At 39.9% G+C, this 288,358-nt stretch overlaps 2 protein-coding genes, 1 long non-coding RNA gene, 1 other non-coding gene and 1 pseudogene across 7 annotated transcripts in view; 2 read left to right on the top strand and 3 right to left on the bottom strand.

Moving 5' to 3' along the window:
* STRN (striatin) overlaps positions 1 to 80,794 on the top strand; it is a 120,671-nt gene extending 39,877 nt beyond the window's left edge. Inside the window, exons 3-18 of the mRNA XM_053587843.1 lie at positions 10,636 to 10,709; positions 17,882 to 17,960; positions 20,381 to 20,548; positions 22,106 to 22,241; positions 28,716 to 28,851; positions 39,869 to 39,979; positions 42,697 to 42,840; positions 47,220 to 47,356; positions 58,926 to 59,101; positions 61,624 to 61,671; positions 62,467 to 62,588; positions 66,221 to 66,388; positions 68,390 to 68,530; positions 72,501 to 72,608; positions 74,579 to 74,665; positions 74,756 to 80,794. Coding sequence (XP_053443818.1) covers positions 10,636 to 10,709; positions 17,882 to 17,960; positions 20,381 to 20,548; positions 22,106 to 22,241; positions 28,716 to 28,851; positions 39,869 to 39,979; positions 42,697 to 42,840; positions 47,220 to 47,356; positions 58,926 to 59,101; positions 61,624 to 61,671; positions 62,467 to 62,588; positions 66,221 to 66,388; positions 68,390 to 68,530; positions 72,501 to 72,608; positions 74,579 to 74,665; positions 74,756 to 74,925 — 2,005 coding nt within the window. The 3' untranslated portion in view covers positions 74,926 to 80,794. The remainder of the gene's footprint in view (positions 1 to 10,635; positions 10,710 to 17,881; positions 17,961 to 20,380; positions 20,549 to 22,105; positions 22,242 to 28,715; positions 28,852 to 39,868; positions 39,980 to 42,696; positions 42,841 to 47,219; positions 47,357 to 58,925; positions 59,102 to 61,623; positions 61,672 to 62,466; positions 62,589 to 66,220; positions 66,389 to 68,389; positions 68,531 to 72,500; positions 72,609 to 74,578; positions 74,666 to 74,755) is intronic.
* Positions 23,986 to 113,250, bottom strand: LOC128583584 (uncharacterized). Of its 2 annotated transcripts, none has more exons than XR_008379496.1 (3): positions 113,063 to 113,250; positions 112,755 to 112,879; positions 23,986 to 24,734 (listed from the first exon to the last, which is right to left on the bottom strand). It is a non-coding gene; the product is annotated as an uncharacterized LOC128583584 (long non-coding RNA). The 2 variants fall into 2 exon arrangements; XR_008379497.1 differs by lacking the exon at positions 23,986 to 24,734 and adding an exon at positions 72,627 to 73,232.
* On the top strand, positions 109,203 to 109,309 carry LOC128585167 (U6 spliceosomal RNA). The gene has a single exon (XR_008379908.1). It is a non-coding gene; the product is annotated as a U6 spliceosomal RNA (small nuclear RNA).
* Positions 109,761 to 109,860, bottom strand: LOC128585195 (uncharacterized; annotated as a pseudogene).
* A 7,444-nt stretch (positions 113,251 to 120,694) lies between the features above and the next one.
* On the bottom strand, positions 120,695 to 287,708 carry VIT (vitrin). Of its 3 annotated transcripts, none has more exons than XM_053589777.1 (16): positions 287,489 to 287,708; positions 249,203 to 249,272; positions 214,219 to 214,284; positions 192,142 to 192,298; positions 185,434 to 185,567; positions 180,518 to 180,595; positions 171,478 to 171,669; positions 164,224 to 164,280; positions 162,968 to 163,033; positions 157,656 to 157,700; positions 156,084 to 156,146; positions 152,290 to 152,437; positions 132,723 to 132,826; positions 128,460 to 128,686; positions 125,727 to 126,240; positions 120,695 to 121,303 (listed from the first exon to the last, which is right to left on the bottom strand). In XM_053589777.1, exons 2-16 carry the CDS (start codon positions 249,252 to 249,254, stop codon positions 121,125 to 121,127), a joined length of 2,082 nt encoding a protein of 693 aa, XP_053445752.1. In that variant the 5' UTR covers positions 249,255 to 249,272; positions 287,489 to 287,708; the 3' UTR covers positions 120,695 to 121,124. The 3 variants fall into 3 exon arrangements, with proteins under 3 accessions (XP_053445752.1, XP_053445753.1, XP_053445754.1); XM_053589778.1 differs by having other exon boundaries at positions 125,727 to 126,198; XM_053589779.1 differs by lacking the exon at positions 157,656 to 157,700.
* Positions 287,709 to 288,358: the final 650 nt, after the last annotated feature.

Below are 288,358 nucleotides of genomic sequence, written 5' to 3'. Positions count from 1 at the left end.
TAGAAGTTATATAAAATTAATTTTATTTGCTTTTAATGAATAGTCTTTGGATTATTTTTGTTATCAGTCTGAAATAGTTCATTGTTTTAGATAATTTAGTTCTTGATAATTTTGAAATTCTCCATTTTGCTACATTTTGCTTTTGTTTTTGATGGTCACTTATTTTTCTCATTTTGGGGGGAGTTGGTGAATGGGCTGTTTGCACAACTACCATAAAATAGAATTTAGCAGATGATATTTATTTTTATAAATATTGAGAAATAGATACTTTATTAGAACTTGTGTTCACTTTCATATAGGATCTTTATTTATTTATTTATTTTCTGGAGACAGAGTCTCACTTTGTTCCCCTTGGTAGGTGCTGTGGTGTTACAGCTCACAGCAACGTCAAACTCTTGGGCTCAAGTAATTCTCTTGCCTCAGCCTCCCAAGCAACTGGGACTATAGGTGCCTGCCACAATGCCTGGCTGTTTTTTAGAGATGAGGTCTCACTCTGGCTCAGGCTGGTCTTGAACCTGTGATCTCAGGCAGTCTACCCGCCTCTGCCTCCTGGTGTGCTAGGATGATAGGTGGAAGCCACTGCACCTGTTATTTTCTTTCATATTTTTATTTTTTAAGGTTTTTTTTTTTTTTTTTTTTTGAGACAGAGTCTGGGTAGAGTGCCATGGCAACCTCAAACTCTTGGGCTCAAGCAATCTTCCTGCCTCCTGAGTAGCTAGAACAATAGATGCCTGCTTCAACACTGAGCTAGTTTTTGTATTATTGGTAGAGGTGGGGATCTCACTTTGCTCAGGCTGGTCTTGAACTCCTGAGCTCAAGCAATCAACCTGCCTCAGCCTCCCAGAATACTAGGATTACAGATGTGAGTCACTGTGGTTGGCCTTTTTTTGAGACAGAGTCTCACTTTGTCACCCTTGGTAGAGTGCTAGGGTCCCATGGCATCACAGCTCACAGCACCCTCGAACTCTTGGGCTCAAGCAATTCTCTTGCCTCAGTCTCCCAAGTAGCTGGGGCTACAGGTGCCCACCACAATGCCCAGCTATTTTTAGAGACAGTGTCTCGCTCTGGCTCAGGCTGGTCTCAAACCTGTGAGCTCAGGCAATCCACTCGCCTCAGCCACCCAGAGTGCTAGGATTACAGGTGTGAGCCACCACCCCCCATCTTTATTATCTTTTTAAAAAAATTTATTTCAGATTAATATGAGGGTACAAATGATTAGGTGACATTGCTTGCATTTGATAGATGAAGTTCAAGTTATAGTTGAGCCCTTCACCCAGGGAATATGCTGTATACTCTTACATTATGCCCATTAAGTGGGAGGATACCTATCCTCTCTCCCCCCTCTTGAATTTAGTTGTTTTTTTTTCTCCTGTGGGTATGTGGTTGTTTATTGATTTCGTATTAGTATTGAGTACATTGGATATTTGTTTTTGCATTCTTGTGATACTTAACTAAGAAGAAAGTGCTTCAACTCCATCCAGATTAATACAAAGGTGTAAAGTTTCCATCTTTTTTATGGATGGATAGTGTTCCATGGCATACATATACCACAGTTTATTAATCTGTTCATGTGTTGATGAGCAGTTGGGTTGATTCCACGTCTTGGCAACTGTGAATTGAGCTGCAATGAACATTCTAGTGCAAATGTCCTTATGCTAAAATGATTTTTTTTCTTCTGAGTACAAGGTAATGGGATTATGGGATCAAATGGTAGTTTTACTTTTAGCTTTTTGAGGATTCTTCATACTTCTTTCCATAGAGGCTATATTAGTTTGCAATCCCACCAGCAGTGTAAAAGTGTTCCCTTCTTTCCATATTCACGCCAGCATCTGCAACCTTGGGACTTTGTGATGGGGGCTGTTCTCTCTGGGGTTAGGTGGTATTTCAGAATGGCTTTGATTTGCATTTCTCTGATGATTAGGGGACAATAAGCATTTTTTCCTGTGTTTGTTGGCCATTCATCTCTCTTTTTCAGAAAAGGTTTTGTTCAGGTCTCTTGTTCACTTATAAATGGGATTGTTTGCACTTTTCTTGTTGATTAGTTTGAGTTCTCTGTAGATTCTAGTCATTAGCCCTTTATCAGATTCGTAGTATGCAAATATTTTCTCTCATTCTGAAGGTTGTCTGTATGCTTTAGTTGTTGTACCCTTAGCTGTGCATAAGCTTTTTAGCTTGATCATGTCCATTACTTTATTTTTGGTTTTGCTGCAATTGCCAAGGGGTTCTTCATAAAATCTTTTCCCAGGCCAATATTTTCCCACACTTTCTTCTAGTACTTTTATTGTTTTGTGTCTTGAATTTATATCTTTTATACAGCAAGTCAATTTTTGTAAGTAGTGAGCGGTGTGGATCCAGTTAACCAGTTCTCCCGCCACCATTTATTACATATGGATTCTTTTCCCAGTATATGCTTTTGTTTAGTTTATAGAAGATCAGATGGTGATATGTATGGCTGGGTTCAGCTCTAAGTTCTCTATTCTGTTCCATAGATGTGTTTCTTTATTTTTGTGCCTATACCGTGCTATTTTGATCACTATAAACTTGTAGTTCATATAAGATCTTTAAATGGCACAAGAGATTGAACACAGGTGAATCTCAGTGAAAAGGGGTTTTTTCATACCTTGAGAGGTTCATTAAAAATTGTATTGGTGATATGGAAAAAAAAAATTTCTGAAAGTACATAATTTGGGAATATTTGAGATTTTAAGTTGTCTAAATTATAGATAACCAAAGAGAGAATGAAAATGTTTTGTTTTGTGTTTTTGAGACAGAGTCTCACTATATCACCCTTCGTAGAGTACTGTGGCATCACAGCTCAAAACAACCTCAAACTCTTGGGCTTAAGCGATTCTCTTGCCTCAGCCTCCTAAGTAGCTGGGAATACAGGCACCCACCACAACACCCGGCTGTTTTTTGATTGTAGTTGTCATTATTGTTTGATAGGCCCGGGCTGGGTTTGAACCCGCCAGCTTCAGTGTATGTGGCTGTTGCCCTAACCGCTGAGCTACAGGCGCCGAGCCGAGAGAATGATAATGTTACTACTAGCAACTGTATGTTGGGCTGTGAGGCTTAAAAACTTAAGTAGTTGATATAGAGTAGCAGAGCTATTATACATAGAGCTTTGATTCACATTTCTCAGTTCTTTCTGGTTCTGAAGCCTGTACTGTTTACAAGTACGTTACGCTGTCTTATAAGACATGAGAATTTAAATATATAAATACTAGAGTAACCAGGGCAGAGTATGTACGTGTGTGGGTGCATGTATATCTGGACTTGTAAACCACAAAAGTGCAGTGAATTATGGTAAATATTGTGAAAGAAGTCTGTACAAAGTATGGTGAAGTCACAAAGAAGGGCATTACTGCCATCTGGTAGTTGTGAAAGATGGAAATCCAAAGAAGGATGTAATTATAAGAGGTGAGGCTTACCCAATATCAAATAAGAAGGTGCTTGCCGAGCAGGCAAAGTGTGTTTGATATGAAACAAAGTAGATTGTTGTGTTCAGAAATTGATAACCATTGTGTATGGAGAGTAGTAGGGTATTAGTGATTTGACAACCAATAATGGTAGAGAGGATCAGATTATGGCTTGGTGAGGTGGTACACATCTTTAATCCTGGCATTTTGAGAAGATTACTTGAGGCCAAGAGTTCAAGACAAGCCTGAGCAATATAGACCCCATCTCTACAAAAAAATAGAAAAGTGAGCTGTGTGTGGTGGCATCCGCCATAGTCTCTGCTACTCAGGAGGTTGAGGCGGGAAGATCCCTGGAGCCCAGAAGTTTGAAGTTTCAGTGAGGTGTGGTGATGCCAGTGTCTGGGCATCAGCAAGATCCTGTCTCAAAAAGAAAGAGAGTCACATTCTGGACAGCCTAACCAAGGAGTTCTAACTTTAATCTTGCACTTACCAGGCAATGTGGAATATTTTCAAAACATTTTTATTCTAACATGATCTCAAACTAGTGGAAGAATTACAAGAACTCTTACATACCTTTTATCTAGATTCACTAATTGACATTTTGCTATATTGTGTTAATAATGCTTGCTCTCTATACCCATATTTGTTTCCTCCTAAATCACATTTAGTTTACCCACCATGAATACCTTAGTGTATATTTTCTAATAGCAAGGACGTTCTGTTACATAATCACAGCACATTATCAAATTAAGGAAGCTTAACATTGTTATAATTCTGTTATCTAATATAGTCCATATTTAAATATTCAATGATGATATTTATAGCATTTTTTTCTTGGTCCAGAATGCAGTCTAAGATCTATTCTGGGAACATACAGAGGGTGCCAAAAATGTACACTCATTTTAAGAAAGGAAAATACTGTATTATATTTGTAATATTCAAATCATGTTTGACGTTTGCAATTACAAGAAAAATTGAGTATCAATTGTAATATTGAGTATTACAATTTTAATGAATGTTTTTCCTTTCTTAAAACGTATATATATTTTTTGACATCCTCTGTATATTGCATTTAGTTGTTATGCACTTGAAAGGCTTTTTTTTTTGTTTTTTCTGTGGTTTTTTGGCCAGGGCTGGGTTTGAACCCGCCACCTCCAGCATATGGGACTGGCGCCCTACTCCTTGAGCCACAGGCGCCGCCCTAAAGACAAGTTTTGTTTTTTTTTTTTTGCAGTTTGGCCGGGGCTGGGTTTGAACCCGCCACCCTCGGCATATGGGGCCGGCACCCTATTCACTGAGCCACAGGCACTGCCCTCACTTGAAAGGCTTTAAGCATGAAATAGAATGAGGTATATTTTAGGAAAATCACTCTGACCAGAATGTGGGAATTAGCCTGGAAAGATCTGTTAATAAAGGGATCATTGTAATAATATGAGATGAGAGATGGTAACATAGTAGCTGCTGAAATAGGCATCAGCTATAAAAAAAGATTAAGTAGAATCCATATAATTTAGAGGTGACATAAAAATTTTGGCATGTATGGGAGGTAGATAGATGAGGAATGACTTGTTCAGGTGTGATGGCTTATGCCTGTAATCTCAGCACTTTGGGAGGCTGAGGTGAGAAGAAGGCTTGAAGCTAGGAGGTTAAAATCAGCCTGGGCAAAATAGAGAAATCCCAGCTCTGGAAAAAAAGAATTTAACTGGCACAGTCTATAGTTCTAGCTATTTAGGAGGTTGAGTTGGATGGACTATTTGAGCCCAGCTGGGACTCAAGGCTTCTGTGAGCTATGATTGTGTCAGTGTATTTCTGGGTGACAGATAAGACCCTGTCTCTTAAAAAAAAAAAAAGTTCCAAGTTTCTGCTGGCTTGAAAGACTATGAATTATGAGTGAGAGTTTTAGAAGTTATCAAATGAATTAAAAATGGGGAACCATGACTAGATATATACACTTGGAATCATCAATATTATTGTGAGTGAGGAAACAGTATCATGGAAGGAAGAGAGAGAACTAGCAGTAGGCAGAGGAAATAAAAATGTTTGAGAAAACCGGAGAAGGGCCAACAAAAGAAACGGAAAGAATAGTATTTTGGAAATAAGCTAAATAAGGGAGTTCACCACTTGAAGATATTAAGCAGACTCCAAGTTATATACTAAAAATAGTCATTTGGATTTGCCAGTTGGGAGCTTGTTGTTATCCTTACCAACAGATTTAATGAAGTAATGGGAACTTATGCAGATCACTAATGATTGGGAGGTGAGAAGATTAAAGTAGCAACAGATACAGTTGCTTATTTGTTTTAAGAAGTTTGACTTTGAAGAACAGAAGAGATAAAAATCTGGTTGGATCAGAGAAGATTTTTTTCTCTTCTTTAACTAATGGGGTACTCTTCTAGAAAAGAGTCCTGATTTTGTATTTTTTTTTGTGAGATAGTCTCACTTTGTTGCCCTGGGTAGAGTGTTGTAGCATCACAGCTCATAGCAACCTCAAATTCTTGGGCTCAAGCAAATCTCTTGCCTCAGCCTCCTGAGTAGCTGGAACTATAGGCAGCTGCCACAACGCCCAGCTATTTTTTTTTTTTTTTTTTTTGTAGAGACAGAGTCTCACTGTACCGCCCTCGGGTAGAGTGCCGTGGCGTCACACGGCTCACAGCAACCTCTAACTCTTGGGCTTACGCGATTCTCTTGCCTCAGCCTCCCGAGCAGCTGGGACTACAGGCGCCCGCCACAACGCCCGGCTATTTTTTTGTTGCAGTTTGGCCGGGGCTGGGTTTGAACCCGCCACCCTCGGCATATGGGGCCAGCGCCCTACTCACTGAGCCACAGGCGCTGCCCACGCCCAGCTATTTTTAGAGACAGGGTCTTGCTGTTGCTCAGGCTGGTCTCGAACCTGTGAGCTCAGGCAGTCCCAGAGTGCTAGGATTACAGGTGTGAGCCACTATGCCCAGCCCTCCTGATTTTTTATCTTTTGAAGTTTATGGAATGATTTGGGATTATTCCTGATATAATGGCACTATTTAAGTGTAATAAATTAAGCATTTCTTTGTGGCTTGAAGCTCTAAACCAGCGGTTCTCAACCTGTGGGTTGCAACCCCTTTGTAACAATGAAAATATATCCTTCTTATCAGATATTTACATTATGATTCATAACAGGAGCAAAATTGCAGTTATGAAGTAGCAAGGAAAATAATTTTATGGTTGGGGGTCACTACAACATGAGGAACTGTATAAAGGGTTGCGGCATTAGGAGGCATTCAGAAGGTTGCGAACCACTGCTCTAAACCATTTCTTTTTCTTTCACTTTTTTTTTTTAATACCCTAAATGCCAGGAATTTATGAAAACTTTTAGGGCTCTAGAACATTTTAGTTCCTTTCATTCAGAATTACATTCTGTACCCATCACCAGAATGGTGTGCATTCTACCTGGTAGGTAATTTTTTATCCCTTACCTTCTTCCATCCTCCCCCTTCATTATTTCCAATGTTCATTGCATCACTTCATGACTATATATACCTATCATTTAGTTCCCACTTATATGCGAAAACATACGGTATTTTATTTTTCCATTCCTGAGATACTTTGCTTAGGATAATGGTTTCTACTTCCATCCATATTGCTCCAAAAGACATTATTTCGTTCCTTTCAATGGCTGAGTAGTACTTCATGATGTATATCTGCCACATTTTCTTTATCCACTTAACTGGATAAAGAATCGATTGAATCCATTATCTGTGATGTGAATTGTGTGTGATAAACTTTTGGGCACAGTTTTCTTTGTGATGTAATGACTTCTTTCCCTTTTTATAGATACCCAGTAGTGGTACTGCTGGATTGAATGGTAGATCTGCTTTCAATTCTTTGAGGAATACGTTTTCCATAGAGGTTGAACTAAGTTATAAAATCACCAGTAGCACATGAGCATTCCCTTTTCACCACATCTATGCTAACATTTGTTATTTTTTGACTTATTTGTAATAGTCATCTCCCAGGTCTAAGGTGGTATTGCATTGTGGTTTTGATTTGCATTTCCCTGATGATTAATGATGTTGGGCATTTTTTTCATATGTTTACTGGACATTTGTTTATCTTGTGAAAAAAATCCTCATCTTTTGTCCACTTTCTGATTGTTTTTTCTTGTTGACTTGTTTAAATTCTTTGTAGACTCTGGATATTAGTTACTTGTCAATTGTACAGTTTGTGAATGTTTTCTCTCATTCTATAGGTTTTCTGTTCACTCTGTTGCTTATTTCCTTTGCTGTGCAGAAACTTTTTAGCTTGATTAAGTCCCATTTATTTATTTGATTGTTGTATTTTATTTAGTCATAAACTCTTTGCCCAGACCAATGTCCAGACCCTTATAGCTCTTAGAACAGTGTGCTGTAGTTACTTATATTCTTGTCTCTTAGGCATCCTCTTGCTTCCATCCTTACCTGTAGGTTATTCCCAACAGCCAGAACAGTGCCTGGCACATCATAGGAATTCAACAGTAGTTCATTGAGATTATTAAATTTTTTTTTTTTTTGAGTCTCAAGCTGTCACCCTTGGTAGGGTGCCGTGGCATCACAACTGCAAACTGCAAACTCTTGGGCTCAAGTGATTCTCTTGCCTCAGCCTCCTAAGTAGCTGGGACTACAGGCACCTGCCACACCACCTGGCTTTTTTTGTGTTGCAGTTGTTATTCTTGTTTCAGCTGGCCCAGGCCGAGTGTGAACCTGCCAGCCTCGGTGTATGTAGGCCGGCACCCTACCCACTGAGTTATAGGCGCCGCACTATTAAATTATTTAAGTATTTAAGATATGGTTGGGATGCTATGTATTGTCGGCACGTTACATATAGTAATATGTGTTGAAACCAAGCTAGAATGAGACTTAAACAATTTTTATGCTATTTTATCCAGCAAAGGCCATTTGGGGGGCTTAGTGATGTATCAACATAGTGTAGTTAGGCATGACATTGCTAATTTATTTTATAGTCAGAATTAGAGAAAGAGGAGAGAGTAAGAAAGATGGGTAACATAGTGAGTTGAAGTGTTAAAATAGTAGGAAAAATATGTATAGAAGATATTTTAGCATATTGACTTCAAAAGGAATGTCATTAAGCTTGAAGAGGGTTCAGTGAGAAAAAGACTTTTTAGCAAATTTGACGGTTCAGTAGGAGACCCACATTTAAAGGACCATAGCTTGTGGTAACCACAATAGTTCTTTACGTATATATTTTCCATATGTATTTTGTCTTTGTCAAATTGTTTTGTTTTTGTTTTTGCTCAGGCTGGTCTTGAACTCCTGAGCGACCATGCCTGACTTTGTCAATTTTTTTTTTTTTTTTTTTTTTTGTAGAGACAGAGTTTCACTTTATGGCCCTCGGTAGAGTGCTGTGGCATCACACAGCTCACAGCAACCTCCAACTCCTGGGCTTAGGCGATTCTCCTGCCTCAGCCTCCCGAGTAGCTGGGACTACAGGCGCCTGCCATAACACCCGGCTATTTTTTTGTTGCAGTTTTGGCCGGGGCTGGGTTTGAACCCGCCACACTCGGCATATGGTGCCAGTGCCCTGCTCACTGAGCCACAGGCGCCGCCCGACTTTGTCAAATTTTAAACGAAATGCTAGCTCATAATGTGTTATTTTTATTACATTTATTTTGTAGAATATTTTCTACTGCCTTTTTTGTAAACTCTGTTGCAATTTTTCCTAAGACCACTAGAATGCTCTATAATACAGTATTTTGTGTTTGAAAAAGATTTTTTTATGTATATGTAAAAAATACCAATAAACTCCAAAAAATTTTATTGCCATTATTATTTTAAAAGTTTTAATCTATCAAGATAGTGTTCAGTTGCTGTTTTGACTTCTAAGAGGTATTATTATTTTGTCTTATGGTAAATAAGTATGTTTCTGGAAAATCAAAAGATTGACAATCAAAAAAAAGATTTGCCAATTACATTAAGAACCTTGTTTCTTTTCTGATAACTACAAGTCAAATGCATATTTTAAATTTTTTCCTCTAATAATCAACATTATTACAAGTACATTGAAATAGAATAGGAAGCATTTAGTCCAGTGGTAAAATCTTTGTGTTTAAGGGATGCACCGAGAATAGATGTTGTGGATAATTTGAAGCAAACGTATTTACTAAAATTTGAAACTACAAAATGATTATTACTGAAAAATAATCATGAAGGATTCCAGTACTTTATACATTTGAGCAAATAATTTTTTTCATTTCCTTGATACTTGAATTATAAAAAAGCATATGGTAAGTGTTCAGTTTTTTATTCAGAAAAATACAGCTTTCAAATTTGTCTTTTACTCTTTCCTTCCTTCTTAATTACTTTGTTATTTTGTTTTAAATTATTATTGCTTTTACTATTCTCCTAGTCTTAACACATTGATTATTTATTATAAATGGCCTCAGTATCTTAGAGAGCAAACAAGTCAAAATATATAAATACATTAAGCAGGTATAGCCATTTTTACCTTTTAAAGTTTTTACCTTATCTGGATTATTTTTCTGGTCTCAGATGGTTAAATCTGACAAATCAGAGATAATAATACTCTGTTAATTTTTAAAAGAAGATAGATAATATTTCCATTCACTGTACTTCCTGGGTAAAAGAAAATTTATCTTCTTTTGAATTGAATGAATTTGAAAATGAATTAAAAGATTTCTTCTTTATTCATTTCTATTGGAGTATCTTATTCAGCATTGGTGTTTTGGGCTAGATTTTTTTCCCCCCCTTTGCTTACTGTCATGCATACGTGGAGAATCATAATTACTAGACAAAGCACATACTATTGTAGATGACTTTTCTTTTTAAAAAGCTAAATTTTGAGAAAAGTTAGTTTTACAAGTTGGTTTCAAACCTTTTTTTATTGGTTTTGATAGAATTCAACTCTGGTAATCATTGAGAATATTTGAAAAAAAAAGAAAAGAAAATTTGAATACTACAGAAACTAGAATGTTATTTGGTTCATTTGTAATTATACAAAGAAGATTTATGATTCCCAGCATTATTTATTTTGTTATAATGATGCTTCCTGGTGTAACAACAGAAAAAAGGCAAGTACTTTTATATTAACTTGATACCATGGAGGGCTATGAGCCTTTGAAAGTTCTAGAAGTGTTTAGCCTGGACTGCTGAATACTGATGACTACTATTACATCTTAAATTTCATATAAATATGTTTTAAGATGGTTTGTATGTTCTCATTTCTTTGTTAGAGCCAAATACCACAAGTTGAAATATGGGACAGAATTGAATCAGGGAGATATGAAGCCTCCAAGCTATGATTCCGGTAAGCTAATTTTAAAGGAAGTCTAAGTGATAAAAAGAAATTAATGACTACTATTTTGGTAGCAGCAACATTTAAAAGTTAATTTATAATTATTTGCATGTTAGTTATTTTTTCTAACCTGCTTATCTTTTGGCATTAATCATTTAGTATCATTTAGATCATTTTCCACTACCTTCCTTCCTTTTCCATCTTCCCCTTTCTTTTAGTTCCCCATTTTCTGCTTATGTTCTACACTTACTGGAAGGATCAGAATTCATGGGGTAACATGCACCAACATAACCTTGTCTTGCTGGGTCTGCCCAGCATTAATGGGAACTTTGAAATGTGCAGTACAAAGTACATCATGCCTTTGAAATCCTGAGAAAGAGTAGTAACCATGGAGGTAAGAGATTTCTTCTTAAAGCACAGGGGGATTTCTAATTCCTTAAACCTAATTCTTCATTTTCAGGTACACAGCTGTTTTTGACTTTCTTACCCACAGGAGGTTCTGTAACCAGAAGACCATGTTTAACAGCCAAAACATTTATTTCTTTTTGTATTTCTTCTTTTTCCTTCTACCTTCCTCTTCATACCACCAAACAATACCAATTGGTATTGTTGGTACTTATACATAATCAAATGTTAAAAAATATAGATATAGGGTGGCACCTGTGGCTCAGTGGGTAGGGTGCCGGCCTTATATACCAAGGGTGGCGGGTTCAAACCTGGCCCCAGCCAAACCACAACAAAAAAATAGCTGGGCGTTGTGGCAGGTGCCTGTAGTCCCAGCTGCTCGGGAGGCTGAGGCAAGAGACTCGCCTAAGCCCAGGAGTTGGAGGTTGCTGTGAGCTGAGATACCATAGCACTCTACCGAGGGTGATAAAGTGAGACTCTGTCTCTACAAAAAAAAAAAAAAAAATCTATCTCTCTCTATATATAGATATAATTCATTTTTTAGTAGGCATAAGGGAAAAGTGAGAAAAGTTGTTCAAAAGATATCGTCACATTCTGATGAATATATTTTTAGGCATAATTTTGGATTAAATTTCTTTATCAAATATCTGAAGGTATTAATCATTTATATCATTTACCTTGTGCTAGGGTCTTTATGTACACATACAGGGTGATCAAAAAGTTCGTGTGCAATTTTAAGTACTGTGTGATTTAAAATTGCACACGTACTTTACACTGTGTATTATCGTTAATTCTTAAAATAGTCGTTCAGTAAAGACAATATTTATTCTCTTTTTATGTATGTGAAATTTAAACTCAGAGAAATAGAGAAACTTGCCTAAGGTCACATAACTATTAAGTGATGGGATATGGAGCTGAACCAAAGTCTGTCTGACTCCAAAATTTATGTTCTTCCCACTTTGCCACACTGCTTCTATATTTGACAATGTATGAAATAACTGTCCAAAACGGGGTTCTAAATGTACTGCCAATTTTATAGTTAATTCAGGGTAGTAATATTAATGGATTTCCTCAGCTGAATATTACATCCTTGACATTTAGAGCAATACCAGTGTTGTATTCTTCTCTTTGTTTTTTAATTGTTGTGTCTTTTACTTTATTGTCTGTTCTTGTAACCTTAGATGTACTTAAATTAAAAATTTAACAATCTAGGCTATTTGTTAAAAACTATTCTAAAAATATATTGTCTGATTAAAGCGAATGATTTTAATCAGTATTACATAATAGAGTTTTCATTTTGTGTTATATATTAATTTAGAAGTATAAAGACCTGGTTGCAATACATTTAAAAAACATTTATAAGCAAGCAGCATGGTTCAAGAGAAAGAACTTTGGCTTTAAAATAGGTAAATGTTGGTTTGACTCTACCCTTACACTTTAATATCCCTGTGATATTACTTAATTTCTCTGGGGTTGCTCCATTCCTGGCTTGTAAACTAGGAAATATTCTGGGAGAAGAGATCACTTAGGGGCCTCATGCAGAGTAAGAAGAGGACCCAGAAGGTCTTGAGGAATGGCAATTGTAGAATAGAAACCTGAAAAAGAAACTGATAAGGACTACCTTAATGGTAGGAAGAAAGCCAGAAAGGTGGAAACCAAGAAAAGAGAGGATTTTCAGAAGGAAGGACTAGGACTACGGATTAATTCCCAGAGTGCTGAGAAATATGTATAGATTAAGTGACACACAGGTCACTGAGAACTTTATTCCAAGCAGCTTTAGGGGAGCAGAAACAGACTGAATGTACTCAGCTTTCAGGAAGCTTAGGTTGTCAGGGTGAAGGAAAGATATTAGAGGGCAAGTGCTTGAAAAGATGCATCATTAAGGAAAGAGAGAGTGTGTTTCTTAGAGGAGGAGCTAGCTAGCAAAAGTAGAGATACTTAAAATGGGAAGAAGTGATAGGAATTGGGTCCTGAACATAGCTGGACAATGGTAGGAGAAGGGTATCTTCTATTGTTAGCAAAAGAGAATGCAGAAAGTTAGGTAACAGGTTTATAGATTTGGGTTTCAGTTTCAGGTGGGTATTAAGGGAATGTCTATAGCTTTATGGATAAGACAGGAGTATCTGCTAAAAGTGTGTCAGATGTTTAAGAAAAGTAGAGGTTTAAAATACTGATGACGAACAGGAGGATAGAGTGACTAGGGAATACAGTAGGATAGAGAAAAGCTCAGGATCCAGCTGGGGTGTCTGATCCTGAGTGCATGTAGAAGCACTAGTCTGCACGTTTGGCAACCTAGGTGAAATTAAAGAGAATGCACATAATTAATATTTTAATTCACTGAATTAATGGAGAGAAAAAGGGACAAGAAAATTGGCAAAAGAATGAATGGTTGAAGTGATAAATCATGAACTAAAACTATAGAGGGAAAGAGGGAAGAAAGTGGAAAACAAAAAGTAATGGGTAAGTTAAAAGTAAGGAGGTAGGTTCTGGTCTAGAGTAGATCAGCAAACTGTATTTTTCTAAAACTGATCATCCAAACATTTATTTTCATTCTCCCTTTCCTTTTCCTTTCCATCACACATTTTCTAAAACAATTTTCACAAAAATTTATATATATATATATGTTTTTTTTTTTACCCTACTTCCAAACCTTCATATTTGTATTTTAGGAGAATATAGTCTCAGGCTGTATTCTCCTATTTAATATTAGAAGCTAGTTATTGAAAGTTGAATATTTATACAGTGTGGCATGTTCTGCCTTTTAATTGAGATAGACCATTTACATTAATTATGATTATTGATATTAGGTTTAACTACCACCTTGGTAATTTGTGTTCTGTCTGTTCAATCTGTTCATTGTTTCTCTATTCTTGTTTTTTTTCAGCCCTCTTTTGAATTAATCAAGTAATTTTTTATGATTCCACTTTATCTCTTTTGCTGACTTATTAGCATTAACTCTGTTATTTTAAGTGGTTGTTTTATGGTTTATAGGGCACATCTTTAACTTATTTTTTTTCAAGTGATAGAGTACCTGCTTCATATATAGTGTGACTTAACCAGTGTACTTCCATTTCTCTTCTTCCAGTCTTTGTGCTATTGTTGTCATATCTTATATGTATGTTATAAACCACATACTCATTATTCTTTTGTTACAGCTATCTGTTCTTTCTTAAAGAGATTTAAATAATATGAAAAAATATTTCCAGTGCTCATCATCCTTTGTGTATTATACTTCCATCTGGTATCATTTTTCTATAGCCATAAAGTCTTCCTGCAACATATATATCTTACAACATAGCCTACTGGTAATGAATTTTTTCAGCTTATGTATGTTCAAAAAAGTCTTTATTTTGCTCACAGGCATTGTTCGTGATGAGATTACCTGCGTGTAGTTTTTATCTTTGTTCTTCTGTATATAATCTTATCTTTTTCTCTGATTGTTTTAAGATTTTTTTTCCTTATCATTGGTCCTAAACAATTTTATTATGACATTCCCTGGTGTAGTTATCCCTCCCCACATGTTTCGTTTCTTTTGTTTGTTTTAGGCGACAGAGTCTCACTCTTCTGCCCCAGGATAGAAGAAGTGCTTCGGCCTTAGCCCAGCTCACAGAAACCTCAAACTCTTGGGCTCAACCCATCATCCTGCCTCAGCCTCCCGCTATAGGCACCTGCCACAATGCCTGGCTAATTTTTCTGTTTTTAATAGATATGGAGTCTCACTTTGCTCATTCTGGTCTCAAACTCCTGAGCTCAAGCAGTCCTCCTGCCTTAGCCTCCCAGAGTGCTAGGATTACAGGTGTGAGCCACCACACCCAGCCTCCCACATGTTTCTTATGCTTGGGATTTATTGAGTTTCTTATGTCTGTGGGTTTAAGGTTTTCATGCAATTTGGAACTTTTCTGCCCTAATTTCATCAGATACGGTTTTGTTCCCCCTTCTTGTGCTATAATCTGGAAACTCTCTCAAGACAGTACCTCAGATAATCATAAGGCTCATCTGTTTGTTTCCCTTCTCTGAAGTATTACTGTCTTTGTTGCCTCATGTCCAGTATTTTGAAAACCATTGTTTCATTTATTTTGTACTATAGTTGTTTCAGCAGGAAGGTAAATGCAATCTCTGTTTCTCCAAGATGACTAAAAGTAGCAAATATTTTTAATACTAGGAAGAAATTCAACTGTTATCTACTTTGCCACTGCACCCAGCTTTTTTTTTAAACTTCAAATGTTACCCTTAGAGTCAGATTTCATCTCAATATGAGAAAACACCTTTTTTTCTTTTTTAAAGAAGATGAGGGTACATTGTTATTTGATTTGTCTTTATTTTTAGTAAGGTATAATTTACCTGTAGTAAATTTACCATTTTTATTGTTTCCACAAATTCCTCCCTCCCCACTCTAATGCCTTGCCAAAATGGTCTGTTTTCCATTTTTATAGTTTTGCCTTTTCCAGAAAGTCATGTGAATTTCAGAATCTTACAGATGGATTTGGTGGCTCATCCCTGTAATCCCAGCTACTTAGAAGGCTAAAGTTGGAGGATGGCTTGATACTAAGACCCTGTCTCTAAAATATTTTATTTTCACTTAAATAAAAAAAAAAATAATAGATCTTACAGCATATAGCCTTTTGATTGTGGATTATCTCACTTAACATAATGCATTTGATATGTGTTTGTATTGGTGTGTAGCAGTAGTTCATTTCTTATTCTTATTGGGTAGTATCCCATTGAATAAATAATAGTTCCAAGTAGGCAAATACAGTTATACTCGAGGATGGCATAGAAAGGATTTAGGCCTGGTCTGATAGAATAATAAGATAAAATGACTTCAAAACTTCTTTTTACATCTGAATTTTTTTTTTCTTTTGAGACAGAGTCTCATTATGTCACCCTCGGTAGAGTGCTGTGGTGTCACAGCTCATAGCAACCTCAAACTCTTGAGCTTAAGTGAGTCTTGCCTCAGCCTCCAGAGTAGCTGGGACTACAAGCACCCGCCTCAATGCCCGGCTTTTTTTTTTTTTATTGTAGTTGTTGTTGTTTGGCAGGCCCTGGCAGTGTTCGAACCTGCCAGCCACGTGGTGCCCTAGCCACTGACCTACAGGTGCTGAGCCTACATCTGAAATTTTTGAAGTGTTAAAATGTCACTAAATATTCTCACTTGCCACGTATAGGTTACTCACTAATTTTGTGAGTTAGTAGAAACAAAATGTATTTGTTTTAGTATTAAGGAATTGTTTTTGCCCCTTTTCCCAATGCTTTCTTTGTAGTTATCTCAAAGTAATTAACTTCTTTTTAGAGTTAATTTAATTCCCCTTAATCTTCCCCTCACCTCCCAATCCCCACTCTACCCTACTGCTGTTTCTTTGGTATATCACATAACTTACCCTGGTTATTTTATTTTACTTTATTTTATTTTATTTCATTTATTTTATTTTATTTTATTTTAGCAGAGGGATGACAGAGTCTCACTTTGTCATCCTCGGTAGAGTACCCTGGTATTATATCTCACAGCTACCTCAAACTCTTAAGCTCAAGTGATTCTCTTGCCTCAGCTTCCTGAGTAGCTGGGACTACAGGTGCCCACCACAATGTCCCACTAGTTTTAGAGATGGGATCTTGCTCTTGCTCAGGTTGGTCTAGAATCTGTAAGCTCAGGCAGTCCACTCACCTTGGCTCCCAGAGTGCTAGGATTACAGGAGTGAGCCACTGTGCCCGACTAGCCTGGTTATTTTAGAGTTACTTTAGGAGAAAAATATTTATATTCTCTTATTTTTATTCACACATTTTTTTACTTTTTTGTCATTGTAGTGATAGCATATAAAGGAAAATGCTGACGCTCTGGAATAAAAACAGAAAGGAATTAAACACTTAACAACTGTGTTTCTGACTAATGTGCCTGAATATTATCCTCTGAAACTTAGCTTTCTCATCTTTAAAAATGGATTAACACTTACCTTTTGAGGTTGTAAGAATTGCAAGAGATAAAGGATATATATTTTTAACACAGTGTCTGGAACATAGCACATAGTAAATGCTTAATTTCAAATATCACAAAACAGAGTTTTCAAGGTACTTTTGTATCTCTACTTAATGAGATTTATAAAGATCAGCAGTTTCTTACAGTTTGATCAAAGGCTGATTAAAAAGTATGAACTCCTTTGTATTATTGAAGTTGAGCCACAGTGTAGTTTGGAAATTCTTTAGTCCAGTCTTACCATAGGAAAACTCTTCATTTTACCACCTTATTAAAAGGATTCTGCTCTTACCTATTGATAAATTTAAGCTTTAAAACACTTAGGAGGCTTTCCTTCAAAGAATGTCATTAAAAGAAAACTTGAGGTTTTCTTTGAATAGCTAGGAAAGCAAACATATTTGGATTGAGATTATTCCTTATATGTCTGCTCTTTATCAAATTGGCTTTCCTACCATCATTCCTTGGTATTTTGTTGTCGCTCTGATGTGTTATATCTTAGTACTTTTATTTGGCTCTCTTGTGACTTGATAGGTTTTTGTCTTGGAGTAAAATTCATAGGCTAACTAACCATAGGGGAAAATATTTTTATTTTTGTTATGCTACTTTAAGGGGAAGCCAGAGGCAATTATTAATTTCTGTTATAGTTTTGTTATAGAAAATAGTTAAAAACAGAATTCACATTTTCCTAAAACATACCTTGCACTTGGAGTTTTAAATATTCTCGTAAATGTTTCTTGGACACTTTTTGTAAATTGAGATGGCCTCTAACATGTAAAACAAGTCAATTTTATTATGATTTAATGTTTTCCAGATGAAGGTAATGAAACCGAGGTGCAACCACCACAAAACAGCCAGTTAATGTGGAAACAAGGCCGACAACTACTCAGACAGTAAGTACCCTAAGTAAGGTCAAACTTAATGCCTCTGGTCAAGGACAAATTTATTTTCAGGAAATTGTTTTTATTTTGTATTTTAACTCAGTAGAATGCTGTTGAGTTGAAAGTGGTACAGTAATATACTACTGCTGTGAAAAGGCTTAATTGAATTACTATTTATTTTTCATATTAAACACTTCTTTCCTGTGGTAGAATTTATATGGTTAAATGATTTTTATACCCCGTTGTTTTCATTGCATGAATATATGTATATTTTAATATATGTCCTTTCAGTGTTTGTATGTTTTGTGTTTTTAGAGTTTTAAATAGATTGAAGACCTTTTTGAATTCCCCAAATTTGCAAATATTACCTCATACATACTTTCTCCTATAAAATTTCTCACTTTCTCATACATATGTGAGATAATAAAGAGGAAACAAGACTGGGTTGAGGTTCTGAGAAGTATGGACTAGACCTACTCACCAACTTGAGCATGACCCGTGCATACCACCTTTGAAACTGGTATTCAGATTCTTACCTCAGTAAAATGAAACTTGCTATTTATTTTGGACTTCAGGGGTCGTTTGTAAGTGGTTTGAACCTAAGGTTACCAGAGCAGATGCATACCAGCCATTCCTTTTGACTATGTGAAAGAAAAAAAAATTTTTTTTTTTTTTTTTTTAGACAAATCCTTAAGATGTCTCTATGACATCACAGCTCACAGCAACCTCCAACTCTTGGGCTTAAGTGATTCTCTTGCCTTGGCCTCCCAGGTAGCTGGGACTACAGGTGCCCACCACAATACCTGGCTATTTTTTGGTTGTAGTTGTCATTGTTGTTTAACAGACCTGGGCTGGATTTGAACCCACCATCTCTAGTGTATGTGGCTGGCACCTTAGCCGCTTGAGCTACAGGCACCAAGCCTATGGGAAGAAAATATTAAAATGTCTCTTCATATCTATTTTTCAATCTAGACTAAATTAGAAGAAAATGAGACTAATATTTAATAAGTAGATGTTCCCTAGTGCCCTCACTTCGATCTTAAATATGAGTTAAATGCTGATTTTTTTTTTTAAACAAGAAGTAGTTTTATAATGAGCCATCCAAAAAAAAGTTTCAGAAATTTCAAAGGATCCATAATAATGTTCCTCAAAGTAGATGGGCCATTTTAATCAATGAATGAGGAAGTAACTAGTAAAATGTACCTACCTATAGTAAAAGCAGTTTTGAAATAGGTAATTGTAATGTGATTTTTATTACTCAAGCGAGGTTTGTATTAAATATTATTTGTTAAAATATCTTTGTACTGATGTACTGAACAACTGATTAAATTCAGGAAAGTTGGGAATTTATTATCCAAATTTTAATCAAGAACATTCTATAAGAATTAGATGGGATTGAAAAATAAGCTCTTGATTTAATAAAATATACTTATTCCACTTTGTCATCTACCTTTGTGAGATACTTCTTTTCAGTAATACAGTGAAGGGCAAATCTTACAATAAACTGAACTTAAACTATCATCTTGTCAACTTTTACTTTCTTTTACCTGGTAGACTCAATGCCTGCTTATAAGTTAATGCCTAACATTTATTTGTTGCATTTGTTAATGACATTGGCCATTTTCATGGTCCTGCCATTGTTACTTTGGTCTTTTTTGGTCACCTTTGGTGTTAATAGGTATTAAGTGATTTCCATATTCCAGGTACAGTATTAGGTTTGTCTGTTACATTAGGTGAAAGAAAACTGAGGTTTAGGAGAATTAAAGTTTATACAGCAAGTAAGTGGCAGAAATTGGCTTAAGATCCAGATCCGACTCTCAGTATTGAGCATATTCTCATTTTTCTGTGCTGCTGCCTCTCTAACACACACACACGTGTATACTCACACACTGCACGTCCCAAAATTTAATTGTGGTCTGTTTTTGAGAGTTGTGTCAGGATAGAAGCTTCCCTTCTGTAGAAATGACTCTCTAAAATACGATCTTCTTGTGTGTCGTAGAGGAAACCACATATACAGAAACATTCTTTGTAGACCACAAACAATTGATCCATGACACTTCATGTTAGAAATATTTAAACTACTGGAATCACTGTTATAAAATAGTAATTTGGGAGAGCCTGGGAGAGAGCTTGCTCCAGTCCTTTGTAAAGGAAAGAATGTGCTGTTAGATATATTAAGGAACAGCTTCTTCTTATGATAAATGTAATGAATGGTGTATTGTATAGTTCTTTGATTTTTTTTTTCAGTGACCATAGAGGCTGGTACTGCAAGAGACAGCACCATCTGCAGCTGGAAGATTATTTATTAACAAGTCTTATTAGCATAGTACTATACTATTAATATGTAGGCAATGACTTAAAGAAATACTGTTATTTACATATTAAATTACTGATTCCAGTATGACTGAATTGTAAGGATCCTCTTCATATAGGTATCTACAGGAGGTGGGTTACACAGATACTATTCTAGATGTGAAATCTAAACGAGTGCGAGCTTTGTTGGGCTTTTCAAGTGATGCCACTGACAGGGAAGATGACAAAAATCAGGACTCAGTTATAAATGGCACAGAAGCTGAAGTTAAAGAGACGGCAATGATTGGGTAAGTATTTTGTTTGAAAAGTATTTTAGCTATAACTTGTTCTTATTACATATTTTTGGTTTTATGGGTGTTACTTATATTTCTAGACAGCAATATAGAAATAATGAAGTTTTAAAAAAGTTAAAAAATTTCATTTGGATAGAAGGCAGTTATACAGAAGGATTATAGTTACAATTTATGATTATTTTAATTCAATATTAGAATTTTTTATTTAGGATATTTTAATTGCTTGAAATTTAAATTTAATGTATATTTTAATGTCTTTAAAATCAGTCACTAATAGAACTTAATAAAAGATTCATTTGGAAATGCAATACAAATCTGTAAGAGTTTAAATTTCATTATTGGTGACCCAGAAATTCATAAATATACCTCAAATTCTTTTTAAAGATTAATTAATTAATTAATTAACTTTTGGAGGCAGGGTCTTGCTTTGTTACCCAGGCTGGAGTTCAGTAGCACAATCATAGCTCATTGCTTCTCTCAACCATTTGGCTCAAGCAGTCTGCCCGCCTTAGTCTCCCTAGCAGCTGGGACTAAGTACCTGGCTAATTAAAAAAAAATTTTTTTTTTTTTTGTAGAGACAGACTCTCAGGGTCACACCATGTTGCCTATGCTGGTCTCAAAATCCTGGGTTCAAATGATCCTCCCACTTAGCCTCCCAAAGTGTTAGAATTACAGGCTGGAATCACTCTGCCTACCCCTTCAAATTTTTTAGAAGTAAATTTTTTCTTAACCACTTTTGTTTAATAATAGTTTCCTTTGATTTAAAGTATCTATTTTTAAGTTGGTATGTTTTAATTGATAGAATAAGTATGAAAAATTCAGTAGTTTGAAATATTTGATTTTCCATTTTAGATTATGTATCATATAATCATATATATTCTACTTAAGAATATGAATAGTTCAATAAGTAGGCTGAATTTAAGTAGACTGAAATTGCAAAAAAATTGCTAGGATTCTTAAGTGAATAAAAAATAAAAGATTCTGTGAAAGTCTAATTATGATGTTACTTAATTCTGACATATGATTAGTCTGGAAGAATAGTTTTAATTGAGCTCTATAAATTTTCTACTGATAATACAAATATTTTTAAGAAAGAAATACGTTAAGTTTGATGTAAGGATCAAAATAATAGTGAATCGGGAAGGGGAGATTAGATTACCACAAATCTAAATAGATATGATTACAAAGTACTCTTTTTTTATTGTTTGGAATTCATTGAGGGTACAAAGAATTAGGTTACACTGATTCATTTGTTAGGTATAATCGTGTCCTGCCCCCAGAGGGAGTGCCATAATACCATGACTCCCCATCTCCTTCCATCCTCCCCTCTCCCCACTCCCTCATTCACCTACCTTACAAAGCACTTTTAAAAGAGTAGCCACTTCTTATATTGCTTTTTCTTATTAACCCATGGAAGTGTACTAGATAAGAATCAATGTAGATCATAATAAGATTTGGGAGTCATAGTTATAAGTTAATGCAGGATATCATGGGTTCTTACCTTGAAGTTAAAAAAAATTAACTGAGCAGGGTATACATGTTTTAAACCAGAAAATCCGAGTTAACAGATTCTGCCTCCGTGCTGGATAATTTCAAATTCCTTGAAAGTGCAGCTGCAGATTTCAGTGATGATGATGAAGACGATGATGTTGATGGACGAGAGAAAAGCATCATTGATACTTCCACAGTGAGTTAGATAACTTATATAAATATTTTTAGGGACTATAATGCATACTTTAAAAATATTCCATGTCTTTCAATCTAAACACTCAACTTTTTTCATGAAGTTGGGGAAATTTAATTTAAACAAGTTTTTAGTATTGATTTTGAATTCAAGAATATTTTTAGGATAGCAGCTTTCTCTGAAAAGGCCTTACTCTTACTTTTTGTTAATGCATTGAACATGACATTTCTATAGGGCTGATGAATATGGTAAATGTTGTTTGTTAAAACAATGCAGTGTTATTGGTTGCTGTAAGAGAATAGAGCTGACACACCCATATCACGGTGCCTGATGGCGACTAGCATCAGCTCTTACTGATGCAGTTTTTGTCTGTCTCTTTCAGAACTTTTCCATTAGATTTTCTTAAAATTGTTTAGGGGTCTTCTGTAGTTTTATTCAGATCTTGATAAGTTCAGTTGATTTTTGCATGGCAGTTTCCTGGAGTAGGAGATGTCTCTAAGTTGCTGCTGCTTCTCTCCGTCCCTGCTCCCTTTTCTTCTCTCCTTGACTTTCTCCCTTTTTTTGCTCATCACTTTTCACCCTTTCTATTTTCTCTCCTCCTCTTCCTCCTTTTTAAAGTAAGAGGTGAAGACATGCTTTGCTTTGTCTAGTAAGCTGTGTTTCCACTTTCACATTTGTTGAAGAATAGGGAGGAAGCAAAATAACAAAGCAGACTGGCTCTAGAGTTAAAAGCTTGAGTTTAAGCTCTAATTCTGCCACTAATTGTGCTTCTTAACGCTTCAGTCTTAGTTTTTTAGTTTGTAAAAATGAAGATTATAACAAGAATCCATCTTATCCCGAGAGGATTTTGTGAAGAATAAAAGAGATATTATGTATAAAAATGATCTGTTTAACTTTTAAAAAGCGTCTTCTATGTGTAATGGCGTTGTTTTTATGTCCTCTGTTTCTGGGCTCCATCAGAGATTCTCCAAATTATTACTGCGTGATTATTGTTTCCTCAGGTCACTGTTCAGTAGTATTCTGCTGATACAGCCTACCATAGATACTATTTAAACTTCAAGTAGTAAGTAACTCCCCATTCTTCTCATCCAAACATGTCTTAATTTACTGTAGTAAAGAAAAAGCCTAAAGTTCTGTAACACTTTTTTTCTGTCCTAATCATCTAGAAATGTGTAACTCCTTATGATTTTTATGGGATGATGGCATTGAAATACTATTTTCCCATCAAAATACTTTATTCATAGCTCAGTGTAAATAATAACTCTAATCATGATGCTGTAAGTTTCTGTAAGTTAGAGTGACTATCAATTTAAATATTAAAAAAAAAAATCCATAGACTGATTATCAGAACTGTTACATAGGCTCTTACTAAAACTTCTCAAACCATAAACTGGTCGTATCTTTTTAAATAATCAAAATCATAAATATATTGTTTTCAGTTAGTACAGATCATAGCATTTCTGTGACCAAGCAGAGAAGGCACATCTAATGCAAATAGACTTAGCCCCATTCAAACATAGGATTCAAAAATTCTTTTAGTTTTTAGGAATAAATATTTCTAAACAAATAATTGGTTTTGTTTTAACAGTTTTGCTAATGTTTGTGTTATATTACATTGATTTCACAGCAGCAGTCTCATAGATACATGCCAAAAGGACTTTAAAAATCTAATTCTGTAGCAATGAATAAGCATGATTTAGAAAATTTATGTCATTTTATGGGGAAAGAATGACTAAAAAAAATCCTGTTAGAATATCAAGTAGAACAAACAGGTTTTTGGAATGTTCTTTTATTTTTTAAATCAAAATAGTTTAATAGAGGAATTTTAATTTTGAGACCATGTCTACCATTTTCCTCCTTTGCTGGCAAAGTAATAAACTTCTCTTTCCTTCTCCTCAAACCACTTGTCCCTCTTTTTCTGATGTGGCTTCAGGGGACAAGTGCCGAACTTTCGGTAACAATCTTGGCACCCCAGTGGAATGGTACCCTGCAATTGCTGGAAGAGGCAGGGAGCAGCCCCAGGTCAAAGCCGTGGGGGTAGGAGCAACTTCTTTTCGGAGGTGAGAGAGCAAGGGACAACCCCAGCAGCTGCCAGAGCCTAGAAGGAAAAAAGACACCAGGCCTTTTGTTCAAAAAAAACCCCCAGCAAAGTAGTTTGATTCCTTTAAGAAGATGCAGAAACATGACTTTTAGTAACTGCTGGTTGTGTTTAGGCGATATTGGAGTCTCTTCAAAGCATATGTCCTCTCCTCTTTGCCCTCTTTGGAGTTTAATTGTTCCTTGGTTCACATTCTGGATTATTTACCTTTTCTGCATATTTTCTTTCTTCATAATTAACCTCTTCACCTTATTTTTCCTTATCAACATTATCTGCATTCTCATCATCATCCGTTAAGTATAATAACAATCTTGAATACATGCATATAAAAAGTGATCAGCTTCAAACCGTGCAGAAAAATAACTTCTACATCAACATTTATTCTCCGTCTTCAGAAACTTCAGGTGAAAAAAATGGAATTACAAATTATTAACTATTGTCTTAGTCACAGTATAAAGAATCCCTGCCTCCCCCCATCCCCACGTCATGTTGCTGCTAGTGCTTTTCTAAGTGACAGTCTATCCTTTTTTCTAATCTACTTGGGCACCCTATGCAATCTATAACTTTTTTAGTTTTGTTTTAATTTTTTAAGTTGATTGGTAATCTCATTGAAGAAAGAAGTACAATGGAACCTCTGTGTAAGGAAGAAAAGTGACACATTTATTATTACAATCTCTACCCCTTCCCATGTATTGATCCTGTTCTCCATTGGTAACTACATTTCACCTTTTTTCTATGCCTGTATATTAAAAACACAGGACTTTTGGTTTGTTTATTTAAAATAGGATACTTGATAAACAGTGATCTATAGTGGCAGTCATTTATATGATCTACATAAACATGTCATTTATCTCCATTCTTTGTAAGGTTATATACTGAGGAGATGAGACCTAGAAAGAAGTTTTTCTCCCAAGAATAACTTGTGACTTCCTACTATATTTGATATCCAAAATACCTTCAGACTTCCAAGTGAGGTTCCATTCTTGGCACCCCAGTGGAATGGTACCCTGCAATTGCTGGAATATTTTCCCTACTCTTTTTATTGGGTTGCGAGAACAAGGACAAAGTGTTTGTGACAGACCTCCTGAATTATAGCTAACATCTCTGCTAGGGTCCTAGACAGGGAGCAGGGGTCAAGCCTCTCCCGTAAAAAAGAAGGTGGATGAGGCAGTATATTTGTATGTGAAACTATGAAGATCAGGATGTCCCCTTGGAACTACTCTTTTTTTTTTTTTTTACTTAAATCATAACTGTATATATTTGTACAGTTATGATTACAATATAATGATTAGATATACAATGTGGAATGCTTAATTCAAACTAAAAATTAACATAACTATTACTTCACTTATTTTTGTGGTAGGACATTTATAATATACTCTTAGTTGTTATAAAATGTACCCTTGTATTGTGTACATTAGGTGAGATCCCCCCCAAATACCCTCCCTCCACCCTCCCCTCCCTTCTGTTTCCTCTCCCCTCTTGCTTTCTAGACTATCTTTGTGTTTTATTATTCCTGTGAATGTGTAAATGTTTATATATTGGTTTCATGATAGTATTGAGTACATTGGATACTTTTTTTTCCCATTCTTGAGATACTTTGTTCTAGCTCCATCCAGGTAAACATAAAAGATGTAAAATCACCCTCTTAAGGTTACATAGTATTCCATGGTATACATATATCACAATTTATCCATTCATGGGTTGATGAGCATTTAGGCTGCTTCTGTGACTTGGCTATTGTGAATTAGGCTGCAATAAACATTCTGGTGCAAATGTCTTTGTTGTAAAATGATTTTTGTTTATCTGGGTAAATACTTAGTAATGATATTGCAGGATCAAGCAGTAGGTTAACTTTTAGTTCTTTTCTGCCTTACACTGGCTTCCCAGGCAAAGTTAGAACAGATATTTAGAATATGGTTGGTATTTGTAAAAGAACACACATTCAATACAGATTTTCTGTATAATATGCCAAATTGAGCTTTTTTTGTTTGTTTGTTTAATAGACTTAATAGATTTTAGATTGGGAAATGCTGTAAGCATGGAGTGTTTCTTGATTTTAGAAAAATACCCCAAATAATTAAGCCAGTTATTCTAGTATCATCACTTTTTATATATACCAAGGCAGGTAAGGCCAGATAGGTTTTGTCTATGATGCCAGCTTTCTTCTATTGGTAGTATCTTCCTAGAGTGCTGTGTTAAGCAGAATTTCTGAGGCTGTATCTTGTCTGATGAAAAGTGCTGTGATTGATAAGAGGTATCGTTTATAAGCACAGGAACAGGGCCATACAAGTCAAATATTTGTCGTCTGTCAAGATTTATTTCTGAACTCTCTAGTCCCACTGATTAGTCTGTTAAACCTTTATAATTTTATTTTATTTAACTCTGTTTTTAGGACAGGGACTCACTCTGTCCCTCAGCCTGAATGTAGTGTCATGATCATAGCTCACAATAACCTCAAACTCCTGTGCTCAAGAGGTCCTTCCACCTCAGCCTCCCAATGGCTAGGACTGCAAGCATGCACTACCATCCCTGGCTATAACCTTTATATATTTTTTTTCTTTTTGAGACAGAGTCTTATTCTATTGCCTGGGCTAGAATGTCATAACCTCACTGCAACCTCAAACTCCTGGGCTAAAACAATCCTCCTGCCTCAACCTCCAGAGTAGCTGGGACTATAGGTGTGTGCCACCATCCCTAGCTAATTTTTCTGTTTTTAGTAGATACAGAGTTTTGCTTTGCTCAGATTGGTCTTGAGCTCCTGAGCTCAAGTGTTCCTCCCACCCTGGCCTCCCAAAGTGCTAGGATTACAGGTGTGAGCCATTGTGCCTGGTTATAATTTTAAATCACTCAAAGTAGTCCAGGGATAAAGTTTTGTCAAAACATGCTATTTATATTTTATATGAAGTAACAAAGCTGATGACATCTGGAGAAATTGAGATATCGAATAATTTTAATCGTGCAAAGCACTCATCCTGATTTCTTTGGGCTCATGTTGATAGAGGTAACTGAAAAGGAGAGAATTCATAAGGAGTTTAGGCATGTATTAAGCTTAAGTTTTAACCCTCTGACAACTGGATTTGTGATTCCAGAGATACTTTCAAATATATGCGCTATAACAGCCCTTAATCAGATATGTTATTAAACATAAGTCAGGACTCATTCTGAAAAATCACTGTTTTAAGGGATAGAATTGAATATATAGAGCAGTACTGGAGAAAACAGATGCAAGGTTAGGACAGTTAGAAATAATGATGGGAACCTAACAGAGTACCTTATAAGTTTTGAACATGCATTTCTGAATTTGTAGCTTTTGTGATTTTCAGTTTTGTGAGGAAATGATATAGCTGTATTAAAATTATCATGGAGGCTAGGCACAGTGGCTTACACCTATAATCCTGGCACTCTGGGAGGCCAAAGAGGGCAGATCACTTGAGGCCAGGAGTCCCAGACCAGCCTAAACAACATAGCTATACCATCTCTACAAAAAATTAAATTAATAATAAAATTAAAAAATAATAAAAATTAGGTGGGTGTGGCAGCATGCACGTGTAGTCCCGGCTACTCAGGAGCTTAAGGCAGGAGGATCACTTGAACCCAGGAGTGTGAGGTTGCAGTGAGCTATAATGATAACACTGCATTCTAACCCAGGCAACAGATTGAGAGCCTATCTTTCTTCTCCCAAAAAGTCATCGTGGTTATATTCTGAAAAACTCTTGCAGTGTTTTATGAAGTGTCTCTTTTTTTGGTTAGATTAGAATGTCTGTAAGCTAAGCAGGTTACATCCAAGAAATGTAAAGTTTGTTGTGGTTCTCATAGGGCAGTAGGGACATTATTTCAATATATGGTTCCGTATGTATATATAAAAGAAACAAACCAGGGCGGCGCCTGTGGCTCAGTGAGCAGGGCGCCGGCCCCATATACCGAGGGTGGCGGGTTCAAGCCCAGCCCCGGCCAAACTGCAACCAAAAAAAAAAAAATAGCCGGGCATTGTGGCGGGTGCCTGTAGTCCCAGCTGCTCGGGAGGCTGAGGCAAGAGAATCGCGTAAGCCCAAGAGTTAGAGGTTGCTGTGAGCCGTGTGACGCCATGGCACTCTACCCGAGGGCGGTACAGTGAGACTGTCTCTACAAAAAAAAAAAAGGAAACAAACCATCACACTATTGAAGAAAATTTAAGTTATTTCTTTAAAATGTAACATATATATCTTTAAAAATACATTTGATAGGTGTTTGTTATCGAGTTTAGTACTATTACTTAACATAGATACACTTTCTGAAGATAATTGAGTTTTCTCATTCAGTGGTAAAGGGATACTATCTCCTTTTTAAAATCAAATCTGTAATATATCCTAGTATTTTAATTTAGCTTTTTTTCTTAGATTGTTAGGAAAAAAGTGTTGCCTGATAGCAGTGAAGATCGAGATACGAAAGAAGCTCTAAAGGAGTTTGACTTCTTGGGTACATCAGAGGAAGGAGACAATGAATCTAGAAGCGCAGGCGATGGAACAGATTGGGGTAAGGAAGCAACTGGATCCAGCCAGAGTTGTTCAGTAAATAAAAGAAACTATAATTATAATGTTGAACTATTGAGCATTCTATGAACTTATTACTATTGTCACCTTTTATCCAGGGCATATGTGTGTTTAAGGAAGGTTATATAATTAGTTACCTAATTTTTAAAAAAATTTAAGCAATGTAATAGGAAAAGAATTAGAATTAATACACAGAATATTCTTTGTATCTGTTTAAACAATAGCACTTGCAAATCTTTTTGTGGAAATTGAGTATGAGCATAACATGGAAGATTTGGAAGACCTCCTGTCTGGCATCTTCTGTGCAGTAAGAATAAGTTAAGAAAATTGTAATTAGTCATTCATTCTAGTTTAGGTTTTGACAGTTTGTACAAGGCATAGATTATTGGTTTTTGCTTTAATTGTTCGAAATGAATCTAATATTTTAAACATCTGATAAGAGTTAAAACAAGTATTTGGTGGACACGTCTATAGCATAGATCACTCTAGCAGTTTGGAAGTGCGTTATTGCTATCAATAAGGTAGGATTATGATAAATTCTTCAAAAGTGATCAATTCCATCAGGTGTGTATATATGTTTATTAGTATGAGATAGAGAAAGAGAGAGATTGATAATGAGAGCACATTTTCTCTTGAGGTTGATGAATTTCGGAACTCAATTAGCTTATACTCTCTATACTTAAAAGTTAGAGAATCAGTAACTACTCTCATTTGTCCTTAGAACTTTTCTTTGGGATCAACTTAAAATTTGGTAAACTTTAAACTCTGAATGTTGTATTCATTAAAAAAATGGATGAAGTTATTTTTTCACATTTGTAATTTTTTTTATCCTACTGCACAGTATATAGATCTGCTAATGGTAACTTTCTGCTTTCAAAGTTTTTTCAACACTGAAGCAAAGGTGTTTTTTGTTTGTTTTGTTTCAGTTTTTCAGACAGTCTCACCCTGTAGCCCATGCTAAAGTGCCATGGCATTAGCCTAGCTCACAGTAACATTAAATTCCTGGGTTCAAGTGATTCTCCTGCCTCAGCCTCCTAAGTAACTGGGACTACAGGTGCCAGTTTATAGCTAGTTTTTTACTTTTTAGTAGAGACAGGGTTTCACTCCTGCTCAGGCTGGTCTCCTACTCCTTAGCTCAAAGGATCCTGCCACCTTGACCTCTCAGAGTGTTAGAATTACAGGTGTGAGCCACTGTGCCTGGCCTAAAGCAAAGTTCTAAAGGTTTCTTTGAAGTTGTATTTTTACCATGTCCTATATATTTCAGGCAAAACAAGATTGTACAATTTCCTTATAAGGGTAAAGTTTAGGAAGCCAATATTCAAAAAAATTAATTATGTTGGGTGAAAATAAATGACAAAAATCTTTCTGTTTGGCTGTTCTGACACATTAATTGTTGCTCTTTTCTTCAGTTGGCAGATTTAAAAATCAGATTACATTAAGACGTACTTGGAGAGGGCTAGGAAAGTTTTTGCTTCCTTGAGGTAAAAGGGATGAATATTGGTTTCCTATTTTTAAAATCAGAGTGTATTTTGCTTTTTTAGGTATATAACTTTTGTTGTAGCTATGGGGTAAATATGACTAATGTTTCATAGGGTTATTAAATAGTTCATGACAGTAGGAATATTTACGTGTTAATTTGCTAAACCGTTTGAAAAACAGTATTTAACATATTTTAAAATTAAGCATTATCATTTTATTATTTTGTTTATCTTTTATAAAAACTTCCACTAAGTTGCCTTAAAAGATACACCAATGGTTTCTTATTTTAAGTATATGTTTCTTTAAGTTAATATTTTGACCATAAAGGTAAAAGCAGCTACATACTTGGTCTGAAATTGTTTTACAGAATTATTTATTGTTATTTAGATGTGGCTTTACCACGTTTTGAACTTTTCGTCTACTTTTATTCAAGCAGCTACATTAAATGCAGATTTCAGTATAGCTTCAAGAACAGGTTGGGCATGGTGGTTTATGGGTATAATCTTAGCACTCTGGGAGACCAAGGAGGGAAGATTGCTTGAGGTTAGAAGTTCTAGAGTAGCCTGAACAAGAGTGAGACCCTATCTCTACCAAAAATAGAAAAAAATTAGTTGGGCATGGTGGTGTCTACCTATAGTCCTAGCTACTCAGAAGACGGAGGCAGGAAGATTGCTTGAGCCCAGGAATTGAGGATTGCAGTGAGCTGTGATGAGGCCACTGCACTCTAGTTGGGTGACAGAGGGAGACTCAGTCTCATAAAAGAAAAAAAGAAAAGAAAAAAGAACTAGAACATAGACCATGACACCAGAACACAGGTATTTCTTCAATATTATTTCTATCCAAATGTTTCTTAGTATATTTTATTACTTACAATGAAGAACTTTTTTACATTTTTAGTTACAAACATTAGAAGTACTAATGTTTGGCTGGGCACACAGTGACTCACGCCTATAATCCTAGCACTTTGGGAGGTTAAGGTGGGTGGATTGTTTGAGTTCACTAGTTCGAGACCAGCCTGAGCAAGAGTGAGATCCTATCTCTACTAAAAATAGAAAAACTAGCTGGGTGTCATGATGTGCTTCTGTAGTCCCAGCTACTTAGCAGTGTGAGACCAGGGGGATTACCTGACCCCAAGAGTTTGAGGTTGCTATGAGCTGTAATGCCACGGCATGCTACTCAGGGTGACAGAGTGAGACTTTGACTAAAAAGAAAGAAAAGAAAATACTAATGTTTATAATGAACAGTAACAGCAAAAATAAATAAATGAAATCTGATCAAGTTAAAAAGTTCCTGTTCAGCCAAGGACACAATCAACAAAGGCAAGAGACAACCTATAGAATGGGAGAAAATATTTATGTACTCTACATCTGATAAAAGAGTGATAGCCAGAACCTATAAAGAATTCAAATAAATCAATATAAAAAGGATCAAACACACCCCCATTAGAAGCTGAACAGAAAGAGCCATGAACAGAAAATTTTCTAATGAGGATAGACTAATGTCCAACAAACACAGGGGAAAAAAATGCTCATTGTAATCACCAGAGAAATGCAAATCAAAACCACAAGGAGATATCACCTAACCCCAATGAGAATGGCTCACATTATAAAGTCCCAAAGCAACAAGTGCTAGCATGGATGCAGAGAGAAAGAACACTCATGTACTGTTGGTGGGACTATAGACTAGTTCAGCCTCTATGGGAAGGAATATTGAGATTCTTCAAAGAAATTGAAGAAGACCTACCATTTGATCCTATAATCCCACAACTATTTATGCAAAGGAAAAAAAGATATTTTATTAAAAAGATACTTGCACTCAAATGTTTATAGCAACACAAGTCACAATCACAAAGGCATGGAAACAACATAAGTGTCTGTCAACCTGTGAAAGGATTAATAAAATGTGATACACACACACATATATATACCATGGAGTACTATTCAGCCATAAAAAGATGGTGATCTGATATCTTTTGTAACAACCTGGAGGGAATTGGAGACCATTCTCTTCTCAACCTTCCTAATGCCGTGACCCTTTAATACAGTTCCTCATGTTGTGGTGACCCCCAACCATAAAATTATTTTTGTTGCTTAGCACTGCTTCACTGTCCTAAGTAAAGTATCACAAGAATGGAAAAATAAAAACCACATAATATTCAATACTAAATTGGACCTAGTTGGTCAACACCTATGCGCGTATGTGGAAGCAAAACTAATAAAATTTAAGTGGAGAAGAGAATGGGTAAATTCTTACCCAGTGGGTATATTGCATGGGTATTGTGCACACTTTCTGGGTGAAAAACATGATTACAACTTTGGCTTATGATATACAAAAGCAAACTATGTAACCAAAACATGTGTATTCCCTTCATATTCTGGGAAAAAAAACACCAATTCTTTTTTTAGACAGAGTCTCACTATGTCACCCTCAGTAGAGTGCTGTGGAGTCACAGCTCACAGCAACCTCAAACTTCTGGGCTTAAGTGATTCTCCTGCCTCAGCCTCCCAAGTAGCTGAGACTACAGCACCCATCACAACACCCGGCTATTTTTTGTTGTAGCTGTCATTGTTGTTTAGCAGGCCCAGGCTGGGTTTGAACCCACCAACCCTGGTGTATGTGGCTGGCCACCCTATCCACTGAGCAACAGGTGCTGCCATATTCTGAAATTTTTTTAAAAAGAAAGGCTAATATTTGTTTTCTTTCAGATTACTGTGGGGGTATATAAGGTTAGGTTACATAGTTTGCTTTTGTAAGGTTAAAGTTCAGATTGTAGTTGTGCCCTTCACCCAGGAAGTATGCAATATATCCATGCAGTGTACCCGTTGAGTGGGAATTTACCCACACTCTTGCCCTCCTCCCCGCATTGGAATTTAACTGGGTTTTTCTCTAATGTGAGCATGAAGTTGTTCATCTGCTGGTCTAATTAAGTTTGTAGAGGAGACACTCACACACTGTTGGTGGGACTGCAAACTAGTATAGCCTCTATGGAAAGAAGTATGAAAGATTTCTCAAAGAACTAGAAAAAATATTAATTTAAACCCTCATTTTTTTGTATATTTCTTCTCTGAAAGAACTATAAAAGAATTCAAAAGCTAAAAGGAAAAACTAAGAGACCTTTTTCTTCTCTCGGTTGTGTTAAAAATTTTGTTGAAAGTTTTTCTCCTTCACTCTTGCTTGGCTATTATATAGTAACTGATAAGAAGATGCTCTTGGGTAAGCTCAGGGAAAGGGTTGCCAATTTTTTTTTTTTTTTTTTTTTTTGACACAAGGCATTATTCTGTTGCCCAGGCTAAAGTGCAGTGGCCTCATCACAGCTCACTGCAGCCTTAAAAGTCTAGGACTCAAGTGATGCTCCTGCCTCAGCCTCTGAGCACCTGGGAGTACAGGCACATACTACCATGCTTGGCTAATTCTTCTTTTTTTTTTTTTTTTTGTAGAGACACAGTCTCGCTATGTTATACAGACTGATCTGGAATTCCTGGGCTCAAGCAATCTCCTGCTTTGGCCTCCCAAATTGCTAGGATTGTAAACAGAGCCTTGCCTAATTTTTTAATAAACAAAAATAATTTTTTTGTGATCTTTCATTTCCACCTGAAACACATATAATAAAAATACTTTGTGATCATCTCAAGGAAAGAAATGTTCTTTCTCTATAAATTATAAGCAATCCTAGTAGCACTGGGTCTTAAGGAGATACTATGTTGTTGATTTTTTTTTTTTTTTTTGCCTTGCATTCAAAGTAGACATCAACTCCCCTTTCTTATCAGAAAATATTATAATGTTAGTGTCATTTGTTGGATGTTTTAAGACTTTTCCTGTTGCAATGTTAAACCAGTTGCTACAGGTTGAATGTCCCCAAAACTCAAAATTCTAAGTGCCGACTGGTCGTGGTGGCTCATACCTGTAATCCTAGCACTCTGGGAGGCCCAGGCAGGTGGATTGCCCTGAGCTCACAGGTTCAAGAGAAGCCTGAGCAAGAGTGAGACCCTGTCTTCTAAAAATAGCCAGACGCTATGGCGGGCACCTGTAGTCCCAGCTACTCGGAGGCTGAGGCAACAGAATCTCTTGAGCCCAAGAGTTGGAGGTTGCTGTGAGCTATGAGGCCACGGCACTACCAAGGGCTGCAAAGTGGAACTGTCTCAAAAAAAAAAAAAAAAAAATTCTAAGTACTCCAAAATCTGAAACTTTTTGTCTGCCAGGTAATGCTCAAAGGAAAGGCTCATTGCCGTAGTTTGGATTTTAGATTTTTGGATTAGGAGTGCTGAACCAGTATAATGCAAATATTTCAAAATCTAAAACAAATTTAAAATCTCAAACATGTCTGGTCTCAAGCAGTTCAGATAAGTGATACTCAACCCGTAGTGTTTTCTTTTTCTTTTACTGAACCTTCTCATGAGAGAAAGGAGCTGATTATATTTCTGAGCCCTTCTCACTTCTTACGGCCCTTTGGACTCACTTGAAAAATACTTCTGGGCTACTTGGTAGGTTCATTAGTCACAGAATTATTAAAAATAATTGGTGCAGTGATAATATGTATCGATAGTAGTAACTTATAACCACAGCACACAGATTTTTCATCTGCCTTTAACTTAATTTATGTAAATTTGCCATTAGTGTAGTTAACCCTTTTAAGGTCTGACCTTCAGGGACACTGTCATGGCACTAGTGCCGCTTCTTTTCCTTTGTGACAAATACTTGAAGAATTATTTAAGATAATTACTTAATCATTGAAGAAAACAGTAGCTATCTAGTGACTTACTCCTGTAAGAGAACAAAGTTTGGAAACGTAGGGGAAGTTAAAGTGAAATGGGTGTCCCTTTTGTCTTACTCCCTACTGAGCTTATATAACACATTACTCAAGTAACAAGCAACAAGTCCACCAATATAGCTAAATCCACTTGTGTTACACTGAAGTCTTTGAGGAATCACCCATCTGCATGGCTATTAGTTGGCCCTTTTCATTGCTGATCTTATTGCAAGGGTAGTTGGGATTGCTTTTACTCTGAGGACAGCTGCACTGTCCCTTGTATAACCTCCTTTACTTTAATGTGTGAATCAAAGCCCAGTGTATTATGTGATACATGTGTGTGCATTTTTTAATTTAACTTACTACATGAGTCACTGAGTTCTTACAACTGAGTTGTCTCATTCTTTAGTAATTTGCTAGATAGCTCTGCTACTGAGCATGAATCAGTGGAATATTTTTGGTTGACTGGAGGTTTCTATACTAGTAGCTTGGCCTGTGTGTTTTAAGGATTTTATAATTCAGATTTAAAGCATTCAAATTAGCAGTTGAATGAATGTTTAAACCATTTTAAGGGCTCCTTCTATCGCTCTCCCATCTACTTCCTCAAAAATGAGTGATATGCTTAGGTTAAAAACTTGGTTAGTTTCTGGCAAATTAAATGGATTTTACCATACATCTTTCTTGATCTTCCATTGCTATCGTTGTTTTGAGTCTAGTAACATTATGATAAGTCTAGAAAGATATGATTATCATAAGGCTAAATTTTTACTTAAAAAAACTAAAGACATTTCAGAATCCAAAGCCACTTGTTTTAATTTATTATTAAGAACCAAGTGATGGGGCGGCGCCTGTGGCTCAAGGAAGTAGGGCACTGGTCCCATATGCCAGAGGTGGCGGGTTCAAACCCAGCCCCGGCCAAGAACCAAAAAAAAAAAAAAAAGAACCAAGTGATGAAAAAATAACATTTTTAATTGTTACATCTTTCTGGAAAAATTAAGTTAATCTCAATTAATTAATTTTGAAGCTGCAATTGAAGCTAAAAAAAAAAAAAGGCTTCTGCACAGCCAAGAACACAGTAAGTAAAGCAAACAAACAGCCCTCAGAATGCGAGAAGATATTTGCAGGTTATGTCTCTGACAAAGGTTTAATAACCAGAATCCACAGAGAACTCAAACGTATAAGCAAGAAAACAAGTGATCCCATCACAGGCTGGGCAAGGGACTTGAAGAGAAACTTCTCTGAAGAAGACAGGTGCACAGCCTACAGACATATGAAAAAATGCTCATCATCTTTAATCATCAGAGAAATGCAAATCAAAACTACTTTGAGATTCCATCTAACTCCAGTAAGATTAGCCTATATCATAAAATCCCAAGACCAGAGATGTTGGCGTGGATGTGGAGAAAAGGGAACATGTCTACACTGCTGGTGGGAATGCAAATTAATACATTCTTTTTGGAAAGATGTCTGGAGAACACTTAGAGATCTAAAAATAGACATGCCATTCAATCCTATAATTCCTCTACTAGGCATATACCCAGAAGACCAAAAATCCCATCACAACAAAAATATTTGTACCAGAATGTTTATTGTAGCCCAATTCATAATTGCTAAGTCATGGAAAAAGCCCAAGTGCCCATCAATCCACAAATGGATTAATAAATTGTGGTATATGTACACCATGGACTATTATGCAGCCTTAAAGAGAGATGGAGACTTTACCTCTTTCATGTTTACATGGATGGAGGTGGAACATACTCTTCTTAGTAAAGTATCTCAACAATGGAAGAAAAAGTATCCAATGTACTCAGCCCTACTATGAAACTAATCTATGGCTTTCACATGAAAGCTATAACCCAGTTATAACCCAAGAATAGTGGGAAGGGGGAAAGGGAGAGGAGGGAGGGGGAAGGTGGGCAGAGGGAGGATGATTGGTGGGATTTCACCTGCAGTGCATCTTATAAGGGTGTATGTGAAACTTAGTAAATGTAGAATGTAAATATCTTAACACAATAACTAAGAAAATGCCAGGAAGGCTATGTTAACCAGTGTGATGAAAATGTGTCAAACGGTCTATTAAACCAGTGTATGGTGCCCCATGATCGCATTAATGTACACAGCTATGATTTAATTAAAAAAAAGAAGAAAAAAAGTTAATCTCTACTATTGAGAAATTGTAGTTAAGTATATCAAAACATTGAGTTTAAAATTGTTTTTAATAGTGTTGTATTCAATGTTATAAATTGTTTTCTAAACTGTATTGAAACTTAAATTTTTAAAACAGGTTTATGTTTATTCTGATTCATTTCAGTTTATTCCATTCATTTATTCAACAAATATTGAATAAATATTTGCTTTTATGTTCCAGGTCTTCTAGGTGAAGATCCCTATTTCTCTGGTGCTGATAGTCTCTTAAGAGGATGTAGGCAATAAGCAATAAACATAATAAGTGATATAGTATATCAGAAGGTGATAAATGCAATAGAAAATAGAAAAAAGTAGGCTGGACATGGTGGCTCATGCCTGTAATCCTAGTACTCTGGGAAACCAAGGCGAGAAAATCACCTGAGCTCAGAAGTTCAAGACCAGTCTGAGCCAGAGCAAGACCTATCTTTAAAAATAGCTGGGCATTGTGGTGGGTGCCTGTAGTCCCAGCTACTTGGGAGGCTGAGGCAAGAGAATTGCTGGAGCCAAGAGTTTGAGGTTGCCATAAGCTGTGATGCCATGGCACTCTACCAAGGGTGACAAAGTGAAACTGTCTCAAAAAAAAAGAAAAGAAAAAGTAGAACAGGGTGAGGCAGAGAGAACTGGGGTTAGGATGGAGTAGAGAGCGGGAAGGTTGCAATTTAAAATAGGGTGGTCATGGTAAATCCCATTGAGAGGGTAACAGTTGAGTCATAGACTTACAGTTGGTGAGAGAATTAGCCATATGGCATCCAGGGAAGAGGTATTCAGGAAAAAGATAGCTAGAGCCAATATCCTAAGCTAGCAGCAGCCCTGGCATGCTTGAGGAATTCAAGGAAACTAGAGTAGCTAGAGCAGAGTAATTCTAAGGGGAATGTGGTAAGAAATGACCAGATGCTGTAGGGCCATGTAGACCACTGGTAAGATGGGCAGCCAGGGAAGGGATTTGAACAGAAGGGTGACATGAATTTTATTTTAAACCATCACTCCAGCTACTATGTGGAGAATAGACTACCCAGGGCAACCATGTGGGGGAGAGGAACAAATATTGCAGTAATCCTAGCAGAAGAGATTGATCAAAGTGGTCAGAGAAGCAGTGGAGGTTCTGAGAAGTCAGATGCTGGATGTGTTTTGAATATAGAGAAAATAGTATTTCTTTAAGTATTTGATGTGAGTTGGGAAGGAAAGAGAGGTTTTTGGTCTGAGCAAATGCAAGTATGGAATTGTCTTCAAATGAGGTCAGGAACTACGTGAATGAAACAGATTGGATGGGAAGAGAAATTGAGAGTTTGGTTTAGTTTGAGATATCCATTAGACTTCCTAGTGAAAAAGTAGAGTGACCAAAGTATCTTGGGTTCAAGATAGAGCTCTGTGTTAAACATTTATATAGAGTTATGTAGTATATAAATTATCTTATAATAAATATAAATTATATAGCTTATATTTACTCTTTAAATTTTCTTGTCCTGATACAGTGACAGTTGATTATTGAATTTCTTTTCTACTATAAGCTTAGTTTCCTGTATTAAGGATTTATAAATTAACACATCTTTTAAAATTGTTTGAAATTTTAGGCCTAGATTGGTGGCTCACACCTGTAATCCCAGCACTTTGGGAGGCCAAAGCAGGATGATTGCTTGAGTCTAGGAGTTTAAGACCAGCCTGGGCAAAAACATAACAAAATCCTGTCTCTACAAAGAAAAAAAAAAAAAAAAATGTTCACTAGGCCCAGTGGTGCACACATCTATCTACTCTATTCAGGGGGCTAAGGCAGGAGTACTGCTTGAGCCCAGGAGTTCAAGACTGCAGTTAGCTATGATTGCACCACTGTACACCAGCCTGGGCAACAGGGTCCCAGAGTGGGACTCTGTTTCAAAAATAAATAAATAAATAGTTTAAATTTTGAATGAAAGTTAATTTGCTTTATAAAATGCTATTTATAAAGTCTGTGTAATAAAAGTCATTGTTTATTGATAAACACTTAACAAAAATATGAAATTCCCTAGCCGGGCCTTGTGGAGGGTGCCTGTAGTCCCAGCTACTCGGGAGGCTGAGGCAGGAGAATTGCTTGGGCCCAGGAGTTGGAGGTTGCTGTGAGCTGTGTGAGGCCACGGCACTCTACCGAGGGTAATAAAGTGAGACTCTGTCTCAATAAAAAAAACAAACAAAAAAATATGAAATTCCTAAATAAAAAGATCATTGGAGATTATTTTGTATAATCTTTATATAATAATCTCTCATCACATAAATTAGTATGAGTGTTTTTTGTGAATAAACACTCCTCATAGAGTTCTGAAAAAATTCTTGATTGTAAATTGTTTGGGCTTGATTTACTAAAAATCATTAAAGTCTTCTAGGGTGTTTTTTTAATGTTTCTTTCAAGAGAAATTTATTATTACCTTGGGAATGGAATTGATCATTGTTTCTCAGCTATTATGTTTTAAAAATGACTTATGTACTAATAAATAAGTAGTGACTGTTTTTTAGTGATACTATGAAGAAAATGATTGTTGTATCTTTCAGACATATGGATTTAGAGTATTCAATATTTTATTGAAAAAAGCTGTTTCATTTGTTTCACTCTGTTTAGAGAAGGAAGACCAGTGTCTCATGCCTGAAGCCTGGAATGTGGACCAGGGAGTAATTACCAAACTCAAGGAACAATACAAAAAGGAGAGAAAAGGGAAAAAGGGGGTCAAGAGTAAGTGGAAAACATTGTATCTATAAATCACAAATTTTGCCTCTTTTACATTCCCCAATTTTTTTTCAATGTTTTCCTAAAACTACTTACTCTTTTTCATTTCTGCTCCTGATCTCTTTCCTTTTCACCTACTCTCAGGGGTTGAAATTACATGGTTAACTCTTTGATTATGAACTTTTAAAAACCCCACATATGATTACGAAATCATAATAAATCTCAATAACAAATCCAGAGCCTCATGAGAGTGTTGAGCTATGTATTCAAAAATAGTGATAATTTGATTTTTTTTAAGTATGTATGCTTAATTGTTGCAATGCTTTTTTTCAGTGACAATTATAAAGCTCATCTAATATGACCCTCTGGTAATCTACCAAAATTATTGCTTATAATTTTAGATCTTAGAGAAAGAAAGTTAATTTCTACCCCTGAATATTCCATGTATCCGTAACATGCAGTTTATTTGCTTGTATCACTATATGCTATACAGGGCACAGAGTCAAATATATAATTTTTAAAAGCATTTCTTTTCTTATTTTAAATTTTGGCCAATTTCACTTATAAAAGTATTACCAATTACCTTTTTTCTTTTCAGTAAAATATGTGCTAAGGTTCATCTTACAAGGGTACATGCGAAACTTAGTAAATGTAGAATATAAAAAAAAAAATATGTGCCACATCAAAACAGAAGGCAAAATGAAATTTCTAGCCCGGTGAATCATATATGTATAACTCTTTCATTATCCAAATTATTAATAAAGTTTAGTAATGGATCTAGTTAAGTATGCAAAATAGATATACAAAAGCTTTCAAAACATCCCTGAAAACAGTTTAAAACATTTTTTTAGTAGAACAAGGCTAACCTACCTCCTTGGCTTTCTACCCTCATTGACAATATAAATGTGGACCTCCCATTTATGGCAATAGGAATTTTATTCTATGAGATATTAAAGTAGTAAAAAGTGAGATTAAAATCAAACTTAGTAATAAATATAAAGTTGCAAAAGACTGAAAGGATATGCTTTTTCTTTTTCTCTCTTTATAGTTACTCTAAAGCTTATTAAAGACTAGTCATTCCTGTTAGGACTTTCTTTTATAATCTTGTAGTTACTTTAAAACATTTAAATCTTTATTTAAACTATCTTAGAATTTTCAAGTATTTAGCTTGGATTGATGAAAAGTCAGTATCCATTACTGATGTTAGTTAGCATAGTATCAACCACTATATTGTGAGATATGATATCGTTTAGTGCTACCTCAGTATAGGGTAAATCAGAGTGAGAAAGATTAATATTAAAACGTAAGAGCATTTTGTATGTTTTATCCAAATTATGCTGACAAGAAATTTAATCTTAAAGAGAGACATGATATATCATGGCTTTTAAAGCCATGACAAAACCAGTTAACCCAAGGGAAATTTGGATATACATGACAAGCAATTTCCAGATTAACTTAATTTTATTTCTTTGGGTCATTATGCTGCAAAAATGAGTGTCTCAGTATGTATAAGATTTTTCGATTGGAAGTGTAACCAGGACTTAATGTAGAATCCATTTACTTTTACATTCATTATTTAGTTAAGCCAAATATCAGGGTATTATTGTAGTTAGAATTTACCACGTAACTAAAACCACACCATTTGACTGGAACAATATTTCTAATAGAAACAATTGGATTTCCTGAAGCCAGGGGTTATGATCTATGTCGAGGCATATGGCACACAGTTTTTTACTTTGCGTAGAAAAATGACTCTGTGGGGTGAGATGTTAATGTCTTTCACTAAAGATAGGGGGACTGTAGATTGAACTTTAGCACATTTTATCTACCATCTTCAGTTCATGTTATCTTGATAAAATAGTGGACTAGAAACAAGTAAAGACTTGTGTAAGTGAAAACAGAACTGAAGCAAAGGTTTGAACTGGTATATGAAGCACTAATTTGTAAACCACCAAAACTTTTATTTAATTGACCTGGAAGTTTTTTTTCTTATTAGAAAAAATTTTATTATGGTCTAGTTCTTTCCAGTCAAATTGTGTACTCCAGTCATATTATCTTGAAATATATTTCTAGGCATTAAAATTGCTTTAAAATAGTTGTATTCTTTGCTGGTATAGGAAAAAGCCATAATGGACTATGGGTAAGATTTTCCCATTCTTAATTAAACTTATAACAGGAAAAACTACCGAAGATCTGTTTCAGCCTCTATCCTATATAAAACAGTCAAAACAGGGATGTGAGAGAATGAAGAATCAAAACTCAGGTAAGTAATTAGCAGGGCACAAGACTTCATCTCAGGTATGATAGCTTCAGGATGTAAGGCAATGAATGCAACTTAATTTAAGCAAACAGGGATGTTGCTGTTTAATTCAGTACATAATAGGTTCACAATCTGTGGTATCTGGCTACATTTAGAACAATATACAATGATTTGATTATAGAGTATTATTACTTTCAGTGTTATAAATTGGACAAGACAGTCTTTCATCCAGTGATGTTATTCCATTAGCTTAATTTTTAAAATATATGTAAAATACTCTTTTCGAGAAATAATAAATGTTTAAATAATTTGAAAACTTTGAAAATACCTAGTAAAATATTTTTAAAGATAAATGTTGAAATATGTGTAATAAGGTTTACAGCACCAGTTTGATGCAGTTGGATAATTGTATTTCTTTTTTATTTTTTTTGTCTCCCCACCTTTTTCTTTTTTTCCTGGCTAGGACCCAATAGGTCAAAACTACAAGATATGCTTGCTAATTTGAGAGATGTTGATGAACTTCCTTCATTGCAGCCATCTGTGGGTTCACCTTCCAGACCCACCAGCTCAAGGCTTCCTGAACATGAAATTAATAGGGCAGATGAAGGCAAGTACTTAAATCACTGAAGCACAAAAAAACATTTGGATAAATACCCTTAAATTCAGTCAATAGGTAGCACTCTGCACATGTTTGATCACATAAAATTCCCAAAATACAGGTTTTCTTACATTTGAGTAGGTTTGTTTACAACTTTAATCTTGGAAGTTTACAACTTTAAACATGGAAAGGGGTGTACACACTTAATGACCAACTTTAACTTCTGGTTTAGGATATGCTCTGGCTCCATAGATGCCCATGGAGTAGATACATTCCAACATTGGGGAATGGATGGGTACCTATAAATAGGTAGTAAATGTTTACTTTGTGATTCATAAATACTTTATTTAAGCATTTTATCATTGACAAATGCACAGGGTGGGAAAAGTCACCTGAAAGTCCAGTTACATTTTGTTTTGTTTTCCTTGTTCCCCTTTAGTCCTTATCCATGTGTATATATATATATATGTATATATATATATATATATATATATTTATGTAGGTATATATGTATCATGTAGAATAATTCTGTTTTATTTACTTAACATAAAATCATACTAATCATTTCCATAATTGCAATTTTAAGATAATATATAGCGACTTTATATAAAACCATTTCTCTTTTGGATATTTAGGCTGCTTTCAGTTTTTTGTTTTCGTTTTTCTTTTCTTTTTAGGGGGACAGAATTTTATTCTGTCACCTTGGGTTGTGTGCTGTGGCATCATCATAGCTCATAGCAACCTCAAACTCTTGGGCTCAAGTGATTCTCTGGCCTCAGCCTCCCCAGTAGCTAGGACTACAGGCACCCTCGCACACACACAATACTGGCTAGTTTTTCTATTTTTGGAGACAGGGTCTCGCTCTTGCTCAGGCTGGTCTGGAACTCCTGAACTCAAGGGATCCACCTCCCTTGGCCTTCCAGAGTGTTAGGATTACAGACATGAGCTACCATGCCTGGCCCTAGAAAAAGCATTTAAGAAATAGATTGTATGTTTATTTACCTCTTACTGATGCTTCATGGTCTTCAGTGCACTTTTAGAAAGAACTTCTATATCCTATGTGTGCTCTACAACTTTATTACTTTATTTTTATTTTAATAACTCAGAAGGCAGTCTCACTTAAAAGGCACAGTTAAATAATTTTATAGGGTGGCTCATGCCTGTAATCCCAGTGCTTTGGGAGGCTGAGGCAGGAGGATTGCTTGAGGTCAAAAGTTTGAGACCAGTCTGATCAACATAATGAGACCCCTGTCTCTTAATAAAAGAAAACCAAAATTATAGCCAGGCTTTGTGGTGGGTGCCTGTAGTCCCAGCTACTCGGGAGGCTGAGGCAAGAGAATCACCTAAGCCCAAGAGCTGGAGTTTGCTGTTTGCTGTGAGCTGTGACGCAGTGGCACTCAACCAAGGGCAATAAAGTAAGACTCTGTCTCTTTAAAAAAAAAGAAAAAGAAAACCAAAATTAGCTGGTGTAATAGTTTGGGCCTGTAGCTCTCACTATTTCAGAGGCTAAGGCAGGAGGATCACTTGCACACAAAAGAGTTCAAAATTACAGTGAGCTTTGATCTAGCCATTGCATCCCAGGGTGGATGACAGAGCAAGACCCTATCTCTGGAATAAATAAGTAAATAAATAAATAAGTAAATGCTAATTAGGGCTAGTAAGGTTTAGTTAACCCTTAGAAATGTGACCTTTAGTGGTAAGTTCTGAAGCATCTTAGAGAACAATCAGATGACAGTGATGCCCATTATTGTTCTCTCTCTTCAGCCCTCAAAGCTGCTAGCTATCTACTGGTGTGTGAAGAAGTTGTTGTGGTCTTCCTTACTTTGAGGTTTAACTTGGCAATTTTTAGAGCATTAATTAAGATTAGCCCACACAATGTGTATGGTCCATCTCAAGAAACTTCCTCCTTCAAACTGAACACAGTTACCTGGAAGTGTTAGAAATGAAAACAAAAACTACCTGGCTGAAAACCTAGGCTCATAGTCTCACATTAGTCACTTTGTTGAACTTTTGACCTGAAAATTGCTGGTCTAAGTTAAACAATTCCCACTGTTTGTTAGTAAATGTTTAGAGTTGTTTGAACCCCTCAGACAACATGTAGTATTTTGGGTAAAGACCATTTTTATTATTTCTGCTGTACTACATGGTGGTTCGATAATGTCTTTATACTGTTTTGTTCTGACTTTTAGACTTTTAAGTAGAGTTTTCTGCTACTACTTTTCAAACCGAGTAACCATTCTTTCATATATTCAGTGAGCATTATGAGATAATGATTGCATGCACGTTAAGGTGAAAAACATTCTATAAACCTAGCTTTCTACATGTACTAGTTTATACAGTTGACTAGTTTCTTTCTTTCTTTCTTTTTCTTTTTTTTTGACACAGAATCTCACTTTGTCACCCTTGGTGGAGTGCTGTAGTGTCATAGCTCAGAGCAACCTCAGACTCTTGGGCTCAAGCAGTTATCTTGCCTCTCTTCCCAAGTGGTTGGGACTATAGGCACCCACCACAACACCTGGCTGTTTTTTAGAGACGAGGTCTTGCTCTAGCTCAGGCTGGTCTTGTGAGCTCAGGCAAATGCCCACCTCAGCCTCCCAGAGTGTTGGGATTACAGGCGTGAGCCACTGCACCCAGCCTTGACTTGTTTCTTTTAAGAAATTGTTAATTTACATTTTTGGAGTTCAAGCTACTAAATTCATCTAATTGACTCACAAGTTTTGTCATCAGTAAAGTAAACACCTCAGGAAAAGTATTCAATTGGTTTTCTTTGGTGGTGGTTGAAGGAATTTCTATTCTTAGTGTTATAAAGTAAGTATATTCATGTTTATCACATCTTAAAGCATCATTAGCAGCTAATGAAAGTGTTCAAATGGACATTTAAAAAAAAACCTCTTTGAAATGAACATTTTAAAATAAAATATAAAAATACCTACAGAAAAGGGCTGAAATCATGAGAGTACAGCTCAGTACATTATCACAAAGTCAGAATTATCACCCGTCCATGTCCCCATCCCCTTTAGGATAAGAAGTAAAACATGACCAGGGCCCTGAAAGTTCTTCTGCTCATGCTGTCTTCTAATCACTACCCTTTCCCTGCTCTAGAGGTAATTTTGACTTTTAACAACATTTAGTAATTTTGCTTCATATAGGCAAACTTTATCATTTTAATCTTTTTCATTTGAACTTTCCTGTATTCTTCCAGGTTACAGAATTAATGAATTTTATTTTGAATGAGACCAACAATGTTCAGAATCATTATTATATATACTTAGTGATTGATGAAAATTATTTGGGTAAATAGCATGGAATATCACAGGAAGAAAACTTAACTTTCATTTAGTCATATTATTTTTATATATAGTGAAAAGGAAATGGCAGTAGATTGGTATATTTGTTTCATGTTGTACTTTTCTGATTAGATGATGCCTTTATCTGTGGTTAAGATGTGGAAAAAAACGATGAATTCTTTAGAATCTTCTGTTTATATGACTTATTGTATTTAATTTAAAATAATTAGATGTATACATGTCCTTATAAGAAATTTGATATAAGCAAATGAGACTAAGTGTTGACTCTTCAGAGGTTTTTTTTTTTTTTTAAATTAAATCATAGCTGTTTACATTAATGCAATCATGGGGTACAATGTGCTGGTTTTATATACCATTTGAAATGTTTTCATCAAACTGGTTAACAACCTTCACCGCATTTTCTTAGTTATTGTGTTAAGACATTTATATTCTACACCTAGCAAATTTCACATGTACCCTTGTAAGATGCACCATAGGTGTGGTCTCACCAATTACTATCCCTCCACCCATCCTCTGCCCTCCCCTTCCCTTCCTCTTCTCCTTCCCCCTCTTCTTGGGCTATAGTTGGGTTTTAGCTTTCATATGAAAGCTATAGTAGGGCTGAGTACATTGGATACATTTTCTTCCATTCTTGAGATACTTTGCTAAGAAGAATATGTTCCAGCTCCATCCATGTAAACATGAAAGAGGTAAAGTCTCCATTTTTTTAAGGCTGCATAATATTCTGTGGTGTACATATACCACAATTTATTAATCCATTCATGGGTCGATGGGCACTTGGGCTTCTTCCATGACTTAGCAATTATGAATTGGGCTACAATAAACACTCTGGTACAAATGTCTTCGTTATAAAGTGATTTTTGGTCTTCTGGTCTTTGGTCCTCTACCTAGTAAAGGAATCGTAGGATTGAATGGCAGGTGTATTTTTAGATCTCTAAGTGTTCTCCAGACATCTTTCCCAAAGGAGCATATTAGTTTGCACTCCCACCAGCAGTGCAGAAGTGTTCCCTTTTCTTCACATCCATGCCAACATCTCAACTTCAGAGGTTTTTTTATGTTTCTTTTGTTTTCCCGTTTCAGTGGAAGCATTGACATTTCCTCCTTCTTCTGGAAAGTCATTTATCATGGGAGCAGATGAAGCCCTTGAAAGTGAACTGGGACTTGGGGAATTAGCAGGCCTTACAGTGGCCAATGAAGCAGATTCGCTAACTTATGATGTAAGTAGTCATTTTATTTTTGGTATTTTTACCTAGTTTTTGAAAAGAAAAAGTTGATTTTGTAGAAAAAGATGACAGTGATAAGACTTCTTCACAAATATAGAACTCCTTTTGTTTTCATTGCAAACTTTGTAAAGATAAAAATAATGGTAAACATTTTTCACATAACCTAGGGATTAAAATTTGGGGCATTATCTAAATCCACAAGTCAGTATAGTTTGTTTATTGGTTTTAGATAGGGAAAGGAAATCCTTTCTGTTACCAAGTTTGAATTTTGTTGTATGTTTTAGGATACCAGTGATTAATTGAAATTCATGTCTGTCTAAACAGCAACATTATCTTACCTCTTTAGAACATTAGCCACTATCCTGTTTTGAAGTGATTTTAATTATTGGTAGGCATAGATGTGGACAGTGTACCTTCCAGCAGTGAAGGCTCACCCACAAGAGATTTGGACCTTTGTGCATGCATTTACTTAATTCCAAAACACGTGTGGTTTATAAATGTATTTATAATGCTCATAACAATAAATAATTTGTACAGAGAAATAGTTGGATATATTTTAGGTAAAATATTCATAACCTAACTTTTCATTTTGTTAAATTCCTCCCACTTTGGTAATATATTATGTCTGTTGGAGAATACTGTGTACCCCTTGCAGCACACATACCATACTGGGGATGTAGAATGGATGCCTAAGCAAACTATGGATATGATAAAGAAGGACTGCAAAGAGGAACCATTACCACCCACTTCTCTTCCTACAAATTAAAAACTCCAGCTCTGTGCTAAGTCCATTAGTAAGTCTTATGGGTTCTACCTCCACAGGCAGCCAAATCCACACTTTCCTTTTACCTCCCATCATACTCCATTTGTTTTTCCACTTAGCTATAACAATAACCATGTACTCTAAACAGGATAGACTCTTTGCATTCAATTTTCAACAAATATGTTACATATTTTTATAAAATAATTTCTATTTCCAGTGGTTTTGTAGCCTTATATTTTATATTTTTGCTTTCTCTTCTAATCTTTGACAAATTAGTCTTTTAATTGGAGCAGTCTATTTCTTGTTAAAAGAAATTATATATTACTGATATATTTGTATTTAAGTACACAATCTATTTGTGTACATCTATTCTGTGTTTCTTTTCCTTTTTCTCCTATTTTTGCCTATTTTGTATTTTTTTTTTTTTTTAAGACAGAATCTCACTTTCTCACCCTCGGTAGAGTGTTGTGGCCTCATAGCTCACAGCAACCTAAAACTCGTGGGCTCAAGTGGGTCTCTCTTGCCTCAGTCTCCTAAGTAGCTGGGACTACAGATGCCTGCCACAGTGTCCAGCTATTTTTAGAGACGAGGTCTCGCTCTTGCTCAGGCTGATCTCCAACCTATGAACTCAGGCAATCCATTTGCCTCGGCCTGCCAGAGTGCTAGGATTACAGGTGTGAGCCACCACACCTGACCTTTGATTTTCTTGTTATTCATCCTGCACTCCTTTACTATTTGGAGTTAATACAGTCTTTTGATACTCTTTTTTTTTTTTAATTTCAGCTTAATATGAGGGTACAAACAGTTCATAATATTTGAATTTTTTAGGTAGAGTCCATCTTACAGTTGTGTCCCACACCCAAAAGGTGTGCCTTAAATCCTTACATTGTGCCCATTAAGTGAGAGCAAACCAATTCCTCCTGCCCCATTCCCCGTCCCATCATTCCTCCTTCCCCCAACTTGAATTGCATTGAGTTTTACTTCTATGTGGGCTTGTATTAATTAGATCGTTTATTGGCTTTATTTTAGTATTGAGTACATTGATATTTGCTTTTCCATTCTTGTGATATTTGTGATATTTGCTTTTCCATTCTTGTGATATTTGCTTTTCCATTCTTGTGATATTTGCTTTTCCATTCTTGTGATATTTCCATTCTTGTGATATTTCCATTCTTGGAAATATCCGTCTAGATCAATACAAAAGATGTAAAGTCTCCATCATTTTTTATGGCTAAATAGTATTCTGTGGTATACATATATCACAGTTTGTTAATCCATTTCTGAATTGATGGGCATTTAGGTTGTTTCCACATCTTGGCAATTGTAAGTTGAGCTACGATGAACAATCTAGTGCAAATGTCCTTATAATAAAAGGATTTTTTTCTTCTTCTAGGTAGATGCCTAGTAGTGGGATTATGGGGTCAAATTGGAGGTCTAATTTGAGTTCCTTAAGGAGTCTCCATACTTCCTTACAAAGAGGCTGTATTAGTTTGCAGTCTCACCAACAGTGTAAAAGTGTTCCTCTCTCTCCACACTCACACAAGCATCCACAACTTTGGGACATTGTGATGTAGACTAACCTTAAGAGGGGTTGGGTGATATCTCGGGGTGGTTTTGATTTGCATTTCTCTAATGATTAGGGACAATGAGCGTTTTTTCATGTTTATTAGCCATTCCTCAGTGTTCCATCAGAGAAGGTTCTGTTCATGTCTCTTGCCCAGTGATAGATGGGATTGTTTACTCCTTTTTTGTTGATTGAGTTCTCTATAGATCCTAATTATAAAGCCTTTGTCAGCTTTGTAAAATGCATTTTTTTTCCCATTCTGAAGGTTGTCTGTTTGCTTTCATTGTTGTGTCCATATCTGTGCAAAAGCTTTTCAACTTCATTAAGTCCCACTTGTTTATTTTTGTTGTTGCAATTGCCATGAAAGCCTTCATCATAAAATCTTACCCCAGGGTGACATTCTCAAATGTTTTACCCACGCTTTCTTCTGTGATTTTTATCATTTCATGTGTTAGAGTTAAATCTTTTATCCATCTCGAGTCAATTTTTGTAAGTGGTGAAACATGAGGGTCCCAATTTCAGTCTGTTAACATGTGGTTATCCACTTCTCCCAACACTATTTCTTTCCCCCAGTGTTTGTTTTTGTTTGGTTTATGAAAGATCAGATGGCTATAAGAGACTGACTTTATCTCTTCATTTTCTATTCTGTTCCATATGTCTCTGTCTCTATTTTTATGACAATGCCATACTGTTTTGATTACTGTGGACTTGTAATATAGCCTAAAGTCTGATAGAGTGATGCCTCTGGCTTTGTTTTTATTGCCAAAAATTGCCTTGGCTAAATGGTTTTTTTCTGGTTCCATATGAAACGGAAGAACTGTTTTTTCCAGTTCTTCAAAGTATGATGTTGGTACTTTAATGGGGATTGTATTCAATCTGTAGATTACTTTGGATAGCATTTTAACAATGTTGATTCTTCCCACCCAACAGCATGGAATGTTATTCCATTTGTTAATATCTTCTGTTATTTCTTTTCTTAGGGTTTCATAATTCTCTTTGTAGAGGTCCTTGCCCTCTTTTGTTAAGTATATCTCTAGCTATTTCATTTTCTTTGAAGCTACTGTGAAGGGAATTGTGCCTTTGATTATCTTCTCAACTTGGCTATTATTGGTGTATACAAAGGCTACTGATTTGTGGACATTGATTTTATACCCTGAGACGTTACTATAGTTTTTGTTTAATTCCAGGAGTCTTGTGGTTGAGTCTCTGGGGTTCTTTAAGATCATATTAAGAGTGAGAGTTTGACCACCCCTGCCCCCATTCAGATGCCCTTTATATCCTTCTCTTGCCTGATTGCATTGGTTAGAACTTCCAGAACTATGTTGAGTAGTAGTGGTGATAGAAGACATCCTTGTCTGGTTCTGGTTCTAAGTGGAAAAGCTTTCAGTATTCCTACATTCAGCCGGATATTAGCTTTGGTTTTGCTATGGATAGCTTCAGTCATTTTAAGAAATGTTCCCCCTATGCATATTTCCTTAATTGCTCTTGTTAGAAGAGGATGCTGCTTTTTATCAAATGCTTTCTGCATCTAGTGTGATAAATTTTCCCCTTAGGACTGCTTTTGCAGTATCCCACAGGTTTTGGTAACTTGTAGTTTCATTGTCATTATGTTTAAGGAGTTTAACCATTTCCTCCTTTATTTCCTAATTGTCCTGACTCTTATTCAGCAGTAGTTTAATTTTCATGTCCTTGTGTGAGGATGAAAATTTTTGTGGGAGTTGGGTTCCACCTTTATTCTCTTGTGGTCTGAGAAGGTACAAGGTATAATTTCAATTCTTTTAAGTTTTTTGAGGTTTGATTTGTGTCTTGGGATATGATCTGGTTTGGAGCATGTTCTGTGGCTGACAAAAAGAACATATATTCCTTAGCTTTCGGATGGTGTGTTCTGTATATCTCCATTGAACCCATTTGTTCTATCATTGCATTTAAGTCCTTTCTATTTTTGTTTGGTTTTTGTTTAATTTGTCCAGTTCTTTCAGACCTGTGTTAAATTCCCCAGCTATTACGATGTTGTGTGAAATCATATTTCTCAGACCAATCAATGTCTGTTTTATAAATGTGGGAACATTTAATTTGGGTGCATAAATATTTAGAATTGAAATGTCCTCTTGTTGTATTAGTCCCTTGACCAGAATAAAATGACCATCTTTATCTTTCTTTAGTTGCTTTAAAAACACTTGTATCTGAAAATAGGATTCCAACTCTTCCTTTCTTCTAATTTCTATTTATCTGAAATGATGTTTTCCATTCCTTTACCCTGAGGCTTGTTTTTCCCTTCAAGGTTAGATGTATTTCCTGAAGGCAGCATATGAATGGCTTGTACCATTGAAATTTGGGGAATTGTCATTTATGATATCCTCCACTAGGGCTTCCATTTCATTGGGACATTCTTCTTCCCCTTCGTAGATACCTATAATTTGTATGTTTGAATGCTTCATGAAGTCTCATAATTCTCTGAGCAAATGTTCTGCTTTTTCTCTCTTCTTTTTTGCCTCTTCAACAGCCTAGGTTAGCTCAAGAGCTTTATCCTCTAGCTCTGAGATTCTTTCTTCTCCATGGTCTAATCTGTTATTAATACTTTCTTCTCCATAGTCTTATCTTTTATTAATACTTAATACTACATCTCTAAGTTCCCTGATTCACTCCTTCAATTCTTTAAACTCCACCGTGTCCTTTCTGTATTCTTCATATCTTTCATCCATTTTTTGGTTCTGTTTTTTGACTGTCTTGTTAATTTCCCTTATTGACTTTACTATCCACATTTTAAATTTCCTGTCTGTCATTTACATTAATTCTTTATAGATGGAATCCTCTGTGGTAACTGCCTCTTGGTTCCTGGGGTAGGAGGGGTTGCTCTGTTTTGGTTTTTCAGGTTGCCAGAATTTTTCTGCTGCTTCCTCCTTGTGTGTTTTCTTCTTGTTTACTTCCTTCCCCCTTTTCCTTCTCACTACCTCTGTCACTTTAAATTACCTTATCTTGGAGCTTAGATATTAAAGTGGTGTAAGACCAAAAGGAAGAGAAGAATAAGGAGTGCAAAGGGAGACAGAAGAGAAAAAGAGAAAGATTAAAAAAGGGGGTTGGTGAAAGAAAAGAATTGGAAAGGAGGACAGAAGGAAAAGAGTGACAGGAGAAATGGTGGTGCTCAGTAGGATGCTGTGACTACACCTGCAAATCCAAGGCTTTGGGGGGCTGGGCTGGGTGAGTCCCTTGAAGTAAGGAGCTCCTTATTAGCCTGGGCAAAGCAAGACACCCCCCCTCCACCAAATATGGAAGAAAAAGAAGAGAAAAAAATACTAGCTGTATGTCATAGTGGGGACCTACCAATACTGTTTTTCCAAAGGCCAAAGCGAGAAGGATACCCTAGACCATGAGCTCATGACCCCCCTCAGCCAGACCAATGCCATGACTCAGAGAAAAGGAAGAAAAAGAATTAAAAATAAAAAATATATAAAGAAAATTAAAAGTACAGTTATAAGAGATAAGAAAAAAAGAGGGGGATATCTTAGCTGTTCTATGGAAAATTTATGTTGGAAAGATGAGAAAAGTAGAAAAATCTTTACCAAAAGAGAAATAAAAAATGGAGGAAAGAGTAAAAAGGGATGAAAAATCATAACAAAAACGGAGGAGCTGTTGCTATGGAAGAAAATAAAAATGAAAAGATAAAAATACAACCAGACAAGAAGAAACAAACAAACAAACGAAAAAAAAAAAAACAAGCACCTCAACAACAAATAAGAAAAAAAAAACTGGGTGGCGCTGTGGCTCAGTGAGTAGGACGCCGGCCCCATATACCGAGGGGGTGGGTTCAAACCCAGCTCCAGCCAAACTGCAACAAAAAAATAGCCGGGTATTGTGGCAGCACCTGTAGTCCCAGCTACTTGGGAGGCTGAGGCAAGAGAATTGCCTAAACCCAGGAGTTGGATGTTGCTGTGAGCTGTGATGCCGTGGCACTCTACCAAGGGTGATAAAGTGAGACTCTGTCTCTAAAAAAAAAAAAAATTAAAAAGAAAAACTACAAAAAATTGTGAAAAGGTGCAAGAAATGGAAGAAATATATATGCAAGGGGTCCATAAAGTTAGTGTGCAATTTTAAATTGCACATTTTAAAATTATACATGAACTGGCCACCCTGTATATGTATAATTTGTGTGTGTGTATGTGTGCATGTATATGTATATATATACATTTACATGTATATATACACACATTTACATATGTGTATATATATATATTTATATTCACACACATATATATATAGCCTTGATACCAGGTGGCACTGTGGTGTTAGATGGAGAACACACACATACTGTTTTTGCTATATATAAAATGGCAGCTGGAAGCCTCTTTCTAGTTGCAGAGAAGATTGAGTCCTGTCTTCCTGACATATTTGCCCTCAATCAAGGCTTACTCACTTCGTCAGCATTCAGTTCCCACATGATTGCGGTCCTAAAGCTCCCACCATCTTCCGTAGGTGGCACATCAAACAGTATCCCCTTACAACAATGTGGCCTTCCTAGGGGTGCAGGGTTCACTCAGCTCAACCTAGGAATGGTTGTCTGAGTTCAGCAAGTGTACCAGAGCTGACTGTGCACTAGGACCCTGTGAACGGTTCTTCCAGTGTGACCATCTCACAGTGGCAGCGCCCAGTTAGCAGCCAAACTGGTGAGAGATCCATCCCACCTGGTGTTCAATCTTATCACTGAACAGTGTTTAAGTCCCCTCACTTTTGTAAGCAGTTTAAACTGCTTGCTGGACCTGTTTAGTCCAAAATCAATGAACTGCAGACCACATGAAGGAAGGCTGGTCGGCCAACCCCTGCCTGTATGCAAGCACTTGCCTTCTGTGTCAGCTCTCCTCTACTCCTTGCTGGCTCATGAGTCCACCAGTATTTCATTGTGCCCTCAGAGTGATCTCCCTGTGTAAGTTTCCCTAGCCAGAAATGGCTGGAGTTCCAGTTCCCCGTGACTGGCTAGTATAGAGCTGTTTCTAATCTGCCAACTTGCTCCGCGCCCCCCCCCCCACCTTTTCTTTTGTTACTCCTTTAATGGCTATCTTAGAGATTATCACAATGTATTTTTATCAAGATCTGCTATGCAAGGACCATAGCATACTGTTAACTTCCACCCTATCAATATGTCATTCTTGTTAATATTTATAAATATATTTATCTCTCACAGTTAGGATTATTTATTTTACATTTTATATTATTACTTTATACATTTTGCTTTATTTCATTCTTTTGTGTCTGACTGTCCTCCTGGGATAATTTTCCTTTTATAAGAACAATTCATTATTTTCCTTCAGTGAAAGTCTACCGGTAACTAATTCTCTCAGTTTCTGATTTTCTTAAATTTCTTTGTGTAGCCTGAGTGGGTTAACTGGTATTTCATTATTGCACATTGAATTTCAGCTGAGAGAGGTTTTTTTTTTTTCAGTCTAAACATATTACTGTATTTTTCTGCTAAAGTCAATAGTCATTTTTATTGTTAGTCATTTAATGCTAATCTGAGTTTTTTTTCTCTAGTATTATCTGTCTTCATTTTCAGCCAAGGTTTGGTTTTCTCTCTTTTTAGCTTTCTTGAAATTAAATTTTCTTGGCTTAATATGTTTTCATTAGTTTTATAAAGTTCTCAGCCATTTTTCTTCACATACTGCTTTTGCTCCTGTCTCTCTCCTTCTGGAACTTAATTATATGTATATTAGATTTTGTTTTTGTGATTACCATCTCCTAATCCTTTATTTTTTTTTGTGACCCATCTTTCAGTTCACTAATTTTCTCTTCTTTCTCCAGAGAATGTATTTTAATTTGTTTTTCTTAGATGTTTTCAGTTGTTAGGAATTAGGGATGACTTTATTCCATTTTTAATTTTTAAGATGACCTATAATGGATCTACAGTCCCATTCTCAAGGGCCTGGCTTTTTCTAGTTCACCTTCATGTCTAGCATGAAACCCTTTGAAATCACAACTCAGAGCAAAGTGGTTCACATAGCCTCACTCTCTTGGCAGGTCTTCAACATCAGTTTGTATCCCTGTGGCAGGGTAAAGCTGTCACAAGTGTTGCCCAGGTTCTCAGCCGTTCCCTCTGGAATCAGTAAACACTGTCTGGGGAAAAACCACCCAAAGTATTGAGTCTAGCTTTTTAGGCTTCTGCCTTCTCCTGGATCTTGGCTGTTTTTTTTCACTAGTTTTTAATTTTTTTAAAAAAGTTTCTGCTTTTCTGCCTGTCCTTGTGCAGAGGTGATCCAAATTACGTAGTTCGTCATGCTAGGAGCAGAAGTTCCCACTAGGTACTTCAGTTATCTCCATAATAACCCCACAAAGTTTATCTAGTTTCTTTTTTTTTTTTTTTACAGTTTTTGGCTGGGGCCAGGCTTGAACCCACCACCCCTGGTATATGGGGTATATGGGGCTGGCACAGGCACTGCCCCTATCCAGTATTTAATGGTACTTTTTTTCTCTAGAAAAAACTCATTCTTTTTTCATAGCTCTTAAATGTTAGAAAACTTGGTGTTATGTCTGTCACTGTGCTTTCAATAGTAGTTCCTGGTTTTATTAAGCATATTAGTAATCTATTGCTACATAACAAATTATGCTGAAATTTAACAGCTTAAAACAAAACAAAAACATTTGTAATCTTCTCATTTCTGTGGATCAGAAATCTGGGAGCAGCTTAGCCGTGTGATTCTGGCTTCAGATCTTAATGTGTATAGCTTCTGTTAAGATGTTGGGCAAATGCTGTAGTTTTTACATGAAGACTCAACTTAGGGAGGGTCTGCTTTCAAGCTTCTCACGCAGTTATTGGAAAGCCCTGATTCTTTGCTGATTATTGGCTGGAGACTTTATTTCCTTACCACATGGCTCTCTCCATAGACTTCTCAAGATGGCAGCTGGTTTTCTCCAATGTGAGTGTACATGAAGAGATGATGTTTAGATAAAAAAGATAATGCTCAGATAGCAGGTTTTATAACCTAATTTTGGAAGTAACTTGTTATCACTTCCATATGCCATTGATCATGAGACCAACCCAATACTATGTGTGTTTAAGTGTAAGGAGGTGGGGCAGATTGGGAACCATATTATTGGCTGTCTACCACATTAAAACATTCATAAGGACTCTGACTGTTCTTACATACGAAAACCTTTCAGGTATTTAACAAGAGCAGACAAGATTCAGGTTACCCAGCTCCAGTTTGTATAGTAGTTCCTTACATGATGTGTTTTATGTTCTCTTTATCACTCTGTGTTCTATCCAGTTTTTCTGCAGATTTTTAAACTTCTGGGTTCTGCATTACTGTTTATATTGAGTGTGACCCTCAAATCCAGACTGCTTAGGTTTGAATGCAAGTCCTTTTATGTACTAGCAGGGTTCTTTAGGCAAGAACCTCCTATTTCATAGAGTTACCCTGAGGATTAAGTCAGTTAATACACAGAAAGTATTTTGAATAATGTTTAGAATAATGGACAGTGATCAGAATAGCCAGCCATTGTATTGCTATATTTTTGTCATAAATAAGGTAATATTTCTTCCGTCTTTTACCAATTCTCTCATGTGTTGCTTAACAATGGGGATATTGTCTAAGAAATGCATCATTAGGCAATTTCACTGTGTGAATATCCCCTAGACTTACATAAACCTAGATGGTATATAACCTACTACATGTCAAGGTTTTACAATCTGTAACCTATTGTTTCCAGGCTAAAACCCTGTTTAGCATGTTACTGTACTGAGTACTGTAGGTAATTGTAATGTAACGCTATGTATTTACATATCTAAACATGTCTAAACACAGAAACAGTACAGTAGAAATACAACACAAAAGATAAAAAATGGCATGCCAGTCTAGGGCACTTACCAGAATGGAGCTTTCAGGAGTAGAAGTTGTTCAGGTGATCACATCAGTGAGTGAGTGATGCATGAATGTGAAAGCCTGCACACTACTTTGGGCACACTGAGTTTATTTTTAAAGTTTTTCTTCAATAATAAATTTTTACTTTTTTGTTAAAAGCTATGATACAAACACGCACTTTAGCCAAGGCCATATACAATCATGATCATTAATATCGCTGTCTTCCACCTCCACATCTTATCCTACTGGAAAGTCTCCAGGGATAATAATATGCATGGAACCATCATCTCCTTGATAACAGTGCCTTTTTCTGAAATATCTCAGGAAGGACCTGCCTGGGACTGTTTTACAGTTTTTTTTTTTTTTTTTAATAAGCAGAAGAAATATACTCCAAAGATAAAAAGTATAGTATGGTACATACAACAACCAGTAACATAGTTGTTCATTATCATTATCCAGTGCTATGTACTGTATATAATTTTGTGTGCTCAACTTTTATGACTGACAGCACAGTAGGTTTCTTTACACTAGCATCAATACAAACACACAGCTGCAGTGTCACTGGATGATATTTTTCAGCTTTGTTACAATTTTATGTGATCAACATCATATGCATGTATGTGGTCCCTTGTTGACTGAAATGTCGTTCTTTAGCACATTACTGTATTTTGCCACTCTTGTTTAAACCTTGGGTGGTTGCTAGCCTTGGAGTACGAAGAGTTTGTTAAAGTTAAATACCAGCTACCCCTTTTAGCTTTATTTGTTGAAATGGAAAAAAGCAGTGTATTTTTCTAGCTGTTGAACTAGAATTACCTTGGAGCAAAAGAACTTAACAAGGTGTTTTGTTTTTTTTTAACCAATGGAAGGTATTCTTTGCAATATCTGATCATCTCTTTATTTTTAACATTTTCTGTTTCCAGTTTGTAAACTTCATTTCTAGTTTGATGTAGAAAATTTAGCTCCTATTAAAAAAAACTGAAAATCTCAAAACTATAATCATATTCTAAAATGTTAGCAGTTTAAAGATAACTTAGTTTTTCAGGTCTTACCCAAAATCACACTTTCCATACTTGATAAATTATGTTGAATTACTTGGCATTTTAGCACCCTAGTGAGTATCTAGTTTACATTATTATTTGATTCACTTTTTATATTGGATTATATTGTTTTCTTATTATACCTTTCATATTTCTTCAAGAAAATTACTGCTGGCATATTGCTAATTTTGCCTCTTGGTTTGGCATTTACATTAAAAAAATTATATTGTTTTGAAAATTATAAAATGTGATGGTTTAATGACAAATTAGCAAAAATTAGTGTTGAGATTCAGGGTGGTTTTCTCTATCCTTAACTGAATGTTTAGATATCTCTGTTTTGTTTCTTTAATAGATAGCAAACAATAAAGATGCATTGAGGAAGACATGGAACCCTAAGTTTACATTAAGAAGTCACTTTGATGGCATCCGAGCCCTTGCTTTTCATCCTATTGAGCCTGTTTTGATTACAGCATCAGAGGACCACACATTAAAAATGTGGAATTTGCAGAAAACAGCCCCAGCCAAAAAGTGAGAATATTCTATTTTAACATTATTTGAAAAGTTTAATTCACAGCTTTTCAGCACAAAAATTACAAATGTTATTCTTGCTACTGAATTTCCCAAATATTTCTTCCTTTTTTTTCTTCTTCACCTCATCACGTAATTTAGAGTGTTTTTCCCTTTATACAATCTAATGTTAGATTGGAAAACTGACACTAAGAAAGAAATGGTATTGCCTGATGGTTTCCACAGGGTTTGTGAATGCTCATTATAGTCCTTATACATACAAGTGTTTAAATGGCTGTCATGTTTGGGGAACCCCTTAACCTATACCAAAAGTTTCTCCTATTTTTCTTTCTAGTTCTCTTACAGACAGTTATAATGTTTAAAATAATCAATCCACCCCCTTCCTGTCCCCCTCTTGTTTACTAACTTTGGATTACAGGGTGGAGGAGAGAAAAGGCTGATTAGGAAGGGTGGAGGATCTCTCTTTTGTCTTTTCTTTTGGCCTTGAGCCTTTAGGTACTTTCCATACCCACCAGTATGTCTAGACTGAAAGGTGCTGTTGTCATCACTTAATTGCTGGTGCTAGCTTTGGCCTCTTGGTTGCTGCCTAAGCATGGATAGATGTAAGTTAATACAGATAAATCCTTAGTCAGTTGCATAGCTTAACCTCATCATCCTATTAGTCTGGGTCCTTATTGGAGCTCCCTTCCTTCCTTGGGCCGAATGTTTTAGAACCAGCATGTGCTAACAAAGGCCCTTCTGCGGTGTCAGCACGTCTGTTATTACAAGAGTACAACTTAACATCAACTTCAGGAGGTTACAGAAGTTTTACTACTGGTAGAGAAAATTACTACTACTGCCCAGTTTAAAAGAGATCAGAGGCATTCATGCTGGGAATCATAAATAGGGCAGACACAATAATTAATTTATCAGTCTGCATCACATTGACCTGATTTTGCATAAACCGAATTGGACCTTCATATGGATCAGGTATTTTCAACAGAGAAAATTTATTTCCAGTTTATACATTGTGCCTTTTTTTTTTTTCTTTGAGACAGTCTCATTGTCATCCTAGGTAGAGTGCCAAGGCATCATAGCTCACAGCAACCTCAAATTCCTGGGTTCAAGCAATCCTCTTGCCTCAGCCTCCTGAGTGGCTGGGACTACGGCCACCTGCCACAAGGCCTGGCTAGTTTCTCTGTTTTTAGTAGAGATGAGGTCTCACTAATCCTCAAACTCCTGAGCTCAGGTGGTCCACCAGCCTTGGACTCCCAGAGTGCTAGGATTACAGGCATGAGCCACCGTGCCCTGCTGACATGTACCTTTTATCTTTCTATTTGGCCACATGTGCTAGTTAATAGTTCTAGCACAATCACATTAGGCTAGAGATGTGACTGTCTGATCATATATCCTTGATTAAAATTTAGAAAGATATTAAAACAAGTTTCTTGGTGATAGTAACAACAGTAGTATGTTTACCTTCGAACATCTTTACCTTTGAATTTAAAACTTGGTAATGACTTGAAAGGGGATAACATGCCTATAAATAACTTCAATACAATGTAGAAAATGATAAGTACTTGACTTTAAATCCAGTGTCTATTTTTTTTTTTTTTCTTTTCTTAGAGACAGAGTCTCACTTTATCACCCTTGGTAGAGTGCCATGGCATCACAGCTCACAGCAACCTCTAACTCCTGGGTTTAGGGGATTCTCTTGCCTCAGCCTCCCAAGTAGCTGGGACTACAGGCGCCTGCCACAATGCCCGGCTATTTTTTGTTGTTGTTGTTGTTGTTGTTGTTGTTGTTGCAGTTTGTCTGGGGCTGGGTTTGAACCCACCACCCTCGGTATATGGGGCTGGCGCCTACTCACTGAGCCACAGGTGCTGCCCAATCCAGTGTCTATTGATAGTCATGGCCAGTGTTAGTTTATTTATAATGTTTATAACTAAATATAATGTTCTATGTAATAAATTGAAGTCTTGAGCAGTTTGTGCAATATGAAAGATAGACATATTAACATTCATGGAAAAGCAAGGAAGTTGAAGTACCATTTGTTGAAATCCTGATGTGTATATGATTCGGTCCTGGGCTGTTTTTTTGATAGTAGATCTGTTATTTAATCTGTTAATACTTGATATTATCCCTATTTTTGTTTCGTTAAACAGGAGTCTAAAATTCTGTAAGATAAAATAACTTGTTAAAGTTAGCCAATCAATAACAGAACTGGAAATTGGATTCAGAAACTTATCCCCTGAAAGCCCACATTGTTTCTCTTGAGCGAAGCTGTCTCTTCCTTTAGTCAAATAGATTCTAACATTGCTAAAACCACTATTAACAGCATATTATTACTAAACAAGGATCTTGTTTCTTGATAACATGAAAACGTGATTGATGTTAAGTAAGCTGTTTTGTGTATCCTATAGTTGAGAATGTTGTTACCATAATCTTTGTATTTTTAAAGGCAGTTTTATGGTTTATATTCAATTATAGTGTTCACTACTCAAACTTAGAGTGGTAAAAGTCATCTTCTTTGTCTGATTTAGGAGTGCATCTCTTGACATAGAGCCTATCTATACATTCAGAGCCCATAAGTAAGTATATGCTTTTTATTTATTTAAACCAACATTATTGTAAAACAGCCTAATTATGATATTTTAATTACTTTCACTTATGTACTTTTATTGTGTATTTTTTGTATTTATTAGGGTTTTTTTGTAAATGTAAAAGAAACTGGTAGATAATATAATACTAAAAACAGGTTTGTCACTGCCAAATAGGAATCCTTCCTTAAATTTTTATTTGCATGATCTTTAAATGATGTATAGATCTCTCTTAAAGTTGAGGCAATTAGGTTTACATATTAGATTCTAACCTTTTTTCCCTTAACAAGAGTTTTTCAAATTTTTTATTGTGATCACATTCTGCATGTTTATCTTGTTTCCATATAAGCTTAAGGAATGTGTCTGTTCACTTGACTTAGCATAGAGATAGGTGTGTTTTTTATATAAAGAGTCAAACAGTAAAAGTCTTTAGGCTTTTAGGCTTTAAAATATTTTAGGCTTTGTAGGCTGTATACTTTCTGTTACGTATTCTCATTTTTTGTTTTGTTTTGTTTTACAACCCTATAAAAATATAGAAGCTATTCCTAGCTTAAACACTGTACAGAAACAGACCGCTGGATTTGGTCTGCAAGCCAACTCGTGATTTAGCAGAGGAAGAAAAATAAGCAGTGCTTTCACACAAAAGTACCTATAGTTATACTCATTATAGAAAGCAGAAAAATAGAAAAGCATTTGAGTTATTAAACATTCTTATTTTTAACAAGTCATATTATCAGATTGATTTTGGGACTTGCAATTGATTTTTTTTTTTTAATAATCTCCCAGAGGTCCAGTGCTTTGTGTGGTAATGAGTAGCAATGGTGAGAAGTGTTATAGTGGTGGTACTGATGGACTGATCCAGGGCTGGAATACCACTAATCCTAACATCGATCCCTATGACTCTTATGGTATGTGATTCCTCAAAATTTGAAAGAATAAAATGTTTTCTTTCTATACATTTTGTCATAGTATTTGTAAGGATAAAATCAAATATTTTAAAAAATAGACATGTGGTTCTCTTTTGAGAACCACATCTTTACTTTGTTAAAAAGGACTTCCTTATGTAAAAATCAATTAGATATATAATGCTAAAAGGGAAAAAAAAGAGAAAAATATTCTTTTTGAGAAAACAGTTCCTATCCCCACCCCTGAAATCTCATTGATTGGAAATGCTGATTCACATTTGTTTGTTTGTTTTTGTTTTGTTTTTGAGACAGCACCTCAAGCTGTCACCCTGGGTAGAGTGCCGTGGCATCACAGCTCACAGCAACCTCCAATTCCTGGGCTTAAGTGATTTTCTTGCCTCAGCCTTCCAAGTATCTGGGCACCGTACACAATGCCTGGCTATTTTTTGGTTGTAGTTATCATGGTTTGGCAGGCCCAGGCTGGGTTCAAACCCACCAGCTCTGGTGTATGTGGCTAGCACCTTAGCCGCTTCAGCTATGGACTCTGAGCCTGATTAACATTTGTTTTCAATGAAAATTAACATTTGATTAACAATTGTTTTCTTCAATTTAGGTATCTTTATAGTACTTGATACATTATTACTTACCTGTAATCATATTTCATCACTGTTTTTAAAATGAATGTTGGCATCTTTCTGTTGATCAATTATTAGAGGGATGTAGAAGGTAATAACTTTTAAAGTCCATTATACCAAAATACTTTAAAGGCCTCAAAAGTTAAGAAGTACCCTTTAGTCTTGGGAGCAGTACCACAAGTCATAAATCTACATTATAATCTATCACGAGATATTACCATAAATTCCCTTGTAAAAACTATTTAGGAATTGGCTATTTTGGTTTCATCTTAAGTTGTAGAATGGTTGAAGTGTCTTATTTGTCATAAAAGATTTTACTTTCATTATCTCCTTAGATTCATTTTTCCACCAAATCTAATATAAGAAATTCAATAAACAAAAATTTCCCCCAACATTTAATAAGCATTAAACAAATATTCTGTGAAAGGTAACTTCTCACAAATTTAGCTGTTTCATGCTTTTCCTTACTTCCTCTACCTTTCTCCCAGAGGACTGCCTTTTTTTTTTGTTTGTTTGTTTGTTTTGAGGCAGAGTCTTCCTCTGTCTCTCTAGGTAGAGTCCCATGGTGGCATAGCTTACAGCAACCTCTAACTCTTGGATTCAAGTGATTCTCTTGCCTCGGCCTCCTGAATAGTGGAGACTACAGGTGTCTGCCATGCCCAAGTTTTTCTATTTTTAGTATAGAGGAGGTCTCGCTCTTGCTCAGGCTGGTCTTGAACTCGTGAGCTGAAGCAATCCACCCGCCTCAGTCTCCAGAGTACTAGGATTATAGGTGTGAGGCACTGGCCAGGGACTGCATTCTAATTTCTTGCTTTTACTCTGTCATTCTCTGTCATCTTAATTAAGCTTTATTCTCTTTGCTCTCTCTCTGTCCCCTCAGCCTGTAAGTAAATTCAGGTAATTTCATCCTGGGCAATGAGAAGCCTTTACTTTGACTTCATTTCCCTCTCTGGCTTCTCTTTAGTCTCTCTTTTTCTCTCCTCATATGTGTTTCTTTTATGATGTTGTCTAGAAAACATGGTAACTACTTACTAGTTCCACGTTCATTCTCTGTGTATTAACCCTCTCTGCATTCTGGCTTCAACAAGATTGTCAATGACTTCCTAATGGCCTGATCTGAGGCCATTATTTTACTCACTGACCCTGAGATTGTTAACAACTTCATTGTTTCTGAAATCTGTCTAGTCCTTTGGGATTTTTATTCTTCATGACTATGTCCCTATTCTTTTTTTTTTTTTAATTAAATCATAGCTGTGTACATCAATATGTCCCTATTCTTCATGAATTCCTTTCTTTTCTTGATTTTAAATGTTGGCATTTATCAACACACAGACCCCAACTCACTCCTTGCATTGTACAAACATTCTTTGGGAGATTTAATTCACTTTTGTGGTTTTACATGCTATTGACTCATAAACTTTAAGCTTCAGACTGCCTACAGGAAATGTCAAAGTGACTGTCTCATTGTCTGTAAATACCAGCATGTTCTGTGTTTCTTCTCTGGTACATTCTGTTTTAGTTGGTGGCACTGCTGGAATTACCCAAACTATTAATAGAAACCTAAGAGTTATTCTTGATTCCCTGGTCTGTTGTGCTATCTACACTTATTTAATTACCTAGTTTTGGGGGAATGACTCCCTAAATATTTCTTGAATTTACTTTTCCTGCTCTGGCTCTTTTATCGCTGCCCCTTGCTTCGGTATTTATCATCACTCTACCATTCTACCGAAACAGCTCCCTTGTCATCGTCTTGATTCCTTCCACTCTGTCTCCTCTACCACAGCTAGTGTTACTGTATTAAATATTTACATCACCCTGCTGCTCCTGGGAAACCCTTCAGTGGTTCCATGCTACTTTCAGGATAATTTCCAAGTTCCTTAATACATCATAGGAATCCCACCATAAACTAGCTGCCTTTGTCCCCTCCACTTCCTGCCTCAAACTCCACACTCCACTAATACCAAAATGCTTATAATTTTCCTTGCTATCATGCTGTTTTTTCTTCTGGGGGTTTGTAGGTGCTGCCTCCTTGCCAGGCACACTTCCTCTCTGTTCTCAGGCTGACATATTTACACTCCGGGTGTCAGTCTCTCTACATTTTCACTCCTCCTAGTTATGTATGCTTTGTGGTAACTGGTGTCTGTCACTATTATTGTATTTTTAACATTGTGTTTTAAGGAAAGGGATAGTAATTGTGTGTCATCTGTTTGGCTCCCTTATCAAACATAGTTCTTGATTCATAATGTGTGTTTAATAAGTATTTTATGGTATGTTTGAGAGAGAATGTAGGACATAATACCATTGGCATTTCCAGACTTAACATCTGTATGTTAAAAGTACCACTTTAGAGAATCATTGTGAGGATTAGCAAAGCTTCCAGTTTGACTTTTATGAAACTGTTCTAAGTGACCTTCCCACCTCCCTTGCCCTTTCTCCACATACACATCCCCCACATCTCAGTTGCTGGTATTTGAGAATTTGGGGATTCCTAAAGGTGTCAGTTTCTGTCCATTATGTACATCATACTTTCAGGAATAACTGCCATTCACCATACAGTAGGATATGTGGCCAGAAAGAGGGATAACCAAAGTGCTGAAGGACTTCAGAGGAGGGAAAGATCTCTCTGTTCACTTCCCCAGGGAGTATGATATTTGATTTCTCCAAAGGTAGATTAAATTCACATGATTTATACTAACATGCTTTTTAAGATTGTAGACAAATGGAAGGACAAAAGGAGGGGGGAAGGAAATACCTAATTTTTTAAAGGATAAAAATACACACATTTAATTTTGATTTTTGAAATTTTAACTCTGCATTTGCATATTTCCAAGCCTGTTTTTAATTACTGCAGCATTTCAGAAGAGTCATACAAACTAACAGTCATATTTTATACTGTTATTGGATACTTTCTTTTATGTAGTTTACTTTCTCTGGAATGTAGGTACCTTTATGATTTGGGTTTTTTTCTCTTGATTTTCCATTTTTTGCTGTTTTATACAGATCCTTCCGTGTTAAGAGGCCCTCTGCTCGGCCACACAGATGCAGTCTGGGGTTTGGCTTACAGTGCAGCACATCATCGTTTGTTGTCCTGTTCAGCAGATGGCACTCTGCGTTTATGGAATACAACAGAGGTCGCTCCGGCTCTGAGTGTATTTAATGATAATCAAGGTACATGCTTAAAAAAATATTTTGCTGACTCTTCAGTAAAACATCTTATTCTGAAAATAAGCAAGCAAGTAAATGATTCTTGTGAACTCTTTAAATTTAAGATGAAGGTTTTTGAAGCAGCAAAAGTGTATTTGTTTGAATTTCCAACTTACATATAATTTTTAAAACCATAATACTTGGAGAACACACAAATTTTAAATTTTGTGAAATTGAGATATAATTTATGTACAGTGAAAAACAAATCTTTTTTTATTATTAAATCATAGCTGTGTACATTAATGCAATCATGGGGCACCATACTCTGGTTTTATAGACCATTTGACATATTTTCATCACGCTGGTTAACATAGCCTTCCTGGCATTTTCTTAGTTATTGTGTTAAGACATTTATATTCTACATTTACTAAGTTTCACATGTACCCTTGTAAGATACACCGTAGGTATAATCCCACCAATCACCCTCCCTCCGCCCATTCTCCCCACTCTTCCTCCCTCTCCCCCTTCCCCCTATTCTTAGGGTATAACTGGGTTATAGCTTTCATATGAAAGCCATAAATTAGTTTCATAGTAGGGCTGAGTACATTGGATACTTTTTCTTCCATTCTTGAGATACTTTACTAAGAAGAATATGTTCCAGCTCTGAAAAACAAATCTTTTTTTTTTTTTTATTATTAAATCATAGCTGTGTACATTGATATAATCATGGGGCATCATTCACTAGCTTCACAGACCGTTTACCAAGTTTCACATATACCCTTGTAAGATGCACCACTGGTGTAATGAAAAACAAATCTTAAGGGTACATTTTAGTGAGTCTGGTAAGTGGGTATACCCTTGTAATTCACTCAGCTATCAAGGCATAGAAATATTTCCTTAGCCTTCCCAAAGTTCTTTCATGTCCTTCACAGTCAATCGCTTTTCCCCATTCTCAACTAGAGGTACCCACTGTTGTGATTTTTTCATCAAAGATTAGTTTTGTGTTTTCTAAAACTTCATATGTATGAAATAATATAGTATATACTCTTTTTGTATCTGGCTTTTTGCTTTCACCATAATGTTTTTGCAATTCCTCCATGTTATCAATTTTTTTTAAATTTTTATTTAATTACGGTGTTCCATTAAACCACAATTTGTCTATTTATTTCCTAATGGAGCCCCATATACTGGAGGTGGCAAGTTCAAACCCGGCCCCAGCCAAAAACTGCAAAAAAAAAAAAAAAAAAGTTATTTCCTAATGGACATTTGGGTTGTTTCTAGTTTTTTACTATTATAAACAAGGTTGCTGTGAACTTTCATATATTTTTATCATAGCCAGGTAGAGACCTAGAAGTAGAATTACTGGGCTTTCAGGTGAGTATTCATTTTACTTTATATGAAATGGCCAAATTTTTTCTAAAAATTTTGTGGTTGTGCCATTTTATACCATCAACAGCAATGTATGAGAGTTCCAGTTGTTTACTTCCTCACCAATATTTGGTGTTGTCAGCCTGTTGAATTTTAGCCATTCTGGCAAGAGTGCAATGGTATTTCATTTTAGTTTTAGTTTGCATTTCTTTGATGGCTAATTATGTTGAGCAGTTTTTTTTTGTTTGCTTATTGGTATTTGTATATCTTCTGTAGTACATGTATTTTTCAACTGTTAGCTTATAGTTCCTGAGCAAAGTGAAAAAAAATCACTATTTGATATATTCTATTTTTTATGTTTATAAATAAGCTTTAGCTTTTACCTATTTAGATGGCAAATAAAAATACTTTGTTCTTGAGCTATCATAGCTTATTTCTAGGTTTTAATGAGTTTTCATTTGATATTTGCGTGACTAACAATAAATAACAATGGAAATAATCTCCATTGAATGGTTATTAGCTAATTCCTATTCTTACAGCAAGCCTTGTTTACTTCTTAAGGAAATTATGCCATTATTCTTTTTGCTACATTTTAAGCACATTGTCAAGTAGACACTGTAACTGCCATTCTGTTTGACTATGTTCTGACTCTTTTAGAATTGGGAATCCCTGCCTCTGTGGATCTAGTAAGCAGTGACCCAAGCCATATGGTAGCATCATTCAGCAAAGGATATACAAGCATCTTTAACATGGAAACCCAACAACGCATCCTCACTTTAGAATCAAATCTAGATACATGTATGTATACTGATTTTAAATAGTCCATGTTTGAATGAATTATTTAGTGTAATCAAAATTATAACTACTAGAGTCAACTACTATGAAAAATACTTGTCATTATAAAGTGGTCTGCCTTCTAAATCTCAAAACACAATTAGAAGGGTATACAGTTGGTTTTCAGAATTCGGGTTAAGTTTATGTACATTTCTAACATTTGAAATAACATTTGAGTCATTCCAAAGACAACAAGTCAAGTTTAATTTTATAGAAAATGATTAATTTTTAATTCTGTTTTAAAAAAGCAATATTCATTCTGAATAGAAAATAAAATTTGTTCATATTTCTCATAACTCCATTCTTTTTATCAATTTAATTTTATATTAATAATATAATTTGATATAGCTCAATACTAATTAGAATATAGATCACATTGTGGCTCTCAGAATTTGAAATCCAAGCCTTCTTGTTGGATGCAGGAAGTCAGGCAATAAGTGGTTTTTTAACATGATAAAGGTAGTATAGAATCTTTCTGGGGTTTGGCTTTTTAAATCACTGTTTTCCAACTTCAGTCATAAAAATAATAATTTAGGTTGAAGCTGATAAAGAAAACCACATACACTGTTGTTGCAGTTTGAGAACTAGCTTTTAATATAACTATATGGTATGTATGTATACACACACACGTGTATGTGAACACACACATGTGCGTCGTGTATGCATGTGCTTGTCTCCCCTTGCTGCCTCCTCTCTCAAAAATTTCCCTCATTCCATTTTGGTCGTCTTTACTTTTCCTTTCTAATCTGTTATTCTTTGTTTTCTTCTGATATGCTGTGTGACCTGTTTGGGAAAGTAGGCATGATAGAATTTTGAGCTATTTTGGTGTAGAAGAGAGAGACAGAAAAATAAAAATTGAGATTATAGAATTGGAAAACTTTTTTTTTTTTTTTTTTGCCAAGAAACAGGTTTTTAAGCTCTCAGTAAATTTAAAATCACATTGAAATATATGATCTAAAGCTATAGTAGTCAAATAAAAGACCAATATCAGATTAAAAAGGATATGAACATTTCTGGAATTACTTTCAAAGGTTGTGGCCAATTCTTTGAATAACCTGAGTGGCAAATAACTGATTTTTAATGACTGCTACAAGTTAAGACTTCAAGCCTGATGAGTAAAATGGATAAAGTGAACTAGGCGATCCCATTTTTCCCTCCGAAGAGATGTGACCATAAAGTAGTAAGATGTTTTGCCTGATACTGGAAACATTTTTGAAAGAAGATTGATTGCTAAGAAACAAAGGCAGCGTTTTAGCATTATTGGAATAAGTGATAATCATTTTGAATTACATGTCCTGACATTTCCCAAGTTACTAGTTTTATTACTTTTAGGATTATATGAAGCAAACTTAAGTTAGTTTTTTATTATGTTTACTGTGGCTTACCTTGCTGCTGTTATTATATTTGAGTATGTTCTATGCTGGAATTTAGAAGATTTTTAAAAATTAAAGTTCAAGAACAAACTTGCTTCAGGGTAAATGTGAATTTCATATAGAGAGTTTAAAAGAATATTTATTGTAAGAAAAGAATAAATTACCCTTCTCATTGATGTCAATGATGATTTGACTGATAAAATCAAAGGTAGTTGAAGTAGGTAAGTCACAAGCTGAATATGAATATTTGGAGGATTATTTTAGATTCATTATTAGGTTGATGCTGCTAGGCCTTCAGTTCATTTCTAGTATTCTTTGCATTTTGCCAATTCTCTAATTTACCATCAGGTAATGAAACTTCCAGAAGTGTTACCAGTAAGAACTTTTTTTGGCCTGCTTTCATGATTTGATTTCTATCGTATTCTTTTAGTAAGTCTCAAAGTAATTGAAACCATTCTCTGAAATTTCTCTCTCAGAATGTATGAGATATTTCATTTAAAGTATTTCTTTTTTATTGTTATTGTTTTTCTCTTGCTAGACCTTACTGAGGATATTTTAAAAAATCCTTAGATTGAATTCTGAAACTCTGCATCTTTTTGTTGTGGATTGTCTAAAATATTGTCTAAGTAAACTGACTGACCAAGAGCAGCATTTGATCTACATGGTCCAATGACTTTTTTGTTTTGCATTTAATAACAGCATGAGTAATCACTTGCCACTAGTATAGGAAAAAGATTATTTTTTTTTTTTTTTTTTTTTTTTTTTTGTAGAGACAGAGTCTCACTGTACCGCCCTCGGGTAGAGTGCCGTGGTGTCACACGGCTCACAGCAACCTCTTAACTCTTGGGCTTACGCGATTCTCTTGCCTCAGCCTCCCGAGCAGCTGGGACTACAGGCGCCCGCCACAACGCCCGGCTATTTTTTGGTTGCAGTTTGGCCGGGGCTGGGTTTGAACCCGCCACCCTCGGCATATGGGGCTGGCGCCCTACTCACTGAGCCACAGGCGCCGCCCAAGATTATTTTTAAGATGTCATATTTCTAGGAACCACATGAAAATTGAGTAAGATTATTTTTAGTCTATTTTCTTTTTTTTTTTTTTTTTTGTGGTTTTTGGCCAGGGCTGGGTTTGAACCCGCCACCTCTGGCATATGGGACCAGTGCCCTACTCCTTGAGCCACAGGCGCCGCCCTAGTCTATTTTCTATTATGTGAATGTTAAACTCATATCTATCCTGGGATTTCAAAAAATTATTTTAACTTTTTACTTTGAAATAATGTTAAACTCACTGAAAAGGTGTAAAAATAATACAAGAGGTCCTGGGTACCTTTAACCCAAATTTAGCAGACATTTAGCACATTTTGCCACATTTTCTTTGTCGCTGTCTATATATGCATGTAAGATTCTGAACCATAGTAGAGACTTCATGCCCTTATTTCCCTATATCCTTTAGCATATAATTCCTGAGTACAAAGATATGATCTGACCTATAGTGTTTAAAATCAGGAATTTTAACATTGACACAACACTGTTACTGTTCATATTCAAATTTTGGCAATTGTCCCAGTAATGTATTTTATGAGGACATCCCTTCCTCTCCCTAGACCATGATATACTTTTTTAAACTTTGACATACCTTAAATTAGTGTTATCTTTTTTTTAATCAGTGTTATCTTTATGCCAGTTTTTCTGTTTTCTCACAAAAAACTTAATAAAAACCACTAATTAAATTTAAATTCTTAATTACCAATTTCCTTTTGGTAAAAAGTTCTCAGGAGGAACTTCTAATAGTTTAGGAATCACTTTTGGGAGTTGTCTGATTAGCATGAGCCATCTGGTTGAGATAGAGTTAGATGACAGAATAGGTACTGTTTTTGTTTTACCTTGTTTTACCTCCTGATTTTGGGGGAGTCACAGCTTTCTCTGGACCTTGTGCATTCACTGTGATAGCGGCTTAATGTTATAGGATCTGTTTCATTGTGCATTTAATTGGAATTTCTGTGAAAGCTATTAAATAGTACACAAAAAATACTATAAGGATATTGACTATTTTAAGATTACAAACCTGGTACTATCAAATGATGACCGTTTCTATTATGATGAGGAAAAATAAAAAAGAGAAGACTTAAGGGTTAAGAAACTGTCACATTATCTTTAGATGATAATTAAGTGATAAAGAGCTTTGTATGCAAAAAAAAGAGCTGAGATTTAAATTTGAGAATTATCTCCATGTAAATCATGATGGAGTTTTATGTTAAAGTAGCAAAAATGTTACAGAACATTGTAGAATGAGAAATGTCAGTGGCTCTAGGCTAAGCCTTAGGTGACACACATACCTAGCAAGTGGTGGAAAGGAAATTCTTATTCTTAGATACCTCTAGATTTATCCATATAACATAGCTCAGGCAATATCAACATTGACATTATGGAAACAATCGCAGAATAAATAAAAGACAAATTAAAGTCATATTATTTACTTTTTCAGTCTCTAAGGTGAGTATTCAGTTCTCCTTTGTGTCAAAAATATCTTTGACTCATTTGTGTTGCTTTTTAATTTTTTTAAGCACCCAGCTCTTCCTGCCAGATAAATAGAGTCATTAGTCATCCCACCCTTCCTATCAGCATCACTGCTCATGAAGACAGGCATATCAAATTCTATGATAACAATACAGGTAAGAACTTATAAAGAATTAATTTTGCTAAAGGAAAAAAATCCCTGTTCCAAGTAGGCTAATTTTTGTGTCTGTTGGTGGCTTTTGTAGTCAAGGAGTAGGCGTAGAAACACAAATAGTCTCCCGGTTCAGTTTACGTTCATTTCATTCAAATCTTCTAAGACTAGTCTTCATGATATAATACAGCATTGTTTGGTTTATTAAATGGTGAATAGGTGCTATATTTAGGCCCTGGAGCCAAGATTATCATTAGGGACTCAAGGAACAAATTATTCCAGTAACAATAAATATGATCTGTTGCTTTTATCTATAGTATTATATTGGAAGAAAGTAGAAAAATGTTGACAGTAGAGGCATATGATCATTATACTCTTTAAAATTGTACAGTTACTGAGTAGATTTATTCAGTATTCAATTCAGTCATTGAATAGCGTTGTATCCAGTGCTGTGATGGGAAACTTCCAGGTCATTTGGTTTATTTCATTCATATTTCGTGGACTAATCTTTTCCGTGTGGTAATAATGATGATTTGGTCCTGATGGATTTGAATTTGAGCACGGAGGCTTTCCCGATTTTTATTGGATTACGTTTCACCAATCTAAAGGAAATTCATGAAGAGCTTTGCTAGAAAGAAAGCACCCTTTGTTACTGCCATAGGTACCAAATTTTTGCTATTGGTTTGTTAACATGTTGACTTTTGCTCACTTTGCTTAGCTGCTAGTGATGAGTCATTTAATATTTTTAATTTCTTTCTGTATGTTGTTTTCACCAAAATTGTGGGCATATTTTCTTTCTGTTCCTTTGTTTTGTTTTGTTTGTTTGTTTTTTATTAAATCATAAAGAGGTAGGTCATGTATACATTAATGCATTTATGGGGTACAATGTCCTGATTTCATATACAATTTGGAATGCTTACATCTAACTGGTTAATATATCCCTCACCTCATTTACTTAATTATTGTGTTAAGACATTTATACTCTATACTTAATAGATCCAACATGTACCCTTGCAATATGCACCATAGGTGTGATCCCACCACTCACCCACCCTCCCTCCCCTCCTATCTTCCCCCTCACTCCTCCATCCTGGGCCACTGTTGCCATCTATTCTTAATGTGAAAGTGTGAGTGATTGTAAATCAGTTTCAAATAGTACTGAGTACATCGGATACTTTTTCCTCTGTTCTTGAGTTACTTTATTAAGTAGGACGTGTTCCAGCTCCATCCATATAAACATAAAAGAGGTAAAATCTCCATCTTTTTTGTTGTTGTCTCAGTCTTTTCTCTTCGTGAATTTGAACTCTGATCTCTCCTTTAGCTACATAATTTACCCGTAGCTAAAGGATGCAAAGTAAGTGATTTATAATGTCTATGTTCTAATTAACGAACATGACTTAAAGGGGATGTTTGTGTAGAAATTACTGACTTTCACACTGTGGTTTAAAAGGCAAAAGTATAATCTAAAATTTGAGCTTCTTTTATTCCTCATCATTACTATGACTAGAGGCAGGAAGGAGACGTGTTATTTTAGCTGATGGAAAAAGCTGTTGATATAGAGGCAGGGCAAGGTGGCTGTAATCCTAGCAGTCTGGGAGGCCAAGTTTGGAGGATCCCTTGAGCTCAGGTGTTTCAGACCCGCCTGAATAAGAGTGAGACCCTGTCTCTACTAAAAACAGAAAAAAATTAGATGGGCGTGGTGGCAGGTGCCTGTAGTCTCAGCTACTTGGGAGGCTTAAGGCAGGGGGATCGCTTGAGCCCAGGAGTTTGAGGTTGCAGTGAGGTGTGATGACACCATTGCACTGTAACCTGGATGACAGAGGAAGACTCTGTCAAAACAATAAAAAAATGAAGGCTGTCGATACAGTAAGTACACGGGAGGGATGACTAGAAAAATCAGTATAACGTGGTATCTGGCATATATTCAAGATGAGGATAGTTATTAATACCAAGTAACAATCTCTTTTTCCAAAGGCAAACTGATCCACTCGATGGTAGCCCACCTAGAAGCTGTTACAAGTTTAGCAGTTGACCCTAATGGTCTCTACTTGATGTCTGGCAGTAAGTACATCAACTGTGGATTATTTATTTATCCTTACCATTTTCATGTCAACATAATTTTTTCTTTCAATTCCCCTTCTTTTATTTTAGGTCATGACTGTTCAATACGTTTATGGAACCTAGAAAGTAAGACATGTATCCAGGAATTCACAGCTCATCGGAAAAAGTTTGAAGAATCAATTCACGATGTAGCATTCCACCCCTCCAAATGCTATATAGCCAGTGCTGGAGCTGACGCACTGGCTAAAGTCTTTGTATGACACAGTGCATCTTTACCTTCTAGCTCTTTATAAATAATCAACTGCACAAAAGAGATACAGAAGACGAGGGCAAGAATCAACTCGTCCTGCCCTTTTGTTCTGCTGAAGGAGCACAGAGAACATTTGTTAAAGTATAGTTTTGCAATTCATAATACTGTTTTCTAAAACTAAAATTTGTTCAGGTTGCTGCAAGCTCGGCTGTATCTATGAGCCTGAAAACCATTTTAAATTTTTTCCCAAATACATGCTTTTATTTCTGAGGTTGTTCTAATTCGCTAGGCAGGCCTGAGCGAATATAGGTTTAGCTTGTCCTTTTTGAGCAAGTAGGGCATGCTACAAGATAATTAAAAAGCTCAATAGCTGGGAATGAGTAGGGGAAGAGTGGAAACTTAACCTAGTTCTCCTTTAAGAAATCTTGTTAAACACATTAGGTAGTCAAAACAGTAATCTTTATCAGAGCTGCCACACTAACAACCCCTTTGTGTATAATGACTGGCAATGTTAAAATGAGTTTTTGATCTAGCTCTCTTTTCAGCTGTTCACATAAAGCACCTGACAAAGCATTTTACCTATTAGGGGAAAAAATGCAATAATATGTTAAATATATAATTATTAAGAAGTGCAAAACAAATATATAGTTTGCAAGCAGATTTCTATATTGTATTACACTGTTGAAAATAGATTTGGTACCATTCTAAAGTTTAGCTGTCAAGCACTCACCATTATGAAGAACAGTTGATAGAGTCTGCTTTTACTAAAGGATTTAACTTATTCAGGTTTGAAATTCTGTTTATTTTTAAGGATAAACAGGGCATATCTCTATAATAATTTCTGTTTTGAAATTTACTTTATTCCTGTGATATTTATAGTACCAGAGTGACTATTTCATATTGATGAAATCTTACCTTTTGGTGACTGAGAAGATGGAAGTTACTTGTTAGTACTCATTTATTAACACCCACATAACCATGCTTCAGATAATCTCTGCCTTTTCTTTTTTTCTCTCACTTGTTATCTGACACCTACCAAAAATAGTTCATAATTATTGTTTTAGCAGGCCAAAGAGTATGGTTAACCTCAGGCAGCTGCTTTTGCAGAAGTACTAATTAAAGCATATATTTTGTACCCCCGAAGGCCCCCATCTATATATAAGAACAACCTCCCAGAAACCTGGATAGAAGAGTTAAGTGGCTGATTGTTGGCTAAAAAGTTGTTTCTCTTTCCCTTATCCCTCCCCCACTGTTTAATTGGATACACCTGTCTTAATGGACAGTGAATCTGTATTGTTTCTGTGGAAAACCATATCTTAAAAGGCTGGGCTTCCCCAAGCCCACCTTACCTGTGATCTACATGTGGTCAACTTTGGGGATTCCCAGACCCCACTGTCTAGACCTAGTCCCTGTTGTACAGACCTATCCCTATAGCTGTCGCTCCTCTCTTATACTATTTCCTGTTTGCTCCAAATGACAGAGACCAGTCTAGAAATTATAAATAAATTATTAATGTGTACCTTTTCACCAAAATGTATATACACAATAGGCTCTCAAATTTTTAAAAAGCTTATATCAATAAATATTTAGGCCTATGAAAATAATTCTTACATTCCTGTTCCCACATATTCCATTATCACAGCAGTGAGACTTCTGATGATATGTATGTCTGCTCCTTAAAAAAGTATTCTAGTGGTGGTGTGGATAATAATTGAAATATTTTTCTTTAAAATTTCTGTTTTGCCTCTAGAATTCTGCAATGTACGGGCAAATTTTCTTTAAAGATAAAAATCCAAGCTAAATTTGTCTGCTTGTTATAAGATATGCTGTAGTGGGCGGCGCCTGTGGCTCAGTCGGTAGGGTGGCGGCCCCAAACCCGCCCTGGCCAAACTGCAACCAAAAAATAGCCGGGTGTTGTGGCGGGTGCCTGTAGTCCCAGCTACTCAGGAGGCTGAGGCAAGAGAATCGCTTAAGCCCAGGAGTTGGAGGTTGCTGTGAGCTGTGTGAGGCCACCGCACTCTACCGAGGGCCATAAAGTGAGACTCTGCCTCTACAAAAAAAAAAAAAAAGATATGCTGTAGTATTTTAACAGAGCTACCTTTTCATTTCATCTTTGTGCTTTAGCTAACACGCAGACTTAAGAGACTCATTTTTATGCTCAAATGAATTGACTTAGACATAAGCTGCCAGGTGAATGTTTATATTTTCATGGAGATATGGAATTCCACATTGTATTCAGTAAATTTCTTTTGGTTCTTCACAGAGCAAAGAAAGGGTGTTGCTAACCTAACATTTAGAGAAGGATACTGGAAAATTCTAATTAGGTGCCCTTTACTTTTTATATTTATGATGGACAACCACAAAGCTATTGATTTTTCTACCAGTTAATTGCTTTAATTAATTTCCAAGATCTTCAGTGCCTACTTTATACTAATGTCACTGAAATTCTGAAGACCAAGACAGTCTCTTCCCCTGTTGATTTTATTTTTTATGGCTGAAATTTTTCTGTTCATGAATGGGAAATAACCATGAGATATATAGACTGTAGTGCAAATGATGGAACTGTTAAAAGTTTCTTAGAAAGCCCATGCTATGCCATTAGAGACTGTATACAGTGAGTTTCTTCTTCACTAGCACTGTATGATGTCAGCCTAGAAATGAGCCAAAGCTGTCTTCCAACTAGATAGTAGCATATATATGTGTCTCATTTTCCCCTAGCCTATTGAAAATTTAGTGAAAATTCCCAAAATGAACAAATTCAGTATTCAAGCAGCCTTGAATTGTTGTCAGAGTGCTTGATTTGTAAATATTGTGGATGAAAAGTATTAGAATAGTATGAAAATCAGCAGGGGGTACAAGTCCCTGCCTTATTTTCATATGCTGTGGCTACATCTCTGGGAGCTTGCAGCACCCTTCTCAAAACTCAGCTGTCATATGGAGCCCATTTGCTACTCAAACCATAGACAGATACTTAACGTATGTGATATAATGACCTTCAGTATTTTTCTATTGAACAAGTTTAGCAATTTTTGCCATTAAACAGATACTTAGTTATGCAAAGTATTTAGCTTTTATAATCATTTTAGTTATGACTAGAAGGGGAGAAATTGAGCTGTATCACTGATAATGAACTTTGTGAGAAACTTTGTTTATCTGATTTTCATTCCTTCAGTATTGCTATAAATTTCTTTTGGAGATAATGATGAAGATTTATTTGAAAATGTCTAAAATCTATGTATATTTTATAAATATATATTATATATATTGTAAAAATATATATAATATATATAGACTATATATATATATATATATAAAAAATACCATAGGTGCATTTTACTGTTTTGTATTTTCATTTTTGGAGGTAGCATATACAGCAAATGATGAGTATGGCGAGTGTTGTGCTGTTTGCTTTTGCAGTATAATATATAGTTCTAAATGTTTAAATTACTGTACATACTATATTCATTATAGGCTAGCATGCTTGTTTCAAAGACTGTCATTAGTTTATTAAAATCTGAATGTAAGAAAACCTGGCTATTCAAATGTGAATTGAAAAATACTCCATTCTCAGTACTGAACTATTTCCAATGAACATTCAGGCTTTTTAAGAGAATAAATATCACTGAGAAGGCAATAGCTAGAAAATGAGAGGTGCCTTTAAAAAATATAATGCAGCCTTACAGTGAGGATGAGATTGAGTTGGGGTGGAAGGGGGACAGTGAGAGAGAGAGAGTGTGTGTACCCGCATGCGCCTGCCCATGCGTGTGTATGTGTATTTACCAATCTGTGAAGGTCCTGATTTGTGACCATCAATGTCTTTCTAATGTATCTGCTCAACTTCTAGGACTTCAGGGGACATTTCATGCACTGTCTTTATGCTCTTCTGAGTATCACACATGATTTCCAAGAATGTTGAATGTGAATTCCTAGAAATTTCAGTAGAGACAAAATAGCTATTCTTTTATTATGGTCAAGTTCAGGTAAAAGAAAAAATTATTTGTTCACCAAAATTATGGGATCTCCTTAACATTGGCTAAGTAAATATAATTTTTTAAAGGCTCACTTTTTTAGTACTTCATATGTTTTCCCCTTACATAAGAGCATATTATGATATTCTTATGTGACAAGATTCATCTAGTAAAAATTATTTTTAGATTACACATCTGAACTTAAAATTCCACCTAAGAATAGTCATAAAGTATTTAAATGGCATCTCTCATATCTACCTCTTTGTCACTGCTGCCATATTAACTAAAGCAAATCTTTATGACATCTGAAATGATGGTTAGATGCAATTTAAAAATTCGTGTTGGTGCTTTTCTCAGGCCTTGTCATTTAAGTTATATTAAGATGTCACAAATCAGATTGAAAAGCTTAGAATTAATTTTGATTTTATTCTGAAAAAACTGCTTAAAATCATCAATGTTGTTAGTGAGTGGAGATAGTTAATTTCTGGTAAGTGTGTATCTCTGTGATGTTTTTAACCAAGAGCCAAATTATTATTGAATTTACATGGAAAAAAGTTCTAAGTATAATTTTATTCAGCTTACTTTATTCTTTGAAAGCTATTTCAAGACTATTAAATACATCATCATTCATTGTATTTACTCAGAAGTTGCCTCCATTATTATGTTACTTGTTTAGTTATTTATATAATTACAGAAGTAAGTGTTTGACACTGGGATTCAGGTTGTACAAGAGTCGTAGATGACAAAAATATTTTTGTGTAATGTATCAATTCCTGAAGTTCATTTTATGGGGAGGTGCAGAAGAGTAACATATCTGTATTGAAAACAAAGATCCGGTCATTGGTAAGGGATTTGAATTCTTTTTACTTTTGCCACTTAAAAGCTTTTTATTTGGCCATATCCATCATCCAGCTGGATCTTTATGTCACTGTAAATCTCTTATACTGACAGAGGTAAGTTGACAAGAGTATTTAACAGATCCTTTATATAAGTTTCTGTTTAGTTTTTTAAATCTAGAAGGAGCAAATGTTAGGCCAGAGATCCCTAGATCCCAGTCATTTATTCTAGCATTATTCCTGAAGTGGTGCTTAGGGGTCAAAATTTTCTGGATCTTTGCTAGTCAAGCTTTAGATTTGATTTAACTGGGACCACAATTTAACATGCTTGTCATCCCTCTGATGCAAATTTTGGAACTTCATTTTAATTTAGATTAACTCCAGTGTCTGCCTGGGTTTTTAACAGGCTGTGAACCAGTGAGTGCCTTGTTGATGTAGAATGATTTTTTTCCCTGGTTGTGTGTTAGCTCCTCTCTGAAAATGTCTCAGAGAATGTATTTTAATTTAGTAGAGAGCTGCTAAATTTGGTATTATCAGTAATCAGAAAGTCTTAGTTCTACCATATTATCACTGTCCCTGCAGTTCTCCTCATTGTTTGGCTGAGGTTTGCCTCTTGTGAGAAAACAAATACCTTTCTCCACACACTTTTTGTGATCCAAATTAAGAAGTACCCCTAATTCCCACCCCACTCAACTGTATGATCTAATTCCGGTTTTTAGGAGAAACCACTTATTTGTAATATTTAAATGTACTGGTTATTTTATGGCTTCTCAACTTCAGTTTCCTAGAGCTGACCTTAGGGTATCATCAGTGTTCAGATTCCTAAATCACCCTTTGTCTTCACACTCAACTCCCCAACTGGTAAGCCCTAGGCCAGATTTGTTTGATCTTCAGGTATTTCAAATTTTAGTTATAATATCAATTAATGTAAATTAATCCAGATGCTAATTTTTGTGGTGCAAGAAATTTCTTTTGTAAATTCAGGGTATGGATAAGCTAATTAAGATACCCATTTTCGGTGGCTCTAAGTGTATTATTTGTTTTTAAATAAAGTGTATAAATACAAATGATGTGCTATAGGTGTCTCATGAATTGGAGTGTATGTCAGATTTGGAATTGAGCTGTGCTTTATAGCAAATCAGTTAAATTACTTGAAACTGATCTGATTTTGGGTTTCTGGGGGGAGTTATAGAGAGATGCAGAGAAATAAAAAGGCATTAGAAAAAGTATATATGAGTCCAAATTAATGAAACAGTCTGTGAGAAAGGTGTAGATGTTTTCTACAAAGGTAAAGATGTTTATCACTGAAGAGAATTTGAGCTTTCTGAAAGCCAGTAAAATTAAAATACCTAGTACGATAGGATCAATAATACTTTAAGGGCCACACATTTTTTTGTTTTAAGAAATGAAGTTTGGTTTTCATTCTGGAGTGCAGTAGTGTAATCATAACTCACTGCATCAAACTCTTGGCCTCATGCTATCCTCCCACCTCAGCCTCCTGAGTTGTTGGAACTATAGGTGGGCATTGTATTGGCTAATTTTTTTATTTCTTTTGTGGTTCTCACCCTGTTACCCAGCCTGATCTCAAATTCGTGGCCTTGAACAATCTTCCCTCCTCATCCCCCCAAAGTGCTGGGATTACAAGCATGAGTTATGTTGCTCAGCAATACATGTGTTAAATAATTAGATTTTATGTTTTTCAGGTGTTAATTTAAGTAGTTTTTAAAAATTATACACAATAATTATATAAATTTAATGTGTGATTATTTTTTCTTTGGCTACTTAACAGACAAGCATAAATCTTCCACACTTGCTCTCCCTTCAAATCAACATTATTATTCCAGGTCTTTGCTCAGAAGTCACAATCTCTTTGTTCCAGTCTGGAGCCACAATACAATATGGAATTTAAAAGGTGGAAGGTGGAATTTTAAAGGTGGAAGTGTGTATCCACTGTTCTTTAATGTTCTATATGCTGGTATAGAAAGGAGTGTTGTATCCTTTGGTATGTACACATATTTTTCAATAATGTTGGAAATGTCCTTTTTAATGAGAACCGAGACATGATCTGCTGGAAGTATTTTGGAGTAATCTAGCTTAGAAGGACAAGAAGATTCCAAAAGTTATTCATGGCTTGATGAACCCTCTGAGGTCAACCTACATTCAGAGTAATATCCTGTTTTGGCTTTACCAAGATCACTGAAGTTTTAAGACATCCTAGCATTGGCACACAAGGTATTACAAGAACACCTGAGAGTCTAGCATACAAACGCTACCATCACTAAACCTCTGTCCACTTGTTATTTCTCAGTTACAATGGCCAGAACACTCCATTTCTGTAAAGAAGCACCAAGACATGGTTCTATAACTCTAAAAATTAGAATTTTTATTTTCTTATCATATTTTGTATACTTACAAAATCAAACTATTCAAAATCCACCAAACAGAAAATGACTCACTCTCAGTATCCCTCAGACCCTACAAAACCTCAAGCCCTTATTTATTTTTTTGAGATTGAGTTTCACTTTGTCTCCCTCCATAGATTTCAGTGACATCATAGCTCACAGCAACCTCAAACTCTGGGGCTCAACCAATTCTCTTGCCTCAACTTCCCAAATAGCTGGGACTACAGGTGCCTGCCACAACGCCCAGCTATTTTTAGAGATGTGGTCTCACTCTGCTCAGGTTGGTCTCGATCCTGTGAGCTCAGGCAGTCCATCTGCCTTGGCCTCCTAGAGTGCTAGGATTACAGGCATGAGACACCATGCCCGGCCCCACCTTTCTTTCTAATAATAGCTATTATTTTAAAGATAATTAATGGTGGTTTCAGTTCAGGTGATTATCTGGGTGAGCAAATTCTATGGTATCCTGCTGAAGAGAAAGGCCTATTTTCTATAAAATACTCTTGTCCTTGGTAATTTAGCCATTGACCTGATGCAAAGACTGGTTCAGATGTCAACTCCACATTGACTCTGTGTCCCTCTTTAGAGAGAGAATTATCCTAGTGATGTAAAGGAGAACCTACAGTAAAACATCTGTTAAATAGCACTTGGAGTACTGGAGTTAGTATTGTTAATTCGTGTGCTATAGGATTTCATGCCATCCTAACATTCAATGTCTATACCAAGATTCCAGTCTGTAACCTCAAAGAGAAGATTAAATTATGTGATAGCATCATCAAATTAGGGGTAATGATAGAGAAGTACGTCATCCACAAGTGGGAATTCCCAAACTGAAAACTTTAATTAGGGGAAAAAATGCGTGGAAAACAAAAATTCACATTAATCATGAGTTGTAGAAATAAGCTGCTTATAGTTATATAGAATGTGCTGAAGTGTTAGTGCATACTGGCATCCATCTGCCTTCTTTTGGAAGTAGGACCACGGCAGTAATTTTTGATACATAAAGAAGATTAGCTTAGAGTAAAAATAATTTCATGAGAAACAATTTGTTGAGTGAGAGTATGGGGAAAGAAATACCACATGAAGGAAGAAATGTACCTAGCCCTGTGATTTGGGCCATGCTGTCTTCCATTTCAACTTAAATGAGCTGGAAAGATGACCACTTTTCACCTGAAAAAGTAAATTTCCAATTCTGGCTTTTTTGGCATTGGTCCCTGTTACCAAAAGAAACCTAGAGCTCCCTGACGAAGTGTCAGAGGGCATTGTTTTTATCATGTTTTAGGGAGCTTTATCAACAAACTCGGGTATGTTGTGTCATCTTCCTATGTCAGAATGAAGATATGTAAGAAATGTCTTAATGTGGTCACGTGATAATCTCATGAAAAAATAGGATCATTTTTACAGGGTGAGTTCTGTTCTGAATTGTTTTGACTGTGCTTTTAAAATCATTTTTTAGTAGTATACTTAACATCTTTTTCTGCAGCCCACATGTTTCAGAATATTCTCTTGATAGAATAATTTTACTCAGTGTGTGTTTTAGAAAAAGAAAAACTGGTCTCACATATTTGACAGTTGTTTGTGAATAATATCCACCCCCATCCCCCACCCCACCCCCAAGTACTCAAGTGTTAAGAATGCTTTCTTAGGTGGTAATTGTCTCAGATTTTGCTGACCGGAAAACCAAAACTTTGAAGCATAGCTTGCAGATAAAATGGAGACTTGTGCATTTCAAACATGTTAAAATGAATAGAACATCAAGCTACAGTGTGTATACACCACTGTATATCTCATGAATAATTTTAATAGCAGTGTCTTCCAGAGCTAACTTTAATGTTAGGCTTAAAGTTTAACAACTTTAAGATCATGTTCTGCCAATTACGTTTCATATGGATTTCAAAAGTGGACAGGTTAAGCTAAGGCATCATTTAGTCATAATTAAATAATCTAAATTTATTTAAATGAAAACTTTTTCAATGAAATCATGCCTGTTCAGTTTCCTTATATATCTCCAAGGTCAAAAGAAATCAGACTTTCTCTCAACTCTAAAATGTTAAGATTTTCTTTTTTATTTCTTTCGGTCAGCCTTTTAAACAAGTAAGCTCCTTATTTCTCATTGCTATAGGATACTCAGAAATACACAGCTACTGATTCTAGTTTTTTAAAGAAAACAAATTTCTTTCTCTTCAGAAGCATTGCTTTCTGGGGGTGGAAATTAACTTGAAGCTTACATATTCAGGCAGTTTTGCGCCCTCATGTATGCAATCAATAGTTTTGCTAATAAATACACAAACGTTTTATTTTCTGTGATTTTCAGGATTATTTTGAAAGTTCAAAAGTTGAACTGTCAATAATATATGTTTATATTATGCATTATCCTTCAAGATCTGGGTGTGTCTTGAGGAATGGAGAGCAGATAGTGATGTAAGTTTTTTGAATGTCTTGAATCTCCCCCTTCCTTAACCCAGATTTCATACATTAAGTACTGCGCATTTGTCAACCTACAAAATAAAACAATGATTATTTGTTTGCTTCTATTTGTATAAGCTCTTGAGGCAGAGGCCATGTTTGTTTGTTTGTTTGTTTTTTATATTCCTCTTAGCATGTCGTCTAGGGCCTACCATATAAAAAGTAAGTAATCAGAGAACCCATTTCAAAGCTCTTAATCTATCCAAATCATTGGAAGAAAAAAATCCTTGCTAGTCCCTAGGTGAGCCTCAATTGCAGTTAGATCTGTGGAGCTGATACTAAGAGTGAGGTCTGCACCCTGACGGGGCAAGAATTTGGACTTCACCTCAAAGGTGGCAGCAGAATGTCCAAGTTAGCACCCTGTTCATGCTGCACACTTACAATCCTGCTTGTGTAGAGACTGAGCAAAGCATGTGGTGGCAGGGTAGGGCGGTGTCTCTGGAAACGCTCTTAATGGCCTCCTGGCAGTCCCTGCTGTTTCTCTCCTCCCCCTCCCAACCCAGTGACCTTTGAGTCCTTGAAGGAGAGTTTCTCCACTAGCCTAGATCATTAGCCTTCCTTAACCATCCTGGACCCAGATAGAGCTACCTCCACTCTCTTCTTGGCTGCACTTGGTCCTGCTATTGATGACTGACTTTTTTCTTCAAGGAGGTAAAGGAGCATCTTCCCAGTGGAAGCTTATGTGGAAAAGCATCCACCTGGGGAGCTTACTTTGGAGATGAAGACTCAGCCAAAATCCCCCAAGGTGTTCTCAGGGTGGTTTTTGTCTTGAAGATTTTATAGTAATTATCCAAACGTTTATTAACCCTCTTAGGAATATCTCTATGTCATTGGTTTTCTGACATCACTGGAGCAAGGCCCAGGTGGCTTGAGGACAGTAGCTAAACAGCCTAATTGTTTCAAGATAAAATAATCAAGTTAGACTATTTATATTTAATAAGTGGCTTTAAATCATTAAAAAAATCATCACAATAGTGAATTATATAAGTATGAAATATTCATACTTAAATCTGTACTGTCCTTTAAATTTTATAAATAGGATTCTTTAAAGATCAATTCAGCACGTAGGAATGAGCAGGAATTTGTCCTGGGCACAAGACACTTAAGAGTCTTCTGAATTGGTTTCTCATCTTTGAAATGGCGTTAACAGAGCTGCCTCAATAGGTTGATTTGAGATAATGTAAAACATCTTGATAAAATGTAACTGTTATTCACTAGCTGAATCCAGACTTCTTGTCATGTAGTTCTTTCACACTCCTGATAACTTCTAGACTATCAGGTATTTAGGAGAAATAAGATTGAAATGAATACCGAGAATAGCAGAATAATACTACTACTTAATATTTGAGTGCCTGCTTCTGGCTAGACAGTTGCTTGCAATCAATAGGAAACAGAAAAGCCTTTACCAGATGCAGCTTACATTCCAGTTGGAGGAAAGAAGTAAAATAATGGAATATTAGTGCTAAGGAAAAAAACAGGGAAGGAGAATGAATAGATGTTTTTCAAGTTAAAAGTAATGCAGATTGATACTGATTAACACAAAAGGGCAATACGTGAAATAATAAAGATGCATAAAGACAAAACTAATCATCTCCCATCATACTCCTTCATTCCTACATCCCTGATACATACCTTTCTAATTTTCATACAAATATTTATGTACAACTAAAACATATGGGTTTGTATTTGTCTTACTCTCCACGTTACTCTCCAACTTGCATTTTCTAATTTAATGTGCACTGTGACCATCCTACAAAGCTATTCATATAAAAATCTGTTAAATTAGTGTGTACACACACAATCTTATAAATGAGATTTTTGGTAGGACAGTTTGCTTTAAATAAGTGGGATCATGTAAGTTCTCTGCATCTCACTTTTCTCATTCAACAGTATGTGATGGAAATCCCTCTAAGTGTATCTTACAGCTTTTACTTTGTTCTTTTTAATGGTTGTGTAATACTCTATGGTGATGACACCGTGATATTAAATCTGTTCATTATTAATGAGTGTTTACTTTGTTACCAGGTTTTTACTATTACAATAAACATTCCTATGCATATGTTTTGTCACTGTGATGGTTTTACTTTTGTGGAATAGACTCCCGGAGTAGGACTACTGGGTTGAAGGATATGGATACTAAAAAAAATTTTTTTTGAAGCAGAGTCTCACTTTGTTGTCCTCAGTACAGTGCCATGGCGTCATAGCTCACAGCAACCTCAAATTCCTGGGCTCAAGCAATTCTCTTGCCTCAGTCTCCTGAGTAGCTGGAACTACAGCCACCTGCCACCACGCCTGGCTATTTTTAGAGATGAGCTCTTGCTCTTGCTCAGGCTGGTCTTGAACCTGTGAGCTCAGGCAATCCACCTGCTTTGGCCTAGGATTACAAGTGTGAGCCACTATGTCCAGCCTGATACTTAAAATTTTTAATAGATGTAGGCATGTTGTTTCTAGAAATGGCTGGAACAATTTATATTCCCATCAGTAAATGTATAAAAACACTTTTCCCTAATACCCACTGGCAGTAACTATTGTAACATTTTAAAAAACGGCCAGGTGAGTGTAGTGAATTTCCAGTGTTACTTGAATTTCCATTTGCCTGACTACTATAAATCTGGAAATCTTTTCATACGTTTGGCCATTTGTATTGCATTCATAAGTGAATTACTTGTTGCTTTTCTATTGCTCCATAATGAGTTATAACAAATTTAGCAATTTAAAATGTGCTTTTATTAGCTCAACATTCTGTAAGTAAGAACTCCAAGGAAACTCAGTTGGGTTTTCTGTTTGGGGCTCACCAAGGCTGGAATGAAGGTGTGTGCCAGGGTGGGCTCTTACCTAAAAGATCTGGGAAAGAATTCACTTCCAAGCTCATTAAAGTTGCAGGATGGAAGTCTCTCTTTCTTTGCTGGCTGTCAATCTAAGCTCCTAGAGATTGCTCTCTGGTCCTTGCACGTGATCCCTCTCCATTTTCGAAGCCAGCAAGCATGCACCAAATCCTTTCTGCACTTTGCTCTCTTTTGCTACCATGCAGAGAAAACACTTTGTTTTCAAAGGGCTCTTGTGATGAAGTTAGGCATATCTAGGTAATCTAGGTAGTGTAGGTATATTAAAGTCAACCAATAAGTAGCCTTAATTACATCTGCAAAGTCCCATCATCCTGGGAGTAATGCCAGGGCAATATTTGTGGGGCCATCTTAGAATTCGGCCTACCCCATAAATACTTAGAGTTGTACCTTTACATTCATTTTCAATTTTCTTATTTTTGTCCACATTTCTAGTGTCTTTTTATTTAACTACTCTGTTTCCCCGAAAATAAGACAGTGTCTTATTTTAAAGTGTGCTCCCAAAGATGCTCTAGGTCTTATTTTCAGGGGATGTCTTATCTTTCCTGTAAGTAGGTCTTATTTTCGGGAAAACAGGATAGTGTGTAGGAACTCTTAGCAATTTTTTCTTCTGTCGATGTTAAACTTTTTTTTTTTTTAAGCTGTTTACTGGGAGGAGCAAGATAGCAAACTAGAGACATCCCCTTGCCAGTTGCTCATGGTTAAATAGGGGAAAGTGGCCTTCAGCCATCTCTGGCTAGGGGAATGTGTACAGAAACGCCACTCCAGGGGTACCATGAAGAGGCAGGAGACTTCAGGAGCCAACAAGGAGGTCTGGAGCTGAGGAAAATTCAATGTGGAAGGCAGGTGCTTGGCAGGGCAGAGGCCAGCCAGTCTGCTGGCTCTCTCTTAGAGGGCTGGGGATGGGAAAGGATTGTCCTACAGTATTTCGATTTTGGACTGGGCTGCTCCTTGGCGCAAGCAAGTAGATTCGGACAGGGTCTGGCAGTGGTGGTTGAATGCTGGGCATGGCTATACTGCTGGTGGGGTGCCACTATTGTGGGAAGACCACCCACCATGAGAACAACAATCCACAGGATCCTAGTGCATGGCCAACTCTGGCACACCTGCTGAGCTTGAGCAGCCATTTTTGGGGTGAACTGAGTGCCCCTGCACACCCACTTTGGGCCACATTGTTGTCAGAGAGCACTGCCTAGGGGGAAGTCTGGCTAAAGCTTTAGGAGCCCAGGCCCATGGAGACTGAATGCTGACGAAATGAACAGGCCTGGATTGAGGGCAAAGAAGTCAAGGAGACAAGATCTGGCCTCTTTTGCGACTAGAGAGTGGCTTCTGAACCCGAACATATACGGAAAATCCAGTGTGTGTTTTCCATCTCCTAACACCACAGAGCCACCTGGCATCCAGGCAATTAATTGCTGCACACACACACATGTAGACACATAAACTTTTTTTTTTTTTTTTGTAGTTTTTGGCTGAGGCTGGGTTTGAACCTACCACCTCCAGTATATGGGGCCGGCGCCCAGTCCAAAATCGAAATACTGTAGGACAATCCTTTCCCATCCCCAGCCCTCTAAGGGAGAGCCAGCCTACTGGCTGGCCTCTGCCCTGCCAAGCACCCGCCTTTGAGCCACAGGCACCGCCCCACAAACTTCTTTTTAAAATTTTTTCTTTAGTTTTTTTTTCTTTTCTTGTTTTCATCTTTTATTGTTTTTGTTGTTTAGGTTTTAATTCGGTTATATTTTTATATTTTGTCATTTTTACTTTTTTCAATAGCAAGGGATCCTCCATTTTATGGTTTTTCAGCCCCTTTTATTCTTTTTATTTCTTTCTTATTCTCTCTTTTGTTAGATTTTTCTCCTTTTTTTTCATTTTGACCACATAAATTTCTCACACAACACCTAAGATAGTCCCTTTTTTCTCTTCTTTATCATATACAGTTATATTTTTAATTTTTTATCTAGTCTTCTTTTTTTTTTTTTTTGTAGAGACAGAGTCTCACTTTACCGCCCTCGGTAGAGTGCCATGACGTCACAGGATACACACCAACCTCCAGCTCTTGGGCTTATGCGATTCTCCTGCCTCAGCCTCCATCTGAGGCTGGGACTACAGGCGCCCGCCACAACGCCCGGCTATTTTTTTGTTGCAGTTTGGCTGGGGCTGGGTTTGAACCCGCCACCGTCGGTATATGGGGCCGGCGCCCTACTCACTGAGCCACAGGCACCGCCCTTTATCTAGTTTTCTTAATTTTTAAATTTTGTCCTCTTCTCTGAGAGCTGGGAGTCATAGCATTGGTCTGGCTGGGTGGTCATGGCATTGGTCTAGCTCAAGGAGGCTGCAAGCTCAGAGTCTTGGATGTCCTAGGCTTGGCCTTTGGAAAGAAAGTATTGGTAAGTCCTTACTACAACATATTGCTGTTTTCTCTCTATATTTGGCAGAGGTAAGGGTCTTGCTTTCCCCAGGCTGGTAAGGAGCTCCTGACTTTGAGAAGAGAAACAATACAAAAGCTTCCAAACACACATACACACACACACACACACAAATTAGATGAGATGGCTTCACACCTGAACTCTATCAAACCTTCAGAGAAGAGCTTGTACCTATACTACAGAACCTATTTCAAAACAATGAGAAGGAAAGGATCTTCCCCAACATGTTCTATGAAGCAAGCATCATCCTGATACCAAAACCTTTAGAAAAGGACCAACTAAAAACAGAACTACAGACAAATTTCACTAATGAATAGTGATGTAAAAATAATAAAAATTTAGCCAATAGATTACAGGTACACATTTAAAAAGTTATACAGCATGATCAAGTAGGCTTTCTCCCAGAGGTGCAAGGCTGGTTTAACATATGCAAATCCATAAATGTAGTTCACCATATGAATGGAAGCAAAAACAAAGACCATATAATCCTCTCAATAGAAAAAGCTTTAATAAAATTCAGCATCCTTTTCTAACAAGAAAAGGTAAGATGCCTAAGGTAAAATGATAAGAAGCTATTGATGACAGACCTACAGTTAATATCATACGGAATGGAGTAACACTGAAAGCTTTTCCACTTAGAACCAGAACTAGACAAGGATGTCTTCTATCACCAGTACTATTCAACATAATTCTAAAAGTTCTAGCCAATGCAATCATGCAAGAGAAGGATATAAAGGGCATCTAAATGGGGGCAGAGGAAGTCGAACTCTTGCTCTTTGCCAATGATACGATCTTAGAGAACCCCAGAGACTCTCCTGGAATTAAACAAAAACTATAGTAACGTTTCAGGGTATAAAATCAATGTCCACAAATCAGTAGCCTTTGTATACACCAATAACAGCCAAGTTGAGAAGATAATCAAAGGCACAACTCTCTTCACAGTAGCTTCAAAGAAAATGAAATAGGGATATACCTAACAAAAGAGGGCAAGGACCTCTACAAAGAGAATTATGAAACTCTAAGAAAAGAAATAACAGTAGATATTAACAAATGGAAGAACATCCATGCTGTTGGCTGGGAAGAATCAACATTATTAAAATGTCTATGCTATCCAAAGTAATCTACAGATTGAATGCAATCCCCATTAAAGTACCAACATCATATTTTGAAGAACTGGAAAAAATATTTCTTTGTTTCATATGGAACCAGAAAAAAATCCATTTAGCCGAGGCAATTTTTTAGTAAAAAAACAAAGCTGGGGTGGCTCATGCCTGTGATCCTAGCTCTGGGAGGCCAAGGTGGTGGATTGCTTGAGCTCACAGGTTTGAGACTAGCCTAAGCAACAGCAAGACCCCCATCTCTACTATAAAAACAACAACAACATAACAAATACCCGGAGGCATCACTGTGTCAGACTTTAGACTATATTACAAATCCACAGTGATCAATACAGCATGGTATTGGCTCAAAAATAGAGACAGAGACATATGGAACAGAATAGAAAACCAAGAGATAAAACAAGTCTCTTATAGCCATCTGATCTTTCATAAACCAAACAAAAGCATAGACTAGGGAAAAGATTCCCTATTCAATAAATGGTGCTGGGAGAAATGTATAATCACATGTAGCAGTCTGAAATTGGACCTGCACATTTCACCACTTACAAAAATTGACTCAAGATGGACAAAGATTTAAATCTGACACATGAAATGATAAAAATCCTAGAAGAAAATGTGGGTAAAAGTCTTGAGGATGTTGGCCTGCGGAAAGATTTTATGATGAAGACTTTCGTGGCAATTGCAATAACAACAAACACAAACAAGTGGGACTTAATTAAGTTGAAAAACTAAGGACACACAAAAAATTAAAGCAAATAGACAACCTTCAGAATAGGAAAAAAGTTTTGCATGTTACAAATCTGACAAAGGCTTGATAACTAGGATCTATAGAGAACTCAAATTAATTCAACAAAAAAAGAGTAAACAATTCCCTCTATCGTTAGGCGAGAGACATGAACAGAACCTTCTCTGAGGAAGATAGATGAATGGCTAATAAACATATGAAAAAAATGCTCATCATTCCTAATCATTAGAGAAATGCAAATCAAAACCACCTTAAGATATCACCTAACACACATCACAAAGTCCCAAAATTGCAGATGCTGGTGTGAATGTGGAGAAAGGGGATCACTTTTACACTGTTGGTGAGACTGCAAACTAATACAGCCTCTTTGGAAAGAAGTAGACTCCTCAAAGGACTCAAATTAGATCTCTCATGTGACCACACAATCCCACTACTAGGCATCTACCCAGAAGAAAAAATATCATTTTATCATAAAGAAATTTGCACTAGAATATCTATTGGAGCTCAATTTACAATTGCCAAGATGTGGAAACAACATCAATGTTCATCAACTTGAGTTGATATATGTATACCATGGAATACTATTCAGCCATAAAAATGATGGTAACTTTATATCTTTTATATTAATCTGGATGGAGTTGAAACACATTCTTCTTAGTAAAATATCACAAGAATGGAAAAACAAGTATCCAATGTACTTAATTTTATTATGAAGCTAGTAAATGTTCTAATGCATGCCCACATAGGAGAAAAACTTAATTCTATTCAAGTTGGAGGGAGGGGAAATGAGGGAGGGATGAGGGGGTAATTGTTGTGCTCCCATTTAAAGGGCACAAATTAGGGGTGTATGGCACACCTTTTGGGTGTGGGACACAAGTACAAGAGGGATTCTATCTAACAAATTTAAATATTGTGACCTGGCTGTTTGCACACTCGCAGTAACCTGAAATTAACAACAACAACAAAAAAAAAAAAACAAAAAAACTTGTTGACCACATTAATAAGTGCTTTTTCCATATAAAACTTACTCATTTGGATTGCATTTAATTAAATTGCATATCTGCATTTTTATTCACATTTAAAATTTTTATTTTTCATTTTGATTAAAATTTTGCCCATGATTCCACTTTTTAAAACATCGTAAGTGCTCTTTTTACATTTTGAACTCTCTTTTCCCAGTGATTTGAAATATCAGCTTTGTCATATGTTAAAGTTCTTTTTTTATTTGAGACAGAGTCTATGTTGCTCTTAGTAGAGTGCTATGGTGTCACAGCCCTCAGTGACCTCAAACTCTTGGGCTTAAATGATTCTCTTGCCTCAGCCTCCCAAGCAGCTGGGACCACAGGTGCCCACCACAATGCCTGGCCATTTTTTGGTTGTAGTTGTCATTGTTGTTTAGCTGGCCTGGGCCGGGTTCGAATCCTCCAGTCTGGGTGTAAGTGGCTGACACCCTACCCACTGAGCTACTGGCGCTGCTGATGTATGATATTCTTTTCTCATTTAAGAACATCATTATTTTCTTTTTGTTTGGATCTTATGTCTTCAGTAAGATTTCAGAGTTTTATTCTTTTAAAATTTAAATCCTGTGTCTTTTTAAAAATTAAATACATTGCTGTTTCTTAGCCTTTTGTTCATTATTGTGAATGATTTTTCCTCGTTGTCATTTATTATTTTAAATTTTTAATTTTTTTTGTAGAGATAGAATCTTAGCATGTTGTTCAGGCTGGTCTCAAACTCCTGGCTGCAAGCCACATGCCTACCTTTGCCTTCCAATGTGCTAGGATTACAGGCATGAGCCACTGCACCTGGCCTCATTTTTATTTCTAAGAGCTTATTACAAATAAAGAGAAAACCTATCATTTCTGTATACTTGTGTACAACAAATTTATTATCTATGCCTACGAAATCTAATTCTAGCAGTTTTTCACTAGAGTCTCTTGGGATTTTTAGACATACAATTGTGACATTCACAAAGATAATTTTATCTTTTCCAATGTTTGACAGATCTTTTATTTTCTGAGATTTGATTGTCTAGAAACACCAATATACTATTGAGGTGATAGGTCGGCACCCTGTTTGTTACTGACTTTAGTTATAATGGTTTTGATATTTAATTATCTAGAATGTTTATGTTGCTGCTTGGTAAATAATCCTTATCTTATTTAAATAGGTTCTTTCCTGTTTTGCCATGAGATTTTATTAGGAATAGCTGCTGAATTTTATCAAATGACTTTTCAGTATCTTTTGATATGATCATCTGTAAAATTCTTCTTTAAGCTATTGACTAACCAAATTATATGTATAAAGTTCTTGGCACTAAAACACACTTGCCTCCTTGGAATAGAGCCTACTTTGTCATAATGTATTATTCTTTCATTATAAATCTGTGTTTCAGTCGTTAATCTTTCATTTGAGCTTTAGCATGCATATTCATAGGTAAGATTACAGTCTTCTTTAATGGACCGTTTTATTAGGTGTAAAAAAGTACACAGGTTGGCAAGGATGTGGGAGTAATCAGAAGGTTCATCCACTGATGGAGCGAATGTAAATTAAAAAGCCTTTTGGCAGAATCAACTAAAGCTGAAAATAGTCATACCATAGGATCTAATAATTCTTCTAGGTGTACACCCAATTAAAGACCCTGTCTCTTAAAATATAGAAAAGAAGAAAATGAAAGGCATACACCCAATAAAATGCATACGTACGTTCACTAAAAGATAAGTTTAGAATGTTTATAGCAACACTATTAGTAATAGACTCAAACCAGAAACTACCCCAAAGTCTATCAACTGTAAAGTGGATATGTATATTTTTGTGTGCTTAATTTGAAATATTGATAAACTCCTGAGGTGATGGATACCCCAGTTATTCTGATTTGATTAATTCACATTATATGCCTCTATCAAAACATCACATGTTCTATAACGATATACAGCTATTATGTATCCATAAGAGATAATAATTTTTAAAAATATAGAAAAACAGGTTTAGCACCCATAGCTCAGTGTTTAGGGAGCTGGCCACATACACTGGGGCTGGTGGGTTTGACCCCAGCCCGGGCCTGCTAAAAAACAACAATGACAACCACAACAAAAAAATAGCCGGGTGTTGTGGTGGGCGCATGTAGTCCCAGCTACTTGGGAGGCGGAGGCAAGAGAATCACTTAAGTTCAAGAGTTTGAGGTTGCTGTGAGCAACATATATATGTAAGAGACAGAGAGAAACAAAAACCATGAAATACTATACAGCAGTAAAAATGAGCACTTTGTTATTACATGCAACCTCTGAATCTCACAAACATGTCAAGCATAAAAAGCCATGTATAAAAGTATATTTTTATTCTTATAAAGTGCAAAAATGGGCAAAACTAATCTGCCAGGTCAGGAAAGTGGTTATCGGAGGTGGCGAGTAGGGCAGGCTGTTGTGTCTGAAGTGGGAAGATGAAGTGGACTTCTGGAGTTCTGATAATGTGTCTTTGTCTAGGTGCCTGTTTACGTCAGATTGTTCATGAAAAATTATCTCATGTACACATATATATATATACACTGTATTATACTTTAATAAGTTTTTAGAAAGTTATATTTGTTTCATAAAATGAGTTAGGGAGCTTTTCATTTTTTTCTATAGAACTTGGCTGAGATATCTTTTGACCTAAAGGCCTCCTTATTCATTCATTCATTCATTCGTTTATGAATGATAGCGTCTCACTTTTTACTCTGAATAGTGCTGTAGTGTCATAGCTCACAGCAACCTCAAGCTCCTGGGCTCAAGTAATCCTCTTACCTCAGCCTCCCAAGTAGCTGGGACTACAGGTGTTGGCCGCAGTGCATAGCTAGCTTTTCTATTTTTAGTAGAGATGGAGTCTTGCTCTTGCTCAGGCTGGTCTTGAACTCCTGAGCTCAAGCCATCCACCAGCCTTGGCCTCCCAGAGTGCTAGGATTACAGGCCTGGTTCACCTCACCTGACTTGAGGCCTTCTGTTGTAAATGTAAGATCTTTAATTACTTTTCTAATATTTTTTTTGTTCAAAATGTCCACTTCTTGGATTCATTTTGATAGTTTATGTTTTGTAGGAAATATTTTAGTCTAGGCTTTCACTTTTATACATATATATACTAAATATATATGTATATATTTCTGCTTCTTGTAACGTTTTTTGCATGTGGTATTGATCTTCATTCTTTTCATCCAAGGCTTCTCTATATGTGTTTCTTAATTTTCAAGGAGTTAAGGACTTTTGAAAAAATGAGTTTTGTTACTTATGTCTAATCTTAGTTTTCTGTGAATGTACATTTAGAGAATGTACCCTGTCAAGTCTTCTCTTTAAAATTGAAGGTTTTATTTGAGACTGAGTATATTATTGACTTTTGTAAATATTACAGGCCTACAGTGTGTGTATTGTCTATGTAAATGATTTCAGGTTTTGTAACTATCTGTGAAGTGGTTGTTGGTTTTGTTTTTCAATTCTATATTCTTACTTTTTTTTCTTGAGAATTGTTATGAAAAAAGAGCTATTGAAATACTTCACAATACTTTTTATCAAACTTTCCTTGAATTGTTAATAGTTCTTGCTGTATATATTTAGTTACTCTGTTGCTGGGTGCATGCAGGTTTACAACTCCTATAACTTCTTTGATTGTGCCTTTCATCTTTATCTTATTTCATGCTTTTAAATTTATATTCCTCTTTGCCTGATATCTAACTCTCAGTCTATTCTATTGTCAAACATGCTTTATCCTTTGTTTGAAGTGTGTTTCCTTTAAGCTGCCTGTTTCCAGGTTTCATTTTTTAACTGCCTGGTAGTTTCTTTCAGTGGTTGCATTGAGTATGTCCACTGACCGTGTTTTATTATGTTTATGATTTTACTTCATTGTTTCTTCTTTTTATTTTATTTTTGCTGGTTTGATCAAGTCATTATTCATTTTCTTTCTTTCTCATGTTAATGTGGAATTTCTACTATGCCTTTCTCTTCCAATAATTATCTTTTCTTTCCTAGTGTTCATAATCAGATCTTTTTTGCTATATGAAAAAGCCAAATCACTAATCCTTTCCGCTAAGCCAAAAACCCAGGACTTTTAGAATGTTTTCACTTCCTTTTCCTCTTCCCAATACTTAAAGATGCTTTTACTTTCCCATCCTCTGTCTACTTAGGTTTTGCTAATATCACTTAATTTCTGTAATTCTAGACTACTAAAATTTTCATTTAGTAGTCTTCTCCATCAGTAAATATTCTAAGACATTAAATATTCATTTACCAATGAATTCATTTACCAATTATTTCTATACCAATAATTTAATGTCTTCTGTATCAATAATTCTTACCTAACATTTACCTTAATATCCAGATAGTCTATCATTTAAAAAAATTTTTTTTTGTATTGCTGGTACATTGGTTTTAATTTAAAAAAAAGAGGAGAGACACCATGATGCCCATGGCTTGGATTGACAGCAGCTTAAGGAGGGAGGAAAACCCATAACAACAAAAGAAAAGGCTCCCTAGTGACACCCCTCCAGCCTGGTGACCAGGTCCCAACTGCAGTCTTTCTATGGGACAGCAAACCTGTCAAAACAGAACAGAACCCAAAGATGATGGCTCAAAACCAAGCCAGACTGCCTTGGGCAGCCCATTGCCATGGAATGCCTCGTGTCTTAGCCACATGCAGCCAGGGATAACAGGAGCTTTTTCCCAATCACCTAGTTTTGACATTGGATTCAAAGACGGAATCCCTTCATGCACTATGAATATGGAAAAATAAAAATCTCAGCTAGGAAGGATGTCCGATTTGGACACAATAGCAGGATGTGGAGTGGGAGCCATTTTGGTGCTGAGAGGAGGGTGACCTAACTGCAGGAAGTCCGCGTGGCAGGTGTGGTCGTGTTTCGCGGTCACCTGGAGTGCCCCCTTGGTGCTCAGATGCGGACTGCCGAGGGGCCTGGCTGGAAGGCAGCCAAACCTGGCTGTGAACAGAAGACTGCCCCGGTTTCTTTCCTTCTCAACACTTCACACAAGATTTCCTTAATTTGTGTTTCCCCTTTGGTTTAACAGTTTAAAAAAGAGAGGGGTGGGGGACGGTTTTGTCTCTTGTTGGAAACTGAGAGGAGGAAGGGGGCAGCAGATCTGGTGGGCAGACGCCTGGGGTCAGGGTGTGGGGCCTGCACTCCCAGAACTGCCTGCTGGGGGGCGGGAACCGGCTTTCGGGGGGCACAAAGGGGTCGGGGCAAGGCGGGGAGTCGAAGCCCCAGATGGAGGTTACACCCCGACTCGGGCCCTCTCTCTCTCTTTCGGGACACTCGATGTGTAGGTGGGCCCATTCTTCAGCGGATGTTACAGGAAAAATAGCAAATCCTTAACTTATTCCATCTCCAAGGCTGAAAACGATCAGACAGTTACTAAAATCAACAATTCCTCAATCGCATTCTGGGGCCCGGGGGAGAGACCGGCGGCTGAGCGAGGATCTGAGGAGACACCTCGGGAAAAGCGGCTCCTTTCCCGCTGCTCTGCTGTGATTTCCAATCCCTGGCTGCTCCCCTGGGGGCTGTTGCTTTCCAATTTTTGTCCATTTTTGCTTTGACGTCTCTGCTGAGAGCGCAAACGCGCTGTCCACCTGGACGCCGGCCTCTGCCCTGGCCTGCAGGGACCTGATCCCGCGGTGGAGGGCCGGCCTTCCTCCCGCTCCTCGGGAACGCGCCTGCTGTTGTTCACGTTTACGTCACACTGACTCGCGACATCCTCCTTCCCACCTCCGCGGAGGCGCGCGCGTCGGCGTCCCCAGTCCAGGGCCTGTCCCCGTGCGTCCTGACCGCTCGCTGGCCACGTCCTCGACCCACACGACGCCCGCGGCGCCTCTGAACTGGGCCGCCGGGACTGTGGGAACCGTCCTGCCCAGCTGTGTCCCAGATCTGCAGTTTAACTCTCTCCGTTGAGCTCTCTGGTCCTGATTTTAAAGTCAGTTCCTGTGGTGGAGATGAAAGTGGAGTTGAAGGCGTCCTCGGGGAGCAGAACGGGACACAGGCCTCTCACCCTACACCCTGCCCAGTCACTGGGTTGCAGCGTCTTTCCCCGTGTCACACTCTCTCTGTGGTTATTTTAATAGAGAACCATGATATAGATCAGTGTTTCTTAGGAGGGTATTTTGGCATTTTAGGGAGGACAATTCTTTGTCATGTGGGATGGCCTCATGCATTTTAGTTTGCCTCCCTGGCTCTTAGACGCATTCATATATCGTCACCCCTATTTTCCTCTACTTTCTTTTCTTTTCTTTCTTTTTTTGTTTTTTGAGACAATGTCTCACTTTGTTGCCTCTGTGGCATCACAGCTCACAGCACTGTCTAACTCTTGGGCTCAAGCGATTCTTTTGCCTCAGCTTCCCGAGTAGCTGGGTCTACAGGCACCCGTTACAACGCTGAGCTATGTTTAGAGACGGAGTCTGGCTCTTGCTCAGGCTGGTGTCGAATCATGAGCTCAGGCAATAACCCGCCTGCACCCCCAGAGTGCTGGTATTGTGGGCCAGAGCCACCACGCCCGGGCTTCCTCTGCTTTCTTTGTCTTCCTCCAGCCTGAAGTCTGTTCCAATTCATTTCTTGTGTAGTTCTCAGTGTTTTCCTTAAAAGGGGTAATACATTCTTTGAATCCTTGGTTTGCCACAGCTGTTCTTTTTTCTTCTAATAGGTAAGTGGTATCTTGATTTGGTGTACTATTTGGGGGTTATATCCAGTGGCTTAAAAAAGATTCACCATATTCTTGCTTCCACTGTTGCAGATGATACTAGTTAGAATCTTTTTATTTTTAATGTCACCTTTCTTGCCTGGAAGTGGATAGTTTTTAATTCTCTGGTTAAGGAATTATTTTTGATCTATAGTTTAAGGTATTTCTTCTACTTTCTGGCCACTAATTCAGATCTCACATATAACTTTCCCCTTTTGTTTTTTAAGGTTTCAGGGAATCCCTTTTTTGTGTGTGCTGAAATTGAATTTACTTATGTGGGGTTTTTTTGTTTTTGTTTTTTTTTTTTTTTTTGTAGAGACAGAGTCTCACTTTATCGCCCTCGATAGAGTACCGTGGCCTCACACAGCTCACAGCAACCTCCAACTCCTGGGCTGAAGCGATTCTCTTGCCTCAGCCTCCCGAGTAGCTGGGACTACAGGCACCCGCCACAACGCCCAGCCATTTTTTGGTTTGCAGTTCAGCCGGGGCCGGGTTCGAACCCGCCACCCTCGGTATATGGGGGCTGGCGCCCCACTGACTGAGCCACAGGTGCTGCCTGGTTTTTTTTTTTTTGTTGTTGTTGTTTTTGGCCGGGGCTGGGTTTGAACCCTCCACCTCTGGCATATGGGACCGGCACCCTACTCCTTGAGCCACAGGCACCACCCTACTTATGTGGTCTTAATTATTTTTTCAAGCTATGTATTGTACACACATTCTATTTTATTAAAAACCTTTTTTGATTATTCCCCCCACCTTCTGATCATCTGGACCCTTGTATGTATTATGGTCTTTATTTACTAGGGCTAAGCTGCTGTGAACTCTATGTGGTGGCAGTTTCCACAGTGTGGAAGACATATGATCTCTATTCTGTGTGGGGTGGAGGCAGTGGAAGGAAGGTTCTTGGTGTCCATCTTTCTGTACTCTTCCTGCTCAGGGACATAAAGGATTCAGTCTGTCTTTTCAGCTTCCTCTCAGCTCCTTGGCAGTTATTAAGATTAGTCATGTTCAGGCTGGTCGGTGTTGCTTGCCATGTGTATCCTAAATTGTGAAGATGCCCTGCATATATATGAAAGGTTCAGTTCTGTAATCAAGCAAAAATTGCAGTAAAGATAATATCCTGCTCACCATTGGGCTCTATGATCATAAATGAATGATACAAGGAAAAGAATTATTACTTTTTCACACTCAATATCCATGGCGAATTGAAGAATGACAAGGAGCAAAAGTTTGCTCAAAATCCCATCTGAAGATTCCTGGATCAGTAACTGAGAAGAACTGTTATTCAGCCTCTCCATTTTCTTTGCTTTTGGAAAGTAGGAATACCAATTCTTTTTTGTCTTTTTTTTTTTTTTTTGGCAGGGGCCAGGTTTGAACCCGCCACCTCCGGTATATGGGGCCAGAGTTTTACTCCTTTGAGCCACAGGTGCCACCCTGAATACCAATTCTTCTTTTTTTTTCTTTTCAAATCTCATTGCTTTACCCATATTCATCTTTTCTTTTTTAAATGTTATTGGGAAGAGCTTGCAAAGTATTTTGCTTCCTGATGTTATAGTTAATGGATACTTTCCCGCCACTTTAAAAAAAGACACCTGTACTAGACTGTTTATTGCAGCTCAATTTACAATCGCCAAAATGTGGAAACAGCCTAAATGCCCACCAACCCAGGAATGGATTAACAAGCTTTGGTATATGTACACCATGGAATACTATTCAGCTATTAAAAAAAATGGAGACTTTACATCCTTCATATTAACCTGGATGGAAGTGGAAGACATTATTCTTAGTAAAGCATCACAAGAATGGAGAAGCATGAATCCTATGTCCTCAATTTTGATATGAGGACAATTAATGACAATTAAGGTCATGGGGGGGAGGAAAAGCAGAGAGAGGGAAGGAGGGAGAGGGGTGGGGCCTTGGTGTGTGCCACACCTTCTGGGGGCAAGACACGATTGCAAGAGGGACTTTACCTAACAAATGCAATCAGTGTAACCTGGCTTTTGTACCCTCAATGAATCCCCAACAATAAAAACAAAACAAACAAAAAATTCATCCTAGGCACAAACATGTAAAATAAGTGGCAAAGTATAATCTGGAATGATCATAGATTTTAGCCACATCGCCTATTTTATTCTCAGCTTGTTTAGTCATTATGATTGGACTACTTGTCTTCAATGTTCAGATGAACAAAGTGTAGCCCTGACATTTACCTTTGACTGCTATATTTGCAGGGAATGGAATTAGCTTGGGAAACATGCATACACACAGTTGAGTTTCATGCACTTCGTCCCATGTTCAAAAATGGAGGTGCTAGCATGATCTGAGGGTGGAGTTATTGGCCCTCGGATTTTTAATGCTGAAGTAGATTACACAGAACCCTCGAAGTCCTGCTGTGGGCAGTACTCCATAGAACCACCTCATGATCTGTGATTTTTTATCAGGTAGGAATGCTGATCAGTTTTGTGTTGAAACTGCAAAAGGGAGGGGCAGTCAAAAGGTTGGTTGAAATCAGCAGTGGAGTGAGTGTTCCAAAGGACTGGTTTCTATTTAGCCTTTAGGGAAACAAGCTTTATGATGCTTAGCAAGGGATGGGTATAATGAGGTGTCTGACCTCCCAGCCAGTCATGGCCACAAACTCAGTTTTAAGGTTTCTTTGGAGTCTCCTTGGCCCAAGAAGGGGTCTGTTCAGTCATTAGGGATGTTTAGGATTTTATTTTTATTTCTCAAAGGGTGTAAAACAAATGTAGAAGTAAAATACATGAGGTCAGAGAGTAAAGTTCATAAACTCATCTGAGAAAAAGTGCTACATACCTCACTGGTGAATGACTACAGTCATCGGATGGCTAAGGGGAGTACTTCAAAGGTGATGGCAGTGGTATTCAGCAATGAGATATGTAGCACTTTTTCCTGAATGAATTCATGAACTTAATTGTCATATGTCATATTACAACAACACAAAGGCCAGAAGAGGAGAAATGGTAGCATACTATTATAAAAGTCTCATCCTACATGCGAAGTGGCATAATATTATTTGAAATCAGCTGTAACAAGTTGTAGATCAGTGGTTCTCAGCCTGTGGGTCGTGATCCACAGGAACTGTATTAAAGAGCCTCGGCATTAGGAAGGTTGAGAACCACTGTTGCAGATGTATACTAGTAAACATAAGCAACCACTTTAAAAAACTATAGGTAAAGTATCTTTAATAAAGATAAAATGTATAATAAAAAATTCTGGGCAGCGCCTGTGGCTCAAGGAGTAGGGCGCCGGTCCCATATGCCAGAGGTGGCAGGTTCAAACCTAGCCCTGGCCAAAATAAAAAAAAAAAAAAAAAAAATTCAATTAATCCAGAAAGGCAGAAAAAGAAAAAAAAGAAATGAGACAAAAAGAAAACACATACCAAGATGGTAGATTTAAACTTATCTATATCAATAATCATATTAAATGTAAATGATCTAAACATAATAACCAAAAGGCAGAGATCAAATTTGATTTTAAAGATGAGATCCCTTGAGGTCTTGCATATTAGAAACCCACTTTAAGGGCGGCGCCTGTGGCTCAGTCGGTAGGGCGTGGGCCCCATATACTGAGGGTGGTGGGTTCAAACCCGGCCCCAGCTGAACTGCAACCAAAAAAAAAATAGCCAGGCATTGTGGTGGGTGCCTGTAGTCCCAGCTACTCGGGAGGCTGAGGCAAGAGTATCGCTTAAGCCCAGGAATTGGAGGTTGCTGTGAGTCCTGTGACATCATGGCACTCTACCAAGGGCCATAAAGTGAGACTCTGTACAAAAAAAAAAAAAAAAGAAACCCATTTTAAATATAACAAGTCAAAAGTTAAAAGTAAGAGATATAACATGTCAACATTAATCAAAAGAAAGTTCCAGTGGCTATATTAATATCAGACAGAGTAAATTTCAGAGAAAAGAATATTACCAAGCATAAAAATTTTATTTCATAAAGAAGTCAATTCATCAGGAAAACATAATAACCCTAAAAGTTTATGTGCCCTAATAACAAAGCCTCAACATTCCTGTGGTGAAAATGATAGATATGAAAGAGAAAATAAACAATCCACAATTACAATCAATGATTTCAATACCTCTCTCCGAATGATTTATAGAATAAATAGGCAGAAAGTTAGAATATAGAAAATTTGAATCAACATTACCAACCAACTTGACCATATGTAATGCCCCATGCAACAACAGCAGAATGCACATTTTTCCCCAGCTGCTGAGCATTTACCAAGATAGACCATATTCTAGGCTATAAAATAAGTCTCAATAAATTAAAAACCATTCAAATCATACAAAGTGTGTTCTCTGACCATAGTGAAATTAAATGAGAAATCAATAAAAGAAGTTATTTGGAAAATCTCCAAATATTTGGAAATAAAATAACACACTTCTAAATAACCCAAGGTCAAAGGAAAATTAAAAAGTATTTTGAACTGAACAAAAATGAAAACATAACATACCCAAATTTGCAGAGTTTCTTTGGAGTCTCCTTGGCCCAAGCGGGGGTGGGGGTGGGGGTCTGTTCAGTCACTAGGGATGTTTAGGATTTTATTTTTATTTCTCAAAGGGTGTCAAACAAATGTAGAAGTAAAATATATGAGGTCAGAGAGTGAAGTTCATAAAATCATCAGAGAAAAAGTGCTACATACCTCATTGGTGAATGACTACAGTCATCAGATGGCCAAGGAGAGTATTTCAAAGGTGATGGCAGTGATATTCAGCAATGAGATATGTAGCACTTTTTCCAGAATGAATTCATGAACTTAATTCATGAGTGTAGGGAAAGCAGAGCATAGAGGGAAATTTATAACTCTAAATCCTAAATTCCCCTCAATTCAGTGACCTCAGTTTCCACCTTAAGAACCAGGAAAAAAATCCAAAGTAAATAGAACAAAAAGAATTATAAAAATAAGAGCAGAAATCAATGAAACGTAAAACAGAAAAACAAAAGAGCAAATCAATGAAAAAAATTAGTTTGTTTCTTTGAAAAGTTAAATAAAAATGATAGACATCTGGCTAGACTTATCAGGAGTAAAATGAGAGAAGACATAAGTTAATATCAGGAATGAGAACAGGGACATTATTACATATTTTAGAAACATTAAAAGGGTAATAGGAAAATAATATGAACAACTCTATGCCAGTAAATTCAAGTTAGATGAAAAGGACACATTCCTTAAAAGACAAAGCTCACTAAAGAAGACATAGGTAATCTGAATATCCTTATAGCTATTAAAGAAATTGAAATTGTTGTTAAAAACTTTCCTATAAAGAAAACTTCAGGCTAAGATAGCTTCACTGAGAAATCCTACCAAAGAATAAATAATACTAATTCTTTGTAAATTCTACCTAAAAACTGAGGAGGGAACATTTCCCAATTTTGTGCAGCTCACCTTTATTACCATGATACCAAAACCCAGAAAAAGGCATTACAAGAAAACTATGGGCCAATTGCTATCCCTCATGAATGTACATTCTGCAATGATCAGGTTTGTGCAAACCTACCCTAAAGTCTAGGGAAACTGGGAGTCTAAAGAAAGAGGCTGACATTCCCAGTTTCTCAGAAAGGAATATTTACTAGGGACTTACAAGCAGAAGCCATTTCTGGGTGGTGGTGAGAGGAAACAAGATGATCCCCGGACCATTACACCCCAGACCCAGGACTTGTGAATAGTTGCACAGCTTGACAATATTTTTTAATTCTGTCTGCTTAACAACCTATCATATCAAAGAAGAATAAGAGAATGCTAAAGGAAGAAAACGGAGTTTTAATGAGGATTGGATTATTGCAATATTATCTTGTTTTTGCTAAAGATAAGATGATTTGCTTGCTCTGTGATACTGCAATATCAACACTAAAGAAACTTGGCTGGTTGCGGTGGCTCACACCTGTAATCCTAGCACTCCGGGAGAAGTTGAGGCACGTGGATAGCTTGAGCTCAGGGGTTTGAAACTAGCCTGAGCAAGAGTGAGATCCTGTCTTTACTAAAACCACTAAAAATAGAAAAAAACAAACAAACTAGCCAGGTTTGGTGGCATACACCACCACCAGTAGTCCAAGCTACTCAGGAGGCTGAGGCAGAAGAGTTTGAGGTTGCAGTGAGCTATGATGCACTCTACCCAGGGTGACAGAGTGAGACTCGGTCTCAAAAACAAAAAAACAAAACATTAAAGAAGTTCCATGCCTTGAATCCTGTGTACTCAATTTTGATATGAGGACAATTAATGACAATTAAGGTTATGGGGGGGGGTGAAGGAAAAGCAGAGAGAAGGAAGGAGGGAGTGGGGCGGGGCCTTGGTGCATGCCACACCTTCCGGGGCAAGACATGATTGCAAGAGGGACTTTACCTAACAATTGCAATCAGTGTAACTGGCTTATTGTACCCTCAATGAATCCCCAACAATAAAAAAAAAAAAAAAAAAAGAGGGACTTTACCTAACAAATGCAATCAGTGTAACCTGGCTTATTGTACCCTCAATGAATCCCCAACAATTAAAAAAAAAAAAGAAAAAAAAAGTTCCATGCTTATCAATCAGCATTATAACACTCACCAGAACCACAAATATCTTAAATTAGAGGGAGCAGTGTGAAAGATTGCATTGCAGAAATTAAAAAGTAAAAAGCAACAGCAAAGATAGTTCTTTCAAACAGCAATAAAACCTAGAAATTATGCTGCTAATGCAACTTATAAAGTAGCTTATATACTCAGGGAAAAAAGAGAAGCTATCCATTGAGGTAGAAATTGTGAAAGAATGCATTGTCAGAGTTGTAGGTTGCTTAGACCCTGATAACATCTCTGAGTACAAACAAGTACCTCTTTCAAGGAGAACCGTAACTGATCAGCAGCATGAATTAGGCTTCAGCTTAACAGAACAACTTCATGCCATACTTCAAAAGAAAAATATATATTCTTCAATTGCTTTGGATAAATCAACTGATACTACTGACTTGGCACAGGTTTTAAACTTCATTCAGATCAAAACAAGATTTTTTTGGCTACAGAGAGTTACTCAACTTTGGGCATTCTTGTAACCAGAATACAGGGAACAGATAACCTTCAACAACTTTCAAGATAAATGTTGTGAAGTTGAATTAAATTTTATTTTAATTTGGTAAATTTAGTGAGTGTATGTACACACAGTGCACCCTCCATGGCAGGAAAACATGAAGGGTTGTTGCACAGATTTTAAAAAGTATTAACAGATCCAGATGCTCTCATTTCTTTTCATTGTATCTTGCATCAGCAAAATCTCTGTACTAAAGCTGTTACTTATTTTAAGTGACATTTTGCCACAAATTGTAAGTATTGCTAACTGTATTTGTGCAACTGCAACATCCTCAGTTGAGTAACGTGTTAAAGTCGAATGATGAGGTGGTCAGGTTGTTATCCTTTTGAAGTGCATTGACTACCACAGGAACAAGTATTAGCGAAAATTTTATGTCTGTGAGAACAGATAGTTAAATTTTATGAAAAACAGGATCAGCAATGTGAATTACTGATGATGATTTTTAAAGGAATATAGCATTTCTATGTGATATCATGTCAAATCAAAATAACCTGAATATTTCTTTGCAAGGTAAAACTATGTCTGTATGTGATATGGGGGAAAAATACAGGCATTTCAAAAAGAGTTTTGAAAAAAGGTATCTTTTTTTTTTTTGAGATAGGGTCTCACTATGTCACTCTTGGTAAAAGGTATCTTTTTCAAAATGCTTCTTCTAAAGGAAATTTTATTTTATTTTGTTTTATTTATTTATTTTTTTTTGGAGACAGAGTCTCACTATGTCACCCTCAGTAGAGTGCTGTGGCATCACAGCTCACAGCAGGCTCACACTCTTGGGCTTAAGGGATTCTCTTGCTTCAGTCTCCCAAGTAGCTGAGACTACAGGTGCCCACTACAATGCCTGACTATTTTTTTGTTGCAGTTGTTTAGCTGGCCCGGGCTGGGTTCAAACCCACCACCTTGGGTGTATATGGCTGGCGCCATAACCACTGTGCTATGGGCATAGAGTCATAAAGGAAATTTTAGATGAACATTTTTACCCAGTTAATAAAGGTCATTGATAAGTAGGATGATATATATGAATCATTTAAAGAATATGCAGCTGTTATAGACCTATTAACTGAAGACTGAAAGGTTTATGACTTTGAGAATCATGACATCACACTCAAATTAGCATTTCAGCCTCACCTAGCTGATATCACCAAGGCACCTAAAGAGCTACAGATGGAACTGATTGAGCTCTCAGTTGATGACATTTTAAAGTCATTGTTTAATGCTAAGGAAGATTTGACTGAAATAGGGAAAAATGCAGTAGAATAGCCACACTTCTGGCAAAATGCCTGAAAAATGCTTTTTTGCTTTTCAATCACTTACTGGTGGGAATCTACGTTTTCTTACCTAACACCAATCAAGATACCCTTAGGGTCACAAACGACTGGTCCACCCCTACAGGATCAGCTGAAACTGTAGACCTCCATGCTAAAAGCCAATATTCACATGCTTTCCAACAAAAACCAGGCACAACAAAGTCATTAAAAGGTTGGTTAACTTTTTTTTATTATTTTTTAGAGACAGAGTCTCAAGCTATCACCCTGGGTAGAGAGCCGTGGTGTTACAGCTCACAGCAACCTCAGACTCTTGGGTTTAAGAGATTATCTTCCTTCAGCCTCCCCAGTAGCTGGGACTACAGGTGTCTGTCACAACGCTGGGCTATTTTTTTGTTGCAGTTGTTATTGTTTTAGCTGGCCCAGGCTGGGTTCGAGCCCACCAACCTCGGTGTATGTTGGCTGGTGCCCTACCCACTGAGCTACAGATGCTGCCAAGTTTGGTTAACTTTAAAATAAACCAATAGTTTTCTTTTTTTAAAATTATTAAGTACATAGTAATTCAATTTTTACAAAATAACATACATTTTAAAGTATGTATAGTTGATTGAAGTTTCTTGAATGGGGCTTTATTTGATTACAGATCATTCTCAAACCCTGATGTAACGTGTTCTTTAGTGAGGAAAGATCACAGATTTCATTCAGGAAATTTATTCTTATCTGGCCATTTGAGAAGTTTTTATAATATATACACGAAAGTTCTAAAACAGTAATTCTTTAATTAATTGTATATTCCTGACTTGCACTTTTGACATTCTTCTTTCATTTTCACTCTCTGTTATTCAGAATTTATAAATTTGAAACACTTCATAATGTCACCTTATTTTGCTCCTTGACTTTTTAGCTTACTGGCTTTGTAGGTTTTCTTTGATGAGGAACAAACTTAAATAATAATTGTGCCTTTTTTCCAAAATTTCAGTGTACAATTTTATTATATTTTCTCAAAAATTTTCCTGAGGTAGACTGGTTTGAACCTGACATTTAACAGATGTATGATCCTAGGACAGGTTATGTAACTTCTCTGTATCTCTATTTTTTCCTTTTTTTTATTTTTTGAGAATTTTTTTTTTTTTTTTTTGTAGAGACAGAGTCTCATTTTATGGCCCTCTGTAGAGTGCCATGGCCTCACACAGCTCACAGCAACCTCCAACTCCAGGGCTTAAGCAATTCTCTTGCCTCAGCCTCCCGAGCAGTATTTTTTTCCTTTTTAAAAGGATGCTTGGAATCCCATGACTGAGTAAATATCTGAAGGAAAGGAAATCATTATGCTGGAGAGATAGCTAGCTAAACTCCATGTTTATTGCAGCACTATTCACAACAGCCAAGATACAGAGTCAACCTAAGTACCCATCAACAGATGAATGGATAAAGAAAATGTGGTGTGTGTTCCCTTTGGCAGCACTTATACTAAACTTGGAAAGATACAGAGAAGATTAGCATGGCCCTTTAGCAACAACAAAATGCAAATTTGTGAAGTGTTCTATATTTTTGACACAACTACATCTTGGACTTTGGATGTTAACTTACAAATATAAATAATGTAATCTAAACATATGTGCCCTCATACTACCCCCCTACAAAAAAAAGGAAGATGGGAATGCACCAAAAGAAAATGTGCTGTGTATGCACAATTGAATACTATTCAGCTGTGAAAAGAATGACAACCGGCCAGGCTAGGTGGCTCCTGCCTGTAATCCTAGCATTCAGCTAGGCTGAGGTGGGAGGATCCCTTGAGTTCAAGTGGTCAAGGTCAGCCTAAGCAAGGCTTAGGAGAGATGGGTCTCTCTCCTAAAAGTAGAAAAATTAGCTGGGCATCATGGCAGTTCCAGTTACTCAGGGGGCTGAGGCAGGAGGATTACTTGAACCCAAGAGTTTGAGGTTGGTGTGAGCTAGTCTGATGTTGCTGGCACTCTGGCCCAGGTGACAGAGTGAGGCTTTGTCAAAAATATAGAACACTTCACAAATTTGCATGTCATTGTTGCAAAAAGGCCATGCTAGTCTTCTCTGTAACTCAAAAAAAAAAAAGAAGAAGAAAGAACGCAACATGGATGAGCTTGGAGGACACAGTGACGTTAAGCTGCGCACACAAGATAAATACAGTCAGTTCCCCAGTTACAAACATCTGACTGACCTCCAACTCACACTTATGAGTGGAGGCTATTACAGGTAACAGCTAAATGTACCAATTCCAACTTACATACAAATTCAACTTAAGAACAAACCTACGGAACCTGTCTCATTCATAACCCAGGGCCTGCCTGTACTGCATGTTTCCATATGTGGAAGCTTAAAGAGTTGGTCTCATGGAAGCGAAGAGTAGAACAGTGGTAACTGGAGCAGGGGAAAGGAACAGGGCAGATGGCATGGCGAGAGGCCGGGTAATGGATGCATCCTAACATCCTACAGCACTGTAGGATCACCATAATTAACAACAATTTACTGTGTATTTTCAAATAGGTAGAAGAGCAGATTTTGAATGTTCCCAACACAAAGAAATGATAAATGTTTCAGGAGATGGATATGCTAATTACCCTGATTTATTATTATGCACTGTATACATGTATTGAAATATCACACTGTACCTTACAAATATGTATATTATGAAACAAAAATTATAATAAAATGGTGCCTGAAAGTGTAATTATGGAATTTAATTTGGATCATAGATGTAAAGGCAGCTAAGATGATGCCAGGACCATGTAAACCCTCAGGAAAGGCCAATTTCTCAATTCCTTTTTCCCTGGTCCCACACCCCTGCAAACCCAGGGCAGTTGTTAACAGTGCCTAGCCTGTGGTGTAGCGAGAAACTTCACCGTGGAGAATTCTGGACCTGGTGACCAAAAGCAACACATTACAAAGACCTCTTGGTTTAGAAACAGTCATAACCTGAATGTTTCCAGGTGATTTATTTGGAAACCTCCTTAGAAAAGGAATCAAATTAAAGTAAAACTTATTTTTTCCATTCCTAATATTTTCCAGCAAATAAAGAGATCCGTTTAAGAGAATTTATAGGCAATGCCATATTCAGAAAAGAAAGTTAAGAAAGCTCCCTTGACTTCCCCAAGTGTGCTTCTTCACGATGCTGCCTTGCTCCTTAAACCTTAGAGGTGGGCAAATACCAACTAGGAGAACGAACACAGCCCCATCCATTCCTCTCCCATGGCAGACATGGAAAATTGATTTTAGCATCTCTTTTTAAAGAGAATCTTATTAAAGACTCAGAATCAGTCTTCTTATGATTCCTGAGTCACTGCTACTACTTGATCTGCCAAGGTAAAACCTATCCACTATCCCACCCCAAGAGGCTCATTGCATCTCATTGCAAATCATTTAGAGATGGGAAGAGAGGATTCTTCTTCCTGCACTTTGCTTCTTAGAAGAAGCAGTTTCCAAGTCACTGGTAGATCCTTTATAACAGGGCAGAATGGGACACTGTTGCGGCTGTGCAGGATTGGGGCGCGCAGAAAGCTTTTGGGAGGCACTATGGGTGGAGGCTTCCTAGCACACCTGAAAAATAGCTGCTGTCGAATGGCCCCTAGGAAACAGAGATTCCTTCTGTGGCTGCTGTGGCACTGAGTATGGCAACCCCACTCGCCATAGGTTTGGACCCAAATGGATTCAGACTTTTTATTACTTACATAGTCAGCAAAAGCAAGGTCAGCATGGAGTTCGTTCCCTTGTCCCATAGGACAATACCAAACCAAAGGAGGCAGGTGAGTGGTGTCCCGCGAGGTGGGGCACCAATCCCAGAGGGCAGTGAATTCATTTTAGCTGTATCCTAAAGAGTGAGGCGTGAAGTCCCAGGCGTCACTGAAACCAGGGAGGCTAAAAGAAAGTGCTTTGGGGAAGCCTCTACAAGACAGAACACTGGACAAAGTGACCTAGTGACAACTCCTTACAAACTGCCTGCTTTGCTGCGCTCCTGGGGTGATTTCAGGGCATTCCACCAAGACTTGGGTCAGAGTGCAGTTGAGCCTTGTCCATGTGGCCGCAGAGTGCAAGGTTGCCTGCACCTTTCCCTGTAGCTGCCCCAACCACACTTCTGTGGAAGGAACTGGGACATGGGAAAGGTTTTCACCGCCAGGATTGAAGGGGGCCTCACAGTCTAATTCCAGTTTGCATCCAAAGAAATTATCCTAAGATACAGTTAGTTGGGTCAAGGAAAATTTCTCAAATCAACTTGTTTCTAAACTGTTTCATTTTAATAGATGTTTGGAGTCCCTTAAAATCCAAAACAATTTTTTAGATATTTTTTCTTTAAAATTAAAAGAAGGGTTTCCACAGCAGGGCTCCTACCTTTCCTTGCCACCCTCCAACTGTCCAGAGTGTGCTCAGTCTGTGCGCCTTGTGCTGTGTGACACCATCTTGAAAGCCTTTCTGAAAACAGACTAACATCATCTGAGCAGGCAAGCGGGTCTTGTGTCATGATCGGGGAGATATGACCAAGGACACAGAAGGCAAAAGGCAAATGAAAACTTCTAAATAACTTTCCAGCCTTCCACGATCTGGGATTCTATGTCGCAGGGTGAAAAATAGAGCAAAAATACAGGCACAAAATGTGTGCAGCTGAAAAGATGGTTCTCTGCTGTGAGACGGAAAAGATGATAGCTGGGGGGAGACAGGGCTGAGGGTAAAGTGGCTGGTGATTCACAGGTAAGAAGGGAGAGAAAAGGAGAGACGGCAAGGTCATGCCGTCATGAAGATGGCACCGTATCTGGAGTCCTGAGTCCAGCTCTCCTCCCTACCTGCCGGGTGACCCCGAGCAACTCCTTAACGTTTCAGTGTCTCACTGTCCTCATCGGAAAACAGGGAATACTAACTGAGGATGTAATGAATTATGCAAATACGTTTGGCCCATGGCTGATGCCCACTATGAAAGAAGAATGGTTTCAAGATACGCATTTGTCTGCCAACATGAATTTTGTGTGTACTCACCACCGTAGCGAGTAGAAAGCTGCTGGTCTACTTCCTGGCACACTGGGGCTTCATAACCGAAGGATTAGTTAAAGCCAAGGATTAGTTTTACCATTGTTTCCAGAATTTCCCTGGGCTCCTTCCACCTGCCAGCACAAGCAAAGTCATAAGCACAATAACCATTCAGTGGGATTGGCCTGTCCTCACTGGCACACCACAGGATCAAGGCTTTCGGGGTTCGCTGAGGGCTACCCCAGATCTGCTCACAAACAGGCCTGTGGGTCCTGTCAGGACAGTCTTGGCTGCTGCCCGAGTGGGCAATTCCTCACCGAGGCTGCCAAGGCTCCACCAGTGTTTCACCTGCAGAGATCTTTGCTGGCTGTCCAGGATTAGAACATCTCCAGGATGAAAGGCTGATTTTTCCACTTCAGGAGAATGCCCCCTCTCTGAGGGTAGACACAGGAGGCATGTGGGTGTTCCAGGCCTTGCGTTTAGGTCACAGAGCTGGCAAGGTCCCCTGCCGTTTCCACACTGCAGTTGTCTCCCAGTTCAAAGAGGGTGTTTTCTTAGGAGAAAATAAATAACACTGACACTTTGCCCTTTAGAAAACTCTGTCTGCTCATTTATTTTGCTTGGTGCATATTTTAGACCACAGCGGTTTTGCAACCTTTCGACTTGTCCCTGTTCCCTCTTTGGCTTTAAAATGCTGTACAACTCTCCTATTAAGGTTGGAAAGAAACTCCCTTTCACTATGATTTCAAGGAGAACTTGTAGACATATTAAGGTAATTGAAAAAAATCAATATCGTGATATCAGGATACAGGTTTACAGATGTCTTGGGGAAGTCAGACCAACAATTAAATTGATCTTGCGTCTTGTTTTGCTGTTTGCAACATTTCTATGGCTTCTGCAGCCTCCCAGTTTCTGTGCCCTGGGCAGTCATGTAGAGGCTCTTTGTTGAGAACACAGATTTCAGTTTGCCATTAACTTGAATACACCCTGCCCACCTCAACCAAGTGTGAGGCTGGAGGAGTCACAGAAAGGAGCTATTCAGTGGGAATTGTACTTTTTATAGCAGAGTCCCAGCTGCCAAGCTGAGTATAGTATTTGCTTACTTGGGCAGCTTATAGCCTAGAGGCCCCATTTGTAAAGAGGGATGGCAGGGATAAAGTTCAGCTCAGTATTTTTCAATTAAAGGACATTTAGAAAAAGAAAAAAAGCAAAGACTTTCTTTGAAATTGTGGTCTTTCATCTTAGTAGTTTTCCATGTGGATATTACTGAGAGAGGACATTTCTCTTCAGCTAAGCCTTTATTCTAGCAACAGAGCCAATCCCAGGAGCATCATACCTGCCTGACAGTCTGGACAGCTTGTCAACACTTGATGTGGTACAACAAGTAACATCTTGTCGTCACTGAGACCAAGAGAAGTGAAAGGGAGTCTTTGAGAGAAAGACCAGCTTTCTTGGGTCAAAACAAAAGAAGACTACAGTTCAGCCTGCACTTGGTTCTCCAGACCCCGAGAACTTGAAGACATGCATCCATGTGGCATTCAAAGCAACTTTCACGGAACTTCAAAAGGTTGCGGATGATCATGACACAGGGTTTCCCCAATTCAGGGCTGGACAGGGACCCCTTTCCTATGCCTAAGCAGGCCCACCGACCAGCTTGAACACAGTCCACGTTCTCTGGGCCCAAAACAGGCTCATCAAAGACAGTCTGACTGGAGTTCCACCTAAGCTGCCACTCCCAGAGCAGAGGACACACCCTGAATGAAGACCACATTCCTACACAGGGCAGTTTTAAAGTCAATTTCTGCCCTCAAGCCCCTGGCACCAAGTGGTTATGGCATTCTATCTCCCCACACTCCCCTGCCTGCAGGAAAGGAAAAGCTGTATATAATCCCCTAGACCAGGCATCCTCAAACTTTTTAAACAGGGGCCAATTCACTGTCTCTCAGACTGTTGGAGGGCTGGACTATAGTTAAAAAAAACAACAACTATAAACAAATTCCTATGCACACTGCACATATCTTGTTTTGAAGTAAAAACAAAATGGTAACAAATACAATTCACACCGCTTCATGTGGCCTGCGGGCTGCCGTTTGAGGATGCCTGCCCTAGACAGAAGGCCCATTCAGGTTCCCCCTTTGCTTTGCCAGAGGTCTTATCTTCCTTCTTATCAATAAAACCCCTGTCCCGATCCCGTCCCTTGGCCCATTTCTGAGGCTCTGCTGTCTTCCTGACCTGGGGGTTCATGAGTTACTCCAGTTTCCTTCCCAAAAGGTCCCCTTTGCTTGAGCTACTACAAATGAAATTTCTGTTACTTGCAACTGAGAGACCCTTGACCTGCCCTGCCTTCCATGGGCTGGCCTCACCTCTCTCCTAAGCTTCCTTTCCCCGTCCCAAGTTTCATTCTCCAGGCCCTACACTGTCATGTCTCCTGGTTTTTGCTACTGTCATTCCCACATTTCTTTGCCCAGGGAAATGGACTTTTCCCAGAAAACCCAGCCCAGGAAGCCTTCCCAAACTTGCTTGTTACCTATTGCACCAGTCAGATGTTATCTGTTCATTCTGGTCTCTCCCACACTAGCCTGTCAGCTCCTTGGGCAGAACCAAGTCTTTTCACCTGGGTACTGTAGGCGCCCATCCTGCCCCCCAATGCCTGGCACCATAATAGGTACTTAAAACATGTTTGTGGAATGAAACCCAGGAAGGTAAACAAAAAGAGGGACTTGCATTTTTCATTTCTGCTGGAGAAGTGAGGGCCGAAGTTACCCTATGCGTAGGTACCAAGGAAGATTCTGGTCCTAGAAAAGCAGTGATTGTAACATACAGTAAGGAACATATGAGGGCCGTGGAAAGGAATCAAATTCGATCTTTTCTCCCTGTTGCCATCATATTCTGTTAAATATCTGCCTTTTGTTCTACCAGTGCCATTGTATTAGGTAGGGGCTGGCGCTGCTGGGTGACTTAGACTCCAATTTTCATTCTCTGGGTTCCATGTCCTTAATGATGTAAGTCGTGTGACCTAATGAAAGGGAACCATGAAGGTCCCTGGAAAATGGGTAGGTCAGGATTCTGTATCCAGAAAGCCTAAGCCTATCTGAAAAATCCAGGGAAGGCTCCAAAGAGGAGGTGGCATTTGGACTGCAACTTGAAGGCATTAAGATGATAGGGGAGCCTAGTGTGTTCAGTAATCCCCAGGGATTGGACTATAGGTTAAAACCACCACTTTAAGTGAGGGCAGGGTGGCCATCCAGATATAAGGAGGCATGATGAGGGATGTGGAGTTTGCACTGGACATTGAACAGACTCTGTTCACATTGTGCATTTAATAGACCCAGAGAGTACACGTCTCAAGTTTTGCCTATTTCATATTTTCTTTCTTTCTTTTTTTTTTTTTTTTTGTAGAGACAGAGTCTGACTTTACCGCCCTCGGTAGAGTGCCGCGGCGTCACACAACTCACAGCAACCTCCAACTCCTGGGCTTAGGCGATTCTCTTGCCTCAGTCTCCCGAGCAGCTGGGACTACAGGCGCCCACCACAACACTCGGCTATTTTCTTGTTGTAGTTTGGCGGGGGCCCGGTTTGAACCTGCTACCCTCGTTATATGGGGCCGGTTCCCTACTCAGTGAGCTGCCCTATTTTATATTTTCAATTACCAAGCATAGAGAATCCTTTATGTGGTCACTCTGGTTGTTTCACTTGCCACCATTATAAGAAGCCAAGTGGTTACATATTTAGAGCCTGGAGTCAGATTGCCTGGGCTTAATTTTCAGATGTGCCTCATACCAGCTCTAGACCTTGGGCCATGTACCTGCTATCTTCATGCGTCAGTTGCATGGTCAGTTAACTGAGAATAAGAATAGTATCTCGGCTAAGGTTTGAATGTGTCGCACCAAGTTCCGGGGCTGGGACCGTAATCCCCAGTGCAGCAGGGTGGAGAGGTGGGACCTTTGACAGGTGATTAGGTCATGAGGGCTCTGCCTTCATGGACATGTTAATGGACTTGCCTTAGGGGTGGGTCTGTTATGGCAGGAGTAAATTCCGGACCAAACGATGAGATGAGTTTGTCCTCCTTTCTCTCTGCTCTCCCTCGCCATCCCTGTCTCAGGTATTCTGTGATAGCAGCATAATAAAACGGACTAACACAATCACTCTCAGCAAATCCCGGGGATAAGGGAGTTAATACATGTGACACTCACTCGCTATTGGGCATTATTCTGACTTCCTTTCTCACGAGGTTGTTTGAAATCACTGGTCATGTAATTGTGCATAATCCCATGATGGTAATTATACAATTTTAATCATTCATTTGTGTGTGGTTTCTCACTGGACTGTGAATTCCTCAAAGGCATTAATTTGAATAAATGTCTCTTTTCAAAGTAATTGAATTCGTGCTTTCAAGGATATTTCCTACTTACTATATTTATATATTAGTAATCTAAAGGGAGACCTTGTAGAATTTTAACTAGAAAACATAATTATTTGGAAACTCCTTTTTTGAGGCTGGAAAGTCCTTGGACATGGAAGCATTATCTTTTCTATAAACTCATGCTGGCCCTCTGAGACTGCTGTTGGGAAACTTAATTCTATGGAGGGGCTACAGTGGGGATGTTTGTCCCCTCCAAATCTCGCATTGAAATTTGATCCCCAGGGTTGGAGGTGGGGCCTAGTGGTAGGTGTTTGGGTCAGGTGCGTGGGTCCCTCGTGAACAGATGAGTGCCCCCCTTGGGGATGGTGGTGAATGAGTTCTCACTCTCATAGTTCCCAAGAGAGCTGGTTGTTGAAAAGAGCCAGCACCTCCCTTCTCGTTCTCTCTCATGGCTCCTCTCTCATCACGTGATCTCTGCACCTGCCAGCTCCCCGTTGCTTTCTGCCATGAGTGGAAGCAGACTTTGGCCCTCACCAGATACCCAATCTTGAACTTTTCCAGACATCAGAATCCTGAGCCAAATAAATCTTTTTTCATTGTAATTACCCAGTCTCGGGGTGTAATTTTATAGCAGGTGTTTTTTTTTTATAGCGGCACAAAATGGAATAAGGCAGGAGATTTTGCCTTGTTCAAAAAGGTTTAAAGAGCCCAGAGAAACAAGAAATATCTGAATCCTGTCATTTTGGCTAGAAACTTTTAGCAGAGCCGTGTTGCAAAACTTTAAGCTTTTAACAAAGAATTTAAGTGCTTTAACTCCTGAGAAGTGGGAGTTTTGACATCAAATGAACCCAGAGAAGCTGTACCAATGTTCCCTGTTGCTTGCATAGTTTAACTTTGAGAAAAAAGGCATGGAAGGAATTATTTTGTTGAATCCGCAAGAGGTAGAGTTGTCTTAGGAGATTAGCTCTGGAGTCTGCAGGGCCCAGAGAGCTCTGCAAAGGCCAGACCAGAGTCCAGGAATTTGTGCAGAATGGGGTGGCGTGGGAACGAGGATGGAGTAAGGGGCTCTGATCCCAACAAAAGGTGGCCACAGAAGCCAACAGATTGGCAGACAGATCCAGATTCTAGTTCTGTCCCTCCATATCTGCACAACCTTCTTCTGGCCTGGGTAACCATGACTGCCAAACTACTATGTGCAAACCTTGATTCAGCCCCATCCCTCTCCCCACCCAGCCTTCCCTGGGACTCAGAGAGCTCCACTCTGTTGTTAGCAACCCTCAGAAACCTCAGCCCCTTTGCTGTTTTGCTCCCACTTACCTGAAGTCAGCTGGGAACCAGCATTTCCAGTCTCCCAAAGGATTCTATAGTGCAGCCTACTGCACTACTTTTAAGCAAGATCAGTTTGGCCCTCCGTGCCAGCCAAGCTTCTGCACAACCAAGAAGAGGTGGTTTGTTTTCCTTCAACCCATGTATCTCAGGCCTAGAATGGCATCAAGTCTGCTCTTTGCCACTTTGCCTCTTGCTTCCTCTTTTGAAGCTCCAGCTCCCTTGAAGATCTCACCACAGATTATATTCAGCCCCTCACCCTGTCACTACCATCTTCTCCCAAGCTCCAGTCACTCCCTCTCATTTACAGAAGATGCCAAATCTTGGCTCACTATTTCCCTCTCCATTCCAACTCCTGCCACCATCTTTGGTGACTTAAATATCTACACACAGAAAATTCTGATGACTCAGTAGACTCTGGGTGTTCTCAACCACCTCAGGCCTATGCTCCCTTCCTGCACACACTGACACACACTCAAATACTTGTTGACACCACATCAACAATGGGACCATTGGAAGAGGTTTCTTTTATCTTCAGAAAGATAGCACCTATAGAATTATAGCACCTATAACTAGGATGACCACATAATTTATTTTCCAAACTGGGAGACAGTTTTGTGAATGAAAGAGGACACCAAAATAATTAAAATTACATTATATTTGGGAATAAGTCCTTATTGATGACAAATTGGTTTTCATGGTAAGGTTCCTATAAAATAACTATATTTGAAAATCATTTTTCAAAATAAAGAAAATAAAATAACCTATACATTGAAGCAATGTTGAAAAATTTCTTTATGAGGATAATCTTCCTATTCAGAAACATAGGCAGAATAATTGTTCCCAGTCCTTACTTAAGTTTTTAAATAAGTTTCTTAGCTAAGTCTGCCACTAAAAGAGTACCACTGGTATCCTTATGAAGAACTTTTTAAAAGATGGTTTTCATGTTTTGAAATTTTTGGACAAAATTTGTTTTCAATTGCATTCAAAGAAAATTTTATGGCTAGTAAATTTGAAATTGCCAACACATTTAATTGACTCTTCTCTGTAGACCACAATTTTTCTTTTCTTTCTTTCTTTTTTTTTTTTCGAGACAGAGTCTCACTCTGTCGCTCTGGGTAGAGGGCCATGGTGTCATAGCTCACAGCAACACCAATCTCCTGGGCTCAAGTTATCCTCTTGCTGCAGCCTCTTGAGCAGCTGGGATTATAGGTGCCTGCCACAACACTAGCTAGTTTTTCTCTTTTTAGTAGAGACAGGGTCTTGTTCTTGCTCAGGCTGGTCAGGAGATCCACCTGCCTCAGCCTCCTGTCAGAATGCTAGGATTATAGGCTTGAGCCATTGCACCCAGCCTGACCACAATATTTTTAATTGACAATATACAATATATTGTCTCTTCAGGTACTAAGATGTTTGGTGAGCTCCATACAAATTCTGCTAACTGGATGATATCTTTGATTCTAATTTTTAATTAAGTATTTTGTTGTAAGTATTGACACAATTACTGTCTTTTTGATTCCATTCACAGTGTTCTTCAACACACATTTTTATGAAACATAACCTATCAATTACATCATCTCTATTTAAGATTCTTTCCACTGTTGCCCCATCGTGCATGTATTGCACATCATGACAGATGAGACTTTGGAGAAGCTGGAAGTAAAAAGTGAAGCTAAATCAAACTCATTCCAGCTTATGAAAGTATCAGTAATAATCCAGTTAACAAATGAAAAATCTAGGACAAATGCTAAACTGGGTGGACCTAGAACAACAGGAAGAAACAGACCTTCTCCCAGGAAACAGCTGTAACTCTAACCCTTGACGGTGGCTCAGTGTTTCTCAATCCTGGCCGCATGTAAAAATCACCAGAGAACTCTTAAAACATGCCAGTGTTGAGGCTCCAGTCCTAGAGACTTCGATTTCACTGGTGTGGGGACAGGGCCTGGGGACCAGCATTTCCAGTCTCCCAAGGGATTCTACAGTGCTACCTAGTACACCACTTTTAAGCAAGATCAGTCTGGGCCTCCAGTGCCAACAGCTCTTAAAGCAATATGCTGTTGTGTAGTCATGGATTCAGACAAAAGGAGGAGGGAGGGAGGGCGGGAAATCAGCAGCAGCTGGGCCGCTGCACGGCCTCCACTGGCATGTGGTCACATTGGGCCAGGAGTGAGCCCACAGCAGGTGCTCAGGGAAACGAGAAAAGCAGAGGATGGTCCCACAGCAAACCTTGTGTGCACTACATATGACACACCCAGAAATATTGCATATAATCCTTTGAAACATTTAATGAAGCAACTCCAATATTGTCATGACAAAAATGAAACTTGCTGAGGGTTACAGAGTTCTAATGAGAAATAAAAATAACAAAACCTCACAAAAGCCCTATTTAAGCTCATCATAAGTGCTGCACTCTATTCTGAACATTTTGAAAACAACTGTCAAAATGTAAAACCCCCAGCACCCTCAAAATAATGTATCATTTTGGCTCATCCTACAAATTTGTGATCATCTTTCTAACTTAAAGTTTTAAAGTATGAAAAACCACAATGGGAAAGAGTAATAACAATGCATCTGTTTCCCTAAGCCCTGGCCCAACCTCGCTGTACTGTGTGTGCCCCATAAAGCCTTGGGCATTGTCCAAAGAGTCAGGCAGTAAAGCAGCATTTGCTGGTGCTTTGCTGGCTTTGATTTCAGTTCCGAGGCTGTGAGTTGAACTCTGTACAAATGTTCTGGATGATCCTCGGGACATATTGGTAGAGGTTGTCAAACTCGTCCACAAAGAAGGAGTGGTCCCTGGCAGGGTGAGTGGCAATGACTTCTAGCTCCTCCTGGGCAGCCCATGCAACACCTATTGCATAGGTGATCACACCTGTCGGGACAAAAATTAGATGAAGCAAGTGTCCCCAAGAAAAGGTTCTGCTAATGAACCCTTGCCTTCTTGTCGTTCTGTTGGCACAACCAAATCCAAAATCAGAAATGCGCCCCCCCCAAAAAAAAAACAAAAACAGGACTCTACCTCTAGTTTTCCAGAATTAACACTAAACGTGGCCATTCATTCACTCAGTAAGTACTTTAGAGCATCCACGATATGCCAACAGTAATGAATTAATATAGTTGCTATCTCAGGAGCTGATAGTCTTTGGGGAGAAAAAATGAACAAAATGGAGTAAATACATGGTACAGAAAATGGGAAGATATTTTAGGAAACTTTTCGGGCCATGCAGATTACACTACATGTCATACATTTGTTTTACCCGTGTTGGAGAGCCAAACAAAACCTCAGCGTCTTAAAGCATGAAAAGCTAGCTCAGGATCTTTTAAGCTAAAACAGTAGAACTGAATCACTTTAGGCTTGAGGGTGGCTTTACAAGCCACTGAATCCAACCTCATTCCCAGTGTGAGAGCACTTCCCCAGGGCCCCACAGAGATGGTCACCCTGCAGCTCCTCCATCATGGTCGAGAGAGAGAGTTCCAAGCTAAGGAAGGGGATGCCCAGTGGTGCTGGATGCTACAAGGAGGCTGTGTAAGATGAAAACAAAGAATGTTCAATGGGTTCAAAAAAAGCAAAACCAAAACCAATTGGTAGCTTGGTGAGAGCGGTTTTGGTGTGTGTGTGGGGAGATGCCAAAGAAGCCAAATGAACCCCTGTGAGTCGAGTGTCAAAAAGAAGTGAAGCTGTGGTGTCAACATGGACTCTAATCCCCTCCTGAAGGTTGGCCACGAAGGGGAGGAGGCAAGTGGTGCCCGGAGCAGAACACAGGGTCAAAGACAATGTTTTATTTCAGGGAAGGGAGGGACATGAGCATGTCAAGATGCAAATGGGAAAGAGCAGAGAGGGAATGAAGGTGCTGGACTACAATAGGGAGCAAGATGCCTCCCAGGGAAGAGGACAGGAGAAGAGACCAGGCATTCATTCAAGTGAGAAAACTGGGAGGCCCCCTAGGGTGCTGGCTCTTTATTTGGTTTGGGGGCAGCTGGTCAGCAGGTGCTTGACCTTACTCTATGAAAGTCTGTTCCCACATTGCCTTCAGGCTGGCAGAGTGGGTGGAGGAAAATGGGCCATGAGCCAGAGGGCAGCCCACAGTGGCCCATCTCACTGTTGCCAGCATCCTCTGAGGGCCCTGTCTTGCTGAGTGGGGAGCCACGTGTGCCTTGCATGGCTCCAGTCAAAGTTGCTTTCCAACTATGGCCCACTCAGCTTCATTCAAGCTGCCAGTCCCTTTGCTCACCGTCTTGTTTCTTTTTTCTGAATATTGTCTAGGTTGGAGGTAGCCAGTTTGCCATGTGGCAGTGAAAGAAGTTTTGCTGCAGAGCGGGGCTCAGACTGACTATTCCCTTCTTTCTAATCAAAGATGGAAAGGTTGCCCCTTAATAAAAACTACACAAACAGTATAGCAAATTTAGCTTTTCAGATCCTGAGTCAGCCTTGCTGTAGGGAACCTCTGCCTGGCAGTTCGGACAGACAATCTCCCAGCCTTGATGGGGATTCTCTCAGAGATACAGTGCTATGTGTTTAGACACCTCTCAGCGTTGGCCTGAGTAGGAATCCTCCTGCATGTAATTTGCATCTACTGGTCCCAATTTATGAAAGCTGCTCAGAATATGATGATGCTCTGAGAGCATGCAGGACGTTTCCCTCATCTTCACTTTTCCTGGTGAGTAGGCCAAGGACAATCTCTGGGTGAGGCCCACGGGAGGCACATTTGGAAAGCGAGTGAAGGTGGAGTTGGGAATGCATCCAGAGAAAGCAGGGAGCCTTGGGCTTGCAGGCAGGAGCTGGTCCACCTGGCTGTGCCCATGCACTTTGGCACCTGGCTGTGCCCATGCACTTTGGGACAGCTTTCTCCCAAGCCTTAGACATCTTCACTCCGCTGCTATGAGCCTCAGGGCCCTTGCAGTTGCTGGCATGAGGCCATCAGCGATCCCGCCCTCAGAGGGTGCCCCGTGGGCTCCACAAACGGGAAGTCACTGGGAAGACTCCGCCTGAACCCAGTGTCTGGTGACTTTGGCTTCCAGAAGCCAGCACTGCTGACTCATGAAGGCTTGTTTTAGGAAGGAATTAAGGCAGCTTTTAAGAATACAGAAAATCCTGCAAATTAACCCACGTTAAATGCAGGCTGAGAAGAAGAAAACAACCAAGCATGGCAGGTAGTGAATTCTGCACATGAGCACCTACTTAATAGGGTTTGGTGTTCACTGACCACTGGTTTACTTTTATGATTATAACTACTATTATTATCACCTGCGGTTTTCTTCTCGTTGAGTTTTTTTTATTAAATGATAGCTGTGTACATTAGTGTGATCATGGGGCACCATACACTGGTTTTATAGACCGTTTGACACATTTTCATCACACTGGTTAACATAGCCTTCCTGGCATTTTCTTAGTCATTGTGTTAAGACATTTATATTCTACATTTACTAAGTTTCACACGTACCCTTGTAAGATGCACCGCAGGTGTAATCCCACCAATCACCCTCCCTCTGCCCATCCTCCTCCCTCTCCCCCTTCCCCATATTCTTAGGTTATAACTGGGTTATAGCTTTCATGTGAAAGCCATAAATTAGTTTCATAGTAGGGCTGAGTACATTGGATACTTTTTCTTCCATTCTTGAGATACTTTACTAAGAAGAATATGTTCCAGCTCCATCCATGTAAACATGAAAGAGGTAAAGTCTCCATCTTTCTTTAAGGCTGCATAATATTCCATGGTGTACATATACCACAATTTATTAATCCATTCGTGGATTGATGGGCACTTGGGCTTTTTCCATGACTTAGCAATTATGAATTGGGCTGCAATAAACATTCTGGTACAAATATCTTTGTTATAATGTGATTTTTGATCTTCTGGGTATATACCTAGTAGAGGAATTATAGGATTGAATGGCAGATCTATTTTTAGATCTCTAAGTGTTCTCCAAACATCTTTCCAAAAGGAATGTATTAATTTGCATTCCCACCAGCAGTGTTAGGTTAGGAGATATTTCCAGATAAAAATTCCTAAGAGAGCAATAGAAAGTTTAAAATATAAAAAATGAGCAAAATGTTTTTGTAAATGTTCAGAAAATCAGTCAGATTTGTGCTTTCATTGGAGAACCTATGTATAATCATTATTCTGAAAGTGCCATAAAATATCGCCAAAAAAATCAACGAAGTGTTCCCTTTTCTCCCAAGTACTAGGTAACAGGCAGGAGCCACTGAGCTGGCCATCTTTAAATACTTTGACTCAGAATTTCTTTGAAGTTTCCCAAACCCCCCAACATCTAGTTAAAAGTTGCTCACAAAAACAATATGTTTCATTAAAACCACTATTTTTCTTGTTTTTTTTTTTTTTTGAGACAGAGTCTCACTATGTCATCCTCAGTAGAGTGCCATGGCATCTTACCTCACAGCAACCTCCAACTCCTGGGCTTAAGCAATTCTGTTGCCTCAGCCTCCCAGGTAGCTGGGACTACAGGCTCACCACAACGCCCGGATATGTTTTTGTTGCAGTTGTTATTGTTGTTTAGCTGGTCCTGGCCCGGTTCAAACCCTCCACTCTTGGTGGCTGGCGCCATAACCACTGTGCTACAGGCACCCAGCCAAAACACTATTTTTCTTTAAAAGGTACTAACACAATTTGGTGATCTGGGTACTAACACAATTTGTCAACTTCAATAGAGATTTGGAATCTTTATTTTTATTTGTTTGTTTATTTATTGAGACAGAGTCTCACTCCATTACCCAGGTTAGAGTGCCCTGGTGTCAGCCTAGCTCACCAGCAACCTCAAACTCTTGGGCATAACCAGTGCGTCTGCCTCAGCCTCCCAAGTAGTTGGGACTACAGGCGCCACAATGCCTGGCCAATTTTCTATTTTTAATAGAGATAGGGTCTCGCTCTTGCTCAGGCTGGTCTGGAACACCTGAGCTCAAGCTATCCATCCCCCTTGGCCTCCCAGAGTGTTAGGATTAAAGGCGTGTGCTGCCAAGCCCGGCGGAGAGGTGGCATCTTTAAAAGCAATAAATCAGTGATTCTAACCCCGTCTTTAACGCGGGACGCCCTGGTGGCAAATGCCTCGGGTCGGGGGATGCGGCCAGCCGCAGTCAGCCACAGCCAGCCACAGCCCTTGGGTTTGTCATGACACTTTGGAAACTCCCTCGCTGCCCTCTCCGTGTTCCCTCTTTGGTACTCCAAGGGACCTGCAGTGTTTGTGCCCCTGACACCCTCCTCATGGACCAAACCTGTACCCACACCGGCCCACCCAGCCCCAGGGAGAGGCCACAGCCCCCGCGGGCGGCACCCCCTTACCCTTCAGGTGGGCGGCCAGGGCTGGAATCCGGACGTCGTCGTAGGACCTCCCGTCGGTGATGAGGATCATTAACTTCCTCTTGCTGGGCTTGGACTTCTTGAAAAGCTGTTCCAGGGCGTAGTTGATGGCAGCCCCGGTGCTCGTGCCGCCGCTCCAGTAGCCCACCCTCTGGACGGCGCTGAGCACGTCGGCCTTGCTGCTGTACCTGTCGAACCCGAACTCCAGCCGCTGCTCGTAGGTGTACTGCACGGCCCCGACGCGCGTGTCCGTGTCGGAGATTTCGAACTCCCTGCTGAGGTTGGCCACGAACTGCAGCACGGTGCGGAAGTTGCCGGTGCCCACGCTGCTGGAGCCGTCGATGACGAAGCCGATGTCGGCCGAGTTCAGGCAGGTCTTGCTGCAGGCCAGGCGCTCCGTGTCGCAGACCCGCTTCACCAGGGGCTGCAGGGTCTTGTGGAGGCCGAACCAGCTCTGCACGTGGAACGCATAGAAGCCGTTGGTTCTGCACACAGCCTAGGAGACAGAGGCAGGGTCCGTGCAGGTGGGGCCAGGCCTCCCCGTGGGGTCAGGTGAAGAAGCCAGCTGACTCTTGCTTTCTCCCCTCAATCCACCCGGCCAGGCCCCCCCAGAGGCGAAGACCCCTGGCTGACCAGGGTACTAACACAATTAGTCTCACTCCATTACCCAGGTCAGAGTGCCCTGGTGTCACTCTGTGAGCTGAAAGCTGAGCTGGGAGCACATTTGTAGGAGGCAAAAACCCTGATTTCAGCTTCATGTTTATGCCCCTCCGGGCCCCTTAACTCCTTGTACTGGCAACCGGCCATGAGACTGGCATCCGCGCAAGACAGGATTAGAGAGACTATGTGTTCTGATCCGGAAAACAGGAGATACACACAAGAAATGACCAAAGAAATGTTTTCCAGAGCTGCCCTGCGCTGGTGGGAAGAGGTCCCATAGTTTTGCTAGATGACCACATGTGTCAGGGATCCCCTAGATGCTCTTGGAAAGATGCTCTCATTAAATCTCCATCCGAACTCTACAAGGTGGAATGATAACCCTTGTCATGGAGGAACAAACTGAAGGCCAGCTGTGAGGGGACTTCCCTGAGTCCTTGAGACGGGAACACAAATCTGTCTACCTTCAAAACCCAAACTCTGCCCTCCAGATAACCCTGCCTCTTCTGGGCCATGAACATTTATTCACCTGTGCCTAAGCTTGTTTCAGAAACAAATTAAGGCAGCTGCAAATAAACATTTAGCAGACTGGCTGGTGTGTTCCTGGGATTGGGCTAGTGCCCCTAACACACAGTGTTTCTTTCTCACCCCTGTCTCTAGGTCACAGGAAGTCAGCCCTGACAACTGTAGGTAGACTTGTATAATTAAAAAAAAATCTTTAAAAAAAGGAGATGGTTTAAAACTTTCCTAGGAAATATTTTTTAATTGATTTGTATAAACCTAACTGGAGTCCACAAACCTTTCCACGGGCTAGGTGGCATGTGAGATGAAGGCTGAGACCGAGCTGAATTCTGGCCAATGGATGGACAGGTGGGATTCCCGCCAGGCAGTAAAGTCAGGGCAGGAGAGCACAGCAGCTCTGGCTGTGGACAGAAGACCAGGTGACTTGTACCCAGGCCTGGCACAGTAGCTGGGCCAGGAAGGTGGGCCACTCAGGCCTCCAGGAGGCCTCAAGAGCAATGGGGAACCATGAAAGTTTGGAGAGAGGATAGATAAGAGGGAATCTGTGACGACCCTCCCTCTGACGCCAGGTCCAAGGGGAGAAAGTGGGAAAAATTATCAACTTGGAGGATTTAAGGTTCTGGCAGGACATCAGGTAGAGAAAAGTGAGTTGGCTGGAAATAAATGGCAGAGAACTCAAGAGATGAAGCTGAAGCTGTGGCCCTGGGAGAGATTCTGGAAGGAGCAAGCTCCTGAGGGAAGAGGTGGGTGCCAGGGCTTGAGACCAGGAGGTCTACACAATGAACTAAAGCTGAGAGAAATGAAACAAGAACCATGTGGTATCCTGGACGTTCAAGGAGCAGAAAGTGGTCAGCAATTTGAGATGGGTAGGAGGTTGAGCAGTGTGGACTCTCAACACGTGGAATGTTAAATTTGAAAGGGCCTCAGGGAGCAAAACCCCCAAGGCCGGCTGCCTAGCTTTTCCAAGCTGGGGGCTCCTCTTTGGGAGAGGGCTCATGTGAAGTCCCAAAGCATAACACACACAAAGCCCAGCAACTTCAGTGGAGCAGGGGTGGGAGGCCTAGATCCCACCTGCGGTGTCCCCAACTCCTGCCAGGCATCTCCACGGAACCTAGGAGGAGTGGGTGAAAACATGATCTCCCCCATCTGGTTCAATCCCTCCTTTCTCTTGTTTATCAGGTTGATTAACTTGTGTGTCTGTGCATGTGAGACAGTTTATGCACCACATGTGTGCTCATGTGCATGTGTGAAGGCTCCCTGGGCTGTAGAACGAGTGAGGGAGAGCCTTTAGGTGAGACCCTTGGGGCAGACACTGCTCTCCCCTCCTCCCAAGCTGCTGGCCTCCTGTGGATGTGGGGTTTTGCTTTGAGAGGGTAGTTCCAAGTTCAGATTTACCAGTCCCTCCTTGGAAGCCCTGCTTCCCAGAAGCAAGTTCACGCTTAATTATAGGAAGGGGGCCACCCCCCCCCAGGGGTTTACAACTTTTCAGCATGCAGGAAGCCCTCATGCTGGGAGGTTCCCCTGGCAATTACATACCTTGTTCACAAAGTTGGGCTCTGGCATATGCTGTTTCTCATTTTCAACAGCACCTTCAATGGTGATGAAGAAAATATTGATTCCTGACTCTCTTGCAAGTCTGGAAGCCTCCTCCACTTTGTCTGTGGGCCAGCCATCCACCATCACCACAGCCACGTTGGGAGCGCTGCCTCTGTTTCCGTTGGCTTTGGAAAAGAAGTTCTTGGTCACAAAGGAGATGGCCCGGCCTGGAAGAAGAAATAAATCATGCTTGGAGTAATCATGCCAGTTATAAATATAGGAACAGATAGATGACAGCAGTACAAAGAGGTCCAGATAAACGTTCATTCTCTCCCCAGTTTATCTGTTTATTTCTTGTTTTTAAAGCACTTTATTTTTAGGTATACAATGCAGTGGCTTTAATTATACTCACAATGTTATGCAACCACTATCCATTTTGGTTTTATTTCAGACCTTTAATTTCTTTTTTCTTTCTTTCTTTTTTTTTTTTTTTTTGAGACAGAATCTCACTATGTCACCCTCTGTAGAGTGCTGTCGCATTGCAGCTCACAGCATCAAACTCTTGGGCTTAAACGATTTTCTTGCCTCAGCCTCCCAAGTAGCTGGGACTACAGGCACTCGCCATAATGCCTGGCTATTTTTTGTTGTAGTTGTCATTGTTGTTTAGCAGGCCCAGGCTGGATTGGAACCTATCAGTTCCTGTGTGTGTGTCTGGCACCCTAACCATTGAGCTATGGGTGCAGAGGCTTTTCTTTTTTTAAAAAAAAAGAGATGCTCCAGGCTGGAGGGTGGAGTATAGTACCCAGATCATAGTTCACTGTAGCCTTGAATTCCTGGCCTCAAATGATCCTCCTATCTTAGCCTCCAAAGTTGCTGGCATTAGCAACATGCACAAGTGAACTTGGCTCTCAAGACTTTCACTTCTAACTGTCTCTTGCTTTGAAGAAAGTTTTAGGGACAAGCAAGCAGATGAGAAAGACTTTCATGGGAACAAAACGGCCTCTTCTCTGTCTGCGAGCTGGACCCATATTAAACCCCTAAGCTGACCCCATGTTGTTTCAGAGTGTATGGGGTGGGAGGAGTTGGCCTCAACCTGGGGCTTATAGGAACTGATGGCTGTAGAGTGCTGTGTTCTGGGGTTAGTGCTCCAATTCCGGGCCAGAGGACAGGCCTGCTGGCCAGGGGAAAGCTGTACCACAGGAACTGAGAGACTGTGTTCTAGTGCTATCCATACCACCTATGGGCTGTACGGCCCTGAGTAGGTCACTTTAGTCCATGGGCCTAGATTTCCAAGGCAGCAAATTGCTCTAGCTGAGTGCAACAAGGCCTCCAGATGTGCCTTTCCCAAGTGTTTCACATTGTGAAGGGCCTCAGGAAATTTTCAGAGTCAACTAGGATGACCATCTGTCCCAGTTTTCCAGGACTTTCCCAGTCTCATCACTGAAAACCCCAGGTTCCCCAGCACAAACTGGAATGACTGGTCACACTAGAGCTAGTATAGATGCTTATAGTAAGGCAGAGTGCATGACCTAAGCTCTGTGAACCCTGTGGATTTGGGGGATACACCCCCTGAAATTGTACACAGTATTTTGTGTATATAAGTGTCTGTCTGGAGAGAAGGGCCATAGCTTTCATGAAATTCTCAAAGAAGTCCTTAATCTTAATAAAGTTAGGAACCACCTACTTTAGACTTTAGGACTAATATTATACATTCAGAGCATTTCTGACTTGGGCCAGCATCCTGTCTCCACTAATAGAATCTTATCTATCAAATGGAAGCATCAGATGGTTATATTCACAGTTGTTAGAGAAATGTCTTGGCAAACCCATGTGAACTGGCTGCACAGAATCTGGTTGCTAAGGGAAAATTGGCTTCTGAGAACTGCTTTCATAGGCAAGGGATAATTTCCCTCAAGCCCCAAAGTATTCAGCAGTCTTCTCCAGCCTACTATTAGGCCCCTGTAACTAGAGCACAGGGAAAATCATAAGATCACCTTGACCCTACCTTACTTTAAATCTGGAGGCCATGGTGAGTTAGTGCTCAATACACGATACAGGTTCCCCAGGTGTCCTCAAACTTTTTAAACAGGGGGCCAAGTCACTGTCCCTCAGACTGTTGGAGGGCCGGACTATAGTTTAAAAAAAAAAAACCAACTATGAACAAATTCCTATGCACACTGCATATATCTTATTTTGAAGTAAAAAAAGCAAAATGGGAACAAATACAATCACACTACCTCATGTGGCCCGTGGGCCGCAGTTCTAGAGGGTCTTGAAAGTGGAGGCTGGAAATCTGAAAACTACATTGCCCAGGCTCCCTTGCAGCTAGTTTCCCAGCTTTGTTTTAGTTCTGTGAATTGATGCTCTTGCATGAGAGGCAGAGGCTATACTTTTGTTTCTATTTTTGCAAGTATGTGTAGAACTTTTTACTTCTCTGGGGCACTGTCAGCAGGTGCTTGGCTTTGGTTGCTACCTTAAATGGTGTTGAGGTGGTAGGGTATGAAACATCCACTTTGTGGGAGTGAAAGGGGCAGGGGGGGCATGGTTCTGGAGCTGGCAGTTGTAGCAGAAGCTTCCTGATTAGGGTGGCTTCCAGGCTAAAGCAAATTCCTGAAGAGGTTTCCATTGCAGAATTCAGGAAGTGATTTCCTGATCTTGGAAGAGGTAGCAGTTCCTTTGGAGGGCCTGGTTCTTCAAGAAGACTTTAGAAGTCATCTCTGGGCCGGGCATAATGGCTCAAGCCTATAATCCTAGCAATCTGGGAGGCTGAGGGCAGGTGCATCACCTTATCTCAGGAGTTCGAGATCAGCCTACTGTCTCGAGTAAGAGTGAGACCCTGTCTCTATTTGAAATAGAAAAATTAGCTAGGCATCATGGGGGGTGCCTATAGTCCTGGCTACTTGGGAGGCTGAGGCAAGAGGATTGCTTGAGCCTAAGAGTTTGAGGTTGCTGTAAGCTATGATGCCGCAGCACTCTATGCAGGGTGACAGAGTAAAACTTATCTCAGAAAAAAAAAGAAGTCATCTCTGAAAGCGCAGCCTAGAATCAGCTTCTTCAGCACCTTCAATAATTCTTAAAAGTATTTAATACCCTGAAATAAATCTCTTTCTAATGAAATCATTTGAATGGATTTTGTTCTCTGAACTCAACCCTGAACAATAGAGGCAGAGTTAGAACATGCCATCCACTAAAAAAAAAAAAAGCATGCCAATTGGATAAAGACACCTCTCTAATCCCACCAAGGAAACAGAGTGCCTTCTGAAGCTTTTCTCCACTGGAATTTCAATACTGTAAGCTTTATGTTGAAAAACCAGAAATCAACTCTCATGTTTGTGATGAAGGCAATTGTGATTTGGGGGGTGCAGGGCCGTGACTTGGCTAGTGTTTATTTAGCCTTTCAAGGGTGAAAGGCTCCATGTTGCTCAGATACTAATGTTCTGGACACTATGGAGATGTGCAAACTGAGAAGAGGGGGGAAATAATTAATCAGATTTACTGTAACTCCCAGGATGGTCCCCTGACACAGCTCTATTCACTGCATGGGCTCCAAACCCAATAACTGTGGCTCACATCTCCATTTCTTTGAGGCTTGAGGAGAGGAGGCTGGCTGTCAGGGAACCTGAGGGGTGGACAATCAACCCATCCTCTCCCAGTGTCCTTAATACCAGGCTGCTATTTATAACCAAATTCACTGGCGTGGGCTCTTTGACAGTCTTTGAGCTTGGGTAGAGCGGAACTGTTTCCTAATGACCAGTTACCTCTGTGTAAACATAAAAGGGAGTTTCTGGACCTGCCCCATTGAGGACTAGACCTTGGACTTCTGGGTGACTCCCCAAAGGCTCAGACATCATAGAAGACTCAGTTGGAAACAGAGAACGCACGCCTCTTTCCACAGTCATCACTACAACAGTAGTGTTCCCAAGGGGGCACTGAGGGGCTTCCTGAAAGGAACTGGTCACAAAAATCTAATGTTAACAACTTGTAGACCAATCAGGAAATAGTCACAACAGCATTCCTGCTTGTCCCAAAGAACACCGTCACCCCGAGGAACCAAGAGAGGGGGGAACTCCACAGCATATGCTTTTTGGGGACTCTTGCTCCCCGAAAGCCACAATAATACTTTAGAAAAAAATACAGATGTGAGTCATTTACTAATGAATTAGTACTCTATTTTTTCTCCTTCATTATAGAATGTTAGAAGACAACTAGGTAGAAGGAGATTCATGGGAGCAAAATAGAATTATCTGAATCTGGATCACATACCTGCATTAGAAAGCCCTCCTCTCTGGGTAATTTTCTCTATGGCTGTCTTCAGATCATGTGAATTCATGTGAGTCTTGAGGTTAAACTGGGTAGCAGGGTTGTCTCTGAAGAGTCAAAACAAGTAATAAAAAGTAGCTGAAAATTCATTACTTTTAGAGGAAGACAGAAATCATGGTTGATTCTTCTGTATACAAATAGAATGGAAGCTGCTTCAAAGCCGTACGCTGTGGTTTATGGGCTAACAGCCTCCTCAGTGTTGGGGGGGAAAAGCAGGCCGTCAGGATGCTGAGGACATGTGTTCTACTCCTGACTGTGCCATGTCCTAGAGTGTGATCTTCGGAAGACACTTACTTTCTCTGGGTTTCAGTTTCCTCTAAATAAAAACCTCATCATAACATCCACATTGCTAATGAACAGGGCTACTGTCAAGTGGGACTTTGCCAATGTAAGGGTCTATGGAGGGCCCAGCATCCTGAGGCTTCCCCAGACCCTCCTCTCCAGGAGGAGAATCTCTGCTGTTCGCTGGGTCACTCCCAGCACTGGATTTGCATGTGAATGGTGGTGTCAAAGGGACTACTCCACCTGTGTCGTCTTGCAGCTCCTGTGACTGGGAAAGACTCACATCTCACCCAGAAGGGCAATATCTATTTTACTGAAAACTGAAAAAAATTAACTGGGCAGGAGTTGGAGTGAGTTCAGTAGAGAAACACAAGGAGAATCCTCTAGAAATGAGTCTCTGTGGAGCAGCTGAGTGGTGCCGGAGGGCAGGTGTACGCACTCACCCGGAAGAAGTGGGAGTCACCCAGGGGCAACCCTGCACCCCATCTTATTTACTGATTCAGCCAGTCAGTTCCCACCCTGAGGTCCTGGCAATTCCTCTAGGTACACTCAGTCACTTTTAGTCCCTTCTTTGTATTTCTGTGGACACCCCCAGAGCTCAGGCTCCATTGCTTCTGGATGATTCTAGCATTCTCCATGCCGTTCTTGGCAATGCCAGTCACATGCGTATCTGCCGGAGGACTCTTCCTCATGTTCAGTCTCAGTTCTGACCAGAAGGTTGCTTTGCTCAAAAGTCACCAGAAGTTCCCATTGTGAAGCTTGATACTTTGTCTTTCAAAGCACCCATAACTGGATTCTAACCCATCTTGTTAATGCTGTTCCCTTTTTCTCTCTCCTCCCCCTCTCCCTCTCTACTCTTGGCTCTCTTTCTCCTTTTTTACTGGATATCTTATATTCTAGTCAAAAATAACTTCTATTTTCTAGTTTTTAGTTTTGTGTCTTTGCTCATTTCTCCACTTGCCTGGAAAGCCCAGATTGTGCCCACTCTCCAAGCTTCAGCTACCTGTCTCCCTAACCCCCAGCCCCAGCTGACAGTCTCTCTGCCTGACTCAGCTTTCTCTAACCCACAAGCTCTTGCATAACATGTAGCGCCTCCAGGTACTCAATTAACAATATTAATATTTCTTCATTCTATTTCTGTGCCTCTAAGTGGTGGTGTTCCCCAGGGTGCTGATTTGTCACGCATTTCTTCTTAACATGTGCACTTCCTTGGGTGGTGTCATCAACTTGACCATTCACCTGTCAGCAGCGGTACAGTACGAGCTGCTGGCCCTATCTCTTGAACCAACAAATATGCCTAAAATAGCTCCCCCCGAAAGCACCTCGGGTTTGATCTTTCCAAACCTGCAGCTGTTTATGTTCCCAGCCTGCTCTGCCCAACCACACATCTTCTCTTCTGTAATCCCTCTCCTGACTCACTGAGTTGTCCCCAGCAATGTGTGGTTGTGACACCTTCCTCATCAAATACCACATCCTGTCAGACCTGTCCCTGAACTATCTCTTGAACTTCTCCCATTTTTTCCATCTCAAAGTTTGAATTTCCATTTTCTCTTTCCTGAACAGTTGCCACAGTTTCCTACCTGGTCCTCCTGTACCCAGGAGTGGCCTCTGCAGCGGCTATTTTATCTGACTGGCTCCAAGTGCTTCACAGAAGCAGATTAACTAAGGAAGCATTACGATCATAATGCCTTTTCCCTAGGGGTCTAATTTTGTTCAGCATTTGTAATTTTATGTCCTTTTTCTTAAAAGAACCCCCAAGAGTATAAGCTTCTGAGTCCCCAAAGTCTGAATCTCTCCCTCCTGACCAAGGATTATAAACTTTTTCAAAGCCTAAAAAATGGATTGAAACAAAAACATTTAGTGCTTTAAAAATAGAAAATCACGGGGGGAGACAAGATGGCGGACTGAAGCCAGCTTTCAACAAAGGCTCCCGTCCAGAAGGAGAGTTAAGGGACAGGAATTTAGTAAGTATCCTGGTGGACTTGAGCCTCACCAAGAGAGAAGGCTGAAGAACGCACATCAACACCGCTGAGGCAAGTTGTGATCATAAGGACGCAAACAAAAGGTACAAAATCCACCACCAAGTGGACGGGAGTCCCCCTCCCCCATGAGACCGGCTCTAGAGCCCCACAATTGAACAAACAAGCGGGCAGAAATTAAAGCTCCTCCCACTACACTCCACGGGAGAGACCTTCTAAAAACTGGACCTACCTCCCCTACTGGGGTGCCGTGGCGTTCTCCTGCCGGACATAGGGCTGAATAAAACTTTGGGAATCCTTTGCCGGCAACCCTGAATCCCCGGCGCTCCCCTCCCGCCCACTGAGGTCTGGAGGCCTGTCCCCCAGGACTTCGGATCCTTGGGTGATTTCTCAAGGGGAGTGGACAGTCCCCGAGTTGCGACTGGTCAGCATTGACTCTGAGGCACGCCGAGTGAGGAGAGGGCACCGGGCTGAGGGGGAGTCACGCCTCGCAGCACTTCCCTGTGGTGCAGTGCACCAACCCTCCCCGGGCATACGGGGCCCAAGACTGAATCAGACTCTGGCCTCCCCGCTGAGAGCTGAGAACCCCTACTCTCACTCGGGGTCTGAGGGCCTATCCCCCAGGAGTTCGGCTCCTTGGGTGATTTCTCGAGGGGAGTGCACAGTGCCTGAGCTGCGTCAGGTCAGCGCTGACTCTGGGACACGTGAGCGAGGAGAGGGCACTCTGCTGAGGGAAAATCAAGCCTTGGCGGCACTTCCCTGCGGTGCAGTGCAGGAGCCCTCCCCGGACCGTAGTATTGCGTGAAACTGAATGAAACTCTAGCTTCCCCCCGCCCCACTCCCAATCCGGGTCTGGGGGCCCATCCCCCAAGAGTTCTGATTCTTGGGGGATCTCTTAAGGGGTGTGGACCCAGCACAAACTGCGGCCGCTCAGTGCTGACTCTGGGGCGCGGGACAGAGGAGAAAAGGGTCGCCTGAGTGCCCACACCAGAGCAGCAGTTCCCTGGAGGTAGATCAACAGCCGTTTTTTCTTTAACGGCAGAACGCTCACTTCTGGATATTCTGAGGCCACACCCCCTGTCTCCCTGGGCAACCAGAGGAGGCCACCGGTGACACTCACAAACCCGGAAGCCTCCAGGGCGGGGAAGACCCAGAGAGGTGTTCAGACGCAATTCTCCAGCAGCAAAGACGTTTGAACTCAAAACAGCCCGTCTCCTGTAGGCGATGACAGGAACAGAGACAGAACCTCACAAAGTTGTCTGTTCTGTTCTGTTCTGTTAGCAGCATCCATCAGGGACGGGGCTAAGCCTGAGTGAACACCTCCTTTCCATCACCTGCATCAAACACTCAAAGATGTCAGGCCCCATCTCCTCCTGCTAGATAGCGGCAGTCTGCGGGGGCCTGGCAGACTTCCTTGCGATTCAGGCAGGTGCAAACCCCTGGAGTGTCTGTTCACTGCAGGCAACTGGGTTAGCCATCTGCAGAGATACCAGTGACTGGGTCCGACGGAGGGGCAAAGTGGGGAAGGAGACGTCAACCTTCCCAGACTGCTCTGTTTGCGGGGTGGCTCCTCCTGACTCCACGCTGCACTGGGGTGAGCTGTGTCAGAGGAGTCACCAGGCCCCTGTGATCCAGTTCCCAGAGACCTCTTGAACCCTTCCACCTGAGACAAGTGCCGATTGAGACAGTTGATTCGGACCTTTTGAACTGGGCTAATAGACTGAGGACTTTTCAGGTGGTGCCCTGGGTGTGCGATTGTAGGAAGGTTTGATTCTCCTTTTCCAACTGGGGCCAGAGGTGGGCAGGCGGGGTGACTTAATTGCTGATTTTTCCACACAACTGAGACTTCAAGCCAGAGTAGAAGTTGCAATAGGATCGAACAGAAACCAGCTGAAAACAAGACAGAACCACTTTGCTCCACCACACCAGACAGGGCCCCAGTTTCTCAGGCCACAACACTGTACGGGCCCTCGATAAAACCCCAGGGGAAAAACCAAAGGGAGTAAACCATGGGGCGGAATCAGCGGAAAAACTCTGGTAACATGAATAACCAGAATAGATCAACCCCCCCCAAGAAAAGATACGGCAGATATGATTGAAGATCCCATTCATAAACAACTGGCTGAGATGTCAGAAGTCGAATTCAGAATTTGGTTTGCAGACAAGATTAATAAAATGGAATTAGGAATTCGAGGAGAAATTCAAAAACTGTCTCAAGAATTTAACGAATTTAAAAACAAAACCACCAAAGACTTAGACACACTGAAACAAGAACTTACAGCCCTCAAAGATATGAAAAATACAGTAGAATCCCTCAGTAACAGAATGGAGCAAGCAGAAGAAAGGATTTCTGACATTGAAGATAAAGTCTTCGAACGCTCCCAATCTCTCAAAGAGGAAGAGAAATGGAGAGCAAAAACGGATCACTCACTCAGAGAGCTCTCAGATAATTCGAAAAAAAATAACATAAGAGTTATAGGAATTTCGGAGACTGATGAAGTGGCAGCCAAGGGCACAGAGGCCCTTCTACATGAAATTATGAAAGAAAATTTTCCAGACATGCCTAGAGAATCTGAAATTCAGATAGCAGACAGCTTCAGAACCCCAGCACGATTCAACCCCAATAAGCCATCTCCCAGACATATCATAATTAGCTTCACTAAAGTTAACATGAAAGAGAAGATTCTCAAAGCAGCCCGGCGAAAGAAAACTATAACGTACAAAGGTAAAAATATTAGAATAACTGCAGATCTCTCTGCTGAAACTTTTCAAGCAAGAAGAGGCTGGTCATCAACTTTTAATCTCCTAAAGCAAAAAAACTTTCAACCCAGGATCTTGTATCCAGCTAAACTGAGTTTCATCTATGATGGAGAAATTAAATACTTCAATGACATTCATATGTTGAAAAAATTTGCCATAAGTAAACCAGCTCTTCAGGATGTTCTCAGACCTATCCTCCACAATGACCAACCCAATCCTATACCACAAAAGTAAACTCACTCAGAAACTTCGGATCAAACTCCAACTTCCACACTGGCAAAAGGATTAAAAATGTCCACTGGACCTTTGAAAAACTCGATACCCAAAATTCCACCAGACTAATCCTTACTCTCCATCAATGTGAATGGCTTAAACTGTCCTCTAAAGAGGCATAGGTTAGCTGACTGGATACAAAAACTTAAGCCAGATATTTGTTGCATACAAGAGTCACATCTCAACTTAAAAGACAAATACAGACTCAGGGTGAAAGGATGGTCATCCATATTTCAGGCAAATGGTAATCAGAAAAAAGCAGGTGTTGCAATTTTATTTGCAGATACAGTAGGCTTTAAACCATCAAAAGTAAGGAAGGACAAGAATGGTCACTTCATATTTGTTAAGGGTAATACTCAATATGACGAGATCTCAATTATTAATATCTATGCACCCAACCAGAATGCACCTCAATTTATAAGAGAAACTCTAACAGACATGAGTAACTTGATTTCCTCCAGCTCCATAATCGTTGGAGATTTCAACACTCCCTTGGCAGTGTTGGATCGATCCTCCAGAAAGAAGCTGAGCAAAGAAATCTTAGATTTAAACCTAACCATCCAATATTTAGATTTAGCAGACATCTACAGAACATTTCATCCCAACAAAACTGAATACACATACTTCTCATCAGCCCACGGAACTTACTCCAAAATTGATCACATTTTAGGTCACAAGTCTAACCTCAGTAAATTTAAAGGAATAGAAATTATTCCATGCATCTTCTCGGACCATCATGGAATAAAACTTGAATTGAGTAACAACAGGAATCTGCATACCCATACAAAAACATGGAAGTTAAATAACCTTATGCTGAATGATAGCTGGGTCAGAGATGAGATTAAGAAAGAAATCACCAATTTTTTGGAACAAAATGACAATGAAGACACAAGCTATCAGAACCTCTGGGACACTGCAAAGGCAGTTCTAAGAGGGAAATTTATAGCACTGCAAGCCTTCCTCAAGAGAACGGAAAGAGAGGAAGTTAACAACTTAATGGGACATCTCACGCAACTGGAAAAGGAAGAACATTCCAACCCCAAACCCAGTAGAAGAAAAGAAATAACCAAAATTAGAGCAGAATTAAATGAAATTGAAAACAAAAGAATAATACAACAGATCAATAAATCAAAAAGCTGGTTTTTTGAAAAGGTCAATAAAATAGATAAACCTCTGGCCAACCTAATCAGGAAAAAAGAGTAAAATCTCTAATATCATCAATCAGAAACAACAAAGACGAAATAACCACAGACTCATCAGAAATCCAAAAAATCCTTAATGAATATTACAAGAAACTTTATTCTCAGAAATATGAAAATCTGAAGGAAATAGACCGATACTTGGAAGCACGCCACCTTCCAAGACTTAACCAGAATCAAGTGGAAATGTTGAACAGACCCATATCAAGTTCAGAAATAGCATCAACTATACAAAACCTCCCTAAAAAGAAAAGCCCGGGACCAGATGGTTTCACGTCAGAATTCTACCAAACCTTTAAAGAGGAATTAGTACCTATATTACTCAACCTGTTCCAAAATGTAGAAAAAGAAGGAAGACTACCCAACACGTTCTATGAAGCAAATATCACCCTGATCCCCAAACCAGGAAAAGACCCAACAAGAAAAGAAAATTATAGACCAATATCACTAATGAATATAGATGCAAAAATATTCAACAAGATCCTAACAAACAGAATCCAGCAACACATCAAACAAATTATACATCATGACCAAGTTGGTTTTATCCCAGGGTCTCAAGGCTGGTTCAATATACGTAAATCTATAAATGTAATTCAGCACATAAACAAATTAAAAAACAAAGACCATATGATTCTCTCAATTGATGCAGAAAAAGCTTTTGATAATATCCAGCATCCCTTCATGATCAGAACACTCAAGAAAATTGGTCTAGAAGGGACTTTTCTTAAACTGATAGAGGCTATCTACAGCAAACCCACAGCCAATATCATATTGAATGGAGTTAAATTGGAATCATTTCCACTCAGATCAGGAACCAGACAAGGCTGCCCATTGTCTCCATTGCTTTTCAACATTGTAATGGAAGTTTTAGCCACCGCAATTAGGGAAGAAAAGGCGATCAAGGGTATCCATATAGGGTCAGAAGAGATCAAACTCTCGCTCTTCGCAGATGATATGATTGTGTATCTGGAAAACACTAGGGACTCTACTACAAAACTCTTAGAAGTGATCAAGGAATACAGCAGCGTCTCGGGTTACAAAATCAACATTCATAAATCGGTAGCCTTTATATACACCAACAACAGTCAAATTGAAAAAGCAGTTAAGGACTCTATCCCATTCACAGTAGTGCCAAAGAAGATGAAATATTTGGGAATTTACCTAACAAAAGACGTGAAAGATCTCTATAAAGAGAACTATGAAACTCTAAGAAAAGAAATAGCTGAAAATGTTAACAAATGGAAAAACATACCATGCTCATGGCTAGGAAGAATCAACATTATCAAAATGTCCATACTACCCAAAGCAATATATAATTTCAACGCACTCCCTATTAAAGCTCCACTGTCATATTTTAAAGATCTTGAAAAAACATTACTTCTTTTTATATGGAATCAGAAAAAACCTCGAATAGCCAAGACATTACTCAGAAATAAAAACAAAACAGGAGGAATCACACTACCAGACCTCAGACTTTACTACAAATCGATAGTGATCAAAACAGCATGGTATTGGCACAAAAACAGAGAAGTAGATATCTGGAATAGAATAGAGAACCAAGAGATGAATCCAGCTACTTACCGCTATTTGATTTTTGACAAGCCAATTAAAAACATTCAGTGGGGAAAAGATTCCCTATTTAACAAATGGTGCTGGGTGAACTGGCTGGCAACCTGCAGAAGACTGAAATTGGACCCACACCTTTCACCATTAACTAAGATAGACTCTCATTGGATTAAAGATTTAAACTTAAGACATGAAACTATAAAAATACTAGAGGAGAATGCAGGGAAAACCCTTGAAGAAATTGGTCTGGGTGAGTATTTCATGAGGAGAACCCCCCGGGCAATTGAAGCAGCTTCAAAAATACACTACTGGGACTTGATCAAACTAAAAAGCTTCTGCACAGCTAAGAACACTATAAGTAAAACAAACAAACAGCCCTCAGAATGGGAGAAGATATTTGCAGGGTATAACTCTGACAAAGGTTTAATAACCAGAATCCACAGAGAACTCAAACGCATCAGCAAGAAAAAAACAAGGGATCCCATCGCAGGCTGGGCAAGGGATTTGAAGAGAAACTTCTCTGAAGAAGACAGGCGCACGGCCTTCAGACATATGAAAAAATGCTCATCATCTTTAATCATCAGAGAAATGCAAATCAAAACTACTTTGAGATATCATCTAACTCCAATGAGACTAGCCTATATCACAAAATCTCAAGACCAGAGATGTTGGCGTGGATGCGGAGAAAATGGAACACTTCTGCACTGCTGGTGGGAATGCAAATTAATACACTCCTTTTGGAAAGATATATGGAGAACACTCAGAGATCTAAAAATAGATCTGCCATTCAATCCTGTAATTCCTCTGCTGGGCATATACCCAGAAGACCAAAAATCACAACATAACAAAGATATTTGTACCAGAATGTTTATTGCAGCCCAATTCATAATTGCTAAGTCATGGAAAAAGCCCAAGTGCCCATCGATCCACGAATGGATTAATAAATTGTGGTATATGTATACCATGGAATACTATGCAGCCTTAAAGAAAGATGGAGACTTTACCTCTTTCATGTTTACATGGATGGAGCTGGAACATATTCTTCTTAGTAAAGTATCCCAAGAATGGAAGAAAAAATACCCAATGTACACAGCCCTACTATGAAACTAATTTGGGACTCTCACATGAAAGCTATAACCCAGCTACAACTTAACAATAGGGGGAAGTGGGAAAGGGGGGGGTGGGTAGAGGGAGGGGAATCGGTGGGATCACACCTGTGATGCATATTACAGGGGTATTTGCGAAACTTGGTAAATGTAGAATATAAATGTTTTGGCACAGTAACTGAGATAATGCCGGAAAGGCTATGTTAACCACTGTGATAAAAATGTGTCAAATGGTTTATGAAGTGAGTGTACGATGCCCCATAATCATATCATTGTATACAGTTATGATTTAATAAAAAAATTAAAAAAAAAAAAAGAAAAAAAAAATAGAAAATCACAAAATTGACACTGACAGTCCACCAAACATAACACTATCTACACTTCATTAATTATAAAATTTCTAATTTATAAAAATTTAATGACATTTGAAACTGATTTGTGGGCTAGATTTTTCTCCAACGTCCACAATTTCCTGAGTGTCTGATGATTGTTAAGAAATCATAGACAAATAATTTAAAAAGCAAAAATGTAAAACTTCCTTTGAAAAGTTTTTATAGAAAAATGTACTTAAGGTGAAACTTTGTCATCCAGTCATTTTCATGGTGTCCTTAATACTGATCATTAAGGCACTCTCTTAAAGTTGATCACTTTGAAGAGCAATTGTTGATTACCTAGCTCTTTCCCATACCACATATACAGCTGGTAGTTACGTTCTATAAAGTTGCCAGGAGCACCGAACTGGCCAATACTGAGCCATTGCTCCCACTGGAAAAATAGGATTTGGTTCCTGTGAGCTTCTGGTTATGTTTTCATCAATAGAGATCATTATGTAACTTATTTTTTTAATGTACGTTTCTCTTTGAAGAGGTCTAATTTAGTATTTCTTACAAATAATGAATTATATGCAGTATTCCTGTATAATAAAACATTAGCTGAGAAAGGTTTAACATTTTGCTACCTTGGACAGTGTGATAATAAATTTCTTCAGCTTTTAGCCAACGATGCCGCCTGCTATGCTTTTTGTTTCTGTGTGTTTTTTTTTTTAATCAGTCATTATCTCCTGAATCTGTGAGTTTAGCTTTATTATACTCTATGGAGGAGTAGAGTCATGTACAGACTAGCAAATTTGCTCTCCTTTTTCTGAATGTACTAAATTATTGATTCACTAACATTGAGCTCACGACCAACAGCCCTGTAACTTATGCCTAAATAAAGCTCACTGAACACACATTTTCTCTGTAAGCCACAACACAGCCTCCTTGCACTTAGGAACGTGAGACACCATTTCAGCACTGCATTTTGGGGGCCATTGTAAATAGCGAGATCACTAAGAGAAGCAAAAAAAAAAAAAAAAAAAAAGAGAGAGAGAGAAATTTGATCCTGAAAAGACTGTGAGAAGGGCACTGGAACAGTGCCGAATCAAAAAGGCAGTGTCGCCTAGTTTGATGGTAGCTGGGAGCCTGGGCGTTGTGCAACTCAAAAAATTTTTTTTCTGTCTCTGAGCATGTCCAAATAAGACTGTGAAAGTGACTTGAGTTACAAATTTGGGGTTACAAATTTCAATTTTAGGTAACAAATTTGCAAATGCAAATGATCCATAAATCATGAGTTTCCCCTGTCAACTACTTGACAACAAGCGCTGTATCCTGGCTTCTGATCCCTAGTGCTTGGCACTCAGGAAGTAATAACTAGGTAATCACGGAATAAATAAGCAAATGAAAGAAACAAGCTCGGATGTCCTCTTCTTGCTTGGTTCATTCCGGTGGAGTTGAAGATGCTGCCTCTGAGCTCCACACTGATCACCCTCTGCCTCTGTTACATGACAGATGTGCCATCTCCACAGGAACACAGATCAGCTATTCATTTGCCTAGTGAATAGCTGCTTTTAACTTAACTTGATGGTATTTCTTTTAAAAATACTGCCCCCCCCCACCAGATCATGAGGTCTGAAAGAACAGTGTCTCTATCTTGTTTATTTATTTATTGCAATAGATTGAAAGGCTGGATCAGAGGACTTTTGAAACCTTTTCCAATTGCTAAAATTAGGGGGAAAGGCATGAAGCTCACCCACCAAGGGAATTAAAGGTAAACAAACCATTTTGCTGAATTTTACATCATATTCCATGCAAATGGTGTAATGCTTCGTGCATGGCAAACACTCAATAAATCTTTGTTAAATTGTACTCTAATTAAATTATAGGAATGACTAACCATTAATCTGCAGTCTGTGGCAGGTCTGGGACCAGAGGACATGGGTCCATATGCTCTTTTTTAGGAGACACAGGCTGATGGCCTGACACCCTATCCTGGTTACTTTTCAGACATGGAGGACTATTTTAAAAGTTGAAAGAGGAATGTCACTGATTTTTTATGTAAGCAATCTTTTCATTTGCAATTTTATGACAAGGTCTTACTAAAAGGAAGCAAAACATTTTTCCCCCCTCAGGAATATCAAAGATTTCCTTTGAAAATAAGAAAAGAAAATAAACAAAGAGATTGCTAGATCTGGAGAAAATTTTATTTATCCTATGTTAGAAGAAGTAGGACTAATGAAGAGGATTTATACAGGGCCAGAAATTGGCTGTGCATAAAAAGAGAGAATTTCTGCAAAGGGAAGCTACTGTTTAAGAAGAAGAGCATCTGTCAGTGACGGGCCACGTGACTTGTAGGAAGGGTTGAGGCTGGGGACAAGGATGTGAGATCCAGACCTCCTTCATGATATAATTCACCCATGGAACTCATCAAAATACACTAGTGGTCAGGCATGGTTGTTCATGTCTGCACTCCTAGCAGTATAGGAGGCTGAGGTGGGGGGGATCGCTTGAGCTCAGGAGTTTGAGACCAGCCTGAGCAAGAGCCAGGCCCCATCTCTACTAAAAATAGAAAAACTAGCTGGATTTTATAGTAGGTACCTGTAGTTTAGGGAGCTACTTAGGAGGCTGAGGAAGGAGGATCACTTGAAACCAGGAGTTGGAAGTTTCTGTGAGCTAGACTGATGCCATAGCACTCTAGCCTGGGTGGCAGAGTGAGACTGTCTCGGGGGAAAAATAAATAAATCAATTAATTAAAAACAAACAAACAAACAAACAAAAAACCATAGGTGAATAGGTGATCTGGCTGCTCCTGGAAAAAAACCCCTGGAGTCTGGGAAATTTTTTCTTTTTAAATAGGAGATCCAAGTGATTCTTATCCTTAGGAAGTTTGGAAGCTCTGGATTCTAGAGGACTCCTGAGGCCCTTTTAATCTTAAAGCTCCCATTCTTTTAAGGTTCCAGAATCTACTACAATTCTGGAACTACCTCTAATTCTTTGAGTCACACAGGATATGCCTCTCAAACAAATTTTTATGGCAGTGGAGAAATCTTAACTAATCATATTCTCTCCAGCAAGAACCTTTCAAAACTGTTCCCTCTAACAAGGTATTACTTTAAGATTACAATCAAATAACCTAACTATTTTCAGCCTTTTCATTTTCTTACTCGCTAAACTGTGATGCTTGATGGACATAGTCAGTGAGAGGCATCTGCCTAAAGTCAGGAGGATGCTCCAGGGCAAATGCTGGTGCTGCGGGTTGGGCGGCATACCTGCTCTGGGAGGTGTGGCTCAGGCTGAAAACCATCCTGCTCCCATCCTTTCAAATAGCTCTGAGCTCAGCCACTGGCCTCAGCTGCTGTGGCCGAGGCCATCCTGCTGAGGGACTTTGTACATCTAGCCCTAGACGAAAGGATGCTTGTCTTTTCCACATTTCTTAGCATCAGAGAAGAGGGAGTAGGCCAGGTTCTTATGATCAAATTTTATTTTTATAAATAAAATGTGCTTTTGGAATTAGTAAAAGTAATTTCACCCATCTACCAAAAAGAGTAGAAAATTAACCTGCGTCTCCACTTTCTGCTAGGGGAAATGTGGACACAAGTCTGCTGATCTGAGAGTCGCTCCTGAACCACCTGCTGCCCTGCAACCACATCACTGGTGTGGTGAGCACAGGGGAATGCCATGTCTTGGCCCCAGAGCTTCCCAAGCTCCGATGTGCTCCCCATCCCCCGGGGTCTTCTTAAAGTGTAGACTTTGATTCTGCAGGATCAGAGTGAGGTCTGAGGCTCTGCATTTCTAACCTCCCAGATGACACCGTGGCTCACGCGTTCAGTATATTAGAGAATATTTAAGAATCAAAGCCCCAGTAGTGGGGCTGCCAGTGATAAGAGGAAGGGAGGGGAAGACGACATCTGGAGGAGGGAAGAGAAAGGCCAAGAAAGGGAGAGGGTACGAAGCTCCCGCCTCCTGGACAGGTCACCTGCAGGAAGAGGGAAGCTCCAGGGGCATGCAATTCACTAGCAGATAGTGTGGGCCATGGGAAATTCAGGCCTTCATGATCTAGTTGCACGGCAGAGTCATCTGGGCACTCTAAGGAATAATGATGTCTGGCTCCACACTCAGAAATTCTGATTATGCGTGATCTGCGGTTTCGTCTGGGCATGGGGAGTTTTAAGCGCTCCCCAGGTGGTTCTAACATGCACTGGGATGGCAATCTGCTTCTCCAGAGGGAGAATAATCTCAGGGACGCTGGATAAGCCCAGGGATTGTGTGAAGGGAGTTCAAAGGGAATCACTGGTAGGAGTCAAGTGCAGTCATTTTGTATGTGTCTCCAGAGAACTGTGTGAGAGGGAACACAAAAAGCCTAAGATTTCTGGGCAACTTGTATTTACAGCTCACTTGGCCCTGAGACTCTGTGTTCCTGAGGAGTAGGGTTCCTCAGGCAGGTTTGCTTGCCTCTCTCTCTCAGAGGAGAGAAGTAGCATGGTCGGGTCTTTGAAAGAACCATTAGGCCCTGCACAGTCAGCCCAGGCAGGTGACGGGGAGCTGTGCTGGGATCCTGAGAATTACAGATTAAAATACTGAGTCCTGGGCCTCATCCCTTTGCTAGATTCTGGTTTAATAGGTCTAGGGTGAGGCCAGACCTCGCATTTTTGAAAAGCTTTCCAGGCATCATGAAGTCAGGGCCCAGGCAGCCCCTCCCTGTCTGAGTCTGAGGGGGGTGCTGTGATGCACCTGTGCTGGTCCCATCCCAGCTGGGTCTTCTGTCTCAGCCCCGCCTCCCCCCATCTGTTTGCTCCATGCTCCCCAAATACAACTCAGTGGTCCTTATTGCAGCTGTATTAGTTTCCTATTGCTGCTGTAGCAAAGGACCAGAAACTTAGTGGCTTAAACAACATACATGTTGTTCTGCAAGTCCAAAGTCCAACATTGATCTCCATGGGCTAAAAGCAAAGTTTGGGTAGGACTGTGCTTCTTTCTGAAGGCTCATGGGAGACTCTACTTGCTTGTCTCTCATTTCTTGCTCATGGCCCCTCTCTCCATCTTCAAAGTCAGTAATGTCACATCTCCCTTTGACTGACAATAGCTGGGAAAGGTTGTCCACTTTTAAGGACTCTTGGGATTCAATTGGGACATAATTTGGGAGATAATCTGAGAGAATCTCCACATTTCAGAGTAGTTAACTTTCATTATACCTGCAAAGTCTCTTTTGCCATGTGAAGCAAAACCTTCACAGGTTCTAGGGATCTGGACACTGACAACTGGGGGGTTATTATTTTGCCTAACATACTGGACAATTGGCTTCTTCCCTTCACTCTGACGCTGCTGCTCTGGGTGGCTCAAGTGACCTGTGGGAGCCTCTATGCTCAGCTGGGTGCATGACTTGGAGTCTTCAGTCCAGGGCTAAGGTTGGATGGCCTGAGAAGCAAGACAACTGCGCAGATGCAGCCTGATTCAGAGCTTCAGAGCCTCTTTTTAAAACAGAGGGCAGCTGTCAGACCCATGAGCAAAAAAAAAAAGTATTTTATTTTTAAATGTAGAACAATCAACATGTCCTTTTATCCTAAAAATGTTCCTCAATTTTGATATCCTATGTTGAAATGTTCCTAAGTTTTGATGTCCTATGTTGATTTTAAAGAGCATGTGCAATTCTCTTCCTTTTATACTGAAATTGGGGCCCAAAATGAAAGCATTTGGATGATCCAGAGGACGGTGAGCGCTGTGGGGCCAGGCTGCAAGCTGTCTGGCCGCGTTCATTCTGTTTACTAGACTTCCCCTAACAGCTACTTGCCCTGACTGATTTTTCATTCAGCCTTCTAGTGTACAGAAGTAAGTGCAATTATGAGCCTTCTGGTTGTATAATTGTAACCTAGAATTCACATGCAAGACAGGGGCTTGATATTTGGCTTTTTGTCCAGGCACAGTGTGTCAGTCTTCAGGGAGTGGAAAGCTCATCTGCTTTCTTGGCAGATGAGAAAAATCTTTGCTTTGAAGACAATTGTGTTTGACATTTTAGGGATTAACCCAAGATTAATATTTGCCCTCTCCTCCTGGTCACACATTTAGCTTAGTGTTCTTGAGGAAGTCATTCATCTTCCGTGAGTCTGCATCAAATGCTGTATCAACTACCGGAGGCATGTAATAACTGTGGTAGGAACTCTGTGGTTGCTGACAGGTCCACTTGATTGTGGGCTGGGGGCCCTGCAGGTGCTTGAGACTTCCCCTGGGCCTGGAGCAGAGGTAGGAAGTCAGCCAGGGCCAGGTGATGCTATGGGGGAAACCTAGAGGCCTGGCAGAGGGTGCTGGTCCCCTGAGAGGAGAAGGGAGGGGACAAGTAGAGAGACTGTGTGGAGAGGAGGAGAAAGGCATGACCCAGGACTCGTTAGTCCTGTGAACCTTCCTTTTATCACAAGCCTCCCTTCCCCTGGGCTACCTGGAGTGGTTTTCTGTTTCCTGCACCCAAAAGATCTTTGAGTAGAATATGGAAGAATCAGAATGCACTGCATTTTGTAAATCAAACTATTTTTATACTTCTTGTATTTTTATTTCTCATTTCTCTTTTGTTTCTTGTCAATACCACACATTTATTATAAGTCTTTTAAATTCTAAGTTTAAGTCTTTAAATTTCTAAATGTAGATGTTTAAATTTTGACTCAGATCTCCCAAGGAAAACCAAGGGAAGGAATTTTCTGGGGGTAACTGTGTGGTCCAGCAGCAGTGGTCCTGAAGGAGAAGGAACTCTGAGTCAGTCGCTAAGCCCTTCTCCTACGCTAGGTCCTCCTTCCTCAGGGTTCATTCTAAATGGGATGGTCATTTCTTTGTAGAGCTTCATGAGATAGAACCAGGTGCTTTGTTAAGGCCTCAAGCCTGTGATTTCAAGAGATCAGAGACTATTCCAAGTAGAAGTAAAGAGCTTATTAGAATCTTGACCCAAAATGCAATCAGATCTGGTCAGCAACACAGATCTGCCTCTACCTCCTACCCTTTCCTAGCCCACTCCCTTCTGCTGTATACATTAATCCCACCTGATAAAGAAAGCATTGAAGGTTTACTTTGAGTTCTTTGAGGATTCTCCATACTTCTTTCCAAAGAGACTGTATTAGTTTGCAATCCCACCAACAGTCTAAAAGTGTTCCCTTCTTTCCACACCCTCCTAGGTATCTACCCAGAAGAAAAAAAGTCATTTTACTATAAGAACATATGCACCAGAATGTTTATTGCAGCTAATTTCATAATTACCAAGATGTGGAATCAACCCAAGTGTCCATCTACACATGAATGGATTAATAAACTGTGGTATATGCATACCATGGAATACTATTCATCCATAAAAAAGATGGAGACTTTAAATCTTTTGTATTAACCTGAAGTTATAGAATATTCTACGTAGTAAAGTATTACAAGAATGGAAAAACAAGAATCCAATGTACTCAATACTAATATGAAGCCAGTAGATAAACTAATATACACCCACACAAGAGAAAAACACAATTAAACTTAAGTGGGGAAGAAAGGATAGAGGCGGGGGGACTGGTTTGCTCTCATCTAATCGGCACAAGGTAAGGGTACATGGCACACCTCCTACGACTTGGACGTTACCTAATGAAGGCAAACAATGTAACCTAGTCATTTGTACCCTTATATTAATTTAATCAGAAATTAAAAAGAAAAGCAAGCATTGAAGGCAGCCACCCCAGCAAAGCAGCCAGGCGGTTACAACCACAAGCAATGTTGGCCAGATGCTGGGTCTCGCCTCAGTCTCCTCATGCCCTTCTGAGGCTGCCCTCCAATTTACTTTGTTTCCCACATTCCATAGATGGACGTGGAACCTCAGTGCCACCCATCAGTTCATCATTGATCCTCCCACCTACTTGGGACCCTGACGCTGAAAGGAAAATGGAGGCGGCTCATCTAGCCTGTTAGTCCCACATTCATTTACTGGATGTCTTCTGAATACAAAGCCAGGCACTGAGTCACAGAAGTCTAGGGCCGGCAGAGCCCTAATAAATCATCCAGTCTGACCTCTGTGCTTTACAGATGGCAGCACTTACACGGAGAGGTTAAGTGACTTGCTTAAGGTCACACTGCGGAGCTAAGGCCAGAATTCTGATAGCTTGTCAGCTGCTCACTGTGTCTCCACTGCCCCTCCCACCCCCCACTACTGGGAGAGGAGGAAGATGATGGATTAGCCGTGAGACCATAAAGTGGGGGAACCCACACGCATTTCCCTGAAGTGCTCCAGATTAAAAAGGACCTTGGATGGAAAAAAGGCAGACAGCAAGGGACTTTTTAAAAGGTAAAATGGAAAAACATGGGGGTAAACTCTTTCTTGTGAATGGAGATCACATTAGGAAAATATGGGAGAAAATGATTCTGGAGGAGGCGTCTTTATTGTTTTTCCTTCCCCGCTACATTTGTTCCTTAATCCATGTTCTCATCTGCAACACTATTCTCATGCCATTTTTCTTTTCTTTGACATATTTATCACCTTATTTTCATATTATACTATAAACCTTGGCATACACAAGTTTTTAAAGCAGCTATTTTTAATGCAAGATAGCACACCAAGCTTTGAAGCCCCCAATAAAATTGACTAGGGACATCTGCTACTAAAATGCTCCCATTTCCTCCCTAGAAAAGCCTGCTATTCATTTGCTATCTGTGAAAAGTAACACAGGAATGAAAATCGGTTGGCATTTTGAAAACAAGGAAACAACAACCAAAAAACCTTTCTTTTCTTATTTCAAGTCAAAAGGCTCGAGACAGGTCATTTGACATTGAGAGGTGACATTTGCAGCAATGGGTTATTTTTACATATTATATAATTGACTCTGATTAGGTTCAAATGCCAGTTAACTAATCTACTAATTTTTCTTCACAAGAATAAAAGGCAGTACCAAATGTGTTATTGGAATTTAATTCTAAAAATACAAATGTTACAGGTTCTTTTGAAAATAAAGCTTCTTTATTTCTCTCAACAATTCAAAAATAAATATTCTAGTGTCTTCCATGCAGCAATGATGGTTAAAGGCTGCTCCAGGAGGCCCTTGGGAAAGCTTTTAGGAGCTGGAACACCCCCCAGGGTGTTCTCAGGTGTGTGTTTTTACTCTTCAGGAGAATGAATAAGCCGTGACTGTAGTTTCTTGGCAAGAGGAACCAAGGTCTGTGTTAGTTTCCATTTTCAGCGGTCCTCTGGGGAAGATGTGATGATTAGCCTGCCCTCAGTGGTTCTTTGTCAAGAGACCACCTACTTGAGGTGCGTGCATAAATTCGAGATTCACCCATGCTTGCTCTTTTGATGGCTGATTATCTATTAACATCTGTCTATCTGTGTTAGAGACAAACCAGTGCAGATCTGAAGAACAATTTATTATCCCAAAGAAGAGAAAAGAAGGTTGAGATTGGACGTCAACATGAGCCTTGGGTTTTTTACCCTAAATAAATTAATAAAATGAATTGGGGACAGTCACCTAGGTGCTCAGTTGACGGTGGTGGCCATTTTTCTCCTCAGGACCCTGTTCTTGCCCATTGCCTGGTAGCTTTTCTAGCACAGTGCAGAGGCCAAAGGCTATCGGAGAAGGTAGAATGTTCAACCTTAGGTGCTGTGTTTTCTAGGCATCTTACCTATTGGAACACAGGCGGCCGCACACTGTGCAGTCCCTCAAACAGATGCTCTAACAGTTATTGAAAGGGGAGCCAACCTTCTTGATCTACAGGTGAGGAAACTGATGATCAGAGAGGTCAGCCCAAGGTCACACAGCTTGTTAGTGGCTACCCTGAGACACTTACCAATCATGGGTGCAAATACCATTTGCTTAAAAGTGTTTATTAACCTATTCTTTCCTTCAAGGAAGCTCAGATTTACTAAATGGCATTAGGATTGTTCCAGGTTTTTTGTTTTTTTTTTTTCATTTACATTTGCATTAGGGAAAAAAACAAATCTGTGCTCTAGGACGTGTTGGTAATATTTGTGGCATACAATTAAGTACGTGGTATCACTGAGTTTCTGGATTCAGAACATTAACTGCACTTACCCATACTGAACAATGCCCATCAGTGGACCAGCAGGGCCAATGTCAAGAGCTTGGGCAACATCAGCCAAGAACTGTTTCTGGATTCGGAATCGACGTTTGCCAATGCTGGAGCTCCCATCAATTAGAAACGACAAGTCAACTTTGCAGTCTGAAGAATGGAAAAAAAGACTCTGTTACTCTGTGTCTACCTGGGCATCCTCTTGTTCCTCTTTCTACACCAGTTTCCTCAGAGTCCCAGGAAAAGAAAGTAAGAAAGAGATAGTATCATCATCATCAGCCGCATATATTCATTTATTTACACCCCAGCAGCGTTTCCCTGAGCACCAAGGTCCTGGACACCTGGCTAGTATTATTTCCATAACCATTTTAGATTCTATGTCACAGCCACATTATAGGTTTCAGAAGCAGTGATGTCCCAGTCTGGCTTGGGAAGGCCCTCAGAATGGTTTTCCAGCCTCAGACCATGGAAGCACAGACCCCCAGAGGTGGGAAATCACCAAGTCTTGAGAACCTGTGGCCTTTTACTCTCACCCTAACTTTTTAGAAGTATTAGCTGTGTGCAAGAATCAGCAAGGCCAGTGCTGAGGGGAGGGCAGGAATTGTACAACAAGAAATGGACACCAATTTTCTCTTTCACTTCCCTGGGGGAGGCAACCACAGTCACACGTGCTTGTAGCTGTCTTGGATCCTTCTCTCTCTCTCCTCTCTTTCTTTCTTTCCCTTTCTTTTTACTGTGATGAAGACTAGGACAGTTGTTCTGGCTCAGTATCTTTGGATCTCTGTGACTATCTGAAGGTTATGACAGAGGTGGGAGGGAGAGCGGAGTGGCAACCTCTTTTTCAACCTTTCAAAAACTAACAGGAATTACTGAAAAGTCGCATAGGCCAATAGAAATTAGCGTTCTCTTTGTTCTCAACTGAAAAGATAAAAACTGATCATTCAATGCTGATCAGAGGTTCATTTTGGTAGCTATATATCCCTTTGATTACCAAAAAATGAAAAAATGAATTATGTAACAGTTCAAATTTGGGAGACAAAAATATTTGAAACAGAGTTTTGGAGAGGAAAAAAAGAGAGAGAAAGAGGGATTTCTGGGCCAAAGTATGGGAGGACATGGGTGCCAATGGTGCCCTTGTGGGTGGGGGAGCAGCAGCCAGATGAGTTTGCATCTCTCCAAGCACACACGATCACTCACGTTCTCCCTGGTATGGGGCTGTCATGGGACCAGGTCTTCCCATGCTCCAGAAGGAGAAGCTCCACAGGCAGAAAGAGTTGTCAGTTTTTAAAAAATATTTTAAAAAGTGGAAGAAACATATGTACATAAGTTGACAAAATTTTGAGCAAAAGAATTGATGAGAAATGTTTATTGATGAGTGCTACTACAGGATTAAGGAGAAAACATATCTGAGAATGTGCTTTATTATCTCATGATGGTGCTTGGCAAGCAAAACCACAAGAGAAGGAGAAGATGACAGGGACCCATCCGGTGGGTCTGGCCAACTCTGCTCCATCTGGAATCAGGGCACTGGCTTGTGCCTTGGCTCACCAGCAGATCACAAAAGCTTTTACCTCCTGTCCACCTGGGCATTCAGTGCCTACCAATTCTTACTTTCAGCGGGCTTCACTTGTCATTTGCTGTCCCCCAACTGCCCATACCCAGGCATAACCCTTGGGAGGAAGAATGAAAGAGGCTAATAAAATCCAGAAGTGGAGTTCAAATCTGTCACTAAAACCTGGGATAATGCAGAGGAGAAAAGCAGAACTGCTGTACCAGTTGGCAGGTCATTCCCTAAGCAAGGCCAGCTCATTGTTCCCCCTGTCTGGGCTTGCAATGTGAATTGTGGCCAGCAGGTGACAGTGGTGTTCTTTGGTGCTTGCTGGACTCTTTGTTTCCACCCAAATCTATAGCTGCAGATCTGCAGTTTAACAAGACCCCCAGATGATTTGTGTGCAGAGCGAAGTTTGGGAAGTGCTCCTGGGGTGGGGGTGGGGGTTTCTTCCAGACATCAGCAGATAAGTTCAACATACCTTTTAAAATTAAAAAAAATTTTTTTTTTCTTTTTTTGGAATAACTGTTAATTAGAGTAAGGGCCAAAGGGGATTTTGTTGTTGTTGTTATTGTTGTTGTTAAGTGAATGAAGTACATAGACTTTGTAGCATCTATTCTGGTTCTTTGCAGACAGGTTTTCTTCCTCATTTCTTATATCCTGAACTGTGTTCAGGATTGATACATTCATTTCAGAGCTAGGTTTTAAGCAGGTGGGGTGTTTCTGTATTTGCTTACTTTTCTTTACTCACCAGTCTGATAGCTGATATCAAGGTTACCTTTGCTCCCCTTTTCTCTGAAAGTCTTAAATGACAATAGTTCCAGTGCAGGGCATGTGCTGACTGAGACCTGTGGCTTTCTCATACTGAGATGAAAATACTCTGATCTGAAGATGACAACATTAGTACTAATGGGTGGAAATGTTTAGTAGGAGTGAATTATTATGGTCGCAAAAGAGGGGAGGTTGGAGAGTGGGGAAGGACAGGTAAGACGCAGCATCTGGGGGAATCAATCTACCGATTTTCTTAATTGCTTTGCTTTTCCTCAACATGGCACAATTTTATGGATTAGTACTTTGTGTTGTCTAATATGTCAGGTCAGCATTTCTGAAGCCAGGATACACATCCAAGTCATGTGCCTGACAGAGCTGCTAATGTCCAAATCTGGACAGTGCATCTCAAGGGCTCTTGCACATACGAATCACTTGTAGAATCAGTAGGTCTGGGCTGGAGCCTGAGACTCTGCATTTCCCAGACCACACTTAGAGTAGCAAGGTCTGGGGAGAGTCTGATACTGTAGGTATGAGACAGGTAGTGAGCATCTTTAATTTGAAAAGTGTCATCATGTGATTTTCACATGCAGCAACATTGAGCCTCACTGCCCATGGGCGGCTGTAGACCCACAGCAACTTTCTAGAGGAATTTGCAAGGGGCTTCTTTCTGTGCCTTCCAGGCTACCACCCCTTTCTGGTTTTCCTCTTTTTCCCTGGATCCTCCTTTTTGTGATCCTCAGGTGGCATCTCCTTCACCTAGTGTGGTTCCTCAGGTTTCAACCCTCTTCCTTTCCCCACCAAGTCTATCCTTTCTCCCTAGGTCACATGTTCTGTTCTCATGCCTCAGTTTTGAACCATAGCTCATTGTCTTCTAACTCTAGATTTCTGACAGAGCTGTTTCTTCTGAACAGATCTCTACCAGATCAAATGTCTCAGGGAAGATGACAGACTGACAGACACAAACAATCTCCCTGCTGCTCACTTGCCCATCCCCAGTGTCCCTCACTGTAGGACAATTTGCCCAGTTGCTCGAATCACATTTCATTGCTTCCTATCTCACACTCCAACACCAGCCCTGTGGATTCCTCCCTCTCTGTATTTCTTGAATCCGCCTATTTCTCTCTATTTCCACTTCCAACCCTAAGCTCTAGCTACCGTCATCTCCCCTGGACCATTGCCTCTGCTGACCTGCACCTCCCTCCTTTCATCCCGTCCTTGTCTCTCTATTCTCTGCCATGCTTCATCCTGTTGCCATAGTGATGTCTGAAAAATCTGATCCTCTCCCCCTCACACACAGACAGTTTAAATCCTTCAAAAGCTTCCTTTACCCCTTAGAACAAAGTGACAGAAGAGAAGAGATAAATAGATCCAGGGTAGGAGCAAGGCGGGCTTGGGTGGGCGTGAGTGGGCAGAGAGGAGAGAGTGAGCAGATCAGATGTCAAAGCCACCTGGGTTTCTAGTTGTCAATTAACTTACTTGGATCTCCCAGGGATACTGGCTCCAAAGACTGTGTGCTTAATTCTTCTTTTGGAACAAATCCTGGAAAGAGCAGCAAAACTTTTGGTGACTTACAAGCACTGGAAGCGTCTGGCCTTACCCCAGGGAAGGGGACATGATGGATATTCACACCCAGCTGCAGGCTTGGCTTACAGATAACTGCGCTCTTTGTTATATCACCCCCATCCTGAGAAAAATAAGAATAAGTTAATATTTACTAGCAGCCTACCAAAGACACGGCACTCTGCTGGGTGCTCAGGAGGATCTGAAATCAGGAGACTTGAGTTCTGCTCCTGTTAATTTGTTCTATTTCACCCTTAGTTTTCTTATGGGAAAGCAGTAAGCACTTTGCCAGTGTAAATTATGCTTCCATAAAATACTGCAACTCGAGGTCAGGGGACGAATCTTGGTCATGTGAATCTTCACTGTGCCCACGACATGTTGGTCATCAGTCAGCATTTGGCGATTGAGTCAACGAACAAAGATGTGTAAGACCCGAGAAGGACAATCTAATGAGGCGGAGAAGAGTTTAAAAGAAACTCAGATGAGGCCTCCAATGCAACTCCTCTTCCCCAGCTGTTTGAGAGGAGAGAGAAAGATGCCAAAAGGTTTCATGCTCCTAGAGGCTGTGCAAGAGTTAAATTTCAGCCTTGGAGAGAGGAAGGTGTCCTTAGAGCTATTTACATGGAAGCCAAGTTCATAAGTATACCACGGAAGAAAATAAAGACAATCAATGAGAACCCTCTGGGGCTTGGTAAGACCAATGGGAGCAAACTTGCAGCACCGGAAGTGAGTCCCAACTTTCAGGACTCCGGAAGCTCCGCAGAGAGGAAGGTCCTGGGTCTTTGCTCGTTCTTGGCACCGGTGTGCTTTTTCCAGGCTTGGTATTTTTTCCAAAAGTTTGCAGAGCACGCGATTTCATTTTCCCATTAAAGGCCAGCTAGCTCGTCCCACTTCCCCACATCATTTAAGAAACTCACTTTGGGCGTCTAACAGCATTTCCCAGCCAGGAGCCTCTCCGGGAAACGCCCCGGGATTCAGTGTTGAAGGGCTGGGGAGAAATTCAAGTCCTAGGCGAGTCCGGAGTCCTCTCTCTCCTTCACCTCCGTCTCCCTTAGCAGTAAGACCTTCCCTCGTACCACGAGCTGGAGGTCTCGTTTGGTGGATTTTTCAAACATTTAATGCAGCAAACAACACCCATTCATTGAAGCAATAACTGAACACCATTTCGCAAAGAAGGAAGGGGAAAGAGGGGAAGGCAAGAGGCTGGGGCCAGGAAGAACCCACTTGGTGGGTGGGGTCCTAACTCCCTTCTGGCGTTTTGTCTTCAAGTTTCCTTTCTCCCTTCCAGTTTTCCAGTGTGGCCCCAGGCCTCAGGCTTCCCTAGGGAGGTTTCACTGCGCCCTTCGCAGGACCCTGGTGGGAGGCCGGTAGCCCTCAGGAAGGCCGCTCCTGCTGCGCACGGTCACTGCCTCCGTCTGGATTATTAGACTCCCCTAAGCCAGTGCGTCTGGATCTCGTCATGGCAGAGAAGTTGGGCTGTATAATTACCTGCATCTAAAAGGACCAATCCAGCTTTCCAGAAGTCCACTTCTCCTGATTTTCAAAATTAAAAAGAAACAAACTTGTTAACTTAAACCAAATCTGCAGAAGGTCTCTAGTGAATTGCCAGGATGATAAGGTTTCCCAGCTGTGGCAGAGAGTTCAATAAAGGAGCACAGGACCAGAATTCTGGATGAAGCAACCTACAGTCTGTAATGATTTTTCCATCTAAAGCTCTTAAAGTCAAAAGCTTTACATCAACATCAAAGGCTTTACAGTCAAACACCTTTGCAGGTTTCTTTCACTATGCACCAAGAATCATAGAATAATAGGAATCTTAGGACAGAAAAGGACCTAAAAGTGCATCCAATCCAAATCCCCTCTCCAACCTGCTTTAGAGCATCACTGCCAAGTGATGGTTGGCTGGTGCTGAAGCACCTCCAGATACAGACAGTTCATTGTGTATTCAGACAAAGTAGTGTATTCCTTCTTGGACTATTGAGACTGTGAAAAAAGTTTCCTTGTATCCATTTGAAATCTTTTGCCCTAATTCTGTCTCCCTGCACCCACTCACCTGCCCATCCACACTAATTTAGCACCTCAATATGTGCCTGTATTATCCGAGGTACATCTGTCCCACTTGTTTCTCTGAATTCTCTTTCTTGGAATTAATGCGACCCCATTCTCAGGCAATTCACTTATTTCCTGAGGTTCCAGTTCTCACTGAGTTCCTCAAGCAGAATAAAGTGAAGTCCCACCTGGATTCTAAGTGAAATAAGATATTTAATACCCTTCCTTGCAAACCAGTGCTGCTAAAGTGAAAGGGCAGTAGTGGGGGAGAGTCCTACCCAATAATCCCTATTGGGGAAATCCTGGCGGGGAGGGGTGCCGAGGCAGCAGGAACATGTTAGGAGGACACAGAAATGGCTATCTCTCTTTCCCTCTCACGCTCCTGCCCAGCTCAGAAGGCTGAGAGTATGATCAGCTGTTTTATTTCTTAAAGGCTATCAGCTTTGCTAATAATTTCAGCAAGGCTGCCAACTGAAATTATTAACACACTCAAAAAAGGTGATCTTTTTCTTTATGTGATAATGATGCAGGCAGTTTTGAAAGGCAATCTGTGCTCTTGCACATTATGGTTTAATGGTGAGGACTGCATTTAATCTAGCTCAGCCATTAACAAGGTGTGTGACCTTGAGCAAGTCACATACTCTCTGTGAACCTTAATTTCATTGTAAATAACATAAACAGATTGGGTGAGATGGTCTCCACATTTAAAATACATGTATTTAGGATTTATGTTTAAACATTCTCCTTCTTTAGTCTTATTACTCTATCGCCATCTATTGGTGAAAACACATATTTTGTTCTTTTTCTTAAAAAATATGCTGGTGGTTTTCTCAATTTTTGCCCAAGGTTGCTTCCTTTTCTTTTCTTTTTTCTTTTTTGCCCAAGCACCCTTGAATGTCATGAAGATTAAAACAGCCCCCCCTCCCAACATCAGAGGTCTCCAAGTTTCTGGAAACCTGACCGTCTATTAATGGTACTTTCATTTTGTTTGACCCAAATTACATTGATCCAAAAGCTGAGGGCTGAAAAATATTTGGACAGCTGAGACTTGGTATTTTTTGGACTTGGTAGTAATGAGAAGTAAATTTGTAAGAACATTTGTATTCTGGTGTCAAGGAGGAACAAGATGGTATTTGGGGAAAAAAGAAGTCAGAAGACCCATCCTGGGTCTACCACGGACCAGCTGGGGACTTGAGGAGAGCTCACCTTCCTTCTCTGCAGTTCACGTACAGTTTTTTCCTGGTGTAGATCTGAGGTCATAAAGACTTTTCCTGCCCTGCCTCACATGGAGGGGACTCAGAGGAGGTAAATGTGTATAAAATCACTCTGAAAAGTATAAGATGCGCTTTAAAAAACAGGGAATTATTATTTTTGTGATGATCCTTGCTTGGCTATCTCGCAGATGCAGTCAGGTTTAACAGAATTATTGGCTTTGAACGATTTCTATAGTATAACTGGGTGTTGTAGTGGGCACCTGTAATCCCAGTTACTCGGGAGGCTGAGGCAAGAGAATCGCCTAAGCCCAAGAGCTGGAGGTTGCTGTGAGCTGTGATGTTACAGCACTCTACTGAGGGCAACAAAGCGAGACTCTGTCTCAAAAAAAAAAAGATTTCTATAGTAAAAATATAGAATAGAATCCGTCAACATTTCTTAAGAGCTTGCTCAGTAAGCAGTTTATATGGATCGTCACAATAACCCTATGAGTCAGGCAAAACATTGACTCCATTTTACAGGCGGGAAAACTAGTGCACAGGGAGTGGCAGAGCAGGGAGTGGCATGAGCCAACACGCAGGTGAAGCAATCCCAGGTTTACAAATGGGTTTCCTTTCAAGGCGTGGTGTTGGGTATTAGTTTGGAACCTGACAGCCTTTGTCATGGAAGCAACATTAACACCCTGGTGAGATTTCCAGGCCAATGAAGCTTACTTGACTCAGAAAGAACTCATGACACCATGACGCCAACCAAGAGGGTTAGCTCTAAGGAAAAGTCTCTGAGTTTTAACCTAAAGTCTCAGGAGCCTGCCATCCCCACCTTCCCTAGAAATAAGTAGAAACTGCTTGTGACTCAAAGCGCCCTGGGAGGAGGGGAGGAGGTCAGGCTGTTGGCCCCCGCCCCATGTGTACAAGGTGGTGGCACTGCTGATGGCTCTGCAGGGGGAGAATGTGGGCCTATGAAGGCAAAAGCTCCAGTAGCAGAATTCTAGCGTTTGGAAACACAGTAGAACTTCTGCAAGTTGACCACCCAAGGGACTGTAACCAACTGGTCATCTTTCAGAGGTGGTCAACATAAGGATATAGGCCTATTGTACTGACACATATATGTAGTGCATGTCTGGTCTATGAAAATTTGGTCAGTGTAAGGAGATGGCCAATGTAGGGAGGTGGGTAGCTATGGAGATTCTACTGTATTTGATTCAACTTTGTAGTTCTAAGACATAGCACAGTATCTGACATGTAGTATACTCAATAGATGTTTGTTAAAATTAAATAACAGTTCCCCTGCAGTAAGAGTGATGGCTTACATTGGGGCGGGAGGTGTGAGGTTATATCTGTGGGCAGAAGGCATTATTCATGGGTCATAAACCTGGTGGGGATGAAAAGTTGAGCCCAACATCCTTAGATCCAAAATATGCTGGGCTAACCACAAAAGAGGTGTTTAATGGCGATTACAGTATTCTGTGGTCTCATGCAACGTATTTTTATCAGTGACAAGAATGAGGACAGGTGGCACGTTTATCAATTTTATAGATGACAGAAAGATCAGAAAGAGAGTTAACATGTAAAAGGACAGAATTAAGAGTCAGAAAAACTGCAACAGACTAAATCCAGGGAGAATTTAATGGAGATATGTGTAATATTGCAACTTGGGATCAAAACCTCAATTGCACGTGGACAGGATTGGGGTGCCCTGCTTCTACAGAAGTACAAGAGAGAAAACCCTGGGATTTCCGTTATTGCAAATTCAGCAGCTGATAAGCCCAAGGCGAGACAAGGCTTCCCCCCAGTGGAACTGGGGATGTTTTAGTGGAGTCAGACTATTTAAGACAAGAGAGGCAAGTGTTGTGCTCTGCTTGGGGTCCTGTTCTAGGAATCGGCAATAGTCTGTAGAGCAGCTGGACGGGGTACTGGCCTGCCGTGGAAGGATCTACTCTGAGCCTGGAGATATTTACCCTGGAAAAGCTGAGCCATCTAGGAAAACATGAAGCCTAGCTTCATAGACTTGAAAGAACCTCAAATTTAAGAGATTCACAGAGTCTCAGCCTCCTCCTGCTCTTAAAAATTGTTGAAGACCCCAAAGAGCTTTTGTTTGTGTGGGTTACAGCAATTGATTGTCATCATTTCGAAATTCAACTATGCATTCTCTCATGTGAAACAGAGTATTACCTGGAAATTTGCTTACCATTAATTCATTAAAAAATAATAGAACTGTTATATTTTAATATAAATGCTACTGTTAAATTAAAAAACATAACTTCTAAAACAAAATGTACAGTAACAGGAATGGCAGATTTCTTCTACATCACAATACAAGACAGCTGGAATCTGATGCCAGCCCCTGCAAGTGGTTGTGATATATCATTTTTGTTAAGTAAGTGGAGAAAATCTGTCCTTCTGCAGACACAGTCAGAGAAGGGAGAATATTGAAGAATCCATGGAAGCAAGGTCCTCAGACCCCCCTTTGAGAACCATGATGAGCTGAAGTTCTGGGAGGTTATATCTAACGCTGCCACCCACCAAATGAAGCAGCTGGGAAATTCCCTACCACTGTGAAATTTTCTGACATAGGGTAAAAGCCTCTGTCTGGCACACCATAAGGGAATCATTTCTAGGTGAGAAATTAGACAAGATGTACTTACACAATTCTTTCCGATTCTATGAGCTGATGATTTTATAGCTGAAGCAGCTGGGTGACTTGCCTGAGATATGTGACTCTATTCCTGGGGAAGGTATCTGAGAACCCCAGATGGTCTCTTACCTCCCTTTACTCAGGGTGTGTGAACAGTGTCGCCCCCAACAGGAGCTGTGACAGGGCTTTATAAGTACTCTAGGTCTGAGTATCCGCAGGCTAGGAGAGTCCACCAAGGCCAGGACGTGCAGTGGGCTCCTAGGAGGGTCTGAGGCTCTCAGAGCAAAGTTGCAGGGATAATAAAGAGCCGAAGAATGGGTAGGACATGAGGGCAAAAAGGGAACTATGGACGCCTGTGCAGGAGCACAAAGGAGCATGGAGAAGAGCAGAGCCCCCCCGGCTGTAGTACTGGAGGCTGGTGAGGTTAGAGAAAAGGGAACGAGGCCAAATGTTTCTAGCACACACAACCTTGAAACACACCCAATGTCATCAGGTAGTACACAAATTGGAGAAAAAAAATGGTAATAAAGTGTCTCCTTCTATTCACCTGCCATGCCCTGTGTGGTTCATATCGTATGTCTGGCTGTTTGCATTTTAGCCCAGAGGCTGGTCCAGGGATAGGCCAGGGTCTGGGTAGGCTGCTTAGGTACAGAACCTCTCAAGGGCACATAAAGTCATGACAGCCCCTGGGGGTCTCGGTTGACAGAGACTTTTTTCTTGAACACACTGAGAACAGATCAAAGAGACATTTTCTGGAGGTTAAAATAATTTGGCATTCCTCCAAACTCTGGTGACCTGGTGTTTAGCTGCCAAGGCCAAATACAGAGTGTGTGAGGTCTGTCTATCTGCAGATGCCGCAGGGCAGATTCCCAGGCATCAAGGGCTGTAGGCAGCCGGCAGCTTACCTAGGCTGACATCTGCTCCAACAGGTTTCTGGAAGGCAGCTCCAGAAGCATCGTGCCTCGGGATACCTGAGGGTCACACAAAGTCAGCTGATTTACACACACTGCTTCTTGACCTTATTTTGCCCCTGTTGAAAGTAACCCTAGCTCAGATTTTCCTTGGAAATCTGCTGAACTCTCTGTGGTTGGCTCGACTTTTGGGGATTATAAAGGAGGCAGAAATCCTGGTCAAGGGGCAGGTGGAAACAGTACCCTGTGGCTTGGCCTCTTGAACAGTCCCAGGGGCTGACTGAGGCCTGAGATGGCCTTGGAGTCCTTGTTCTACCTGCTGTTAAGCCCTTTCGTCCAGAATAACAGCACGTATGCAGGCAAAGGTGCAATTGTGAAGCTCATGGAAGCTGCTAGTCCTGACCACTGCCTCCTGTGGAGCCTCTGCTCCAATGTGGTATCAAACCAAAACAGAACCTGCAGTTCTTAAGAACTTGTGGAGGGTAGAGGAATATCCCCCAGGTCAGCAGGAGGAAGACCTGAGCACTTCCCACTGTGGGTCCTGATCTCTGATCCTAGTGCTCAAAGCTTCAAAAGAAAGGGTAAACTTTCACCAAGTCTATCAGCTCATGGACCTGGCCCTGAGCAGAGGTTGTAGAAAACATCTAACCCTGCTCAATTTTCCTTTCTCACCTCTGCAGGCCTCAACAGCATCGTAGAAGAATTTGCTGGATTCTTAGTTCTTGGGCTAAATTGTTAAGGGGCACACAAAAGTGAAGAAAGCCTGGGGGAGTCAGAATTCCCCAGGAATCTTGGAAACTGTATTTCTAGCCCCTGAATTATGGAAGTATTCAAGCAAGCAAAACGAAACAAAACAAAACAAAAACAAAGAAAGCAAAGCCCTTTTCTGGGAGATGATAAAAATTTCCCTCACTCTTTCACCCTAGTTGCTCAAGAATAAACCCCAGAGGGTATCCCTTTTCAGGTTTATAAAAGCCTGGTTACAGAATCCTCAGGAATTTCTATTACAATGTCCATAAAAGTCTCTTTAAGGGAAAGGAGAAAAGATAAAGACTTTGCTCACTTAATGACTTCCTCACTCTCCCTACAAGTTTCCTTACAAGTTGGACCCTGAGCAGTATCTTTTGCTGGCCCAACTGGTTTAATGATCTCCATCCAAATCTAAATCAAATGGCAAGGATTTGGAAAGGTGAAACCATGTAAACAAGCTTAACTTTCATCAGTAGCTAGAAAAAGAGTTCAAGTCTCACCTGGATTGGCCCCCGGCCTGTTCTGGCTGCTTGTGTAGGTGGTGGTGGACCACAGATCTGTAAGAACATTCAATTGGTCAGAGCATGAATTTTAATCTAACTGTTCTCATTCTTTCCATGATCCAACCTCGCAAGATATTGCCAAGGTTGGAACCAAGGTAAAGCTTTGTCCTTGCTTGGTCTGAACCTGCCCTGGAGGAAGCATTGAAATAGAAAAGTAAAATGGATTTAACTTTAAACTGTGACTAAACATTCCAGATAAGAATAACCCTTGTATTTTACAATAATCCAAGGATCTTTTACATATTTCTTCACACTCCATTATTCTTACAATAATTCCCCTCAAAGGTGCTACTCGGGGAGGTTAAAGTAATCTTTCAATAGAAATGTCAGTTAACATTTAACAGTTTGCTTAAACTGCATTAACACGGTATCAAAGCAAATAGCATTCGCTTTCAGTCATTTTTAGAGGTACACAGTGGGTTATCTTTAATTACTCTAAGAGAGAACCAAATGCACTTCAGCATTCATTATTTATTGGGCAATTTCTCTGAAGCAAGGTTTTAAAGAGGGCAAGGGAGATGGGGAGTAATGCAAAGCATTTTGCGGTGGTGGGGACAGAGGGAGATGTAAAAACCAGCTGAGGGAATAAAACAAGCGTCACGGAGGGGACGAGGCATGATAGCATGGAAGAGTACTGGTTTCTTTTGGAACTGGATCAATCTGCAGATTTTGACTCCTTTTGTTTTCATTCCAATTATTTGACACAAACATGAAGTATCTTTATTTTCTAGTTATAAGGCTAACACAGGCTTACTGTAAAAAATTATATCCCAAGAATAGCAAGCAATCAGTAATTTTCCTGTATCCAGCCATTACTAGTAGATGGTTTCAGAAATTTTCTACACACTTGTCAAGTGCAATACACAATTACCGAAAAGAGGTCTGTGCCTTTGCTGTTTTGTAACCTGCTTCTTTGACTGAACAACCCGCCACAGGCCAATCTCGTCAGTACGTGTACATGTTTATCAATATTCTTATACCTGCTAGTAACTTCTTGATGTGCTCTTCTAAATATGGACAATTAACTTGTCTCTGTTCTCTCTCTTTTTTCTTTTCTTTTTTTTTTGAGAGAGAGAGTGTCTGTCACCCTGGGTAGAGTGCCATGGTGTCATAGCTTACAGCAACCTCAAACCCTTGGTCTCAAGTGATCTTCTTTTCTCAGCCTCCCATGTAGCTGGGACTATGGGCGCCTTTTTTAGTAGAGATGGGGTCTTCCTGTTGCTCAAGCTGGTCTCAAAATCCTGGGCTTGGGCGATCCACCTGCCTTTGCCTCCCAGAGTACTAAGATTACAAATGTGACCTTTTTTTGGTGTGTTTTTTTTAAAAATATATTTTTATTTTTATTTTTTATTAAATCATAGCTGTGTACATTAATGTGATCATGGGGCACCCTACACTTGTTTTATAGACCGTTTGACACATTTTCATCACACTGGTTAACATAGCCTTCCTGGCATTTTCTTAGTTACTGTGTTAAGACATTTATATTCTATGTTTACCAAGCTTCACATGTACCCTTGTAAGATGCACTGCAGGTGTAATCCCACCAATCACCCTCCCTTCACCCATCCTCCCCCCTCCCTCCCCTCCCTCTCCCCCTTTCCCATATTCTTAGGTTGTAACTGGGTTATAGCTTTCATATGAAAGCCATACATTAGTTTCATAGTAGGGCTAAGTACATTGGATACTTTTTCTTCCATTCTTGAGATACTTTACTAAGAAGAATATGTTCCAGCTCCATCCATGTAAACATGAAAGAGGTAAAGTCTCCATCTTTCTTTAAGGCTGCATAATATTCCATGGTGTACATATACCACAATTTATTAATCCATTCGTGGATCAATGGGAACTTGGGCTTTTTCCGTGACTTAGTTTATTGGGCTGCAATAAACATTCTGGTACAAATATCTTTGTTATAATGTGATTTTGGGTCTTCTGGGTATATACCTAGTAGAGGAATTATAGGAGTGAATGGCAGGTCTATTTTTAGATTTCTTTTTTTATTTTATTTTATTTTTTTTATATTTATTTATTTTTATTAAACCATAGCTGTGTACATTAGTATGATCGTGGGGCACCATACACTTGGTTCATAGATCGTTTGACACATTTTCATCACATTAGTTAACATAACTTTTGTAGCATTTTCTTAGTTATTTTGCTAAGACCTTTACATTCCACATTTACTAGGATTCACATATACCCTTGTAAGATGCACTGCAGGTGTAATCCCATTAATCCCCCTCCCTCCCCTCCCTTTCCCCTTTGTTTATATCCTGAATTATACTCACAGATTTACGGATATTGAACCAGCCTTGACACCCTGGGATAAAACCAACTTGTCATGATGTATAATTTGTTTGATGTGTTGCTGGATTCTGTTTGTTAGGATCTAGTTGAATATTTTTGCATCTATATTCATTAGTGATATTGGCCTATAATTTTCTTTTCTTGTTGGGTCTTTTCCTGGTTTGGGGATCAGGGTGATGTTTGCTTCATAGAATGTGTTGCATAGTCTTCCTTCTTTTTCTACATTTTGGAACAGGTTGAGTAGTATAGGTACTAATTCCTCTTTAAAGGTTTGGTAGAATTCTGACGTGAAGCCATCTGGTCCTGAGCTTTTCTTTTTAGGGAGATTTTGTATGGTTGATGCTATTTCAGAACTTGTTATGGGCTTGTTCAACATTTCCACTTGATTTTGGCTAACTCTTGGAAGGTGATGTATTGGTCAGTTTCCTTCAGATTTTCGTATTTCTGAGAGTAAAGTTTCTTGTAACATTCATTAAGGATTTTTTGAATTTCTGAGGAGTCTGTTGTTACTTTGTCTTTGTAGTTTCTGATTGATGAAATTAGAGATTTTACTCTTTTTTTCCTGGTTAGGTTGGCCAAAGGTTTATCTATTTTATTGACCTTTTCAAAAAACCAACTTTTTGATTTGTTGTATAATTCTTTTATTTTTAATTTCATTTAATTCTGCTCTAATTTTGGTTATTTCTTTTCTTCTACTTGGTTTGGGGTTGGAATGTTCTTGCTTTTCCAGTTGCTTGAGATGTCCCATTAAGTTGTTAACTTCCTCTCTTTCCGTTCTCTTGAGGAAGGCTTGCAGTGCTATAAATTTCCCTCTTAGGACTGCCTTTGTGGTATCCCAGAGGTTCTGATAATTTTTGTCTTCATTGTCGTTTTGTTCCAAAAATTTGGCAGTTTTTTTCTTAATCTCATCTCTGACCCAGCTAACATTCAGCATAAGGTTATTTAACTTCCATGTTTTTGTATGAGTATGCAAGATTCCTGTTGTTACTGAGTGGTTCCCTCTCAGCTGACCATCCTCTCCTCACTCCCGTGCCACAGAATCCGCACTGACCAGCTGCAGTCTAGGCCCTGTCCATACCCCTTGAGAAATCACCCAAGAATCTGGACTCCTGGGGGACAGGCCTCCAGACCTCAGACTGAGAGTGGAGGGGAGTGCTGGGAGCTCAGAATTGCAGGTAGAGAATATGTACAGTTTTATGCCTGGCAGAAGAATGCCATGGCACCTTAGTAGGAGAGGTAGGTCCAGTTTTTAGAGGGTCTCTCCTGTGGAGTGTAGTGGGAGGACCTTTGAACTCTGCTCGTTTGTTTGTGGGGCACTCCAAGCCATTCTCATGGGGGAGTGGAGTCCCGTAGCTTGGTGATGGATTTTGTACCTTTTGTTTGTATCCTTGTGGTCACAGCTCACCTCAGCAGGGTTGGTGTATGTTCTTCAACCTTCTCTTTTGGTGCAGCTCTAATCCACCAGGTTACTTGCTAAATTTCTGTCCTTTAACTTTCCTTCTGGACGAGAGCCTCTGTGGAAAGCTGGTTTCAGTCAGCCATCCTGTCTCCACCCCCCAGGAAGACAAACTTTCACAGGTGAGATAAATGTTGGCGAGGAGCGAAATTGCATGAGGAAGGAATGGGTCTTTTTTGCAGCCTCCAGTTTCATGCTTCCTCCCTCTTAGCTGTTGCCCTAGGTCAGGGTGGAACTGGAGCGGACAGGTGAACCTCTCAGTCATTGCCATGCCTAGCCACTGGGTGGCGTTCTTCTTCCCTCCCAGGTCTAGCCTGGGTGTGGACGCATTTAATCTCCATCAGCTGAGGCAACCACCTCACTTGACATGAACCCAACTAGGAAGACCAATGAAGGTGCAGCCACTCCTTCCCCAGAGCCTGTGGTGTGTTCAGCTGACCCCATGGTTGGGCCTGGAGAGATTTTTCCATCTTTTCTAGAACCCTTTCCTAAGCCTATCTTTAGATAGATCTGGCTTCTCCCAGGAAGAACAGCCTCACTCCCGCCTGCATGAGAAGTCTCGTCTCCCTTTCCCCTAGACTTGAATTGCTGTGTTTTGGTTTACACTTTCATGGGTCAGATACGGGTGTGGGGGTCCCCATGTTCCTTGGTGTCCTTCCACCTGCCTCGGCTGCTCTGCCTTGGCTGGGGGAGCCCCTGTCTCTTCCCGCTACCTAGTTTCTACTCTCCACTGAACTCTCTCCTAGGTCCTATGTCCTGTTGGAGAGGCAGCTCTTTACATCATTGTACACCAAAAATGACTCTCACATGTTTGAGGAAGCTCCTGTCTGGCCACACAAGATGCATTCAATAAGTATTTGTTGCATGAATAAATGAATTAGGTTTTGCTTGAACACTCTGTCCACAACCGTTGCTAGAATCTTTTGCCTAAAGTCATGAGTGTAAGAGAAAAAATACCATCCTTAAAAAATGCAGTAACAGCAACTCAACTTGTTGATTATCAGCGGTAGAAGGAGAGTTGCTCTGTTATTTTTAGTTCATTTGAAGAAATAAAGAGAAGTTATCTAATTACTAAATATTATTAATCATTAATATTATTAATTATTAATATTATAGTTGGGCTAAAATATCACAGCAAATATCTATAGCCATACATTAAGATTGGCATTCATGAAAGTAGACTGGTGGTTGGTTATCTAGGGCTGGGGAGGTGGGATGTTAGGGGAAATGATGAGTGACTGTTCATCAGTATTGGGGTTTAGGGGTTGATTAAATGTTCTAGAATTGATTGTGGTGATTGCCATACAACCCTATAAATATACTAAAACCTATTAAATTTTATACTTTAAATAGGTGAATAGCATGGTATGTGAAAAGTATCTCAATAAAACTGTCACTTAAAAAAGACATAGATTTAAACATCAAATTGCATGTCTTTTTATGCTTACAGAAAATCCTTTGAGTAGCTAATACAATTTTTAAAAAGTCTGTCCTTTCTCCCCAATTTGGCAATTCTGGTGCATTCTGCACAGAGCACTTGCTCTGAGGATTTGTCCAGTGGTCTGTGGGTCAGCATGGGAGTGGGTGCTGGACACAGATGAAGAAGGAACACTGACAGGCTGGGAGGCTGTTGTCCAAACTCCCTGTCCCCAAGCCAGGAATCATGAAGCTTTGCCAAGTTGGGAACCACTGCTTCAAGTTTCTTGCAGTTTTCCACCAGCAGAGCCCAACTTGCAAGAGGATTTCCAAGCTCCCAGTGCAGCCAAATAAATATGCCACATGTTTAATTATTCCTGTTATGTAAGAACTGATGTTCTCCAAGGAGACAACGGGAGCAAACAACTTTTGCTTGATTCTTTTCAAAAAATCTTTGAAAGAATCAAGGAATATAAAGCCAAGAGACTGAGATTGAAAAATAAATCTGGCTATGAGACCCTTGTTAACTCTCACCACCCGGCGATCTTGCTAACGATTTCTCTTTGGCTATCAGGTATTATGGACCTCTGTTAGTATCAATCTGAGTTAAATAGGCATAGGTTGGTGGCGGAGAGTTTGATGCATTTCAGAACCTCAAAAATTGTTTTTATGGTATTCTTATTTTGGGACTTTATAACACAGCTTCTTCCATGAGTTGTCCATAAAATAGAATAATAATAATTCCTATTTCAGAGAGTCATTGGGAAGATTAAATAAAATAATGCACGCAGTGTGCCTGGCACAGGGAATGAATGGACTATGTGTATTCTGTTACTTATTATTGATGGCAGAAGTTGACTGAGTCGAGCTCCCTCTAATCTTGCCACCCAACCTTGTGGAGTCGCTGTTTGGCAGGAATGCCCCCTGCAAAGGGGGTCAGAGGAGAGCCAGGCTGCTGGACTTTGAATTCCAGCTTAGCTACTTCCCTGCTGTATGAAGGTGTCAGTTTCCTCACCATCTTATTCTTGGTCCCCTCATTAATACAATGAAATATTCAAATTGAAGTAATAATCTACTTTATAGGGTTATTGTGAAGGAGTCAATAGACTGATATTTGCTAGGTGTTTGGAAAAGTATCTAGCACATTGAAAGTACTGATTTACATTTGTTAGATAAAAAGATGGACAAGCAGATAGCTGGGCTCCCCTGTGTGAGGGGGAGGGGTCTGCGGGGTGGCAGTAGTGACAGGAGGCTAGAGGTGAGGCTGAAAAAAAAACAAATCCTGAGTTCTTCCTCCTGGAAGGAAAAAGTGGCACCAGCTGGAAAATAGAGAGAATTGCTGGGGCAAGAGTGGTGCTCCAGTTGCAACCTTCAGAGGCGAGATAGGTGCTGATTAGCCCAGAGGGGCATCTATGTAAACTGGTGCAGAAACTTGACATTGGATTACCAGATGAGCTCTTAAGGCTCTGTTTGATGTAGTGCCAAGATGAATTCTATAAACTGGGACTTTTGTAAAACCTTACACATGATTTAAGAAATAGGTAAAAGTGGTAAGACAAAAGCAATTTGAAAAGGGACCAACATTTTAGCTGACTTTTCCTAAAGGGGCTTTTGGGTTTTGTTTGTTTTTAAGGTTTGAAGAGTACCAGGTATATGCCATTTATCACTTTAACAACAACAATAACAAAAATCCCAACAGTATTTACATAGAAAACTACTATCCCTTCAGCTGAGCTGTTGATGAAATGAGGATTTTGCAATGGGTAAGTTTTACTTATTATTCGACCTTCGAAAGTATGATAACAGCAGACCTGTTTTTGATGCTGTATGCTCCCTTGAATCTGGGGGGACACAATCACATTCCCCAGCCTGGGTCTCAGGGGTTCCCCATTTACCCAGCTCCAAAGGTGGGAGAGGGCACTACATACAGGGGTTCAGACTGAGCAGCTACTCCAAAACCCAATCTCCCGCTTTCTTAGCAAACAGCAACACAGGGTCCACCTACTGACCTATCTCCCGGCTCCTGTGGCCCACGGGCTGTGGTCTGGGGCTGCTGGTGGTGGAAGCTGCAGATGGGGATGGCTTTGGCAAGGTGGTGTGGGCAGCCTCAGCTGTGGTAACAACCAGAACTTTTGTCACAGCGCCTGGCTGTGTGGTGGTCTCTGGAACAGGGGGCCTCTGATAGGCTTTTGTGGTCTCACCTGTAAGAAAATGGAATTATACCCATGCCCACAAATAGCCTTTCAGCTCTTACAGGAGTAGAAATAAAATATATATTTATTGATCACTAGCTATGAGCAAAGACTCGTGTAAGACACTGTGGAGGGAGAGTCCAGATGAAGGGCCCACCATTGTTGCCTGAAGGAATGTACAGGCTCAGAGCAATAATCCAATAAACACACCAAAGATTAAATAACAATAAAATAATTAAATGAAAGTTCAAAACTATAGCCACATGGGGCAGAGATAAGGAAGAACACGATTAATTTCTGAATTAATGGTTCCTGTACTTTTTTTTTTCCTGTTTCAAGTAGATTTGGCCTTGGAATAGAAAGTTCTTTTGGGGCTTTCTACAACTTATTTTTAGAGAAGGTGTTCTTTTTTCTTTTTATTTCCTTGCTTTTTTGTTGTTGTTGTTGTTGAGACCAAGTCCCACCCTATAATCTATGGAGAGTGCAATATGTCATAGCTCACTGTAACCTCAGACTCGGGCTGTGGGCATCCCGCTGCCTCAACCTCCAGAAGCCGCTGGGATTACAGACCATTGCAATGGCGCCTGGCTGGGTTTTTCATTTTTTTATGAGTAGGGGTCTCACTTTTGCTCAGGCAAGTCTCAAACTCCTGAGCTCAAGCAATCCTCCTGCCTCAGCCTCCCACAGATTACAGATGGTGTGAGCCACCATCCCCGGCAGAGAATGCATTCTTCATGTTCTAGTGTAGATTGGTTCATGACTAGGCAACCAACTCCTCTGGGACCTCAGTTTCCTCATCTGTAAAATGGTATAACAGAACTAACAGACTCTGCTCCTGGACTGTGCTCTCTGTTCGCGAGTGCTGACCTGGGCTGCTTCTGCCATTTTAATCGCCTGTGCAGCTGCCTCCCTGTAAAGCATGTTACAGTGGTTAGTGCGCTGGTGCTCTGTGAGTATCTCTGGCAGGGGTGGTGGACCTGCAGCCCACGGGCCAGATGTAGATTATGTGAGGACTTTGTTGTTTCTCTGCAGGGGTGGATATCACAAAAAGTATGCAGACACCATTTTTTTGTTTGTTTGTTTGTTTTTGCTTATCAGCTTTCATTAGTGTTTGCATTTTTAACGTGTGGCCCAAGACAACTCTTCTTCCAGTGTGGCCCAGAGAAGCCAAAAGGTTGGACACCTCTGGAAGGGACTGGCTAGTCACAGGCATCGGAGACTGTCTTGAGAACTGTGAGTCTGTGCCAGAGAGAGACACGCAGTGGCCCCCAAGTGAGCAGCTCCTCAGTGGAACAAGCACCCACTCTTGCCATTGCCCGCTGGGCAGTAGTGGTGGTGAGCCAGCTCCCATCCCTGGGGTTTGCTGTAACAAGTCACCACAAACGAGGTGGCTTGCAACAATAGCAATGTATTCCCTCGTAGTTCCAGAGGCTGGAAGTCCGAAATCAGCAACACTGGGCCCACTGCAGCACTGAGCTTCCTCAGTAGGCTTTAGAGCAGCATCTGTTTCCTGCCCTTTAGGTTCTGTGCTGGCGGCTGCTTTCCTTGACTCGAGCCTATGCTGCCTCCATCTTCAGGGTCAGCACCCTCGAATCTGTTTCTGTCCCATCCTCACATGACCTCCTCTATGAGTGTGAAATAGTCTTCCTTTGGATACCTTTTATAAAGGCACAGAGGACGGTATTTAGGACCCACCCAGATAATCCAGAATAACCTTCCCATCTCAGAACCCTTAATCTAATCACATAATCTAATCACATTAGCAACAACCCACTGGTTGTTGTTTTGGGGATTTTTTTTGTTTGTTTTTATTTTTAAATTTTTGCCATATAAGGAAATATTTACAGGTTCCAAGGATTAGGATGTGACTATTTTATCACTCTGCTTAGGATTCATAAACTTTTGGCACACAGAGAAGCTGACCAAAGGGCTAGCCTCTGAGCTAAGAAGGTGCTTCTGCTGCGAGGTGGCTCATGCCTGTAATCCCAGCACTCTGGCGGCTGAGGCGGATTGCCTGAGCTCAGGAGTTTGAGACCAGCCTGAGCCAGAGCGAGACCCCATGTGTAAAAATAGCTGGGTCTTGTGGCAGGTGCCTGTAGTTCCAGCTACTCGGGAGGCTGAGGCAAGAGGATTGCTTGAGCCCAAGAGTTTGAGGTTGCTGTGAGCTATGACGTTTCAGCACTCTACAGTGGGAGACAAAGTGAGACTCTGTCTCAAAAAAAAAAAAAAGGTGTTTCCTTCTTGTTCCCTCTTGGTGAGAATTTCCTCCATTTCCTCTTTGACATTGTCCAACATCCTGGAAAAATCACATCAGAGCCACAGTCCTGGGCCAGCCATGCAGACAAAAGCATGGTGGGTTTGCCCTGCCCTGGCACCTATTCACCTCCTCACCCGGACTCTTTCACTTTCTTTGGGAATCACAGCACTGACCACAGAGAACAGGTCAGCAAACTCCAGGCCTGGAGTTGTGGGGGAATCCGCCTCTATCTGCTCCTGCAGGCATTAGTGATCAAGGTAAGAAGCAGACCTCTCATGTGCCCTGTTTCTTGCCAGCAGTTGGTTGCCTTTAAATCTGCCTGGAAACCATGCCAGACAAACCACTAACGAGCTGGCAGCAGCCGCAGGGGTTTAGCTGTTCTTCAAGTCACCCTTGGCCAAAGCTGAATCTGCCTGATTTATGACATTTCCATTACTTTAAAAGGATCGAGGTTTCATAACGAGTAGAAGGGAAGTTTCTAATTTCTCCAGGGTACTCCACTGTTCACCCTCTGGTACACGCTACCAGGCATTAATGCCTCTTTAGGGACACACAGACCCAGGTTTGGATCTACTGCATTTAGGGAAAAACCATTTAACAGAATCACTTGTGTATTTTATGGACCAGGATATAATTAATAATTCGAAGAGAAACATATGAATAAGCTGACAATAGGTTTTACTTATAAATTATTCATAAACCATGATGTCGTCTAAGTAAAACTATTAATACTTGGCAAATAGTGCACATTTTTTTTTCTGCCTCAGGTTTATTTGTACAAATAGCACAGGAGGACCCCAGACCCATATAGACAGCAGCCTAGAGGTCACACCAGTCCTTTTGTCCTCATGGCTGACAGATGCCTCTACTCTGGAGCCTTCGTGGGGGCCTGGGCACCTTTGGGAGCCTGAGCTGGAACTGAAGCTGGAGCTGCAGATGAAGCAGCAGACTGGGCCTTCATTTGATCCTTGGCCTTGGCCTTTGGCCGGCAGAGCCTGAGACCCTTGGCAATGTGTGCACGAGCATGCTTCCCAAGGTTGGGGTGGGTGATGTAGGCAAGTCGACTGAGTTTACGGCTGGCACCCTGATCTTTTTCTCATACCGTTGGCTAATTCCAAGATCCTAGTCTGTCTTTGCTAGTGTTGATTTGCTAGAGGGAGGTTAAATGTCCCGATGGCAGCCTCTGTGTCTCTTGGTTATAATGCAGATATTTTCAAGCATATCATAAATTCAACTGGCATAGCCATGGCTGCTGTTTTGGCCTGCTCTTCTTTATAGATTAGAACTGTCTTTAAAGGGGGATATAGAGAGAAAAAAAAAAAAAAAAAAAAAAAAGGGGGATATAGAGAAAAATTACCCCTCCCACTCCAAGAGCCCCTAGCTCCTTACTGAACAGATGTCCTTGATTTGATCCAAAGTGAATTCTTCATGGAACCAGGTTCTTTTTGAGCAATTTGGAATGAAACCAGTAAAACAATTTTTTTTCTTTTTTTGTAGTTTTTTTTTTTGGGGGGTGGGGGTGGGAGGGCCAGGGCTGGGTATGAACCTGCCACCTCTGGTATATGCGGCCAGCACCCTACTCCTTGAGCTACAGGTGCTGCCCAAAACAATTGCTTTGTAAAATGTCACACACATGGAAGTTTGATTTTTTTCAAATATTTTCATGGGAAAGTATTTTAAAATTTCCCTTAGGCTCTGTCAACATATTCTTTCAGATGGACGTGGTCAAGGGCAGCTCCAGACAGCTGCCTTCTCCAGAGCAGCAGGTGGTATCTGGGACCTCCCTCACCAGGCTCATCATTGGAATCACAGTGGGAGGTGTTTTTTAACAGAATTCTTTTTTGTTTGTGTGTTTTTACACAGTTTCTGATTCACTCCACCTGGGGTGGGCTCTTGGACATCTGAATTGAGAACCACACCAAGGCAGGGCTGGACTGTGCTGCACCTTCACCAGCCTTGCCTGTGAAGCTCTCTGAGCCTGGATCCTTCTGCTCTATAGTGGGGGTGGCACACCTGCTTGGCAGGGCCATTGTCATAATTGGAGAGCTTGTCTTCAAGGGCCCAGCGGTTGTCCCACAAAGGTAGTAGCTGACATTTATCTTCATCTCTACTCCCCCCCACCCCCCGCTGAAGAACAGGGCTGTCAGTGAGGGAAGCCAGAGTAGCAGCAATACTCAGAGGTCAAGTGATTGGTTTTCTTCACCACTAACCTATTACGTTGTGACTCAGGGTTATATATGAGGCTGGGAATCTCATATTCACTGAGCGTCTACTGTGTGCCAGACATTGCAATGACCTCTTTCATAGAAGCATTCATATCAAATATTAATGATGATTCAGGAAGTCTTTCTAAGTATTCCTATTTTTAAGATAAATAACAGGTTTTCTAAGAGGTCAAGCAATGTGTTTAAGGTCGCACACACAATGGGTAGCAGAGCCAGGATTTGGGCCCATGTTGGTTTGATTTCAAATCCATGCTTTTTTCCACAAATAAAGTGGGAGGTGGGTTTGAACAGCTTTAAGATTCCTTAAGGTGGTTCCCATTAAAAGGAAGCCCAAGGTCTCTTGAGATCTTGTCAAAACCTTTATTCTCAAGACAGGGTGAGGGAGTGGCCTTTGTGGGGAGGCAGGAGGGCAGGAGGTTCCTGGGAAGCTAAAGTATTATAGTAAACTTTGGCTTCACTTTCTTCCAAGGCCAGGGACTTAGCAGACAGCCACGGCAGGCAGGAGGACATTTTCCTGATGTTCTTGCTCAGCAGCTTCTAATAAGATCCATTTTCCCATTGCTTGGTGGACCCCTGCACACCAACACTTAACCTGCTTTAATTTGCCTAGAGTGGCTCATGGCAGCCAAATAGCAGCTGCCAGCCTAACAGCTACCCTGGAATAGATTCGACCTCAGGTAATGTCTGTCCTCAGTGTGGGCTGCATTGGGCTAATCAAGATGTCTTCTATCGATATTTCTGAGGGGTAATTTCCCATGGAAAAAGTTTTTGTGCTCTGGAGGCCATCCTAGCCTGATTTGCCTGTCGACTCACCTTCTCAGATAGACTGGGAAGCATCTTAGAGGGGCGTGCTGAGACCTGAGCAGCTGCTGGCCCGTCATCTCTTTTGCTTCCCCCAATTTTTGAAGGAACTTTATCATTTGAGGAAGAGTAGCAATGAGGGGGATGCTCCTCTAGGGCTCTTGCCAGGATTTATTTGAATTCATGAGCATTACTTGATGGTGGAATTGTGACTTTAAAGAAAGAGGTTCCTCTATCTTGAGACTGGGTGAGACCCCAAGTGTCCCTTTTATGTTGGAGTGCTTATAGTTTAGCTTGGAGTGTGGCACAGGGAAGGTGCTTAATACATGGGTATTGAATGAATGAATGAAGAATGAATGACTTAACTTTTAATATTTCAGACTCTGACAACCACATATAATCTAGAAATAAGGAGTTGTTAATGCCCAGCGATGCTGTCATCAAAAGTGGAGATAGTCTGGGGGAGGGGACAAGTGATACCAGCAAGGCCTGGTGTAACTATGGCCCTTGCTGATTTATAAGTTTCTGTAGTAGCAAATTGCAAGAAGAGTGCCCTGGCCCACCCGTGATCCTCATGGAAGTCCATGACTGAGGCATCTGGAACAAGTGCTTGGTGGTGCTAGAGGGTGCTTGGGGTAGATACTTCTGAAAATGATCTCTGCTGCATAAGATGCAGAAACCACATGGATTTTAGACTCTAAGTCAGTGGTTCTCAACCTTTCTAATGCCGTGGCCCTTTATATGGTGAGAACTGCTGCTAAGTTATCACTGGACTGTGGGGTCGCTCCTCTCCACTCTTCTCCCACTTTTACCTGCTTTTAGGTGATACAGAGTTTGAGTATTGTATGGGCTGGTTAGAACTATGCCCACGGACACGTTACCAAACCTCTCTAAGGCTCAGCTTCCTCATCTGGAGCAGGGAAAGGCACTGGCTCTCTGCCCTGGAGTTACTGGAGTACAGGTGTCTGGCACAAAGTGAGCACTTTGCCAATAGCTACAGTCACAGGAGCGTGTGTGGGACTCTTCCTGTTGTCCAGGTGCAAAGCTGAAGCCAGAAGGGCCCAAGTACCCCTTTCTGAATGACGAGAGGTGCCACCGAGCTTCCCTCAGGTGAGGCCATTCCAGTAGAATCTGTACAACCACAGCAGCTCCTCACCCCAGGCAGTGAGTGGAAGGAAAAGGCCAGAAGAAGGGAGGTGGCAGAGTCACCTTTAAGGAGAGCCGTGTTCAGGGTGGAGGATATTCCTCCTGGCCTTCATGTAGTGTCCTCTCTAAGCCAAGTCAAGGTGCTTCAAGAGAGTCAGTCACCAAGCCTGCAAGAGCCTGGAAAAAGGGGAGATGGGCATCTCCTCTCCCCCCAGGCTTTCCACAGACTCACCTCCACCTTGCAGGAGTGGAACTTGCAGAGAGTTTGGTGGGTAGTCTAGAAGTGCTCTTCCGCTCAGGGTGAAATCTAAGGGGTGTTTGACATGTGGTTCCTGAAGCTGGGAGTTTCACTTGAACGTAAGGACTGTTTGTGCTCTCGGGATCTCTGAGAGGGGAGGGGTGCAGCTGGTGCAGCCCAGACCACAGGTGAAGGGAAATGGAGAGAGGACAGCAGCCTCACTCCGTCCAGCTCTCCTCCCACCCCAGCCACTCCCGAGACTCTGTGTGAAGGGGCTGCCCAAGGGGGGTTACCTAATTTGGAGAAAGCGGTGGGAGCACAGATTTTTGGCCCAGGAAGAGAGAGCCAAATAAAGTTGAACACTGTCCCGTCACCCCAGAAGTCCACACACATCATTTGCTCAGAATTCATCCCACGAGCAGAGGCCACGGGGCTCAATGAAATAACAAAGACACTGGCCACGTAAGGAGACCTCTGCCACCCATACCTCTTCCCTGTGCCCATACCAAAGAATGACAGGTGATATCTCAGAAGTGATCCATGGGCCCCAGCACCCACTGCCAGCTTGCAGGTGGGCTAAGGAATAGCTGCATCCTTGCAACTAAACCAACAGTTCTAGACCACTGGACTCATTAAAAACTCATTACTGATCTAGTTGGGGCATTAAGTTGGGAGGTGAGGGGACATTTAGGACAAATAAGGGTAAAACATTCTTTATTTGTATGCTAAAGCTCCTCAGATCTGGACTTTTCATATCCACTGGTATTAGGACAAAAAAATCTCAGATAATGATTTAGAGAGGGGTTTCTGGAGCCAGACTGGATTTGATTTGCTGTGACTTTCTAGCTGTTTGACAAAGGGTAAGTTACTTAACTTCTCTTGCTGCACTTTCCACAAATAATTAGTGCAGCGGTACATACGGAAGGCGGTCTGGGGTGGCTAAATGCGGCAGTCAGGTGAAGCTCCCGGCACAATGCCTGGCACACAGCAAATGCTCGCGAAACGCTAGCTTCGTAATTCACTATTCGTCAACCATGTTCACCTTAAGTATGTGAACAGAACCTGAACTGAATCAGCTGGCCTGTCAGGGTTCTGGAAGCAGCAAGAAATCCCATTATAAAGCAACTCGCAGCCTCCCTTTGTCTGGGAAGTCACAGCACCTCCCAAGACACAGTAATGCATACCATAGTTCTTGATTTAACACAGAAACCCAGAAGAAGGTATTTTCTTGGCCCAAGGTCTGCCTGTACCTGTGGAGGGCCCTTATACAATGTATTGATCAGGCACAAAAACAGGATGGCGGAGGCGTACTTTAGGAAACCTGCTCGCAGGCTGCGCCCTGGCAACAACCTTGCCGCCCTGTGCCCTTTGCGCTCATTGGAGAGATATCTAGGTCAAGAAACCGCAATAACAGGATGTGTCCTAGAGTATATATACAGAGTGCTGTAAACAAGGTTAGAGAGAGCTTTTCCATCCTGCTCTCGCCGGACAAGGTTAGGGCTTTTCCATCCTGCTTTCCCCGGACAAGTTTAGAGGGCTTTTCCATCCTGCTCTCCCCGGACAAGGTTAGAGCTTTTCCATCCTGCTCTCCCCGGACAAGCTGCTTGCCCCCGATAATAAACTTGCTGAAAGCTGTCTGTGTTGGTGTGTTTGTCCCTGCTGGCCGGCGGCCGAGCGACACCGACATGTACCCTCTTCTGTGGTTCACGTGGAAGCTGGGTTGGCACGACCACTCGACGCAGTGCTCTTGGCCTGGCTTACCTGGACTAGCAGCTTGCTGTTATCACATAAGCCACATCATTCTCTTTGCTTCCCTGTACCTCCTACCTAAGCAGATACAGACTCTTTGTAGCTGCCAGGAAACATTTTCAGACAGAATGTCATGTCATCATCTAATGTAACAACACAATAAAATTCAAGGCCACAGTCGTTCTGAATGAAAATGACACAAATATAGAGACAATTCTGGGGTTGTGAAAACAAACAAACAAAAAATAAAGCTTTCACTGTTCAGCCCCGGCCCTCTGATCCCACTGACTTCTATGCCCATGTTCCTGGCATCTGTTAACATATCACCAGAATCAGTGGAGCTTGTCCAGTTAAGATGTTAATTTCTACACCATCTCCTAAAACACAACACTGCTGTTTACCAATTCAGAAGTTTTAGATTAGATCAATGTGGGCACTTGCCTGCTTTGGCAGCTGGGCTCTTGGGTGATGAATATGTAAGAGCTGATGGGTAGGTTATACCCTTTTGGGGTTTACTTTCTGCAAAAAAGAAAAAAAAAGATTTATTTCGAGAGCTAGGAGTTTGAGATGGTTCTGTACTGTTAAGTTGATTCCTTCCTTCCAATTTCAGTCCGTCTCCCTCACGCTGAATTGTTGATTGTGATGAGAAAGTGAAATGGCATTTTGTTTTCCTGTATAGCCTGTGTTTTATGAATATTGGAATAGAAGTCAATCAAATCTCTGTGACTCAGAATGGTTTAACATTGGCAACCCTCCTCTCGCTCACGAAAGGTGGCATGGCTTTCCTACATGAGGCTTTCCGGGTTTAATTAAACACATAGCAGGAGATGAATGTGAAAACATTCTACGCGCTCTCCTTTCAGACGATGGAGCGCTCTGGTCCTAGGCTGGCTGCCTCTCACTTTCACAGACCCAGAGGGATCCATTTCAATTTCCTCGTGGTAGAGAAACCTGAAAGTAGGTAAATATAGATCACCTCTGAAAGCGACCATTTGTTACCCTCCCAGCTGCTAGGCAAGGAGGAGTGGGAATACCTCTCAGGGATCAGGCGATCTGGCGAGCAGGCACCAAGCCTGGGACAACACAAGATTACTGGACAAGGCTGCTGCCGGCACAAGTCTTTCTTTTGGCCAGGAAGTGATGCCAGAAATTCCACTGTATGAAGAGCTCTGTTCCACAATTAAACTGAAAGTGCCGCGGGAATGTGGTAAGCCCTCTGAAGGCAAGTAACTTTTCAATCTCCAGTGCCTACAAGCATTTATTTTCTGTCATATAGAGAAGTGCTCTATATGGGTACAAAAAAATGTGTACCCAATTTAAGAAAGGAAAAAACTGTATTAAAATGGCAATATTATAGTTACATTTGACTTCTGCAATTACAAGAGATACAAGATATGATAAATACGATAACAAATGTTATCAGTATATATTGAGCACTACATTTTTTTTTGTTTGTTTTTGGCCGGGGCTGGGTTTGAACCGCTACCTCTGGCATATGGGGCTGGCGCCCTCCTTTGAGCCACAGGCACCGCCTGAGCACTACATTTTTAATGCAGTTTTTTCCTTTCTTAAAATGTGTCTACATTTTTTGTCACCCTCTAATTTATCCAGAGAAGAAATATCTGAATGCCTAGATCACTGCTAAATTCAAATAGTCTTGGGAGTAGTACCTGTGTATTACCTATTAGCTGTTATTTTCATCTAATAATAAAAGGGTCCCAGCTGTTACCCTGAGGGAATACTTTGCAGGGTGGGGATTGTGGGGGAGGTGGTGAGCGGTGCTGCCGAGGGCAGCCTGTGCTGTGGAAGAGGCTCTGGTGCCCCATCAGCAAACCTCCCATCTGCACAAGGCTCCTGAAGCAGACAGAATAACAGGGGTCAGGAAGGACCAGAGACTGGGGGTAAGACAATCTGGGTTTCTGTTTCTATTTTACCTTTAATTAACTCCCTCTCGTTTGCTTCATTCGGAAAATATGAATAATGACAGGGCCCTCCTTTCTGCACAGAGTTGTGGGGAACAAATGGGAAAAAAAGTGAAAATGTTTTGGAACTCTGTAGCTCCATAGAAATACAAAAATTTATTCTGGTATTACCTATAAATGCCACTTAAAAGGTGGATGAGGCGAAATGTTTGGGCTGACTTCACCTTGTTAAAATCACCTGGATTGACTGACATTTCCAAGTCCTCCACCCGTGTCCCGGCCTGCTCTGAATAGATGACAATCGAGTTGATTTCAGACCCTGTGAGGGTCCCCTATCTGTGGGCCACACCTAACGGACAGAAAGTGATGCAGAGACATTATGTCCCCCGTTTACTATTCTTCTCACATCTAAACCCCATGGCCTTTTCTGTTTCTATTCAGAAGGAGAAGGAGCCTGAGCTCAGTTTTTCCAACCTGTGGATCAAAGACTACATGGGCAGTGTTCGGGGGTCCCTTGTGGCCTTTTGCATGCCTGGACTGTCCGAAGAGCATGCGACACACATCTCTCTCCTGTTTCCTTCTCAGCCGGCCAAAGGGAATTGATTAAAGGAGAACGGAGGATGTGAAAATTAGAAATAAAAACCCAGAAAAAGGCCACCGAGGTGTCTGAGCCTTTAGAAGAGGATTCTGGCTTCATCCAAATTAAACTTGCTGGCTGTGGACCTCTGAACAATGGGGAGCGGCCCCTGACTGTCACTCAGGGGGTGCCCCTGTGCTGTACTGTGCTCTCCTGACTCATTCAAAAGAGGCTTCTTAGCCATTGCAGAAGGCAAATGCTTATTATCATTGGCAAAAAGTTTTACATTTTCAGTTAAATGTCACTATGTGGAATGAGAGGAGATGGAAGCTGGGATTTATAGAGAATAATCTCAGCAGATTGATTTTCATTTAAAAAGAATTCCGAAGTTATCTACTGTCATGAAATTAATTCTTCTTTTAAACCTCTGTTGAGATTCTTGGATTGCAGACTGAGCTTTTATGGTTGAAATAGCCTTATGTAGGCAGGAGCTACTTGGTACACATCTATGTGGAGATGATATATCTCTTTGTCTGAACATATACATATTTTAGACATTAGCATTTTTCTGTTTTGAATTCTTTATTATAGGCAAAGACCCACAGTACTGGTAGTTTATGCCCTTCCACTATCTGACAAAGAAACTAGTCTAATATGAACCTTAGGTGTGCAAAATTTGGCAGGTAGAAGGAAATAGGCATTGCTTAAGTGAAGAAGGTCTGTCTGTAGTCTTGCTACAGCTTTATCGATAGTGGATAGTAGGGCTTGAGGCATGGGGTGACTAGCAGAAATGGGAAGACATACTACATTAGGAGACATTTCTTCCCTGCATCAGTTGACTTCCTATAGGTGGCTCTTTCTCAGGACAGTCCCAGGCACCTAATCTTGTTGGGAGGGCAGGACTCTTGACTTGAATCTAGTTTAAAATCCCATGGAATCTCCTTAGAGAAAAATGGGAGATTCAGGTCCAGAGTAGGGTAAATGTAAGGTGAGCATAGAACATTGTGTTGTGTTCAAACACTAATGTGACATGTTGAAACCTTGAAAAAGAAACTCCCACTGGCCAGTCTTGGAAAATTTGAGAACTAAAAAGAATAATGATGATAAAGGATTATAACATGTTTAAAAAAAAAATCTGTGAGTACATACTGCACTTACAAAAATAGATGTGGGGGATGGAGGAAGAAAACCCTTTTTTATATAGGATAGGAGGTAATAAATATGGAAGGAATGACTTGAAAAGATTATAATTTTGCTATTTCTAATGTCATACTTGCTACAGTGAGGATCAGCAACGGGTGTTAAAATTATTTGGTGAAATTTGTTGGGGGAACAAGCTACTCAAGCTGTTTTAAAGTGTCACTCTACAGATTGCTAATTAATTACAAAGTATCCTTGCCATGGAGGGATAGTAAACTATCCAAGTAATCAAAGTTTGCATCACTAACAACTGCACAAGGTGATGTAATGTGCCTCTCCATAGGATTGGTGTAATAGACACCATGGATAAGTTATGATGCTACGTATTCTGGTCAACAATATTTCAGCTGAATCCAGTCATGAAGAAACACACATGCTTCTGGTTCAGATAGTGCAATATAGTACCAGGCAGACACAAGGCCTGGACTTCAAAGATGTCAATGCAATTCATGACCAAAAATGTAGTGTGGTGGGGCTATTTCTAGAAGCAAATTAAATAGACATGACAAGCAAATGCAATGCATAATCTTTTTCTTTTTACTGGGGCTGGGTTTGAACCTGCTACCTCCAGTATATGGGGCCAACGCCCTACTCCTTTGAGCCACAGGCACCACCCCGCAATGCATGATCTTTGATTAGATCATGGATCTTAAAAAAAAAAAAAAGAAGATATTATTATAAAGAATATTTTAGGGGCAATTGGATACAATTGGATATTATGTAATATTATTGTATCGATGTTAACTTTTAAGATGTGGAATTGCCACTTGTGATGCAGGGAAATGTTCTTGTTCTTACTGGGTATGTACTGAACCAAAGTATTTAGGGATAAGGCGCTCTGCCAGCTGCTTATTTTCACATGGCTCAGAACAAAGTTTAGATAAATGATATATTAATAAATTAAAGCAAATATGGCAAAATGTTAATTGATGAATCTAGATGAAGATAATATGGGTATTCATTATACTATTCTTTCAATTTTTCTGTAAATTAGAAAAGAAAATTCAGAAAAGTAGGGTTGAGGAAGTTCACAAAAATAGCAAAGATGTGAGGGTAGGTCATGATAGTATAAAGATACTTGATTATCTTTTCTTTGTGAAATCACACTAATTTTTAGTTCATTGATATTATCTCTTTGAAAGGTGAGGGAAGAGTGAAAATGATTATCTATAAAAATCCTATGGTGCTAGATAGGGAGAACTGATTGAATAGTGCAATAATTAATTAAAGAACAATCTAGAAATCTACAATAAAATTGTGGCTCAGTTTCCTAAGAACATATGCCTCTGGCTATTCATTTATCAAAAATCTCAAGAAATGAGGTTCTAGATCTGAGTCATAGTTGGCCTAAGTAAAGGACTAGTTAAAAAACCCGTTAGTAAATATAATTAAAAATTTGATGGGACTTGTAGTTAGCTGTAGCGTATTTAAAATGAGCAATCAAGAGCCTTTTACTCTTTCCAGATTTGACTTTGTAGTGATCTGTCATGTAATTATAATTTATTGTTTCATGGTCCTAATTGTCAGAACTAATGCTTTGGACTTTTATGAAAAGAGGTGGGGCATAAACACAAAATGACAGCTTACGAGAGTACATTTCACTGTGCGGGTCCCCTCAGTGCTATGTGCAGCAGCGTTTTTCCAGTGTGTGTTCATACCTGAGACGATGAAGGATTCTCTCCACCGTGGCAGGGATAATGACTGGACGCCGTTCGAATAACTCCCTGTATAACCGGACTGTCCAGCCACTTTCCGAACAAGTATTTTCCCTCCTGAATTATCGAGCACACCACTATGAAGAGAGGAAAATGATTGTTGAAGAAAGGACAGAAATACTGTTTGATGTGACCAACAGATCATCAAACCAATTTCCATCTTTATTCAGATATCAGAAAGCAGAGAGATTAAGAAAAGTTTACCTGGACCTTGGGCCCAACTCCACAAAATGGTGCCATGTCACTGGGCCTGACACTGAACTCCCAGGTCTTATAGGACCTGATTGTTCTGTCAGTCGGAATTTTCTCTTTACCACCATGCCTATAAATTATTTTCCCTTGGTTTTCTCATTCCTGCTAGTTTTTTTAAGCCAAATCTCTTTCTTGACAATTTCTAATTTGGTTTGTGACATTACAGAGTGAACCTTGTTATTTCAAAGAGGGGCACAAAATTATTTAAATATTCTTTTTATTTTGAGTCAGGGAGGGAAGATATGTAGATGAATTAAACTCATTAAAAAGAATGCTCAAAAGACTGGAAATTGTTTCTTAGATTTCTAGGATTCTGCAAGGTTTGGATTTTGATGGGAGGATGCCAGGCATGTGTACCTCTTTCCTTCTATGTTATGCAGGGGCTCTATCTGGTTCCTGAATCGCACTTTCTCATTTTCATTTCTTGCTCCAGAGGCTACCATGGGTCCTTTGGGTATCCATAATTTATAGTACAGGGATTAAAAAAAAAACAAAAAAAAACTGACTTGTTCCCATCCACACCCTTCCTTCCTCCAGGAATGAGTTGCCATTTGCTGCCCTTCCATCTCCACGGTGAGTCAGCAACTTCCAGCACTCAACTTCCAATGGCCCAGACGGAAAGAACACAGTCATGATACTGGACAAGTCAAGCACTTAATTGCTTTGATGCCATTCTCACGTGCAATGTGTCACTGGGTGCTCTCAGCAGACCTCTGAGGGGTGGAGTGGACAGAATGCTGTTATGTTGGTCAATCCATGAAACAGGCTTATACCATGTCCATATCCATACCCGTAGGAGAGCTGAGCGCCTCATTCCAGAGTTTGCAACTAGTGAATTACAAGGGGCGATTGAACCCGGGTCTAACTGACTTTGTCCTAGTGTTGCTCCTCTTGCTCAGAGCTACCTCTGTGTTCAAAAGCACAAACGCCCCTTCTAATCATGCCAACTCCACCCTGAGTGTTGACTGCCCTTTTTCCTCAGGGATCTCTCTCAACTGCAGCCTGCCCAGGACTTCCATCCCCATCTGGCTCCTGTCTCACGTGGGGAGACCTGCTTCCCACATCGGCCTTGACAAGGCCTTCCCCACAGATTCTGATGTGACTCCACTATCCCCTCACCTCCCTCAGAATCTTGTTCTCACAACTTAGACTCCGAGTTTGGTCAGTCTTGTACTATTTCCTAAAAATTTCTGGAGTTATTTTCGTCTTCCAGTGAAATGGAAAAGTTTCTTATGGAAAGGACAGCATGTCACATTTCCTTGTGAGAAGGACTGTCAGTGGCATACGGGTTCCACTCATACCAGCTTCTGAGGGCCGATTGTTAAGCTTTCCGTATTGTGTGAGCCGGTTGACATCAGGAGCTTGGAATCAAACACAGTGAGGGTATTTCTACCATGGGAATTGGCTAATCAGGCCCATCCCCTCCCTCTCCATAGGAGACCTGGTTGGTAAACATTTTCCAGCACACCACACCCTCAGGGTGAAAATTCTAATTATAAAAACAAACAAACAAACAAATGGAAAGATTTGCCCCGTGGGAAAAATGGAGATAACTCCCAGCCTTCTCTCATCCCCTGGAAACATATTTGGATCTCAGTCTTTGGATTTACTGAGAACCATTTTGGGGGAGCTGGGTGCACGTGCACATGCTCTTGTTTAAGAGTCTGAAGCACTGTAGCTGCCACCCAGTAGGGGAAGCCCCCCAAGCCTCCCTCATCCCCCCTCACCCCAGGCTCAGCTTCCCTGTTTATAGGCAATGGGGAGGGGGTTCTCAAATAGGACTGTGCTGCTGCCAGCCCTTGTAAGGATTAGTAAGCAGTGTCCTGTGACTGAAAAGCCGGACTGTGGGACAGGTAGAGATGTGGAACTGTTGTGTTCTCATGAGATTTTCCTGTTGGGGCACAGAGTGAAGCCTCATCTTGTAGGTGAGCCTAACTGGCGGGCGTGGATATTTCCAGATCCTGGGAAGGTCAGTAGCCCATAAACTTCAGGAGGCAGAATGTGAGGGAGACTTGACCACGGCAGGAGGCACTGGAGGAGGAGGGAAGCTGAGTTTCCATTTATGAGGCAGACAGGGGGCCGAGAGCCACAGTAATTTGGAGAATTTATGCACATGTGACCTCAGGTATATCACTCTGATGTTGGCACTTCATATATATTTTCTGAAAGAGGAAACCAGTTCCACTTGTTTGCATTTCTCAGATGCCCTGCATGGGATTGAGCATGGCTCTGATGTCCCTTTCCCTGATCCTGGTGCCAGGGTTTGGGGATAAGCTGAGGGCCAGTCCTTTGGCTTAGAGAGAAGAGACAGCTTGCCCCTAGGTTGGGTTTTGAATGGTGCTGTTGTAAGGATGTATCTCATCAGAGATCTGCAGGGAGGTGGTCTTTTCATTGCTCTGTCTCAGAGAAATAGTTCCTTTCTCCAGCACTTGGCTCTCTTTAAATATGGGGTTAATTTAGGGTAAGTGAAGACAAAATATGATGCCTCAAATATGTTCCCTATTCCTTTGGTTTGAAGGAATCAAGGGGAAATTGTTTGTAATAAGGCCTCTGAGCATGATACAGAAGGTGATTATGAAATCCTTTAATCCACATTAATCTGAATTTCTAGACCAAAGCATGCTCTCTGCAGTGTCCTGGTCTGACTGTGGGCGCTCCAGCAGGACACCAGCTACAGGTCCCCAGTGCACCCTCTGCTCTTGTTCTCTACATCTTAAATCCCACGTTCTGGAAAGAGGTTGGCTCTGTTAGTGAAAAACAAAGCTGACAGCATCCAAAATTCCTATCTGCTTTCCCCTAAGACTTCTATTCATCCTCTCCATGAATGGTGATACCTCTTTCCAAATAGTTTTTCCACTCTGTCAGTCACTGGCCCAGGAAGCTGTAATGTCATTCAGTTGCTCAAGCAACACATCTTGTTTTTAAATCATTCAACCTCTTCTCCTCTGCCCCTCTAACCTCATCTACATTTTTCCACCAAGTTCCTGCAGCCCTAACCCAGACACCAGAATGGCTGAGCCCTGGTCCTGTCCATGTCCTTCTTATTTTTTCCTGGGTGTATGTCCATCCACCATAAAGCCTGTCCTAGCTATGAGTCCTCACTTATATACTAAGCAGTGCTGGGACTCACTGGTTTTTATGTAAATATGTCACCTGGGCTCTGGGCTGGAAGTCAGAGGACATGAGTTTTAATCCTGAATGTGTGTCTATCTAGCAATTTAGTTAACTTCCTGGTGCCCCAGTTCCTCTTCTAACAGATGAGGATGCCATCAGCAGCCTTGCAAGGTTGAGTTGGTGCTAGAAGGAGAAAATCATAGCGCAAGGTAAGGGATCACTTGTCATGTTGATGATGTCTTTGGTGAGGTCAAATCTACTCTTGTGTCTCCATTCTTCCTAGGAAACATGGAGGGGCCAGAGAGAAAGAGAGAGGAAGGCAGCAAATGTTGGGGGGAGCAAGTGCCAAACATCTAGGATCACAATTAGGAAAGTACAGGCAACCAACTTCAAGACAAGCCCAGCCTCTGGAGCAGATGTCATTGTCTACACAGACTCAGCCTGCAGAGTGTTGATGGCATTGGTGGGTGTGCATGTGTGTGTGTAAGGATGTGAGGGTAAGTGGGCATGTGTGTGTGCAAACAATTGTGTGGGAGCATGTACATGTGCTTGTGCATGTGTGTAGATTTGTATTCCTCTTTCCTTTTTGCATGAAAATATTTTTCATTCATGGTCTGGCATTAAGAAATAGCATTTGGTGTTGTTTTTCTTTAATGATCCACTAATTGTTTTTAATAGACCTTTTGTAGTCCCACTCCCATTGAAAAACCAGTTACCTCCTCACCCCTCTGCAGTAGTGGGAAAAAGAGTAGTATGGCCAATGAAACCTACTAGTAATTCCTAAACCTTATTTCAGGCACAGCTTTTTATTTCTTACTTCTTTCCTCAAATTTCAGAGTCTACTGACTAGACCTCTTGAAAAGAAATTAATTTTACATCTCCTCTCTCTCTGGCAGAGATACAACTGAACAATCAACTGACTTATGTGCAAATGAAGAAAAGGAAAAATAGCTGGGTGTTGTGGTGGGCGCCTGTTGTCCCAACTACTTGGGAGGCTGAGGCAAGAGAATCGCCTAAGCCCAAGAGCTGAAGGTTGCTGTGAGCTGTGATGCCATGGTATTCTACCCAGGGTGACAAAGTGAAACTTTGTCTCTCTAAAAACAAAACAAAACAGAAAAGAAAAGGAAAAAGAAACTGGAAGCCCAAATAATTCAGGAACTCCATCCAGCATCCAATAGACAGGTATTGACTTTAGAGCCACATCTCAAAGCTGTACTAGGCAGCAGTTAGGAATGCAGGCACTATAGTCAGCTGGATGTGGGTTCCAGTCCGCTCTGACATGTTTTAATTATGTGGTTATGTGGCTTTAGTAAAGCTATCAAACCCATTTTCATCTTTAAGATGTGTTTAATAGTAGTAGATACTGCATAGAACCATTATCACAATTAAATGAGATAGCGTAGTGTTATGGACCAGCCCCAAACTATGTGGTGAGTTCCCTCCCAGTGCCTGGTGGAGATGAGAGGATGAGGGGAAAATGAATAGTCAAGATACAAAGAGAAATGTTTTGAAGAGTTGGGTTGGGAGACTGGCCACCTCCAAGGCGTGTGTGAGGACTAGTGGTGTCCCCTCACTTCAGGCTAGCTCTGTTTTTATTGCATACGTAAAATGGAGGGAGACTGAACTCTTACATCATGGTCCTTGTTGGACTTGTATTTTTTAACTATTCCTTTAACTGTCTTAATTGTTTTGATTTATTTCTTATCTTTAACACTCTATGTTATTTTTGATCTTAACATAAAGTCTAGAACAGGAACACAGTCCAGGTATAGGATGTCAAAGCTGACCCCAATTAGACTCCAAGATGAGTAATTAAGTCTCTGGGAAGTCTTGTGGGCAGTCAGGTGTCTTGCCATATTGAGAAATGGGAGGGGAAGGGCACTTTCCCCTCACCTCCCTGAGAGATTTTTTTCTCTCCTATGAGATCAAAGTGTTTGTGTTGACTTCAGTGCCTTACCACCTCCTCTCCTAAATCTGCCCAGCCCCCTGAGAGAGTAGTCTCACCTGCAGGAGCCTGGCCTCCCAGTGCCCTTGAGGACAAGTCACACTGGGGGAAAGGGAAAGTTCCAGCATGACAGTCTGTTTTAAAGGCCAGACTTCAAGCTGTCGCTCTTGCAACAGACTTTGAATTTCTCAGCATAGGTCCTGTAATCTGAATGTGTACCTGCTTTTCTCTGATCCACTTCCCTCCTATCTCTGTTCCCCTTGCCCATCATCTGTAATCATTCTATTAATTTAATTTTTAACATATTTATAATAATTAAATATTGGCTTTAAACTTATTAAATCATCATTTATAACAATACAAACACATCAAGATATAACTCTTCCCTTAAACACCCATATTTCTACCCTCAATGTAGGGGAAAGGCTTCGCACATACACATTAGCCTTATTTCAAAGATATTTGTAATAAGTTTGACTCCAAACTTAAACAAAAGGGATGAGGATTTGGTGAAGGTCACTTTTGCCTCTCCTCACTCAGGCAATGATTTTGTCCAAAGCATGCTGCACCTCCTATCCTCTTTCCTGGATCCCGGATCAACAGCTGACCAGCTCACCCACACCCTTCTTCTCATTTCTCCCATCTGCATTTGTCCCCAGGACATCACCACAGCTGTGATATTTCTTCCTACTTCTGGACCTTCCTTGGTCACATCCCTATCATTTCTTACTCAGCACATACAGGTAGAAAAAAAAGCTTTCTATCATCAAGAACGTTGGTCTCCTTTCATAAGCACATGGGAGTAGACTTCTCCTCTCCCCATCGAGGTGTGAAGAGGAGTCAGCCATCCTTTTTGCAGAGTGTTGTGAAAGTTGCTGAACTCCATGCATGGCTTCTGGGTCTCCCTTCCAGGGCAGGGTTGACATATAAGATGCAGGATGCTCAGGCTGGGCACCCTTAGCTCAGTGGTTAGGGTGCCAGTCACGTGCACCATGGCTGGTGGGTTTGAACCCAGCCCGGGTCTGGTAAACAACAAACAAACAAAAACCAGCTGGGCGTTGTGGTGGGCACCTGTAGTCCCAGTTACTAGGGAGGCTAAGGCAAGATAATTGTATGAGCCCAAGACTTTGAAGTTGCTGTGAGCTTGATGCTACAGCACTCTACATAGGGCAACAAAGTGAGACGCTGTCTTAATAATAATAATAATAATAATAATAAAAAGATGCAGGATGCTTGGTGAAATTTGTACATTTTTGCCTACAAATCACTGCAACCCTTTGGGTGGGTGAGGCTCCACCAGCACCCTGATCTCTAGCTATGAGTAGCTCAGAGCCACTCACCTATGCACCGCAGCACCACACACACTGGAGTAGGATGCATAGACGTCAGTGCCATAAACGTGGTATTTGGGGTCTTGGCACCCTGCTGGACATTTCACAATGAACTCAGGATTGATTATCTTTCCAGCTTTGACATCACAGTTGATCTGAGGCACATCTGTGAATACAAAATGAGGTCAAAATGACACCTGTGGTATCAGCTTATCTGGGAGGTGGGGGAGACTCTGTTAGGTCAAATTGTTTATTTACTTAATCTCTGAAAGCCAAAGCCTGAGCTGACCCTGCGTCCCCTCCATATAATGAAAGCAAAGATGTAATTAGGACATTCCCCAGACTCAAAGAATAACAATGATCATCTATTGCATTTAACCCCCTGAGAACAAAAACAAAAGGCTGATTCCAGTGCTTATTCAGGTAACTGATAACTGGTGAAGAGAACTCTGGGAAAAGACCCATTTCCAATGGTCAGAAGTGTAATCCTGAGTCAAAGGCAGGGGAGTACTGGTTTTTTAGATGCTCTTTAGCTAGTTCAGGAAAAGAGAAAACTCTCAGACAACTTTATAGGACAAAGGAAAGGTATTCCAGGAAGGGAAAACCAGGGGAACATGGTCCTTGGAGTCAGTCTGGTAAGAATGGGCTGGACGAAGTTGGCTTGCTGGGCAGAGGCTCCATGCTGGAGCCTGGAGGGATGATGGTGGATCAGTAGAGCTAGGCCAGTGAAGGAGGCTTGATGCTTGTGTTCTGTGCAGGATGTGGGATGCAAAGGGTTTTGGACAGAGAAGATGTGTAATAAAACGGATCTTTTGTCTTCATCCTAGGGCAGTGGTTCTCAACCTTCCTAACGCCGCCACCCTTTAATACAGTTCCTCATGTTGTGGTGACTCCCAACCATAAAATTATTTTTGTTTCTACTTCATAACTGTAATTTTGCTACTATTATGAATTGTAATGTAAATATCTGATATACAGGATGTATTCAGGCGACCCCTGTGAAAAGGGGTCACGACCCACAGGTTGAGATCTGCTGTCCTAGGGGATCCTTTAGACCTAGACCTGGGGTCATAATGGGTGTGATCTTTTCTCATCTGGCTCAACACTTGGTGGAAAGCTGGCAGCTCCTCTGCTCAGGTTCCAGAGGAGGCCATTTATTCTTTCCTCCCTCCTTTGCAGCTTCATTACTGCTACTCCCAGGCTGATGCTACCCCAAAGAGCTTTCCTGGGGCTGAGGTGGAGGAGCTGCTCAAGTGACAGTATCTGAAAGGGAGCAAGCAGGGCTGCATCTTTCCTGCAAAGATTTTCCCTCCAAACCTCCTGAAGGAAAAGGTCCTCTGGATGACATTGTACTGGTACCCTTCCATCTGGGGAGGCATTCAGCTCTGGGCCCCATCCTTCACCAAAAGGGACTCTGAAACATGAGTACAGTCCAAAGACTCCAGAGGGGTCTGGAAACGGCCAAATGAAAGGCATGATTTGCAGGAAGGGGTCATTTGGCTGCAAGAAGGGAAGAATTTGGAGGGAACCAGTAGTTGTCTTCCCAAGCAGGACTGTTGTATGCTATGACACCAGAGGGGTTAGAACTTAAAGGGTAGACTTTCTAGAAGGGAAAATTTTGCCAAGAAGAACTTTCTAGGAATTGAAGTTGCTCTGGAAGGAATGGGCTGCCTCAGTGAGTGGGCCATTGGAGAAAACAGAGGCTGAGCAGTGGAAGGGGGGATTTTGACATCGAGTGGGAGGCAGAAATAAATCCCCTCCCAGTGCTAGGAGTCTGTGATTACACAGGGATTCAGGCACTCTGCCAGGCCACCCACCCTCTTAACTGGGTTGCTGAGATGGTCTCAGAGTTGCTAATGGCTTCCAGCTGTATCCAAATAGCATATTCTTCTTCTTCTTAACCCTTATGTACCTGAATGAGCAGAGTTGCATTTCATTCAGGCTGGAAGGACAGCAGCTGAAGTTAGTATTCCTGCTCTTTTCTTAAACACCCCTCCCAGAAAATCTTTGCCACTCAGGGCTGGGCCAGCATGGAACTTCTCCTGGGAACCACAAGGCCGAGTTTGATCACAGGCTTAAGCAATTTGTGGTTTGCATTAAGAAGCAGAGCACTGTGCTTAAAACAGTTTTGTGGTTTCATGCTCCCCACCAGAGGTTTCCTCCTCTCCAGCTATTTCTTTTTTACCTTTCATTCTTTTCTGATACTGGAGGCTACATTTACTATTTTGAAGCTCAGAGTATTATTTTTTTTAAGGCAAATCTTGCGCCGAAGATGCCAGTGTAGTCTCTCTTTATATTTGTTAATTGTTTGATCCCTTCCCTTTAGCAGATCACTCCTCTCCCAAAAGTATCTCCTCCCTTAGAAGTGATGAAAAGGAAAGATTTCTTTTTGGTTTGTAGTTCTTTAAAACAGGAGGTGACAAGGTCCGTAAACTGGGATTAAATTTTGATGTGACATTGGCACTCTGAAAGTTTGGATCTCCGGTCGCCCAACTAAATCTTTTGGGGCTGAGTAAATGAGGCTCTGGAAGCTTATTGCATGAGTATTATACCATGGTCAAGACACAGTACATGCCCTCAATGAATCCCCAACAATAAAAAAAAAAAAAAAAAGACACAGTACATGCCATCGGCTTTCCCATGAAATAGTTGGTTTAAAAGACCAGGGAAAATGTCACATGGGAATATTTTACTTTCTGCTAATCAATCCCCTCTTTAAAGAGTCATTTGTTTTTTGTTTGTTTATTTTGTCTTGTTTTTTAATTGTAAACAACCCCCTGAGAAATACCTTAAATAAGACCTGCTTTACCTGCACCCAAGTTTATCTGCAAAATTGATGCATTAACTCATTAATTTTTCTCAAAGGGGGGAATTGAAATCACAAACAAATGCTCATGCACTTTGGAAGAACAAGGAGCAATGGGAAAGTGTGGCTAAGGGTCAAATATTTGTTAACTTTGTACAGAGAATTAAGCTGAAAAGTGAACTAATTACATTTTGCAGGGTAATTGCAAAAATCGTTAAAAAGTATAATGTCTACATCTAGCCAGGAAAAAGCAGCTATTTGTATGTTTCTGGCAGCTCTTCTTTAAGAATATGGAAACCACAGTTTACTTCTTCACAGTATTCTCCCATTATTTGTGAGGTAGTCTGCTTTTTTGTAACTGTCAAAGAATCTTCTACCTCTCCACTTAAGGCCCAAGCAAAATGATTTATCTTTGCATTTCCTCTGAATGTTTTTGAACTATTCAATGTGTACAGCTTAGGTTTTTCTTTTTTCTCTTTTGCCGTTAAGGTTCATTTTCATATCTCCTTTCTCTCCCCTTTGGGTTTTATCTCCAAGGTGCAGAAATCAGACTTCTCCCACGAAGAAAGGCTCAATTAAGGCAGCTCAAGAGTATCGTTCTTAGGTCTGAAGGGAGCAGGAAGATACTAGCAGATGCCAGCACAGATGGTCAAAGGGGTGTGCTGTCTCCCCACTGTGAACCTCTGGTGAGTAGTTAGTTACAAGTTCTAGAAAGGTTTGGTCCCAGGAACATTTGGAGAAAGCAAGACAAAAGCCTCTTCCATTTCTTCCTGAGTTGATAGCTGATGGTGGCAGTGCGGGAAACCCCGGGCTGAAGTGACAGAGAGCTGGGGGGAAGCCCACACCTGCTTTAGTGGAGCCTTTGCAGAGAAACTTTTTGCCTGGCTTGCTGCTCTGCTCCTCCCTTTGTGCTCTTTGGGTCACCTTGCCTTTGCATAGTTGCAATCACTTTCAGGTCAGAGCTCACATTAGCATACTGGGTATCTCCCAAAGATTCCTTCCCAGTGGCCCTTGAAATCAACCACAGAGAAAAGAGAAGAATCGCTTGCAAACCTTACAGAACTGTAGGTTACCTCCCTGGGGCACAAATGTCTGCTGCACTGATCTCACAGCGTCTCAGCTCAGAACAGAAACCTTGTACTACCTGATTGGCCATTTAGGTGCAAAACTGGAATCTTAGAGGAAGAATTGCAAATGTTTTTGCAGTGGTTTGGGTCTCCTGCCTGTGTTAATAGCAGTGATTATTGTCACAGACAGTAAGCCAATTCTGTAGAGCTCGAATTGACCTCTATGTTTCTTACTTCCCCATTCATCTTTTCAGTGATCCCAGACACGCCACGTTGATTCTGGAACACAAACTTTCTTCTCTTATCAGTTGGAGAAGGGCCATTGTAAACTTACCTTATGTCTATTAACAAGGAAGAATTTTTTATTTTTAAATGTTTTTTAATGAGGAAGAATTATAAAAGCATAAAAGCGTGTATATATGAAAAATTTTTATGTTAATTTAAATTTTGTGGGACTGTGATATTTAATTACAGTAAAATCCTATTTTAAGATAATTATGCAAAACATTGTTAGTTTAATGAAATAAAAATGACCATTAATTTGAAGATGAATGCATCCGTCTTCTTGATCTTGACATGCAAGGTCATGTTAATTTTTCCTTTGTAGCAAGCTCTTTTGCAAAGCTTTCTTTTCCATTTTTCTTAAACAGTTTTTGATCATATTGAGTCTTTGCTCAAAAACCGCCAATAGCTTTTTCTGCCTTTAGGATAATTCTAAAATCCTTAAATTCTTTACATAGTCCCTTCTATGGAACTTCAGGGTTTTTCAGTATTGCCTCTGGTACTTTCTAAATGCACATTGCCTTGCAGAGTTAGCTAGAATCATTTCCCAGACCTGGAACACTCTTTCCTTCCACCTGTTTAAATGCAACTGCTTTTAAGGTCCTGATTCTAGTTACATCTTCATCCATCCACTAGAATATCAACTCCATGAGGGCAGGTATTTTTGTCTACTTCATTCACTTCTGTTCAATAGAATGTCTGCTGGATGACTGAATGAATAAATGAAACCAATCCATTAGGTTTTGTCATTTTATTTCTAAATCTGCTGTTTCTCTCAACCCCTATCTTGGTCTGTCATTGAAAACAGTGACCTCCTGTGTTCTCTTCTTCCTTCCTTCCACACTTGCCCACCCTTTGCCCAACTCCTTTCTCCATTGAGCAGTCAGCGTGGTACTTTGAGAAATGTCACCAGATTTCATAATTCTCCTACTCAAAACCCTCCATAGGCTTCTTACTGACCTTAGAATAGTGTCCAAGTTCTCTAAGATGGTCTACAACCCCTACAGGATTTGGGCCCTGTCCTCTTCTCTACTTAATCTCCTGCCCCTGGTACATGAAGGATGAGAAGGTGCTAGCTGGTGTAGGACTGGGATGAGGACCTTTCAGCAGAAGGGAGAGCCAGGCATAAGCCCTGATGTAAGAATGGGCTTGGTGGTTTGAAGAGCACCAAGGAGCCAGGGAGCCGGAAGCGTAGTGAGCGAGAGGGAGACAGTCCATTATGAGGTCTGGGAGTCAGCAGGGATCAGATCACGTGGGCTAGAGGAACTCAGAGTCCCACTGTGACCAAGATGGCAAGTGTGAATGAGACTTTGGTAGAGTTTTTTTCAGGATAGCACAATATTCTTCCCAGAAGAAATTTTTTGATAAAAATACTGAGCTTTCAAGGGCCTGTGCATGAGCTGAACTGTTCAGAGAGGCAAAAGGGAGAGAGTCTACGTTGGAATAAGTTTGTGGTATGAGAGAGGGAGGGTGGAGCATGAGATGGGAGGGGAGAGGGTGAGGGTGTGATGACATGCTGGTGGATGGCCGTGTATTCCTGGAGGCAACCCCTTCCTTTGCCTTGAAAATTAGAAAAGGGTCTAAAATATGACAGAATAATGGATGTAGGGGTATTTTTTGGTAGAGGTTAGTGAAGAAGCTGAGCCACAGGGCAGACAGGACAGGAGTGTCATTAGAACCCAGGAGTGGCTAAGCTGAGAAAATCAGAAGGAAAGAAATTGCGGATTCTCTAGAAATCTGGGGGAGAGCTCCAGACTTTCGATAAAGATCATAGGATTGGTTTTTATATAGATTTAATCTTAGCCATGGGGACACTCTAACATTGGGATATCATCTAGATTATGAAATAACAGCTATGGTTAATGGTGAGCTGCATTTGAATCCCAATATGTTTGATTCTAATGCCGTACCATGATCTTACCTGAGTCAAGCCTTTGCCAAGAACATGTGCAGCACTGGGGGCTCAAAAATATTTCCCTTATTCATAAAAAATTTCCCAAGAGGAATTTAGATAAGAAACATTTGTGGGGGAGGGGAGCATAGGACATGCAATGGAAATAGTTTCATAAAGACAAATGTAGTAAAGGTACATGTTTTAGCAGATAACTTAAAGCTCAAGCTTTAAGCATGTCAAAAACCCTAAGAAGATTGGTCCTTCTAATCAATGATTTTGCCAGGCTTGAGAAAAATGCCTTTATCCCTGTCTCTTAGAAGGACATGATGAAGGAGTGATTGGATGACAGAGGGTAATTGATGGCAATGCTTTTGGGCAGCTGCAGAAGTTTGTGTCTCAAAAAATAACATATTTGAATTTACAAGGACCCTAATGCTCATTCTTTCACTTGATCCTTACAAAACCATGAAAGATTTGTTTTTTCCCTTTTCCACGGAGGCAAGTTGACTTGTTCAAGCTCAAGTACCAAGGAAGTGGCAGAGCCAGGGACCTGAACTCAGGTCCTCTGGGTATAAACACAAAGCTTTGCCAGGTCCACCGGGTTGCCTGTCCCATGACTGAAAAGAAGGTAGATTGCTCTTTCTCTACCCTAATCTTACAGGGCCTTACTGAACTTGAAGACTGTTGACAACCACTAGTGGGTGAATGTGGGGTTGTCTGGCAAATAGGCCGTGTGCATGAGAGTGTGTGCGTGTCTGTGTGCGTGCACGCTTCTGTGCTTCCACCCCAGATACCTGCAACGATGCTTCTAGTGTGATTTTCCTTTGTGTTGTTTTCCTTTTACTTCTGAGAATTGTCATGGTAAAGTTAACCCAAGTGAAAATCTGTAATGCAGAGAGAGAACCTGCCACCTTGTCCACCCACACATCAGGAAAGCTAGAATTGTTTTTCATTCTCATGGTCTGAGAAAGGCACACACAGAAATTTGTGTGGAGAACACACTGGTATTGGTATCAGGTGTCCAAGAAGTAAGCAAACCTGGGGATTACTTACAAGTTGCTACCTATAAACCTCCCCAAGAAGCTGTGTGTATGTTATACCAAATCCTGTAACCACAGAGCCATATTTTTTTTCATCAGTATCCGATGCACTGAACAATGGCCTCTTCATGCTCAGGGAAGTAGGTTCAGGAATCACCCATCCTCTCAGTGTTGATTGTAAAAGTCTTTCCGTGCCTTAGAAGGTATTAACAGTAACTTGTTGAAGAGAACTCTGTAAACTACAAGGTGTACATTTCACCCTCAAGTTGTCCATTTCAACAGACTCCAATGTAATGGAAATCCAGTTGTAGCTTCACTGCTGGTGGAGACTATCTAGTTTATCTGATGTTGTTTTCATCACTAAATTTCTGCTCAGAAAACCCTCAGGAGTCCCCACCCTTTAGTCAACGACAAAGGAAAAAAGCTCAGCTTGGCATTGCCTGGTGGGTCCTAACTCACCTTCTGACTGCACCTCCTTGACGCCCTGACACCTAAACCTGACCAGGCCATTCGCTGCTTCTTCACCTCTACCTCCCCAGGATATCTGGGTTTAATCCACTTGGAAAGCCCTCCCACTCACCTCTGGAAAATTCTATGTATTTTTCATGACTAGTCTTGAACATTCTTTTATGAAACCAGTACAAGTCCTATTGTAGATTCCTTGTTTGTTACTCTTATGTAGAACTTACCACATTTTACTTCACTTTACAGTGGCTTCGCTTGTTCATTTGTACATACATCTAGCAATTACTCAATGAGCACTAATTTTATCTTCATGGTGCCTTTGGTCTTGCTGAGAAGATGGATGAATTTTTTTTTTTTTTAACCTTTGGACACCTAATGCTTTTCTCTCTTGAAAAAAAATATATATGTATTTTTTCTGATTTAAACTTTTTTTTTTCTTTTTTTTTTTATTGTTGGGGATTCATTGAGGGTACAATAAGCCAGGTTACACTGATTACAATTGTTAGGTAAAGTCCCTCTTGCAATCATGTCTTGCCCCAATAAAGTGTGACACACACCAAGGCCCCACCCCTCCCTCTTTCTGCTTCCCCCCATAACCATAATTGTCATTAATTGTCCTCATATCAAAATTGAGTACATAGGATTCATGCTTCTCCATTCTTGTGATGCTTTACTAAGAATAATGTCTTCCACGTCCATCCAGGTTAATACGAAGGATGTAAAGTCTCCATTTTTTTTAATGGCTGAATAGTATTCCATGGTATACATATACCACAGCTTGTTAATCCATTCCTGGGTTGGTGGGCATTTAGGCTGTTTCCACATTTTGGCGATTGTAAATTGAGCTGCAATAAACAGTCTAGTACAAGTGTCCTTATGATAAAAGGATTTCTTTCCTTCTGGGTAGATGCCCAGTAATGGGATTGCAGGATCAAATGGGAGTTCTAGCTTGAGTGCTTTGAGGTTTCTCCATACTTCCTTCCAGAAAGGTTGTACTAGTTTGCAGTTCCACCAGCAGTGTAAAAGTGTTCCCTTCTCTCCACATCCACGCCAGCATCTGCAGTTTTGAGATTTTGTGATGTGGGCCATTCTCACTGGGGTTAGATGATATCTCAGGGTTGTTTTGATTTGCATTTCTCTAATATATAGAGATGATGAACATTTTTTCATGTGTTTGTTAGCCATTCGTCTGTCATCTTTAGAGAAAGTTCTATTCATGTCTCTTGCCCATTGATATATGGGATTGTTGGCTTTTTTCATGTGGATTACTTTGAGTTCTCTATAGATCCTTGTTATCAAGCTTTTGTCTGATTGAAAATATGCAAATATCCTTTCCCATTGTGTAGGTTGTCTCTTTGCTTTGGTTACTGTCTCCTTAGCTGTACAGAAGCTTTTCAGTTTAAAGAAGTCCCATTTGTTTATTTTTGTTGTTGTTGCAACTCCCATGGCAGTCTTCTTCATGAAGTCTTTCCCCAGGCCAATATGTTCCAGTGTTTTTCCTATGCTTTCTTGGAGGATTTTTATTGTTTCATGCCTTAAATTTAAGTCCTTTATCCATCTTGAATCAATTTTTGTGAGTGGGGAAAGGTGTGGGTCCAGTTTCAGTCTTTTACATGTAGACATCCAGTTCTCCCAACACCATTTATTGCATAGGGAGTCTTTCCCCAAGGTATGTTCTTGTTTGGTTTATCAAAGATTAGGTGGTTGTAAAATGTTAGTTTCATTTTTTGGTTTTCGATTCGATTCCAAGTGTCTATGTCTCTGTTTTTGTGCCAGTACCATGCTGTCTTGAGCACTATGGCTTTGTAGTACAGACTAAAATCTGGTATGCTGATGCCCCCAGCTTTATTTTTGTTACAGAGAACTGCCTTAGCTATACGGGGTTTTTTCCGGTTCCATACAAAACGCAGAATCATTTTTTCCAAATCTTGAAAGTACGATGTTGGTATTTTGATAGGAATGGCATTGAATAGGTAGATTGCTTTGGGAAGTGTAGACATTTTAACAATGTTGATTCTTCCCATCCATTAGCATGGTATGTTCTTCCATTTGTTAATATCCTCTGCTATTTCCTTTCTGAGGATTTCATAGTTTTCTTTATAGAGGTCCTTCACCTCCTTTGTTAGGTATACTCCTAGGTATTTCATTTTCTTTGAAACTATGGTGAAGGGAGTTGTGTCCTTAATTAGCTTCTCATCTTGACTGTTATTGGTGTACACAAAGGCTACTGACTTGTGGACATTGATTTTATATCCTGAAACATGACTGTATTTTTTGATGACTTCTAGCAGTCTTGTGGTTGAGTCTTTGGGGTTCTCTAAGTATAAGATCATGTCGTCAGCAAAGAGGGAGAGTTTGACCTCCTCTGCTCCCATTTGGATTCCCTTTATTCCCTTGTCTTGCCTAATTGTATTGGCTAGAACTTCCAGCACTACGTTGAATAGTAAAGGTGACAGAGGACAACCTTGTCTGGTTCCAGTTCCAAGAGGAAAAGCTTTGAGTTTTACTCCATTCAGTAGAATATTGGCTGTGGGTTTGCCATAGATAGCTTCAATCAGTTTTAGAAATGTGCCACCTATGCCTATACTCTTCAGTGTTCTAATTAGAAAAGGATGCTGGATTTTATCAAATGCTTTTTCTGCATCTATTGAGAGGATCATGTGATCTTTATTTTTGCCTCTGTTAATATGGTGGATAACGTTTATGGACTTGCGTATGTTAAACCAGCCTTGCATCCCTGGGATGAAGCCTACTTGATCATGATGAATGACTTTTTTGATGATAAGCTGTAATCTATTGGCTAGGATTTTGTTGAGAATTTTTCCATCTATATTCATGAGTGAGATTGGTCTGAAATTCTCCTTTTAGTTTGGGTCTTTTCCTGGTTTTGGTATCAGGGTGATGTGAGCTTCATAGAATGTGTTGGGGAAGATTCCTTCTTCCTCAATTTTTTGGAACAATTTCTGCAGTACAGAAATAAGCTCTTCCTTGAAGGTTTGATAGAATTCTGGAGTGAAGCCATCTGGACCTGGGCATTTTTTGGTTGGAAGATTTTTTATTGTTTGTTTGATCTCAGTGCTTGAAATTGGTCTGTTCAGGAGCTCTATTTCTTCCTGGCTGAGTCTAGGGAGAGGGTGTGATTCCAAATATTGATCCATTTCTTTCACATTGTCAAATTTCTGGGCATAGAGTTTCTGGTAGTATTCAGAGATGATCTCTTGTATCTCTGTGGGATCAGTTGTTATTTCCCCTTTATCATTTCTGATTGAGGTTACTAGAGATTTTACTTTTCTATTCCTCGTTAGTCTGGCCAATGGTTTATCTATTTTATATATTTTTTCAAAAAACCAACTCCTTGTTTCATTAATTTTCTGAATGATTCTTTTGTTTTCAATTTCATTGATCTCTGATTTGATTTTGGATATTTCTTTTCTTCTACTGAGTTTAGGCTTCGATTGTTCTTCTTTTTCCAATTCCATAAGATCTCTTGTGAGATTGTTGATGTGCTCTCTTTCTGTTTTTCGAATGTAGGCATCTAAAGCAATGAATTTTCCTCTCAAAACTGCTTTTGCAGTATCCCACAGGTTTTGGTAGCTTGTGTCTTCATTGTTGTTATGCTTGAGGAAGTTAATGATTTCCTGTTTTATTTCTTCCTGCACCCATCTGTTATTCAACAGAAGATTGTTTAACTTCCATGCCTTTGGGTGGGGTCGAGCATTTTTGTTAGAGTTGAGTTCCACCTTTAGTGCCTTATGGTCTGAGAAGATACAAGGTAAAATTTCAATTCTTTTGATTCTTTTGATATTTGTTTTGTGTCCCAGGATATGATCAGTTTTGGAGAATGTTCCATGGGGTGATGAGAAGAATGTATATTCTTTATCTTTGGGATGGAGTGTTCTATATGCGTCTATCTAGCACAGTTGTTCTAGGGTCTCATTTAAATCTCTTATATCCTTGTTTAATTTCTGTTTAGAGGATCTGTCCAGCTCTGTAAGAGGAGTGTTAAGGTCCCCTGTTATTATGGTATTATCAGATATCATATTGCTCAGACTGAGTAAGGTCTGCTTCAAGAATCTGGGAGCATTTAAATTGGGTGCATAAATATTTGGAATTGAAATGTCTTCTTGTTGTATTTTTCCTTGACCAATATAAAGTGACCATCTTTGTCTTTTTTGACTTTAGTTGCTTTAAATCCACATGTATCTGAGAATAAGATTGCAACTCCTCTTTTCTTCTGAATGCCATTTGCCTGAAAAATTGTCTTCCAACCCTTGACTCGGAGCTTTAATTTGTCTTTTGAAGCCAGGTGTGTTTCTTGCAGACAGCAAATGGATGGCTTGTGTTTTTTAATCCAGTCAACCAATCTATGTCTCTTCAGTGGGGAATTCAAGCCATTAACATTTATTGAGATAATTGATAAGTGTGGTAGTATTCTATTCGTCTTATTTTGTGAGAGTCCATTGCTTAGTTTTATCTTTTGCATCAGTGTGGAGGTTAGGTTCTGTCCTTTAATTTCTGAGTTCTTACTTTGTTGCTGATCCATTGTGGTGGTCAGTGTGCAGAACAGGTTGAAGTATTTCCTGTAGAGCTGGTCTTGTTGTGGCGAATTTCCTCCATGTTTGTATATCCGTAAATGATTTGATTTCTCCGTCAATTTTGAAGCTTAGCTTAGCAGGGTACAGAATTCTGGGCTGGAAATTGTTCTGTTTAAGTAGATTAAATGTAGATGACCATTGTCTTCTTGCTTGGAAAGTTTCATTAGAGAAGTCTGCAGTCACTCTGATGGATTTTCCCCTGTCGGTCAACTGGTGCTCACTCCTGGCAGCTTGCAGAATCTTTTCTTTTGTCTTGACTTTGGACAGGTTCATCACAATGTGTCTTGGAGAAGCTCGGTTAGAGTTGAGGTGACCTGGGGTCCGATAACCCTCTGAAAGCAGTGTGTCAGAATCTTTGGTGGTATTTGGGAAATTTTCTTTTATAATATCCTCTAGTATAGCTTCCATTCCTCTGGGGCATTCTTCTTCCCCTTCTGGAATTCCTATAACTCGTAGGTTGGAACGCTTCATAAAGTCCCATAATTCTGACAGTGAACGTTGTGCTTTCTCTCTCTTCTTTTCTGCCTCTTTTACTATCTGAGTTATCTCAAAAACTTTGTCTTCTACCTCTGAAATTCTTTCTTCTGCATGGTCTAACCTGTTGCTGATACTTTCCATTGCATCTTTAAGTTCCCTAATTGACTGTTTCATTTCCTTCAGCTCTGCTATATCCTTTTTATATTCTTCATATCTTTCATCTCTTATTTGATTCTGTTTTTGAATTTCCTTTTGGTTATTTTCCACTTTATTAGCAGTTTCCTTCATTGTTTCCATCATTTCTTTCATTGTTTTCAACATGTGTATTCTAAATTCCCTTTCTGTCATCCCTAACATTTCTTTATAGGTGGAATCCTCTGCAGTAGCTACCTCATGGTCCCTTGGTGGGGTTGTTCTGGACTGGTTTTTCATGTTGCCTGGAGTTTTCTGCTGATTCTTCCTCATGAGTGATTTCTTTTATCTGTTTCCTTGCCCTAATTTTCCTTTCACTTCCTCTTGCCCTTTAACTTCTCGTGCCTGTGGACTAAGGGTTACAGGACCAGGAGGGTGAGAAGGTTGAAGAGCAAAAAAGGGATGAAAGAAAGGAGGACTGAGTGTTAAGAAAAAAAAAAAAGAAAAATAGAGAAAGGAGAGGGGGTGGGTAAAAGGAATATTGACAAAAAGAAGAGAGGCACAGAAAGAGGGAGACAGAGCAATATAGGTGTACAGTAGGGTACTTTGATACAACCTTAAAAAAACCCACCTTCTGGAGGTGCCCAGTTGGGTGGTTCCCGTGAGGTCTGCAGCTCTTTGCTAACCTGATCAGACACAGTACCCCACCTCCACCAAGTAGAGAGGAAAGACAAAAATGCTATAAATCAAACCAAAACAAGCACACAGAAAACTTTACGAGATCAAATTGGGTGAAAAGCAAATAATAGCGGTAGAAACACTAACAAAAATGAAGTTCTAATTATTGAAATAGGCAGCAATGGGAAATTATAATTAAAGTACAAAAATTGAGAAAGAAAAAGGATCTATATGGAAAAGGTTGAACTTAAAAAACAAAAGAACATCAACAACATCAAAATAAACAAAAAAAACAACCAAACCAAAAAAAAAAAAAAAAAAAAACCACAACCAAAAACAAAGCAGTATGTATATGTGTTATTGAATATTGTCTGGGCAACACGTGGTCTTCTGGGGTATGAAATGTTAATCACAGTTCTGATACGACTGGAAGCTGCTAGTTTCTCAAACCCCAGCAGGTAGACACCCTAAATCTCTCTTCAGCCCACTTAAAAGGCACTTTGAGCTTATTCACTTGCTGAGCAGAAGCTTTCCCAGGGAAGTGCTTGTCGCTGGAATCACTGCTGAAGTGGCTATCCACTTACCCAGTGTGCCAAAACTGGTCTCCCTCTGCCCCCGAGGATTAGGGCTGCAAAGCGGCTCAGACCCCGCCCTTAGGCTACTTGGTCACTGGGTTACCAGCTCCCACCCAATTCTAGCTCTGTGACCCTGAGGGCGGAGCTTGCCCAGGCAGATCACTCACAATGGCTGCCTGTGACCCAGAGCCAAACACTATTAGCTCCATCTGGCTCAGCGGCTCAGACTGGGGCCCTAGACAAAGGCCAAAGTTCTCCGCACTCCCGCTCAGGCTCTCCCCAAGGCAGTTCAGCTGAGTGCCAAGTCCAAAGACACCAAAACAGTTCACAGGTAAGGCCTTTCTGGTTTGCAGTCTCGCTGCTACTGAACTTACAGTTGTGGGCGGGTTTAGACGGATTGAACACACGTGACCACTTGCCGGTTTTCCGCTGTTTTAATCCTCCTCTTGGGGTCCAGAAGTCTCTCGCTGACTCCCTGTATCGTCTCAGGGGTGATGATAGGCAGATCCCACCAGCCAGAGATGCCTGGAGTCCTATCTCCCCAGACTCACGGTGCCCAGATGCAAGGAAGCTGTTACTAGGCTGCCATCTTGCTCCGCCTCCAGATGGATGAATTTTTTGAAAAGCTCTTAGAATAATAGTAACTTCAGAAGTTCCCTGAATGGTGATGGTATGACTTATGACTTTTTGGTATTAAGGTGGGTTTATCAAGTTTATTAGGGGAAATGAATTTTTGCTTAGATGTTTTCTAAGTGTTTTGGGATATAACCCTTTCATTAGTTGTGGAGCATCTGTACTTGACAGAGGAGGTTCAGTGCACACAGGAGGCATCTAACCTTTTCTGGGTGTATGTTGGGAATGGGGGTTGGGTCCAGGAAAGCTTTTCTTTGCATTCTTGTATTTACTCTGCTACAAGATCAGATGCTCACCCAAGTAACAGATTTTGCAGGACAGGCAAATTGTGACATGTTATATGAAGTTAGTCATCGATGCTCCTGTCTGCATAATGCCTACTCACCTGGCACTGCTTTGGACTAAGGCCATTGCTTCTGGGGCTCTTCCAGGGCTTCTTAATGTGTGGAAAAGCTATCGATGAGATTTTGCAACTTGAAAACTTTTCTCCCTCTAGCACAGACACTCTGCCAGGCAGGGATTGTTGTGGAGCCTTTGGTAGATATAATTTATGTGGAAACACAGATGTATTTATTACAGTATCGGCTGAAAAGCTCATGAGTTGAAGAGTGTGTTTGAATATGTAACCTACACAACCATGAAATTATCCTCAGAATTTGTAAGGTACTGTGACTGCATTAGTATTGCCTGCTGGGTCCTAACCCACCCTAACACTCACCCTAACACTCGTAATAGTGTTAAGAACACATCCATATCCTTCAATCGTTGCTTGTAGCCTTAAACAATTAAGAGAAATGCAGCCACATTTTGGTAATTCATTAGAAACTGCTTGAGTAGGTTTGTGCTGACTAAAGCTACTGCCAAGGTAAGGTTAGATGTATGGCTTCAAGACGTATTAGAAAATGAGAGCCTTGAAAAAGTCACCTCTAAAAATGAAGTGGTGAAACTCTCATTAGTGCAGTAAGGTAAACATTACCCAGGACTATACAGTAGGTTACTTTATTAAGCAGGCTAAGTTATTAAGTCATTAACTTATGTTTATTGCCTTTATAATTTTTCCCTTTTACTATTTACTACAGGCTCATGTTTCTCCTACCTCTGGAGCTGAAGTTTACAGGAGAGAGGGCAGAATTGTCAAAGACAACTCTCCCTCCAGGTTTTGGGAATTAGACTCTCCAAATCCCCCTTGAGAGGATTTGGCTTGTTCAGCCCAAACAGTGAGAGAGACTTACAAATTTTTGGCTTTGCAATGGGTTTATTGGAGTATTAAATGCATTTTTTTTTTTGAGACAGAGTTTCACTCTGTCACCCTGGGTAGAGTGCTGTGATATCATAGCTCACAGCAACCTCAAACTCCTGGGCTTAAGCGATCCTCCTGCCTCTGTCTCCCAAGTAGCTAAGACTACAGGTAACTACCACAATGCCTGGCTAATCTTTTTTTTTTTAGTGGAGACAGGGTCTCACTCTTACTCAGGCTGATAGCGAACTCCTGAGTTCAAGCAGTCACCTGTCTTGGCCTCCCAGAATGCTAGGATTAAATGCATTTTTTACTTGAATATTTTCTAAGTTTATTGGGACATCCCCCCTTCGTAAATTGAGGAGTATCTGTACTTAATAGACCTGTACTTGAAATGTTCTTCTAAGACTGGGAAGGTGGGAGTGGGAAGGTTAAGTTCCAACAAGGAATGTTCCCATTACTTAGCAACAGGCTTGGAAGAGCACAACATTAGAACTGTTCCTGGTGTGATGTATTTTGGTGTGGACACTTAGCTATGGGGCTGCCACACCTCTGCCAGCATCCCCAGGAAGCCCAACTTCCAGAGATAACACAGGCATGGTCTCTGAGCAGCTTAGCAGACCTTCCTGAATTTGTATAAGCCTTCTAGGAAAACTGGGGCAGGGAAGGAGGACGATCCTATAATTATGGAATTTGAATTCCACCCCTGACCTCCAGCAATTGGCAGTTTGGAGTCAGACTTAATTTAATTTAGAAAATAATGTTATAAGTCAAATATGATGAGATTAAATTGTACCCAATACAACTGTGTTCATGATAGCAAAATGTCAGCTTGAAAGGTATGATGCTGTCGGTGTTTGGGGAGTAGAGCTGTGAGAATTTGTCCAATTGCTTTTTTCGTCTTTGCTTTTCTCCTTCGTGAAGCCTCCATGCCAGATTATTTTCAACACACTCTTAAGTACTTACTACCTTTCTGGTCCGAGGGGCTCCCAGAGGAGCTAAGCAAGGTTCACAAAGACAGCAGGGGAAGGGGCATGAGCAGACCAAAGTAATGCAAAGACGGAAAGGGGGATGAGAAGGAAAAGAAAGGAAGAAGAAGGGAAAGTAGAGAGGAGAGAAAGCAATGACTGCCAAGAACAATGGCAACTACTGAGTAGGCAGCACCGATGTCCTGTGTGGCAGGCATTCTCAAGCCAGGCCCAAGGAAGACACCATGTGCTTCGCCTTTTCCTGCTTTCTTCATGTCTCTTCCACTCTGTTCTGTCAGCCCTTGATCATCCAACACCCTCATCTGCCCCCTGACAACAGACACTCCACTCCATAGTCTCACTTAGCTTGGGAGGAGGCCACTGGGGAAAGGTCTGGGGTTGCACTACACTCAGACCTGAGTTTCAAACCTGGCTGTGCCAAATGGTGGCCCCAGATCCTCAAGAGCCTAGGACATGCGTAGCAGGAGCCAGGAAGCAGCTCGCTGCCCAACTCTAACAGATTACCTCCTCCTTGGGTTGTGAAGACCTTTAGTCTTGAAAAAACACGGGTGAAATTTGAGGTCTTCCAGAGAAGTTGGAAGTCATGGAAAAGAAACCACCTAAATGATTTCACATTCGTATCTATCAGTAGCCCTAATCTCTGTTCTCTCTCTGATCTTACTGGTTCTCAAATTTTACAAGGCATCAGAATCATCTGGAGAGCTTGTTAAAACCCAGAGTATGGGGCTCCACCCTTAGAGTTTCTGACCCAGGAGTTCTGGGGAGGGTGAGACAAAAGGTCCGAACCACCAACCTAGTCCACTTTCTTGCTGAAGCCAAGTCACTTTCTTGGTTTTACAAGTTCACTTTCCATTTGAAACCCTCCAGTAGCTCTCTGTAAGATGTATTTTGAGGTATCAACCATAGCTATAAGACAGTCAGACTTCTGTTGTTTATCGGAGAGGACCCTCTCCTCTCAGGGAGTTTCCTTGAAGCTGAAATAGGCTGAGAGAAGGCCAACCTTTTGATTTCACAATGCAAGGTCTCTGGCCTCTGACCCTGGGATCTGTGAACTCACCTCCAGGATGATGAGTTCAGGGGTCTCCAGGTGTTTTTGAGGTGCCTGCATTCCTTGCTCAAGAAGAGAAGAGAAGTTATCATTGCTTGTCTTCCACCTTATTACAGAAATGTGTGAAGTTCTGTGCATGGTTTGGATACACTTTCATGCTACCAATGTGTGTGCGTAAATCTGTAATGCTTACTTACTAGCAAATTGCGTTCTCTCTCTCCTTTCTTTATATATTGATGCAAAGGGCTTTGCTTTTGGCAGGACTATTTCATTTCCCTAGTATATCTCTAACACAGTGGTGGACCCTAGCCAGCCTATACTGATGCAAATAGATTCTCTTCCTCTCAGGATCAGGACTGAGAGACATGCTCTGCAGAGAGAGAGAGAGAGAGGCAGACAGACCAACAGACAGACAGAGACGCAGATGTGCAAAGAGAAGCCGAGGTGCCAGTTCCTGAGGCCTTTCCATCTGGGGTCCATTCCTGGGGAGTTCCATCCGCCTTCCTGCCTCAAGCTTTGCAAGCTACTTCCTGTCGTGCCCAAATCCCCTTTTTTGTTTAACAAAATTGGCTTTGGATTTCTGCTAATTGCAACTACAATAACTCACACTGAGATACTCACCCTTGAACTTGTGATGAAATCCAGAGAACTGGACATAGCCGTAAAGCCCTTTACCATCGGGTGCCTATGTTTTTGACCTCAACATGTTCACCTCCCACTTCGTGTTTCAGCCACGTTGGATTACTTTGCAGTTCTTTCTACTCTTCAGGCTCTGGCCTGTTTATAACACTCTTTTCTCCCCATCTTTGCCTGCCAATCTGTATTTGCCTTCCAGAATCAGTATATATGCGTCATTTCCTCCAGGAAGCCCTCCCAGATACACAGCTTATTCTCCATACTTTTTTTACTTTTTTATTTTGTTAAATCATAGCTGTGTACATTAATGTAATCATGGGGCACCATACACTGGTTTCATAGACCGTTTGACACATTTCCATCACACTGGTTAACATAGCCTTCCTGGCATTTTCTTAGTTATTGTGCTAAGACATTTACATTCCACATTTACCAAGTTTCACATGTACCCTTGTAAGATGCACCACAGGTGTAATCCCACCAATCCCCCTCCTTCTGCCCATCTCCCCCTCCCTCCCCTCCCTTTCTCCCTTCCCCCTATTCTTAGGTTATAACTGGATTATAGCTTTCATGTGAAAGCCATAAATTAGTTTCATAGTAGGGCTGAGTACATTGGATACTTTTTCTCCCATTCTTGAGATACTTTACTAAGAAGAATATGTTCCAGCTCCATCCATGTAAACATGAAAGAGGTAAAGTCTCCATCTTTCTTTAAGGCTGCATAACATTCCATGGTGTACATATACCATAATTTATTAATCCATTCGTGGATTGATGGGCACTTGGGCTTTTTCCATGACTTAGCAATTATGAATAGGGCTGCAATAAACATTCTGGTACAAATATCTTTGTTATGATATGATTTTTGGTCTTCTGGGTATATGCCTAGTAGAGGAATTATAGGATTGAATGGCAGATCTATTTTTAGATCTCTAAGTGTTCTCCATACATCTTTTCAAAAGGAATGTGTTAATTTGCATTCCCACCAGCCCTTTTCTCCACCTCCACGCCAACATCTCTGGTCTTGGGATTTTGCGATATAGGCTAATCTTACTGGAGTTAGATAATATCTCAAAGCCGTTTTGATTTGCATTTCTCTGATAATTAAAGATGATGAGAATTTTTTCATATGTCTGAAGGCCGCGCGCCTGTCTTCTTCAGAGAAGTTTCTCTTCAAATCCCTTGCCCAGCCTGAGATGGGATCACTTGTTCTATTCTTGCTAATGCATTTGAGTTCTCTGTGGATTCTGGTTATTAAACCTTTGTCGGAGACATAACCTGCAAATATCTTCTCCCATTCTGAGGGCTGTTTGCTTGCTTTACTTACTGTATTCTTGGCTGTGCAGAAGCTTTTTAGTTTGATCATGTCCCAGTAGTGTATTTTTGAAGCTGCTTCAATTGCCCCGGGGGTCCTCCTCATAAAATACTCGCCCAGCCCGATTTTATTCTCCATACTTTTGGAGTACCTATAGCTCCCCTCATCCTAGCCCTTATACAAGACAGTATTCTTGCCTCGTCGACTTGTCTTTCTTCCTTTCTAGAGTGTGAGCTCTGTGAGGGCATCGACTGAGCACCGATTGCTGTTGTATCTAGGTGCCTAACACAGTCCCTAAAACACGGTCCACACTCAATAAATACTTGTTGAACAAATGACATAGCTTCCTTTTAATTAGTCGCCTCCCCAGCAGCAGACAGACAATGTTGAATAGAAAAATGAAAATTACTTTGGCCTCAAGCTATAGGCTATGATTTGGAAATACTCTTGAGGTCAAGAATCAGATATATCCATGGTTTGGGAACATCCGATTACTTTCATTGTATCTTTTTTCCTTATTTAATGATTGTGCCAGAGTTTCTAATTAGCGAAAAGACCTCATGCATTTATTGACTCAAATGTGCTGCATCACTAGGGAGATTTTGAGAATACGGCTAGAATTTAGCATATCAGAAATACAATCCATTTGAGATCTCTCAAAGAGGTTTGCCCTTGGGTCATTTAGCACAGACTTTCATAGTCCCTGCAAACTGTTGTCATGGTAATCGTGGAACCTTTTTGATTACATGATTTTTGTATATGAGTTAATGAAGATACTGGAAACAGCCCAGAGGAATTTGTACTTGGGTGTTCATTTGTCTCCACATTAACCCAATCAAGGTTTTGAACACACATCTGCCTGAGGACTGGTCCTTTTGGCTCTGGGTCCTGACAGAAATAAATAAACAAAGGATTCCTTTTTAGTATTTCAGCCTAGGAGGCTGTGGACGATTGCCCTTTTGGTCTCATTTCAACAGGAAATCTCACATGGACAGTTTAAAAGAGCAGAAGGAGAAACAGTGGTTGTGTGCAGCAAATCTCTTTTATTTCAGATGGTTAGTATTGCTGAATTCAAGGCACCTAAGTTTAATGCTTACAAAGAAAGTTTCAGTTGTGGAGAGCAGAGAACATTGACTATATCTAAAGCCTTTTTTCGTGGTTCTTGATAAATACACCTTAATTCAAGCTTCTACCAAGCTTATAAATTTGGATCCAGATACCCCAGAGTACTCACAATATTTAAGTGTGAGATTTTTCATCTGTGTCCTGTCCTGCTAGTTATTTCCCATTATCCCTTTCTCCCTTCTTTTCCAGTAACAGAACCCCTTACTTTTGACAAGTCTTGTGTATGTTTAGACTCAAGACATTTCCCACCCTACCTTACTGCTGGCCAATGCTATTTAAGTAGAAGGAGTACATTCAACTTCCTCGATGTATCTTTAAAGTGAGCTAGTATATGCCTTCCTACTGGTTGGAATATAGACATGATGGATGGAGCTGGGGCAGCCATTTTGAACAATGAGTAGGGGGCCATGTTGAGAATGGCAGAAATACAAGACAGAAAGAAGTCTGGGTCCCTGAAGTTTGTGAAGTTTCCATAAGAGCCCAAATTGACTATGTTTATAGGAGAGAGAAAGAAACCTCAGTATTATATAAATGACTATTATTTTTGATTTTCTGTCATCTAATCTTAAATGATAGATCACCCAAAGTGTATCTTATTTTTTCTTTTTCCTTTGATGGGGATGAAATCTCATGGGATGGGCTTTTCTGTAAGACTTACCTTTTGATTCCAGAGCATGTTAGAAGATGGGAACATTTTCTGAAACTTTGCATTAGCCAGACTGAATTTTTCTGGTATGGGGAATCTAGACAGCATGTCAGTGGCAGGGAAATACCTGTTCAGTTAACTTAGCCATGGAGACATAGCATTGCCTGGTCTTTGTATGTGTATTTTAAATTTTTCTAGTGCAGGGAAACCACATAATTTTTACCCTAAAATGAGCACTCCTATCTCAAATACTTTTTGGAATGAGGTTGGTGATGAATAAGACTCACTACAAATTAATCTGAGTGGAAAGTGATTGATATAGAGACAAAAACCAAAACCAAAACAAAAAACGACCTTCCATGTTATCTAAAAGATGTGTAACAACCCTCCACATGTGATAGGGAAAAACAAGCCTTCTACCAGTGAGGAATTGCAATTTTACTTACTGAACTTGAGTCTTTTAATCTTCTTAGTCACGTCTCTATTTGAGTGTATTCCAGTCACCAGCAAAACTACATGAAGAAAATACACAAAAAATCTAATCAACATTATTTTACCTTTTCTCATTTGCTTTGATTGTACAAAAAAAGCTTCTTAATGATGGAATTAATATTCCCCTATTCAGTCATGTACTGCTTAATGACAGGGACGTGTTTTGAAAAATGCATTGCTAGATGATTTCATTGCTCAGACATAGTAGAGGGTACTTACACAAACCTAGGTGCTCTAGCCTACTTCACACCTAGGCTACGTGGGGTAGCCTATTGTTCCTAAGCTACAAAACTGTGCAGCATGTTACTGTGCTGAACACTGTAGGCAACTGTAACACAGTGGGAAGTATTCATGTGTCTAAATATATATGAACATTAAAAAGGTACAGTAAAAATACAATATACAAGATTTTTAAAATGGTATACCTATATACTGCAGCATGGAGCTTGTAGGACTAGAAGGTTCTCTGGATGAATCAGTGAGTGAATGTGAAGGCCTTGACCATTCCTGTACACTATTGCAGACTTTATAAATACTGTACACTTAAGGTACACCAATTTATAAAAAATATTTTCTTTAATAAATTAAACTTAGCTTCCTATATCTTTTTCACTTTATAAATAGTATTCCATTTAACTTTTTGATTCTTTTGTAATAAAGAATTACAAAAGATTTTGTAATTGTAATTAAGCTATTACTTAGCTTAAATCATACTTTGTATAGCTGTATCAAAGAATTTTCTTTCTTTCTATCATTCATGAGCTTTTTTCTACTTTAAAACTTTATTTTAGTTTTTACTTTTTAGACTTTTTCTTTAATGACTAAGACACAGGGTCTGGGTGCCATGGCTCATGCTTATAATCTGAGCACTCTGGGAGGCTAAGGTGGGTGGACTGCTTGAGGTTAGGAGTTTGAGACCATCCTGAGCAAGAGTGAGACCCCATCTCTAAAAATAGCTGGGCATTGTGGCAGGAGTCAGTAGTCCCAGCTACTAGGGAGGCTGAGGCAAGAAAATCACTTGAGCCCAAGAATTTGAGGTTGCTGTGAGCTATGATAGTATGGCACTCTACCCAGGGTGACAAAGTAAGACTCTTGTCTCAAATAAATAAATATATAAATAAAATAAAAACTAAGACACAAAGACACACTTTAGCCTAGGCCTACATAGGGTCAGGATCATCAATATCACCGTCTTCCACTTCCTCATCTTATCCACTGGAGGGTCTTCAGGGGCAATAACAGTCAATGTAGCTGTCATCTCCTGTGATGACAATGCCTTCTGGAAGACTTCCTGAAGGACCAGTCTGAGGCTTTTTATTCTTTTTTTCTTAAATAAGTAGAGAGAATACACTCTTAAATAATGATGGAAAGACAGTATAGTATAGTATGCACTAACGAGTGCCCTAGTCATCTGCTTCCATTATCATTGCCCAGTATCATGATTGTACATAACTGTCTGTGCTATACAGTCACACGACTGGCAGCACACTCAGTTTGTTTACACCAGCATCACTACAAACACGAGTGCAACATGTTGCTCTCTATAAGGATGGCTTGGACATCATTAGGCAATGGGAATTGTTCAGTTCCATTACAGTTTTATGGGACTCCTGGTCTGTTGTGGACCAAAACTTCTTATGTGGTGGATAAGTATATTAGACTAAGTAGGTGAGAAGTATGTATAATTTGCTACTTTCTTAGTATCTGTGGAAGGGTCCTTTTAAAAAATACCTCTTGGGGCAGTGCCTGTGGCTCAGTCGGTAGGGCGCTGGCCCCATATACCGAGGGTGGCGGGTTCAAACCCGGCCTCGGCCAAACTGCAACCAAAAAATAGCCAGGCGTTGTGGCGGGTGCCTGTAGTCCCAGCTACTCGGGAGGCTGAGGCAAGAGAATCGCTTGAGCCCAGGAATTGGAGGTTGCTGTGAGCTGTGTGAGGCCATGGCACTCTACCGAAGGCCATAAAGTGAGACTCTGTCTCTACAAAAAAAAAAAAAAAAAAAAATACCTCTTGGATGTATGCACTTGCCCATTTTTTTCCTGTCTTTAAATTTCTTTATTATTATTATTATTAAATCATAGCTGTGTATATTAATGCGATCAGAGGGCACCATACACTGGTTTTATGGACTGTTTGATACATTTTCATCACACTGGTTAACATAGCCTTCCTGGCATTTTCTTAGTTATTGTGCTAAGACATTTACATTCCACATTTACTTTCACATGTACCCTTGTAAGATGCACCGCAGGTGTAATCCTACCAATCCCGCTCCCTCCGCCCCCCTCCCCCTCCCCCCTCCTTAGGTATAACTGGGTTATAGCTTTCATGTGAAAGCCATAAATTAGTTTCATAGTAGGGCTGAGTACATTGGATACTTTTTCTTCCATTCTTGAGATACTTTACTAAGAAGAATATGTTCCAGCTCCATCCATGTAAACATGAAAGAGGTAAAGTCTCCATCTTTCTTTAAGGCTGCATAATATTCCATGGTGTACATATACCACAATTTATTAATCCATTCGTGGATCAATGGGCACTTGGGTTTTTTCCATGATTTAGCAATTATGAATAGGGCTACAATAAACATTCTGGTACAAATATCTTTGTTATGGTGAGATTTTTGGTCTTCTGGGTATATGCCTAGTAGAGGAATTACAGGATTGAATGGCAGATCTATTTTTAGATCTCTAAGTGTTATCCAAACGTCTTTCCAAAAGGAATGTATTAATTTGCATTCCCACCAGCAGTGTAGAAGTGTTCCCTTTTCTCCACATTCCTGCCAACATCTCTGGTCTTGGGATTTTGTGATATGGGCTAATCTTACTGAAGTTAGATGGTATCTCAAGGTAGTTTTGATTTGCATTTCTCTGATGATTAAAGATAATGAGCATTTTTTCATATGTCTGTAGGCCGTGCACCTGTCTTCTTCAGAGAATTTTCTCTTCAAGTCCCTTGCCCAGCCTGTGATGGGATCACTTGTTCTTTTCTTGCTTATATCTTTGAGTTCTCTGTGAATGATGGTTATTAAACCTTTGTCAGAGACATAACCTGCAAATATCTTCTCCCATTCTGAGGGCTGTTTGCTTGCTTTACTTACTGTGTTCTTGGCTATGCAGAAGCTTTTTAGTTTGATCAGGTCCGAATAGTGTATTTTTGAAGCTGCTTCAATTGCCTGGGGTGTCCTCCTCATAAAATACTCGCCCAGACCGATTTCTTCAAGGGTTTTCCCCGTACTCTCTTCTAGTATTTTTATAGTTTCATGTCTTAAGTTTAAATCTTTAATCCAGTGAAAGTCTATCTTAGTTAATGGTGAAAGGTGTGGGTTCAATTTCAGTCTTCTACAGGTTGCCAGCCAGTTCACCCAGCACCATTTGTTAAATAGGGAATCTTTTCCCCATGGAATGTTTTTAATTGGCTTGTCAAAGAACAAATAACGGTAAGGAGCTGGATTCATCTCTTGGTTCTCTATTCTGTTTCAGACATCTACTTCTCTGTTTTTGTGCCAGTACCATGCTGTTTTGATCACTATTGATTTATAGTATAGTCTGATGTCTGATAACGTGATTCCTCCTGATTTGTTTTTATTTCTGAGTAATGTCTTGGCTATTCAAGGTTTTTTTCTGATTCCATCTAAAACGAAGTATTATTTTTTCAAGATCTTTAAAGTATGACAATGGAGCTTTAATAGGGATTGCATTAAAATTGTATATTGCTTTGGGTAGTATGGACATTTTAATAATGTTGATTCTTCCCAGCCATGAGCATGGCATGTTTTTCCATTTGTTAACATTTTCAGCTATTTCTTTTCTTAGAGTTTCATAGTTCTCTTTATAGAGATCTTTCACATCCTTTGCTAGATAAATTCCCAAATATTTCATATTCTTTGGCACTACTGTGAATGGAATAGATTCCTTAAGTGTTTTTTCCGCTTGACTATTGTTGGTATATATAAAGGCTACCAATTTATGAATGTTGATTTTGTAACCTGAGACACTGCTGTTTTCCTTGATCACTTCTAAGAGTTTTGTAGTAGAATCCCTGGTGTTTTCGAGATATACAATCATATCATCTGTGAAGAGCGAATGTTTGATCTCTTCTGACCCTATATGGATACCCTTGATTGCCTTTTCTTCCCTAATTGCGATGACTAAAACTTCCATTACAATGTTAAAGAGCAGCGGAGACAACGGGCAGCCTTGTCTGGTTCCTGATCTGAGTGGAAATGATTCCAATTTAACTCCATTCAATACGATATTGGCTGTGGGTTTGCTGTAGATGGCCTCTATCAGTTTAAGAAATGTCCCTTCTATACCAATTTTCTTAAGTCCTCTGATCATGAAGGGATGCTGGGTATTATCAAAAGCTTTTTCTGCATCAATTGAGAGAATCATATGGTCTTTGGTTTTTAATTTGTTTATGTGCTGAATTATACTTATAGATTTACGTATATTGAACCAGCCTTGAGACCCTGGGATAAAACCGACTTGGTCATGATGTATAATTTTTTTTTATGTATTGCTGGATTCTGTTTGTTAGGATCTTGTTGAATATTTTTGCACCTATTTCATTAGTGATATTAGTCTATAATTTTCTTTTCTTGTTGGGTCTTTTCCTGGTTTGGGGATCAGGGTGATGTTTGCTTCATAGAACCTGTTGGGTTGTCTTCCTTCTTTTTCTACATTTTGGAACAGGTTGATTAGTATAGGTACTAATTCCTCTTTAAAGGTTTGGTAGACATGAAGCCATCTCGTCCCGGGCTCTTCTTTTTAGGGAGATTTTGTATGGTTGATGCTATTTCAGAACCGGATATTGGCCTGTTCAACATTTCCACTTGATTCTGGCTAAGTCTTGGAAGATGACGTGCTTCCAAGTATTGGTCAATTTCCTTCAGATTTTCATATTTCTGAGAATAAAGTTTCTTTTAATATTCATTAAGAATTTTTTGAATTTCTGAGGAGCCTGTTCTTATTTCGTCTTTGTTGTTTCTATTGATGAGATTAGAGATTTTACTCTTTTTTTCCTGGTTAGGTTAGCCAAAGGTTTATCTATTTTATTGACCTTTTTCTAAAAACCAACTTTTTGATTTATTGATCTGTTGTATAATTCTTTTGTTTTCAATTTCATTTCATTCTGCTATAATTTTGGTTATTTCTGTTCTTCTACTGGGTTTGGGGTTGGAATGTTCTTCCTTTTCCAGTTGCTTGAGATGTCCCATTAAGTTGTTAACTTCCTCTCTTTCTGTTCTCTTGAGGAAGGCTTTCAGTGCTATAAATTTCCCGCTTAGGACCTGTCTTTGTGGTATCCCAGAGGTTCTGATAATTCGTGTCTTCATTGTCATTTTGTTACAAAAGTTTGGCAATTTCCTTCTTAATTTCATCTCTGACCCAGCTATCCTTCAGCATAAGGTTATTTAACTTCCATGTTTTTGTATGAGTATGCAGATTCCTGTTGTTCCTGAGTTCAACTTTCATTCCATGGTGGTCCAAGAAGATGCAAGGAATAATTTCTATTCCTTTAAATTTACCAACATTAGACTTGTGACCTAAGATGTGATCGATTTTGGAGTATGTTCCGTGGGCTGATGAGAAGTATGTGTATTCAATTTTATTGGGATGAAATGTTCTGTAGATGTCTGCTAAATTCAAATGTTGGATGGTTAGGTTGAAATCTAAAATTTCTTTGCTCAGCTTCTTATTGGAGGATGGATCCAACACTGCCAAAGGAGTGCTGAAATCTCCAACTATTATGGAGCTGGAGGAAATCAAATTGGTCATGTCTGTTAGAGTTTCTCTTATAAATTGTGGTGCATTCTGGTTGGATGCATAGATATTAATAATTGAAATCTCATAATATTGAGTATTACCCTTAACAAATATGAAGTGACCATTCTTATCCTTCCTTACTTTGTTGGTTTAAAGCCTATTGTGTCTGTAAATAGAATTGCAACACCTGCCTTTTTCTGATTACCATTTGCTTGAAATATGGACAACCATCCTTTCAACCTGAGTGTGTATTTATCTTTTAAGGTAAGATGTGACTCTTGTATGCAGCAAATATCTGGCCTGAGTTTTTGTATTCAGTCAGCTAACCTGTGCCTCTTTAGAGGACAGTTTAAGCCATTCACATTAATGGAGAATATTGATAAGTCTGGTAAAATGTTGGGTATCGAGTTTTTAAAAAGTCCAGTGGACATTTTTAATCCTTTCACCAGTGTGGAAGTTGTAGTTTGATCAAAAGTTTCTGAGTGAGTTTACTTTTGTGGTAGAGGATTGGGCTGGTCATTTTGGAGGATAGGTCTGAGAATATCCTGAATAGCTGGTTTGGTTATGGCAAATTTCTTCAACATATGAATGTCATTAAAGTATTTAATTTCTCCCTCATAAATGAAACTCAGTTTAGCTGGATACAGGATCTGGGGTTGAAAGTTATTTTGCTTTAGGAGATTAAAAGTCAACCACCACCCTCTTCTGGCTCGAAAAGTTTCAGCAGAGAGATCTCCAGTCATTCTAATTTTCTTCCCTTTGTAGGCGATGGATTTCTTACATTTGGCTGCTTTCAGAATTTTCTCCTTCATATTAACTTTAGTGAAGTTAATTATGATGTTCCTGGGGGATGTCTTATTCGGGTTGAGTCATGCTGGGGTTCTGAAACTGTCTGTTATCTGAATTTCAGAATCTCTTGGCATGTCTGGAAAATTCTCTTTCATAATTTCATGGAGAAGGGCCTCTGTGCCTTGCGAGGCCACTTCATTACTTTCAGGGATTGCAATGAGATGGATATTAGCCTTCTTTGAATTATCCCAGAGCTCTCTGAGAGAATGATCTGTTTTTGCTCTCCATTTCTCTTCCTCTTTGAGAGTTTGGGAGCGTTCAAAGGCTTTGTCTTTAATGTCAGAAATCCTTTCTTCTGCTTGCTCCACTCAATTACTGAGGGATTGTACTGTATTTTTTAGATCTTTGAGGGCTGCAAAATCTTGCTTCATTGGGTCAAAATCTTTGGTGGTTTTGTCTTTAAATTTGTTAAATTCTTGAGACAACTTTTGAATTTCTCCTCGAATTTCTAATTCTGACTTTTGAATTGCTCCTCGAATTTCTAATTCTAAATTTTCCTCCATTCTATTAATTTTATTTGCAATCCAAATTCTGAATTCAGTTTCTGACATCTTGACCAGCTGTTTATGAATGGGATCTTCAGTTACATCTGCCATATCTTTCCTTGGGGGGGGGGGGTTTGATCTATTCTGGTTATTCATGTTACCAGAGATTTTCCACTGATTCTGCCCCATGATTGTTTTACACCATTTTATTTTTCCCCTGGAGGTTTTTCAAGGACCCGTACAGTGCTATGGCCTGAGAAACTGGGGAACTGTTTGGTGTGGTGGGGCTAAGTGGTTCTGTCTTATTTTCAGCTGGTCTCTGTCTGACCCTAGTGAATCAGTTACTCTGTGTTGAAGTCTCAGCTGTGGAGAAATACCAGCAATTAAGTCACCCTGCCCCCCACAGGCAACAATTGGAAAAGGAAAATCAAGCATTCCTACAACCACACACCCAGGGCACCACTTGGATAGTCCTTAGGCGATTGGCTCAGTTCAAAAAGTCCAAATCAATTGTCTCAGTCAGCACCTGTCTCAGGTGGGAGAGTTTAAAAGGTCTCTGGCGACTGGATCACAGGGGTCTGGAGACTATTCAGATATGGGTTGCTCTGCTGCTCCGTGGAGTCAGGAGGACCCACCCAGCAAATAGATCAGTCTGGGAAGGTTGATGTCTCCTTCCCCACCTTGCACCTCTGTCATACCCAGTCACTGATAGCCCCGCAGGCCTGTGACTCAGTTGCCTGTAGTGAACAGGTACTCCAGTGGTTTGTGCCTGCCCGAATTACAAGGAAATCTATTTCTGCTCAGCCAGGCCGCTGCGCTCTGCCTCTATCTAGCAGGGGGAGGTGAGGCCTGACAACCTTGGGTGCTTTATGGAGGCTGGGGGGTGTTCACTCAGTTCTAGCCCTGCCCCTGATTGTTGTTACTGACAAAGCAGAACAGAACAATTTTGCCGGAATTTGTTTCTGTCCCTGCTAAATTCCCCTGCAGAAGAGAAGCTGTTTTGAGTTCCCAGAACCTGCGCCTCAGGCCCTGTCTTTTCTCCCGCAGGTTTGTATGCGCAGCACGGTTAGTTGTCAATTCTAGATTCCTGCCTTCCTTTGTCTATAGGCTGACAATCCACTCAGGGCCCCGTACATCTTAGGCTCAGTAAAGAGGTCCTCTGGGTCAGCCCTGCCCTGGGAATTTCCTGGCTCTGCACATGCATTTTCTAGTCTCCTTGCTCCACCCAGGTTGGTACCACCTCAGACAAACCCTTTACTCATGGGGCCTGCATTTCAGTCCCAGATCTGTTCCGTAGTGGTTGCGACCTGAGAAGATGCCCGGCCTCCTCTGGTTGCCCAGGCAGACAGGGGGTGTGGCTTCGAAATATCTGGGGGTGAGCCCTATTGTTGCCAAAAATGGCAGCTGCTCTGCGCTTTGGGGCACCGCTGCTCCAGTGTGATTCCCTCTCAGCCGACCGTCCTCTCCTCATTCCTGTGCTGTTGAGTCAGCACTGACCAGCTGCAGTTTAGGCCTTGTCCACACCCCTCAAGAAATCATGCAAGAATCTGGACTCCTGGGGGACAGGCCTCCAGACCTCAGAGTGAGAGTGGAGGGGAGTGTTGGGAGCTCAGAGTTGCAGGTAGAGAATATATACAGTTTTATACAGTTTTATGCCTGGTAGGAGAATGCCATGGCACCCTTGTAGGGGAGGTAGGTCCAGTTTTTAGAGGGTCTCTCCTGTGGAGTGTCGTGGGAGGACCTTTGAAACCTGCTCGTTTGTTTGTGGGGCACTCCGAGCCATTCTCATGGGGGAGGGGACTCCCATCTGCTTGGTGATGGATTTTGTACCATTTGTATCCTTCAGGTCGCTGCTCACCTCAGCGGGGTTGATGTGCATTCTTCAACTTTCTCTCTTGGTGCAGCTCTAATCCACCAGGTTTCTTGCTAAATTTATGTCTTTTAACTCTCCTTCTGGATGGGAGCCTCTGTGGAAAGCTGGTTTCAGTCAGCCATCTTGTCTCCGCCCCTACACATCCCTGTCTTTAAATTTCATTGTACCAACACCACAATCTGTGCTTTCTGAAGGAGAGAATGTGAGACTAGAGAAGTCTGCTGGCTCATTTGTCTGGGCCCAGGAATGAATGGACGACATGGAATGAATGATAGGTGGCACCCAGGCCACTCTGTTCTTCTTCTGTCCCACGGTGGGTCCCCAAGGGCCAAATTTCAGACAGCCAGAGAAGTGTATGTGCATGGTGTCTGTGTGTGCGCAACTATGTGTGTGCACATGCAAGTGTTCATGTGTGTAAGTATGTGTTCACACATATGTACATGTATGTATGTGCATGTGTAAGCTTGCCTGATGAAGGTTGAATGGAAGGGATCAGGGAAAGGAAGCCAAGGAGAAAGGGGCTTGGGGAGAAAAGGGAAAGGCCTGTCACTGGTCTGTGGCAGGACCTGAGCACCCACAGGCTCCCTCGTTCTGTGCCCCACCGGGCCAGCTGCAGGGAATTGAGCTTCCTCCTCAGAAACAGCAGAACCTCACCACAAGGCAATAAAGGTGGAACTCAACTCCAACAAAAATTCTCATTCCCACACAAAGGCATGGAAACTAAACAACTCTGTGCTGAATGACAGTTGGGACAAGTAGGAGATAAAGGAAATTATTAAATTCCGCAAACATAACAACAAAGAAGCTACAAATTACCAAAACATGTGGGATACTGCAAAAGATACTGCTCCTAACAGAGCGATTTATCACATTAGACACCTGCATCCATAAAACAGAAAGAGAAGACATCAACAACCTAATGAATCATCTTAAGGAAATGGAAAAGGAAGAGCAATCCAATCTCAAACCTAGCAGAAGAAAAGAAATAAGCAAAATTTAATGAAAAAAATAAATGAGATTGAAAACAGAAGAATCATTCAGAAAATTAATGAAAGAAAAATTGATACTTCAAAAAGATAAACAAAATTGATAAATTTGGCCAGATTAACTAGAAACAGAAAAGTAAGATTTCTAAAAACCTCAATCAGAAATGAAAAAGGGTAAATTACAACTACTACTATGGAAATACATACAGAGATTATTTGTGACTACTACCAAAAACTCACTGCCCAGAAATTTGACAATGTGGAGGAAATGAACCAATACCTGGAATAATACCATCTCCCTAGACTTAACCAGGAAGAAATAGATGTCTTGAACAGACCAATATCAAGCACTGAGATTGAAGAAACAATAAAAATGCTTCCAACAAAAAAAGCCCTGGACTAGATGGCTTTACACCAGAATTCTATCAAACCTTCAAAGATGACATATATTGCAGAACCTATTCCAAAACAGTGAGAACCTTACCCAACATGTTCTAGGAAGCAAATACTACCATGATTCCAAAACCGGGAAAGGACCCAACTAAAAAGAGAACTACAAACCCATTTCACTAATGAATATCTATGTGAAAATACTTAATAAAATCCTAGCAAATAGGTTACAGCTACACATTAAAAAAATTATACATCTTGATAAAATAGGCTTCATCCTAGGGATTCAAGTTTGGTTTAACATATGCAAAAACAATGACTATATGATCCTCTCTATAGATAGTTCTGGCTGTCAGGAAATTGTCCCTTTGGGGACCTGCTGTGGGACAGAGGAAGGAGCAGAGTGGTGTGGGTGCCCACCCTAACCCTATGGTTCATTCTCTGTCGTCCATTCATTCCTGGGCCCAGGGAAATGAGCCAGCAGACTTCTCTAAAAAATTAAAGAATAGATGCAGAAAAAGTATTTGACAAAATTCAGCATCCTTTTCTAACAAGAACACTTAAGAAAATAGGCATAGGAGGGGCAGTGCCTGTGGGCAGTACCCACAGTGCCTGTGGGTAAGGTGCTGGCCCCATATACTGAAGGTGGAGGGTTTGAACCTGGCCCAGGCCAAACTGCAACAACAACAGCAAAAAAAAAAAAAAAAAAAAAAAAAAAGCCAGGTGTTGTGGTGGGCGCCTGTAGTCCCAGCTACTTGGGAGGCTGAGGCAAGAGAATTGCCTAAGCCCAGGAGATGGAGGTTGCTGTGAGCTGTGATGCCACAGCACTCTACTGAGGGCAATAAAGTGAGACTCTGTCTCAAAAAAAAAATAAGGAAAGAAAATAGGCATAGAGGCACATTACTTAAGCTGATTAAAGCCATATATGACAAACCCATAGCTAACATCATACTGAATGCAGTAAAACCGAAAACTTTTCCACTTAGAACTGGAACCAGACAAGGATGTCCACTATTGCCACTATTATTCAGCATAGTTCTGGAAGTTCTAGCCAAAGCAATCAGGCAAGAGAAGGATATAAAGGGCATACAAATGTGGGCAGAGGAGGTCAAACTCTCCCTCTTTGCTGATGACATGATCTTATACTTAGAAAACCCTAGAGACTCAACCACAAAACTCCTGGAAAGCACCAGGAAATACAGTAATGTCTCAGGGTATAAAATAAATGTCCACAAATTAGTAGCCTTTGTATATGCCAATAACAGCCAACTTCAGAAGCAAATTAAGGACACAATTCCCTTCACAGTAGCTTCAAAGAAAATGAAATACTTAGAAATATACCTAACAAAAGAGGTGAAAGATCTTTTCTTTTCTTTTTTTTTTTATTGTTGGGTTTTCATTGAGGGTACAAGAAACCAGGTTACACTGATTGCATTTGTTAGGTAAAGTCAAAAGATCTTTTCGAAGAGAACTATGAAACCCTAAGAAAAGATGCTCATTATCCCTAGTTTTCAGAGAAATGCAAATCAAAACCACCTTGAGATATCACTTAGCCCAGTGAGAATAGTCACAAAGTCTCAAAGCTGAACATATTGGTGTGGCTATGGAGAGAAGGGAACAATTTTATACTGGGACTGCAGCCTCTTTGGAAAGAAATATGGAGAATCCTTAAAGAACTTTGGAAAGAAATATGGAGAATCCTTAAAGAACTCAAAGTAGAGCTTCCATTTGATCCTATAATCCCACTACTAGGCATCTACCCAAAAGGAAAAAAAAATCCTTTTATCATAAGGACATTTGCACTAGACTTTATTGCAGTTCAATTTACAATCACCAAAATATGGAAACAGCCTAAATGCCCACTAACCCAGGAATGGATTAACAAGCTGTGGTATATGTATACAATGAAATACTGTTCAGCAATTAAAAAGATGGAGACTTTACATCTTTTGTGTTAAACCCGGATGGAGTGGAACATATTCTTCTTACTAAAATATCACATGAATGGAAAAAGCAAATATCCAGTGTGCTCAGTACTAATATGAAGCCAGTAAACAAACTAATACGCACCCACAGAAGAGAAAAATTCAATTCAATTCAAGATTGGGGAGGGGGAAGGAGGGAAAGGGGAGGAAGGAGGAGAATTGGGGGCACACCTCCTGGGTGTGAGACACAACTACAATAGGGACTTTACCTAAAAAATGAAAACATTGTAACCTAATTGTTTGTACCCTCATATTAATCTGAAGAAAGAAAGAAAAAGAGAAAGTATAGAAGAGAAGAGAAGAGAAGAGAAGAGAAGAGAAGAGAAGAGAAGAGAAGAGAAGAAAAGAAAAGAGAAAAAAAAAAGAAAAAGAAAAGAAAAGAAAAGCAAAGAAAAGAAATAGCAGAACCTCAGTGCTTGGACACTGCCCTCCTTCAGAAAGTCTGCTGGTAGACAAAGGAAAACTCTTTACTCTTTTTAATTTAGAATCACATAACCAGTTCTTTTTCAAGTACCTAAGATGAAAATAATTTTAAAAATTATTAAAAAATATAATTAACAGATAACGTTTACTGTTTTTTCTCTTTTTGAAAAGATAATATATAAGAAACAAAGAGGGAGGAGAGCAAGATGGCGGCCAAGTAACAGCTTCCTTGCATCTGGGCACCGTGAGTCCAGGGAGATAGGACTCCAGGCATCTCTGGCTGGTGGGATCTGCCTATCATCACCCCTGCGAGGATACAGAGAGTCAGCAAGAGACTTCTGGACCCCAAGAGGAGGACTAAAACAGTGGAAAACCGGCAAGTGGTCGCGTGTGTTCAATGGGTCTAAACCTGTCCGCAACTGTAAGTTCAGTAGCAGCAAGACTGCAAGCAGAAAGGCCTTACCTGTGAACTGTTTTGGTGTCTTTGGACTTGGCACTCAGTTGAGCTGCCTTGGGGAGAGCCTGAGCGGGAATGCGGAGAACTTTGGCTGTTGTCTAGGGCCCCAGTCTGAGCCACTGAGCCAGAAGGAGCTAATAGTGTTTGGCTGTGGGCCACAGGGAGCCATTGTGAGCGATCTGCCCCAGCAAGCTCTGCCCTCAGGGTTGCAGAGCTAGAATCGGGTGGGAGCTGGTAACGCAGTGACCAAGTAGCCTAAGGCTGGGGTCTGAGCTGCCTTGCAGCCCTAACCCTCAGGGGCAGAGTGAGACCGGTTTTGGCACACTGGGTAAGTGGATAGCCACTTCAGCAGTGATTCCAGCGACAAGCACTTTCCTGGGAAGGCTTCTGCTCAGCAAATTTACAAGTTCAAAGTGCCTTTTAAGTGGGCTGAAGAGAGATTTAGGGTGTCTACCTGCTGGGGTTTGAGAAATCAGCAGCCTCCAGTCGTATCAGAAGTGTGATTAACATCTCATACCCCAGAAGACCACGTGTTGCCCAGACAATATTGAACAACATAAACATACTGCTTTGTTTTTGGTTGTGTTTTGGTTTTCTTTTGTTGTTGTTGTTTGGTTGTTTTTTGTTTATTTTGATGTTGTTGATGTTGTTTTGTTTTTTAATTTCAACCTTTTCTGTACAGATCCTTTTTCTTTCTCAATTTTTCTAGTTAAATTATAATTTCCCATTGCTGCCTTTTTTAATAACTAGAACTTCATTTTTGCTACTGTTTCTACTGCTATTATTTGGTTTTTCACCCAATTTTATCCCGTAAAGTTTTCTGTTTGCTTGTTTTGGTTTGATTTATAGCATTTTTGTCTTTCCTCTCTACCTGGTGGAGGTGGGGTACTGTGTCTGATCAGGTTAGCAAAGAGCTGCTAATCTCAAGGGAACAACCCAACTGGGCACCCTCAGAAGGTGGTTTTTTTTAAGGTTGTGTCAAAGTACCCTACTGTACACCTAAATTGCTCTGTCTCCCTATTTTTGTGCCTCTCTTCTTTTTGTCCATATTCCTTTTACCCATCCCGTCTCCTTTCTCTATTTTTTTTTCTTTTCACTCGGTCCTTCTTTTTTTTTATTATTGTTGGGGATTCATTGAGGGTACAATAAGCCAGGTTACACTGATTGCAATTCTTAGGTAAAGTCCCTCTTGCAATCATGTCTTGCCCCAATAAAGTGTGACACACACCAAGGCCCCACCCCCTCCCTCCTTCCCTCTTTCTGTTTCCCCCCCCATAACCATAATTGTCATTAATTTTCCTCATATCAAAATTGAGTACATAGGATTCATGCTTCTCCATTCTTGTGATGCTTTACTAAGAATAATGTCTTCCACTTCCATCCAGGTTAATACGAAGGATGTAAAGTCTCCATTTTTTTTAATAGCTGAATAGTATTCCATGGTATACATATACCATAGCTTGTTAATCCATTCCTGGGTTGGTGGGCATTTAGGCTGTTTCCACATTTTGGCGATTGTAAATTGAGCTGCAATAAACAGTCTAGTACAAGTGTCCTTATGATAAAAGGATTTCTTTCCTTCTGGGTAGATGCCCAGTAATGGGATTGCAGGATCAAATGGGAGTTCTAGCTTGAGTGCTTTGAGGTTTCTCCATACTTCCTTCCAGAAAGTTGTACTAGTTTGCAGTCCCAACAGCAGTGTAAAAGTGTTCCCTTCTCTCCACATCCATGCCAGCATCTGCAGTTTTGAGATTTTGTGATGTGGGCCATTCTCACTGGGGTTAGATGATATCTCAGGGTGGTTTTGATTTGCATTTCTCTAATATATAGAGATGATGAACATTTTTTCATGTGTTTGTTAGTCATTCGTCTGTCGTCTTTAGAGAAAGTTCTATTCATGTCTCTTTCCCATTGATATAAGGGATTGTTGGCTTTTTTCATGTGGATTAATTTGAGTTCTCTATAGATCCTAGTTATCAAGCTTTTGTCTGATTGAAAATATGCAAATATCCTTTCCCATTGTGTAGGTTGTCTCTTTGCTTTGGTTATTGTCTCCTTAGCTGTACAGAAGCTTTTCAGTTTAATGAAGTCCCATTTGTTTATTTTTGTTGTTGTTGCAACTGCCATGGCAGTCTTCTTCATGAAGTCTTTCCCCAGGCCAATATGTTCCAGTGTTTTTCCTATGCTTCCTTGGAGGATTTTTATTGTTTAATGCCTTAAATTTAAGTCCTTTATCCATCTTGAATCAATTTTTGTGAGTGGGGAAAGGTGTGGGTCGAGTTTCAGTCTTTTACATGTAGACATCCAGTTCTCCCAACACCATTTATTGAATAGGGAGTCTTTCCCCCAAGGTATGTTCTTGTTTGGTTTATCAAAGATTAGGTGGTTGTAAAATGTTAGTTTCATTTCTTGGTGTTCAATTCGATTCCAAGTGTCTATGTCTCTGTTTTTGTGCCAGTACCATGCTGTCTTGAGCACTATGGTTTTGTAGTATAGACTAAAATCTGGTATGCTGCTGCCCCCAGCTTTATTTTTGTTACAGAGAACTGCCTAAGCTATACGGGTTTTTTTCTGGTTCCATACAAAATGCAGAATCATTTTTTCCAAATCTTGAAAGTACGATGTTGGTATTTTGATAGGAATGGCATTGAATAGGTAGATTGCTTTGGGAAGTATAGACATTTTAACAATGTTGATTCTTCCCATTCATGAGCATGGTATGTTCTTCCATTTGTTAATATCCTCTGCTATTTCCTTTCTGAGGATTTCATAGTTTTCTTTATAGAGGTCTTTCACCTCCTTTGTTAGGTATACTCCTAGGTATTTCATTTTCTTTGAAACTATGGTGAAGGGAGTTGTGTCCTTAATTAGCTTCTCATCTTGACTGTTATTGGTGTACACAAAGGCTACTGACTTGTGGACATTGATTTTATATCCTGAAACATTGCTGTATTTTTTGATGACTTCTAGGAGTCTTGTGGTTGAGTCTTTGGGGTTCTCTAAGTATAAGATCATGTCCTCAGCAAAGAGGGAGAGTTTGACCTCCTCTGCTCCCATTTGGATTCCCTTTATTTCCTTGTCTTGCCTAATTGTATTGGCTAGAACTTCCAGCACCACGTTGAATAGTAAAGGTGACAGAGGACAACCTTGTCTGGTTCCAGTTCTAAGAGGAAAAGCTTTGAGTTTTACTCCATTCAGTAAAATATTGGCTGTCGGTTTGTCATAGATAGCTTCAATCAGTTTTAGAAATGTGCCACCTATGTCTATACTCTTCAGTGTTGTAATTGGAAAAGGATGCTGGATTTTATCAAATGCTTTTTCTGCATCTATTGAGAGGATCATGTGATCTTTATTTTTGCCTCTGTTAATATGGTGGATAGCGTTTATAGAGTTGCGTATGTTAAACCAGCCTTGCATCCCTGGGATGAAGCCTACTTGATCATGATGAATGACTTTTTTGATGATAAGCTGTAATCTATTGGCTAGGATTTTGTTGAGAATTTTTGCATCTATATTCATGAGTGAGATTGGTCTGAAATTCTCCTTTTTGTTTGGGTCTTTTCCTGGTTTTGGTATCAGGGTGATGTTTGCTTCATAGAATGTGTTGGGGAAGATTCCTTCTTCCTCAATTTTTTGGAATAATTTCTGCAGTAAAGGAATAAGCTTTTCCTTGAAGGTTTGATAGAATTCTGGTGTGAAGCCATCTGGACCAGGGCATTTTTTGGTTGGAAGATTTTTTATTATTTGTTTGATCTCAGTGCTTGAAATTGGTCTGTTCAGGAGCTCTATTTCTTCCTGGCTGAGTCTAGGGAGAGGGTGTGATTCCAAATATTGATCCATTTCTTTCACATTGTCAAATATCTGGGCATAGAGTTTCTGGTAGTATTCAGAGATGATCTCTTGTATCTCTGTGGGATCAGTTGTTATTTCCCCTTTATCATTTCTGATTAAGGTTACTAGAGATTTTACTTTTCTATTCCTCGTTAGTCTGGCCAATGGTTTATCTATTTTATTTATTTTTTTTAAAAACCAACTCCTTGTTCATTAATTTTCTGAATGATTCTTTTGTTTTCAGTTTCATTGATCTCTGATTTGATTTTGGATATTTCTTTTCTTCTACTGAGTTTAGGCTTAGATTGTTCTTCTTTTTCCAATTCCATAAGATCTCTTGTGAGATTGTTGATGTGCTCTCTTTCTGTTTTTCGAATGTAGGCATCTAAAGCGATGAATTTTCCTCTCAAAACTGCTTTTGCAGTATCCCACAGGTTTTGGTAGCTTGTGTCTTCATTGTTGTTATGCTTGAGGAAGTTAATGATTTCCTGTTTTATTTCTTCCTGCACCCATCTGTTATTCAACAGAAGATTGTTTAATTTCCATGCCTTTCGGTGGGGTCGAGCGTTTTTGTTAGAGTTGAGTTCCAACTTTAGTGCCTTATGGTCTGAGAAGATACAAGGTAAAATTTCAATTCTTTTGATTCTTTTGATATTTGTTTTGTGTCCCAGGATATGATCAGTTTTGGAGAATGTTCCATGCGGTGATGAGAAGAATGTATATTCTTTATCTTTGGGATGGATTGTTCTATATGCGTCTATCAAGCACAGTTTTTCTAGGGTCTCATTTAAATCTCTTATATCCTTGTTTAATTTCTGTTTAGAGGATCTGTCCAGCTCTGTAAGAGGAGTGTTAAGGTCCCCTGTTATTATGGTATTATCAGATATCATATTGCTCAGACTGAGTAAGGTCTGTTTCAAGAATCTGGGAGCATTTAAATTGGGTGCATAGATATTTAGAATTGAAATGTCTTCTTGTTGTAGTTTTCCCTTGACCAATATAAAGTGACCATCTTTGTCTTTTTTGACTTTAGTTGCTTTAAATCCACATGTATCTGAAAATAAGATTGCAACTCCTCTTTTCTTCTGAATTCCATTTGCCTGAAAAATTGTCTTCCAACCCTTGACTTGGAGCTTTAATTTGTCTTTTGAAGCCAGGTGTGTTTATAGCAGACAGCAAATGGATGGCTTGTGTTTTTTAATGCAGTCAACCAATCTATGTCTCTTCAGTGGGGAATTCAAGTCATTAACATTTATGGAGATAATTGATAAGTGTGATAGTATTCTATTCCTCTTATTTTGCGAGAGTCTATTGCTTAGTTTTATCTTTTGCAACAGTGTGGAGGTTAGGTTCTGTCCTTTAATTTCTGAGTTCTTACTTTGCTGCTGATCCATTGTGGTGGTCAGTGTGCAGAACAGGTTGAAGTATTTCCTGTAGAGCTGGTCTTGTTGTGGTGAATTTCCTCAATGTTTGTATATCCGTAAATGATTTGATTTCTCTGTCAATTTTGAAGCTTAGCTTAGCAGGGTACAGAAATCTGGGCTGGAAATTGTTCTGTTTAAGTGGATTAAAGGTAGATGACCATTGTCTTCTTGCTTGGAAAGTTTCATTAGAGAAGTCTGTGGTCACGCTGATGGATTTTCCCCTGTAGGTCAACTGGCGCTTACTCCTGGCAGCTTTCAGACTCTTTTCTTTTGTCCTGACTTTGGACAGGTTCATCACAATGTGTCTTTGAGCAGCTCGGTTAGAGTTGAGGCGACCTGGGGTCCGATAGCCCTCTGAAAGCAGTGTGTCAGAATCTTTGGTTATATTTGGGATATTTTCTTTTATAATATTCTCTAGTATGGCTTCCATTCCTCTGGGGCATTCTTCTTCCCCTTCTGGAATTCCTATAACTCGTATGTTGGAACGCTTCATAAAGTCCCATAATTCTGACAGTGAACGTTCTGCTTTCTCTCTCTTCTTTTCTGCCTCTTTTACTATCTGAGTTATCTCAAAAACTTTGTCTTCTACCTCAGAAATTCTTTCTTCTGCATGGTCTAACCTGTTGCTGATACTTTCCATTGCATCTTTAGGTTCCCTGATTGATTGTTTCATTTCCTTCAGCTCTGCTATGTCCTTTTTTTATTCTTCATATCGTTCATCTCTTATTTGATTCTGTTTTTGAATTTCCTTTTGGTTATTTTCCATTTTATTAGCAGTTTCCTTCAATGTTTCCATCATTTCTTTCATTGTTTTCAACATGTGTATTCTAAATTCCCTTTCTGTCATTCCTAACATTTCTGTATAGGTGGAATCCTCTGCAGTAGCTACCTCACGGTCCCTTGGCGGGGTTGTTCTGGACTGGTTCTTCATGTTGCCTGGAGTTTTCTGCTGATTCTTCCTCATGAGTTATTTCTTTTATCTGTTTCCTTGCCCTAATTTTCCTTTCACTTCCTCTTTCCCTTTAAGTTCTTGTGCCTGTGGAAGTTGTGGGCAGGTTTAGACGGATTGAACACACGCGACCACTTGCCAGTTTTCCACTGTTTTAGTCCTCCTCTTGGGGTCCAGAAGTCTCTTGCTGACTTCCTGTATCCTCTCAGTGGTGATGATAGGCAGATGCCACCACCAGAGATGCCTGGAGTCCTATCTCCCCAGACTCACGGTTCCCAGATGCAAGGAAGCTGTTACTCGGCTGCCATCTTGCTCCGCCTCCCCTAAACCAAACACCCGGTCCTCCTTTCTTTCATCCCTTTTTTGCTCTTCAACCTTCTCACCCTTCTGATCCTGTACCAAAAGGACTTATCTAACCCTTAGTCCACAGGCATGAGAACTTAAAGAGCAAGAGGAAGTGAAAGGAAAATTAGGGCAAGGAAACAGATAAAAGAAATCACTCATGAGGAAGAATCAGCAGAAAACTCCAGGCAACATGAAGAACCAGTCCAGAACAACCCTTCCAAGGGACCATGAGGTAGCTACTGCAGAGGATTCCACCTGTAAAGAAATGCTAGGGATGACAGAAAGGTAATTTAGAATACACATGTTGGAAACAATGAAGGAAACTGCTAATAAAAAGGAAAATAACCAAAAGGAAATCCAAAAACAGAATCAAATAAGAGATGAACGATATGAAGAATATAGAAAGGATATAGCAGAGCTGAAGGAACTGAAACAGTCAATGAGGGAACTTAAAGATGCAATGGAAAGTATCAGCAACAGGTTATACCATGCAGAAGAAAGAATTTCAGAGGTAGAAGACAAAGTTCTTGAGATAACTCAGATAGTAAAAGAGGCAGAAAAGAAGAGAGAGAAAGCAGAACGTTCACTGTCAGAATTATGGGACTTTATGAAGCGTTCCAACCTATGAGTTATAGGAATCCCAGAAGGGGAAGAAAAATGCCCCAGAGGAATGGAAGCCATACTAGAGAATATTATAAAAGAAAATTTCCCAAACATCACCAAAGATTCTGACACACTGCTTTCAGAGGGATATCGGACCCCAGGTCGCCTCAACTCTAACCTAGTTTGTCCAAGACACATTGTGATGAACCTGTCCAAAGTCAGGACAAAAGAAAAGATTCTGCAAGCTGCCAAGAGTAAGCACCAGTTGACCTACAGGGGAAAATCCATCAGAATGACTGTAGACTTCTCTAATGAAACTTTCCAAGCAAGAAGACAATGGTCATCTACCTTTAATCTACTTAAACAGAACAATTTCCAGCCCAGTATTCTGTACCCTGCTAATCTAAGCTTAAAAATTGGCAGAGAAATCAAATCATTTATGGATATACAAACATTGAGGAAATTCGCCACAACAAGACCAGCTCTACAGGAAATACTTCAACCTGTTCTGCACACTGACCACCACAATGGATCAGCAGCAAAGTCAGAACTCAGAAATTAAAGGACAGAACCAAACCTCCACACTGATGCAAAAGATAAGACTAAGCAATGGACTCTCACAAAATAAGATGAATAGAATACTACCACACTTATCAATTATCTCAATAAATGTTAATGGCCTGAATTCCCCACTGGAGAGACATAGATTGGTTGACTGGCTTAAAAAACACAAGCCATCCATTTGCTGTCTGCTATAAACACACCTGGCTTCAAAAGACAAATTAAAGCTCCAAGTCAAGGGTTGGAAGACAAATTTTCAGGCAAATGGCATTCAGAAGAAAAGAGGAGTTGCAATCTTATTTTCAGATTCATGTGGATTTAGAGCAACTAAAGTAAAAAAAGACAAAGATGGTCACTTTATATTGATCAAGGGAAAAATACAACAAGAATATGTTTCAATTCTAAATATTTATGCACCCATTTACATGCTCCCAGATTCTTGAAACAGACTTTACTCAGTCTGGTCAATATGATATCTGATAATACCATAATAACAGGGGACTTTAACACTCCTCTTACAGAGCTGGACATATCCTCAAAACAGAAATTAAACAAAGATATAAGAGATTTAAATGAGACCCTAGAACAACTGTGCTTGATAGATGCATATAGAACACTTCATCCCAAAGATAAAGAATATACATTCTTCTCATCACCCCATGGAACATTCTCCAAAATTGATCATATCCTGGGACACAAAACAAATATCAACAGAATCAAAAAATTGAAATTTTACCTTGTATCTTCTCAGACCATAAGGCACTAAAGGTGGAACTCAACTCTAACAAAAATGCTCGACCCCACCGAAAGGCATGGAAATTAAACAATCTTCTGTTGAATAACAGATGGGTGCAGGAAGAAAGGAAACAGGAAATCATTAACTTCCTTGAGCATAACAACAATGAAGACACAAGCTACCAAAACCTGTGGGATACTGCAAAAGCTGTTTTGAAAGGAAAATTCATTGCTTTAGATGCCTACATTCTAAAAGCAGAAAGAGAACACATCAACAATCTCTCAAGCCATCTTATGGAACCGGAAAAAGGAGAACAATCTAAGCCTAAACTCAGAAGAAGAAAAGAAATATCCAAAATCAAATCAGAGATCAATGAAATTGAAAACAAAAGAATCATTCAGAAAATTAATGAAACAAGGAGTTGTTTTTTTGAAAAAATAAATAAAATAGATAAACCATTGGCCAGACTAACGAGGAATAGAAAAGTAAAATCTCTAGTAACCTCAATCAAAAATGATAAAGGGGAAATAACAACTGATCCCACAGAGATACAAGAGATCATCTCTGAATACTACCAGAAACTCTATGCCCAGATATTTGACAATGTGAAGGAAATGGATCAATATTTAGAATCACACCCTCTCCCTAGACTTAGCCAGGAAGAAATAGAGCTCCTGAACAGACCAATTTCAAGCACTGAGATTAAAGAAACAATAAAAATGCCCTGGTCCAGATGGCTTCACACCATAATTCTATCAAACCTTCAAGGAAGAGCTTATTCCTTTACTGCAGAAATTATTCCAAAAAATTGAGGAAGAAGGAATCTTCCCCAACACATTCTATGAAGCAAACATCACCCTGATACCAAAACCAGGAAAAGACCCAAACTAAAAGGAGAATTCCAGGCCAATCTCACTCACGAATATAGATGCAAAAATTCTCAACAAAATCCTAGCCAATAGATTACAGCTTATGATCAAAAAAGTCATTCATCATGATCAAGTAGGCTTCATCCCAGGGATGCAAGGCTGGTTTAACATATGCAAGTCCATAAATGTTATCCAGCATATTAACAGAGGCAAAAATAAAGATCACAGGATCCTCTCAATAGATGCAGAAAAAGCATTTGATAAAATCCAACATCCTTTTCTAATTAGAACACTGAAGGGTATAGGCATAGATGGCACATTTCTAAAACTGATTGAAGCTATCTATGACAAACCAGCAGCTAGTATTTTACTGAATGGAGTAAAACTCAAAGCTTTTCCTCTTAGAACTGGAACCAGACAAGGTTGTCCTCTGTCACCTTTACTATTCAACGTGGTGCTGGAAGTTCTAGCCAATACAATTAGGCAAGACAAGGAAATAAAGGGAATCCAAATGGGAGTAGAGGAGGTCAAATTCTCCCTCTTTGCTGAGGACATGATCCTGTACTTAGAGAACCCCAAAGACTCAACCACAAGACTCCTAGAAGTCATCAAAAAATACAGTAATGTTTCCGGATATAAAATCAATGTCCACAAGTTAGTAGCCTTTGTATACACCAATAACAGTGAAGATGAGAAGCTAATTAAGGACACACACAACTCCCTTCACCATAGTTTCAAAGAAAATGAAATACCTAGGAATATACCTAATGAAGGAGGTGAAGGACCTCTATGAAGAAAATTATGAAATCCTCAGAAAGGAAATAGCAGAGGATATTAACAAATGGAAGAACATACCATGCTCATGGATGGGAAGAATCAACATTGTTAAAATGTCTATACTTCCCAAAGCAATCTACCTATTCAATGCCATTCCTATCTAAATACCAACATCGTACTTTCAAGATTTGGAGAAAATGGTTCTGTGTTTTGTATGGAACCAGAAGAAACCCCGTATAGGTAAGGCAGTTCTTAGTAATAAAAATAAAGCTGGGGGCATCAGCATACCAGATTTTAGTCTGTACTACAAAGCCATAGTGCTCAAGACAGCATGGTACTGGCACAAAAACAGAGACATAGACACTTGGAATCGAACTGAAAACCAAGAAATGAAACTAACATTTTACAACCACCTAATCTTTGATAAACCAAACAAGAACGTACCTTGGGGGAAAGACTCCCTATTCAATAAATGGTGTTGGGAGAACTGGATGTCTACATGTAAAAGACTGAAAGTGGACCCACACCTTTCCCCACTCACAAAAATTGATTCAAAATGGATAAAGGACTTAAATTTAAGGCATGAAACAATAAAAATCCTCCAAGAAAGCATAGGAAAAACACTGGAACATATTGGCCTGGGGAAAGACTTCATGAAGAAGACTGCCATGGCAATTGCAACAACAACAAAAATAAGCAAATGGGACTTCTTTAAACTGAAAAGCTTCTGTACAGCTAAGGAGACAATAACCAAAGCAAAGGGACAACCTACACAATGGGAAAGGATATTTGCATATTTTCAATCAGACAAAAGCTTGATAACTAGGATCTATAGAGAACTCAAATTAATCCACATGAAAAAAGCCAACAATCCCTTATATCAATGGGAAAGAGGCATGAATACAACTTTCTCTAAAGATGACAGACGAATGGCTAACAAACACATGAAAAAATGTTCATCATCTCTATATATTAGAGAAATGCAAATCAAAACAACCCTGAGATATCATCTAACCCCAGTGAGAATGGCCCACATCACAAAATCTCAAAACTGCAGATGCTGGCGTGGATGTGGAGAGAAGGGAACACTTTTACACTGCTGGTGGGACTGCAAACTAGTACAACTTTTTTGGAAGGAAGTATGGAGAAACCTCAAAGCACTCAAGCTAGACCTCCCATTTGATCCTGCAATCCCATGACTGGGCATCTACCCAGAAGGAAAAAAACCCTTTTATCATAAGGACACTTGTACTAGACTGTTTATTGCAGCTCAATTTACAATTGCCAAAATGTGGAAATAGCCTAAATGCCCACCAACCCGGGAATGGATTAACAAACTGTGGTATAGGTATACCATGCAATACTATTCAGCTATTAAAAATATGGAGACTTTACATCCTTCTTATTAACCTGGATGGAAGTGGAAGACATTATTCTTAGTAAAGCATCACAAGAATGGAGAAGCATGAATCCTTTGTACTCAATTTTGATATGAGGACAATTAATGACAATTAAGGTTATGCGGGGGGGGGAGGAAAAGCAGAAAGAGGGACAAAGGAAGGGGGGTGGGGCCTTGGTGTGTGTCACACTTTATGGGGGCAAGACATGATTGCAAGAGGGACTTTGTCTAACAATTGTAATCAATGTAACCTGACTTATTGTACCCTGAATGAATCCCCAACAATAAAAAAAAAAAAAGAAACAAAGAGTACGTTAAATATGGAAGAACAGAAAAGCATAATGTTTTCCAGTCTTTTTCCATGTGTATCAGGTACTTATTTACTTATGTATGTATTTTTTGAGACAGAGTCTCATTCTGTCATGCCAGTAGAATGCAGTGGTGTCAGCCTAGCTCACAGCAACCTCAAACTTCTGGTCTCAAGCAATCCTCCTACCTCAACTTTCCAGTAGCTGGGACTACAGGTAGTATCATGCCCAGATAATTTTAGTAGAGACAGATTCTCCCTCTTATTCTGGCTGGTCTCAAACTCTTGAACTCCAAGCATCCTCCCACCTTGGCCTCCCAGAATGCTGGGACTATAAGTGTGAGCCACCAAGCCTGGGAATGTATAGGAATTTATACCCGTACCTCAAAACAAACATTTGATCATGCTCATACTGTTTACAACATTTTGTGACTTATTTTTCTTTAAGGATATATACAACACTATTTCTTGTCATTAAATGTTCTTCCCACAGTAACTTTTAACTTCCCACAAAATATTGCACGATATGGATTTATAATAAGGTAGCTAATCCTTCACTTAATGTAAATAGTGTCATCTTTGAAAAGACAGATATGTTATTTCCCGAAAGTAAATTTCCAAATAGAATTTCTTTTCTAAAATTCATGCCCACTTAAAATTTTATACATCTTATGAAAATTTCTTATGGCATCGATTAAATTACACAGTATGAAAATGCTCACTTCTCTATATGTACACGAATTCTGCCTGCAGATAGAAAAGCTGTATTTTCCCTTCTGAAATGCTAGTCAATTCTCCATTCTTCTCCCTTCTTCTCTAGGTGTTTTTCTACTACACGTCCATTTTAGTACAGTCCTTCTGAGAAACCCACTTTCTAGATGGATTTGGGACTTTGGAGGTGAGCATAGGGAGACAGAGCAATCATAACGAGCATTTTACCTCTTAGTTTGTGGTATAAATGGACTTAAGAATTCTTGAATTGGTAACTATGTTTGAAGGAAAAAGTTGCAATGCCACCAAGCACTTAGACTTTTTATTTATCTTATGATTATCTAGCTTCTATAGACTAAATGTGTGCCCCCAAAATTGATACACTGAATTCCTAGCACCCAATATGATGATATTAGGAGGCAAAGCCTTTCGGAGGTGATTAGGTCACAAGGGTAAGACCTTATGGATGAAACTAGTGCCCTTATAATAGGGACCTCAGAAAGATAGCTTGTCCCTTTTTTCATTTGAGGACACAGCAAAAAGATGGCTGTAGATGAACCCAGAATCAGGCCCTCCCCAGACTCTGCATCTGCCAGCACCTTGAATAGACTTCTCAGTCTCCAGTACTCTGAGATATAAATACTTGTATTTTGTAAGCCACCCAGTATACAGTAGTTTTTTCTTTTCTTTTTTCCCCAGCAGCCTGAATAGACTAAGACATTAGCTAATCTGTGCCAATGATGCGACCATTGAAGTATCCCTAGTTGAGGCCTGGGCAGTTGACATACCATGTCCTACAAGGACAGAAACATCAAAGAGAACTGAAAGAGAACCAAAAGTCTGGCCAAGCAGAATGAAGGCAGACACTTTTTTGGTGTTATTTACTTCTGGGTTTTGGGAGGGTCTGAGTGTCCTGGAGGTCTAATTTTTTATAGTAGTCTCTTGTCACTTAATTCTGTCAAAGACTACATTTTCATTTTATGTGCAAAAATAAATATCTATAAACTTGGGATATTTAAAAAAATAAGTACAGAATAAGTACATAGAAAATAATTAAGCAAATTAAGTAGAGGGAGTAAGTGAAATAATGCGTTTGGGTATAAATTCTTGTTAAAAACCAAATACTATTCTCAGCTTCTGTGCCTGTGGCAAGTGGTTTATAAGTCCTGGTGTCATTAGGACTCTAAATATTTCAGTAGGACTACCCCACCTCTTGTGTCTAGTTGCTCCCAACTTTCTAGGCTGAAAACATGCATAGTTGGGTTCAGTGTAACAGCAGTGGTTAATAAAGCCAGTATCTTCAGTGGTACACACGGGTTCTCCCCTCGGCTTGTTAATTAAAGCTACCCAGAAACCACTCCTCAAGGGAGGGCTTGTCAGTAAAGCCCACCGATGTGCTTGTGCCCTGGAGGAAGTCTTCCTTCTTCACCAGCAAGAATGCTCTTGCTACTTTGGAAACCGTGAATTGGATTTTGGATTTTGGATGAGAACAAAATGTGAAACTTGGTAAACAGTCTGTGAAGCTAGTGAATGATGCCCCATGATTATATCAATGTACACAGCTATGATTTAATAAAAAAACAAAAAACAACAACAAAAAAAACCCAAAAAACAAAATCAGTCTTGTGTTCATTATCCTAGGATGCCTTCAGAGCGCTGAGATGGATGTCTGCCCTTCACATCAAAGTGCAAAGCGGCAGACAGGTTTGAAAGTCAGTCATTTTTGTCAGAGTAGTTAATTAGCTGGCGGTGGAAGCCATGAATGTCTAGACAACTTGAGGAAACGAAATCTAGAATCCAAAGTTCTAGGGCAATCATGGTTTACCAAGTCTGCAGCAGGGCCTCTCCGTTGTCTAAGAGCTAATGTTCCAGTTCCAAAAGTTCTTTTCTTTGTTTAGAAATGCTTGAAATTTCAAAGTAAATTAAGTACTTAAATTATTTTTTCAAATGAAAGTTTCCCCCTACTTTCTTCCCCTCTCTCGTCCTTTCTAGTGTAACCTTCAGTACGGATGAGACATCTGAGGTACATTAGTTTTAAAATCCAAGTTAAAAATTGATTATACTGATAATTTATAAGGAAATATAAATGAATAAGCTTGAAAGAATATTCAATTTTATCAGTGATAAAAATGCAAGCGAAAGCAAAATGAGGGGATGTTTTCCCATATCATGTCAATAAATATGGGACATGAAGTGATATTTAATCCTGGTAGGGCTTTGGGATTCGGGCATTCATGTACACTGTTGGTGAAGTCTAAGCAGAAACAAACATTCTAGAAAGCAATTTGGTAATGCATTTCAAGAGCCTTAAAAACATTTATATTCTTTGACCTAGAAAATATACCCGTAGGAATATGTCCCCAGTTATAATTAGAGATGTAGACAAAGATTTATGTAAAAAAAAATGATCATTATAGTGTTATTTCTGGAAATAATGGAATGTTGAAAATGTGCCAACAATGATGGAGTCCTAAGCATCTATTACAAATGACGTGTAGTAGAATATTAAATTACCTGTGAAGTGCTCAGCTCTATCCTTAGGAGTGATTGTGACAAGGTTAAAATATATGCAGAGACATAACTAGAATAAATGTACCAAAATGTTAGCAGTGGTGGAATTATAATTTCTACTTTATATTTTCTTTTCTTTTCTTTTTTTTTAGAGACGAGAGTTTCACTTTATCACCCTCCGTAGAGTGCTGTGGTGCCACAGCTCACAGCAACCTCCAACCCCTGGGCTTAGGCAGTTCTCTTGCCTCAGCCTCCTGAGTAGCTGGGACTCCAGGTACCCACCACAATGCCTGGCTATTTTTTTGTTGCAGTTTGGCCAGGGCCAGGCTCGAACCTGCCACCCTTGGTATATGGGGTAGGCGCCCTACTCACTGAGCCATAGGTGCCACCTTCTACTTTACATTTTCTATATTTCCCCTTTTATATCATTGGTCTAATCATAAAATACAGTATAATATAAAATATATGTTTTATGTAGAATTTTTCTTTTTTTTTCTTTGTAGAGACAGAGTCAGATTTTACTGCCCTCGGTAGAGTGCTGTGGCATCACAGCTCACAGCAACCTCCAACTCCTAGGCTTAGGTGATTCTCTTGCCTCACCCTCCGCAGTAGTTGGGACTACAGGCGCCTGCTACAATGCCTGGCTATTTTTCTGTTGCAGTTTGGCCAGGGCTGGATATGAACCCGCCATCTTCGGTATATGGGGCCAGTGCCCTACCCACTGAGCCACAGGCACCACCCAGAATGTTTCTTTTATATAATAGAAAGTGATATAATTATTTTTTAATTTGGTTGTATTGAAATCATATAGACCTCATTTGTGATAATGAAAAATACTTTATAAAATTATTGGCATGATTTATCTCTGCTCGTATTTTCCAGTTTCGTATTGGTAATGAATTACAATCAGAATCCATCTACTTTCAAGAGAAGTCATGAAGTGCCAGAACATTTAATCAATGACCAAATCATTAAGTATTTACTGAATACTTGCTATGGGCCTGGAACTTTTATAGAAATGCCTCATTTTAGCCCATAAACTTCTTGTTAGATCTTTTTAGAGCCCCTCAATATACCAATACAGGTAATAGTCACAGTGCCTCGTTTAAAACTGATTTATAAAGCAGATCATTTTTAAATAGTTCAAGCTTTTCTAATACTTGAATGTTGGATATGTACTCAATGAAATACTTAGCATCGAATAAGTCAGAGCTTTCTAGCAAAAGATATGACTTTTTATTCTCTACAATCATATAGGTCATAAAATTATTTTTCAAATTGTAGAATATTTAAAGCTTTGGAGGGGCTTTGGAGGTCACCATTTATTTTATAGAAAGGAAACTAGGGTTGAAGTTAACCCCTTGGCTAAAGCTGCAGTCATTTGGGCAAAGAAGTTGGAACCAGAACACAAGTTTTTGTTGTAGCCTGTTTATTCCACTTACTCCTCTTAAGTGTACATGTTGATGGTACTCCAGTAACAATGAATGGCATAAAACTCTGCTCGATTCATATTTAAATATCTCTAACACAAGTGTGCTAGCTCTGATACGTATTAATTAAACACTTCATTTATGTTAATTTAGAGGGCTCTTGGAGGATATTGGATGGCTCTGGTGCCTTAAAAATCCAGCATTCCTAAGGAGAGTTATTTATTTAGCAATATTTCTTGAGTACCTGTGATATGTGCTGAGTGCTGGAGATTTAACAATGTCCAAGATATAGCTCCTGCCCTCAATGAGTTTATAATTTTAAGGGAGCCAGACCAATGACACTTCCAGATGAGAATAAATACAGGGCACCCAGGGGGTGTATAGAATGATGGGCCAACCTAATAGGGACAAGGGATGCTTCTTAGAGGACCAACATGGTTTGTGAGGGTGTGGAGTGTCCTGGAGTGAAAGGAAAAGCATTCCAGGAAAGGGAACAGTATGCTCAAAGGCCTCGAGATGAGCAATGGTGTGGGCCTCAGGGAAATCAGTTCAGTGCCAGGGTGGGGGGAGCTGAGGGATAAGAGTTGGGGAGTTGGGGGTGGTGACAAGAGCTATATCAGACAGACATCTGTTGCATTCATAGAAGGTAATTTAGGAAACTTAGACTTCATCCTAGGGTCCAAGGGGAAACTCTGAGGCATTTCAATCAAGGGAGCAAGAGAGTAGTGATCAGATATAGGCTTTAAGAGATTAATAGGGGTATGTGCAAATGAGCAAGAGGGTTAAGGATTTGGAGAAGGCATCACAGAGCCCAGAGATTGGGTCACGGGGTCTTAAAGAAATGGCCCTGGGACAGAGGCAACTGGGCAGAGGAGGCAAGTGTGTGAGGACTCAGAGAAGAAAATTTGTGAACAGGAGTCTCATTGTTTTCATTCATAGGTTTATTCATTTCCCCTTCAGCTTAAGGTATAACTGGCAAATAAAAACTGTATATATTTATGGTATTCATGATATTTTGATATATGTGTTAGTGGAATGATTAAATCAAACTAATTAACATATCCATCACCTCGCACACTTAATTTTTTTGTAGTGAGAACATTTTAGATTTACTTTCTTTGCAAATTTCAAATAAATAATACTGTATTATAAACTGTAGTTATCAAGCTGTAAATTAGATTCCCAGAACTTATTCATCTTATAACTGAAGCTTTGTACCCTTTACCAAACATCACCCCATCTCTTCCACCCCACAGCCTCTGGCAACCCACCGTTCTATTCTCTGCTTCCATGAGTTTAACTTGTTTAGATTTTGTGGGGTATATAAGTAAGATCATATAAGTAAGATCATATTTGTCTTTATGGCTTATTTTACTTAGTATATAATGTCTTCCAGTTTTGTTCATGTTACAAATGGCAGGATTTCTTTCTTTTTTTAAGGCTGGGTAATATTCTGTTGTACATACACACCACATTTGCTTTATCCATTCATCCACTGCTATACACTTAAGTTGATTCATCTCTTGGCTACTGTGAATAGTGCTACAGTAACGTGGTAGTGCACATATCATTTCAACATATTGATTTCATTTCGATATTTATATATGTAGATACTGTATATATTATATATGTGTATATATTTATTGTTAAGCTTTATATTTTTAAGGATTATAATAAAATATGTATGTATTCCATATATATTCTATATAATATATATCTTTTCTATAAATATAGAACATATATTCTCTCTCTCTCTATATATATATATACATATAAACATATGTGATTGTGGGATAACACGGTAATTCTATTTTTAAGTTTTTGAGGAGCCTTCATATTGTTTTCCATGTGGCTGTACTAATTTACATTCTGACCAACAATTTATAAGAGTTATCTTTTCTCCACATCCTTACCCAAACTTGTATCTTTTGTCATTTTGATAATAGCTATTCTAACAGGTGTGAGATGATATCTCACTGTGGCTTTAATTTGCATTTCTATGATGATTAATGATGTTGAGTGTTTTTTCATATACCTGTTGATCATTTGTATGCCTCTATGTGGGAAGTGTCTGTTAGTGTCCTTTGCACATTTATAAAATCAAGTTATTTTTTTCTTGCTTGTTTGAGTTCTTTATATATTTTATGAATATATCAAACGTGTGGTTGGCAAATATTTTCTCCCATTCCATAGATTGCTTCTTTACCCTGTTAATTGTTTTCTTTGCTGTGTAAAAGCTTTTTAATCTGATGCAATCCCATTTGTTTACTTTTGCTTTTGTTGCCTGTACTTTTACAGCCATATCCAAAACAGTCATTGCCCAGCCCAATGTCAAGAAGCTTTTTTCTTATGTTTTCTTTTTGTAGTTTTACAACTTCAGGTATTGTGCTTTACTCCATTTTGAGTTGGTTTTTATAAATGGTGTGAGATAAGGGTTCAATTTCATTATTCTGCATGTGGATGTCCCACATCCCAGCACCATTTATTGAAGAGAATGTTCTTTCCCACTTGTGTGCTCTTGACACCATTGTTAAAGATCAATTGACCATAAATGCATGGATTGATTTCTGAGCTCTCTAGCCTGTTCCATTGGTTTATGCATTTGTTTTTATGCCTCCACCACGTTGTATTGATTACTATAGCTCTGTGGTGTATTTTGAAATTAGGTGTAATGATGTCTCCACTTTTGTTCTTTTTTGTTTAGGATTTTTTTTGCTATTTGGAGTCTTTTGTGGTTCTGTATGAATTTTATGATTTTTTTCTATTTTTGTGAAAAAATGCCATTGGAATTTTGATAGTCATCACATTGAATATATAGATTGCTTTGGGTAATATGGTCATTTTAACAATATTAATTCTTCCAATTGTTGAACATGGAATATCTTTCCATTTCTTTGTGTCTTATTCAATTTCCCTATTTGTGTTTTATAGTTTTACAGATATTTTACCTCATGGTTCTAAGTATTTTTTAATGCTATTGTAAATGGGATTGTTTTCTTAATTTCTTTTTCAGATAGTTCATTGTCGGTGTCTTGAGATACTACTGACATTTGTATGTTGATTTTATATCCTTTAACTTTACTGAATTAATTTATTAGTCTTTGCTGAACTCTTTAGGATTTTCTGCATATAAGACCAAGATCATATCATCTGCAGAGACAATTTTACTTTTCCCTTTTCGATGTCCATAACTTTATGTCTTTTTCTTGCCTAACTGCTCTGGCTAGGACTTCTAATACTATGTTGAACAGAAGTGGTTGAAGTGGGCATCCTTGTCTTATTTCTGATCTTAAAGGAAAATCTTTTAGCTTTTCAGGATTGAGTATGATGTTGTCTCTGGACTTGTCATATATGGCCTTTAGTATGTTGAGGTACACAAGTCTTCTCTTTCTACTTTTATTTCCTACTATCTGAGTAAGCAACTCAGAGGGGAAAGGGCAGGCTAAGAAAAGCAAGGCATGAAGAAGGACAACCGAGTCTCTCTTATTGGTTCCGTGATGCTGGGGAAGACAGCAGAATTTAAAATGGCCTCAGTGTTTGTTTGTTGTGTTTTGTTTGTTTTACTAAATCCTATTCCTAACCCCTTGCCCCAAACCACTATTCCTATGCTAGGGACCTACTAACCTGTAGGTTATTTTGGGAAGAGAATCTGAAAAAGGTGAGGTGGAAATGAAGGACTCTAGGATTTCAAGGTGACCATTCCCAGTGTCGTACCCAACCTTTTGTTTACTAGAGCAAGCCAGATATCTAGAACATTGCAGAGGCAGTGTTGGAGTGGCTGTTCCTGGGAACATGCTCAGTCCCCAAGAAAAATAGTGGTGTGGGAAGGCTACCCGAGGTATCCCAAAAGCTCCTGACAGGACCCAGGGATAGAGCTGCTATTCTCCAGGAGAGGGTGACCTAGTTGCCAGACACATGTGGTGACCTACCTCTCTGGCAGCCATTATTCAGAGGACTGGTGATTACTAGCTCAGCTGTACAATTTACAGGAGGCTCTGAGAGGAGGTGTGACTTGCTCAAATGAGCAAGTTGACAGTGGGGTCAGGACTAAAACCCACGTCCTCCCTCTGAGTCCTGGTCCAGTGCTCCTTCACCAAACCTAGAGCCCCCTTTTCTCTCCAGTTGTGTTCCTTTCTTTTCTTCTAGTCCCTGATCCTGCCAGGTACCCTCTCTCTGAATAGACTTTGGACATTCTCACCTTACCATGGGTTGAATTATGCTCCCCCCTCCCAATTCCTATGTTTACCTCCTAACTCCCAGTATCTTAGAGCATGACCTTATTTGGAAATAGGCTCATTACGATATAACTAATTAAGTTAGGATGGGGTCATACTGGAGTAGGTGGGCTCCTAATGTAGTATGGCTGATATCATTGTAAGAAAGGAGACGTTGGAGACAAAGCATGTACACACAGAAAGTATACCACATGAAGATGAAGGCAGAGATCGGAATGATGCATCTACACGCTGAGAAACACCAACGAGTTCCGGTAAACCATAAATAGTCCTCTAAAGGAACCAATCCTGCTCACACTTGGTTTTGGACTTCTAGTTTCCAGAACTGGGAGAGAATAGATTTTTGTTTTCCTAAGCTGCCCGATTTGTGGCATTTTTTTTTTTTTTTTTACAGTAGCCCTAGCAAATTGATAGAGACTATTTGAAAGGCCTTTCCTCCCTTCTCTAGCAATAGTTTCACAATGACCTAGAGGATCACTTTACCTGACAGGGCTGCAGAATAAAGAGGCCAAGTTTAACAGAAGATTACCCTTGTGCTTATTCCTAAACCCAACAGATATTCTTCTTCTAGTCTACCTACTGCTCCTTGAGGGGCTCTCTACAATTGTGTTGTGTAGTGATAATGGGTAAGTTTAAAGAGTTTCATCTCTAAAGGTATGTTGCCAATGGTACAATTAAATCTATGTCAATCACAATTTTTTTTGTGTGTGACATTAAGGAAAAAGAAGACCCTAAATTGAGAATCTGCAAGTATACTATATGTGACATATTTGCTAGTTGCTGAAGACTACACATAAAGATTTGTGTGTGTAATATGTAATAAGTAGAGATATATGTGTAATACATACACAGTATCCATTTTATATAACAGCATATGTATACATGCATCCTATTATCAAATGTCTCTACAAAATGTTTATCATAAAAATATATACTGTATTGTATGCTCTGTCTTGGTTTAAAACTTTTCTTGGCCAGATTCTTCAGACCTTAAAAAAATGTTAGAAGGTTATCCAGATACACATGTAAAAGTACTTACCAAGGAACATTTCAATAATGGATGCCTTCATAGTGAGAACAAGAGTCCCCATAAATATCAAAATGGCACCCTGGAGAGAAAGAAATAATAGCATCATCATATTTCAGCCAGGAGTTCTGAACTGGAGGCATGGAGTGTGTGGGTTTGGGCTGCATGGTTTTGCTTTGCCCCCTAGATTGTTAGGACTCCAAGCTGCATATTTCTGTAAGCAGCTCCTAGTGATGGCAGTGATCAACCAGGCTGGTGTCCAGAGAGTCTATTCACCGTTAGAAGGCACATTCTAGCTACCAGCCTCTGATTCTTCAGAGATCTTGTCTTTATTTAGAAAGAAGAAATAACTACACAATTTTAAGCATATATCCAACTAGTCTTCAAATTAGGTCAAAAGCCACATTTATGGTATTAAGAAAACATTTTTAGATTGCAAATAAATACTTCATCTATCATTCATTCAATACATTTGTATTTTTGAGACAGAGTCTTGCCTTAGGCTAGAGTGCCATGGCATCAAACATCTCTTGCCTTAGGCTAGAGTGCCATGGCATCAAACATCTCTTGCCTTAGGCTAGAGTGCCATGGCATCAGCCAACCTCACAGCCACCTCAAACTCCTAGGTTTGAGTGATCCTCTTACCTCAGTCTCCCAAGTAGTTGGGACTACAGGCACCTAACTCAATGCTCAGCTAATTTTTCTATTTTTAGTAGAGCTGAGGCTGGTCTTGAACTCCTGAGCTCAAGGAATCCTCCTATTTCTGCCTCCCATGCATTCAATACATACTTATTAAACTACTATTATATAACTGTTTTGTTAGGAAGAAGGTGATTAATATTGAATTAAAAAACAATTCTCACTCCTAAAAGACTTACAATGTAACACAGGTAGAAAAACATATGTGGACACAAATAACCACACCATTAGGTTGCCTAAGAGAGTTTAAGACCTCATAAAAGATTGTAATGAGAAGTTTATAGGGCAGTGGCTTTCAAACTTTGGTGCATATTAGTCTCATCTGGGAGTTAAAAAAAAATCCTAATGCTTAGGCTATACCCCAGATAACTGAAGCAGAATCTCTTGGGGGTGGGGTCTAGGTATTAAGATTTTAAAAATTCCTGTTAATTCCAACATGCAGCCAAGTTTGAAAACCAGCAATTTGGAGTGGGGCTTCTTAAATCTTAATGTGCATAGTAGTCACATTAATCCTTAAGAGCTAGCAGTTTTAAATAATGTCAATTCTAGTAAAACACTCCTCCTTCTGGGCAGATGGTTCCCACTGTACCCTTTCCTTCCTGTGTCACTGCTGTGTGGTCTAAAGTGAAATTCATGGCTCTACCCTCTGCTGTATCTAGTGGTGCACTGGTGAACCTATTCTATTAAAGAAAGCCCTAATTTGTAGTTTGTCAGTTTCTATGGTATAAATGCTCCTACAATGGCCATTTATGAAGCTACTAAAGTGATATAACTGAATGGAGATTTGGAAAGAGATAAGCTCAATCTGGTACTAGCTAGGTCCAGTATGAGCTTTTATACAATATATAGATGTGGTGCTATGTAGAGTTTAATAACAAAAAGTGATTAGTATAATAGATTATGGCTGAGATAGTAATACGGGTGCCTGATGGAATTAACTGAAATAAAACTGTTCCATGGATGAAAGCCATATTACAAACAATTAAATTAGACAGTAAGAGTAACCCCTAAATAGAACTGATCAGCTTGCTAATTTCCAGCAACCATTACAATGTGTTAAATTTCTCAATTAAGGTAAGTTGGCCACTGATTATGTAATGGTCTTTAGTTTCAAAATAGAAGCTATTTTGAAACTATACATACAATCTTTTTGGCAATTTGATGATTAAATAGATGAATTATATTTTGGAGATAATGTGATAACAAGTAATTTTTTTTTAATTTGAGAAACTCCAGAACAATTTACATGTCTTCACACTTGCATGTTCAATTAACTTTCCTATGGGATAAATGCAGTTTGCCAAGCTGCCCTGCTGGTTCCACCTACCCAATCCCACTCATTGGCTGTTACCACTCAGCATTGCAGATTTCATCTGAGTCATCCATGCCTTCTCTGTTTCTCTCATACCCTTTGTCTTATCCACCAGCCAAGCCTGTCGACTCTGCATTTATAATGTATCGAGAATCTGACCACATCTTTCCACCATCACCATTGACACCTGGGTCCACGCTCCACCTGGTCCTGCTTGGGTTATTGTAGTAGCCTCTGGACTAGGCTGTCTCCTTCATTCTTTGCTCTCTGCAGTCCACAAGGCAGCCAGCATGATCCTGCTCAGAGTGAATTATTTGAAAACCCTATAGTGGCTCCCACCTTACTCAGAACAAAAGCACATGTGGCTCAAGATTCTGCTTGATTTGTCCACCACTGATGTTTCTGATCTCACTTCCCACTGTTCTCCTCCTCACTTATCTCCAGCCATATGGTCCTCTTCACTGTTTCTGGAACATTCTTCTTGCCTCAGAATCTTAGCAGTTATTGAACTACTGTTTCCTCTGCCTGGATGTCCTTCCCCCAGATGAGCACATGACTTGTTCCTTTATTTCTTTGAAATCTTTGCTTAAATGTTATCTGCTCCTGAGACATTCTCTAGCCATCCAATTTAAAATTGCAACCTACCTCTTATCCACAGCCAACTGATAGACCCCATCCTTTTCTCACTGTCTTTTTCTCCATTTACTTACCATCTCTGACATATTTTATTATCTACTTATTTTATTTCCTCACTAAAATGTGGGCTTAATGAGTGAAGGTTTTTTTTTTTTTTTTTACTTTTTAGGTGCTCAGTAACTGTGTGTTAGATCAAAGTGTAAGTAATGAGCATTCTCCATAGAGAATTTTCCCTAGGATATTAAAAAAAAGAAATGAGATAAAGGGAAAATAATCTTTGTGAATACACTAAAAACTACTTCATTATGTACTTTTAATGGTGTTTTTTATAGTACATGAATTGTATTTTAGTAAAAAGAAATTAATAAACTATTATTGAATGCCAACAAATAAACTAACCATAAGTGTGCTCAGATGTGACCTATACCTTTAGAAGTCACAGTGGATGTCACCTTTACAGGCTGGGTTGGATGGATAAAACCCAACTGGATTCCAAGAAACACCCTAACCTCCTTGAGAAACTCCAGGGGATATTACCCAACTGCTGACTCATGGGTAATGGAACCTGACCAGAATCGCTCTGGTGTCTTGGAATGTTATGATGCTTCTTTCTCACCATTACAATTTCTGTCCTTGCTTGCTCCATTTACTCATACACTTAAAATGTTAATGTGCCATTCGAAATGTGCAAAAAAAAAAAATTCAAAACCTCACTCAGCCATTCCCGAAGCTGGAAATGAGGACTGCCACCAGCACCACAAAGTAGTTTTTGCAGACGGTCCAGTGCCATGATGCTATGGGGTACCCAGTAATGTCAGAGCCTTAATTCTTCATGTGCTCACCAGGATTCTAACCAAAACCGCAAAATAGAGACTTTCAGAAGAATGTGTTACTGATTCATAAATTTATGGACTGTGCTGGGACATGAATATAAAAAAGCCCAAATACAAAGTTCTGGTGAGGAAAATTAAGATTGGTTGTGAAAGAAAATATGCAATCATGTAAGTGGATTAGCACAGCCGATTTAATTAGATCTCTTTTTACTTGGAGTTAGAAGACACCAAGTTGCTAATAAATAATAATATCACGGCGGTGCCTGTGGCTCAGTGAGTAGGGCGCCGACCCCATATGCCGAGGGTGGAGGGTTCAAACCCAGCCCTGGCCAAACTGTAACAAAAAATAGCCGGGCGTTGTGGCGGGTGCCTGTAGTCCCAGCTATTGGGGAAGCTGAGGCAAGAGGATCACCTAAGCCCAGGAGCTGGAGGTTGTTGTGAGCTGTGATGCCACGACACTCTACCAAGGGCAATAAAGTGAGACTCTGTCTCTACAAAAAAAAAAAAAATAATAAAAATAATAATATCACTTTATTTTTTTGTGGTTTATCATAGTTTTTAAGATAAAGCAGCTTAATGTGCATTTCTAGAATGTGAGCTCCATACATGTGCCTTGTTCACTGTTTAGTTTCTAGAATATGGATTAGCACTTGGTGGTGGGCATGGCAATATGTGTTTGTAAATAAATACAAACTTGTTCTTTGCAGTAAACAATTCCCATTTTAAAGATAAACTGAAGTCTGCAGTGGCTGAATGTCTTCTTCTTATTATTATTCAAGGTCACAAAACCCAAGGAAAGCCCAGGATTTGTGATGCCTGGTCCTGCATCCCTGTCTCTACCCTATTTGCATACAAGATGATCTGTAGATTGCTTCTTGTTGAGACTTAAAAAGCAAAATGAGCTTATCCTTGGATCTCTTTATCATAATGCTTGAAGTTTACAGATAAGAGAGCATATATTTAACAAAGGAGGTGAGAGAGAGGTTAGGGAGAACTAACAACGCTGAAGAAGGAAATAACAGGGGATGTAAACAGATGGAAAAAACATACCATGCTCATGGATCAGCTGAGTCAATATTGTTAAAATGACTATACTACCCAAAGTGATCTAAAGATTCAATGCACCCCCCATTAAAATGCCAGTATCATTTTTTGCAGATCTAGAAAAAATAATTCTAAATTTCATATGGAATCCCTATGTAGCCAAAGCAACTTTAAGCAAAAATAAAAAATAAAAAATAAAAAAAATAGGGAGACATCAGTTTACCAGACTTCAAGCTATACTACAAGGCTATAGTAACCAAAATAGCATGGTACTGGCACAAGAATAGAGACATTGACCAATAGATCAGAACTCAGATAGGTTAAATAAAACCATCTTTATGTCATCATCTGAAATTTGACAAAGCAGACAAAAATATACAAAGGGGAAAAGAATCCTTATTCAATAAATGGTGCTGGGAAAATTGAAGAGCCACATGTGGAAGACTAAAAGAAGAGTGAAACAGGATCCATACCTGTCACCACTCACAAAAATTAGCTCATGGTGGATAACAGACCTAAACCTAAGACATAAGACTGTAAGAAGTGTAGAAGAAAAAGTTGGAAAAGTTCTTATAGATATCAGCCTAGGCAAAGCATTTATGAAGACTTCCAAAGCAAGTGCAGCAACAACAAAAATAAATAAATGAGACTTGACCAAATTAAAACGTTTCTGCACAGTCAATGAAACAGTCATTAAAGCCAACAGACAACGTACACAATGGGAGAAAATACTGTGTATTTGCATGCTATATATCTGACAACAAAGAGTCTACAGAGAACTCAAGCAAATTGGCAAGGAAAAAACCAATCTCACTAAAAAGTGGACAAAAGACACAACTGGAAAGTTCAAAAGAAGACAGATTAATGGTCCTCAAACATATGAAAAAATTCTCAACATCTTGTCAGGCAAATGCAAATCAAAACCACAATGAGATATTACTTAACTCCAGTGAGGATGCTCTTATCCAAAGTCCCATAACAACAAGTGCTAGCATGGATGTAGAGAGGTAGGAACACTCATAAACTGTTGGCGGAACTGCAAATTAGTACAACATTTATGGAAAGTAGTATGGTGATACCTTGAAGAATTAAAAGTAGACCTACATTTTGACCCAGCAATTCCACTATTCTATATTTACCCAAAGGAAAAAAGTCATTTTATCAAAAAGTCACTTGCACTTATATGTTTACTGCAGCACAATTCACAATTGCAAAGATGTGGAAGCAACCCAAGTGCTCATCAATACATGAGTGTGTTAATAAAATGTGCTACATGTGTGTCATGGAGTACTGTTCAGCCATAAAGGAATGGTAAACTAATTCCACCTCTTTGTGATTGTGAATTAATCTACGATAAAACTTCTAGCACAATTGTCCTTATGGTAAAATGAGATTTTTTCTTCTGCGTAGATACCTAGTAAACGGGATTGCAGGATCAAATGGAAGGTTTAGTTTTAGCTCTTTGAGGAATGTTCATTGCAGCTCAATTCACAATTGCCAAGATGTGGAATTAACCCAAGTGCCCATTGACAAATGAATGGATTAATAAACTGTGGTATATGTGTCATATATACTATGGAATAGTATTCAGCCATAAAAAGATGGAGGCTTTACATCTTTTATATTTACCTGGATGAAGCTGAAGCACATTCTTCTGAGTAAAAGTATCACAAGAATGGAGAAGCAAGTATCCAATGTGCTCAATTCTAAGAGTAAACTAATAGATAATCAGTTATGCATTCATGTGAGAGAAAAACACACCTGAAATCAGGGGGAGAGAGGGAAAGGGAAGGAGAGAGAATGACTGGTAAGCTTTCATCCAAGGGGCTCAATGTCTAGCACCCATGGTGAAGAGCTCAACTACAACTTGAACTTTACCTAAGAAATGCAAACAATGTAACCTAATCATTTGTACCCTCATATTAATCTGGGGGAAAAAATGGTAAACTAATACCTTTTGTAACAACCTGGATGGAACTAGAACCACTTTTCTAAGTGAAATATTATAAGAATGGAAAAACAAACACCACATGTACTCCCTGTTAAATTGGAATTAATCAATCAACAGTTAATGTGCACATATGGAAATAACACTCATCAAAAATCAAGTTGGAATGCAGCCATTCCACTCCTCAGTATTTTCCCAGGTGACATGAGAGCATATGTCCAAACAAAGACTAGTGCATGAATATTTTTAACAGATTTATTTGTGATAGCCTCAAACTGGGGACAATGCAAAAATCTATCAATAGATAAATGTATAACCAAATTGTGGTTTATCCACACACAACATAGATGAAACTCAAAATAATTATAGTGAAAGAAGCCAGAGGAAAAAGGAGTAATTCTGTTCAATTTTATTTACATTGCATCTAGACATTGTAGAGTAATCTATAGTAGCAAAGAGCATGTCAGTGGTAACCAGGAACCTGGGAGAAGGCAGTGGGAAGTCCTGGAAGAGAAGGATGGGAAGAAAGTATGATAAAGGGACACATGAAAACTTGGAGATGGATATATTCATTATCTTGATGTAGTGATGGTTTCATAGCATACCTATGTCAAAACTAATCAGATTCTTGCCTCGGTGCCCATAGCTCAGCCCACATTCATCGGGGCTGGTGGGTTCGAACCTGGCCTGGACCTGCTAAACAACAATGACAACTATAAAAAACACACAACCAGGTGTTGTGGTGGGTGCCTATAATCTCAGCTACTTGGGAGTCTGAGTCAAGAGAATCACTTAAGCCCAGTAGTTTGATGCCACAGCACTCTACCGAGGGCAACATAGTGAGACTCTGGCTGAAAAACGATAACAAAAAAACTATTACTTTAAATATGTTCAGTTGATGATACCTCAATTACATATTAATAAAAAAGGTGAAGTGAATATATGTGCATGTATATTCATCTTTATGCCTGGAGTGTGTCTGGGAGAACTCACTGGAAATCAGGAGCAGTGGTTGCACCAGGGAAAGAGAACCATGTAAGTGGTGCTCACAGAGAGGACTGGGAGATGGCAGGGAGTCTTACTGTTTTATTCTTTACACTGTGCATATGTGTTAATAAATCAGAAATTAATGAACTATAAATAAAATAAAACAATGATAAAACTCCCCAACTAGGCAGGGGCACTTAGGAGGCACTTTTGTTATCTCCATCATTTCCACCACCAAATTTACCACAATGAACATAAGCAAGGGGGAGGCCACAGAGCTTCACATGATGTGGTGTGTTGGGAAGACAACGTACACAGAAATGTTGATACCAAATGAGAAGCTGCAGCCATCTCCTAACACACCCTTGCTCCTCATTCCAGGGCTGAGCATCCTGAAGCACAGGTCTGATTATGTACGCACCTGCTCAGCATTCTTCTTCACAGTCCACTCATGACCCACAGAATAAAGCCCAAATTCTATAGTGAGACATCACACACTCTTCATGAAGTGGCCTGCCTTACATTTCTGCAGTTCTTCTCTGTAATCTTCTCCTCGGACCCCAGCACACCTGCTTTTGGTCTTTTCCCCACTCCCTGCACATCAGTACTTTGGCTTATGTTCTTCTTATTGTTCTATCTCAACTATCTTACCACCCTCTCTGGTCTTCCACAAGTCTATGAAAAGCTTTAGCTCATCAGCTATCTCTTCTATTAATATTTCAATCTCTCTAACTTCCTAAAGTCAAAATTTGTCTTTTCATACTTCTATTAATTATTAAAAAAAAAAAAAATTGCATGTGATTGTGTGCTAGAAAGTGAGGAACAGGATGCAGGTCCTAGCATCAAGTTGCTTTGAGTTTTCAGGAGGGAGACTTACACACATTCATTATAACGAATATTTATTGAACACATACTAAGTGGTAATAATATATTAACTCACTTAATCTCCCTACTCCACAACAACTTGATGAGGTAGGGACCATTTCTGGCCTTGATTTTAGAGGTAAGGAATTGGAAACAGGAAGGGGTTTCCCAAGAGGTGCCCAAGGTCACAAGTCTGGAAAGAAGACAAGCTGAGTTTCAGACATTCTGAGCCCAGAGGCCCTGCCTGCATTTCTCCACTCACCATAGCTGATTCATGGTAAGTGACTGTGCTTTCTTCACCTACATTATGATCTACTGGGTTTGAGTTGGCATCAATATTGTTTTAAAGCTCTCTGAGTGACTTTACCATGTAGCCAGGATTGAGATCCTCTGCTATGAGGAATACAGTGATGGCAGAAAGGGTGGATGGGCACAGAGGCCTGGGGCCTAGGGATGGGGAGGGGCTTGGGTTTGTTTAACTGGCAGGTTGGAAAACAGTGAATGAGTGGAGAGCAAAGGACAGAACACAGGAATAGGGGAGCTTCAGGACCTAAGAGTTGCTCAGCCAGCTGGGAGAGGAATCAGACTGCTGGAGAGAAGGGAAGGAAGTGGCCATGTCAGCCTGGAATGTCAAGCCTGGAGAATGTGGAATTGATCCTTCAGGCAATAGGGAGACATGGAAGGCTTAAAACTTGTTTTTGCATTCATCATTTTTAATAAGCCCCCTAGAGGCTTACTTGACCCACTTGCTTGGAAAAACTCTGCCCTAGAGGACATGCAGGATTTATGTAATGTCGGTGTTTGCCTGATCTGTGACGCTTCGTGAGGGAGCACCCAATTGTACACTTTGTCCGTGAGGTAGAAAGAGCCAGTATTCATCTGGAAACATTTAATAGTTATGAGAGGCTTGTGCTGTATTTCCAAAATGCCAAAAATCCCTTGAGGACAGACATCTCTGAAGGAGGTGCAGCCTTGCTTTCTTCGTCTCCGCCTGACTGCAAGGCCTCAGCTGCTTGCCAATGAACGTGAGTCAATAGGAGAGGGTGGGAAAGGACGTTGGTGCCAGGAAGGTCCCTTACGGTGTTCCGGTGGCCTCTATCTCTGTATAAACTTTTACACAGATGGTATTCCACTGGCCTAGGGCTGAAATGCTGTGTTTTCTGTTACCTGACACCAGTGGCTACCTTGAGGTCCCCATTATAATCCCCCTGGATCATGTGAGTAAGAGAGAAAGAGAGATAGAGCCCAAGAGGACTGTAGTTTCTCTTTCGTTCCTTATTTTTCTTCTCTTTCCAATTCTTCCCTTGTTTATTTCCTTCTTTAATTGTAAAAAAATGCTGGCAGAAAAGCATGAGCCACTTAGGTGCAGAAGGCAGGGAGATTTTGCCTTTCCTCAATACGTTGGCTCCTGAGGAGGCACAAGGTATTGAAGACATGTTCTGAGTCAGGCTGTGTGGACTGCCACTGTTGGTTGCCAATGTAGAGCATCCATTTCCCCCTTTTCCTCCTTCTTAACAGACTGGCAGGGACTCCGAAGAAGTTGGCCCACCCATAGCTCCTGGCAGGGATGGGTAGACCCTCCTACTTGCTGGAGTTTGGCTTCAGGACCTCAGATTTGGGCCCACAAGCACTGTGCTCTCTTAAGGTGCCCAGTACTGGTTACTAGTCCAGGTGCGCTGTGTCCTGAGTTGTAACAAACAGGCAGACAGAAAAGACTTTGATCCTGTATTTTGGGGGGAGAGGTTATCTCTCTTATTGGACATGAATAAGGCAGCAGTTTGTCCCAGCTTACAGATGGGGATTGGTGGGTGGGGAAGCTAACCCAAGAAGGGGGCAGAGTGCAGCCAAGTGGATCACAGAGAAATGCAGCCAGAGCTCTGATTTGCCTTTAGCCTGGATGCTGGGCCCGGCATAGACTCTCTGTTATGTGGGGTAATAAATTTCCTTTTCAGGAGGGAGAGAGCAAGATGGCAGCCGAGTAACAGCTTCCCTGCAACTGGGTACCATGAGTCTGGGGAGATAAGACTCCAGGCATCTCTGGCTGGTGGGATCTGCCTATAATCATCCCTTTGAGGATACAGGGATTCAGCAAGAGACTTCTGGCCCAGGAGGACAGAGGAGGAGGAGGACAAAAACAGTGGAAAACTGGCAAGTGGTTGTGTGTGTTTCGATCGGTCTAATCCCACTGGCAACTATAAGTACAGCAGCAGTGAGACTACAAACTGGAAAGGACTTACCTGTGAACTGTTTTGGTGTTTTTGGATTTGGCACTCAGTTGAACTGCCTTGGGGAGAGCTTGAGCAGGAGTGCAGAGAACTTTGGGTTTTGTCTAGGGCCCCAGACTGAGCTGCTGAGCTGGACGGAGCTAATAGTGTTTGGCTCTGGGCCGCAGAGAGCCATTGTGAGAGAACTGCCCCACAAGCTCCACTCTCAGGGTTGCAGAGTAAGGATCCTGCGGGAGCTAGTAACCTAGTGACTGAGCAGCCTTAAGGCGGGGACTGAGCTGCCTTTCAGCCTTAACCCTCAGGGGCAGAGTGAGACCAGTTTTGGCACACTGGGTAAGTGGATAGCCACTTCAGCAGTGATCCCAGTGACAAGCACTTTCCTGGAAAAGCTTCTGCTTAGCTACGTTTAGAAGTTTAAAGTGCCTTTTAAGAGGGCTGAAGAGAGATTTAGGGTTTCCACCCTGTGGGGTTTGAGAAATCAGTGGAGGCCTCCAGTCATATCAGCATTGTGATTAACATCTCATACCGTAGAAGACCATCTGTTGCCCAGACAATATTCAACAAGATATATATACTGCTTTTTTTTTTTGTTGTTGTTAGATTGTTTTTTGTTTATTTTGGCTTTGTTGTTTTGTTTTTTAATTTCAACCTTTTCTGTACAGACTTTTTCTCTTCTTTCCTTTCTTTCTCCATTTTCTTTCCTTCTCCATTTTTCTAGTTTAAATACAATTTCCCATTGCTGCCTTTTTCAATAATTAGAATTTCATTTTTGCTAGCATTTCTACCCCTATTATTTGTTTTTTCACCCAATTTTATCCCATAAAGTTTGCTGTTTGCTTGTTTTGGTTTGATTTATAACATTTTTTGTCTTTCCTCTCTAATTGGTGGAGGTGGGGTACTGGGTCCGATCAGGTTAGCGAAGAGCTGCTGACCTCAAGGAAACCACCCAACCAGACACCCCCAGAGGTTGGGGTTTTTTAAAGGTTGTTTCAAAATACCCTATTGTACACCTATATTGCTCTGTCTCCCTCTTTCTGTGCCTATCTTCTTTTTGTCAATATGCCCTTTTACCCAACCCCTCTCCTTTCTCTATTTTCTTTTCTTTCTTTTTCTTTCTTTTATCCCTTCTTGCTCTTCAACCTTCTCATCCTTCTGGTCCTATACCAAAAGGACTCATCGAAACATTAGTCCACAGGAACGGGAACTTAAAGAGCAAGAGGAAGTGAAAGGAAAATTAGGGCAAGGAAACAGATAAAAGAAATCACTCATGAGGAAGAATCAGCAGAAAACTCCAGACAACATGAAGAACCAGTCCAGAACAACCCTTCCAAGGGACCATGAGGTAGCTACTGCAGAGGATTCCACCTATAAAGAAATGTTAGGAATAACAGAAAGGGAATTTAGAATACACATGATGAAAACAATGAAGGAAATGATGGAAACAATGAAGGAAACTGCTAATAAAGTGGAAAATAACCAAAAGGAAATCCAAAAACAGAATCAAATAAGAGATGAACGATATGAAGAATATAAAAAGGATATAGCAGAGCTGAAGGAACTGAAGCAGTCAATTAGGGAACTTAAAGATGCAATGGAAAGTATCAGCAACTGGTTAGACCATGCAGAAGAAAGAATTTCAGAGGTAGAAGACAAAGTTCTTGAGATAACTCAGATAGTAAAAGAGGCAGAAAAGAAGAGAGAGAAAGCAGAACGTTCACTGTCAGAATTATGGGACTTTATAAAGCATTCCAACCTATGAGTTATAGGAATCCCAGAGGGGAAGAAGAATGCCCCAGAGGAATGGAAGCTATACTAGAGAATATTACAAAAGAAAATTTCCCAAACATCACCAAAGATTCTGACACACTGCTTTCAGAGGGTTATCGGACCCCAGGTCACCTCAACTCTAACCAAGCTTCTTCAAGACACATTGTGATGAACCTGTCCAAAGTCAAGACAAAAGAAAAGATTCTGCAAGCTGCCAGGAGTGAGCACCAGTTGACCGACAGGGGCAAATCCATCAGAGTGACTGCAGACTTCTCTGATGAAACTTTCCAAGCAAGAAGACAATGGTCATCTACCTTTAATCTACTTAAACAGAACAATTTCCATCCCAGAATTCTATACCCTGTGAAGCTCAGTTTTAAAATTGACGGAGAAATCAAATCATTTATGGATATACAAACATTGAGAAAATTCACCACAACAATACAAGCTCTACAGGAAATAGTTCAACCTGTTTTATACACTGACTATCACAATGGATCAGCAGCAAAGTAAGAACTCAGAAATTAAAGGACAGAACCTAACTTTCACACTGATGCAAAAGATAAAACTAAGCAATGGACTCTCACAAAATAAGATGAATAGAATACTACCACACTTATCAATTATCTCAATAAATGTTAATGGCTTGAATTCCCCACTGAAGAGACATAGATTAGCTGACTGGATTAAAAAACACAAGCGATCCATTTGCTGTCTGCAAGAAACACACTTGGCTTCAAAAGACAAATTAAAACTCTGAGTCAAGGGTTGGAAGACAATTTTTCAGGCAAATGGAATCCAGAAGAAAAGAGGAGTTGCAATCTTATTTTCAGATACATGTGGATTTAAAGCAACTAAAGTCAAAAAAGACAAAGATGATCACTTTATATTGGTCAAGGGAAAAATACAACAAGAAGATGTTTCAATTCTAAATATTTATGCACCCAATTTAAATGCTCCCAGATTCTTGAAAGAGACCCTACTCAGTCTGAGCAATATGATATCCGATAGTACCATAATAACAGGGGACTTTAACACTCCTCTTACAGAGCTGGACAGATCCTCAAAACAGAAATTAAACAAAGATATAAGAGATTTAAATGAGACCCTAGAACAACTGTGTTTGATAGACGCATATAGAACACTCCAACCCAAAGATAAAGAATATACGTTCTTCTCATCACCCCATGGAACATTCTCCGAAATTGATCATATCCTGGGACACAAAACAAATATCAACAGAATCAAAAGAATTGAAATTTTACCTTGTATCTTCTCAGACCACAAGGAACTAAAGGTGGAACTCAAGTCTAACAAAAACCTTCGACCCCACACAAAGACATGGAAATTAAACAACCTTCTGTTGAATAACAGATGGGTGCAGGAAGAAATAAAACAAGAAATCATTAACTTCCTTCAGCATAACAATGAAGACACACGCTACCAAAACCTGTGGGATACTGCAAAAGCAGTTTGAGAGGAAAATTTATTGCTTTAGATGCCTATGTTTGAAAAACAGAAAGAGAGTGCATCAACAAACTCACAAGCCACCTTATGGAATTGGAAAAAGAAGAACAATCTAAGCCTAAACCCAGTAGAAGAAAAGAAATATCCAAAATCAAAGCAGAGATCAATGAAATTGAAAACAAAAGAATCATTCAGAAAATTAATGAAACAAGGAGTTGGTTTTTTGAAAAAATAAATAAAATAGATAAACCATTGGCCAGACTAACTAGAAATAGAAAAGTAAAATCTCTAGTAACCTCAATCAGAAACAATAAAGGGGAAATAACAACTGATCCCACAGAGATACAAGAGATCATCTCTGAATACTACCAGAAACTCTATGCCCATAAATTTGACAATGTGAAGGAAATGGATCAATATTTAGAATCACACCCTCTCCCTAGACTTAGCCAGGAAGAAATAGAGCTCCTGAACAGACCAATTTCAAGCACTGAGATCAAAGAAACAATAAAAAATCTTCCAACCAAAAAAATGCCCTGGTCCAGATGGCTTCACACCAGAATCCTATCAAACCTTCAAGGAAGAGCTTATACCTGTACTGCAGAAATTATTTCAAAAAATTGAGGAGGAAGGAATCTTCCCCAACACATTCTATGAAGCAAACATCACCCTGATACCAAAACCAGGAAAAGACCCAAACAAAAAGGAGAATTTCAGACCAATCTCACTCATGAATATAGATGGAAAAATTCTCAACAAAATCCTAGCCAATAGATTACAGCTTATCATCAAAAATGTCATACATCATGATCAAGTGGGTTTCATCCCAGGGATGCAAGGCTGGTTTAACATATGCAAGTCCATAAATGTTATCCACCATAGTAACAGAGGCAAAAATAAAGGTCATATGATCCTCTCAATAGATGCAGAAAAAGCATTTGATAAAATCCAGCATCCTTTTCTAATTAGAACACTGAAGAGTATAGGCATAGGTGCACATTTTTAAAACCAATTGAAGCTATCTATGACAAACCCACAGCCAATATTTTACTGAATGGAGAAAAACTGAAAGCTTTTCCTCTTAGAACTGGAATGAGACAAAGTTGTCCTCTGTCACCTTTACTATTCAACATAGTGCTGGAAGTTCTAGCCAATACAATTAGGCAAGACAAGGAAATAAAGGGAAACCAAATGGGAGCAAAGGAGGTCAAACTCTCCCTCTATGCTGAGGACATGATCTTATACTTAGAGAATCCCAAAGACTCAACCACAAGACTCCTAGAAGTCATCAAAAAATACAGTAATGTTTCAGGATATAAAATCAATGTCCACAAGTCAGTAGCCTTTGTATACACCAATAACAGTCAAGATGAGAAGCTAATTAAGGACACAACTTCCTTCACCATAGTTTGAAAGAAAATGAAATACCTAGGAATATACCTAACAAAGAAGGTGAAGGACCTCTATAAAGAAAATTATGAAATTCTTAGAAAGGAAATAGCAGAGGATATTAACAAATGGAAGAACATACCATGCTCATGGATGGGAAGAATCAACATTGTTAAGATGTCTATACTTCCCAAAGCAATCTACCTATTCAATGCCATTCCTATTAAAATACCAATATCATGGAGGCTGAGGCAAGAGAATCGCTTAAGCCCAGGAGTTGGAGGTTGCCGTGTGCTGTGTGAGGCCATAGCACTCTACCGAGGGCCATAAAGTGAGACTCTGTCTCTACAAAAAAAAAAAAAAAAATACCAATATTGTACTTTCAAGATTTGGAAAAAATGATTCTGTGTTTTGAATGGAACCAGAAAAAACCCCATATAGCTAGGCAGTTCTTAGTAATAAAAATACAGCTGGGGGGCATCACCATACCAGATTTTAGGCTGTATTACAAAGCCATAGTGGTCAAGACAGCATGGTACTGGCACAAAAATAGAGACATAGACCTTTGGAATAGAATAGAAAACCAGGAAATGAAACTAACATCTTACAACCACCTAATCTTTGATAAACCAAACAAGAACATACCTTGGGGAAAAGACTCCCTATTCAATAAATGGTGTTGGGAGAACTGGATATCTACATGTAAAAGACTGAAACTGGACGCACACCTTTCTCCACTCACAAAAATTGATTCAAGATGGATAAAGGACTTAAATTTAAGGCATGAAACAATAAAAAATCCTCAAAGAAAGCATAGGAGAAACACTGGAAGATATTGGCCTGGGGAAAGACTTCATGAAGAAGACTGCCATGGCAATTGCAACAACAAAAATAAACAAATGGGACTTCATTAAACTGAAAAGCTTCTGTACAGCTAAGGCGACAACAACCAAAGCAAATAGACAACCTACACAATGGGAAAGGATATTTACATATTTCGAATCAGACAAAAGCTTGATAACTAGGATCTATAGAGAACTCAAATTAATCCACATGAAAAAGCCAACAATCCCATATATTATTGGGCAAGAGACATGAATAGAACCTTCTCTAAAGAAGACAGATGAATGGCTAACAAACATGTGAAAAAATGTTCACCATCCCTATCTGTTAGAGAAATGCAAATCAACACCACCCTAAGATACCATCTAACCCCAGAGAGAATGTCCTACATCACAAAATCTCAAAACTGCAGATGCTGGCATGGGTGTGGAGAGAAGGGAACACTTTTACCCTGCTGGTGGGACTGCAAACTAGTACAACCCTTTTGGAAGGAAGTATGGAGACCCCTCAAAGCACTCAAGCTAGAACTCCCATTTGATCCTGCAATCCCACTACTGGGTGTCTACCCAGGAGGAAAAAAATCCTTTTATCATAAGGACACTTGTACTAGACTGTTTATTGTAGCTCAATTTACAATTGCCAAAATGTGGAAACAGCCTAACTGCCCACCAACCCACGAATGGATTAACAAGCTGTGGTATATGTACACCATGGAATACTATTCAGCTGTTAAAATAATGGAGACTTTACATTCTTTGTATTAACCTGAATGGAAGTGGAAGACATTATTCTTAGTAAAGCACCACAAGAATGGAGAAGCATGGAGCCCTTTGAAAGATGGCGGACTGAAGCCAGCCAGAAGGAGAGTTAAGGGACAGGAATTTAGTAAGTATCCTGGTGGACTTGAGCCTCACCAAGAGAGAAGGCTAAAGAATGCACATCAACACCGCTGAGGCAAGTTGTGATCACAAGGACGCAAACAAAAGGTACAAAATCCACCATCAAGCGGACGGGAGTCCCCCTCCCCCATGAGACCGGCTCATGAGCCCCACAATTGAACAAGCGGGCAGAAATGAAAGGCCCTCCCACTACACTCCACGGGAGAGACCTTCTAAAAACTGGACCTACCTCCCCTACTGGGGTGCTGTGGCGTTCTCCTGCCGGACATAGGGCTGAATAAAACTTTGGGAATCCTTTGCCGGCAACCCTGAATCCCCGGCACTCCCCTCCCGCCCACTGAGGTCCAGAGGCCTGTCCCCCAGGACTTCGGATCCTTGGGTGATTTCTCAAGGGGAGTGGACAGTCCCCGAGTTGCGACTGGTCAGCATTGACTCTGAGGCGCGCAAGTGAGGAGAGGGCACCGGGCTGAGGGGGAGTCACGCCTCGCGGCACTTCCCTGCGGTGCAGTGCACCAACCCTCCCCGGCAACATTACGGGGCACAAGACTGAATAAGACTCTGGCCTCCCCGCTGAGAGCTGAGAACCCCTACTCTCACTCGGGGTCTGAGGGCCTATCCCCCAGGAGTTCGGCTCCTTGGGTGATTTCTCGAGGGGAGTGCACAGTGCCTGAGCTGCGTCAGGTCAGCGCTGACTCTGGGACACGTGAGCGAGGAGAGGGCACTCTGCTGAGGGGAAATCAAGCCTTGGCGGCACTTCCCTGCGGTGCAGTGCAGGAGCCCTCCCCGGCCCTGAATGAAACTCTAGCTTCCCCCCCCCCCACTCCCAATCGGGGTCTGGGGGCCCATCCCCCAAGAGTTCTGATTCTTGGGGGATCTCTTAAGGGGTGTGGACCCAGCACAAACTGCGGCCGCTCAGTGCTGACTCTGGGGCGCGGGACAGAGGAGAAAAGGGTCGCCTGAGTGCCCACACCAGAGCAGCAGTTCCCTGGAGGTAGATCAACAGCCGTTTTTTCTTTAACGGCAGAACGCTCACTTCTGGATATTCTGAGGCCACACCCCCTGTCTCCCTGGGCAACCAGAGGAGGCCACCGGTGACACGGCTCACAAACCCGGGAAACTTCCAGGGCGGGGCCGACCCAGAGAGGTGTTCAGACGCAATTCTCCAGCAGCAAAGACGTTTGAACTCAAAACAGCCCGTCTTCTGTAGGCGACGACAGGAACAGAGACAGAACCTCACAAAGTTGTCTGTTCTGTTCTGTTCTGTTAGCAGCATCCATCAGGGACGGGGCTAAGCCTGAGTGAACACCTCCTTCCCATCGCCTGCATCAAACACTCAAAGATGTCAGGCCCCATCTCCTCCTGCTAGATAGCGGCAGTCTGCGGGGGCCTGGCAGACTTCCTTGCGATTCAGGCAGGTGCAAACCCCTGGAGTGTCTGTTCACTGCAGGCAACTGGGTTAGCCATCTGCAGAGATACCAGTGACTGGGTCCGATGGAGGGGCAAAGTGGGGAAGGAGACGTCAACCTCAGACTGCTCTGTTTGCTGGGTGGCTCCTCCTGACTCCACGCTGCACTGGGGTGAGCTGTGTCAGAGGAGTCACCAGGCCCCTGTGATCCAGTTCCCAGAGACCTCTTGAACTCTCCCACCCGAGACAAGTGCCGATTGAGACAGTTGATTTGGACCTTTTGAACTGGGCTAATAGACTGAGGACTTTTCAGGCAGTGCCCTGGGTGTGCGATTGTAGGAAGGTTTGATTCTCCTTTTCCAACTGGGGCCAGAGGTGGGCAGGTGGGGTGACTTAATTGCTGATTTTTCCACACAGCTGAGACTTCAAGCCAGAGTGGAAGTTGCAATAGGATCGAACAGAAACCAGCTGAAAACAAGACAGAACCACTTTGCTCCACCACACCAGACAGGGCCCCAGTTTCTCAGGCCACAATACTGTACGGGCCCTCAATAAAACCCCAGGGGAAAAACCAAAGGGAGTAAACCATGGGGCGGAATCAGCGGAAAAACTCTGGTAACACGAATAACCAGAATAGATCAACCCCCCCAAGAAAAGATACGGCAGATGTGATTGAAGATCCCATTCATAAACAACTGGCTGAGATGTCAGAAGTCGAATTCAGAATTTGGTTTGCAGACAAGATTAATAAAATGGAATTAGGAATTCGAGGAGAAATTCAAAAATTGTCTCAAGAATTTAACGAGTTTAAAGACAAAACCACCAAAGACTTAGATACACTGAAACAAGAACTTACAGCCCTCAAAGATATGAAAAATACAGTAGAATCCCTCAGTAACAGAATGGAGCAAGCAGAAGAAAGGATTTCTGACATTGAAGATAAAGTCTTCGAACTCTCCCAATCTCTCAAAGAGGAAGAGAAATGGAGAGCAAAAACGGATCATTCACTCAGAGAACTCTCAGATAATTCGAAAAAAAACAACATAAGGGTTATAGGAATTTCGGAGAACGATGAAGTGGCTGCCAAGGGCACAGAGGCCCTTCTGCATGAAATTATGAAAGAAAATTTTCCAGACATGCCTAGAGAATCTGAAATTCAGATAGCAGACAGCTTCAGAACCCCAGCACGATTCAACCCCAATAAGCCATCTCCCAGACATATCATAATTAGCTTCACTAAAGTTAACATGAAAGAGAAGATTCTCAAAGCAGCCCGGCGAAAGAAAACTATAACGTACAAAGGTAAGAATATTAGAATAACTGCAGATCTCTCTGCTGAAACTTTTCAAGCAAGAAGAGGCTGGTCATCAACTTTTAATCTCCTAAAGCAAAAAAACTTTCAACCCAGGATCTTGTATCCAGCTAAACTGAGTTTCATCTATGATGGAGAAATTAAATACTTCAATGACATTCATATGTTGAAAAAATTTGCCATAAGTAAACCAGCTCTTCAGGATGTTCTCAGACCTATCCTCCACAATGACCAACCCAATCCTATACCACAAAAGTAAACTCACTCAGAAACTTCGGATCAAACTCCAACTTCCACACTGGCGAAAGGATTAAAAATGTCCACTGGACCTTTGAAAAACTCGATACCCAAAATTCCACCAGACTTATCAATACTCTCCATCAATGTGAATGGCTTAAACTGTCCTCTAAAGAGGCATAGGTTAGCTGACTGGATACAAAAACTCAAGCCAGATATTTGTTGCATACAAGAGTCACATCTCACCTTAAAAGACAAATACAGACTCAGGGTGAAAGGATGGTCATCCATATTTCAGGCAAATGGTAATCAGAAAAAAGCAGGTGTTGCAATTTTATTTGCAGATACAGTAGGCTTTAAACCATCAAAAGTAAGGAAGGACAAGAATGGTCACTTCATATTTGTTAAGGGTAATACTCAATATGACGAGATCTCAATTATTAATATCTATGCACCCAACCAGAATGCACCTCAATTTATAAGAGAAACTCTAACAGACATGAGTAACTTGATTTCCTCCAGTTCCATAATCGTTGGAGATTTCAACACTCCCTTGGCAGTGTTGGATCGATCCTCCAGAAAGAAGCTGAGCAAAGAAATCTTAGATTTAAACCTAACCATCCAATATTTAGATTTAGCAGACATCTACAGAACATTTCATCCCAACAAAACTGAATACACATACTTCTCATCAGCCCACAGAACTTACTCCAAAATTGATCACATTTTAGGTCACAAGTCTAACCTCAGTAAATTTAAAGGAATAGAAATTATTCCATGCATCTTCTCGGACCATCATGGAATAAAACTTGAATTGAGTAACAACAGGAATCTGCATACCCATACAAAAACATGGAAGTTAAATAACCTTATGCTGAATGATAGCTGGGTCAGAGATGAGGTTAAGAAAGAAATCGCCAATTTTTTGGAACAAAACGACAATGAAGACACAAACTATCAGAACCTCTGGGACACTGCAAAGGAAGTTCTAAGAGGGAAATTTATAGCACTGCAAGCCTTCCTCAAGAGAACGGAAAGAGAGGAAGTTAACAACTTAATGGGACATCTCACGCAACTGGAAAAGGAAGAGCATTCCAACCCCAAACCCAGTAGAAGAAAAGAAATAACCAAAATTAGAGCAGAATTAAATGAAATTGAAAACAAAAGAATAATACAACAGATCAATAAATCAAAAAGCTGGTTTTTTGAAAAGGTCAATAAAATAGATAAACCTCTGGCCAACCTAATCAGGAAAAAAAGAGTAAAATCTCTAATATCATCAATCAGAAACAACAAAGACGAAATAACCACAGACTCATCAGAAATCCAAAAAATCCTTAATGAATATTACAAGAAACTTTATTCTCAGAAATATGAAAATCTGAAGGAAATAGACCGATACTTGGAAGCACGCCACCTTCCAAGACTTAACCAGAATCAAGTGGAAATGTTGAACAGACCCATATCAAGTTCAGAAATAGCATCAACTATACAAAACCTCCCTAAAAAGAAAAGCCCGGGACCAGATGGTTTTACGTCAGAATTCTACCAAACCTTTAAAGAGGAATTAGTACCTATATTACTCAACCTGTTCCAAAATGTAGAAAAAGAAGGAAGACTACCCAACACGTTCTATGAAGCAAACATCACCCTGATCCCCAAACCAGGAAAAGACCCAACAAGAAAAGAAAATTATAGACCAATATCACTAATGAATATAGATGCAAAAATATTCAACAAGATCCTAACAAACAGAATCCAGCAACACATCAAACAAATTATACATCATGACCAAGTTGGTTTTATCCCAGGGTCTCAAGGCTGGTTCAATATACGTAAATCTATAAATGTAATTCAGCACATAAACAAATTAAAAAACAAAGACCATATGATTCTCTCAATTGATGCAGAAAAAGCTTTTGATAAAATCCAGCATCCCTTCATGATCAGAACACTCAAGAAAATTGGTCTAGAAGGGACTTTTCTTAAACTGATAGAGGCTATCTACAGCAAACCCACAGCCAATATCATATTGAATGGAGTTAAATTGGAATCATTTCCACTCAGATCAGGAACCAGACAAGGCTGCCCATTGTCTCCATTGCTTTTCAACATTGTAATGGAAGTTTTAGCCACCGCAATTAGGGAAGAAAAGGCGATCAAGGGTATCCATATAGGGTCAGAAGAGATCAAACTCTCGCTCTTTGCAGATGATATGATTGTGTATCTGGAAAACACTAGGGACTCTACTATAAAACTCCTAGAAGTGATCAAGGAATACAGCAGCGTCTCAGGTTACAAAATCAACATTCATAAATCGGTAGCCTTTATGTACACCAACAACAGTCAAATTGAAAAAGCAGTTAAAGACTCTATCCCATTCACAGTAGTGCCAAAGAAGATGAAATATTTGGGAATTTACCTAACAAAAGACGTGAAAGATCTCTATAAAGAGAACTATGAAACTCTAAGAAAAGAAATAGCTGAAAATGTTAACAAATGGAAAAACATACCATGCTCATGGCTGGGAAGAGTCAACATTATCAAAATGTCCATACTACCCAAAGCAATATATAATTTAAACGCACTCCCTATTAAAGCTCCACTGTCATATTTTAAAGATCTTGAAAAAACATTACTTCGTTTTATATGGAATCAGAAAAAACCTCGAATAGCCAAGACATTACTCAGAAATAAAAACAAAACAGGAGGAATCACACTACCAGACCTCAGACTTTACTACAAATCGATAGTGATCAAAACAGCATGGTATTGGCACAAAAACAGAGAAGTAGATATCTGGAATAGAATAGAGAACCAAGAGATGAATCCAGCTACTTACCGCTATTTGATTTTTGACAAGCCAATTAAAAACATTCAGTGGGGAAAAGATTCCCTATTTAACAAATGGTGCTGGGTGAACTGGCTGGCAACCTGCAGAAGACTGAAATTGGACCCACACCTTTCACCATTAACTAAGATAGACTCTCATTGGATTAAAGATTTAAACTTAAGACATGAAACTATAAAAATATTAGAGAAGAATGCAGGGAAAACCTTTGAAGAAATTGGTCTGGGTGAGTATTTCATGAGGAGAACCCCCCGGGCAATTGAAGCAGCTTCAAAAATACACTACTGGGACTTGATCAAACTAAAAAGCTTCTGCACAGCTAAGAACACAGTAAGCAGAGCAAGCAGACAGCCCTCAGAATGGGAGAAGATAATTGCAGGGTATAACTCTGACAAAGGTTTAATAACCAGAATCCACAGAGAACTCAAACGCATCAGCAAGAAAAAAACAAGGGATCCCATCGCAGGCTGGGCAAGGGATTTGAAGAGAAACTTCTCTGAAGAAGACAGGCGCACGGCCTTCAGACATATGAAAAAATGCTCATCATCTTTAATAATCAGAGAAATGCAAATCAAAACTACTTTGAGATATCATCTAACTCCAATGAGACTAGCCTATATCACAAAATCTCAAGACCAGAGATGTTGGCGTGGATGCGGAGAAAAGGGAACACTTCTGCACTGCTGGTGGGAATGCAAATTAATACATTCCTTCTGGAAAGATATATGGAGAACACTCAGAGATCTAAAAATAGATCTGCCATTCAATCCTGTAATTCCTCTGCTGGGCATATACCCAGAAGACCAAAAATCACAACATAACAAAGATATTTGTACCAGAATGTTTATTGCAGCCCAATTCATAATAGCTAAGTCATGGAAAAAGCCCAAGTGCCCATCGATCCACGAATGGATTAATAAATTGTGGTATATGTATACCATGGAATACTATGCAGCCTTAAAGAAAGATGGAGACTTTACCTCTTTCATGTTTACATGGATGGAGCTGGAACATATTCTTCTTAGTAAAGTGTCCCAAGAATGGAAGAAAATATACCCAATGTACACAGCCCTACTATGAAACTAATTTGGGACTCTCACATGAAAGCTATAACCCAGCTACAACTTAACAATAGGGGGAAGTGGGAGAGGGGGTGGGTGGGTAGAGGGAGGGGAATCGGTGGGATCACACCTGTGGTGCATCTTGCAGGGGTATTTGCGAAACTTGGTAAATGTAGAATGTAAATGTTTTGGCACAGTAACTGAGATAACGCCGGAAAGGCTATGTTAACCACTGTGATAAAAATGTGTCAAATGGTTTATGAAGTGAGTGTATGATGCCCCATAATCATATCATTGTATACAGTTATGATTTAATAAAAAAAAAAAAAGAATGGAGAAGCATGAATCCTATGTACTCAATTTTGATATGAGGACAATTAATGACAAATAAGGTCATGGTGGGGATGGGGTAGGGGAGAGCAGAGAGAGAAAGAAGGAGGGAGGGGTGGGGAAAGGAAGAACAGAGAGAGGGAAGGAGGGAGGTGGGTGGGGCCTTGGTGTGTGCCACACCTTTTGGAGGCAAGACATGATTGCAAGAGGGATTTTACCTGACAAATGCAATCAGTATAACCTGGCTTATTGTAGCCTCAATGAATCCCGAACAATTAAATAAAAAAATTTCTTTTTCAGTCCACTTGTGCATGATATGATAATTTTTAACTGCTACCTGACTCACAATGTCTGTCCATACAGTGGTTTCACCAGAGAAGACTACAGTAACAGAGGTTGATACCAGAGTCTGCAGAGCTCTTCCCAGCAAACCAGCTAAGTCTTTTCTTATTTGAACCATCTCAAACCCCCAGGAGAAGGTAAAATGGACATTACATTCCTATAATTCAGAGTAGAGAAGTGACTCATCCAAAGTCACACAGCCCAGATCTCCATTTTCACACAGTGCTCTTTACACTATGTCAAACTCCTCACGTGGCCTTCGCTGTAATTTCCAACTATTGTATGATTTATTGTATAATACTATTATAAGATAAAATGCCATCTTTAATTTGTATAGTACTTTTTGCTTTTCAGAGCCTGGTTACATCTATAACTTCAGTCTGACAAGATCCCTGATGTAAGCAGCACAGATATTGTGGTCAGATTCAGAGACAACACTGGGTGAAATTTAAGAGACTCTGCCAGTCAAAGGGCTATGATCTGCCAAGAAAAGATAAGCCAATCGGGCTCTCCCTTGGATGTTGGAATTGGGACTCAGCAAGTCTTGAAACCTGAGTGCCAAGCTGCAGGCCACCTGGGACTCTAAATAAGAGGTGTAAGACCAGGGCGGATAGAGATGGTGAGGACAAGCCCTGGGAAGAGCAGATGTCTTAGTTCCTGGGCACCTCCCCGGTCCCATTTCCATTTGGAAGGAGACCCAGATGGACTTGGTCTCCTATGCATGGCATAGGTGTTTCTGGGCCCTTTTACTTGAGCAAGTTTAAATTGGTTTGTGTTCCCTACAGCTTGAATTAGAATGCTTTTCATGTTTGTTATTTTAGTCCTATGTCTGTAGAACAATTTGGTAGTGAAACGAAAACATTTAAAACAAAAAAGACCCAAGAGCTTGTCTTTTGGTGGCATCAAAGCCAGGGGTCCCTAGAGAGGCTCTATCCAAACCTGAAGCTAGGCTCTGGGAAGAAGCATGACAAAGAAGCCTTTGAGTGGTGGCAGCCCCTGAGAAGGTCTGGAATGCTCTGCGAATAAAAAATAGGAGTGGGTGACCTTGAAACTGTGCTGTCAGAATGTTGCTATGGAGTTTCCCCACATATTTATGACAGTAGTTCACATCCAAGGGTGATTTTGTTTCCCAGGAGATATTTGGCAATATTTAAAGACAGTTTTAGTTGTCACAACTTGGGCAGAGGAGGGACATGCTACTGGCATCCAAGGGTAGAGGCCAGGGATAGAGACACTGCTAAACATCTTATAATGCACAGGACATCCCCTCACAGCAGAGAATTGCTCCACTTGACGCACAAGAGAAACTCTTGATGCATGAGAAAATTTATTTACTGATGTCTTTATAAGGACATTCTTATGTACTTTTTTGATGACTACTATGTGAACTACTTACAGATTTCTTTCTTCTAGATCACTTTTTAAAAATTATACATACATATATATTATTTCAGAATGTTAGGGAGCACACGCTTTGCTTACATACTTTGTTTTTTGTACAGATTGAGTCAAAGCTATACATGTAAGTGTGCCCTTCACCTAGATAGTGTGCACTATACCCAATGGGTGTGAATTTACCCATCTTCTTCTTTCTCCTCCCACTAGCTTGATTTTCATTGAGATTTACTTCAATATGTTCACTTAAGTATCAGTCAATGACTTCCAATTTGGTGTTGAGTATATGTATTTGTTTCTTCATTCTTGATGTTTCACTTACAAGAATAGTTTGTAGTTCCCTCTAGGTTGTCCAAAAAGATAATAGCTTGCAATTTTTTTTTTAATGGCTGACTAGCACTCCATAGCATGAATATACCATATTTCATTAATCCATTCATGTATTGGTGGGAACTTCGGTTGTTCTACATCTTTGCAATTTTGAATTGTGCTGTTATGAACATTTGTGTGCAGGTGTCCTTTTTATAAAATGTCCTTTTTCCCTTTGGATATATCCAGCAGTGGGATTGCTGGATCAAATGGTAGGTCTGTTTTAAGTTCTCTAAGGTATCTCCATACAACTTTCCATAGAGGTTGCACTAGTTAGCAGTCCCACCAAGAGTTCCTTTCTTTCCACACTATACCAACAACTGCTGTTTTGGGACTTTTTAATAAGAGCTATTCTCATTGGAGTCAGGTGATATTACATTGTGGTTTTGATTTGTGTCCCTAATGATTAGAGACATTGAGCATTTTTTCATGAGTTTTTTCGGCCACTAGTATATCTTCATTTGAAAAGTTTCTGTTCATGTCTTTTGTCCACTTTTTAATGGGGTTGTTTGTTGTTTCCTGCTGATTTGCTTGAGTTCTTTGTGGATTATGGTTATCAGTCCTTTATCAGAAGTATAGTATGCAAATATTTTCTGCCATTCTGTAGGTTATTTGATCTTTTGATCCCGTCCTTGGCTGTGTAGAAGCTTTTTGATTTAATTAGGTACTAGGGTGGAGCAAGATGGCAGACTAGAAGAATTGTTCCACTGAGCTCTCCTAGTACAACTGGGGTAGGGGAGAAGACCAAGCCATACCTGGTGTGGAGACCTTACCTGGAGTTGTGGTTCCAGGTGTGCTGTCAGGTGGTGATATAGTATGTGAACCAGAGTGGTGGAGATCTGATACACTAGGTAAGTTTTTACGAACTGATGGGAATTTGCTGGAGTCTGAGGATGGGAGGAAGCCTTATAGCAGTTTTTGGTTCTTGGGGGAAGCTGCATGTTGAGTGGAAAGATTGGAAGTATAGGTGGACTTGAACGGTATAGTGCAGATTTGAGTGCTGGTTAGAGTAGATTTGCCATTGGTTTGGTGGCAAGTGAGACAGTCATAATGGAAAGGTCTCAGCCGCCATGGGGCGGCCACTGTGGGAAGGCTCCAAGAAGGTCGTGAGGGTGGCCCTCAACAGGCCTTCTTAGTTCTGCCTGTTGGATCAGACTGCCATTCATGACAGGCTCAGGGAGTCTTGCACCCCACAGGAACTGTCGTCAGGAAGCACTGTGAGACCTGCCTCTGAAGGATTCTGGACAGCTTTAAGATCCCAACCCAGCGGTTTTGAATGCTGAGGAAATAATCAGGCTATCACTGCTGATCACTACGGACAACTGAGTTGGGAAACAGGACCATGCCTGGGAACCAGAGAGAGGTTACTGGCTGTGTTATCTGTCCCCTAAAACTACAGCACCACCTGGTGTCCTGGAAGAGTGTGTGTGTGTGTACTTTTTTCTTGTCGTTGTTAGTAGTTTTTTCTTTTTTTCACTTCTATTTGTTGCTAAGATTGCCTATTTTTGGCTATTAGAGCTTTTTTTGTTGTTTTCATGTGTTTTATTTTTTGACAATTTGTTTGGTTGGTTCTTTTCTTAACTTCTATTTTTTACTTTCATCAAGAGCAAAGGCTCCTGTATTTTTTGGGTTACAGTATTTTAGCCTCATTTATTTTTTCTCCCTATTTCACTCCTCTACATTTTCTCTCTGGATAGAGACTCTTCTACTTTTCTCATCTCTCCCACATAAATCACTTCTGCAACAGCTAACATATCCTGCCCTCACCCCCCTTTTTTGGTCTTTCTTCTTTCTTTCTTTATTCCTTTTCCCTCTCTCTCCTTTATTTGATTCAATGGCATTTTTAATTTTCTTTATCTATTCTTATTTTATTATTTCTTTTTTCTTTCCTTTTTTTCTTTTTTGCTGAGAGCTGTGGTCTGGCAAGTAGGACACAGCAGTAGTCTGGCTCAAGGAGGCCAAGAGACCTTTCTATTTTTGGCCCTAAGAAAGTATCAGCAAGACCACACTGCACAATTTTTCTATTTCTTTATCATCTTTACTTAATTTTTTCTTCTTATTTTTTGTTTTTGTGCTTTTTCTTCTCTTCCTATTTTTGATAGAGGAAGAGTCTGGATCTGCTCTGGCTGGTAAGGAGCACCTAATTTTGAGGAACCCGTCTGAGGTACAGGTATGGTCTTAGCACCATGCTGATCAATTCCATTTCTTCTATCACTCTCATTCTCTCTTCCTGTGCTCCTTCTCTCCTGTTCAACTTTTTTCTGTTATTACTCCTTCCTTTTCTTTCTTTTCTTTCTTTCTTTCCTTCCTTCCTTCCTTCTTTCTTTCTTTTCCTCTTGTTTATCACTGCTCACTTTTTACCCTTCTACTCCTTTAGGCCTCATACCAAGAGGCCTCTTCATCACCTAAACTCTGAGACAAAGTAATTCGAAGAAAAGGAGGAAATGAGAAAGAAAATGGAGCACAAGGAGGTGAACAAGTAGAAAGTACACATGAGGAGAAACTAATAGAAAAATTCAGGCACCATGAAAAGCCAAAACAGAGCAACTCCTTCAAGGGACTACAAGGCAGCTTTTACAGATGACTCTTCCTATAAAGAATTAATGGATTTGACAGAAAGGGAATTTAAAATATGGATGATAAAGACAATAAAAGGAATGGACAAGAAAATGGAAAGACAGTACCAAAAATTAGATGAGAGATATGTAGAATATAAAAAAGGATATGGCAGAGCTTAAGGAAATGAAAGAGACAATCAGAAAATGTAAAGACACAGTAGAAAGTATCAAAAATAGATTAGACCATGGAGAAGAAAGAACCTCAGAGCTAGAAGATAAATATTTGAGTTAACCTGTCTAGTTACAAAGGCAGAAGAGAGAGAAAGCAGGACAGTTGTGTAGAGAACTACGAGACTCCATGATGTGTTCAAACATATGAATAATAGGGATCCCTGAAGGGAAAGAAGATTGTCCCAAAGATATGGAAGCCCAACAGGAGACTATCATAAGTGAAAACTTCCCAAATTTTACTAATGATCCCAACACACTCCTTTCAGATGGATATTGAACCCCAGTTCATCTCAACTCTAACAGAGATTCTCTAAGACATTGTATTAAACCTGTCCAAAGTTAAGATGAAGGGGAAAATTCTGCAAGCAGCCAGGAGTAAGCGCCAACTGGCCTATAGGCATAGAGCCATTATGTTGACAGCAGACTTTTCAACTGAAACTTTCCAAGAGAGAAGAGCATAGTCATCCACCTTCAACATTCTTAAACAAAACAATTTTCAGTCTAGAATTCTGTATCCTGCTAAACTAAGCTTCAAAACTGATGATGAGGCCCCATTTATTTATTTTTGTTGTTGCTGTGATTGCTTTTGGGGTCTTCTTCATGAATTCTTTGCCTATGTCAGTATCTGTAAGAGTTTTGTCAACATTGTCTTCTAAGATTCTTAGAGTTTCCTGAGTTAGTTTTTGTTAGTGGTGAGAGGTGTGAATCCTCTGTCAGTTTTTTACATGTGGCTGTTTCCTGGATCCCTTTTGATCACTACCTGTAGTCAGAGAAAATCCTGAAGCAAAGATGTTTCCATATGGGAAGTTGTGTGGATTAAAGAGCTCAGCCTTGTGTTCAACAACTGATAGATACATGTATATGACTGTGCCATTAGGTTCACTGATCCCTGTGGCATGCTTCTACATGTCAGAACACCAAAAAGGGGAAGAGAAAGGCTTTTTTGATGTGTGTATTTCAGACCATTATTTTGTACCATGTTAAGAACCTGACATATGGTAATGCTTACCACATCCACAAAGGCATTGACCAATGGTGATTTCTAGAGAGAATGCAAACAGTAATTACTTTTCTGAAGTGGTAGTTTAGATCTTATATTGCCAGTGGGAAAAAGAATACTAGTTTGCAGGCATGCCCCAAAATGTGCTCTAAACAACTTCTTCCTGGAGTTATTTATCCTGGGTAATGGAAAGGTCATGAAGACCAGAAAACTCAAAGAAAGGGTGTGAGGACCTCAAAAAAGATGAGGTGCACCCCGATGGCTCTTCTTATTTACTCTGGAAACCATGCATGGTTTAAAAAGCTTCTTAGGGAGTTTTGGAAGATGAGTTTCTCTCATCAGAAACTCCTTTACCTAATGTATTTGACACTGTGGATTAGCCTCACTTCCTCCTGGCAAGTTCTCCCCCTTGGATTTTGAGGACTGTAGTTGCCAGAGGGCTGTCCACTGTGAATTTAGAGCTGGGTATTTGGTTTGGTTCAGCTGTGATCCCTAGAGCCTCAATTGGCCTGAATCCTCTGTGCTTTTTGGCCTGCCAGCAATTCTGAAGCACAAAAAAACATTTTCAGGTTTAGCCAAACTTTCCAGCTGAGATAGGAAGGAAGATGAGGGTGTGTCTGCAAGATCCATGCCTTCCCTGTCTGCCTCTGCGTAAAGAATGACAGGGTTCTGGGGGCAGGTGTGAGGCTAGGGGTCAAAGCACATTCTCAAATCCCAGCAACCACAGGGCTGGAGAATGTGTAGGGTGTGGAGTAGGGCAGTGACTGTGGCTGAGGAATTGAGGGCTCTGGAGGATTAAGTCTCAGAAATTGCCAGGGGACCAGCAGACACAGAATCATTTAAAAGTGAGAGACTGAACCCTCTAAAGGGAGGCCCCCCAGTCTCATACTCCAGCACCCTCCTGAGACCACCCCTGCCCTGAGCTCTGAAGGATTCCTCAGCCTCTCCTATGTGGCCCTCTCGACCATTTGGGCCCAGCTACATAGAGGCTTGTTGCACAAGATGAGGTTTTTCCTTTGCTTTTCTTCCTGGAAAGGTTTAGAAGTGTAGAGATCATGCCCATAATATCATTGACTGAATGCTTACTAAATTCTATACACTGTACATAGGCAATGTCATTAATTATCCTGTTGATCTGTCAGGTAAGAACTATTCTGCCCATTTGTCAGAGCAGGAAATTGAGACTTCGAGAATGTTACTAAGCTGCCCTTCTTACAGAAGAAATGTGTAGCAGAACCAGGATTCTATCCCAGACCTCAAACACTTAACCCCCCTCACTCCCTCATTTTCCCACTACACAGGATGGTTTCATCTTCTTTTACCTTGACGCATATATCCTAGGTCTTTTTAAATACTTGGTTGACAATAGTCAAAAACCACATTGTAAAATAGATACGTCATGTGATAAGGTTTTAGTTAAAAGGCCAAGAGATTTTTCAAGAGTTGTACTTGAGCTTTAACTCACAACTTTCCCTGCCTCACAAATGTTATTTAGAGTAAAATGATGCGCCAGGCATATTTTTAAGTGTACCCAGGCATAACACACCCATCTAAATAAACATTAGAGTGCATGATGATTGACTGCGTAATGGGATGTTAAAATGGGACGAGCCTTTGTGAGTTTCAGCTGTGGCCTCAAGATAGTAGGTGCCAACTTCTTCCTCTTTGAAATTCCTCTCACTGTTGCTTAAAGGGGGGTGAGAATGGGGATCCACCTGCTCCCCTTCTGCGTCTGCAGAGGGAAGGAAAATGCCAAAAACTTTCCCTAAAGAAATTCTTGCTCTCTGATCTTCCACTACTTCTCTTTGCTTCTATAAACTCTGATACAGTCTAGTGAGAGGCAGTCTAAGTTGCCTTCTTCAAAAGTCCAGATTGGATGCCCAATGATCCCATTTGGAGTGATGGGCTTGGGCTTGGGGGCCCAGTGGACTGGAGTCTGCTTCACAATTAAGTCATCTACAGGAGAGGGGAAGAGCATATGGCAGTTGAGACTCCCTTTAGGAGACAGTAGCCTGGGGGTGCTTTAATTCTGGCCTGATTCAGTGCATGGAGGGTCAAGGAGCCTCCTCCAGAAAGCAGCTGGGCAGAGCTCGCCAGTTATTCAGGGCCTAAGGAAAGAACTGTAAACTTCTAGTAAGAGCAGATTTATTCAACAGCATCTAGGGAACTACAGGTGAGACATATCCAACTAAGTAAGGGGTGTGAGGCTTTCCAAAGAATCCATGGAAGGTGCCCTGTGGGAATAAGAAATGGTTGCGCACCCCCCCCCAATAGAACTCAGGGGACCTGGTTGCCAGCTCCTCGCAGTACCACCTAGCAAGGCTTTTCTGCCCCTTTCATCTTTCCTCTGTGTACTCCTGTCAACTCTGGACATGAAGAGACTATTATTAGTGGCCAAGGGGAAGAGCCGTAAAGGTGCAAGGCAGAGAAAGAGAAAATTCAATCATGCCCCCTTCCTAATTGAAGAAAGCAAGCCTGGACCTGGGAGAAAGAAATTCTAAACTTGGAAGATAATTTTTACATTTTTAATTATTACCTAATATTATGTACATATTAATGACTGAGCCAAGATTATTTGGAGAAGTAAGAGGAACAAGGTCTTTTAAAAACTCTGAGCATGGCCTAAAACGCTAAGGGACTTCAATTACATCCAGGGCAGAGGCAGGAACTACCCCTACAGATATTGTGAGAGTGGGCAGAAGGGGGTGTCTGGGGGAAATGCAGGAGTTGGGATGGTGCCCCCCTCTGTCTGCTTGTCCAAAGCACACCCTTGCTCTCACCTCCTTTCCTGCTGATTGAGCCTGCTGCAGACACACTGGCATGTCCCACTCAGGGCCCTGGCATCTGCTCTCCCCTCTTCCTGGAATGTTCCTCCCCAGGGACCCACATAGGCTGCCCCCTGCCTTCCTTCCCTGCTTTTTCTTAGCCATTTACCGAATTATGCAATGCCAACTATCACCCCCTCACCACTCTCTGCATCCATTTTCCTGCTTTCTTCTGTATTTCACAGCCCACATCACCACCTTTCTCTTATCTGTACTTGTCTGTGATATGCCCCCAGATTAGGAAGGGAAACTGTTTTGTTCACTCTTCTTCCCAAGCACATGGAATTGTGAACGGCACTTAAAGGTGGCCCAATATATATTTGTTGTTGCGGTCGCTGAATGTTATCTCTGCTTCCCAAATTTCTTTTAACTTTTGGAGCACAGGATTACTTACTATTACACAAACGAAGCCAGTCTGGGCAAGTTGACTTGCACCTTTATGTCCAAAGCATGTTTTCTCTGTCTGGGACACAAAGAAACCCAGGGAGGGAATTCACTTAGCATTAAGATGCCAGTGACCTGATGCCTTGGAAACTACAGGTAGGGTTCCAGGAAGGAACAGATTTTTTTTTGAATCTGAGAAGAAAGAATGTAGAAAGAGAGCTCCTTCTCACTATAGCCTGAAGGGCTGCTTTTATGAATTTTAACCACACATCCACACCAAAGATGAGCCTTTCTCCAATTGAGGGAAAGAATTTGAGAAATTTTTACTAGAGTCTTGTCAATGTAGAGACTCTACCAGGGAAAGTGATTTTCTGAAGTAGTTCAGGTCATAAGGAAGTGTGATTCTTTGTGTGACAAGCTGCTAACTTACTCCTGGAGTGAAGATAAAGGAAACCTTTCAGAGACAGCTACTCAGAGCACCTTGTGATGAAGTGTGCTCCTTGACCTTCCCTCCTTCACTACACCCCCACTCCCCAACCTGCCTGAGAGTCAGATCTTCCCTACCCACCTGAAAAGCAATTCTTAAATCGGGAGAGTATCGAAGAATGACAGAAATAAAAACACTCCTTTCCCAATAAGACTTCTCCCGTGAGTTCCTGGCCTCTGCCCTCTCTCCATTTTCATTAGTAAGGTGTCGCTACTTGTAAGGGAGAATTTTTTTCTTAGTAATCTGGCTTGGCTTGAAATTTATGTTTTCAGGGATGGTGAGGATTAGTTTGGTGCAGTAACAGAAAAACCAGGACTTTATATAATTGTTGCCTGGTAGGTTAAGAGTGTGAGTTTGGAACTAGAAATCTTGGATTTGAAGCTGAGCTCTATCCCTTACCATCTGTGTGACCTCGGACATCTTAACTTCTCAGTGCCTCAGTTTTTTCATCTTTATAATGGGGATAGTAACAACCCATCTCAGAGTCTGCTGTTAGGATTAAATGAGTTAATATCTGAAAAAGGCTTAACGCAGTTCCTGGCACATAAGAATAGCCCTGTAAGTGTTATCAATCATCATTGTTGTTGTTGGGGTCATAGTTAATCAATATAACCACCACCACCACCACCACCATCACCACCACCATCATCATCACTGTCTTGCAAAATGTGACCTACTTTGACACTAGGCTAGGACTTAACAGAGGTAAAGAAACCAGTCGAATCTCTCTCAATAACATGCTTTTCAGGGTTAGCCATGGCTTGATTCTTGGACTTCTTGGGGAAGGGACCTACTATGGTCTGAATGTTTGTGTCCTTCTCAAACTTATATGTTCAAATCCTAACCCCCCAAGATGATGGCATTAGGAAGTTGAGGCCTTTGAGAGGTGATTAGATTACTAGGATGGTGCCCTCATGAATGGGATTAGCACCCTTGTAAAAGAGGCCTGAGAGAGACCCTTGGCCCTTCTACCATGTGAAGATACTGGGAGAAAGGGGCCATCTATGACCCAGGAAGACGCCAAATCTTTGAGCACCTTGATCTAGGACTGCTAAGCTTCCAAACTGTAAGAAATAAATATTTGTGTTGTTTAAACCACCCAGTCTATGGTATGCCGTTACAGTAACCCAGACTGACTAAGACACCTGGAAGGGGAGTGATTCTAGACTTTTGTTCCTTCCTTCTCTGCTCAGAGATTTGTAAGGGTTGTTAGCCTATTCTTACGAAAATCTTCTAGATAGATTTGGTCAATCAAATGAGCAAAGAATGATACCCACATTGCTAAAAAAAAAAAACTGGAAAAAAATCTAGTGAAAAAGTATAAACTAGAAATGGATCTGAAATATATAGCTTTAATTATAAGATCAGAATAAAACACAAACACAAAACGTATTCTCTAAATAAAATCTAAACCAACTAATATTTCTCTGTTGCAAAGACGCAGGCTTGTAGATTTGACTCAGGAAAGGACTTGGGGTGCCATTATCGCAGTTCACCTTTCTCCCTCAGGGTACAAACTCTGGAATGCAGCAGTGGAGGGATTTGCTTTTGCAAGTTGCCACATGATATACAGTTTTTAAAGGTGCTCAACTCAGAGCATCATCTGGTGTCTGCTTTGCACACTTTCCGGGCAGCCCCAAGCATTTCAGATAAGTCTCTAAGGATTTCTTTAAGTTTTGCAGTCTGTTGAAGCAGAAATGTTTCCTACATGATTAAAAACAAATTCTGAGACCAGTGTCCACAACTGCTTGTTTTATGAATGAGGTAATCATAGGAAAATGCAATAAACAAGCCTGAAATAGTCTTTGCTCTATTGTGAACATGGGACTCTGGGTGTGTCCTGGGTTTTAGACTGATTTTCAACCCTTCACCTTCTGGTCGCAAACAGGAACTCACCTACATGATCTCAGACTGATTAAATTTGTGTGTATTTTTTTTAAATTAAAATTTTAACAACCAGCACTATCAAAAAGTTACTTCTGATACTTATTCTAAGTGTTCCTGGTCTCTTTTTCTTTTTCTTTTCTTTTCTTTTTTTGCCCATTTCCTGCAAGATTAGAAGCTGCTCCCTGCCACTGGCATGATGACCATGGATGCTTGTAGAAGCTAGTAGGTTCCATCTGTACTTTCTGGAATTTCACTGTCTTCTGCAAACCACATAGAGACTCATTTTAAGGCAGTGAGAGGCAGACCTTTGGGGCTTCTCAAATTACAGCCATCACAGAAGTTGTCTCTTTTACTTATTATTTGCTGATTGACTGATTAGCTCTGATCCTCTGGATGAAGAGAAGGCAACTCGTTTCTAAGGACTATATAAATATCACATAATCCCATAAACCTGTTTGCTTACCATATCCGAAGAGTTAATGTCTAGAAGTTTGAGTTGATTACAAACGATTTGTTTTACAGCTGATCTGATTTCTTATTCTAGTCACATAAAAATTCACTAATATATTCAGGTATATTTGGTACTGACAGAATGCCAGGTACTGACAGTATGCCAGGCAGAGATTGAACAACTCTGGGAAGTAGGCAGTAGTAATAGGCCCCTTTTACAGATGAGAAAACTGAGGCCCAGGGATTTTAAGTAACTTGTCAACATTAACACATTTAGGAAGTGGCAGATTCTCCTGCCGAACATTCCCTGCAAGACCCAAAGCATAAATAGTTGGGCACTGTGGCAGGCACCTGTAGTCCCAGCTACATGGGAAGCTGAGGCAAGGGAATTGCTTAAATCTAAGAGTTTGAGGTTGCTGTGAGCTGTGAGCCACAGCACTCTACTGATGGTGACATAGTGAGACTGTCTCAACAACAACAAAAAAGAAATGCTTTCCAATATAATCTCTTTCTGAATAAGTGGGGGCGGGGGGAGATTGCATTTCTATAGAAGTTTTTACATTTCAAAACTGCTTTGGAGCTGAGAATCAGTATTGAGCCTCAGATCTACCTGGGAGGAAGGGCACGCGGGTGTCACTATTTCTGTTTTTCAAAAGGGGAAAAAAGTTAAGAAATGCTACATGCCTTTTCTAAGGTAATATAGATGGGTCGTAGCAGAACTGATACTGTAATTTAGGACTCCTGGGGTGGCGCGTTACACTGAGCCACACTGCCTGCCTTCATTCAGTTATGTCTAACGGGAGTCACGGATGAGAACAGCGCAGACATTTTTGTACTCACAGTGCTGTTCATAAACCTTTCTCAAATCTGGTGTATTTTCTCTGAAAGAAACTATTCTTCATGTGCTTAGTAGCTTGGTAGAAAATACAATTGATCTTCTAAACAATATTCCTAAAGTAAATGCTATTTCAGGATAGATATTAACCATTTCCAATGTTTCTAAAGTATTTCCTTTTAGGGGTGTAGTAGAAGATAGATTCAGATGAAACTTAGTCTGGGAAACCAGCATATTGCAATCAAAACCGCGGTTTTTATAGTTTTGTAATTCCTTGTCTAAAGTTCATGTACAAAAGAGTTATTTTAATTCAATAAATGAAAGATGGGTACTCCCAGCTTTCCTCCCAGCCCTAGCTACCACTTGCCGCTAACACACACACCCTCAGAGAAAATACACAAACAGCATTTGAGCCTGCCTTGTTACAGGGTGTTTTCGTCTTTCAAGGGAAAAACAACCTCAGAACTTTACCACCAAAACTTCCAAATTTATTGCAACACAACGTCATGGCAAAATATAATTTTCTTAACACACATATTTTTGAACAGCCACCATGGCCAAGAATGCTTGGTTTTGTTTTTACAATAAATCCAAAGAAAACCTTGAATTCTATTCTCGATTTGGAGATGGCAAAGATGCTGTGTTTGGAGCAAACTATCATGTCTAATTATTCAGTCTTATCCTCTCTCCTTAATTTGGGTTTGAGGCATTTATTTCATGTTTATACTAGTTTGACACAAATTATACTTAAAAGAGATTTCTTATCCTGTCTTCCTGTGCAAAGCTGAGCTACAACAGACTTAACAATGCCAGCCAGCCCTTCTTGCGCTTATCAGTAACAGAAGCATTCAGCCTAAGAAAACACTTCCAGGGTAAACAAGATGCAGAAGCCACATTTTGTCTGAATAGGAGTAGAGAGAGATCCACGCTCCATAATCTCTCTTCCTTTAGCCTCAGTGTGCCCATTTTTCATACTGCGATTCACAAATCGTTGTAAGCATTTTGCTGTATTGCTATTGTATTCCACATAGGAAGCAATGTTTTAAAAAAGGCAAGATAAAAGAGAGACTTATATTACTTTAAAGTTCTACGCAAAAATACTTTTCAACTTATTTTTAACCATAATGAGTTGGTTTAAAGAAATAGTGAAAATCTTGTTATGATAGTAATTTTAATACAGCTTATGATAATTGATAAACATATATGTGTGTGTGTATGAGTACACATATATATTTAACTAGTTGTTGACAAGGATCCCAACTGTCACCCACTTCTGTTTCAACTCTCTTGAAATGGACATTTGTACAGACTGATAATTTTGTCAAGGTTCGTATTGTACTTTCTTAATGGCAAATACATTTCAAAGTTTTTATAGTAATGAGTGGAAAGCAACTCTATACACAGCTTAGTAATTCATCAGACATACCTTGCTTGAAGAAAGTAACTTTTTTTCAAAAATTTTCCACAACGCAGAATGGATATCCTTTTTTCTTTAAGCTTTTCTGCATCACAAATCCCATCCAAATTATTCTAAAGAAGAAACAAGAAGAGGTCCAAGCACTTTTTTCTCTTCTTCTCAGAGGAGTTAATCCAACAGTCCCATCAACCTCTCAGCCCTTTGCAAAGCACATTTCTCTCTCTCCCTGTCTCCCTCTCCCTCTCTCTCTCTCACACACACACACACACACACACACACACACACACTCTGGTTCTCATACTGGTTTTAGTGCTGAATTAGGCGGTCCTTTTTCAAATTTCCACTCCCACTTGCTTTTTTTTTTTTTGTGGGAAGGATTTCTAAATATTCTTTTGTAGCCAACAGTACACATTTTTAGCAAGCAAATCCTACAATTAGACATTCTAAAAAGTAGAAGAGGTGCATTTAGATAAAATGGAAAATAAAAAATATGGTTTAAAACAGGGATAATGACATTTTTTTCTTTCTTTTTCAAAAGGTAGTGAATAGTTGGATTAAACTGTCCCAAGGGGGGGGAAAAACTGTGCGAACACCCTTAAGCTTATTCTACCGGACTCTCAATTTAGATTGAAAATACTTAACTTTTTCCTACATTTTCTGGGTTTTTTTGTTTGTTTGTTTGTTTTGTTTTGCTTCAGTTCTTTCTGCATCTGGCCAGCTTCGTATAATGACTCGTGTGTGTTGCTAGTAACAGGACACAAGATAATAATAGTGGGAAGAAAAATCTGACTCATGTTTCAAAAAACTACTGGTGGATATCTCACATCCTCAGTGAAATCTGCTGGGTTTAGTTACTTCAGTTAAACCTAAGAACTTCAG

This window comes from Nycticebus coucang, chromosome 4 (assembly GCF_027406575.1).
Source record: "Nycticebus coucang isolate mNycCou1 chromosome 4, mNycCou1.pri, whole genome shotgun sequence".
Taxonomy (NCBI): domain Eukaryota; kingdom Metazoa; phylum Chordata; class Mammalia; order Primates; family Lorisidae; genus Nycticebus; species Nycticebus coucang.
This window is presented reverse-complemented; position numbering and strand designations above follow the sequence as displayed.

Coding starts and splice junctions, on each gene's coding strand:
- VIT (XM_053589777.1), bottom strand. CDS start 249,254: ATGGGGACTCTTGTTCTCACTATGAAGGCATCCATTATTGAAATGTTC. Junction 192,299..214,218: donor GATTAAAAGACTCAAGTTCA/GTAAGTAAAATT, acceptor TTGTATTCACAG/ATGTGCCTCAGATCAACTGT. Junction 128,687..132,722: donor AGGAGGGCTTTCTAATGCAG/GTATGTGATCCA, acceptor TTCTTCTTCCAG/GCCGGGCCATCTCCTTTGTG.